Here is a 285,810-nt window from a genome sequence, read left to right on the forward strand (position 1 = left end):
CCAGGCAAGGGAGCCTTGGCAGGTCCACCCATGGGTTATCTCTGCTCCTGAGTGGGTGCGGCCTATTACAAGGGCATCGCTCTCCGGTCCTCTGCGCTGCTGCTGACCCAGGAAGAACCTTCCTTGGCTTACTGTTCTCCACGCTTCAGTGCCTGCCACGGAAGTTAACGGCTGGTTTCAGATAAAGTCAGTCCCTTGGGGCAAAACCATGGACCGCCTATCCTTAAAGCTGTCCCAGGGCAGAACCTAGGGACAGGCAGCTGGCTGGGGCTGAGATGGGCTTTTCTTTTTCTTTTTGTCTTTTTTAGACAGGGTTTCTTTGTGTAGCCCTGGAGTCCTGGAACTCACTCTTTAGCCCAGGCTGGCCTCGAACTCACAGATCCACTGCTTCTGCTTCCCGAGTGCTGGGATTAAAGGCGTGCACCACCACGACCCAGCTTTTCTTGCTTGCTTTACGAATGAGACGTTGGTGAGGCTGGGTGTGGCCACTGATCTTCTTGGATTTGTTTTGTTTTGAATGTATCTATACTTTATTGCTTGACTTACGATGTCTGTGGGGGTCAGAAGACAGCTTTGGGGAGCCAGTTCTCTCCTGCCACTGTTCGTCAATGGGGGTGTCAAGCTCAGATCCCCAGGCTTATAGGGCAAGCACTTTTATCCACTGAGCCCTATCTCTGGCCCTCCTGTTGTGGAATATTTGCTTAACTAAATAAAGATACGTTGCATTTGCATTAATTAAATACAATTAACCTAGGTTCTGGATGGCGTGATTAGCAACTAGCTGACAGGAAGAAGCAGAGAGGAGCATAAGTGGGTTTGTTAGCTGGGATAGTGTGGAAGGAGAGAGGCTTTCGGGAGGCCAGCTAAGAGAGAAAGCAAGTCGCTACTCTATCTCTCTGAACTCACAGGTTTTCACCCGAGACTTTGAATCTCGAGTTTTATTGGAACAGAAGAGACTTAGTTGAAGCCATTGTCTACGGGAACAGAATTCCCCTAGGCTAACTCCTTGGCAGCCAGGCTGTTAGTAGTTTAAACCCCAGCTACTCTGATGAAGGTAAAACAGTACCCTTTCCTCCCTTTCTCTTTTTGAGGCAGGGTCTCATACAACCCATGCTGGCTCTGAAATCCCCCTGTAGCTCATGATGATATTAAACTCCTTTTAAAAAATAGCATTTTATGTGTATGAGTGTTTTGCCTGCATATATGTATGTGCACACGTGTGCAGTACCTGTGGAGGTCAGAAGAGGGCATTGGAAGAGCGGCCATGTGGGTGCTGGGAAGGAACATCCCCATCCTCTGCAAGAGCAACAAGGGCTCCTAACTTCTAAGTCAACTCTCAAGCTCTGTGACCTTGAACTCTGTACCTCTAAAATGCTGGGGTTGCAGGCACAGGCATGTACACTGCGCCTCACCTTGATCTTGCTATTCCCAGTCAACTGACCTTGAAGTCTTCATCCTCCTGCCTCAGCCTCTGAAATTCTGGAATTAAAGATGAGTGCCACCTTGCTGTGCTTGGCCTTGAGTTTCTGACCTTCCTGCCTCCACCTCCTCTGTGCTGGGATTACAGGTGCGTGGCTCTCTGTCTGGTTTACTCCGCTCTGGGCAGTGAACTCGGGGCCTCGTGCATACCCGACCCGCCTTTAACAGAGAGCTACAACTTTATGTTTCTTTCTTTCTTTTTTTTTTTTTTTGGTTTTTCGAGACAGGCTGGAACTCACAGAGATCCGCCTGCCTCTGCCTCTGCCTCCCAAGTGCTGGGATTACAGTCGTGCGCCACCACCGCCGGGCTGAACCTTATGTTTCCCAGCAATATTTTTCCCACCTCTTGCCTGCTATTCTACTGTACAGTACATGTCTATGTTTAAAATATCATTTCCCAGTGGATAAGTGTCTATAATGCCCATTTTCCCACGGTTCAGACGTCACGCTTTCTCTCCACCAAGTCCCAAGGGAGCTAATTTGATCCTGTGGCTTTAAATACCATCTCAGTTCTTTATGACCCCAAAGTAGCAGGACATCATTATTCAGAAGGAAGCAGTAGCATGGGTCAGAGAGAGAGAGTCTTTTGGTCAAAAGTCACAGCCAGGAGACATGGCTTGCACCCCAGGACTAAGAACACAAGCTGCTCCATTCCAGTTCAGGCAGCGCACAGACACCTCTACCTCCAGCTCCATAGGGTCAGACGCCCTCTTCTGACCTCCCTGAGCAGCTGCACTCTGTGCACACAGCCGCACGTGCAGAAACACACTCCCCCCACCCTCCCCGCAGAGAGCCACATGAGTCCTCAGCAGCCACCGAGATGCGTTGGGTTTCCACTTGTCCTCCTTCTGTCCATTCGACTCCCTCAAGCTGCAGAATGTCCCAGCCAACTGTTCACTTGACCAGAGTTCCACCTGGAGCTCTCCTACATTGAAAAACCCAAACCTGACCTATCTCACCTGGTATAGGACCTTGTCTCAGGAGCCTCGGGGCCTGAGTTTGGTTCCTTGAACCTGTGTTAAGGTGAAAGGAGAGAGCTGACTCTCCAGAGTTGTCCTCTGGCCTTCAAAGGTGTGCGGTGGCAATGCACACCCCTGTCTCCTGCTCCCTCCCCCCCATACACACACACACACACACACACACACACACACACAGAGTCAGTGAGAACAGACTCCATCCAGCGTGCAAAAGCCCTGGGTTCCATCCCCATCATCGTATACACTGGGGCTGGCCATGCAGGCCTGTTATTCCAGCACTAGGGAGGGGGAGGCAAGAGTTGTGAGTAGGGAGTTCAAGGCCAGCCGGGGCTATCTGAGAACATCTTAATAAAAGAAAACCTAACTATTGCATGATATGATAATTAAGTTAATATAATACATTTTGGTGGATGCTCTAAGCCAGTGGCTCCCTAACACCGAAACCCTTTAACACAGTCCCTCATGTTGTGGTGACCTCCAACCATAAAATTATAATTGTTGCTACTTCATAACTGTAATTTTTAAAAGATTTATTTATATTTTTGTGCTCTGGGGTTTTGCCTGTATGCATGTCTATATGAGGGTATTGGATCCCCTGAACTTGGAATTACAGGCAGTTAAGAGCTGCCATGTGGGTTCTGGAAATAGAACCCATGTCCCCTGGAAGAGCAACCATCTCTCCAGCCCCCCAAACTCAGTTTTTAAGTGGGTACTGTGGATCTGAACTCGGCTCCTCCGGCTTGCCCAGCAGGCACTTTATCTACTGAGCCATCTCTCCATTCCTTATAACTGCAATTTTGCTACTCTTTTGATTCATAATGTAAGTATCAGAGATATGATCCCTGCGAAAGGGTCTCGCGACCCACAGGTTGAGAAAACACTGCTCTGACTAAATTGTAGACTTTTTTTCTATCCAGAATCATCATAGTGTTATTTTACTAGTGGCCACGAGAGGGCACCACGGTCCAGGAAATTGTTGCACTGTGGCTTCCCTCCTAAACTAGGCTCAAGCTCCTCACTCTGCACACCCGGGCAGAAGCTCCGAGGAGGGATGGGTGTTGGGTCTCAAGGTGAGTTTCCAGAATTTGAAGTACCGAACATTTAATTAATTAATTAATTTTTTATTTAAATGCATATATATCTGTGTACCATGTATGTGCCTGGTGCTCTTGGAGGTCAGAAGAGAGTGTTGGATCCCCTGGAACTGGAGATTTGGGTGTTTGACCTTCAAAACGTGGGTGCTGGGAAACAAACCCAGGTCCTCTGGAAGAGCAGTTAGGTAAGGCTGGAGGTAGATGCAGGAGGATTCCAAGTTTCATACCTGCTGGGGTTGCAAAGTGAATTCAAAGCCAGTCTGAGCAATGTGGTGAGACCCTGATTCAAAAACCAAATAAATACTCCTTCTCCCTTTTTTAAATAAGAGAGGTAAGGGGAGGGAGGAGAAGAGAGGGTAACTACATGTATGCCTGGTTTAAGGTTCTAATCCCAGAATTTGGGCAGCTCAGGCAGGAGGATTTCCAGTCCAGAGCTAGCCTAGGCTATGTAGCAACACCCTGTTTCAGAAAAAGAAAGATGGGCTGGGCCTGTAGCTTGTAGAAGGCTTGCCTAGCATTCCTGAAGCCAGGCAAAACTGGGTGATGGTGGGGCTGGAGAGATGGCTCAGAGGTTAAGAGCATTGCCTGCTCTTCCAAAGGTCCTGAGTTCAATTCCCAGCAACCACATGGATTCCCAGCAATCACAACCATCTGTAATGGGGTCTGGTGCCCTCTTCTGGCCTGCAGGCATACACACAGACAGAATACTGCATACATAATAAATAAATAAGTATTTTTAAAAAACCTGGGTGATGGTGATGTACACACTTGCAACCCCAATATTTTAGAGGTGAAAATAGGAATATCCGGAGTTCAAGGTCATCCTCAGCCCCAGAGGGAATTAGAGGCCATCGTGGACTGCCTAAGACCCTCTCTCTCAAAACAAACAAACAAACAAACAAACAACCAGGACTGGTTGAGGCAAAGGTACTTGCCATCAAGCCTGATGGCGAATACTGGCTCCAGGACCCACACCGTGGAAGAAGATAACAAGTGCCCACACACTCCTACTCCCCTGCCCCTGACAAATAACTAAACGTAATAAAAAGTTAAAATAGAACAACAACAAAAAATCCCACCTGGTTCCAGGCAGCAGCCGCCTAAAACTAAAAACCCAGATCCTAGCCCCTGCTACAAATGAGTCCACCCAAGTCCGATCCTGGAAAGTGCTTTTCCCATCTCAGCCCAGAGCCCCCAGACTCCAGGAAGCTGCCCCATAGCCCCTAGACTCCAGGAAGCCCTAGGTTGACTCCAGGCGCAGGCCCATGTTGTTGGTTTTTGGTGCTGAGGGGGATGGCGAGGGTGTAGAGGCTCAGTGCTGCCTTGACTGAGGCACAGAGGGAGGGGCAGCTTCAAGTTCCAAAGCTTTGTCGAGCTTAGTGCTGGGCCTTGAAGAAGAAATGGAATTCTCTCCGGAAAGGACTGGGCAGTGGGAATTGCATTGGGGGGGGGGTGATAGGGAAGTCATTTGGTGTCATCTGGACTGTACCAACTAGACAGGGGGATGGCTGAAGGGGGGCGTGCAGGGACCAGCCCTAAGCTCTGGCTTTGCTGCAACCCTGTAGCAACACAGGGCAGCATGAAAGGGAGTTAAAGGACCAGGTTAGCCCTCCCCTGCCTGAGACACTCTACATGGGTGTCGGGCTTTATTATGTACTAATTTCTTCTGATTTGAAACATTCCCTCCCAGGAAGAAGGCAGACTCCTTAAGACACAGGAAGTAAACAATTCACAGATCTCAGGAAGTTCCTGAAGTTACTAGGCTTCACAGGACCCTAGACTAAGGTTACAGATGTAGCTATGGTGGGTTGGCTGGGAGAGGAAACTAAGCCGTCTGGAAGTTGTGCAAAGAGCTCTAGGGCTGCAGCTTTTGTGAATCCTCGCCCGCCATGCTGGGGTGGACTTTTCAGGCATTCGGATACCTTTGAGTAGTCCTGCTCTTCCAGGTCACTCCCCACCCACATTCCTGCCTGTAGCCCCAGGAAACGCCCTGTTCATGGAGTTGGATGTTGACAGAATCATTACTTTGTTCTGTCGTTGGCTTCCCATGTGGGGCAAATAGATGTTTGTTCTTGCATCCCCCAGGAAAAGTTGAACACCAGGGCTCTGTCCACGGAAGCTTCTGGAGGGATCTCCTTTCACTCTCCTGTCTCCAGCACCCTCTCTTCAGACCTGATGTTTTGCAGAACCCCAAAGAAAGAAATGTTCAGCTCTGCTCACTGGGAGAAGGAGCCTCAGAGCTCCCTGGGAGCAAGCCTCCCGCCTCCGGGGCAGCATAGCATGCCATGCTCTGGAGTGCCAGTGACAACAAGGGAGGGATGGACAGCTACCTCCTACCCGGTGGGTCACGACACCACTCTGTAGAAAGAGCATGTGAATCGTGAATCTAAGCCAGGTTAGTGGCTACCCCTGGTGATCCCAGCACTTGGAGGTTAAGGCAGGAGGATCACCGTGCCAGGCTTTCTCTTTTAGGACACCAATCAGCTCTCAAATCATGACATGGAGACTTATTATTAGTTTTGAAAGCTCGGCCTGGCTTAGGCTCATTTTTGGCTAGCTCTTTTAACTTAAATTAACCCATTTCTCTCTCTTTTTTTTAAAAGATTTATTTATTTATTATGTATACAGTATTGTCAGTATTCTGTTTGCATGTGTGCCTGCAGGCCAGAAGAGGGCACCAGATCTCCTTACAGATGGTTGTGAGCCACCATGTGGTTGCTGGGAATTGAACTCAGGACCTCTGGAAGAGCAGGCAGTGCTCTTAACCACAGCCATTTCTCCAGCCCTAACCCATTTCTCTTTATCTGCCTTTTGCCTCAGGTCTTATTTCCTTTCCTACTTCTGTGTATATTACTTTCACAGCTTCTTGTGTCTGTCTGTGTGGCAGCTGCGTGGCTTCTGGCCCCAGGCGTCTCCCTCCTTCTCTCCTCCTTCTTCTCCTCCTCTTGTTCTTCTCATTCTTCTGGAGATTTCTTCTCCTATTTATTTTCTCTGCCTGGCAAACCTCTCCTAGCCTTTCTCCTGCCTGGTTATTGGCTGTTCAGCTTTTTATTACACCAATCAGGTGTCTTAGGCAGGCAAATGAAACAGATGCTACTCATCTTTACATAATTAAACACACAGTCTTACATTGTTAAACAAATGCAGCATAGACAAAGGTAAACACCTCTGCCTAGTTAAATTAATATTACACAACAGATATATACAGTGTGTTCAAGGTCAGTGTGGGCTACATGGGAGATCCTCTCCCCAAAAGAAAACAGTGGACCAGTGAGTAGACTCAGCAGGGTAAAGGGGCTTGCTGCCAAGCCCCACAACCACCTGAGTGTGATTTCAGGAATCCATCTGGTGGGAAGAGAGAGGAGGCTCTTGAACGTTGTCTTCTGGTCTCCACATCCATTCCATGGCACACATGCAAGTGTATTATAGCCACACAACAAATAAGCGTAAAAGAAAATTAAACAAAACAGAACACTCCAATACCGGCATGATTCCACTCCCAGGAAATCCTACAAGAGGCAAAGCTAGAGCTGGATGTGGTGTCCTTGATGAGTGGAGGCAGGGGGATCACTGATGTTAGTTGGTGACTTGAAGGGATGTGTACAAGTTCTAGATCAGCCTTCACTCTGTGACACACTTTCAAACAGGCAAATTTTGTGTCCAGCATGGTTTGGCCCTAGAATCTGACTGGGGCAGTGAAGGAATGCAGAAGGAAGACAGGAAGACAGACAGACAGACAGACACACACACACATGGAAAGCTGGCATGAGGTGGGCACCAAAACTGGAACAACCTGGAACCTCAAATGTGTACTATGTAGAGCCCAAGAGGAGGAGTGAGCTAGTATTGGTGGAAGTCTCAGCAGGAGAGTCACAGGCTGCTCTCATCCTGGAAAGAAGCTGTAGCTGCTAGTTTTACACAATCATCAGTGCTCAGACCAGAGGAAGGTGTTGGCAGTTCCCATGGGTCTGAGGAATCTGTCCTTGTCAGTAATACAAATTCACTCGGGATTTCATCCTCTCTTCACACATCCACTCAGGACTCCATCCTCTCCTCACACATCCACTCAGGACTCCATCCTCTCCTCATCCACTCAGGACTCCATCCTCTCCTCATCCACTCAGGACTCCATCCTCTCCTCATCCACTCAGGACTCCATCCTCTCCTCATCCACTCAGGACTCTATCCTCTCCTCACCCACTCAGGACTCCATCCTCTCCTCACACTTTTTCTCACAGTTTCTTTGGCTTCCACAGTAATAACCAAAATTTCAGAATATTTTTAAGATTCATAGTAAAACATCAGCCATCTATTTCGCCTTTCTCAACCAGCTGCTTCCCGCTCTGAGTCTGTTTTCCTGTCATTCTCTAGTTGTCTCCCCACTTCCTCCTGTCTCCTTGATTGACTTTTCCCTCTGGCTACATCTCCTCCTCACTTGAACGCTCTACCTTCCTTCTAGGCTGTCATCCCCCTCTGCCACTCAGTGTGCCAACTCCTACCCTGTCCTTCAGGTCTGTTTCTTACCTTGCTTTCTCTTTTCTTACCTGGCTAGCTTCCGCACAAAACTAGGCAGAGAAACCAACCTTCCTCCCTCCCTCCCTCTCTCCCTCCCTCCCTCTCTCCCTCCCTCCCTCTTTCTCATCTCTTACCACCCAGACCAGCACTGATCAAAAAGAAAAAAAAAAAAAAAAGCTCTTGATGGAACCCCAGCCAGGTTCCTCTCCTCATCTTGGCTTCTGGAGCTCACTGGGACACCTAGCTCTTTGGCCGCAGCCTGGGATGACCCATGCACTCTGAATGATCTCTCCCTGCCAGAGAGAGGTTAAGGCTGTGAAAGAATTGAGTTTGTTCCATCCCACAGGGATTGTAGCCACCAGCACTGATAAGCCTTTAGCAAACCAATAGGGTTTCATGGGAGCCAATGCCCCTCCTCCCTCAGTTTCCCTGCTGCTCCCACAGAGCCTCCTCCCAGCTCTTTCTCCACTGCTCACTTTTTTCTTTCCATTTCTTCTTTTAAAAGATTTTTTTTTTTTTTAAGATTTGGTGTAGTCCACAAAGTAACCTTAAACTTACTGTAGCGTTGAGGCTGGCCTTGAACTTCTCATCCTGCCTCTGTTCCCCAAGTTCTGGGATCTCAGGAGTTCCGTATTCCTCATCTTTAGACTGTCCAGAGCGAGCTGGGCATCGTGGCACACACTTGTGATCCCGCCACTCTGGAAGCGGAGGGAAGAAGAGTTTAGGTACCAAGGTAGCCTGGGCTGTGTAGTAAGACCAGGTACATTGTAGAAAGACTGGGTCTCAGAAAACTAGGGCTGGTGGAGCAGGTCAGTGGTGGACAATTATTTTGGTTAAGGCCCTGATTCACTCTCAGCTCTGCAAAAATCAATCAATGAGAAAGGTAAGGGGCTAGGAAGATGCTTAGACCACAAAGTGCTTGGTGCACAAGCCTGAGGACCTGAGTTCTTGCATGTAAACAGAGAAAGCTGTGGTGGCCAACACTCCAGGAAGGCAGAGGCAGGAGGATACCTGGGACTTCATGGTCAGCCTGACTAGCTGAATTGCCAGACTCCACGACAGTGAGAATCCTGATTCAAAAACTGAGAAAGGGTGAGATGGTGCTGTGGGTAAGGCGCTTACCGTCAAGGCTAGTGATCTGAGTGTGAACCCTGGACCCTCACTGTGCAAAGAGGGAAGCAGCTCCCATGAGTTCTCTGACCTCCACACCTGGGCTCCGACTTGCTAGCCTCTCCCAAGAATACATAAACAAATAATAAAAACAAAACCACAGCATTTGATTTCTAAGCATTGATTCAGACATTGATCTATGGCCCCCTACAGGTGTGCACACACACATGCACACACATTCCTAGACTGCTCTGTGCAGCTCCAAATTGAGTTCTGTTCTCGCTGGACTTTGCCCAGTGCAGTAGTTGCCACTGATTAAAATCTGTCCTGACCACACCAGTTTTGTTTATCTTTGTTACTCCCTCCCCCTCCCCAGACCTGTCTGTGCCCCTCTGTGGTGACTCCTACCAGCTTTGACTCTCAGATCCCCCTGTGACTCCCAAAGGAAAGGAAGCATGCCAGATGCAGGCTTTGCCCACTCAGAAAGTCTGAGGCAATGGAAGAGGAGTTGAGTCTGCAAGGGGTCAGCGGGGGTGAGACATATCTCTCCATTGCTGTCATCAGCTGCTGGGTTTGCCTTTTGATCAAATGACATCATTGTTTGCTGAAATGACACATGAACTAATGGCTATAGACAGGCAGACAAGTACTTGAGGGGTTCTTAGAACACCTGCCTAGAATCCCCAGTGAGGGGCTGGGGTGTGGCTCAATGGTAGAGCCCCTGCCTAGAATCCCCCAGTGAGGGGCTGGGGTGTGGCTCAGGGGTAGATCCCATGCCTAGAATCCCCAGTGAGGGGCTGGGGTGTGGCTCAATGGTAGAGCCCCTGCCTAGAATCCCCCAGTGAGAGGCTGGGGTGTGACCCAGTGGTAGAGCTCCTGCCTAGAATCCCCCAGTGAGGAGCTGGGGTGTGACCCAGTGGTAGAGCACCTGCCTAGAATCCCCAGTGAGGGGCTGGGATGTGGCTCAGTGGTAGAGCCCCTGCCTAGAATTCCCCAGTGAGGGGCTGGGGTGTGGTTCAGTGGTAGAGCTCCTGCCTAGAATCCCCAGTGAGGAGCTGGGGTGTGGCTCAATGGTAGAGCCCCTGCCTAGAATCCCCCAGTGAGGGGCTGGGGTGTGACCCAGTGGTAGAGCTCCTGCCTAGAATCCCCCAGTGAGGAGCTGGGGTGTGACCCAGTGGTAGAGCACCTGCCTAGAATCCCCAGTGAGGGGCTGGGATGTGGCTCAGTGGTAGAGCCCCTGCCTAGAATTCCCCAGTGAGGGGCTGGGGTGTGGTTCAGTGGTAGAGCATCTGCCTAGAATCCCCAGTGAGGGGCTGGGGTGTGGCTCAATGGTAGAGCCCCTGCCTAGAATCCCCAGTGAGGGGCTGGGGTGTGGCTCAATGGTAGAGCCCCTGCCTAGAATCCCCCAGTGAGGGGCTGGGGTGTGACCCAGTGGTATGCAGCATATTTGAAACCCTGCTTTCCATCTCCAGTACTGCTATAAATAAATAGATTAAATATTTTTAAAAATAATAGAAAAGAAGCCGGGCGGTGGCGGCACACACCTTTAATCCCAGCACTTGGGAGGCAGAGGCAGGCAGATCTCTGTGAGTTCGAGGCCAGCCTGGTCTACAAGAGCTAGTTCCAGGACAGGCTCCAAAGCTACAGAGATACCCTGTCCCCCCCTCAAAAAAATAATAATAGAAAAGGAGTCATATAAGGGGTCAATTTATTGGTTGAACCAAGAACAACCAATTTGTTATTTTGTCTTTTTTTGTTTGTTTGTTTTGTTTTCCCTGAAGCTGAGGGCAGAACCCAGGGCCTTGTGCTTGCTAGGCAAGCACTCTACCACTGAGCTAAATCCCCAATCCCGGAACAACCAATTTGTGAAAGCCTCAGCTGTAACATATATTGTTAGGCAAAGCCTGCTATTGGGCCGGGGCACAACTGTGTAGCACAGTCCTCACCGAGCATACAGGACACCTTGGGTTTCATGCACAAACCTTCCAACATTCCCTGTAAGGTGTAATCAGGAAGCCAGGCGTCATGAGGGTAGTGACACTGGAATCCCTTCCTTGGCCCTAAAGCCACCCGCACTGTCCACTAGACATCATTTCCTGCTAGCTGTTCTGGCTTAGGGAGGTGAAGCAGAGACGGATGGGTTTCCAGCACCTTGACTTTCTAACCTTGCTCTGGAGGCCCTGTGTGTCCTTCGCATAGTCTCAGAAAGCCAGACTCTGCCATCCAGGGACTTCACGATACCCTCTGACTGGCTGCTTTTCTTCCTCATGGTGACTTTAAGTCACAATCCACGGGTTCTAAATGGGTAGGGCAGCCAGGAAGAGGTGTGTGATGGCCATCAATAACCTGATCCAGGATGAAAGAAAGGATGGGGACCAGGCACGGTGTCATGCACTTGTAATTCTGGCACTCAGTAGTGGCAAGACTGAAGTGGCAAGACAATTTGAAGTCAGTCCAGGCTACATAGGGAGACCCTGACTCAAAATCAAAATATAAAGGCCACAGGGCAATTGCAAAGAGTTTGTTCATTGGCTCAGTTAGTAAACTTCAGTGTCTGTCTCTTACCTGGTTGTCTGTGTTTGTTTGGCAGTCTTGAGGGTGGAGCCCCCAGCCCCTCACTGGGGGATTCTAGGCAGAGTCTCTACCACTGAGACACACCCTAGACCCTCACTGGGGGATTCTAGGCAGGTGCTCTACCACTGAGCCACACCCCAGCCCCTCACTGGGGGATTCTAGGCAGGTATTGTTCTACTACTGAGCCACACCCCCAATTCCTCACTGGGGGATTCTAGGCAGGTACTCTACCACTGAGTCACACCCCAGCCCCTCACTGGGGATTCTAGGTAAGCTTTCTTTTCTTTTTTTTTTTAATATTTATTTATTTATTTATTTATTTTGTATACAATATTCTGTCTGTGTGTATGACCGTAGGCCAGACCCTGTCACAGATGGTTGTGAGCCACCATGTGGTTGCTGGGAACTGAACTCAGGACCTTTGGAAGAGCAGGCAATGCTCTTAACCTCTGAGCCATCTCTCCAGCCCCCTCTAGGTAAGTTTTCTATCACTCAGCTATACCCCAGACCCTCACTGGGGGATTCTAGGCAGGGGCTCTACCACTGAGCCACACCCCAGACCCTCACTGGGGGATTCTAGGCAGGGGCTCTACCACTGAGCCACACCCCAGTCCCTCACTGGGGGATTCTAGGCAGGGGCTCTACCACTGAGCCACACCCCAGTCCCTCACTGGGGGATTCTAGGCAGGGCCTCTACTACTGAGCCAGAATTCTTTTTCCAGAGCTCCAGGCTCCCTGTGTCAGTAAGTGCTTGTGTAGCACATGTAAGTCCTAGGTTCAATCTGCAACACTGCAAAAGTATGAAAAAGGAAAAGAAGGGCTGAGGGAGAGAAGAGACACCTGGGAGGGAGAGAGGAAGTAGAGTGATGCGGAACTCTGAGGATGTAGATTTGCTGGCCGAGAGTCCCTGTGATGTGTAGAGGGCATACCTGTGGTCCTCAGGTTTCTCTCCCTGCTGCTGACCACCCCACCAATCACTGCCTCCCCCTCCTCCCTCAAACATAACCCAACCCCCACTCTGGAGCAAGAGTCAGGCCCTCTGTTGCCATAACAACCACATCCCAGCAGTAAAAATAGTAACTTATTTTTTATTCAACTTCTTTAGCTGATGGAGGGGAAAATATCCATTTCTAGACTTGCATTGTATTCCAGGGGTTTCCTACTGGGCTCCACAGAGCCCACTGCCAAGGCCTGCCTGAAGGTGGCAGAAGCATGGGTGGACAGACAGCCCAGGGCCAGGAGGAGGACACAACCTTCGTGAGCTCGGATTCCAGCCTCCTAGAAGCTGTGGCTGCCAGTGACCACTTGGGATCCAGCCTGGACTCTGTGGGGAGAAAGGTGATCAGGGAGGGTGAGGCCATGCTTAGCAGAAACCTTGTGAGTTGCCGCTGAGGGCTGGGAGACAGACGGGTGTTAATGCAACCGACCGAGACATGGGCCAGTGGTCAGCACAGGGCTGTGCAATGTGGGGCTTGACTCTCCCTGTGTCTGTTGGGGTTTATCTCCGGGAGGTCTGTAGAAATTACTAGTTTCTGGGAGCTGTGTTTGGCCGTGAACTCAGGGTGCAGAGAATGAGATTCAAATGCATATAGCCTGTCCCCGTGAGCTGGGTTCCTTAGGAATGTCCCTGGATTCCAGGATCCCCATTCATACCATACTACTCTGGCCACATAATCCTGGCTCACTCCAATTGTGTGTGTGTGTGTGTGTGCGCGCGCGTGTGCGTGCATGCTTGTCTACGTGGAGGTCACAGGTCAATACTGCGTGTCCTTTAGTGCAATAGTTTTCAGCCTTCCTAATGCTGGAACCCCTCATGCTGTGTTGACCCCCAACCATACAATTATTCTCCTTACTACTTTATGCTTTGTATTTGCCACTTCATACTGTAATGTTGCCATTGTTATGAATTACAATGTTAAATCTGATATGCAGATGGTTTTAGGTGACCCCCGTGAAAGGGTTGTTAAACCCCCAAACGAGTCATGACCCACACGTTGAGAACCCCTGCTCTATTGCTTTACATCTTTTCTCATTTATTTTTTCTTTTTTTTTTAAAGATTTATTTATTTATTATGTATACAACATTCTGCCTTGATATATGCCCGCACACCAGAGGAGGGCGCCAGATCTCATTACAGATGGTTGTGAGCCACCATGTGGTTGCTGGGAATTGAACTCAGGACCTCTGGAAGAGCAGCCAGTGCTCTTAACCTCTGAGCCATCTCTCCAGCCCTTATTTTTTCTTTTTAAAATTTGTTTTATGCATACAAGCAGGTTGGCTGCATGTACGTATATGTACTGTGTGCACATCTGCTGTCTACAGAGACCAAAAGAGGGTTCCAGATCCTCTAGAACGGTAGTTAAGTGTGTTTGTAAACTACGATGTGGATGCTGAGAACCAACCTCAGCGCTCTGCAAGAACAGCGAGTACTCTCCACCGCCGAGGCATCTCCAGCCCCTGCACCTTATTCTCTGAGACGAGGTTACTCATCAGATCTGGAGCTCACCAACCGGGCTAGGCTGGCTGACCAGAATGCTCCAGGGATCCTATTGTCTCTGTAACCCCAGATTATATGTGGGTGCTGGGGATCCACACTCAGGTCCTCATGGTCACGTGGCAGGAACTTTACCCAGTGAGTTGTCCTTTCAGCCCCTCTTTCCGAGTTTTTGTCTCTCCTCCTCCTTCGTGGTTGTTGTCTTACTGTGCAGTTCTGGCTAAACTCTAATACAAGACCCTCTTGCTTCAGACTTCCCAATGCTGGAATTACAGGGTTTTTGTTGTTGTTGTTGTTGTTTTTGTTTTGTTTTTGAGACAGGGTTTCTCTCTCTCTCTGTTTAACAACGCCTAGCTGTCCTGGTACTAGCTCTTGTAGACAAGGCTAGTCTTGAACTTACAGAGATCCGCCTGCCTCTGCCTCTCAAGTGCTGGAATTAAAGGCCATAAATACATAGCCGAACGTGCCTTCCACTCATCTGTGCAAAGGCCTTCTAGCCATTCCTCTGCCATTCCTTTGCCTCATTTTTAAAATTTGTTTTTAAAGTTAACATAAAGAGGAATGAGTTTCATTGTGGCATTTTTGTTAATTCTCTCTTTCTCTCTTTACTAGAAACTGAATTCAGGGTTTCACACATGCTAGGTAGACCCTCTACAGATGAGCCATGCTTCCAGTCCCTCACTGGGGGATTCCAGGCAGGTGCTGTACCACTGAGTTACACCCCAGCCGCTCACTGGGGGATTCCAGGCAGGTGCTCTACCACTGAGTCACACCCCAGTCTCTCATTGAGGATTCTAGGCAAGTGCTCTACTGGAGTAATATGCCCTGCTTTCTTTTGATTTCTTCTTCTTTGAGATAAGATCTTACTAAATTGTCCAGGCTAGCCTTGAACTTGAGCATCTCCTGCCTTTGTATCCCAAGTGACTATGTTAGACATCCTCTTGAACTTCTAAGCTAACATCTGAGACTGGTCAACCTTATTTCCTAAGTGCCCCAGGGTCTCCCTTCCTTCTTTCTTTCATTCCTTCCCTCCCTCCTCCCTCTTCCCTCCCTTCCTCCCTCCCTCCTTCCCTCCCTCCCTCCCTCCCTCCCTCCCTCCTTTTTTCCTTCCTTCCTTTGTTTTTGTTTTTCGAGACAGGGTTTCTCTGTAGCATTGGCGCCTGTCCTAGAACTAGCTCTTGTAGGCCAGGTTGGCCTCGAACTCACAGAGATCTGCCTGCCTCTGCCTCCCGAGTGCTGGGATTAAAGGCGTGCGCCACCACCGTCCGGCTCCCAGGGTCTTTCTTTTGCCTCTTCTGTCAGCAATCTCATTCCTTCCCCTTACTGCCACGCCTGTCACAGCCTCCTCCCCACCATCTACCTGTAACCCTCTGGTCTTGCCCAGCTAGGGCCATGTGTGTGCCCACTTTGGGCCCAGCAGAGGGTTTGGAAAGCAGAGGCGAATCAACCAGGCACTCTCTTGTCAGTTGATGTCTTGTTCTAGCTCCACTGATGCAGAGGGTGTGGGTGGCATTTTCTCAGTAATCAATAGGACACCAAGCAAACATTGTTCTAAGAAGAAGGAGGCCTGGCAGTGCGGGTACATCCTGGCCACTTGGGAGGCTGAAGGTAGAAGGATTGCATGTTCAAAGTCAGCCTGGGCTACAGAGTGCCAATGCCAACTTGAGCAATTTAGCCAGACTGTCTCAAAACAAAAATAAACAAGGGATTGGGGATGTAGCTTAGCTCATCTCGCATGCGCTAAGCTCCCTGCTACACTTTCTAGCTCTGGGTAAAAGTAAATTGATGAAAAGGATCAGGAAACTGTGGACTCCCAAGATGGGAAAGCCGCGGGATGGAGGAAAGGACTTCTTATCAACGTGGGGACCATCTGCTCACATCGCATCTATGGTCAGCCAAGAAGCAGAGAGATGCCAGCCTTAGAGGTGCACACCTTTATTCCCAGCTCTTGAGAAGCAGAGGCAGGGGATCTTCGTGAGTTTGAGGCCAGCCTGGTCTACAAAGTGAGTTCTAGGACAACCAGGAATGTTACATAGAAAAATCCTGTCTTGAAAAAAAAAAAAAAAGATGGGAAAGCCATGGGAGGATGAGAGGCCTTCCCAAACTTGGGGTCCATCTGGTCATAGTCGGTCAGGAAACAAAGCAATGCTAGGCAGTGGAGGTACACACCTTTCATTCCAGCATTTGGGAGGCAGAGGCAGTTGGATCTCTGAGTTCAAGGCTAGCCTGGTCTACATAGAGAAAAAAACAAACCAAAAACAACAAAAAGAAGCTGAGAGACAAGGATGCTGGCAGTAAGCTCACACTCTCTATCCCCCAGACCTGGGAAAGGTGCAGCCCACACTTAGGGCGGTCCTTCCCACCTCAGCTTCAGCTTGACCAATGTAACTTCTCACAGCCAAGCTCAGAGGTTGTGTCTTTGGTGAATCTAGATGCAGCTGAGTTGAAAATCTGTAGGGATCATAAACATCAAATACCATCTTTTCCCCCAGCAGCTCCCTCGGGGGTGTTCAAAATTTCCACAGACTGGATTCCCGTGTCTTCCAAACAAGGTCCCATAAAGCAGAAAGCTGACTTTTGGGGCTGGGGAGCTGGCTCAACAGGCAAAGAGGATTGCCAGCCACCAAACCCTGAGTTTTGGCTCCAGTTGTACATGGTGTAAGGACAAACCAACTTCTGCAAGTTGTCCTCTGACCTCCACGCACATGATAAATACAGAAAGGTAGGAGACTGGAGAGATGGCTCAGCGGTTAAGAGTGCTTGCTTCTGGTGCAGAGGATTGGAGTTCGATTCCCAGGACCCACTTCATTTGGGTCACAGCCTCCAGTAACTCCAGCTCCAGGGGACCTGCACTTCGGACTTCAGGCATCTGCACTGCACGTTTCCCTACACGGGCGCACACACACACACACACACACACACACGATTAAAATTGAGTAAATGTTTTTCTTTTTTTATTTATTTATTTATTTTATTATGTATACAACACTCTGCCTCGATGTATGTCTGCATGCCAGAGGAGGGCGCCAGATCTCAGTACCGATGGTTGTGAGCCACCATGTGGTTGCTGGGAATTGAACTCAGGACCTCTGGAAGAGCAGCCAGTGCTCTTAACCTCTGAGCCATCTCACCAGCCCGAATAAATGTTTTAAAATATTAAAATGGAGTATAATAATAATAATAAAAAGAAAGCTGGAGTTTGAAGATGTGAGGATGGACTTGGGGTGAAGAACCTGGACATGCTGGAGTGTCCCCATCTTGGGGTGTGGCGGGGAAGGGAGGGAGACAGGACAGGAAGATGATTCCTAGAGACAGAGTCCTGGGTGGGAAGGAGGATTCAGGATTGGCAGGCTTCTCAGAGGTGCACAGGGGTAAGAGTCAGCAACAAGTAGACTGAGGGTGGGTGGGTGCTACCTGGTCCGGTCCCCAAGCGTCCCCTGTGGCGGGCCTAGCTGACAACCGCCGGCAGAGGCGGTTCAATCTAGTCCAAGCTGTCTTCTGCTGGCTGGAAAAGAGCTGGGGTGGAGGGGACACCGGGAGACGCTAACAGGAGAGAGGGGACCTCCCAGCCAAGCGATTGGCAGCGTGCTCCTGAGTCGTCCCCCACCCCACCCCGCTCCCCATATCCCGCCCCCGCCCCGCCCCCGCCACCATCTGCTCGGGATTTGCTATCCCGAGACTCCAGGCTAGGGGCTCCGGAGGCAGCCGATCCGGTCTGCTAAGGGCCCTGGTGCTGCCGGAGGATCCGACGCCCTTCCAACCTGCTGCGCCTCCTGTAGCGGCTGCCTGCGTTCCCGCGTTCCAGCCCCGGGTCGGGTGCTGATGGAACCGCGGTGATGTTCACTCTGGCCAGGCTGCTGGATTTCCAGAAAACCAAATACGCAAGGTGAGCAGCGGAGCTGGGGGCGGGGGTGGGATGGGGTAGACAAGGGTCAGGGCTCTGAGGCCCCTTTTTCCTGTCCCCACTGCTTGGGGAACTGAGCTTAATGCCCGGGGCTAGAACAACCTAGGAACCAGGCAGTATCGTCTTCATAATGGAGTGGAAATTGTTATCCCGCTTTTGCGCGCGGCGCCCCGGCTTCTCCGCGTTTCCTTTCTCCCTTAGGCGAGGCGCTTCATCGGTCCAGAGCAGTTTCCACATTTGCGACCCGGTGAACAACTAGAGTCCCCACCATTAGGGACCACGGGAGGTTAATAGGAGATGATCCTTAGAAAGCACTTTACGATGCCAGCAGGGCGGGGGAACTGCTCCATCCCTACGGGGCTCCGTGGGTAACATTTAAAAAGGGTTTTGCACGCACCTAGTGTCTACTCTCAAGGCAAGGCAGAGGAATAGATAGGTCCCCTTTGGAGGCGGAGAAACTGAGGGTCAGAATTCAGGAGGAGATGGTTATCCCAATCTCTGGGGTCCAAGTTGAGCCCTGGTTTCTTTTTCTGTTTTGTTTTGTTTTGTTTTGTTTGTGACAAGTCTTACTATGGTATCCCTGGCTGGCCTGGAGTCCTCTTTGTAGACCAGGCTGCCCTTTGACCTCACAGAGATCTGTCAGGCTCTGGAGTGCTGGTCATTCCTTATCGTTTTTTGTTTTGTTTTTCGAGACAGGGTTTCTCTGTGTTGCTTTGGAGCCAGTTCTAGAACTAACTCTTGTAGACCAGGCTGGCCTCGAACTCACAGAGATCCGATTGCTCCTGCCTCCTGAGTGCTGAGATTAAAGATGTGCGCCACCACTGCCTGACTCATTATCGTTTTTTTGAGACAGTCTTGCTACGTACACCAGACTGGCCTTGATCTAAATGTGTAGCCAGGCTTATCTTGAACTTAATTCTCCAGTCTCAGCATCCTGAATGCTGAAATTAGGGCTGGGAGTCCACACACCACAAAAGAGTATATATTAATGAATACTGTGTATACATGATTTCAGGATGTAGTCCATCTGAACACATTATTTGTGAGATATTTTGCACTCTTTGTAGAAATCTGAAGTCTTCAATAGCTAGTGTGCATTCTGATTTGATTTGACTGCCTTGAAAGATTGTTATTATATCTATTATTTTTTATTATGTGTGGGCTCTGTGTGCCACAGCACACTTGTGGAGGTCAGGCAGCATCGTGGAATTGGTTCTCTCCTTCCAACTTTATGTGAGTTCCAGGGATTGAACTCAGGTCTCTGTCTAGGCTTCTCCTGGAACTGCTGAGCCACCTTGTCATTCCCTTCATGCCCCCCACCCCCATAATCCAGGCTTCCCTGAAACTTACTATGCGTCCGGGGTGAGCCTGGCACAAGTGGCAATCCCTCTGCCTCAGCCTCCTGACAGTTGCTATTACAAGTGTGTGCCAGCATGCCTGGTGGCCTCTGTGGTGGCTGGAGAGGTGGGCCTTTGAGAAGGGATTAGGTCTTAAGAGATAGAATTGTTTCACTTGGGTGAGTGCTCTCTCTCAGAGACTGGAGGAGCTCTCCCCAGAGCGGGTTGTTATAGTCCCCCCGGGCTTGCCCCTTCTGCATTCACCTGCAGATTTACCACCCCTGAACTGAAGCTAGCAAATGGACTTGGATGTTCCAGTCTCCAGAGCCTCTACTCTCTGTATCCTAAGATGGCTTCTAGCTCACAGCTGAGGACGACCTCAGATGTCCCGCGGCGCCGAGTGCTGGGTGAGGTGTACACCTCCATACCCAGTTTACGCAATGCTGGAGACGAAGATCAGTGCCTTGTGCACAGTGGACAAGCACCCTGAGCTGTTCCCCTAGCCCAAGAACCTCTAATCCTTTCAGCTAGCCTGTCTCAGGTATTCTGTTATATACTGTTATATACTGAAAACAGACCCAGGGGCTGGGAAGAGAGCTCAGTTGATGAGGTGCTTGCCCCTCAAGACTGAGGGCCTGTGTCTGAACCCCAACACTCGAGCTAGAAAACCAGATGTGATGCCCTTGAAATCCCTGTGCCAGGGAGGTGGAGACAAGTGGCCCCCTGGAGCTTGCCAACCGTCCAGCATCTAATCAGGTAGGCTCTAGGTCCCAGAGAGAGACCCCTGACTCCAAAACAAGGTGGGAGGCTCTGGAGGAAGGACTGACCCTCTGGCCTCCACATGAACACGTGTGTGTATACTACCTTCCACGAATATACATCCATCCCTCCCCCCAAAAGGTCGGGAAGGCACAGTGGGTGTTTCTTAGTTCTACTAACGTTTTCTTCTTCTTTTTTAAATTTTGGATATCTGGAGATGCTAGAAAAAGAAGTTTGGGTTCTTTTTATCTTATTATAATCTTTAAATTACATTTGTGTGTGTGGGGGGGTGTGCCATGGCATTCACGTTGGGGGGTGTCTCAGAACAGTGTGAGGATGTTCTCTTCTTCCACCACGTGAGTTACAGAGATTAAACTGGGATTATCAGGCTTGGCAGCAGCGCCTTTACCCACTGGACCATCTTGGTGGCACCTGCTTTGGAGTCCCAGCTGTCTAATAGAGAAGACAGATGAAGCTTCATTTCTTTGGTGATTTTTCAGTTTTATGGTCTGTATGGAGATGATAAAACCTATCTTTCTTTTGATATACAATTTTTAATTTGTTACACAGCAGGATGTATCCTGAAACTTAGTTCTTGGGGTTTTTCGTTGTTTGTTTTGTTTTTGAGACAAGGTCTTTCTCTGTAGACCGGGCTGGCCTTGGGCTTTCGGAGATCTGCTTGCATCTGTCTCCCCAATGTTGGGATGAGGGTCTTGCACCACCGTGCTCTGAGGGCACACTTGTTCTCACTGTGACCAATAAGCCCTTCTCCCCAGACTGAGTCAGCTTTGGGTCCTCTCACACCGGGCACAGGGGCATCTTTGGAGATGTCTACAGAAGTCTGTATCATGTGGCCATGGTTAAGGCTCCTTCTGCAGCAATGTTGTCTCAGTTCAGTCAAGGCCACGGGAGGCTGCAGGTTTCTGTTTTGCCTGGTGGTCGTTAGATAACATGAACCAGCGATGGGCTGTGGCATCTTACTCACACTTTGAACTGGTTTGCCCTCTTTTTTAAGCTCCAAGCTTGCTGGGTTCCAGACTCACATGTGCATGCACGCATGTTTGTTAAGCAAAGGAAGGGCAATGCAGCTAGCCTTTGGGAATCCACCCGTAGCCAAGCTTGCACCGAAGCAGGGCCTTGAGCAATTAGCCCCCTTTCTTCTGAGTTTGATCCACAGGACTCACATGATGGGAGAAGAGAATTGACTCTCTGACCTCCCCACAGGCATAGTGCTACATGTACCCCTCAGCCCCCACCTCACACAGATAACTGTAATAAAAAAAACCCAACTAACTAACAAGTCAGCTTGACCTGCTCCTTTCCTTGTTTCCTTGTTTGTAGTAATTTCTTGCAGATTCAGGAGGCTGAGGGAGGAGAATTGTTAGTTTAAGGTAGCCTGGGATCAATTGTGAGTCCCTCTGTCAAAACGAAGCAGGAACAACATCAACAAAGAAAAACCAAACCAAAACACAAACAGCCCAGCTATTTCCAAGCCCATTTAATAGCTGTCTGAAAGCCCATATCATGGTCGCATGATGGTTCCTTTCATTCTCTTGCACATGTGGGTTTTGGAACATTCCACTCCTGAAATGGCACTTGGGACACATCTGTGCAACTGTGTTCTGGGGACGGTTCATCTGTGGCCTGTATTACCCATTGTCGGCTCTGGGCACGGGCAGGCAGGTCCTGTGGTTCCCAAGTTCCAGGTCATATAACAAGCTACCCAGTATGCAGTGACCGGGTCAAATGGCTCCACAGCGGAGTTCTTGCAAAGGACTTGGATTTCCTCCTGAGGTCACACAGAGACAAAGATAGGATTCCAGTTTGTCCCACAGAGGGGTCCATGGGAAGGCTTGGAGCTGGTGCTTAACTCCGTCCTCACTGAGTTTTTTTGCCTGTCAGTGGGACTACTAGATGAGGTTGGTAGCGTCTTTGTGGCCCTGCTCAGGACTCCTAAGATGTGGGCAGGGTGGGGGCATGCAGATTACTGAGTGGAGCACTTGCCTAGCACGCATGAAGCCTTGGGTTCCATCCGCAGCCCTGCATACACTGAATTTTATTGCTCATGCCTGCAATCCCAGCACTTGAGAGGTGGAGGCAGGTGAATCAGAAGTTCAATGCCATTGTTGGCTACTATATATTGAGTTTGAGGCCTGCGTGGATTACATCAGACTCTGTCTCAACCAACTAACCAACCAACCAACCAAACAAACCAACAAACTGAAAAGACTCATATTCCAGTCAGAATTGTGGTGTTGTGAAAAGCTGTAAGTTCTAGAAGTAGTTTCCGGCTGGAAGATGATAGGTGTGATATCTGTGGTGTTTGAGATGAAGACAGGTGTTACCAGGTATTGGTTGTTATACTTTTTTGTGTGTGTTTTTAGAGAACTGGTCACTGGATCTAGGGGCCTTGTACCTGCTGAGCAAGCATTCTATATATCGTCAGCCTCTTTTATTTTCATTTCATTTTGTGGTGCTGGGGACATACCATAGCATTGTTTATGGCCAGAGGTGCTCTACCCCACGGCCACATGCTTACCTTTCTGGTATGTGCATTCCTGGGGCTAGGGGAGGTGTGTCGGTGGACAGGTGCACGTGTGCACATCCCAAGTGTAAAGGTCAGGGGACAACCTCTGGTGTTGGTCCTCAGGTGAGACAGGGTCTGAGGTTTTGCCAGGCTAGTCCGGTCCTCAAACTTCCGGGGATCCAGTGATCTCTGCATCTCATCTCATTGTCCCCACTCCTGACTTTTCATGTGGGGTCTGGGGATCTGAACTCAGGTCCTCACACTTGTAAGGCAAGCACTTTACCCACTGAGCCCTCCCTCCAGCTCTTTGTGACTTGAGTCTAGAGGCAGGGTCTGCCTAAGTTGGCCAGGCTGACCCGGAACTCAGTCTGTGACCCAGGTAGGTCTTAAACATTCAGCGCTCCTGTCTCAGCCTCTAGAGCGGCTGGTGGGGTAGACTCGGGTCCCTGGGCTCTGCTAAAGTGGTGGTTGTTTATGCTGCTGTTGCTTGCATTTTTTTCTATTTTCAGAGCAGTTTGGACGTAGTTTGTAGAAAGTTACTCTGTCAAGGTCAGTGGGGCTGTCTGAGAAGTTCTTTCTTCTTGGCAGGCCTGTGGGGCTTCAGCTGGTTTCTGTGTGTGTGGAGAGTGGGAGACTGGAGGTAGAGGTCATTTGCTTGTTTTCCTGTGTTATGGCAGATGGCCCTGCACAGGGTTTCTTGGGATCCAGATGAGAGGCTCGCTATCCATCACTTGTCGACTCCCCCCCGCCCCTGCTCCCCGTCTGATCTTGCTAGTTGGCCTGCTGCTGGGCACATTGTCTTCCTCTTTGTGGATGTGGGTGTGTATACTTGCTTGTGTGTACGTGTGAACACATGCACACATGTGGAGGCCAGAGGGTTTTGGATCCTTGCCTTTCGCCTTGTTTGAGGCGTGTTTGCCACTGAGAACACTAGCTGCTCCCAGGCTTCTGCAGGGTCCGCTGTCTTGGCCTCCCATCTTGCTATAGGATTGCTGGTATTCCAGGTGTGTCTTGCTGCATCCAGCTTTAGGTGGACTCTAGGGTCTGAACCCAGGTCCGCATGCTTACAAGGCAGGCGCTTTGCCCACTGAGCAATCTCCCCAGCCCTGGTATATTTTTGAAATCCCCATTTGGTTTGCTTAAGCTGCTGCTTCGGTTTTCTGCTTCCCCCGCACATCACACCCACGCCAACCAAAGACAATGGCAGTGCCAACCACAGGAAGAATAGTCTCCATAGCAGAGCACGTGCCCCATGAGACACAGGGGCTCTGAAACAGGCTTGGAGCTGCCCTTGCTACCAGTGCTTGGGTGGGAACTAGCGAGGCCCTCAGAACATGCAACCTGCAGGTCACCTGCTTCATGAATTCACACTGCCTGGCATCTCCTGCCCTCTCTTGCCTTCATTCACTTCTTGGCATCTGTAGGTCACCCCTTCATTCACTCTTTTACTGGCCAGACATTGTAGGGTCCAGCAAGTATACAAATGGGGAACCGCATACTGTATTCCCTGTTATTTTATTTTTTGAGACAGCATCTTGCTCTGTAGCCCAGGCTGACCTGGATAGCTCCATCTGCTTGCTTCAGCCCCCTGGGTAGCTGGGATGACATCTCTCCACACCCATGCCCTGTTAATTAACTTTTGTTCTTGATGTCACTGCGCCAAAATTATTCTGCTATTTATATAAACAATTTTCTCTTATATTTGAATTGTTAACAGCCCTAACCCTGAAACTCTGCTGTCAGATAAAGTAACACGAACCACCTGTGACTACTTTATCTTAACTAGAAACCATTGACTTAACTAAAATGTGGAAGGCTGCATCTCAGCTACCTTGGCCACAGTTTCAGGGCACAAGATGTCTGTGGCGGGTGGATTCTCGTCTGCATAGAAGTCTGGAACGTTCCAGTCTCTGCAGACACTTCTCTTGGAGAGCAAGAGCATTAAAATGTACATGAAACTTGTGATTTGTACCTGGAAGTCTGAGGCAGGAGGATTGCCCATTGGAGGTCAGCTTGGGCTGCACAGTGAGACTGAAAAGGGGAAGGTATGGGCCTCATGCATATTAGTCACGGGCTCTACCAATGAGCTCTATTTCCAAGGCAGTATTGAAAGTATTTAAATAAAGATAGGTTTTTTTTTCTTTGATAATATGATTGGATCTTGGGAAATGGAACAACTCTCCACAGAGTTCTGTGTCTTTTTAGTTGCTGGTGTGAAGAATGGGGAGTGGTTCTTTGATAACCTGTATTAGATCAGAGGTGATCTATGAGGACTATGGTGTTCGCAGACTCTGTGTGCCCTCACAGAGGGAAGTGATGGGCTGAGAGAACAAGAAGAGGAGGGTCCCCTTGCCCTGGAGTCTTGGAACATGATACCTTCTCAGGCAGGAGCCTGGGGCACTTGTGGCACCCAGGGTATGAGTCTGTCACAGAAGTCAGTCTGCCTTCTTTTCAGTGTGTGTGTGCAGGTGCAAGCATGTGATGAGAGATCAATATTGTGTCCTCCATCATTCTCCAATTTCTTTTCAGTGTGTGTGTGTGTGTGTGTGTGTGCAGGTGCAAGCATGTGATGAGAGATCAATGTTGTGTCCTCCATCATTCTCCATCCTTTTTTTTTTTGACAAAGTTTCTCTGTCTAACAGCCCTAGCTGTCCTGTAATTTACTCTCGTAGACCAGGCTGACCTCAAACTCACAGAGATCTGCCTGACTCTGCCTCCCGAGTGCTGGGATTAAAGGTGTGTATCACCACCGCCTGCCTCCACTCGACTTTTTAGACAGGGTCTCTCACTATTTTTACTACACTGACTGACCCAGTGAACCCCAGGATCTGCCTGTTTCTTTCTCCTTGGCGTGTGGGAGTGCTTGTGTGTTGCGTGTAATGTGTGCGTGTATATTTGCATGTGCATGTTGGGGGTGGCATGAGTGTCATGGCACATGTGTGGTGGGAGGATGACTTCACATATTGACCCTCACCTTCCATGTTGTTTGGGGCAGGGTCTCTCGTTCTCTGCTGTGTACTTTAGACTGCCCTACCCTAGAGCTTCCGGGGATCTCCCATCTCCGCCTCTCATCTCACTGTAGGAGCGCTGGGATTATAGATGTATGTATCACTGCATCCAGCTTTGAGTCAGTCTTTACATGAGAGCTGGGGATCCGAATTCAACCCTCGTGCTTTCACAGCAAGCGCTTGCCCCACTGAGCCACCTCCCAGCCCTCCTTGATTCGTTTATAACAGCAACCCCCAAGCCTTAGCTTGGACCCCAAAGGTTAAAAACTGGGTCCCATAGACTGTGCCTATTTTGGTTGTTGATCTTAAGTAACTGGTCCCTAAATTACCCACACACTGGTACATGTGACTACAGATTTGGTACTCCCAGAAAAGGGGACCACTTGACTAATATTTAGTATGTTTATATTGTGTGTGTGTGTGTGTGTGTGTGTGTGTGTGTGCACATAAGTGCTGTGGCCTTCATGTGGAGATCAAAGGACAACTCTCAGGAATCCGTTCTTCCTCCTGCAGGATCCAGGGATCAAACTCAGGTCGTCAGGCTTGGCAGCTGGGATGGGTTCCTAAGTCAGGGAACACTGCCCCTGTGGAGTCAAGGAAGCCCCTTTCTGTCCTCTGTATCTCAGATCCATCCTCAGCCCAGACTGCCATGTTCTCAGACTGAGGGTCTGACCTCTGTAGCCCTGGGATCTGAGGACAGATTCCGCCAGGCACCATGGGGCAAGAGGACAAGTGGGAGGTCAGGGCCCATGGGGATTCTGCAGTCTGGATGTTAATAATTACCAGCGATTGCTCCTTCAATTGGACATCTGTAGCTAGTATTGGTGCAAGAGAGGGAGGGGGGAGAGGTTGTGTCATGTTGTGAGTCGTCTGACCCACAGGGGGCAGCACTAAGAAGACGTCCACGGGAGGCTGGAGAGATGGCTCAGTGATTAAGAGTGCACACTGCTCTTGCAGAGAACCTGAGCTCAGTTCCCAGCACCCATAAGGCAGCCCATAATTCCAGCTGCAGGGGATCTGATGCCCTCTTCTGGGTTCTGGGGACACCTGTACTCATGTCCATTCGTCCCCCCCCCAAAATATATATATTTATATATATTTATATTTATATATATAAATATATATATATATATAATTTTATAATGATGATGATGACATTCATGGGGCTAACAAGATGCCTCAGCAGGTAAAGGCTCTTACTGCCAAGCCTAATGACCCGGGTTCAATCTCTGGTATCCACGTGGTGGAAGTCGATAGCTAACTCCTGCAAGTTGTCCTCTGACTTTTACATACATGCCAATGCACACATGCAGCCCCTCCACAAATAAATAAGTAAATAGATGTGATAAAAAAATTTAAAGCCAGGAGGTGGTGGTACATGCCTTTGATCCCAACACTCCTGAAGCAGAAGCAGGAGGATCTCTGAGTTTGAGGCCAGCCTGGTCTGTCCACAGAGTGAGTTCTGGAACAATCAGGGCTAAACGAAGAGACCCTGCCTCAAAAGCCCAAAAACAAACAAACAAGCACATTCATGGGGTTGGGAAATGGTTCACTGGTACAGTGCTGGGTGTGTATGATAACCTGAGTTCAGATCCCCAGCCGTCATGTAAAAACCATCTGTAACTCCCATACTGGGGTCGGGGCAGAGACAGAGACAGGAGGTTTCTGGGAGCTTGCTGGGCAGCCAGTCTTGCTGAAACAGAGAGCTGCGGGTCCAGTGAGAGACCTTGCCTCAAAAAATAAGATGGAGATTGATGGAGGGAGACACGTGATGCCTCTAAGCGTCACAGCACACATGCGTGAGCACCCATAAATGAACATGGACACGTGCACACACCACACATTTGGACAGCTTACAGTCCACCATTGAAGAACCCAAAGCAGAGACAGCCACAGAGACAGTGCTTACTGGCTCACAGTCAGCTTCCCTACGCAGTCCATTCTTCCCTCGGCAAAGGGGCGGCTGCGCCCACACTGATCCTCTTCCATCAACTTGCATTAAGAAAATGCCTCAGAGACAAGGCCACCTTCCAATCTGACGGGAACAGTTCCTCATCCCCTCTTCCCAAGTGTCTCTAGCTTCTGTCAAGTGGACAAAAACTAAGCCGAAAAGTTGGTAAAGTGCTCACCACGATAGCTTGAGGGACTGAGTTTAGTCTCTAGTGCCCGCATACAAATCTGGACATGGCAGCGTGTGTTTATAACCCGAGTTGACAAGGTGGAGGCAGGCGGATCCCTGGAGTTCCCTGGCTAGCCACGCTAGCCTACTCAGGTGGACCCCAGTCAGTGGGAGGTCCTGGCTCAAAAATCAAAATGGACAGCTCCTGAGGAGCAAGACCGAGGATTCACATCTGGCATACACACATGTGTCTTCACACTCAAGTGCATCCACACACGGTAACTCACACACAGTAACACACACACACACACACACACACACACACACACCATTTACCGTTTTCTTTGTGAACAATTAGGTTTACCAATTATAAATCTAAATTTTAAAATATTTATTTATTTACTTGCTTATTTATTTAATTTTGAGACAAGAGTCTCATTATGTAGCTCTGACTGTTCTGGAACTTACCACGTAGACCAGGCTGTCCTCAAACTTAGGGAGATCCACTTGCCTCTGCTGCTGTGCTGAGAGCAAAGGTGCTCACCACCAAGCCCGGTTAAGATTTATTTTTAAAATTATGTATGTGTGTGCCCACATGAATGCAACATCTGCAGAAGCTGGAAGGCTGTTGGATCCCCTGGGGCTGGAGTTATAGGCAGCCATGAGTCGTTCAATCTGGGTGTTGGGAATAGAACTCGGGACCTCTGGAAGAGCACTAAGTACTCTTAACCACTGAGCCATCTCTCCAGCCCCCTTTTGTCATTGTTGAGATGGGGTCTTACACTGTAGCCCATGCTTGCCTAGAACTCAATATATGTCCCAGGCTCTCCTTCACTCACAGCCATCCTCCTGCCTCTGTCTCCTGAGAGCTGGCACTTCAGGCATGAGTCACCTCTGTACCTCATGTGTTCATGACATGAGCAACTGCTGAGTGTGCCCTGCACAGTTGTAATCTCAGCAATCTCAGAAGTGGAGGCGGGAAAGTAGTGTGTGTCAGACCAGTCTGGGCTTGGGCCAGCCAACCCAAACCAACACAGAACAAAACGATCACTTGTCCATGCCTGTGACGGTCAGGCTCTGTCCTGGCTCCAGGGCCAAGACAATTTCCTGCCCTCCCACAGTTCGCATGAGCGTTTATGTTTGGCTAACAGAGCCGAGAAGTGGCGTGGGGTGGGTGCAGGGAGGGGTGGGTGTGGTAGAGCATGAACTGTGATGTCTTCATGGGCTACAGGGAGAGGTGAGGAAAGGTAGAAGTGGTATACAGTAGGTGCCAACTAGTGGCAGACCAGTTTAGAGGGCCGCTGGACATGCTAGTGGAGCTGTCATTTCAGCACTAGTCATAGTGTGCCCTCACCTCCCTCCTTCCTGTCCTCTTTGTTTCCAAGATAGGGTCTCGTTATGTAACTCAAAATCACCTCGTAGCTCAAGCTGGCTTTCAACTCACCATGTAGCCCAGGCCGGCCTCAACTTCATGATCCTCCTGCTTCAGCTTCTGGAAGGCTGTGATGACCTACACCACCGTGCCTAGTCGTTCTCCTTTCTCCCTTTTCTCTGTGTGTGTGTATGTGTACACATATATGGAGGGCAGAGGTGTGTGGATGTGTGTGCATGGATATGTATATGTTTGCAGTGTGTGTGTGTATGTTTACATGTATGTGTGGGGTGTGTGTGTGTATGGGTGTATACATGTCTGTGGAGGCCAGAGGTGAACTTGTGATGTCATCCCTCACCTTTATTTTGTAACAGACTCTCTCACTGGCTCAGAACATGCCACACAGACCAGGCTGGCTGGCCAGCGAGCCCCAAGGGTTTGCCTGTTCTCACCTCTTTGACGCTGAGGACATAGGTGTACACCACCACCCTTGGCTTTTCTTTACATAGGTCCAGAGAACTGAACTCAGGGCCCTGTGTTTGAAAGGCAAGCACTTCGCCAATCCATCTCCCAGCCCTCTTTTTAAAAGCATTTTTAAGTTATGCATATGTTTGTGTGTGTTCATGTGTGGGTGCTGGTGCTTATGAAGGCCAGAGGTATCATAAGCCCTGGAGCTGGAGTTACAGATGGTTGTGGACCACCTGATATGGGTGCTGAGACCCAAACACAATCTTAACCATTGAGCAAGCCAACCCCATTTTATTCATTGATTGATTGACTGACTGATTTTTGGGAGAGGTTTCTCTGTATAGCCCTGGCTGTCCTGGAACTTGATTTGTAGACCAGGCTAGCCTCGAACTCACAGAGATCTGCCTGCCTCTGCCTCCCGAGTGCTGGGATTAAATGTGTGTCTCCACCACCCAGCCTTGTTTTTATCTTTTGAAGACGTGACTGTAAGCCAAGTTGTCTTGAACTCACTTTTAAGCCAGGGTGGTCTTGACTTTTTGTTTTCTGAAACAGGCCACTGGCCTCATGTGTTTGGACAGGATGTCATGGTGGTTGGAGCATGTGGAGGAGAGCTGGTCACAGGAAGCAGAGAGAGATAGGAAGTGGCCAGGAATAATATCCTCTGAAGGACCCACTCCCAGTGACCTACTTTTCCCCAGATATATCCCACCTCCAAAACTGTCCATCATCTCTCAGAATAGCAGGCCATCTGGAGACAACACATTCAACACATGAGCTTGTGGGGACAAATCATATTCAATTCATAATGGAGTTCGTATAATGCAATATTATCTTTAAATTGTCTCAGACTGTTGGGGCAGCTATTCCAAAATGTCAAAGACTGAACAACTAATGAACATCTGTTTCTAGAATTTCTTCCCTGGGGAAATAGGAGTAGTGCCCACCCCTCCTTGTAAGGTCCCAGTGACAAGCCAAAGTCTGAGTCCATGGGTTCTCTCTGGAGAAATCTATGAGTTTATTGGGCTTGCTTACAGTACATGGCTAAGGTTGCTTACAGGAATGTGGGGTACCCCAAAGCACCCACATCAGACAATCTTTGCCAGCACGGATGGTGGCTTTTCCTTGCCTGTACAGATAGAGTCCCTTCAGTTAACTTCCCAGCAGGTGTACCCCAGCAACTCTGGGACACAGAAGCCACTTGTAATTAGGAAAGAATGGCATCCGAATGATAACGAGGAGCAGCTGGAAGTTCAGGTGAGTGTTCGATGATCCGTGGATGAGGGGATGCCAATCATGGTGGACTGGTGCAGCGGGCACAGCTCATCTGATGAAGGTAGTGGCTGTTTGTTTGAGGACCAAGTTTTACCACAGAAATTGAGGTCATAGATGGTGTCGCACACTTGTAACATCAGCACTCGGGATGTGACCCGGAGTTTGTATCATGAGGTGGATCAGATGTTCAAGGCCATCCTTGGCTATGTAGATTCAAAACCAATTTGGGCTATGTTGGACCCTGTCTCAAACACCAAAGTGAAAATCAGCCACAATCTGAATCAATCGGAAATTGCCTCCAAGTGCCAGGAACTTTGGATTTGAAATCAGACTTCCAGCATGGTCTGTGTTTCCCAGATTTCCGATGTCCAAATAGTTCTTGTGCCCTCACATAGTGCCAAGGCTGGAGAGAACTGGTATCCTCTGAGGAGAGCATAAATTCCATTGATGAGGCTCGCACTCCTGACTTCATTGTCTCAGAACCCTTCCTCCTGATGCAATCTTATCCAGTTTGTACCGTATGAATTTGACAAGGGGGCGTGAGCATTCGGCTTATGATGCTGGGGCTCACCAGATTTTAGTTTGACTCAAAAGCCATCCTGCCAGCTGTCTCTTCCAGGAGGGTTGGTTGGACCCAGGGTCTTGTCTATGAGCAGGCATTGATAGCCCAGTGGCCTCTGTTTGCTCAGAACTCTTCCTCAATGCCCCTCTCTGCAGGATATTTGGGGAGCATTCAGTTGCTTTGTAAGAGGTCTCCTCATTTGGAATTTTGGAATAATGGGGTTGTTTCTCTGGATTCCAACAAGGCTGCTCTCTCTCTCTCTCTCTCTCTCTCTCTCTCTCTCTCTCTCTGTATTCATGTGTTCATGTGTGCCTGAGTGTGCACCAGCCTGAGGTCAGTGTTTTGTGTCTTCCTCAGTTGCTCTCTACCTTATTTTTGGGGCAGGGTCTCTCACTGAACTTGGAGCTCACTAATTGGGTTGGACTTACTGTCTCTAGGCCCCTTTCCCCCAACCGAGCTAGGGTTACAGATACACCCTGCCTCACTCAGTTTTTTCATGGATGTTAGGAGATTCAAACTCAGATATTCATGCTTGTGTGACAAGCACTTACCATCTGAGCCATCTTTCTAGTCCATCTTTTTCAGACAGGTTTTTTTTTTTTTTCTGAAGCTGAGGACCGAACCCAGCTCTACCACTGAGCTAAATCCCCACCCCGCCCCCCCAGGTTGGTTTTGAACTCTCAATGTAATTCAGGCTGATCTTGACTCTGTTTCTCCTGCCTTCATTTCTGGAGTGCTGGGATTATAGGTATGTGCTACTATATCCAGCTATCTATCTATCTATCTATCTATCTATCTATCTATCTATCTATCTATCATCTGCCTGCCTGGTCTTCTGATTTTCTGAAGTCTGGGTTTACCAGTTGAGGCTGGCCTTAACTTGGAGCTGCCAGCATGCCTGGGTTTATTCTTTGTTGTGTAGTACAGGCTGGTCTCAAACACTATTTAGCTGAGAATGGCTGCTGATACTTCTTGGTCTCCAGAGTGGTAAGATTACAGGCGGGCATCCTGACACCCAACTTCTTACTTTTAATGAATTCATATTTAATTAACTATGTGGCTGGTGACTCCATAGCAGCGCAGATGTACCACCCGGGGCTTAATGATATTCACAATTGACATTTTTGAGAAGAGAAGTGGAGTGCATGATGCATTTCATGCACAGCTCAACAGGAGACAAGACATCGATGCTTCCAACTACGTTACATTGATCGTTGGAGATAATGGTCAGCTCTTTTTGAGTATCCTGTTGCCTAGCAACCTCACATCTACTGGTCCCTCTGGCCATTAGTTATCAAGATCAGAATCAATTCTGTCAGTCATTAGGGTGCTGCAGTTTCCTGATTACCCCTTCCAGTATTTTCTCTTAATAAAGAGGACCCTGCCTGCTTCCCCAGCTGTTACTTCCCTTATTTTTCATTGAGTATTTCAAAGTGGTTGGATCCAAGAAAAAGCCAAGACTGTATTTCGAAGAAAGATCTCAGAGGGAAACAAATCGATTCGAATGCATTTGGAGCATGGATATCCTTAGATGTAGGGATGCTACAGCTCTGTGAACCCCTGGGAGGGAGGGAGGGAGGGAGGGAGGGAGGGTGGGAGGGAGAGAGAGAGAGAAAGAGAGAGAGAGAGAGAGAGAGAGAGAGAGAGAGAACACAGTTTGCTCCAGGATGTGTGAATCTCCCAGGGAATCTATTTGTGGCTACCTTACTTGAGAGCCAATGCTTGGATTCTGTGGAGGGAGAGGGGTGAAATTGGACTGAAAACAAGCTGTTCCATGTATCAGAAAAAAACTGTATTAGTGTGTGTGTGTGTGTGTGTGTAGGGGTGCAGCACATACATGTAGCGATCAGAGGATAACTGTCCAGAGTTGGCTCTTAACTTCCATTAAAGAAGTTAGGTTTGGAGGAAGTTCTGTTACCCACTGAGCCATCTCACTGGCCTCTGTATTTTTGTTATTTGACACAGGGTCTCACTACATAGTTTAGGCTAGCCTCAAACTAGTGATCTTCCTGCATCAGCCTCTCGAGTGCTGCGATCACAGGCATGTGTCATTGCATGTGTGTTAACTAATCTTCCTCCCCCCTTTCTCCCTTCCTCCCTCCCTCCTTCCCTCCTTCCCTCCTTCCCTCTCACCCTCCCTCCCTCCTTCCTTCCTTCTAGACAAGATCTCAGGTATCCCAACCAGTCTCAAACTAGCTATGCAACTGAGGATAACCTTGAACTCCTGATCCTCCTGCCTTTACCTCCATAGTGCTAGGGTTACAGGCATGCACCACCATGCCTGATTTTATGTAGTTGTGGTGGGCTCCAACCGTGACCCTCAAGCGTGTTTGGCAAGCACGACCCCCTTAGCCTTGTCACTGGCCTTTTGTGTACACATCTTGTAAACCTCTCATGTGCATCTCAGGCTGACACTATAGGTTGGAGCTGTGGTTTGCGAATCTGTGCTGTGGCGTGGTGTCAGAGTTTTCTTTTGCCAGACTGAACTCTGCAGGGAGCTGGACTTGCGGTCTTCAGAGCAGAGCACAAAGGCCAACTGGGATGGACCCCTCTTTGGAAAGGTGGGTGAGGCTGCTGGTGTGCACAGGCTAGGGAGCAGGACTAGCTCAGGACCTAAGCCTTCCCCTAAGCGAAACTCCCCTGGGTGTACCATTAAATCAGCAGAACTATGTTGGTGGTAGGGCACACTGCTTGCTGACTGCTAGTGTGTGTGTGTGGGGGGGAGTGAATGTACTGTTCTGTGTGTACCTCTGTGTTTCTGTCTATAGAATGGTAGCACCAGATTATCCTCCCAATGGAGGAACTGCCTGTGACATGTTCCAGAAGGAGCTCAGTAGTGGGATTCCCACGCCTAGTACTGGAGCTTGAACTCAGGGTCTTCCACAGGCTAGACAAGTACCCATTGCTGATTCATGCCTCTAGCCCCTCACTGGGGGATTCTAGGCAGGTGCTCTACCACTAAACCACACCCCAGCCCCTCACTGGGGGATTCTAGGCAGCTGCTCTACCACAGAGCCACAGCCCAGCCCCTCACAGGGGGACTCTAGGCAGGTGATGTACCACTGAGCCACACCCCAGCCCCTCACTAGAGGATTCTAGGCAGGTGCTTTACCACTGAGCCACACCCCAGCCCCTCACTGGGGGATTCTAGGCAGATGCTCTACCACTAAGCCACACCCAGCCCCTCACTGGGGGACTCTAGGCAGGTGATGTACCCTGAGCCACACCCCAGCCCCTCACTAGAGGATTCTAGGCAGGTGCTCTACCACTGAGCAGTGCCTCCTGCCCTTTTTACTTTTTATTTTTAGACAGGGTCTCATTATGTTCTCCAAGCTGATCTTGAACTCTCTCTGCAGCTCAGGCAGGCCTGGAACTTGCTATTCTTCTGCCTCAGCCTCCCAAGTAGTCGGGAGTGACAGGCCTGCAGCCCTAGGCATGGCTTGCCTGGCCATTTTGATGCCATGAGGAGTCTCAGGTGGCACAAGCCCAGGGTCTGTTTCCCAGAGACCGAGCCAGGGCACTGTGAGCCTTGTGGGAGGAGCCCTGAATATATATGAATGGACACAAAGAAACTGCCTGGGGCTCTAAAGGGCTCTAAAGAGAGGGAGCACTGCCTCCCAGGGCCCCACTTGTTCCTGGCTGTCCTTGGCCTCTGTGGGACTGACAGACAGAACTCCCTTTGTCCAGGAGTCTGGGCAAACCTCTTTAGTCTCTTGTCCAAGGGACTCAGGGTCGCCACTGGCAGGCACCAGCCCAGCGGGGGAGGGGCAATGATTGGAGCAACTTTCTCCTTCTCTCTGGGGACCTCTACACCCTAGTGACAGGCTAGAGAGAGAGAGCCTACGGAAGGAAGAAGGAAGCCGGAAGCCGAGGCAGGGTCTCCCAGTCCCCCTCAGCCTCCTCTATCAGTTCTGACCCATTCGGCTTGGTCAGGCTCCCATTTTTGTCTGCGGACGCCAATCTTCCACTGTTAAAATTAATGGGAACACACCGGGTAGTACGCAGGCCACTCCGCCTTGCCCACTGCTGACCGTATTTCTATGTCCAGCCCTGATTCCTTCCAGATGTGGCCTGGCAGGTCCCCGTGTAGAGTTCCCATCTTTTACTCCCCTGCTCTTGTGGATGGGCATCCAGGGGGTTTCTGACAGTGATTTTAGCCAGTGCTGAGCCCACCCAGCAGAAAAGAAAACAAACTGGGCATTTGTTTTTTAAAGTTATTTATATCCCCTTCGTGGTGTATGTGTGTGTGTGTGTGTGTAAAACACTGTTACTGGAAGTGAGACATTTTCTTTCAGAGCAATGGAGCTCATACCGATAACAAAATGGAGGTCAAAGGACAACTTTTGGGGTCCAGTTCTCCCCTTCTACTATGTGGGTCCTGGGGAATTGAATTCAGGTCATCAGGCTTGGCTTCAAGCTCCTTTATCTTTCTGACTGTTAGCCACCCCATCCCCTCCCAACATGCATATATTTTTTTTTCTATCTGGTCTTGAGCACTGATTTAAAACCTGTATTTTAGTAATTAAAATGTGTTTGGCTCATTAGATTTTTTCCTTTTTCTCTTTTTTTTTTTCTTGGTTTTTCGAGACAGGGTTTCTCTGAGTAACAGCTCTGGCTGTCCTGGAACTCACTATATAGACCAGGCTGGCCTCGAACTCACAGAGATTTTCCTGCCTCTTCTTTCCGAGTGCTGGGATTAGAACCATGCACCATCACTGCCCAGCTAGCTTCTATTTTTAAATCTCATTAAAGTGCCATGGGTGTGGCTCTGAGGTAGTTAGCGTGAGGTTCTACCCGAAGTACCACCATCAATCACTATCAATTAACCAATGAATCAATCAATCAATACGGCTGGGGTGTGGCTCAGTTGGTAGAGTGTTTGCCTAACATGTCAAAAGCCCTGGAATCCATGTCTAGCATTGCGTTAGCCCGGTGTGGGTAGCACGTGCCCAGCATCCCATCTTGGGCAGCAGATGCGAGGATTGCTGTGATTTCAAGGCCAGCCTGGGCTATCTCTAAAAGCTAGTGTATCTCTCGTCCTCTATGCATCTTGTCTTTTCCCAATGTAGCTGGCAGTGAGGTCTGGCTGGCTTTCCCTCATAGTTCCTGCTTTTCCAGGTCAGCAAAGTGGCCTTGCCACTTAAAGACTGTGTGACTACCAGGCATGGTGGAGTACATCTGTCATCCTAGCACTGGGGAGGTAGAAGCGGGAAGCCTGAGCATCCATGGCTAGCCTGGGCTATGTAGTGCTATCCTATTTAAAAGCAAAACATCTAGGTTGTGGTTCCACTTGTCCTTACCTTGATGAATCGACTTCTTGGACGTTACCTCCGCGGCTGGGACTAGGGAGTTTGTCATCTTGTCACGTGCTAGTTGTGCAAGCACGAGGTCCTGAGTTCCAGCACCTGAAACCAGGTTCAGAGTGTGTGTGCTCTAATTCCAGTGCTGGGGAGGCGGAGAATTCTGGGGCTCCCTAGTCAGCTAGCCTAGACTACTGGAAGAGTTTCACGGTAATGAGAGACTCTGGGGGCCTGGGAGATGGCCATAGGACAAAGGGGTTTATGTGGTAGCATGAGAATCTGAGGTCAGAGAGCCTCAATCCAGGTAGGGCTGGACACACTGGTGTGTATCTGTAATCTTGGTGTTTCTGTGACAATATGGGAGGCCCAGAGAATCCCTGGAAGCCTCCAGGCCAGCTACCATGGCTAACACCGTCTCAAACAATGAAGAGAACCTGCCTCAAGCAATGTGGAAGGCGAGAACCAGTGATGGAGGCTATCGATACATGCACACGCGTGCGCACGCGCGCACACACGCGCGCACACACACACACACACGAATGTAATGATTTTTTTTAAAGAAGCAGTTGAGGCATACTGTTTGCTCGGTCTTAAAGATACGATCTGCTTGGTGATGGAGAGATGGAGTCCTGGATAGTTTGGGAAGTCTCTGTGCATAGAAGAATTAAAAATTGTCCAGTCAGTAGGGGTCATTCCCATAGGTTTCTCAGATGTACTGTTTTGCAACAATCCTTGCCCTGCTCTAGTATATTGCTCTGACTTTGCCTACACCTTGACACTTCACCTTTAAATATGCCAACCTAGAGCCGGGCGGTGGTGGAGCACGCCTTTAACCTCAGCACTTGGGAGGCAGAGGCAGGTGGATCTCTGTGAGTTCAAGACCAGCCTGGTCTACAAGAGCTAGTTCCAGGACAGGCTCCAAAACCACAGAGAAACCCTGTCTCGAAAAAGCAAAAAAAAAAAAAAAAAAAAAAAAAATGCCAACCTACCTTCTCCCATATGCCCAAAACACTCTTCTCACTCCCCAAACCAAACTTTTGTTCAATCCTGGGACCTAATACCTGGTTACTCACCATGTTCCTCCTCCCTTCAAATAATTCTTAAGATCAAGCTGTCATTGCGGATCTGGCTACTGTGATACAAATGTGTATTTGTGTATTCCATTTTCTATGTGGCCTTTTGAGTTGGTTTCTTTCATTTAGCTTAGCTTTTTGGGGGAGAGCTGGAGATTAAACTCAGGACCTTGTGCATGCTAGGAAGTACTCAGTGGAGTGTGCCTGCTGTCTTAGCATAGTGTTTTTAGGTTCCCCTGAGCTATAGACTATGACAATCCATAGTTCCCTTTCTTTTTATTTTATTTATTGTATTTGTATGTGGGGGTACACACCTGCCATGGAACCCGTGTGGCAGTTAGAGGACCCCTTGTGGGAGTTGGTTCTCTGCATCTACCATGTGGGACCCAGGAATCAGCTCAAATCATCAATGTTTGTTTGCGCTTAGGCAGCAGCCTGCCTCTGCTGCGGAAGCTGCTAGTCATCCCTGCGGCAGCAGCCTGCCTCTGCTGCGGACGTCATCACCTGTTGCCAGGTGTCTTCCCACATGAGCTATGTAACATGTGCACCGTTGCCAGGCATAGCTCTCTCTCTCTTTCTTGCCTCTGTTCTTCCTCTTGACTTTTCCCTGTTTTCTCTGTTTTTCTGTCTGCCTACCTGCCTGCTTCCCTCGTGTCTCCATTCCAACACAGCTTTAACTCTTTCATTCGTCCCCTTCTCCTCCCCCAACAAACCTCTTTCACTAACTCTGTTGCTCGTGATATGTTTGCTTAGTGGCATAATTGGTCAGGGCCTTCCGAGAGGTACCCATCTTGGCTTTCTTTCTTTTTTTTTTCTTTCTTTTCTTTTTTTTTTTTTTTTTTTTGGTTTTTTGAGACAGGATTTCTCTGTAGCTTTGGAGCCTGTCCTGGAACTAGCTCTTGTAGACCAGGCTGGTCTCGAACTCACAGAGATCCGCCTGCCTCTGCCTCCCTAGTGCTGGGATTAAAGGCGTGCGCCACCATCGCCCGGCCTTTTTTCTTTCTCTTTACTTTTCTTTTTAATATTTATTTATTATGTATACAATATTCTGTCTGTGTGTGTGCCTGCAGGCCAGAAGAGGGCACCAGACCTCATTATAGATGGTTGTGAGACACCATGTGGTTGCTGGGAATTGAACTTAGGACCTTTGGAAGAGCAGGCGGTGCTCTTAACCACTGAGCCATCTCTCCAGCCCTTTTTTTGGTTTTTTTGAGACAGGGTTTCTCTGTGACTTTGGAGCTTGTCCTGGAACTAGCTCTGTAGACCAGGCTGGCCTCGAACTCACAAAGATCTGCCTGCCTCTGCCTCCTGAGTGCTGGGATTAAAGGCGTGCACCACCACTGCCTGTTTTTTTTTTTTTTTTAACACTTACAGGAGTGTCTTTACTCGCTGAGCCACCTCCCTGGCCCCTCTCATGTATAAACTAGCCTGTGTGCATGCAGTGGACTGTACTTCTGACCATGAGCTGGCAGAGAGTGACTGCAGGTGTCTTCCTCAGGGCCTCCATCTCACTTTTCTGATTGTCTCACATTGAACCAGGAGCTCACCGAGTCTGCTAGACTGGCTGGCCAGGAAGGGCCTTCAGCTTTCTGTACTCAGCTGCCAGTGTCTGGCCTTGGATTCTGGCTCAGTTTGGGAGTCTGCCAAGGGGCTGCAGCTACACGGCCATCGGGGCTTCAAGGCTGCCCACAGAATGGGAAGTCTGTTCTCCAGAGATGGGAGAGAAGGGCTCAGCCTCCGCCTGTACTTTATCACGGGCCTGCTAAGAGTGCTGGAAATTTCTAGCTATCTTTCTTGGTTTGTTAGTTTCAAACAAGGTCTTTGTCATGTAGCCCAGGTTGGCCTGGAACTCCTAAGTCTGCTGCCTCTGCCTGCCCAGTGCTGGGACTAGCGCACTCAGCTTCCTGCGGTCTTGGGGTTGCTGCTTTGATCGTCAGTTTGGTTCTGAAGCAGCTATTTCTGATATAGTTTGTCTGTTAACATCAGAACTCTGGGGCTGGGGTGGAGAGTGACTTGGGAGGTCAGGTGTCTGCTGCACAAACACAAGGACCTGCATTCAGATCCCCAACACTGCTGGGCATGGCAGTGTACGTTTGTAACCCCAGTCCTGGGGAGGCCAAGACTGGTGGATCCCTAGAGCTCACTGGTAACACCGAAGCCAAATCCGTGAGCTTCAGGTTCAGTGAGAGACCCTGAGAACTCAGAAGAGAAGGTGAAGAGATTGAGGAAAACACCTAGTATCAATCTCTGGCGTCTACAGGCACTCAGCACACATGTGTACTCTCTCTCTCTCTCTCTCTCTCTCTCTGTCTCTCTCTCTCACACACACACACACACACACACACACACACACACACACCACTGAAAAGGAAGGGGGCTGGGGAGTGTCTTGTGCAGGAGCACTTGCCTGGTGTTCTGACTTCTTTTCCTGTTGTTGTGACTAAGCATCCTGACAAGGACAGCAGGGAGGAAGGATTTATTCCAGCTCAAGTTCAGGACCCTCCTCATCATGGCAGGCAGGTCAAGGCAGCAGGGCTTGAGGCAGCTGGTCAGCTGTACCCATGATCAGGAGAATGGAGAGAGACAATGTTTGCTGCTGCTTACTTAGCCCCACCCCACTTTTGAGACAGGTTCTCACTGTATCTAACTGAGCTGAAATTCTCTGTGTAGTCTAGGCTGGCCCCCAACTCCCAGGGAAGTGCCTGTCTCTGCCTACAGGAGGGTTGGGAGTAAAGGCATAGCCTCTTTCTCCATTTATCCAGTCTAGGATCCCAGGGATTGGGTACCACCCACATTGGGCGGGTCTCCCCCTCCCCAGTTAATAAAGTCAAGATGATGCCCACAAGTATTGCTGGAGGCCCGACTCTCGGGTGATTCTAGATTCCATCAGTTCGTCAGCTACCACTAATCATGGCGCCTAGCATGCACAAAGCCTTGGGGTCCTGCTCCAGTACTGAAAAAATAAAAGGAATTACACAGAAATAAAAAGGAACGGGGCTGTGGAAATGACTCCGTTGGCAGATCCAGTGACAACTGTGGACTGGCATCCAGTTCTCAGCACCCACATTCAAACTGGGAGTGAGATCAACTTCTCCATACATGTGCGGGCACGCACACAAAGCGAATAAACAAAGCACCCCCTAACAAAGTCACCGCAGCATGCTGAGCCAATGGAACAACCTGGCAGTGAAAGGAGCTTGTCGAGCGTGGCTGCCTGAGTTTGAGTCCTGGCACGCGCAAGATGGAAGAGGAGAACCAACTCTGTTGTTTGCTGACCTTCACACAGGCATCTTGATTCCAAGTCTCTCTCTCTCTCTCTCTCTCTCTCTCTCTCTCTCTCTCTCTCTAAAAATAAGGAAAGAGTATATAACAACACAGGTGAATCTCAATGGCGTTATAATAAATGTTAAAACCTGGCTTAAAGGCTGTGCATGGGGTAAAAGAGAAAAAACAGTTGAGGAATGACCAAAATGATCTTTAACAAAGATGTTTTTTTCACTGTTGGGGATAGAAACCAGGGCTTGGTACATACTAGGCATGTAGTCTCCTGCTAAACCACACCTCCAGAACCTCACTCGGAGAGGGGGGATGAGGGTGGGGGGGGTGGGTTTCCAGGCAGGTGCTCTATTGCTGACCCCACTTGCACCCCCTCACTGGGGGTTCCAAACAGGCGCTCTATTGCTGACCCCACCCGCACTCCTCACTGGGGGTTCCAGGCAAGTGCAGTACCATGGAGCTGCATCCTCAGCCCTAAGGTTTCCTTCAACACAGTTCATTTTTCTTTGGCAGGCACAATGCCTCTCTGGCTCATTTGCATAGACTGCTTGCTATTCCAAGCACAGCTCCCTTCCACCTAAGAACGCGCTTTGTACTGACTCAGCCATTGCTTTTCTGAAACCGGGTATCACGTAGCTCAGGTTAGCCACAAATTCACTGTGTAGCTCAGGCTGCCCTTAACGTCCTGATCCTGACCTGGGGTTACAGGCATGTGTTGTTATATGCAGCTGCATTATTTTTGTGTGATGGTGACTCCACGATCAAAACAATCTTTTCAAACCCCCAAAACCATGTTACAAAATAGGGAGACATTTTTATGTATACAAATGAAAACCCAAAAAGTGAATTTGTTGCCCTTTAAAATGCCTGTCTAGGGTTTTTTGAAGAAAAACACTGGGACACAAGGAGTTAAGAGAAAAGTCCATGGGTCTGTGGGGTGGTGGGAATGGCTTCCTGGACTTTCGCCAAGCCATGCTCCCCCCACCTTCAAGCCTTTCTTTTTCCCCCTTCATCACCCTCCATTCAGTAGCTGCAGCCTGCAGGAGAGACAAGGGGAGTTTTGTAGAAGACAGAAATAAATAAATAATGGCCTGCCCTAGGTCGCCACGGCAACCGTGACATCACCCTGGACCCACATGGCCGGCACCATGGGTGGCTTGCCTGGAGTTAAAGGCAGAGGAGAGGATAGGGTGGCTCCTGGTGACAGGTGCAGGACCTCTTCCCCGCAGAGGGTGATAAGCTTGCCCACCTGTGGGTCTCTCTATCAGCTGTCTACCCACCTTCAGACCAGCTGGTGGCAGCATCAATTGTCACTGCTTCTTGGGGGTTTTGACAGAGCTAATGAATGCACCTTCTGCACCAGGGGCCGGCGTCCTCTGTCTGCAAGAATGGAGTAGCTGACACTCAGGACTTGGGCACACAGTTATTCTTGCACAGTTCTTGGAGCGCTGACTTCCAGGATTGAGGTGTGGGCAGGCTTGTTCTTTCTAGTTCTAAGATCTCCTCTTCTAGGTTCTGGGACCTTTTGGTGACTAGGAGACGTGTTATTCCCATCTCGGCCTCTGTGACAGGAGGCCATCGCTTCCCTGCAGCTGTCTTATATGACATCCTTTTCTATATTATTTTTGGCCCTCTGAAAAATTTTATTGGTGGTATTAGGGCTTGAACTTAGGATCTTGCATATGCTGAGCCATGCTCCTTCCCCTTATACCCCTCTCTGGGGGATGCTAGACAGGTGCTCTACCATTGAGTCACATCCCAGCCCCTCACTGAGGGATTCTAGGCAGGTGCTCTACCACTGAGCCACACCCCAGCCCCTCACTGGGGGATTCTAGGCAGGGGCTCTACCACTGAGCCACATCCCAGCCCCTCACTGGGGGATTCTAGGCAGGGGCTCTACCACTGAACCACACCCCAGGCTCTTACTGGGGATTCTAGGCAGGTGCTCTACCATTGAGCCACACTCCAGTCCCTCACTGGGGGATTTTAGGCAGGGGCTCTACCACTGAGTCACACCCCAGCCCCTCCCTGGGGGAGTCTAGATAGCAGCTCTACCACTGAACCACATTTCCAATCCTGTTTGTGCTTTTAGTTAGGACCCCACTAAGTTGCCCAGAGCTAACCTCAGCCTCACTTTATGTCACCAGCAGCTCTCAAACTTGTGACCCTCCTATCTCAGCTTCCTAAGTAGCTTGGATTATAATAGGCCTGCACCATCAGCATTGGATGCATGTCTGGTTTTCTTTTTTTCTTCTTAATTTAAATTAATTTTTTACGTGTATGAGTGTTTTGTCTGCATGTGTATGTCTCAGATCCCCTGGATCTGGAATTATAGACAGCTGTGAGCTGTCACATGGGTACTAGGAATTGAACTCGAGTCCTTTGGAAGAACAGCCAGTGCTCTTCACTGCTGAGCTAACTCTCCAGCCCCCGCCTGTCTGGCTTGCAATCTGCCCCTGCCACGGCACCCAGATCCTGGCATGGGAAACACTGGGAGTTGGTTGTTACGGCCCAGAAGCCCTGGGACTTTCAGCCTGGCATCTTAGTTTTCTCACCTGTCTGCTGAGCTCAGCGCTGCCCTGTCCATGTGACAGTGGGATTGCATGAGCAGGACTGTGTAGTTGGGGTGGATCCTATGGAAGAAGGGTGATCAGAGCAGCGGGTCACGGGAGCCGACATGGTGTCTGGAGTCATCGAGGTGTCGTCATAAATCAGACACAGGAGCATCAGAACCGGCAACCTCCCTCAGCCTTCATCCCTGACTTGCCACACCAGCATTCCAGAAGCTAGAATACAGAAGGCAGCCAATGAATGCTCTGTGGACTATAGTAGCAGAGACCAGGCTCACAGAAAGTCCCCCATTGAAAGCTCCAGCGTATTTACCAGCATGAATCCAGTATACAAAAATGCTCAATAAATGGTCCCTGACATGGAGACAGCGTAGAGAGGGCGCTCCACAAATCTCCATCTACTGTATTGGGAGAGTGCCGGCATACAGAAGATACAAAATCAATGTTCCAGGGACCTTACCTTGATCTAGCAGGTACTCGGGACACCTCAAAGACTCATGATGCTCAGAGGTCTTTGTTCTGAGCTCTCCATTTGGGGGAATGCATAGTTGTCATTGAGGTCGTGTGTGTGTGTGAACATGCATGGGGACCCCAAAGGAGGATCCTGGGTAGTTTTCTCTATCGGTCTCTACTTTGTTACCTCGAGACAGGGTGTATATAACGGTGTATGTAACGGCAGGGAGATGTCAGGATCTGTCTGTATGTCTCCCCCTCTGCCCCAGTGCTGGCGTTATAGGAGTTACAACCACACCCAGCCTTTTTACGTGAGTGCTTGGGATTCAAACTCAGCAAACACATTTCCGCGCCCTGAGCATTTCCTCAGCCTGTGTAACTGGGATCTTGGGGGGAGTGATCTTGATGTCTTTGGGTGGCATCTGCCTCCCCCTGGTGGACGATGCTGGGCAAAGCTCCAGGGGAAACTTGAGAACCGGTGTGCAGAGAACACTGCATAGCTTGCTGCTTCTGTTTTTCGGGCGGAGAGCCAGGCATGCACAGGTGTTTCTTCCTGGCCCCACTGACTCTCAGGCGTCAACCAGGCTAACTGAAGTGCCCCCGACTCTCACATCACGGTAGAGCCAGGCTCAGAAGCCAGCTGGGCTGGGACCAAGTTTTTTTGCCACCTGGTGATGTCACGTCTCTGCTCCAAACTGTGCTGTGTGAGACTAAGGGGAGGCAAAGACATTTTGAAGATTTCACACACCAACACACAAGAAATGTTTGTTATTTTAAAAGGTTTATTTATTTATGAGACTGGGTCTCAATATGTAGCCCTGGCTGACCTGGGACACCCTGTGTAGACCAGGCTGGCCCTGAAGTCACAGAGATTTACCTACTTCTTACTCTTAAGAGCTGGGATTAAAGGCATGCAGCACACAAATGTTTATTAGTGTGTGTGTGTGTGTGTGTGTGTGTGTGTGTGTGTAGTGTGTGTACCGCAGGTATCCAACGAGGCCAAAGAGGCTAAGAGGGCATCAGATCTCCTGGAACTGGAGTTCCAGGGGTTGTAGACTACATGATGTGGGGTTCTGGGATCTGAATTCGGGTCCTCTGTGAGAGCAGTATGAGCTCTTAACCCCTAACCCATCTATAGCTCCAGGAGTTCTTGTTCTTTTTTTTTTTAATATTTATTTATTTATTATGTATACAATATTCTGTCTGTGTGCATGTCTGCAGGCCAGAAGAGGGAACCAGACCTCTTTACATATGGTTGTGAGCCACCATGTGGTTGCCGGGAATTGAACTCAGGACCCTTGGAAGAGCAGGCAGTGCTCTTAACCACTGAGCCATCTCTCCAGCCCGAGTTCTTGTTCTTAAGGGAAATTTAAGTCTGAGAATATGGCTCAGTTGGTAGAGTGCTTCCACGGTTTGTGTGACGTTCTGCATTCCATCCCTAGTGCCGCAAGAGCCTGGCGCCGTGGTGCACATCTGTAATCCCATCACTCAGAATCCTCCTGCCTCTACCCCCCCCCCGCATGTGAGACTTATACACGTGCACCGATTGCATCAGTTTTTGAGGTGCTGGGGGTGGTACTAAGAGCTTTGCACATGCTAGGAAAGTACTCAACCAACTGAGTTGTATCCCCATCCCCAGTAAAGAAACATTACATTTAGGATCAGACATGAAAAAGTTGGCAGTAGAAGATGTTTATTACCTAGGGCTGAGGAGATGGCTCACTAGGTAAAGCACCTGCTGCACAAGCATGAGGACCTGAGATCAAATCCTGGAACTTATGTAAAATGCAGGTTCAGGCAATGACAGAACTTGCAGTGGGAAGTTGGCATATGGCTGAGATAGGCAGACTCTGAGGCTCACCGGCCAGCCAGCTCTAAAATGGTGAGCTCTGAGTCCAGTGAGTGACCCTGTCTGGAAAAAATGGGGAGGGGTACAATTGAGGCAGACACTCGATGTTGGTTACTGGCTTGTGTGTACCAATACAAAAGTAAGCACCACACAAACACATACATGTAATCAAAAACTGTGAATACTCAGAAAAGGAGACAGAAGGAAGGAGAGAGAAGGAGGAAAGTTGCATGGGTGAGAATCTGGAGTCTGGCTTCCTCATCCAGTCTTTCTGAAACTCTTTCTGCCTCTCATTGCAGGTTTATGAATGACCGAGTCCCAGCGCACAAGAGGTACCAGCCCACAGAGTATGAACATGCAGCCAACTGTGCCACCCACGCTGTGAGTTGACTTATGGGGTACTGACATGGGGACCCTTCAGGGTAGGGGTGAAGAAGGCACTCTTCTCAATCTATTGTGTATATTATCTGTGTATATACGTAGGTGAGTGCAGGTGCTCACAGAGGCCAGCAGAGGGCGTCAGATCCCCTAGGGCTGGAGTTCGGCAAGTGTGAGCTACTCAGTGTGGGTGCTGGGGCTGAACTTGGGTTCTCTAAAAGAGCTCGGAAAGCTGTACGTAATCGTTCAGCACTTTAGTCTCAGCGCTCTGGAGGCTGAGGCAGGAGGATCTCTGTGAGTTCAAGGCCAGCCTCTGCGTAGCAAGCTCCAGGACAGCCATGATGCAGGTGTGGAGAGCCTAGGACAATTTCAGGTGCCAGTTCCCACCTCCCACTTTGTTTGAAACAGTCTCTGTTGGACAGGTGTAGGCCAGGCTAGCTGACCTGTGGGTTTCTGGGAACTCTGTCATCTGACTGTAGAAATGCTGGGATTGTGTAGAAATGCCAGGAATACAGACGTGTGGTACCATGTGACCCAAACCACAGGAACCCGGGTTTAGAGCAGCGAGGTGTTGAGGAGGAGGACCAGGAATGAAAAGATAAAGAGGATAGAATACTGAGATCCTCTCTCTCTCTCTCTCTCTCTCTCTCTCTTCTCCCAAGGCAGAGTTTCTCTGTGTAACAAGTCTGGCTTAGATCAGGCTGTCCTCAAACTCAGAGATCCCCTGCCTCTGCCTCTCGAGGTCTGGGATTAAAGATGTGCGCCACCACCATATCTTACATAGTATTTGCAGAAGGAAATGGGACAGAGTCAATAGAGACCTATCACAGAATGGGGCAAAGTCAGCAGGGAGCTGATCAAGCAATATTGCACAAATGAGACACAAGGTATCTCAAGTAGTCCCAGACTGAGCACACAGTGGCCTTGGGATGATAAGAACAGCCCTTTCCGTGGGGGAAGAGTTAGATTCCCAGGATCTGAAATTGCAGCTCCCCCAAGACACAGCGCCCGGCCATTACTGACTCTGCCAAGTATGTTCATGGTTTTAGACCGGGAACTATGTCTCCGTATATCAGCGCCTCAGGGAAGTCTGGCTTTGGCCTGGCTCCCGACAACCGCATCTGGCTTTATTTCGGTTCTCAGGATCAGAACTCCAGTCCTCACACTTGATGGAAAGGGCCTTACCATTGAGTCCCTCACCCCGTCCATGATGCACAAGTTTTAATTTGTAATCTTAATTTTATTTCTATGGGTGTTTTGCCCGATGTATGTCTGTTCCCGGTGTGCATGCGTGGTGTCCACAGAGGCCAGACGATGAGCTCTGACCCCCTAGAGCTGGAGCTACAGACAGCTGTGAACCACTATGTGGGTGCTGGGAATTGAACCTGGGTCCTCTGAAAAAACAGCCAGTGCTCTTAAGTACTAAGTTGTCTCTTCAGCCTCCAATAGATACAGTTTTTATGTCTTATGAATCAGTTAACATTTTTGAAAAATTAAAATAGACCCCGTTTCACTTCTTTAGTGGTGCTGTTAGCCCATGGGCTTGGTGGGCACCATCTTGGTATTGGGTAGCATGATCTGGAGAAAAGGAGGGAGTCAGTGCAGAGATCTTGGGGCTTGGTACTCCCTTGGCATTGTTCAAAAGTCTGAGCCTGGCCAGCGAAGAGGGCTCAGTTAAATGCTTTCTACACAAGCACAGGGACCTGAGTTCAGTTCCCAAGGCCTACGTGGTGGAAGAGAACTGCCTATCTCTGATCTCCAATAGTGCACTCTTGCACGTACTCATACATGCGTGCGCGCGCGCACACACACACACACACACACACACACACACACACACACTAAAATGTTTCAAACAAACAAGCAGAGTAAACAGTGCCTCAGGAAGGATGCCCGAGGTTGACCTTTGACCTTTACACACATGTGCAGGGAAGTGTAACTCAGCGCTGCATTAAGTCACGTAAAAAGCCTGCTATGCCCCACATCACACACTTCCCCCCTCCCACGCACAAAAGGGCTGGGCCTTGGATGTGGGGAAATGGCTCAGCAGCTGAGAACATTCGCTGCTCTCGCGGAGGATCTGAGTCTGTTTCACAGCACCCATTTCATGGGTGCCTCTTAAAATCATCTGGAGGTCCAGCTCCTGGGGATTCAGTGCCCTCTTCTGGCATCTACTGACTCCTGCACTCATGTGAATAACCCCCACCTCCACCCCATACAAATACCCAAACTTAAAATTTAAATGCCTCTTTAGGAAATATATCTATTTTTTTAAAAAGCCTGGCCCTGTTCTGTCTTCTCTCCCTCTAGTTCTGGATCATTCCCAGCATCCTCGGCAGCTCCAACCTCTACTTCCTGTCGGATGATGACTGGGAGACCATATCTGCTTGGATCTATGGCCTCGGCCTCTGCGGCCTCTTTGTGGTATCCACCATTTTTCACACCGTCTCCTGGAAGAAGAGCCATCTCAGGTACCCCCGTCCATCCCTCGGAAGGGCACATGGACACACACTGTAAACACGCATAGGCAGAGGCAAGCGAGTATTCACATCAATGGGTGTCAGGAGGTACCCCCCACATGCCCCACAATGGCAGGCAGCCCGGACAGCTGTTGCTCTGGTCCCTCACAGCTGGAGAGACTGAGGCTGGAGGGGGGTGTCTACAGGGTGGGGTGGGAATCTCAACTCTGCCTTGAGTCTCTCCCACTGGGGAAGGTAAGGCTGTCCCCACGTGTAACACCTGATTCTGTGTTACTCTTGGTACAGTTCGTGCGCCACTGTACCGTAGGCAAGCCTGGCCAGGGCCTGGATATTGAAAGAACACACACACACACACACACACACACACACACACACACACACACACCTGGGTCATTCAAAAGGAGAATAGCCGAAAGTCGTTTATTCAACCTTGGGGAAATCCTTGCACACCTAGCTGCTGCACAAGGAATTTCCCCCCAGGCAGGTGGGAAATTACCACACCCAAGATGGAGTAAACAATGCCCTACAGCTAATCACCAGGCGGGGCAGAGGGAGCACAGAAACAAACAGAATGTTTTAGCTGGCTGACCAGAAACTGTCCTCAAGATGAACCCCAGGAGCAGGGGTACACCCATGGGCCCTACACCCACACAGTGAGGTGGGTGCTCCCATGCTTCCCTGCCACACAGGGGCTATGACCTGCCTCCTTCTCTATCTGCCCTAGGATGGTAGAACACTGCCTGCACATGATCGACAGGATGGTCATTTACTTCTTCATCGCGGCCTCCTACGCTCCTTGGTGAGTGCCAGCACCCACCCCCACCCCACCCTGCTGGCTTCCTTTTTCCTGCTTGAATTTCTGCCTGCATTCCGGTGGGTAATTGGTGACCACACAGACAGAGGAGTAGGTGGGAAAGAAAACGTACTCGTCCTTTTTCTTGTGCCAAGAAATACCCACTTATTGCCAGCTTCTCGTGTATCCTTCAAGGGTTGCTGTAGGCAAAAAAGAGCAAGTGTGTACATCTGTGTATGCAAATGCTTATGTATACATTAGCATGTATTAACATATATTTACAGATATAAATAGATGTCAATGACTGTATAGATCTATAGACACACTTGCACATATATGCAGATATGTATGTGGTTTTTGGTTGTTTTTTAATCATTATTTTTTTTTCATGATGGGGGAAAGAAAGAGAGGTAGAGAGAAATGGTCTCAGGTTACCTAGGCTAGCCTTGAACTCCCTATGTAGCTGAAGCTGGCCTTGGAGTCCTGATCCTTCTGCATCTGTTGGACTCGAGTGTCTAAACACTGAGGAGGAGTCGCCCCCAGAGACCATCTCACACACCACAGCCGATGCAAAAGCATGAGGATTTTATTAATTCTGTCATGACAGGGTCCCCCAGCATTCGGGAAGCTGAGAGACCTTGAATAGCGGGTACAATCTACTTTAAAGGGGTCACAGAAGCAAGGGGGGTTGTTCTTTGACTATTCTGATTGGCTTATTCGAAAGGGCTATTACCAATAATTGACTGGAGAGCTGTTGCCAGATCAGATGAGGTAAGAGGTCATTTTGACCCCGTTTCCCAGGGGACCGAACCAAAGCATACGTATATGGGTAATTGTTCAGGAACTGAGTATGTGCGAGTGTAGCTGCTAGGTCCTTGGTTCCCAGGGGAGGAGGAGAAGCACTATGGCACAGAGGCTGAGAGGATTCAGAATTGTCAAAAATGGCTTCAGGATTGTCTTAAAGTCTTACACATCCACTTTTACAATGCTGAGATCACAAGTGTGTAACACGGTGCCTGGCTTTTATGTGTGTATGTGTATAGCAAATTACTTATTGCTAGGTGTGGTGGCACACACCTTTAGTCCCAGTACTTGGGAGGCAGAGGCAGGTGGGTCTCTGTGAGTTTGAAGTCAGCAGGGTTACATAGTGAGACCCTGTTTTTTTTTTTTAAATACTCATTTTAAGATATGTTTATCTTTTTTTCCCCTGTGATGCTGGGAATCAAATCAGTTCTCTGTCACAGAGAAACCCTGCCTCTCTATGTTTCATACCTGTATTGTACATTATAAAGTGTTTATTTAGACAAGTGTGTGGCATGTACTTGCTATGCCAGACTTTCGGAGGCCGAGGCAGAGTTTGAGGTCAGCCCTGGCTGTATAGTGAGCCCCTGTCTCGAAAACAAAATAAAACCCAAAGCATCTATTTATAGTTTTGCCTTCGGCCTGTTTCCCTTTTGTGTGCACACACGAGCGCGTGTGTGGTGTGCATGTGTCTGTGAGTGTTTCATGTGTGGATTCAGGCATCATCCCTGCCTTCATTCTTCACCTTGCTAGGAGGCGGGATCAGGAGCTTGGATGACCACACTTCTTCCACACAGAAAACAGAGAGCTACTGTGATGTGGGTGGAGCTTAGACTTTCTTTCACATGTGCTAAGTAAACATCTGTCTCCCACACCTCTGCTGAGATGGCGTCTTGCTATGTAGTGTTGGCAGGTCAGGAACGTCTGTAAACAGACACTACAGTCTCCTTGAGCTGGGGCTTCAGGACTAAGGATCTGGTGCCCTCTTCTGGCCTCCACTGGCATCTGCACTCACGTGCACCCCTCCACACTACCCCATATTAATTTAAACAATTTTTAAGAGTTTTCTCCTCTAAGGAATTCATCCCAGAGAGGAGTTGAAGGATCTGCACCACCAGCGTCTTACTGGCTTTTCTATGCCTCTTGGGAAGGGGCTCAGGTCTCTCTGCATCTACGTGGAATTCATCTTGGGTGCAGAGACTTTGATCTTGTTGCCTTGCCCCTACTTCAGACTGTGATAAGGGAGAAAGCATTTATTCCAGCTGGTGACTCAGGAGTACAGCTCTGCATGGCAGGAATTGGGGAAAACTGGTGGAACTCATACTGGAAGGGTTCCCCAACATCGGTGACCATAATTAAGGTCACCACGCACAGCCATCCCCAGAGGCCCTTCTAGGTGATTCTGAGAACTCAAGTTGACAGTTAGCACTAATCACCTCACTCACTATTCTTTTTAAAAATGTACTTTTATTTCATGTGCATTGGTGTTTTGCTTGTGTGACACACCTCACATGTCTGTTAGTGTGTTGGATCCTGGGAACTGAAGTCACAGACAGCTGTGAGCCACCATGTAGGTGCTGGGAAATGAACTCAGATCCTCTGGAAGAGTAGACAGTGCTCATAACTCCGGCCCTGCTATTCTTATTGTGTTTATAAAGATTTATTAGTTTTTTATTTTAAATTTTATAAACTTTATTATGAAAACTTGCAAAAATAAACCCACATGCCAAAATTGGCCATATCCTAAGTCTGCACATCTTGATGACGGTTAGAGTAGCCATCTTGCAATGGAGGCTGTGGTGCTTCCCTTTGGAGTTTGCACTTTCATTATCAAATATATTCTGATGCACGTATCCGTCACCCAAAACAAAAAGCCCACGACCGGGTCAGAACCAGAAAAGCTATAGATTCTCTCCTCTTTTCTAACCCATCACCTGCACTCAGCGCCTTCTCACCCCCGCCCCCCCCCCCCCGTCTTCAGCCCTGTTCTCTTTTCAACACGCTATGCTAGACCCACGTGTCCATTCATTTACAGACATACACATATGATTGTACAGGTGTTTACTTATTTTAAATTATGTGTCTGTGTGAGATACTGTGTGCATGTGTACCACATACTCATGGTTACTTGTGGAGGCCAGAAGAAAGTGCCAGGTCCCTTGGAACTGGAGTTATAGGTAGCTAATGTGGGTGCTGGGAACTGAGCCTGGGTTCCCTGCAAGAGCAACAAATCTCAGTGTCTCTGTCCCCCCTCCCCCCAACCTCTGAAGATGGGTCTCACTATGTAGCTCTGGATGGCTTGGAACTCACAATGCAGACCAGGCTGGATCCCATTTGTGTCTGCCTCCCCAGTGTTGGGACTAAAAGCGCATGCCACACATGCCTGGTCCAGCAAATAGTCGTAACTCTCCAAACTCCAGCTTGCTGTTCTTGACTGACCTCACACCCTCCCCCCGCATGTAGCTTCTGGGGATTCCCCATGTTTGTTTCATCTATCCTCCTATTTTTAAAATGACCATGAATAGGGCCTTTAAGATGACTTAGCCAGGAGCAGGGGCAGGCACAAGTCTTTAATTTCAGCGCCCAGAAGGCAGAGGCTGGTGGATCTCTGAGTTTGACGCTAGCCGGGTCTACCGAGTGAGTTCCAGGACAGCCAGGACTACACAGAAAGACCTTGTCTCAAACAAGCAAGCAAGCAAGCAAGCAAACAAACAAACAAAAACTAAAACCCAAAATAGAGGACTTAGCAGATTGAAAGAAAAGGTGCCTGCACACAGCCCTGACTTCTGTAGACAAACCTGAGTTCTCGCCCGGGAAGCCACATAGTAGAAGAGAACCAACCCTCAACCCTCTGACCTCCACACATACACTATGGCAAATAGGCACACATGCGCCTGCGCACACACACGCATACACACACATACACAAAGTAAATGTTAAAAAATTAAAAACCTACAGATGTACTCAAAATATACAAAATCACAAGAGTTGGGCATGGTGGTATGTATTAGGGTTCTTTAGAGAAACAGAACCAGTAGAAGTTATGTATATTATAAAAGGGGTGTACTCGTGTGTGTGTGTGTGTGTGTGTGTGTGTGTGTGGTGTGAACATGTGTACATACACTCATGTGAAGGACAGAGGTCTTGTGAAGGTTAGCCACCTTTCTTGTTTGAACTCCACTTTACTTTTTGAGACTGAGCCACAGGGACCCTCCTGTCCCCACCTCCCTGTCTCTGGGGATTATGGGTCCTCATGCTTGAGTGACTAGCATTTTGCTGGCTCAGTCTTCGCAGCTGTGAGGTTTGCTTTGGTCTGGGTCTTTTGTCACGTGTTTAACTGAGACTGGCCTGGAACTGGCAACTCTCCTTCCTCAGTCTCCTGACTGCTGGGATGACAGGCATGTGCCACGGTTCCAATTTTGACAATTCAGTTTGCACAGCATTCTGTCCCTCCGAGTGAGAGTCCTTGTCCTACCTGGGCAGCCATTGGGGACTGGGCGGCTCTGGGATCAGCTTCCTGTGATAGGCTGGCCATGGAGTGCTTGGCCTTGGTGGCCCCATCACGCTCTGCCCTTGGCTTTTTTTCTCCCAGGCTGAACCTCCGGGAGCTGGGCCCCTGGGCTTCCCACATGCGCTGGCTGGTCTGGATTATGGCCTCTGTTGGTACTATCTATGTCTTCTTCTTCCATGAACGGTAAGTCAGGGCTAGGGGATCTCAGTTTGAGGAGGTGCCCCTTAATTTTTCAGTACCACCTGCTCAGCAGCCTCAAGCAGGTGAAGCCCCAAGATGACCCCCAAAATGTGAGGACATGGCCTTGCCTGCATCCTAACTTGAGGAGCATGCTTGTATACCAGGCCCCATCCCTCAGAGGGACAGATCTAAAGCTGTGTGTGTGTGTGTGTATGTGTGTGTGTGTGTGTGTGTGTGTGTGTGTGTGCATGTAGGGGCCAGAGTTTAATGCTGGCCACTGAACCCTAGATCCTCCTGTCTCTCTCCACATCCAGAAATGAGGTTACAGATATGTGTGATCATGCCTGGCTTTTATGTTGGTGTGGGGCTCTGAACTCAGGTCCTCATGCTTGTGCAGAAAGCCCTTTATCAATGAAGTCATCTCCCCAGGCCTTGAGTGCTCCCCCCGCCACCCGCTCTGCAAATATCATAGTAGGTGTTAGGAAGAGGGCTCTATTGGTGAAGTTCCTGTTGTTCAAGCATGAAGTTCGGAATTCGATCCCCAGAACACACTTCAGTAGCTGGGCACAGTGATGTGCCCATCATTCCACTGCTGAAGAGGCAGAGACAGGAGGATCCCTGGGACTTGCTGCTCAGCCAGTGCTAGGTCCTGCCTGACATATTTGTCCACGCTTTGGGGGGAGAGTGTGGATTGAGAAAGAGACAAGAGACAGCAGATAGAGTCCGAGGGCATCCAGTGGATACTGTGGTTGGCCTCATGATTATTTCTCATAGCCCTTATTTACCCTGATCCGTAAAGGAGGCAGAAGGCAAAAGACTTCTTCACCAAGATACAAAGAACAAACAAAGTAATTACCTTTTGTTTTTGTTTTTTTTCGAGACAGGGTTTCCCTGTGAACAGCTCTAGATATCCTGGAACTAGCTCTTGTGGTCCAGGCTGGTCTCAAACTCACAGAGATTCTCTGCCTCTAGAGTGCTGGGATTAAAGGTGTGCGCTGCCTTCACACAACCTTGAAGGAGCTAGAACAGGTCTGAGCTCTCTGACCTTTAGTCAAGGTGGAGCAGAACCACTTCTGTGGGCTCCCATAAGCCAGCTTACTCTACTTGGCAAGGTCCACGTCAGTGAGAGACCCTTTCTTAAGGTGGAATGACCCTTGAGGCTACTCTCTGACTTCCATGCATATGTGCTCATGCTTCACACATATCTGCCCACACATGAGCACACACATCAAAACATTTTCAGTCATGTGTGTCTGTGTGCATGTGTATGTATGCATGTGTGTAGTTGCCCAAGGAGGCCAGAAGAGGGCATCAGATCCCCTAGAGCTGGAGTTGTAGGTGGTTGTGAGCTGCCCATTGTGGGTGCTGGGATTTGAACTATATGTGCTCTTAACTGCTAAGCCATCCATCAGCACACTATCCTATCCAGATTTGTTCTTATGACCTCATAGGTTACTTGACCCTCTCAGTGAACTAGATCACCAGTCACCTGCCCTCCCTACACTGTATTATCAGATAATGGGGAAAGGCTTTAAGAGGTCATGTACCCTGAAACCTTTTCTTCTGCTATGACACTGGACTGACAGTCATTAAGTGGGGGAGGAGAGAGAAACCAGGGAGGCAAAAGAAAATAACGAAGTCCTTCACAGAGCCCACGGGGCTCTAGGAGATAAACAATACAGAATGGCATAGGGTTTGGTTCATCTAGCAATCAGCACAACTGAGAATGACTGTTTGGGTCCTGTGGGGGAAGATGCTGGGATTAATTAGTAATGTCTGCCGTAGGCCACATATTGACAGTACCTATGTGCTTGCTATATTTAAATTTGCAACCCATGTTCTACCTACAGTGTATACTGTAGAAGCTCAGGAATAGGCTCTGAGAAGAAAAGGGGCATGTCATATGATTTGTCCAAGGTCACATGACTTCCATTACCTGCTGATGTTGCTGGGCAGAATATGAGCCGTGGAGTTCCACACAGAGAAAATCTCCTCTTCTCACTGTGCTGGTCTTCAACATCAGAAAGCGGGGTGCCCTGTCCCTCCTTGGAAGCTTGTCCTGAGATCACATGATCTGTCTCCCCAGGTACAAGCTTGTGGAGCTGCTCTGCTATGTGGTGATGGGCTTTTTCCCCGCCCTGGTGATCCTCTCCATGGTAAGTCCCACTTGCCCAGCGGGAGGACTCCGATCACATGTGCGAGCTGGACCTGCCTCTCGAGACTGTCAATCAAGCCCCCACCTCTGGCAGCAGGGGAAACAGGCTGAGTAGGTCTGTGTGCTTGCCTGATGGGACAGAGAACATGGAGAGCTCCCTTGGGAGCTGCAGCATCCCTTCTGTCTAATTCCGAGGTTAGGTCTCCATATACCACGAAAGTGACTAGACAGCTCAGGCAAGTCACTGACCATGGTGCCCAGGACACGGTGCCTGCTAAGAAACACTGGATGTCTCGACTGCTGTGTGGTTAATATTCAGCAGCAATACTCTTGAGGACTGGGGAAAACGTTATTGTGTGTGTGTGTGTGTGTGTGTGTGTGTGTGTGTATGTGTGTGTGAGAGTGTGTATGTGTGTGTGTGAATGTGTATGTGTCTGTGTGTGAATGTGTATGTGTGTGTGTGTGTGTGATACCTTAGAGGTAATCACAATACCACTTAAAATGCTTTAGTTTAATTTTTTGTTGCTATGACCCAAAGCAACTTAGAGGGCCAGATGGAGAGATGGTTCAGTGGTTAAGAGCACTTGTTGCTCTTGCAGAGGACCTGAGTTTGATTCCTAGCACTTACATCAGGTGGTTTACAAGCACTTTTAACTCCAGGTGATCTGCTGCCCTCTTCTGGCCTCCATGGGCACTGCACACAAATGGTGCATATACTCCCCTCCCATATACATATATATAAAACTAAAAATGAAATGATTTTTAAATAGCAGTTTATAAAAGAAAGAGTTAATTTGGATCACAATTCCAGGTTACAGCCCATCATTGAGAAGAAGGCAAGGCAGGAACTTGAAGCAACTCGTGACATCCACAATCAAGAGCAGAGAGAAATTAATGCGTGGCTAGTGTTCAGTTTACTGCCTCTACTGTCATATGGTCTAGGACTCAAATCCAGAGAATGGCGCTGCCCATTCTTAGGCTGAGGCTTCACACATCAGTTAGGACAATCAAGACAACCTCCCACGGACATACCCACCAAACAATATGATCTAGACGTTTCCTTGCGACTCTCCTCTCAGGTAATTCTAGATTGTCGAGTTGGCAGTTAAAATTAAGCACCACACAGGAGTTTTAATCTCTAAGTGATGTTTTCATTTTTTGGGAGAGGGTCTCCGATAGCCCAGGCTAGTATCAAACTCATTTATGTAGAGTAGGGTTGCAGGCAGGTGCCACTTGCCCAATCTCCAAGAGACTTTGTTTTGTGGCTGTTCAAGTTGTAGAAAGACAAGGATAGTGGAACCCAACTGACCTAAAGATGAGTAGGTCCTGTGTGTCAGAACAGATGAAGGACATGAGTGTGGCTTACAACATCACCTTTGGCAGCTCACAAACACCTGTAATTCCAGCTCAGGGGATCTAGTGCCCTCTGCTGGCCTCCTTGGGTGCCCACGTACACGTGACACACACACAAATAAATAAACAACTATTTTAGTAAAAAATAATCTTAAAGCTGGGCGGTGGTGGCGCACGCCTTTAATCCTAGCACTCGGGAGGCAGAGGCAGGCGGATCTCTGTGAGTTCGAGACCAGCCTGGTCTACAGAACTAGTTCCAGGACAGGCTCCAAAGCCACAGAGAAACCCTTTCTCGAAAAAACAAAACAAAAAAAAAACAACAAAAAAATAATCTTAAAATAAAAAGCCTGACATGGTGCATGTACTTGTAATCCCAGCACTGGGAAGGATCTCTGAGCTTGTTGGTCAGCCGGTGTAGCCTTACTGATGAGCTCCCCGCTAGTCAGAGACCCTGTCTCATAAAACAAGGTGGATGGTCGGGCGCTGGTGGTACATGTCTTTACTTGAGAGGCAGAGGCAGGCGGATCTCAGAGTTTGAGACTAGCCTGGTCTACATAGTGAGTTCCAGGACAGCTAGGGCTACACAGAGAAGCCTGTCCCCCCAAAACCAAACCAAAACAAAACAAAGCAAACCAAAACCCAAGGTGAATGAATGGTGTCTTGAGGAGAAATGCCTGAGGCGGATTTCTGTCCTCAATATGCGTGCACACATCCCACACACACACACACACACACACAGAGAGAGAGAGAGAGAGAGAGAGAGAGACAGAGAGAGGGAGGGAGGGAGGGAGGGAGGGAGGGAGAGGGAGAGGGAGAGAGAGCACACCCCCCCCCCCACACACAGAATCCCCTTTCTCCTCTATTGATAAAACTCCTCCCCCTGAGGAGATGTACACAACGTCTACCCCTCCTTGGGTCCACCAGTGTCTGCTCTAGCTTACTGCAGGGCAGTGTGTGAAGGGTTATGGGCAGGAGCATGGATGACTTGGAAGCAGCCACACTGGAAGGTTTGCATCACCATGCTTGATGACTCCCTGTGGCTATGGAGATGGAGTCCCCTCCCATAGCCCCCACCCATATCTTCCAGTCCTTCTCAGGAACCCCAATTATGGATGAATTGGGAAGGATGGCTAGATACTCAGGTGAGGCTACCATGACCCTCCCTGCCCCCTCTTTCCAAGAGGGGGTATCAGCATCCAACAAGCCCAACTGTGATGATCTTGGCAAGCAGGCCCAGCTAAAACTCCTGGAGATGGCAGCAATTTGGCTTGGAGGACAGCTCTGGGCAACATCATCCAGGTCATGGCATCCCCTTCTGCTGTCTGTCTCTGTGGACTTGGCTACTTTGGGACAGTCACGTTTTGTGGTAGCTGTCCTTTCGTGCCTGGCTTATTTCACTTAGCATTGTGTCCTTGGAGCTCCTCCACATAGTGGCTTGTGTCACAATGGTCCTCTTGTCTTTAAGGCAATGTAACAAGTAATGTTCCATGGTATGGGTATACTACCCAACTCTGTGTGTGTGCGTGAGTGTGTTTATGTATGCATGCATGTGTGCGTACGTGCGTGTGTGTATACTAACCAACTCTGTGTGTGTGCTTGTATGCGTGAGTGTGTGAGTGAGTGTATGCATGTGAGTGTGTATATACTGTCTGTGTGTGTGCGTGCGTGTGTGCATGCATGTGCACATGTGTGTATACTGACTCTGTGCGTGTGTGGGCGTGTGCGCATGTGTGTGTGCGCATGCATGTGTGTGCATGTGTGCGTGTGTGCATGTGTGTGTGTGTGCAGCGATGGGGACTGAACCCAGGGCATTGCACATTCTAGGCCAGTACTTTACTACTCAGCCGCATTTCCAGCCCTCTTTCCCCCTTCCCCGGGGTCTCAGTATTTAGCTTTTATGTTCTCCTTGAACTTGCTATGCCGCCCTATAAAAGCAACCTTTTTGAGATTTTGGGTTTGCACTGTAGAGGCAGAATCTTGGATCTCTAACCCTGCTACGTTTGCCTTCTTCCAAGTGCTAGGCCTCTGAGGTTTGAGTTCGCTATCATCAGTTGCAGATTTTGCAAGTTAATATGGAAAATTTGATGCCACAATATTGAGACTTCCTAGGGGACTCGGGGCTTGTTCGCCACTTGTATATCTTTCCATGTGGGTAGCAGGGAATGATGAAGTCTCCCTCTGACTTGTGTCTAATCCTTTTCTTCCAACAGCCCAACACCGAGGGCATCTGGGAGCTGATGACAGGAGGGGTCTTCTACTGCTTGGGCATGGTCTTCTTCAAGAGTGACGGGAGGATTCCCTTTGCTCATGCCATCTGGCACCTCTTTGTGGCATTTGGTGCTGGTACTCACTACTATGCCATCTGGAGGTACCTCTACCTGCCCAGCACACTGCAGACCAAGGTGTCCAAATGAGGTGACCCAGATTCCATGGGTCATTTAGATTTTGGAATCAACGCATCATGGAAAGTGAACTGTGAACTCTAACCTAGAGCATAGTGCCAAGCTCTGCCTGCCTTTTCCTGGATGGAATTTTTTAAGGGTCTAAGGTCTCTTTCAGTGACAGCTGTACCACCTTTTGAGTCTCCAGCAAGGAAGAAAACATTTAGCCATCTCCATGGAGAAGAAATTAATTCAGTACTGTGTTTCTACTTTAGACAAATGATTTTTTAAATTATAACCAATATTAACATCTTCAGAAAAGGGCAAAATAGGGAATGACCCTCCAAGAGGTAATTTTTAAGGTCCTGAGCACATTCCTTTCTGCTGCAGGGGAAAGTCACCTAGCATTAGATGACAGATGGGGAATATCCCTGACCATTGCAGGCATCATCAATCAATTGCAGCATTTACATAGTGATAGAATTCAATATAGTGTCCCAAGCAGACATTACTAATTGATTCTGTGCTCATGATGGAACCTCTTGGCTGGCCTGGTGTGTTAAGAAACAAGATCACAGCAGAGTTATTAGAAGTCACTATATGGAGGAACATGTTTATCTCTGGACACCATTACCTTCTCCCTTCTCCCCCCCTCCCCCCCATCCACCTTCAAGGAAGTTCTTTGTGTGGGATGTTTGGAGGCAGTGCGGGGAAACCAAGGCATCCATTCCCAACAGCTGCTCACACTCTGCTCCACTATGGCTGGTCCTTGGTTCTGGAGGTGCTGAGGGCTGGGATGAGGATGCTGCTACTTGGCCATTTCTTCTCATCTCACAGAATCAAAAGAAACCATGAAGCTGAGCTCACCAGAGGGCTTTTCTTGGTGTCCAGAGACATCTCTCAGAGGCCCTCTGTTGGGCCCTCTGGCAGGGTCTTCGTCTTCCAGAATGAATGGAACGTTTGCATCCCCAACCTCTGAAGTGGCATGAAGAACATGGCTGCCAGGGGCCTCTCCTCAGCCACCTCTACTCCTGGGCTAGCCTTGACACAAGATGCCACCTGGACACTGGCGGAGTGCCGGAGCTGCTGGTCTAGCTCCTGACCTGAACTGACACCTCAGACTCTCTGGAAGAGGCTACTGGAAATCCAGGGTCCTGTTCAATGACTGCCAGCCAGATGGATGTGGGCGAGGGTGGGCCAAGACAGGGTGCCTTATACTTTGTTCTAGCACATTCCAAGGTATTTCAGGGCTTCGGCACCTGGAATCCCATATGTCAAAGCCAGTATTAAATCAAGTTTATGCATTCTTCAGAAAGATGGTTTTGAAGCCAGTGAGCTTTAGAATTGATTTTGTCTAACCTGGCCTGCCTGTGCATATGAGTGCTGTTTGCAAGTATGAAAGTGTGTGTGTGTGTGCATATATGAAAACGTGTGTGCATATGAAAGTGTGTGTGTACATGTATGAAAGTGTGTGTGTGTGTGTGTGTGTGTGTGTGTGAGAGAGAGAGAGAGAGAGAGAGACAGAGACAGAGACAGAGACAGAGACAGAGACAGAGAGAGAGAGAACAGACAAAACAGACAGGGCTTCAGCCCCTGGAAACCGGCTTAGATACCTCTGTTCCATGGACCGCTCCCATGTTTCCCCCAACTGGGGATCAAGGTTCAGAGAAGAGGACCACGATGGAGAGAGCTGACTGCAGCTTGGGACTGGGACCCTCACAACTGACCTTCCTCTGGGTCTGAGGCTGTAGGGGCAGGGCTTGGGCATCTGCACCTCTGTGTGGGAACTCCCTAGGTGTGACCCTGTTCAGACGAAGAAAATCGTCTGTCACTAGGAGGCTAATGGGGACCAAGGAGACTCCTAGGAACAGTGATGGATGCCTAGGACACTGACTTGGCACTTCAAAGTGACCACATGGCCCCTGCTGAGCTCTTGAGCTGAACAGCTGCTTCATCCACTGTGCCCTGGGGCTGAACATTTGATTTGAATTAGCTCCAGACAGCGACCCCACAAGCTGTCTCTCTCCCAACCAACTCCTACACATCCTTCAAAGCCAAAATACACATTGAGGAGCTTGTAGATCTTGTGTGACTCTGGGGATACCCTCTGCACCCCTCATACCCTGTGCTAATCTGGACCACAGCTCAGAGCCCTGTCTGTCACTCTGGTACTTAAGTTGCCCCTGGAGGGCAGGGCTGGCTTGCTAGGCTTGTCATGAGACCTGGCCTTCCCCATCGGTAAGGGTTTATGTCAGTTCCCTGCTCTCTGTGGCAGGTGTCCCCAGCTATTAAAAAAGTAAGTAAGACAGAACCTTCTACACGGCTGGAAAGATGGCTCAGCAGTTAAGAGCACTGGCTGCTCTTCAGAGGACTTGGGTTTGTTGCAAGGAGAGGCTGTTTGTTCGTCCCGGCCGCCTGGCTAGCTTAGCCCAGAAATAACCACACAGAAACTGCATTAATTAAATCACTGCTTGGCCCATTACCTCTAACTTCTTATTGGCTAACTCTTATATTAATTTAGCCCATTTCTATTAATCTGTATATTGCCACGTGGCAGTGGCTTACCGGGTAAAATTTCCAGCGTCTATCTCTGGTGGATCCATGGAGTCTCTCCAACTCTTTCCTTCTCCCTGCATTCTGTTCTGTCTTCCTCGCCTACCTAAGTTCTGCCCTATCAACAAGCCAGGCAGCTTCTTTATTCATTAACCAAGAAAAGCAATACACAGAGGGGACTCCCACACCATGGGTTTGATTCCCAGCACTCATGGGGAAGTTTACAACCATCTCTAATTCCTGTGCCAGGGGATCTGAGGCCCTCTTCTGGCCTCTGCAGGTACCAGACATTCATGTGATGCATAGACATACATGTAGGCGAAATACCCACACATCTAAAGATAAATAAATAAATAGGGCTGTGTGAAGAAAGGAATAGAATAATAGATATCTATTATAGCTATTATAATAGGGGGCTGGCGAGATGGCTCAGAAGGTAAAGGTGCTTGCTGCTAAGCCTGATGACCTGAGTTCAGTTCCTCGGGCCCATAGTAGGAGAGACTGGACTTCTGTAAGATGTCCTGTTTTACACACACACACACACACATACACACACACACACACACACACACACAATAATTTAAAATGCACCACCAGCCCATGTCCTAATTAATTATGCTAATGTTCGCCTAGAATATGAACTCTGATAAAGACAACGCCTGTGCTGGAGGTCCAGCCCAAGGAATAAATCACTGATGGTGACGTTTCAACTGTCGGTAACACTTGGGAGCATCCAGATCAAAGGGGCCTTGGTCACTCCTCCTTCCATTGCTCCAATTCAAGACACACTGCCCATCTCGCATCATTCAGGAAAGAGGGTCTCCCAGGATCCCACTCCACTCCAGCCCTGACTCCAGATGTCACCGGCTATCACTGGAGCAGCAGAGCAGGAAAAGATATTCCCATGGGTCAATGCCTCCAGTTCTGCCGGAAGATCACCCTGGGTGATGTGCCAAGAGTGTGGGGGCAGAGAGCATGTTGGAAATGAAGGTGGCAGCACTCTACTGTCGTCATGTCCCCAAAGAGCCATGGAGACAGCAACATGGCTCCCAGCTGTGCACAGCTGGGAGAGCTTCCTTGGAGGACTTGGTACAGGCCAGGGCTGGGGGAGTTGAATCAGTCTCAGGCCGGAGCTAGAATGGAAGTGTGAGCAGGGCTGGGGAATTCTTATGGGGAAACATAGGAAGGGAGCCCTGGGTGATGGAGAGAGGAAACAGTGCTGGGAACTGCAAGCAGCCCTGGGCCTCATTGTCTAGAGCTGCCTTGGCTGCGGCTCGGTTCTTGTGCAGCAGCACAGGGCGCTGAGTGAGCATAGGGGCTTGCAGGAAACCCTCAGCCCAGCCTTTGCGACCCACCCGCCGATTCTGTGCTGTTCTCTGTCCCCTATTCCTCTCCTCACCCCTTTCTTTCTTTCTTTCTTTCTTTCTTTCTTTCTTTCTTTCTTTCTTCTTCTTCCCTCCCTTCTTTCTTTCTCTCTCTCCCTCCATCCCTCCTTCCCTCCCTTCCTTTCTTCCTTCTCTCCCCCCCCCCCATTTTAGGGACAGGATTTCTCTATGCAATAGCCATCACTGTCCTGGGACTCACTATGTAGAGGAGGCTGACCTAGAACTCACAGAGATCCACCTTCTGGTATTAAAGGGATATACCACAACACCCAGCTTTCCCTTCTCTTCTTTTGAGACAGGGTCTCACATAGCTGAGGCTGGTCTCACAGAGCCAAGAGTAACCTTGAACTCCCAATCCTCTTGCCCCTACGTCCCGCGGCTGGGAGTATAAGGGTGCACTGTCATGCCAAGTTTATGCAGCGCTGGGGAGGCAACCCAGGGCTCCGTGTTTGTCAAGAGAGCACTCTTCCAGCTCAGATGTATCTTCATCGCCCAGCTCTCTTTCCATCTAAATCTGCAAATGAACAGTTCAGGCTTCTCCAGAGATCTGCCTGAGCCTAGCGATGGGGGAGCAGAGACGAGAGGGTACCCGGGGCTCACTGGCCAGCCAGTCTGGCTGAACTGGTGAGCTCCAGGTTCAGTGAGAGACTTGTCTTGAAAGAAAGAAAAAGGAAAAGAAAGAAAGAAAGAAAGAAAGAAAGAAAGGTCCTACAAGATAGATCAGCCTGTAAAGGCTCTTGATGCCAACGGTGACCTGAGTTTGATCCCTAAAACCCACAGGTTGGAAAGAAAGAATCCATCCCTTTGCCCAAGATATCTGAGAATTGTCTCCCTCCACCAGTATAAATAAAAATGTGATTGGAAAAGATATGTTGGGGACTGGCTGGAGAAGGTGCCTGACATTGACCTCTGCCTTGCCCTCACATGTGCGTGTTCAATCATACCTGCATACCTGTGTGCGTGCACACACATGAACACATACATACCCCAAAAAATGAATAAATAAAAATAATTTAAAAATAAGAACTGAAGATGTGGGTTTGGGCACAGGGAGGTATTTTATTCACCAGGCAGTTGGGGACAGATCAGGTGTGCCAATGCCATTGGCTGTGACAGCTCTCTCCTCACGAGTCCCTCCCCTTGTCCCAACAATTTTTTCTTTGTAGTTGGCTTCAAGATGGGCTTTAAATCAGTTTTGGCCACGGTGCACTGTGTGCGCTAGAGCGTGCGTATGTGTGTGTCTATGTGTGTGTGTGTGCCATGACACACACACGTGTAGGTAAGAGAACAACTTATGAGAATTTCTTCTCTCCTTCTACCTGTGGACCCTGGGATTTTGAACTCAGATCACCAGGCCCTCTTCAGCCCACCTCTGCTCTACTTTGCAGACTTGCCCTTTCTAACCACGTTCGCTTACCGTTGCTGTTACCAAACACCAGGCAAAGTCCAGTTAAAGGAGACGAGATTTGTTTGGGCTCATGGTCTCAGAGGCATCAGTCCCTGGTCACTTGGCCTCACAGTTTGTGATGAGGCAGAGCATTGTGTGGGGGTGGGAGGGTAAAGGAGAGTGTGAGGGCGAGAGATTGAGAGAGATGCCCATCTATCATCCTCCCATTTTCCAGGACTACTCTTCCAACAGGCAGCGCCTGCCACCTAACATCTCATTCAGCTGTGAACTGCCCCTAGGAGGACTTCACTGATGACATCAGCACCCTCCTGCTCTATCACCTTTCAAGCCCCCCAACTCTGAACTCTCCTGGTCAGGATCACACGAGCCTTTGGTGGGGGGCACTACATAGACAGATCGTGACACTAGAGTCACCTAAGAGACTTTGCACCTGGCTCAGGTCAACACACTACTTCCAAGGTTCATCTATGTTGTAGCATGTGTCAGTACTTCGTTGCTACATTAATAAAAATAAAATGATGATGACTATTTATTATTATGTGTCTGCGAACTCAGACTCCTAACGGCACGGTGTCTGTGAGGTCAGAGGACAAGTTGCGGAAGTCAGTTCTCACCTTCCACGGTGGGTTCTGGGATGGAATTTAGGTTACCGGGATGGTGTGTCAGGTGCTTTCACCCTTCCAGTCATCTTGCCAGATCTTTATTACTTTTTATGGCTGGGTATTCACCAATCGCATTGTTTCTGCCCATTTGTTAAGTGATAGACATCAGTAGTGTGAATATGTGGTAAATATAATAGGCCTTTTACTGCAGTAAACATCTGCACACAGCTTTTGGGGTTCACTTTATCTATCTCCTCTATCTCCTCTCTCTCTCTCTCTCTCTCTCTCTCTCTCTGTGTGTGTGTGTGTGTGTGTGTGTGTGTAGGCACATGGGGCACATGCATCCCGATGCCCAAGGGTCCAGAAGACGGTGTCGGATTCCCTGAAGCTGAAGTTACAAGAGATTGTGAGGCCCTAGATGTGGGTACTGGGAACCAAACTCAGCTCTTTCGCAAGTGTTGATAAGGGCTGAGACCCTGTATGCAAGGTTTTGTGTAGAACTGTGTTTCTGTTTCTCCCAAGAGGTCCCTAGATCATTATGGGAAGCTGTTATTCTTTGAAAAACTATGGATTTTCTTAGGCCTCTGAATGATTACCAGTTGACCTCACTAGATCTAGACCCACATAGGAGATAAGCCTTGGGATGTCTGTGAGGGCATTGCTAGAATAGGTTAATTGGAATGGAGGCAATGCTGTCCCAGGGGCTGGGTCCTGTACTGACTGCAGAGGAGGAAGGGAGCTGAGCACCCGTGTTCGCTGCTCTCTGCTTCCCGCATGGGGACACAGTGTGACCAGCTGCCTCACTCCTGCCGCCATGCCTTCCCTGACATGACAACTGCACCCTTGCCCCGTGAGCTTATATGAACACCGCTTTTCTCAAGTTGTTTCTTCCAGGTGTATTGTCACAGCAATCAGATGAGAAATCAGTACACCATGTCACCCTGTGTGTTCCCACCAGCAAAGGGTAAAGGTGCCAACTTCTCTGTATGCCCACCCCCTTCTACTCACATACATATGTATATATGTGTATTTATATGTGTGTGCATATATAATACACACTATATATATATTAGACAGGGTCTCACTGCATAACTCTGGATGGATGGGAACTCTCTGTGTCGACTGGGCTGTTTTAAATTCACAGGTCCACCTGCCTCTGCTGGATTAAAGGTATACACCACCTTTAATAACATTATACACATTAGCTCAGCTAAAAATACTTCTTATTTGGTCTTTGACTAATTGATACATGTGTGAGTGTATTTTGATGATATTCATCCCTATTTTCCTCTCTCTGGTCATTTAAGGTGCAGAGGGAATTTACCAGTGGCTATGCTCTCCTGCCCTTACAGCTTCTCAGAAAGGGGCGTGACCTCGTGAGCTACTCCCTCGTCCATGCTGCAACACGGATGGGCCAATCACATACCGCATTTTTATTTATTTTTTTGAGACAGGGTTTCACTCTGTGGCCCAGGTTGAGTCAGTCCCTTCTTCAGCCTCTCGCATGCAGGTTCATAGATTCATATCGTCGGACCTGATAGCAGATTCTTTACCCAAATGTCAGTGGTACAGCCTGACCTCCTACACATCTTCTTTTTTTTTTAAAATATTTATTTATTATGTATACAATAGTCTGTCTGTGTGTATGCCTGCAGGCCAGAAGAGGGCACCATACCTCATTACAGATGGTTGTGAGCCACCATGTGGTTGCCGGGAATTGAATTCAGGACCTTTGGAAGAGCAGGCAATGCTCTTAACCACTGAGCCATCTCTCCAGCCCCCCTCCTACACATCTTCAATCTTTCGGGAGAAAATCGGGTTCTGCATAAGAGAATTTCTGAGAATGAGGAGGCAGGCGGAGCAGATCCAAATCCAACCCCAACCTGTCTTAAGTCGAGCTTACCAGTCACAGATCACCTGCCAGCATGCAGGCAGTAACAGTATTGTAGGCCTCTGAATGTTTGTTACACACCTTATTACAGCATTAGCCGACAGTTACACCATTGGTGTCTTGTTGTAGTCTAATGAACTCTTCACACCAGCATGTGTACACGTGCAGGGTGTATGGTTGTGTGAGTTCACGTGCCCATGTGTGCACGCAAGGGACAGAGGAGAATGTTAGGTGTCTTGTTCTGCCACTCTTCATATTATTCCTTTGAGACAGGGTCTCTCGTGAGTCTGGAGCTAGGCTAGAAGTCAACACATCCTAGTGGTTCTTCTGTCTCTGGTCCCCACTTCGCTGGGGTTAAAGGTGCATGTGTGTCCACACTTGGCTTTTACATGGGTGATGGGGATTTGAACTCTGGCCCTCACACTTGTGCAGCCTTTGTCCGGCGAGCCACCACCTAGCCCCAAATGTTGCCTTGCTCATCTTTGCAACCCTGCATACCCTATGGGCTGCTGGCGACAGGCAGTGCAGGGTTATTAGCTGCACATGCCTGCTGATACCCGCTCTTCATCACTACTGCTCTTTCCAGGAGCTGGTTCTCTTTGTTTCTGTAAAGTCCATCATTTGGGGATACAGCCTAACCCGATGCCTACTTATCTCAGGGCTCAGTAAATCCTTTGCTTGACCGGTCCAGGGATCTGTCTCCATCTACTGGCCAAAGATGGCAGCTCAAAACTCAGTTTCCTGTGTGTGTGTATGTGTGTGTGTGTGTGTGTGTGTGTGCGCGCGTGCGTGCGCGCGCGCGCGAGCACCTGTGCATGTATATGTGTGCATGTGTATGTGTAATGTACATATTATTGGGTGAATGCATACACATGTGCAGGTGCACAAGCACTCATTTGTGAGTGGAGGTCAGAGGTCAACATCAGATGTCTTCCTCAGTCACTACCTTATTTTTTAAATCTATAAAATTAAATTCTTAAAATCTTTTTATTTATCTGTTTTTGTTTTATTATTTATCCAGAACACAAATCCACTTTTATTAATTTATATTTCATTAGGGTATATTTCATGGGAAGGGTACAGTGTCCCATGGATGGTGTGGCCACAACCTGCGCAGGAAGGTTGCTTCAGAATTTGCCATGAACCGTGCCACTATTTTCATGGGCCCGAGTGCCTTTGCCTGGATGGCTCTTGTCTTGTTTGTTTGATTTCAGAAGACACTGTATTGCTGTTTTGCTTTATACACAGGGCAACTCTCCTGCCTAAGTAGAATTCAGCTTCATCTTGGGCATAAACATCTTCAGTTTTAAGAAGAGCGGTGTCCTCTCTCTGGTTTCTGGAGAATTTGAACCACAGCCTTCCAGACAGGCTTCCGAAGGCTTCCACAGTTGCCAAGATGGCAGAACGAGGAAGGAGAGGCCCTAAAATTTTGACTTATTTTTTTGAGGCATGGTCTCAGTATGTGACTCAGGCTGACTCCCTTCTTCAGGGTCTTACTGTGTAGCCTAGAACCATCTATGTAGACAAGGCTGGCCTCTGCGTGCGCCACCACATCTGACCTGCCTTACTTTTTTATTGAGCAAATTCCCTTACTCAAACTGTGTCCCATCTCCCCAGTGCCCTAATTCCTCCAATGAGACTCCACCTCCCACTTTCTGCTACCTCCTGAGGATGCCATCATATTATGGCTCCATCAGGGGATGAATCCATTGCGTGAGGAGATGGTTCAGTAGGGGAAAGCACGGAACAAGCGTGAGGTACTGAATTGGAATGCTCTAGACCCATGTAAAAGCCGGACGCCCAGGACAAGTGTCTGTAATCCCAGCACTCCCATGGGAAGATGGGAGGTGAGTATGGCAGGGTTTCCAGGCCAGCTAGCCTGGAGTGCTCAGTGGAAAAAGCACAGAGTGATTCTGTTTCAAATTAGATGGATGGCAAGGACCAAAACCTGGAGTTGTCCTCCATAGGCACAATGTGGCATACATGTGCCCACATTCGCCATGTATGAATGTGCTAACATGCAAAACAAACAGAAAGAAATGATCAACTCATTAAGTCAGCACCCTCAGGATCTAGTCAATTACCCAATGCTCCGGATCTGACTATGGCTTGCACTGAGGACCAAGCCCTCCTTACGTAATCCCTCTTGGTAGGATCTACCCATAATGGAATGGTTGTTAAACCTCATCCAGAATTCCAGGCGGTGGTGGTGCATCCCTTTAATCCTAGCACTCAGGAGGCAGTCAGGGGGATCTCTAAGTTCAAGACCAGCCTGGTCTACAGAGCGAGCTCCAGGATGGCCAGACTGATTATCTGTCAGGGCTGGCAACCAACCAAGGTTACAGCGTTGGGAATGGGACTGTGGGTAGAGGAAAATCCAGTCTGGCAGTTCACAGATGTGTGTGCACTGGTGTTGGCTGTTGGTCAGTGCCTCTCTTTTCACACAGAATTGCTTGCAGGTCTTTCCAAAGTGCTGGTCATCTTACCTCAGAGTAAGATCGAAGAGATGGCACGGGCAGATGCTACATCTTTCCTTGTGTGAGTCTTACACTTCTAGTCATCCTGTTCAACAAGGGAGTCTATGCGGCGATGTGGGGACTGGGAAGTGTGGCTCCCTGGCAGCCATCCTGGAGGTTCGGTATCACATAAGCAACACTGGATTACAGAATTTAAGGATAAATTAAAATTATCTAGGTGAGCCGGGCGATGGTGGCGCACGCCTTTAATCCCAGCACTCGGGAGGCAGAGGTAGGCGGATCTCTGTGAGTTCGAGACCAGCCTGGTCTAGAGAGCTAGTTCCAGGACAGGCTCCAAAGCCACAGAGAAACCCTGTCTCGAAACCCCCCCCCCCCAAAAAAAAAAAACAAAAATTATCTAGGTGATCAAAGCGGGTTTCATGGGATGAAAATTCAGATGCTGATGTCCCCGTTCCCAGAACCCCAGAATGTTACTGGATGTGGGGCCTCAGAAGCAACTTAAAAGAGAAAGACATTCCTGGCTTACAATTTGAGAGACATCAGGGAGCTTTTGACCTCCTGGAGAAGAGGAAGCAAGCAGACAAAAAATGGTCAGGGATGAAAATCTTTCAAAAACCTGTCCCCATGACCAACTTCTTCCATCCGGACTCCACTCTTTAAAGTCTTTACAACCTTCAAAAACAACACTACCAGCAGGTGGTCAAGACTTTGAAATGTAAGCCTGGGGTAGGCATTTTACATCCAATCCACTATGAGCTACAAATTGCCAGACACTCAGACGGTATGTAAACAAACAATCGTAGCTGTGTCCCAATAAAACTTTATTTACAAAAATAGTCCGGATCTGGTTCCCATGTTGCAGTGTGTGTCACTCTGCCAGAGATGGGTTTAGAAAGTCTGGAGATGGGTTTCGTTGCAGCGTGGGAAGTGGCAGAAAGAGCATCCAGGCCTGAACCCAGGCTCTCCTCCCAGCTCTGGTAACTGCCTCTCTGCCATGGTTTGTAGGAAGTTATAGGGAAATATTCCAGAATGTTGTTTGGTTACAGCCTCTGAAGCTGGGGTGTGTGAGGAGATTGGTATGCATGATGCGGGGGACCTCCTGCAAAGGTCTGTGGGGGTACAGTCAAGCCCCCTGGTTTCTCTGAGTCTCTACATCTTTAGGGGGAAAGATGAAAAAGAGGAACTTCATAAGAGCTAGTGTAGGAATCTGGGCAGCTGGGCTGGGTAGAGCCCCTCAGCATACAGGGACAGGCAGAAGTGGTGGTTCATACATGTTTATCCCCTTCGCTTCTCTCAAACATGGGGTCACTACTCTACAGCAGCGGTTTTCAACCTGTGGGTCACGACCCCAAGGGGGTTGCGCGCCAGATAGCCTACATTATCCAATTTTTACATTATGATTCATAACAGTAGCAAAAGCACAGCAATGAAGTAATTTCACGGGTGGGGTCACCACAGCATGAGGAACTGTAGCATGAGGGTCACAGTATTAGAAGGTTGAGAACCACTGCTCTACAGCGGTGAACTATAAACTGTCCACAGAAAGATGGACTCCTAGGGTTAGGGTCTGCAGTTTGAGATCAGAAACATATCAGCGCTAAGTCAAAACAAACAAGTTGTTAGGAAGGCTTTTGGGTCAAAGTGCCCAAGCCGATTAGGTCCCCTTTTGTATGTTTTTTTTTTTTTCTTTTTTCTTTTGGTTTTTCCAGACAGGGTTTCTCTGTGGTTTTGGAGCCTGTCCTGGAACTAGCTCTGTAGACCAGGCTGGTCTCGAACTCACAGAGATCTGCCTGCCTCTGCCTCCCGAGTTTAAAGGCGTGCGCCACCACCGCCCGGCCCTTTTGCGTGGTTTTAAGCCAGTCTGCCATAATTTGACTTGCCCTTTAAAACTCTGGGTAAGGCCTGGGGGGGAGAGGGTGGTTTAGTTGGTAGAGCATTTGCATTGCATACATGAGGTCCTGGGTTTAATCCCCAGCACTACACAAAAGAGGCATGGTAGTGCAAGCCTGTAATCCCAACACAAGGAAGGCGGAGGCAATAGCATCAGGGGGCAAGGCCAGCCTTGACTACAAGAGTTTGAGGCCAGTCTGGAATATATGCGATCCTATCTAAAATATAAAATAAAATAAAATTCTACAAAGAATACATTAAAATTAAAGAAATGGTGTAAATATTGATAACATACAGTATATATACGTATACAATTATCAATCAATCAATAAAAATATGTTAAACGAAACAAAATTCTGGTCTCCCTGTTCCCGGTCCATTTCATGCATGTTTGTAAATATCAAGGTGATTGTCCACCCTTGTCCATCCCTCCACTCTTGTCCACCCTCCACACTTGTCCACTATCTGGAGTGGAGGCCGACCACCACCTAGCCTACTTGACCATAGAGCACATAGAGGAAGGGTTAGCATCGGCCACGCCCCTCTTGGCTGAGGCCCCGCCCCTCGATATACCACGTGCCCGTCGTAGGAGGTCACACACACCCCGAAAGCCACACCTCTTCAGGAATCGCCCCTGCCGTTGGCTGCCAGAAGGGGACGCTAGCGCACAACCTATATTTCCCCGGGTCCAGGCCAGCCCCAGTACGTGTGACCCCGCCCACTCAAGGCTTCGTCTCTGCCCATTGGGCGCTGAGGTGTCAGGTTTCCGTTCACCTCGCCGGGCTCCCCGCCCTCACAGGCTCCGCCCCGGAGGCCCCGCCCCCTCGGAAGCCTCGCCCTGTCCGTTGCGCGGCCGGCAGGAGGCGCCTCGAGCCGGGCGCCAGCTCGGCTAACGGCGGGCGTGGGAGCCGCGCGCGGGGGACGCGGCTGACGGGCTGAGCTGAGGTAAGTGCGGGGCGCGAGAAGGAAGATCGGGGGAGGCCGAGGATGGCTCAGGAGGTGCCTCTGGGCTACGACGGGGACCCGCGGAGGGCGCGGAGACCGCGGGCTAAGACACGGGTGGCGGGGCACGCGCTGGGGCGGGGCCGCGCTGTTCACGGTCCCCGCAGCGAGTCCCGGCGCGAAAGAGGCAGGCTTGCTCGGTTGCCATGGAAACCGGCGAGCGCACGGGGCCTGGAGTGGCCCGGGGGAGCTGCACCTGAAGGCCGGGTGGGCGCGGGTGGCGTGGCCCCGTGGGATTCTAGGGGGAGATCCGGCCAATGTCATTCTTGGTGGAAGGACCCTATCAGGCCTCAGTTTACCTGGCGGTGCCAAGGAGATGGAATCTAACCTGGGGCATCCCGAAAAAGCTCCGAGGGAATCCCACACTCTCCCACCAGGATGGTGGTGACACCCCACTCCTACACCCGTCCCGCAGGAGTGTCGCCTCCCCACCCGTGTACCCGCGAGAAGCATTGTTTCCCCAGCTATTTCTGTGCCATTTGCATCCAGCCCCCCGACAAGTACTGCGCCTGAGACAGATGCTGGGCAGGAGCTCTGAGGCCCTCAGAGGGATCTGGCTTCTGTCCCTGGGGAGCCCTGGGATGGGGGGCCTGAAAGGCTGCAGACCTGTCGGGCCAGCCTTTGTCGCCCATTGAGTGTTTGGTTAATCTGAATTACCAAAAAGAATTTGATTACCCGTGTCTCGGTGCTGCGGGCCACCTCTTGTGCATTCCAGAGAGGAGCCTGTCCCTAATTCCACTGGGAGAAGTCATTCAGTCCCCTTTTGCTAAGTGACTAGCACCGAATGGAACCTGATTGAATTATGCTCATATTTAAAGCCTCCCTCCAGCTGGAGCCATAAAGATAGGATTTGTGGAAGAGGGGAGGTGAATAATGCACCAAAGTTGACTGTTCATTTTTTTTTCCTCCTGTTGGAATGATAATGTGTTCCACATTGTCCTGTTGGAACAGACATGTCCCTCCACCCATGTCAGCCGCCACTGACCTCACTGCCTGCCTAGTCGTTGTGACTTAACCTTTTTTTCTTTTTCTTTTTTTAAAAGCAGAAATGGGACTCTTCTTGGAGAACTAGAAAAGGGAGAGTTTATGAGGCAGCTGCAGCAAGAGCCTTGCCTGTACTGACTCTCCGGGACCTGGGCTGTCCCCAAATGTTTGTGTGTCAGAGGCGAGAATTGGGCAGAAAAGGAAAAGACAGGTCATACTTGCAGAAAAACAGATCTGGTTACCCAGGGCGTGCTCTTCTCTGTAGGACTTTCCCTGGATTCCAAGTGGCCTTTTGAGAAACATTTTTGTCCTGTTTGGACAAACAGGCTGTACTCTTGACTCTGTGATTAGGAAGGGAAGTGGCCTGGGAGCAGGTGAACACCCCCAGGGCCCACTCTCTTTGGTGGCTGTGGTGAGGATGGCCATAAAAGCAAGCTTTCTGGAAAATCTCAGAACATCTAAAACTCAGCATTCACTGGGACTTTGAGGGGCTAGGAAGGGGAATGTTAGAGAGGAATGAGTCACCTCACCCAATTTCTGCTGCCTCCTGTTCTTCATGATTTTCCAATCCGTCTTAGACAGGAGGGAGGGGCACTTATGAAGGTCCAGTCTGCATCCCGTGCTCCTGAGGTTCGTGGAGGGGACCTAGTATTATGTACTTGTACTTTTCCTGTGTATTTCCTTTTTCTTTTTTTACGTATGTATTTTGAGATAGGGCTATGTGTAGCCTTGGCTGGCCTCAAACTCTTTGAATAGCCAAAGATGACCTTCAACTTCTTAATTTTTTTTTGCATTCATTTATTTATTATTTCTCTATGTGTACATGTTTTAAATTTATAAAGATTTTTAATATTTAAATTTAATATTCTGTGTGCGTGCACATGCTCAGTTGGTGCTCAGAGGAAAACTTTTGGGGGGATGGTCAGAGGACCACTTTTGTGAGTCCATTTTCTCCTTCTGGCATGTGAGATACGGGAATTGAACATCAGGCTTGACAGCAAGCTCCTTTGCCATCTTGAAGGCCCAATGACCTTGAACTTCTGATTGTTCTGTCTATACCTCCTGAATGCTGGGACCACAGGCATGTGCCTCCATGCCTAGCTTACGCAGTGCTGGGAATGGAACCTAATGCTTAATGCATGTGAGGAACATCTCTGCCTCTGTTACCCCCCTTTTGATAGCGTCTCTCAGCCCCAGTTGGTCTGGAACTCATGCTGTATCCCAGGCTGGCCTTGCCATGCAGTCCTTCTGCCATAGCCTCCTGAGTGCGGGAGTTATATATGTGAGCCATAGCAGCTTCCATTCTCCTCCTCACCCTTTCTCTCTTGGCATTGTCTCACGGCGCCCAGGCTGGCCTGGGTAGCTGAGGATGACCTTGAGCTCTTGACCCTCCTGCCTCCACCTTCAGACAACTGGGATTTTGGGTATGCACACCACCACACCTCATTAACATTTCTGTTCTGTTAAAGCAGTCCAGTTAGATGTACAGCCAGGGAACAAGATGCCAGTCCATTTCTGCATTGGATCTGGGCCTTTAAACACTGTGGTTTACTTTGTGACTCTTCTTCTGCTTAAGGACATTTTGACATTGTGGTCTCCAGAACCCATGACTTTTAGGGCCACAAGCCTCAATGGCTGGGGCTGCAGTGTTGCCCACCTGGGTTAGACTTTCGACAAGAAGGATACTTCAGCACAGGCGTCCCCTGCACTTCTTGGAAGTGGCAAGGGGGGACCAAGTGTTGTGGAGGCTGTGTCATTTGAGAATGTGTGCTGGTCTAGAGGCTTCCAAGGAAGGGGTGCGTATGCATGTAGAGGCCAGAGATCAGTCTTGGGAGGGATCACTCAAGAGCTGTTCACCTTGTGTTTCTCAGACACTCTCTCACTGGCTTGGGACTCCATAAACTGGCCAGCCAGGGAATCCCAGGGTTCCTCTTGCCTTCATTCCCTGAGACCTGGTGCACACGCCATGATGCTGGGCTTTTCACACCGGTTCTGTGGACTGAACTCTAATACCATGTTTGTGTGTGAAGACACTGTGATGCATGCTTTTCAGAAAAACGTGTGGTGGGGTGGGGCATGCATGCAAGTGTGTGGGGGATGTGTGTACCAGTACCTACACAAGCGGAGGCTAGAGCAGCCGAAGCCGGGAGCTGTCAGGAATGACCTGTCTCTTCCTTGGAAGCCTCTAGCCAGCACACATTCTCAGAAGACACGGCCTCCACAATGCTTAATTCTCCCTTGATGCTTCCATGAAACACAGGGGACTTCTCTGCTGGAGGAGGCTCAGTGCCTGGGATCTGTGTGTCACCCCGGGGCTGAGGTTATAGGCATGTGCAGACATAGCCAGCTTTTTATGTGGGTGCTAGGGATTCGAACTCAGGTCCTTATTCTTATAGAGCCAGCACTCTTAAGCACTGAGCCATCTCTCCAGCTCCTTGAGAATGCTTTTGTTGTGGTTTAAGTGACAGTCCCATGCAGAGGAGCATAATCAGTTCTAGACTTCTCGGGGTTGCCGAGGATACTTGTCTCAGGATCCCCGGGAAGAGACACAATACTTTGATCTCTCCATATCTTTCTTCACAGAGACCCAAAAGAACCTTTTGCATTTCAATTTTCTGGCCACTTTTCTCTGGACAGCAGCTATTTTTAGGCAAGTTCAAGTCTCCAGAGAGCTGGTACATCACTAAAGACTTTGTGGTGGGGAATGAGTTTTGGTGAAACTAGAGCCATCCTGCAGGACAGTTGCTAGTCCTTTGGGAGCTCAGGCTTGAGTGTTTGTTTTTTTTTTTTCCAGACAGGGTTTCTCTGTAGCTTTGGAGCCTGTCCTGGAACTCCCTTTGTAGATCAGGCTGGCCTCGAACTCACAGAGACCCTCCTGCCTCTGCCTCCCAAGTGCTGGGATTAAAGGCGTGTGCCACTACCGCCTGGCAGGCTTGAGTGTTAAAGCTCTCCAGAGGCTCTGGAAGAGCTCAGACCCCTCCCACAATGCCCGGGCACCTAGGTCAGCTGGCTGAGGAGGTTTTGTGGCTTGCTTTTCCGACTTCACTTGTGTTGCTGCTGGCGGTGGGAGGGGCCTCAGGAAAAGAGTAGGCAGAAATCTGATTCTCAGTGTCAGCTGGAGGTCTGGTCAGTTGCTTCGTTTGGCTCCCTGTGGGGTCTTTGCTTTGTAACAGGATCTTGCTGTGTTTGTAGCTCAGGTTGGCCTCCAAAGCAAGATTCTCCTGCCTCAGCCGCCTCCGAGTTGCTGGGATTGCAAGATTACAGGCATTCATGGCCACATCTGGCTTTCTGAGGTTTTGTTTGGCCTTGGGTTTTTGTTTGTTTGTTTCTGTTTTTGTTTTTGTTTGTTTGAGACTGGATCTTTTGTGTCCCACACTGGACTGCAGCTTTCTGTAGCAAGAATAATAAAAGCTCACCCAACATCTGTCTCTGGGTTTTTATTATTCGTGCTACAGTTTTCTCAGATTTCTATGTAGTTGAGGTTGACCTTAAACTCCTGGTCTTTGTGCCTTCATCTCCCACCTGATGTAATTGTAGATGTGGACCGCACATCTGCTTGATCCAAGTCTTTTAAAAACAAACAAACCTTTTTTTTGGGGGGGGGGTTATGGAGACAGGGTTTCTCTGTGGCTTTGGAGCCTGTCCTGGAACTAGCTTTTGTAGACCAGGCTGGTCTTGAACTCACAGAAATTCACCTGCCTCTGCTTCCCAGGTGCCGGAATTAAAGGCATGCACCACCACTGCCTGGCCAAACAAACTTGTTTTTAACCATTGAATCATCTCTCTAGTTCCAAGATTCTTTTTAAAATTATTTTACATTTATTGCATGTGTGCACACACCACGACACATATGTAGAGATTGGAAGACAGGTTTTTTTTTTCTTTTAGTTGGTTCTCCCCTTCTTGCTTGTGGTCTGCGTGTCAGTCTGAGGTCATTGGGTTTGACGGCAGTCCTGTTAGCCTCCTGAGAGTCTTTTGAAGAGTTCCGTGGGTGGTTCTGAAGCCTTAAGCCACCACTAAAATCCTTCTCCAGCCCATAAAAATGTGGGTGAGTGGAGGCTGGGGACTTCAGCAGAGCTGACAAGCTGGAGTCATAGTGGCAGGTCGCTGTGCTGCTTTCTCTGGGTCCTGAGTCATTAGCGGGTGTGTCCAATCTTTTGACATTGCAACGTGATATCATCTACAAAGCTGACACTTGAGCATGGCGCAAAATAGAACCACCAAAAAGCCTCATGTTTTAAATACATTTACAGTTTTGTGTTATGTGTCATTCATAGCTGTCATTGACCGCATACAGCCCCAGGGTTGCAGGTTGGGCACACTTGTTTAGAGGCTTCTAGAAAACACTCCTCCCTTGGCTCACCAGTTTGTCTCCCTTTGTTTGCGATGCAGGAGTGAGGGCTGCTCATCAAGAGATGAATGCATGCAGCTTTTCTCCCTCATCCTTACTGGTGGCAGAGCCTCCAGTCCTCGTTTCCTTCTCTAGGCTCTCCAGACCTAAGACTGTTTTGAGGGTGATGGGTAATTCCTTCTCTAACCCCCATAGGACATTAGGAGCTTTAGGATTAGGATTCTGCTACACACAGGCTCTTCCTGCTCCCTGGAAGCTCCTAGGGAGCCAGCCTCTTTCTGAAGAGAGCCTGGTGGCTGAACATGGTGGGTGGAATGCATGCATTCCTAGGATGCTTCCACTGGTTCTGTAGGCGATCTTTGTGTTGTTCCTTGTGGCCTAGTGGCCTCGTGGATGTGCCAAGCTTCAGTCCTAAGGAAGTATCTCTTTAGTTGGGACTAACCTCCTCTGCCAGGGATCCCTTCCAGTCAGGACCAGTTGTCTCTGCCAGGTCATGGGGAGCAGCTTTCTCTTGGGGTTTGTATTTCTAGAGTCCGGTTGCTTGTTACCCTTACCCTTGTATATGTGTGTGTGCGTGTGCGTGCGTGTGCGTGAGAGAGAGAGAGAGAGAGAGAGAGAGAGAGATATTCTTTGGAGACAGGATTTCTCTCTGAGCCTGGAGCTCAGTTGGCAGCTAGCAAGCCCCAGTAATACTCCTGTCTCTGTCCCACAAATTGCTGGGGTTATAGGTGCATGCATAGCCATGCCCAGCGTTTGACATGGGTACTGGAGATTTGAAGTCAGGTCTTCATGCTTGTACAGCAGGTGCCCTTACCCACTCGGCCATCTCCCCAGTCCCAAGGCTTGTGATGTGATGTGATATGTGTGTGTGTGTGTCTGTCTGTCTGTCTGTCTGTCTGTGTCTCTGTCTGTCTGTAGCTGTGGCCATTTCCCCAGCTCTGCTTGTGTTTGGGATGACCTTCATCTTTTGTATAGACTGGCATAGAAGAATTGAATTCACAGCCAAGATGAATATGGCTTGTTTCCTTCTGTTACTTGTTTGTTGTTGTTTTTCTGGCGTGACCTTGCTAGATGGTGAGCATATTCCCCAGAACAGAGAAGCAGCCCTACTGAGACTGTGCTGTCACTTGTCCACTTGCAGTAGCTGTTCCCTGTGCCCAACACTTCCCAGAAGTCACAGAGCCCTAGGCGGTTATAACTTACTGTGACTTCCTTGTTTCCCTTCATAGTGACTTTCCCTGAAGGCACTGCAGTCTAGTCTATCAGACCTGCTTTGCTCCTTGCTCCTCATAGGCTCTGACTTGTCAGCCCCACTGCTGGGTTTCCGGCTCCAGGTGGCGTGGATGCCAGGGTGGCCCAGGACCGTTGCCTCTGCTGGGATGGATTCGTGTCTCTTTTGTTCTTGATGCCTCTGATACCTGGCTCTAACCTGTATCACTTTGCCCTCCCAGGCTCTGGCCTTCCCCCACCCATTGGCTGAAAGCCTCAGTGGTTATTCATGAGGACGCACCCACCATGTTTTATGGGACTCAGTTCATCATGTCTCCTCCCACCAAGAGTAAGCTGAAGCGACAGAGCCAGCTACTGTCCACTATGCTGTCCCGGACACTCAGCTACAAGTATCGTGACCTGGACCCCACCTTCAGCAGCCTGGGCGCCAGTGATGATCCTGCGGAACTTTCCACTCAGCTCTCAGCCCCGGGGGTCTTGAAGGTGTTTGGAGACAGTGTCTGTACAGGCACCCACTACAAGAGTGTTCTGGCCACTGGCACCTCCAGTGCCCAGGAGCTGGTGAAAGAGGCCCTGGAGCGATATGCCCTGGACCCCGAGTGTGCTGGCCAGTATGTACTATGTGACGTTGTGGGCCAGGCTGGAGATTCTGGACAGAGGTGGCAGGCCCAGTGCTTCCGAGTGTTTGGAGACAATGAGAAGCCCCTTTTGATCCAGGAGTTATGGAAGCCCCGAGAAGGTTTGTCCCGGAGGTTTGAGCTGAGGAAGAGGTCAGATGTTGAAGAGCTGGCAGCCAAGGATGTGGATACCACCACGGCAGGTGAGGAAGCAGGGCGGTGAAGGATGGCTTGGAGGGGACAGACAGAGGGGACAGAAGAACACGGGGAAGGATGGCTTGGAGGGGACAGAGGGGACAGAAGAACACAGGGAAGGATGGCTTGGAGGGGACAGCCAGGGGACAGAAGAACACGGGGAAGGTGGGTTTGGTTTCGCGGTGGCCAGTGTGGCTGTGGTGAGTCACTGATGTCTTCACAAGTCTGAATAACCTTATTGGATGAGTGCATTGACTATGGGATACTTGGTGGCCCATTTTCAGTGGCTTCTGCTACCTTCTATAGTGTTGTAGGCCAAATCCAGCTCATTAGTCCCAGAGACCCATGTGTTCCTGGTTGTTGGCCTGCCACAAATATCCCTCTTCAATTCGTCAGGAATCTTTGAGTGGCTGCATAGAAAGACAGTGAAGGATGGTTCACAGACCCTCATGACATTGCCGAGCCCAGAGGACTCAGGTGCCAAGTGGCTGCATAAGGATATGTAGCAGGTGCCTTGGGTAACCTGGAAACGGTTGGTTGTCAAACTTCTTGTGGACTTGAGAAGTAGGGCAGCTTAGCCTGCTCTTGGCCTCAAGGATGTGGTTGGTGACTTGGAGCCCATTACTTTATTATTCAATTGGTGGAAAGAAATTAGTCATTTTGCCAGAATTTATTTTTATTTTTTTAATATTTATTTATTTATTTATTATGTATACAATGTTCTGTCTGTGTGTATGTCTGCAGGCCAGAAGAGGGCACCAGACCTCATTACAGATGGTTGTGAGCCACCATGTGGTTGCTGGGAATTGAACTCAGGACCTTTGGAAGAGCAGGCAATGCTCTTAACCACTGAGCCATCTCTCCAGCCCCAGAATTTATTTTTTCTCATATCCAAGGTTAGCTTTTAGTTGACCTTTTACAAAAAAAAAAATAGATTTATTTTATGTGTATGAATGTGTACCCTGTGAGTGCCTGGGAGTTATGGGTGGTCGTGAGCCACTGTGTAGGAGATGGGACTCAAACCCAGGGCCTCTACAAGAGCAACAAGTATTCTTAACTGCTGAGCCATCTCCCCCACACAAACGTTCTTTAAAGTTGTAGGTCTCATGATGACAGCTGCTGCTTTTTTTAAATTTTGATTTGTTTCTGTTTTAAATATGTGAGTGCCTGTTTGTGTCGGGGAAGTGAAAGTAGACATCAATGTGGAAGTCAGAGGTCAAACTGTGGGAGTTGGCTCTTCTACCTTGTGGGTCCCAGGACTTGAACTCAAGTGGTCAGGCTTGGTGGCAAGTGCTTTTACCCGCTAAGCCATCTCACTGGCCCTGAGTGTGTGTGTGTGTGTGTGGTATGTGGATGCACACGTTATGGTGCACTCAGGAAACAACTTTGTGGAGTTGGTCCCTCTTCCCACAGTGGGTTCTAGGACTCCAACTCTGGCTTGTTAGATTTATGCAGCAGGTGCCTTTACTAAGTGGGCCTTCTTGCTGGCCCCACACGTCATTTCAGAGACCTGCTATAACCAAGTATTGTGGAAATGTACACATGCACGCACACACACACATAGGACCTTGATATTAGTATGCGGAGCATCACTTTGTTTTGCGTTTGCTTGTGTAATGTGTTTGAGGTGCATGTATAGGTTTGTGTACCCGTGTGTGAACACAGAGGCCATAGGACGACTTCAGATATCCTGCCCTATATCATTCTCCTCTTATTTTTTTAAGACAGAGTCATGCACTGAGCCTGGAGCTAGGTTGGTGGCCAGAAAGCCCCAGTGGTCCTCCTCTGTGTGACACTCACAATGATGGGGTTACAGGCAGAAGGCCACAGCTAGCATTTTATGTGATGCAGAAGATTTGAACTCACATCCTCATGTTTGGACAGCAAGCATGCTTACTCACTGAGCCATCTCCTCAGCCCCTAGAGCAACATTTTGGACATTCTTTTGCTCAGAGCAGGCCTGATGAGACCATGAGACCTTCTGGCTGCTGCTGGTGCCCTGTGCCCAGGTCTGTGTGTCTGGGTGATGTGGATGCTGGCTGCTGTGGGTGTAGTGTGTGGAATTGTGTTCTGTCTACCTCCTTCAGCACTACACACACATGAGGCCAGGCCAGAGGAAGTTCTGCAGCTCACAGCCTTTCTCCCTTGGTGGCTATGAAAACCTTTCCAATAAAGAGTCCATTCTTCATTGGCCAGGCTGAGTGACCCACTTGTTGGACTGTAGGGGGTCATGTTACTGCCCAAGCAGGTCCAGCAAAAGAGATGACTCTCCTGGCTGCCATCCTTCTCTGGGTGTGACCAAGGTGCCCTGTGGCCAGGGCAAGGGCTATGAGGATTGTGCTGGGTTTGTTGTTACAGGCATACCCATGCCACTCCTCCTCCCACCTTTCTTTTCAGTAGTCCTGGGGATTGAACCTAGGACTTCATCCCATGTTAGCCAAGCACTCTAGCACTCAACTACAGCCTCCAGTCTTTGCCCATGCTTCTTACCTGGCATGACAGCACACCGTAGAGCCTCTGCTTAGAGCCAAGTAGTGGGCTTAGGCCTAGGGAGATGCACAAGGAAGAGCAGGCCCGACAGACACACAGGTAACATAGCAGCACAGGGACGTGATGACAGACAGAACTGTCCTGGAACTCACAGAGATCAGTCTGCCTCTGCCTCCTGAGTGCTAGGATTAAAGAAAGGCATTTGTCATGCAGCCAGGCTCAGCCCCATTCTTGTTCCCACAGTAGAAGCTGCTGTGGGCTTTTAGGAGCTTCTTTCAGGCTTAAGCATTAGAAGCTCCAGGATGGTAGATCCTGAAGCCAAGTGGTACTGGGAGCTGGAACTGAGGCTCCAGCTGGCAGTTCACCTGCTTCTTGTGAATCATTGGGGTGCTTGCAGTGCACCAGTGGAATGCCCTTTGTTGTGTTTGGGTTCTGTTTTCCATAAACATTGCTTTTTTTTGTGCTGTGACTTCCTGATTTTCCAGCTTATCAAAATACGGCTGTCTGTTTGAGAGGGAGGTGGAGGTGGAGCACTGGGCTGGAGGGCAGCTCTTGGTAGTTTCCCAGGGGCTGGAATTTAGGTCCTGTGCCATGAGGAGAGGGCTCTGTGTCCTGTCGGTGAGATAAAGATGACAATCACTTACATGCACTGTGGGGAGGGTGACGGCAGGGCCATGTGGTTTTTGTCAGCACCTTAGGAAGCGTGAGGGATAAGGCTTGCTTATGGTCATGGGAAGATCAAGTGTGAGGTCAGAGGGACAGGACTGTTTGGGGCTGTGTGTGTGTGTGTGTGTGTGTGTGTGTGTGTGTAAGTAAGTGTAGTATTGGAGATGGAACTAGGGGCTTGCACATGCTAGGCTGGTCTCTACCACTGAGCCACACCCCAGCCCCTCACTGGGGGATTCTAGGCAGGTGCTCTACCACTGAGCCACACCTCAGTCCCTCACTGGGAGATTCTAGGCAGGTGCTCTACCACTGAGCCACACCCCAGCCCCTCACTGGGGGATTCTAGGCAGGGGCTCTACCACCAGCTACACGCTGCTCCTTAATCTTTTTTTTAAAAAAGATTTTTTAAAAATATGTATGTGTGTATGAATGCATGTACACACAGAGGCCAGAAGAGAGGGTTGGATTCCCTGGAGCTGGGGTTACAGGTGGTTGTGAGCTGCCTGATACGGGTTCTAGAAACTGAACTTGGGCCCTCTGGAAGTACAGCAAATTCTCTTAACCGTGGAGCCTTCTCTCCAGCCCTCTATTTCCTTTTATATTTTATTTTGAGACCAGGTCTCATTACTTTTCCCTGGCCTTGCTCTCACTATGTAGTCTGTGCTGGCCTCAAACTTGTGATTCCCTACCTCAGCCTCCCGAGTAGCTGGGACAGCAGCTCTGTGTCATCAGCTTTGCGTTGTTTCCCCTTCTGTCCTTCAATCCTTATGGAGAGTGTGGTTAGCTCTGATTTTCCCACCCTCAACTTCCTGGACATCTTTGAGTGGGGGAAGGCCTTGCTGTGGCAGGTATCTTGGGTACATTTGTGTGTGGAGCAGCTTCCCTGGTCCCCAGGCTGTCACCCTGCATTGTAATAGTAATGTCTCCAGATATTGCCACACATCCAATGGTAGGCAGACCTGCCCTCTGTTGGGAGCCCAGATGAGACAGTAATGCGTGGAGTCAGCTCAGATAAGCAACTTTTGTCCACACCCAAGCCTCTTACCCTGGAGGCCAAGCAGGTATCTTGGAGGCTACCTTCAGCCATCAGGCCTGCTGTTTGTGACACAGGCTGATTTGGTTGTTGGAGGCCTTGGAAACTCAGTGTCTTGAGGATGGGGATGGTGTGGAACTACTGTTTGTCCTGGACCTCTTCCTGCTCAGCCTTAGATGTGTTTCCTTCTCGGGGCAGGATGCCTTTATTTTGCTTTGGCTGTCTTCTCCATAAAAAGGCAGGCACAGAGGGAACATTGAGATTTGAGGCCAGAGACACCGTGATAGCAGACACTGGACTAGTGACCAAAGAGCTGTCCATTAATGTCTGCTGTGGTACCTGGCGTTTATTGGCGTCAGTGAAATGTGTAGGAGTTTGGGGAGATGGCTCAGCCAGTAAAGCGCTTGCTTGCAAACACCAGGATACAGCTAGATCCCCAGCAGCTATGTAAAAAGTTGCACATAGTGGCATGTGCTGTAATTCCAGTGCTGGAAGATGGAGACAGGAGGACACTAGCGAGCCAGTCTAGGTGAAGCAGTTAGTTCCAGGTTCAGTAAGAAACTCTGCCCCCAAAAATAAACTAGAGTGCAACTGAAAACAGCAGATGTCAAACTCTTGACGTCCACATACTTGCACAGATACTTGAACACACACTCATGTACGCATGCACACACACATTGGAGGAGAGAGGCCCTGTGGAGCTCAGCTTTCATGTGTACCAAAGATTCTAGGTTGGGCATTTTCTGGTGGAGAATGGAGAGTTAAGACATAGTCTACTCAGTTCAGTGTGGCCAAGACACAAGACAGTCGCCTCTTGGAGGTGGTCAAGGTTGTCACAAATGCTTGGCTTGGAGTCTGTATTCTGTCATGAATTTTGTCACCTAAGGACAGGCAGGAGTTTGGGGACTTCCAGGAACATACCACAATGAAGCCACTGCTTCTTCTGTATGCCAGTTGTGTCCTGTGTATTCTGTCCTCAAGAATTACTTCCTGTGGTAATTTACTCTTGGAATATTTTTCTTCTGTTTTTTTTTAAATGTTTTAATTTTTATTTTTTTAATGGTATTTTGCCTGCAAGTATGTCTGTGTGAGGGTGTTGGATATTCTGGAACTGGAGTTACAGACAGTAGTGAGTCGCCATATAGATGCTGAGAATTGAACCTGGGCCTCTGGAAGAGCAGCCAGTGCTCTTAACCCCTGAGTCATCTCTCCAGCACCCTTCTTCTGTTCTTAATTAGATATTTTTTTGAGACAGGGTCTCATGTAATCCAGCTGTCTTTAAATTCCCTGTGTTGCAGAGGGTGATCTTGAACTCCTGATCTTACTGCCTGCACCTTCCTAGTGTGCAGATGAGAGGAGCACAACTCACAGCTTCAATCTGATTTTTGAATAATTTCTGACTTTGGGAGAAGGTGGGAAGTAACTCAGTTGCTGTTTATCTTTTCATCTGGGAATTGCTGCCTCTTTACCAAGTCTTACTTTTTTGCAGTGGATGCTTGGTGGTAGGCTCATTGCAGGAAAAATTTGTTTCATGTGGTTTGATGAAAACCAAAACAATCAGAGCTTTTCTTCAGCAGTCTGAAATTACCAAAGGCATCAACTTACAAAGGCACAGGGGACAGGGGAGGGACATCTCATCACACTCATGAGCCACTGCCGGAGATGTGTAGTCTTTGTACAGGAGTGAAAGGCGGCACTGATGTAACATGTTTAAAAGACATGAAATTTGAGAACAGTTGTGGAGGATGTTCGGGAGCTGGAGGGAATTACAGATGTTAAACAAATAATAGGCATAAGGACAATTTTCTTTGCTTTAAAATTTTTAAATTACATTTATATATTTGGGAGTGCACACTATGACACAAATTTGTAAATCAAAGGACAACTTGTAGGAGTTGGTACTCCACTTCCACCATGTAATTCTGGGGATCAAACTCAGGCTTGGCAGCAAGAACCTTTATTTACCTACTGAGCCATTTCCAAAGATAGAGTATTGGGGATGGACATTGCAGTGGGTCTGTATGTGTCACAGTGAGTCACATTTGTGTTCAAGGTGACAAAGCAGGGAGCTTTTAATGAGAAAGCATGCTTTCTAAAGTTGCATGAAGTTATCTGAAATGATCACCCTCCACTGCAACAGGCTGGTGGCCATCCAAGGGAAGATGTAGTTGTCAAGCAGATGTCCTTGAGATGTTTTTAATGGATGAGGTAAGAACAGCCTTTTTGAAGGCTGTTGTTCTGACAGAGTCTCCTGGATGGTTTTGTTATAACACACGCGTATGCGTGCGTGCATGTGTGTGTGTGATGTCCTCTCTCCTAACATCACAACTGTATTATTGTTAAGGTTTGACACAAGTGACTCCATTGTTTTTGGTTTTGTTCTTGTTCTTCAAGACAGGGTTTCTCTGTGAAGCTCTGGCTGTCCTGGAACTTACTGTGTAGTTCTGGCTGCCTCGAACTCAGAGATTCACCTGCCTCTGCCTCCCCAGTGCTGGAATTAAAGGCATGCACCACCACCCAGTGAACAAAGCAACTCTTAACATAGATTTTCCAGAACCCCCTGACTGTTTCAGTGACAGTATGTAGAATTTTGGGAGGGATGTTTTTAAAAGACCAGTAGTCAGCGGTTGTGTGGCCAGTGTAACAAAAAGACGCGTTTTGTGAACTCGCTGTCTCGTACACGCTGGATGGGAACTCTACCAGCCCAAGCTAGTCATGAGCTGGCTAAAAACATCTTGTAAAAAAATTTATTTTATGTGTTTGCTTGCGTGAAAAAAATTATTTTATCTGTTTTACATGCGTGCCAGGTGCCCTCAGAGTCCAGAAGAGGGCATCAGATGTCCTGTGACTGGAATTACAGACTCTTGTCAGCTGCTGTATGGGTGCTGGAAATTAACCTGGTCCTCTGGAAGAGCAGCCAGAGCTCTTAGTCACAAAGCCATCTCTCTGCTCCAGTGACTATTTTTAAAAATCTTTTTCTACTGCACAAAAATTCAGCCTTTTAAGTGTTTGTTTATTTTTGTGTGTGTACATGTGGTGTGTATATATGTTCATATATGGGTGCATCCATGCTCATGGGTGTGTATGCATGTGGATGCATGACTCTGGCTGGGTCTCTTCTTGATTCTCTCTTTTGGTGAGGCAAGGCCTTCCACTATGGTCACTGCTCACCAATTCCAGCTAGTCTTGTTAGCGAACTTGTTCCTGAGATCCCTTGTCTCAATCTCCTGAGTTCTGGGATCACAGAAGGTTGCTGTGCTTGCCTAGATTTTGTGCATGAGTTCCGAGGTCCAACTTTCCTTAATGTCCTGAGCCATCTTCCCAGCTGTCTTGAAGCTGTCCTAAGTATCCTAAGAACAATGCTGTGAATTTGGTAATAGAAGCAGAGACCCCCCCCCACTTCCCATTAACTGTTTGAAGCATTCCCAATAGTAATATCCTTTTAGTTATGTTACTCCATCAGTATCATGTTAACATCCATTAGTTTTCATGGACTGTTGGTTCAATGATTTTTTTTTTGTGATGTGCTCAAATCATGTTAGGTATGCATGGTACCCCAGGTCTGCCTCTAGCAACAGAAGAAACTAGACCATCAAATACTTTGGCTCCCTAGCCACTGTAGTAGAACACAAAGAGGTTGTGAAGTTGGAGATAGTTTGCAGCCTGCCACATATAATCTAAAAAGGAACTGTTAACTTCCTAAAGCAAAGTCAAGGCTCATGCAGCACTGACAGGATGGTTATTCTGGATATTGATCTGCAGGTGACTTGGATGAGAAGGCTGTTTCTCTCTTGTTCATTTACTAGCAAATACTGATAGCTCCCGTGTGTTAGGCACTTGAGGTAGCGATGCATATAGAGCAGTTGACAAGCAAACGGATCTGGTTCTTAGGTAGCTGAGAATCTGCAGCAGTAATGCTGAAGCTAAAAGCTCTCAGGGAGCTGGAGAGGTTACTCAAGTTAAGAGAGCTTGCTACACAGCCATGAGGATCTTAGTTTTGATCCCAGAATAACAAGCTGAACTTGATCTTGTGCATGTCTGTAAATCCAGTGTTGAAGGGGATAGAGATGCTCCAGAGGGTTGCTGGGGAATGCTGACTGCCAGCCCAGCAGAAAACTCTGAGTTTCAGGTTTGGAGAAAGACTATGACTCAAAAGAATTAGGCAATGCCTCCATTCCCACACAGGCACACCACACATGTACACAAGGGTACACAACCAACACACACACACACACACACACATCTATCAGGAACTATAACTACAAATTGTTTGCAGGCTAGGGGTGCAGCTCAGTGGTAAGACATCTGCCTAGAATGTGTATGGACCTTGGCTCAACCCCCAGGACAGAAAAACGTTAGAAAGCCTGTATGATTTAGTTATGGGTTTAAAAAATTCGCTCCGAGGAGGCAAACTTTAAGCCAGCTTTTGTCAAAGATGTTAACACACTCACTAGGTGAAGAGCAGTAGGCAGTTGGTGAGGCAAGAAGAGGATTCTGGGCAAAGGAACAGTGTTGTTCAAAGACCCAGGGACAAGAGGAAACAGGTAGCAAGGCTGGGCAGGTGGTGTCTGGAAACTGGCAGTCCCAGAGAGTTACTTTGGGCTTTTGATAAAATAGGAGGCCACCAAGGCAGGTATAAGACCATGCTGGCTCCTGGGGCCAGGATAATTTGAGAAGGTCAGTAATGAGTTGACTGGAGAAGTTTCACAAGAGCCAGTGGTGGCTTAGACTCCAGTTCCAAGGTGGAGAGAAGTGGATGGAGCCCAAGTATTTCCTGCAAGTAGAATCATGAGTATTGGTAAGGGAATTGGAGGCTAAAAATGAGAAAGAAGGAGGTGCCAAGAATGAAACCCTGGATTCAGGGTAGATGGAGGTGCCATTTTCGAAACAGACTACAGACAGAAACGCTTATGGGGGAAGAGTAACCATTCCTATTCATTTATGACACACATGTGGAGGTCAGAGGACAACATTAGGAATCAGTTCTCAATGCACTCTGGGTTTGGGGATCTCACTTAGGTCCTGGGCCTAGTGCAGCAAATGCTTTTAACCCCTGAGCCATTTTGCTGCCCCAAGTGTTCTCTTTAAAAGGCAAGTTTGAGAGATCCAAAAGGTGGCAGCAAAGCTGGAGTTATATGGTGTGGCCCTGATGCTTAGGAGAGAGAATCTGATTATAAAAAGATCATTTGTAAGAGGTATATTTGTTTATAGGTAGGCAGACCTGAAATTTACTGTGTAGTCCAGGCTGGTCTCAATCCCATGATCCTGTTTCGGCCTCTCTAATGCCCAGATTACATGAATAAGCCGCCATGACTGGCTGGTGGTATTAAAGCTGTCGAAATTGATAGAACATGCGGGTAGTGGGTGTTTATACAGTGAGGAGGGATGAGGGCTTATGCAGGTCCTGGAGGACCTCCACTATCCAGAGGTCAGGTAATGGAGGAGAAGCCAGCAAGGTAAACTGAGAAAGGTAGAAAGAAAATGTTCAGAGATGCATGGCAGTAGGAACCGGTATGGTGGTGTATTGGCATGGATGACCAAACATGAGGTTTCTGTGGGTCAGACACAGTGAAGATCATAGGGTTCTGTAGTAATAAGAGCGGCGCGGGGCTGTGTCCCCAACACCCCAGCCGCCTGCTCGGCTAGCTTATGCCCGAAATAACAACATACAAACTGTATTCATTTCAAACACTGCTTGGCCCATTCTCTTCTAGGCTAATTCTCACATATTAATTTAGCCCATTTCTAATCATCTGTGTGTAGTACCCCAAGGTGCGCTTACCGGGAAGATTCTAGCCTATGTCCATCCTGGGTCGGACCTTCATCGCGTGTGTCTGCCAGGGAGCAGGGCATGGCGTCTCTGCTGAGGCGTCTGCTCCCAAGAGCAGAGCAGTCAAGACTCTGACCTCACTTCCTCTTCCTCCCAGCGTCCTGTTCTGCCTACTCCTCCCACCTATCTTTCAACCAATAAAATGGGCCAAGGCAGTTCCTTTATTAGCCAATGACCTTCCTCCATCAGGGTTCGTTGAATTGGGCAGCATGAAAGTAACCAAAGATTAGATTAATTCTGGAAAATACATGAAGGAGCTAGAAGTGACTGGGCAGTGGTGGTATACACCTTTAATCCCAGCACTCAGGAGGCAGAGGCAGGCGGATTTCTGTGAGCCCAGCCTGGCCTACAGAGCAATTTCTAGGACAACCAGGGCTACACAGAGAAACCTTGTCTCAACCCCCACCCCAAAGAAGCAAGAAATGATGAATGAACATTAGAAATTATAGGTTAGTACCCCACTGCAAATAAAAGACATTTCTGAGGGTAAAGAAAAGAGGATCAGTCTTGGGAACTTTTGTGTGTCCATGTGTGTGTTATTAAATATGCACATATAGCCGGGCGGTGGTGGTGCACGCCTTTAATCCCAGCACTCGGGAGGCAGAGGTAGGCGGATCTCTGTGAGTTCGAGGCCAGCCTGGTCTACAAGAGCTAGTTCCAGGACAGGCTCCAAAACCACAGAGAAACCCTGTCTCGAAAAAACCAAAATATATATATGCACATATATGTGAGTGAGTGAGTGTGTGTAAGCTAGGGCACAACCTCAGCTGTTGTTCCTCAGGGACTGTTCACCTCATTGGTCTACAGCTTACCAAGCAGGCTCTGCTAGTCTTCCAGTGCAGGGATCTGCCCTGCAATGTGCCCACCTTTTCTATAGGTTCCATGGATTGAGCTCGTGCCCACATGCTTGCACAGAAACACTTTACTGACTGGCTTTTCCCCTAGATGAAGCACAACATCTTAAATGATTATGAAACTCTTAATTTCCTTGGGAGACATTTGTCAGTTTGGACAATTAAAAAACTTAAGCTTGGGGCTGGAGCAATGGCTCGTGGTTAACAGCACATGGTATTCTTCCAGAGGGTCAGAGTTTGAGTCCGGGCACCCGTGTTAGCTGCCTGTGACATAGCTGCTGAGGATTCTCAGGAGCATTGCTGTCGGATACTAATGCTTCCTCACCATAGCTGAAGAAGCAGTAGAAAGAAAACCTAAAAACACAGTATCACCTCCAAAAACAGAGATCAGTTTTTTTAAAAACAAAAAAAAAACAAGATAATTGGGCTGGTTAGCTTTAACTGTCAGCTTGGCATAACCTAGAATCAACTAGAGAGAAAGTCCCTTTCTGAAAAGTGTAGTTTTATCAGTTTCAATTATGTGAATGCATGTGTGTGCAGGTGCGCAGAGGGCAGAGGTCCTGAATCATTGTGGTTTTGAGCTGGAAACCAGCCTCAGACCCTGGGAGAGCAGCACAGCAGCCGCCCTCCTCCTCCTTGGGAAGAAATTCTGAATGAGGAACTTTCTTGACTGGGTTGCCTTGTGGGTGTGCTTGTAGGGGGCTGTCTTGACCATTCATTGACTCAGGAAGACCCAGCCCATTGTGGGTATGACCATCCCTAAGCAAGGGGCCTTGAACTGTATAATAGGAGGAAGATGGATGACAGCAGCAAGCATGGGCATACTCATTCTCATTGTTCTTGACTGTGAATGGAGTGTGGCTAGCGTTGAAAGGTTTTCTCTCCTTCCCTGTAACTGACTGTAACCTGGAACTGTAAACCAAATGAACCCCTTTACCTCTAAGTTGTTTTATTTGGGGGGGGGGGTCAGTAACAAGTGAAACTGGATCAGTAATGCTTCTAGTAACAAAAAGTAAGTATTTGTAAAATAATACTTCAGCTGGGGCTCCAGCTTAGCGGTAGAGTGCAAGGCCCCAGGTTTCATCCCCAGTACCTCAAGAATAAATGAAGGGCACTTCAGTGGTGCTTAAACTGCAGACTGCACACACCTGAAGTAAGAATGGACAAGTGGCAGAGCTGGCATCACCCAGGAACAAGCACAGATCCGGAGTTCCAGGAGAATGGGGAGGTTTATCGTGTTATCTAAATGATAAGGACCAAGAGAATGTCGGGAAGAACATATTCCAAGCATAGGCGTCTTCTAGAAGCCATGAAATGAAAAGGACTTATACTCTGATGCAGGAATTCCAGCGTGCCCTTATAGGATCAGCAGGTTTACCTTGCACACACAGCAGTTTCGGAACTGCCGGACAGTGAGGCCGGAGATTTGAGTGTGACAGAAGACGAAAGGGCCATAGTTGGGCTTGATAGGAATTTTCAGCAGGCGCCAAGAAATCGGCGCAACAGTGACACCAGGGCCTGGTGGGAGCGCCACTACTGTGGGTCTAGCTGGAGCATCCTTTGGAACCTGCATGAGGATACAGGATCATGCATTTTTTTTCTAAAACATGGTTTCTCACTACCGGGCGGGACTAGGCGTGCGTGGCTCTTCCCGAAGCCCCCAGCGCGAGAATTCCCTCCAATCTCGAGAGAGCAGCAGCGGCAGCGGCCGGTGCGCGTGCGTGCGCCGTCGGTTCTGGAACGCGACCGCTGAGGAGCCTGGCGCCATGTTGGCCCGGAGGGGTACCAGGGGAAGCGCTTGAGGCGGCGGGCTCGGAGCGGAGCGGGGGCCGACAGGGCCGGCCGGCAGGAGCCCGCCCCTCGCGCCTTCGGATCATGAGCCGAGCAGAGGCCATCGAGGTCGCGGTGGCGGGGCAGGTGCCCTGGCGGCGCGGGAGCTAGAGATGATGCCATTTACGGTGACCACCCAAGGAGCACAACAGCCAGCTCCCGCCCCAAAGCAGTACGGCATATCGTCCCCCATCAGCCTGGCCGCCCCCAAGGACACAGACCTCGAACTCACCCAGAAGCTGATCGAGACCCTCCAGCCCTTCGGGGTGTTTGAAGAGGAAGAGGAACTGCAGCGCAGGATTTTAATTTTGCAGAAATTAAATAATCTGGTGAAGGAATGGATCCGAGAAATCAGTGAAAGCAGGAATCTTCCACAAGCTGTAATTGAGAATGTTGGGGGGAAAATTTTTACGTTTGGTTCTTACCGACTAGGAGTACACACGAAAGGTGCCGATATCGATGCATTGTGCGTTGCACCAAGACATGTGGATCGAAATGACTTTTTTACCTCCTTCTATGACAAATTGAAACTACAGGAAGAAGTAAAAGACTTAAGAGCTGTTGAAGAGGCCTTTGTGCCGGTTATCAAACTGTGTTTTGATGGAATAGAGATTGATATTTTGTTCGCAAGATTAGCATTGCAGACTATTCCGGAAGATTTGGACCTACGAGATGATAGTCTGCTTAAAAATTTAGATATTAGGTGCATAAGAAGCCTTAATGGTTGCCGGGTAACTGATGAAATTTTACATCTAGTACCAAACATTGACAGCTTCAGGTTAACACTGAGAGCCATCAAATTATGGGCCAAATGCCACAATATCTATTCCAATATATTGGGTTTTCTTGGAGGTGTTTCCTGGGCTATGCTAGTAGCAAGAACTTGCCAGCTTTATCCAAATGCAATAGCATCCACTCTAGTACGTAAATTTTTCTTGGTGTTTTCTGAGTGGGAATGGCCAAATCCAGTGTTGTTAAAAGAACCAGAAGAACGAAATCTTAACTTGCCTGTGTGGGACCCAAGAGTGAATCCCAGTGACAGGTACCATCTCATGCCTATAATTACACCAGCATACCCACAACAGAACTCCACATACAATGTGTCTGTTTCAACTCGGATGGTCATGATTGAGGAGTTTAAGCAAGGGCTCGCCATCACACATGAAATTTTGCTGAATAAAGCAGAATGGTCCAAACTTTTTGAAGCTCCAAGCTTTTTTCAAAAATACAAGCATTATATTGTACTTCTGGCAAGTGCACCAACAGAAAAACAACATTTAGAGTGGGTGGGCTTGGTGGAATCAAAGATCCGAATCCTGGTAGGGAGTCTGGAAAAGAATGAATTCATTACTCTGGCACATGTGAATCCCCAGTCATTCCCAGCACCAAAAGAAAATGTTGACAAGGAAGAATTTCGTACCATGTGGGTGATTGGGTTAGTGTTGAAGAAGCCAGAAAATTCTGAAATTCTCAGTATTGATCTCACCTATGATATTCAGTCTTTCACAGATACAGTTTACAGACAAGCAATAAATAGCAAGATGTTTGAGATGGATATGAAAATTGCTGCAATGCATTTAAGAAGAAAGGAACTTCATCAGCTACTTCCAAATCATGTTCTTCAGAAAAAGGAAACACATTTAACAGAAAGTGTAAGATTGACAGCTGGGAGTGACAGCAGCCTTCTCTTGTCTGTGGACAGTGAAAACGGCATATCTGCACCTTCACCTACTGGCACTATAAAGACAGGCCCACTGACTGGAAACCCTCAGGGCAGGCACAGTCCTGTTCTGGCTGTTATGACAGCATCAGTGACCAACATACAGTTTCCTGAAGTTTCCTTGCAGCATGTGAGTCCCATTGAAAGCTCGGGAATTGCCCTGGGCGAAAGCATTCCTCCAATTCCCTCACCGTCTACCATTTCTCCACCACCTAAACCTACAATGACCAGAGTGGTTTCTTCAACACATCTGGTAAACCATCCGTCTAGACCTTCAGGAAATACAGCAACGAACATACCCAATCCTATACTGGGAATCTAGAAGACATTCTCATCCGATAAGAAGAAAGGAACAAGAAACCCAACAGAAGGGAAGAAACCAGATAGACAAGTACAGCTCAGACACTATTCAGACAGAAGCTTCTCTGTTGGCCTCTCAGGAACCACCTGGGAACAGATAAGCCCAATATCCCTGTTTTTCCTAGAGATCCTATTCCTTTTATTGAGAGTTCAATAAAACAGATCAAATGGATAGAAACTGCCTCAAAGGCCCTTACACAAATTCTTGCAAATTCATCTTGTTGCTTTCAGATGTTAAAGGAAAATGAGGGAACCAGTCTAGATGTGACTCAAAATAGATTCATACTCGGTTGGTAACTTTCTTTCCTGGCCTCATCTTGAATCGAATTCCAGATTAGCATTCAAAATCAGAAGTACTTTTACACATGCCTCAGATTGTCAACATGTCACTAGCAGTTCTAATTTCAAAGGACTGCTATTCAAAAAGAGAAAAATCCCTTCCAGCTGTATTCATTTCTATCCATGACTGACGTTAGTATTGGATTTATGTTTGGTCCAACATAAACTATCAGAACCCCTCATTTTAGTGATGCACTTTATGGTAATTTTTCCATTAGGAGTAGAACTAATTTTTGGCTTTCTATTTTGATGAATTTTCATGTTTTTTTCCTCCCTGAAAAGGTTTCTTTATTAATCTTAAAATTGCATGCTGTTTTTTGTAGTAATATATCTCAGTTCTCAGGAGGTGGCTGCACCTTTAAAATGGAATGTCAACTCCTTGGGCATTTATTTGACAACAAAACCATAATTACTAAGTATTTGGTTTCTGTGAGACATGATCAAGAAATGGTATATGAGTTTTATCTAGAATTTTTGGGAGAATGTGTAATCAGGGATGAGGTATTTCCTCAGTTCCACATTCTTTTGTCCTTAATCATTTGTCCTCAAACAAAAAACCTTTTGCCTTCATCCTCTTATTTTTGCAATAAGCATGTATGCATGTTATATCTTAAAAATCCAGAATATTAATAACCAAACCATGATGTGAATCCAAAAGTTCTGTGACCATATGGCACAAAACACCAGATTCTGAATCCATGGCTAATATCTCAGGAAAACTTGGGTCAGTGTTCTGTCTGAAACATACTGCTGATCGCTGTCTCTTGATCACCGGAGATGTGAGATTTTTCTGTATCACAGAACATCTACACTGGAAGAAAACTGGTTTCCAGTTTTAAATATGTAGGCAAAAAGACATTTTTACTCCAAGAACCTTAAGCTATGTTTTATTTCTTAATGCAGTACCAGAATTTATCAGATTGTGTGTGTACAGTCATACAGAATAATTTTCACAAAGCACTCGACACCTAGTCGGCTTTCTACTCTTTCCAAATATTAGGAATACACAAAGTTAAAAGGCTGATTCTCAATAAAGCAACAGAATCCCCATAAGTAGGAACCATGAGGACCAATGGCTATTGTTGAGTGATAGCTTAATCTTCTTAATCTAGACACAGCAAACAGATTCTCCAAGCAGCCGATTTGTTTCTTCCCATCCCTCTAAGACTTTGTTCTTTTCTGTTCTGCCCATTTTCTCCCATGTCAAACCAAAATTGTTTACCCTAGAATATTCTAGAATTGTCTTTCTAGAATAATTTTCAGTGTTGGAATATAGTCTTTTCCCTTTTAAGCTATGCAGTGATTGAGACCTTCTGATACCTCGACTACCGAATCTCTTTCACACCTTCGCCCTGTGCGAGTTCACCTTGCCCTCCCACCAGCATAATAAGGTCGGTGAAAAGCACAAGGCTTCACATTTCAGATAGCCATGCCATGGTGTCTGGTTGAGATTGCCAGGCACAAATTTGGTCTCCTCATTTTGTTTACACATTGGAAAATTTTGTTTGTTAAATGTTTTGTGTAACTATATCTCTCCTTTTTAAAACCAAGCTGGAAACTTGGGACTTTCAAAGTCTAGTTTTTATTACGTGAATACCAGACTATTTTTTCATGTGATGTGCGTAGTGTCTCCTGCCTGGAGTTTGCTGTTATGTGGTATCTGTACTCCTTGTATTTTCGAGCACTATTTTGAAAGCAGATAATGTATTTCTCCATTACAAACACAATAAAAATAAATGCCAAACAACCTGGAACTATAACACTGACCAAATGTTTAAGTCTGATGTAAGAATTCAGATGTTCTCCTTTATTTTTATTTTTGCTTTTTTATAGGTCTGGGGATGGAACCCAAGGCCGTGTATGCACAAGGCTAGTGCTCTACCATTGAGCTGTTTCCCCGGGCCCAGAACTTCTTCACTGGTCTGAAGAAGGTGGTGGGGCTGGTGACTTTTCCGACTTTATGGAGAGCTCAGGGTGTAGTTCCTGTGGAGGACACGCAAAGGGTTCAAATGTCAACTCCTGTCAGGAAAAACTTTGAAAGGGAAGACGGGAAGTGAGGCATGGTGATAATACCTGTAAGTACAGCCCTTGAGGTGATGAGGAAGATGATGACTGGAGCTTGGGAGTTGGGGACCCGTCTGTTTATTGAGACCTGAAGGAGTGTGATGGGGAGTGGGGGATAGATCGCATAAGTGAATGTTGTCATGGAGGAGGAGCCACAGCTGCATAAGTGAAGATTGTCAGTGTGGAGGAGAGGAGTATCTAGGAGAAGAGGAGTATCTAGGAGGAGGAGGAGCTGCAGCCAAATGGAGATGATCATCAGTATGGGGTGGGGGAACCGTTGCTGAGGTTGAAGAACTGTACTCAGAATGTGAGGACATGAAAATTCAAACATGAACTGCAAGTGAGAAGAAACTGGCATGGTGACAGGGACAGGAAGGGCCCCAAAATTATGTTGGAAGAGACCATGATAGGAAAGTGGGGTGCTTTATGACATGCTTTCCCCAGATTTCTTAGCCCCAAAGGAAAATAGCGAACAAAACTTAACAGATTTCAAAGAATGCCATTATTGCACAACATTTAAAATCAGTGTTTAATTAACACCAAGCCTATGGGCAGCCTAGTGTCATGGCTGCTGAACTTTTCCTCGGAAGGGCTGGTAGTGAATAGTTCCAGCTTTGGGAAGCCGTATGGTTTCTGTCACAACCACTTAACTGCCCTGCAGAGCGAAGAGACCGCTAACACAGCAGCAGATGGCTTGGGCTGGATTTATCACTCTCCCTATCCCCAGCAAGTTCGTCACGATAATCCGATGAATAAGATAGACCCCTCTTATTCAACAGCTGGCCAATGCACACCATCCTCAGGTAACTACTGGACATGTGTAAAACTCCGTGATAAGTCAGAAAGTAAGAGTCAACCTGCTTCTAAATATTAACATATGACTACGGTATTATAAGTTAGAAATCAGTAATTAGCCAGGGCTGGCAAGGTGGCTCAGAAGGTAAAGGCACTTGCTGTCAAAGCCTTATGATTCTTGTTCGGTCCCTGGAATCTACTGTGGAAGCAGAGATCAGACTCCCTCTGTATCTGTGTTCTAACTGGTTCAAGTGTACCCACATTCACACACACACATCTCTCTCTCTACCTACCCCAGACACACACACAAATAAGAAAAAAATTAAAGCAGGTGTGGTGATGTATGCCTCTGATCCCCACACTCAAGGTGGAGATAGGAGGATCCAGAGTTCGAGACCAGCTTGGGCTACAGACTGAGCTCTTCTCAATAAACAGCTACAATAGGCAGTAGCATGGGCATTTCACTGAAGGCCCACACATGAAGTTCTACTTTTTTTTACTCTCAGAGATCTCGGCATCACAATGTGGGTGCTGATATGCTTCATCTTGGTGATTGATCCACTTCCCCGAGGACTCTACACACCCTCTTGTTATCAGCAGTGAGCTATTAAAAAACAATACTTTCCTTTAAATGGCGTAGTGTCAGAAAAGTCCAAGACTCTTGTCTGATAGTAACCAAGAGACAAGTGCACTCTTGATAGGTGATAGCCAAGCTAGAAACAGTGCGCAGAACAGCCAGTGGGGAAGGACTAGGGAGTCCACCTTCTCAGAGTAAGAACCGAAATATATGACATCAAACAAGTCATGGCTTCATGCACTCCTGTGAAGATAAAGATGGATGGTCATGCTGAGGAAGAAAGCAAATCCTCCCAAAATATGTAAAGTGTGATGTGATTTATGTAAGGTTTAAATATGGTGTAAAGCAGAAGAACTCAGAGTTTCACCGTGTAACATGGCTGGTGCCTTGATTCTTTCCCAGAATCCCAACACTCAGGAAGCTGAAGCAAAAGATCCCAAAAGATTCCAAGCTCAAAGCCATCCTGGGCAGTTTTAGCAAGCTGCAGGGCACACCTTACCCAGACCCTGTCTCAAAACAGACCAAAGATCAAATTGTAGTCATTTCTTTCTGCTTGCTGGGATAAAATACCTTACAAAGCAATCCAAGGGAGAAAAGGGATATTTTGGCTTCCGGTTCAAAAGGAAGGCATGGAGGCAGGAGCAGGAGGCAGGTAAGCACACTTCATCGACAGAAAATAGAGACCTGTGAATGTAAACTGCTACTTGGCTCCCTTTCTCCATGTCTACAGTCCAAGATCTCAGCCAGGGAATGGTGCCGCCCACAGTGGGCAGGTCTTCCCACCTCGCTTAACACAAGATCAGGGGCCCATCTTCCAGGTGACACACAGTGACCATCAGAGGTATTAGTGCAATTAAAAATGTCAGTAAAACTTGAGCTGGTTGCCTTTTGTGAGGAGGGTGGGAGAGCAGCAGATCGCAGGGGCCGTGTTTATGGTGGGCAGTAGGTGCAACAGGGTTTTGTTGTGTTTTAATCTCAGGAGTTGCGAACACCCCCTTGTGTGGAATGTTTTGTGGTTAGAGATGCAGCTCTTGAAGGTGCTGCTTTGCAGGCCCTTTGCAGATGAGCTAAGAGGAGCGGCCGCTCTTGAAGGTGCTGCTTTGCAGGCCCTTTGCAGATGAGCTAAGAGGAGCGGCAGGCCAGGGAATCAATCACTGGAGTTGATACAGGTCTGGATCTCTTCACATACTAGGTGCTACATCCAGGACTGCTCGGGTGGATCCCCCAACCCCAGAGCCCTAGGCTGTTCCTGCTTCAGACCCACGTCCCTGGTTCACGCCCTTCCTCTTCAGGTTGCTAAGGGCAGGGTGATTTGGGGAAAAGCCAGAGATCTCCATGTATTAGTTAAGGAAGAGTTTATTTGGGCTCTCAAGTGCAGGGACAGTCCATTATGGCAGGGCGGTTATGACAATGAGAGAAGACCTAACTGTGGCAGCAGGAACAGGAGGCAGCTGCTCACCTTGTATTCAGTCAGGAAGCAGAGAGAGATGAATGTCGGCGCTCGGCTTGCTCTCTCCTTTTTACCCAGCCCTGGAGTAGAGTTGCCCTTATCTGAGGTAGGCCTTTCCCGCTCAGTTAAACATCTCGGGGATCTCCCTCACAGACTCAGAAGTATGTCTCTTAAGTGGCTCCGAATCCAGCTGCAGTGAAGCTTAACCATCACTCTCTCCACTCGGGTGTCCCCCTCCCCCCAAGCATATCCCAGCAAGAGCGTCCCTCATTCTTCATCAATTGGAACTTACACATGGCCAGCCTGTCTGCACTAGGCACAGGAAAATGGTGTCCCCAGGAGTGCAGGGGTTATAGTGTAAGGAATGAGTGCTGAAAGGCATGACACCTTCTCCATGTCACAACACACAAAAGTTTGAAGTCCAAGAGCACTTTTAAATACAGCTTTCCCAAGGGCCCAGCATCTTCAGGCCTGTAGGGCCACTGTATTAATCCCCCACATTCTCAGAGTATTTGGCTTTCTTTCTGTTTTTGAAAGGCTCGTCTAGGGCTTGCGGAGGGGCTCAGTGTGTAAAGTGCTTGCTGTGCAGACCCCTAGCACCCATGTAGAAGCTATGTGTTGGCGACATGTGTCTAGAATCCCCCTGAGGCTCACTGGCTAGCAGTCTAACTGGATTAGTGAGCTCCAGGTTTAGCGAGAACCCATGTTTCAGAACATAAAAAGAGCAGCTGTGGAGGATACTGATGATTGACCTCTGGCCTTCACTTGCACACGCAAGTATACACACACAGCCTCAAGTGTTTGCTTGTGGCAGTTATCACTCGGGTAATTTCTCTTTGAGTGAATCTAGCATTTATTATTCTGTGTGTGACGTGGCACATGGGAGGTCAGGACAGCTCTAGCCGGTTCTCTCCTTCCGCTCTGTGGGTTCAGGAGACTGAACTCAGGTCAGCAGGCTCAGCAGCAGGTCTCTTACCTGCTAACGCATCCCACCAGTCCATCGGGTGTATTTATAATGGAAGGACTCTCTTTTGCCATACAACTGACCACAATCATGAAATGACATCATCTTCTCAGGTCTCTCTCATATTCAAGGCTGGGGTCATTGGGTGACCACAATCCAACCCAGGACCCTAGTGATCCAGACCTGTGCTCCACGTGCAAGATGCACTCACCCTACCTCAAGGTCATCCAGTACCATCAGTTTAAGCCCTAAATCTCACCATCCCTAAATCTCACCATCTTTTTTTTTATTTTTTTTTATTTTTCGAGACAGGGTTTCTCCGTAGCTTTTGGTTCCTGTCCTGGAACTAGCTCTTGTAGACCAGGCTGGCCTCGAACTCACAGAGATCCGCCTGCCTCTGCCTCCCGAGTGCTGGGATTAAAGGCGTGCGCCACCACCGCCCGGCAAATCTCACCATCTTAATCAGTTTAATGAGATGTGGCTGAGGGCTCTGGGTAAAACCCATAAAGTGCAGTTCTTTGTTTTTATGAGACAGAGTCCCTGTAGCTCTGGATGCCCTGGAACTTACTCTGTAGTCCAGGCTGGCCTCCATCTCACAGAGATCCTTCTGTCTCTACCTCCTGGGTGCCGAGCGCCGACATTCATCTCTCTCTGCTTCCTGAGTGCGCCCACAAGTTCCGCCCTTGAAGTGAAATTCTTAGGGAGTGCAGCAAATTCTCCAGCCCCTTTGGCACAGTTTTTTTACCATTCTGTGGACCTTCGAAATTCAAACTGCTTGCTCAAAACCCCAGCCTGCAGTGGAAACAGACAGGCACAAGTAACTGTCAGCAAGGGCCAGGTGGGAGGTGGAACAGGTTACAGGTCCCACGTGATTGTCAAATTCAGCTAGACAGACTCCAGTCATGGTTCTTGTGTGAAGTTTCCAGGGCTGGGGATAACCTCTTGACCTTGCCCCCTGCATCCCTCATGACAGCCACCCGGTGGGCCCTCCATTCTATTCTGGGACACCCATCCGTTTTGGTGACAGATAGCGTGTTTGTCAACTAGGATCCTGTCAGGTTCTGTTTATTGCGTACCCTCTGACCTGTTCAGTCCTGGCCATCTCCACTGATAGAGTTTTCTCAAGAGCCATGGGATTTCCTGGGAATTCACTGCACTGCACAAACGCCACGCCCACACACATTTCTGAGCTCATTCCTTCTGTGTTTAGCCTCTACAAGCAAACAATGCTCTTAAGTTTCCTTGAGTTCCTCTGGTCTGAGAAAATCCGTGGGAACCCCTCCATCCCTTGAAAGAGTCTCCTGTGAGGTTGAGTACTCTGAAGCGCTTTATTTTTTAAGATTTATTTATTCTTATTTTATATCTATAGATGTTTTGCCTGTGTGTACATGCACTATGTGAATGCCTGGTGCCAACTGAGACCAGAGGGGGTATCAGATCCCCTAGAGCTGGAGGTACAGGCAGTTGGAGTCATCTGATGTTGGGTGCTGGACACTGAACTCAGGTCCTCTGCAAGAGCAGCCAGTGCTCTTAACTGCTGAGCCCTCTCCAGCCCTGACTGAGAACTGTGAAATGTTTGTTTACACATTTTTCTGTGTTGGATGAAGATGGAATGTGGGGCCTTGTGCCTGCTGTAGCACTGACATTCATCCCTAGCCATGCCTTTGGTCTTTTTATGTTTCTCCAGTTTCATTACAGGCATGTCCACACCCTCACTGGGCTTCTCTGTGCCATATTTGTTTGGGACAGTCTTTTTTCTGATTTTGTCTTCTTCTTCTTCTTCTTCTTCTTCTTCTTCTTCTTCCTCTTCCTCTTCCTCTTCCTCTTCCTCTTCCCCCTCCTCCTCTTCTTCCTCTTCCTCCTTCCCCCTTTTTTGTTGTTGTTTTTTGAGACAGGGTTTCTCTATGTAGCTTTGGAGCCTATTCTGGAACTAGCTCTGTAGACCAGGCTGGCCTCGAACTCACAGAGGTCCGCCTGCCTCTGCTTCCTAAGTGCTGGGATTGAAGGTATGTGCCACCACCACCTGGTAGTTTCCTCTTTCCTTTTCCCTCACTGCAAGCAGCAGGCGGAAACCTGGTAGCACCTTTCACACTGTGCCTAGAAAGTTCCTCAGCTGTGCACTTGGGTCACCACTAACAAATCCACTTTCCACCATGGGCTCCCTTCCCTCTCTCTTCTTCTGCCTCCTCCCCTCCCCTTCCTCCCCTCCTTTTTCCCCTTCTCATCCTTCTCTTTCCTTTTCTTAGTCCCTCTCCTTCCCTTTTTCCCTTCCTCTGCCTCTTCCCCTCCCCCGTTTCCCTCCCTTTCTCATTTCCTCCTTCTCTGTCTCCCTTTCTCTTACTTTTTCTTCCTTTGGCTGCTGGGGATTAAACCTAGAGCCTCACATACTCTCTCTGCCCCAAGCTGTGCTCCAACTCTCAGGACTCAGTTCAGTGAGCCCCCAGCCTGGACCTGTGAAGGACTTCCTTCCTGCAATTTCTGTCCCACCCCATCACCCCACACCCCCGGACTTTACTGGCAGCATTGTTGGTCTCCATTTCTGAGGTCTGCTTGCTTTTCCCATTCTCAGAGCTACCAGCAAGATCTTCACTGTCCCATCTCCACTGACTGCCTGTTGGGTAGGGCGGGCCTTTCCTTTCCCGCTCCTCAAGCTTCTAGCCTCCACCCGACTTCCAGCACCCTCCTGCATGCATGTACTTGTTACAGCTGCACGTGGTTTCTGCATACTAACATGTCTGTAATTATTCTTGATGGTGAAAACACCAGCTTGAGACTACATGTTCTTCCCTTGGTGGAGTCGGGGCACAGGCTCACCCCTGCCCCACCCAGGTCACACAGGGCCAGGTCAGTACAGGTGTTGGTGGGGGACTTAACTTTCCTGCTGTTTGGAGGCCTATGTCCATCTCTATTCATGGACTTTCTACATCCTCTCTCTCTCTCCATCCTTCCCCACACCTTCTTTATGGAGCTCCCCGACTTCTCCCCTGCGACCTGCTGAAGAAACCCCCGCAGATAAGAAGGAACACGTGTGACAAGGACCAGACTGTAGTCCACATTTTAAGATCCACAGATAAGTGGGCTTGATTTATTAGCAAAGTCTCCTCCTGTGCTCCATGACCCAGGAGTGACCTCAGCAGGGACATGGACCCTCTGAGGATGCTGCCAAGTGAGAATCCCGCCCCCCCCACACCTCCCATGCCACATGTGGCTCTTTGTTGTTGTTATTGTTCAGAACCAACTGGGGCAGCATAGTAAGTTCTAAACCAGTCTGTGTTACAGAGCGAGGGAGTGAGAATAGAAGGAAATCTACTAAAATCTAAACATGGATTCACACATGGGTTTTACTCTGTGTTAGTTTTTTTTAAAAATATTTATTTATTTACTATGTATACAACATTCTGCCTCAATGTATGCCCGCACCCCAGAGCAGGGCGCCAGATCTCAGTACAGATGGTTGTGAGCCACCATGTGGTTGCTGGGAATTGAACTCAGGACCTCTGGAAGAGCAGCCAGTACTCTTAACCTCTGAGCCATCTCTCCAGCCCCTACTCTGTGTTAGTTTTGAGCTTACCCAAACTGGTATATAATAGTCAAATAGGTTTGGAGTCCAAAGTCTGTGTGTGTATGTGTGTGTGTGTGTGTGTGTGTGTGTGTGTGTGTGAGAGAGAGAGAGAGAGAGAGAGAGAGAGAGAGGGAGAGAGAGAGAGAGAGAGAGAGAGACAGACAGAGACAGAGACAGAGACAGACACCTGGGATGAATGTCCCAGGGCTTGCAGTTGCTCTGCCACTGAACACAAGCCAGCCTTTAACTCAGTGGGTGCTCAACTATTGAGCCATGCCCACATCACCCTCCCTGGGAGATTCTAGGCAGGAGCTCCACCACTGAGCTCTTCTCAACACAGAGTCTCAGTGCCATCCTCCATGAAGTGCCGACTTTCTGTGTTCCCCAGATCACTTGAGCTTTCCCCTGGTCTGTAAGCACAGGTCTGGGAAAGAGCAATTGGAACCCCTGCTTGTCTTCCTCTGCCTCACATGACCGCTGTGTTGCAGATCTGTCAGGACCGACACCAGGTCAGCTGTTGCGTCACAGCTGCTGCCTAGCTCAAAGTGAACATGGGGTGCTTCCTAGTTTCAGAGGCAGGAGAGTGCACCTAGGAACCAAAGTAGATCCTGCCAGCGCGAACACTCACAGTGTCTCTCAGTATGTCGACAATTATGTCCTCTCAAAGCCTGTCACCTCCAGTCAGATGTGCAGAGTTAAAGGAGTGCTTTCTCACTGCTGCTTAAGACCAGGGAAACAGAATCCCGGCTCCCTGCCAACCTTCTCTTCCCAGTTTGCCCTCCCCTGCGGCTGTGACATTCGACTGTGAGCTAGGTGTGTGTGTGTTTGGGTGTGCATGCTTGGGTGTGCATGTGGAGGTCAGAGGACAGCCTCAAGTGTTGTTCCTCAGGTGCCCCTGCCTTTTTTGTTAGTTTGTTCTGAGACAAGGTCTCTTGCTAGCCTATACCTTACCAGCTGGCAGTGAGCCCAGAAGCTCTCTCTTTCTGTCTCCGCCTTCCCAGTGTTGGGATTGCAAGCACTCACTTCCTTGGCCAGCACTTCGTATTTGAGTTCTGGAAATTGAACTCAGCTCCTGTTCTTTCAGGGCAAGCCCCTTTGCCACCTGAGCTTTTTCCTCAGCCCCCAGTGCACCTTTTAAAACGACCAGTGTAGTCCTGCCCCCTCTTGAGTTTTAAAGCTTCAGACGTTCTCTCGTGATATGAGCCGTTTGCACCTCCCCATCCAGTTACTTCCCTGTGCTCAGTGTCTCACGCTTGAAATCAATTGCAGGGGTGGGGGATGTCTTTCAGTTGGTAGAGTGGTTTGCTCATCATGGAGGAAGTTAGATTCCCCAGCACCACATCAATTGTGTGTGGTGGCAAAAGCCTGTGAACCCAGCACTTGGAAGGGAGGGGCAGGAGGATCAGGGTTCAAGGCCAGCCCCTCACACAGTAAGGTCAAGGCCGTTATACTCTCAAAGAGGGGGCAGAGCTGAGGCAGGTCTTGAGTTTAGGTCAGCCTGGGCTGCATAGTGAGACCCTGCCTCAAAATAACAAGCATGTCAGGGTTTTTGTTTGTATTTAATTCTTTATACACTGAAGATTGGAATATGCCAAGTGTGGTGGTCTGAATGAAAACGGCCCCCATAGTTCATGTACTTAAATGTTTCATTCCCAGTTGGTGGGCTGTTGAAGAAGGATTAGGAAATGTAGCTGTTTTGAAGGAGGTGTTCCACTGGGGTGGGCTTTGAGTTTCAAAAGCCCATACCAGGCGTCTTGTTCTCTCTGCCTCCTGCCTGCACATCAGGATGTAGGCTCTCAGCTACTGCTCCAGCACTATGCACCCTCTGAAAGCGTAAACCAGCCCCTAGCTAAATGCTTCCTTGGTCATGGTATCTCTTCACACCATGAAGAGTAACAGTAACATAAAAGAGTAACTAAGGCACCAAGGTTGATGTTTTTCTATTGTCTGAACTTTAGTTTTCTTTGTAATTGATGATGATCATTTTGGCCTCTCTGCTTTTTCTTGGCACTTAACTCCAAGGAGAACCTAATTAATTAGTTAATTAATTAATTGAAACAGGGTCTTACTCTGTAGTCAAGGCTAGTCTCAAACTCATGACGTTCCTCTTGCTTCAGCCTTCCAAATGCTGGGATTACATGTATGAGTTGCACCAATCCTGGCAAATTGCTTGTCAGTAAGTCAGTGTTCTCTCTCTCTCTCTCTCTCTCTGTCTCTCTCTGTCTCTCTCTGTCTCTCTCTGTCTCTCTCTCTCTCTCTCTGTCTCTCTTCTTTCTGTCTCTCTTTCTCCAAATTGTTCAGATACATCATCTTCTTTGTTTTAGATTTAGTGTGTGTGTGTGTTGTACCATGTATTTGCAGGTGCTCAAGGAGGCCAGAGATGCCGGAAGAAACTAGAGTTTTACATGACTATAAGCCACCTGATGTGGAACTAGACTCAAGAACAAATGCTTTTAACCACTGGGCCATCTCTGCAACTCCTGACACTATTTGTGTGTGTGTGGTTTCTAGAACAGATTGGTCTTGAACTCACAAAGACCTTCCTGCCTCTGCCTCCAGAGTTCTAGCCCCTCTGTAGCTCCTACACTGAGTATTTCATCAGTTGCAGCTTCTTGCAGCCTGTGTTCCTTGTTTCTGTCAGGCTGGGTCTGCCTTAGCAAAATGATACCTACCTGCCGTGTTTTTTTTTTTTAAATATTTATTTATTTAGCATACAGTATTCTGTCTGCTTGTATACATGCAGGCCAGAAGAGGGCACCAGACCTCATTACAGATGGTTGTGAGCCACCATGTGGTTGCTGGGAGTTGAACTCAGGACCTTTGGAAGACCAGGCAATGCTCTTAACCACTGAGCCATCTCTCTAGCCCATACGTGCCATGTTTTAAAAGCTTTTATGATGTGATATCTCCCCAGCTCACAAGGTATCTTTTACACCCTTAAAGTTGCCTGTATTTAGTATCTAATTAAAAGGCATTTCAGCATCTTCATAGACTTCTGCAGTCATCACCACAATCAGTAGCTGTTGCTCGGCTGATGGCAGTAGAGTCCTTTTCTACCTGGAGAGAAACTGAATAGATGAGGAGAAGCTCTTTGAATGTTGGCAGTGCCAGGCCTTGGAGACCCCAAGGTCCGGCTCACAGCTGCAAGCCTTGAGAGCTAGGCCTGTTGCTCTAGCTCCAGAACAGGGGTTCTCAAGTTTCCTAATATTCCGACCCTTTAACGTAGTTCCTATGTTGTGGTGACCCCAAACCACAAAATTACTTTGTTGCAACTCATAACTCTAATTTTGCTACTGTTATGAGTAATTATGTAAATATTTTTCAGAGATAGAGGTTTGACAGGGATTGCAACCCACAGGTTGAGAATCACTGCTCAGAATAGAGAATCAGAAGCCCAGACACTCCTGAACTTCTAGCAGTATCAATGAGCAGCAGAGGACAACATAAGCTGGTTTCTGCTCCTGAATGGGCCTTGGGTGCTGGGACTTCAGTCCTCGACAAGGCTGATGGTACAACTTTAAAGCCTAGAGTGGCAGAGACCTTTGGGTCTTTGTCTTGTTGGCTTCCAGGAACTCTATGGTTATCAAGGCCTGCTATTTCTCACCTACCACCATGCCTGGCTTTTTTTTTTTTAACGTTGATTCTGGGGATGGAGCTCTGTGATCAAACCTATGTCTTCCTGCTTGCACAGCAGACCTGGAAATTAACTTCCTTCTGGACATTTTATATACATCGTATGACACTAAATGTGATTTTTTTACATCTGACTTTTTTCACTCAGCTAACATACACACACACACACACACACACACATGTATGTGTAGTTACATTTATTTACTTACTTATGTGTGTGTATATGCTACAGAGTGCATGTGGAGGTCAGAGGACAACCTGCAGGAATCTTTCTCTCCTTTCACTAGTCTGATCCTAGGGATCAAATTTTAGGTCATTGGGGTTGGCAGTAAAGATCCTTACCCACTGAGCCACCTCACTGGTATTTTTGAGGCTTATCCATGAGCAAAAGGCACCATATTTGATTTCTTTTCATTGCTAGTAGTAGTCTGTCATATGGATGTAGAGTTCTTTCTTTGCTATTTACTAGTTGGTAGCCATTTGATTGAAGAAGGATGCTTAAAAGAAATCCCACACTAGCTCAGAATTGACAATAATAGAGGGTTATTTATTTAGGGGTAGACTCACAAATCACAATCCTCTGCTGGAATGGAGAACAGCAACCAAATCCCACAGCCAGAAAAGAGGCCAGACGCGTGCTTTACATCAGCATAAATATATAAAAGGCCACGCCCAAATGGGCAGGTAACTTAAAGGCTACTGGCAGTAGGAATTCCTACAGCATTTGGATTATTCCACCTTTTCCTTTTCACATGTGAGCTTTTGTGGTGTGTGTGCATGTGTGTACGGGTGTGTTTGGACAGATGGTTCAGTGATTCAGAATGGCTGTCACTCATGCAGGAGACCTGGGTTCTATTTCCAGCACCCACAAGTGGCTCTCAACCATCTGTAACTCCAGTTTGAGGGGATCCAATAACTTCTTCTGACCTCCAGGCATGCAAGTGGTGCACAGACTTTCATGCAGACAAACACTCGTGCACACCAAATAACTAAATCTCTAATGAAAGAAAGGAAAGGGGTGAGGCTGGAGAGGTGCTCAGCCATAAAGAGCATTTTCTGCATTCTAGAATAAGAGCTTTGAGCCACTAAACCATCTTTCTAGCCCCTCAGTATACGTTTTCTGTACAGTTTTCACCTACTGTTAATCCAGTCCTCAAATGCTGTTGTGCTGGTTAGTTTGTCAGATTGGCACAACGTAGAGTCACCAGGAGGGAGAAAGTCTCAGTGAGGGATTAGGTTGGCTTGTAGGAGGTTGTCTTAATTGCCTTAATTGATGTGAAATCCAGCCCACTGTGGGTGGCACCATTCCCCAGGCAGTGAGTCCTGAGCTGTCTGTGTTAAGAGCAGAGGAAACACCTGGCGGTGATGGTGGCTGTGCACTCCTTTAATCCCAGCACTTGGGAGACAGAGGCAGATGATCTCTTGAGTTTGAGGACAGCCTGTGTTGCCAGATATTTGAGCAAATTGTGTAAAGATGTATTCCTGTTTTACTTTGCCTGCCTAAGGCACCTGATGGATTTAATAAAGAGCTGAATGACCAATAGGTGAGGTTAGGTAGGATTTCCAGGCAGAGAGAGGAACTAGGGATGGATCTAGGCACTCCAGGAAGATGCCAGCAAGATACAGAAGGAGTTGACATACAGAATTGAGGAGAGGTTAAATGTCACGTGGCAGAAGGTAGATTAATAGAAACAGGTTGATGTAAGGTGTAAAAGCTAGCTGGGGACAGCCTAAGCTAAAGGCCAAGCTGTCATAGTTAATAATAAGTCTCTGTGTCGTTATCTGTGGTCCCCAAAAGCCTAGCAGAGTGAGTGCCAGAATAGCCAGAACTATGCTGTCAGACCATGTTTCAAAAAAACAAATTTAAACTGCATTTATTACCTAGAGAAAGGCCAATCATGTATTAAGGAGGTTCTTATCACTATTCCTAAGTAATTCTTTAAAAAAAAAAAAAGAAAAAGAAAAGTGTTCCTGGTTTTGCTTTGAGACAGTCTCACTCCTGTGCTGACCCTGAGCTCACAAGTAGCTGAGGATGACCTTGAACTTCTGGCCCTACTTCTACCTCCTCAGGGCTGGGACTACAGATCACTACACCCAGTAAATGCTGTGCTGGGGATGGAACTTGTACTTTCTGCATGCTAGGCAAGTTCTCTACCAATGGAGCCACATCCCCTGTTCATTCTTTTTTTTCTTCTTTTTTTAAAGATGTGTCTGGCCTTGAACTCACTTGCCTTTGCTCCCCTCCCCAAGTTATGGGATTAAAAGTGTGTATCGCCACACTTGGTTTTCACTTTTTTTTTTAAGAGTCTTGCTGTATTGCCTACACTGGCCTTGAACTCGCAGTCTCTCCGCCTCAGCCTCTTTCAGTCGCAGCCCCGCTCGTGTCTGGAAAGGAGTTTAGTATGCATTTTAAATGATGTTTGCATCGAGAATTGCTTGCTCTACATGGGATAAAACCGGACTCACTGAACATAGCGGACAATGAGGACTGCTGAGAAGTCAAGAACAATGGCACTGGGTTTTGATCCTACTGCACATACTGGCTTTGTGGGAGCCTAGGCTGTTTGGATGCTCACCTTACTAGACCTGGAAGGAGGTGGGAGGTCCTTGGACTTCCCACAGGGCAGGGAACCCGGTCTGCTCTTGGGCTAATGAGAGAGGGGGAGTTGATTGGGGGAGGGGGAGGGATATGGGAGGCGGTGGTGGGGAAGAGACAGAAATCTTTAATAAATAAATAAATAATAATAAAAAAAGAGAGAATTGCTTGCTCTAGTGACAGAGCTCCACGATTTTGCTGACTTAGAAATGGGTTTCCCAGTGACAGGGAGACTCCTCACAGATGACTCAGACCCAGGGATCCATAGCAGCTGTGGCTTACTGAAGTGTGTCCCCAGCTGGCACAAGCCACCCTTTAAAATAGACTGTCCCCCTCACGTTAGAAAAACCCAGCGCCGGAATGCTGCACCGCGCATCCACCATTGTGGTAGCCTCATCTGAGTTCAGGGCGTTGGGCAGGGAATACTGACAGACTTCCTGGTTGTGCTCTTTCTAACCATGGAGCCAGGGAAGGATGGGCAAACAGGACCGGGGAGAGACCACAGAATGACATGATGAGGGAAGCAAGTGACGTTCAGGAAGAGCTGTGTTGTGCTTTCCAGGGCGCTGCTCTGACGACAGTGACCAGCTCTTGTTAGTGCTGACCCACTCCTGCTTCCCACATCTCTACTGAGAGAGACACATTAGCCAGCAGCTTTTGTGGAAGGGAAAGCGGCCAGGCAGCCATAGGATGGATGATCCAGAGAGGCCAGGAGTAGCGCTCCTAGGGTCTTTCCTTGGGGGTACCCTGGTGTCACATCGCCATCCCAGCTGTACTTGGCACCCTTCTGTTTCATCCGGAGTTCCGGTGTCAGAGGTACTGTTTCCTCCCACTCCCGGCTGCTTGCTCAGGTGTTTCCTCTGGGAGACCTGCAGAGCTATGTGGGTAGATGTCCCCTGGACACTTTTGCTCATGGACACACGACCTTATGGAACACTGGGTCCTGCTCATCTTGCTCCTGGATTTGGGAAGTCATAGATTAGCAAATGCCAGGTTGGGGGCAAGGAGGGTCTCTAAGCATGTCCTTGTGTGGGAAAAAAAAAACAAGGTTTCTGAGTACCCTGAAGGGGAACACACCGAGAGCTTGAGCATTTATCAGGTAGAACGGTGGAAGTGTCTTTGTGGAACAGCAGAGGTCTCTGAACTTGAGGGGGAAGGCCTCTTTGTGTGTGAGATAGAATCTCACTGTGGCCCTGTTTGACCTGGAACACTCTAAGTAGACCAGGCTAACCTTGAACCCTTAGGGATCTGCCTGCCTCTGCTTCCTGAGTGCTGGGATTAAAGACCTGTACTACCACACCCATCTGAAAAAATCTTTACATTTATTCGAAGTTATTTATTTACTTACCTACTTGTGTGTTGCTGTGTTTGCGCGCGCACGCGAGTGTGCATTCCCACTCAGGCGCCTGCATGACAACATGCAGAGGTGGAAGGACAGCTTGTGAGAGTGTGTTCTTCCTTCCCTCCTGTGGGTCCCGGGGAGCAAACTCAGACTGTTAGGCTTGGTGTGGCAATTGTGTTTACCCGCCAACCCATCCATCTCCCTGCCCAGGCTTATGCTGTGAACACTTGTTTCCAAAGGTGTCTCTTTTCAAGACTGGAAGCTTTAGGAGGCAGGGCTCTGTGGAGGAAGGCCAGTAGGGGCAGGCCTTTGGAGTTAGACCTGCTTCCGGCTCTGGCCTGTTCTTGCTGCTTTCTGCTCCTCAGCCTCGTGAACTGCTTCTGCCCCCTGTCCCCATCACCAAGGACGGAGCTGCTTACACATCGTGCTCCACCCATCATTGACTTCCCAGCCACAGTGTATTGCAGACCTCTGTCAGACGTGGCAGTGACTGATACCCCAGGTTTCCCTGAGATCTACTGAGTCAGGGCCTCTGATTGCCATGAACTCAGCCACACCAGAGCAGAGGTGTGGTCCTCAGGAGATGAGAGCCTTGGCTAGACATCACTGCGACAGAAGAGGGGAACAGGTGTCTGTATTCCTTCGTCTCCATCCTCTTTGACACATGGCAAGGCCTGGCATGGTTACCTGGGACGAGTAGTTTTCCATTCAGAATTGCCCTCCTGTGAAAGGCTTGAGCCTCTAGCCATTTGACTTACCTAGAGCGAGGATGTGGAAGATGGTGGCTTCCTCTGAGGCATTTCTCACTGTTTCCCTCACATTGGCAAAGTCCCCTGGTTGGCTGTAGGTGGCACCTGGAGTAACCTTGTTCTTGGCCAAGACTCCAGCTGTGAATGGCCCTAGGACATATGCCCATTTGGCTGCCAACTCCCAGAGCTCCTCCTAGGTCATGTGACACCAGTTCTGAGCCCCTCCCCAGCTTCAGGGTGTGTCCAGCCATGATGCCCAGCAATGCTGTCCATCGCTTCAGGATTGACTTGTGAGATATACTAGCCTACTGGCTGCTGCTGGCCTTCAGCCCAGAGGCCACATGGGGAGGTGACTGGTCAGGGGTGCACTTTGAGTTGATGAGTAAGTGCTGAAGCTCATGGGTCCACCCAGGGGTGCTGTGACCACAGCTGTTTCTAAGAATTCAGGAACTCACAGGTCCTCAGAACTGGTCTCCCTGGCCCTATGGTTTGGGCCCTTGCCTTCGTGCACTTGTCTGGAGGAGGGAAATATAAAGTCCCATACAAGTGAGGAACCTTTAGAACAGTAAGATTCCATGATGCCCATTTGAAGAAAGGCCTTTAAGAGTAAAGAAACTCAACCAGGCATGATGCTCAGACCTGTGATTCCAATCTTTAGGAGACTGAGGCAGGAAAATTATGAGTTCTGGTCTGACCTGATCTATGTAATAAGATCCTGTCTCAGAAAACCAAAAACTAAAAAGAAAAGCATAGGGAATTAGGTGAATTTACTGACTCCTTGGTATCTGCCACATTTGTTTAGAATTATTAAAGATGAAATAAGAAAGCCATGCAGAGAGGTATGGGTTTGTAATTCTGGTGCTAGGGAGGCAGTCAGAGAGATCATATAACTGTCCTCAAAGTAAGATAGGGGCTGAGGAGATGGTCCAGCATGAGGACCTAAATTCAATCCCCAGGATCCCTATTGGAAAAAAAAAAAAAGCCAGTTATGGAGGCATGTGCCTGTCATCCCAGTGCTGGGAAGGCAGAAATAGGAGGATCCCATCACTTGCTGGCCAGACTGCCTACCTTGTTTGACAAGTTACAAGCTCCTGAGAAGTTCTGTTTAAAAGCAAGCAGGCAAACAAACAAACAACCCCCCAAAACTAACAAGGTAGGACCAATGAGATGCTCAGTGGGTAAAGGTGCTTGTTACCATGCCTGATGACCTGAGTTGGATCTCTGGGGCCCACGTGAAGAAGGAGAAAACTTGCTTCACAAAGCCAGAGTCCTGATCTCCACGTTTGTGTGCGTGTACACATGCATACACACGTACACATCACACCACCAAAATACATAAACAAGTAAATAAATAAAAAGTGATATGGACACCCTGTTTCTTCGAAAAACAAACAAAACAAAACAAAGCATGCGTCTTATCACATTACACAAGGCTTCCTATTAAATCCAACATGCCCATTACAGCGTTCATTTCCATCCCACCCATGAGCTGTGAGTCCCCTGGGGCCTTTCCTGTAATGAATGATGACCTGTGTGCACTTCTTCACAAACCAGGAACCATATCTGGTTCACAGGACTTGTAAACTGCAAGCCCGTGGTATTGAGCAACACGCCGTCTCTCCTGCCAGATGCTCTTTCCACCATACCCTGGAGCGTCATCTGCAGTGTCTGCACACTGAGTCCGAGCTCCCTTTGGGAGGGCTGGTGCAGAGTGCGTGTCCTTGTCCCATAGCAGACGACAGAGGAGGAGGGAGGCATGAGATTGCTGCTGAAGCTGTGAGCTGCTGGCTTTGCTGGTCTCCATGGCGTACGCTGCTGCAATGGCTGCTGCACGGCCTTACCTGTCCAGGCTCCTGCATGCTTCCTGGTGAACTTGGGCACACATCCATCCACTGCCACCCAGAACGAAAGCCTCACCTGTCATTCCTAGTCCCAGGCTGGAAGCTCATTGAGCCTAGGCGGAACCAAGGAAGGCGACCTGGGAAGTAGGGGGCAGGGAGCGGGGAGGTTGCTGCATTGGCACTGATATTGACAGACAGGTTAGACAGGTGGGGGCTAGGAGGGGCACATCTGAGAGGGTAATGCTCTTTTCTCAAAATGACAGGATTTCTGTTAGCTGTTTGTGTCTCTTGTGGGACAGCCTGACATGGAACCTCAGGGCTTTCTGGGAGCCCTGGGAAATAAAGGGGAGAGGCTACCTTCAGCTCAGCTGCTTTCTGCAACTCCAGAACTTCTAGAATGTCCCCAGGAAATTGGATCCTCTGCCACCACCCAGCCCTGGATTTTGGGGAACGCTTTGTGGGGAGCATCATTTTGGACCTTATTTTCTTCTTTTCGATCTGGTTCCATGGTTCTTCAGTGAGGACAAATTGAGTATCTGGCATTCTTTACAGATTGGGGGCAGGGTGAGGCAAGGCAAGACAGGGCAGGGGTGGGGCTTCAGCCCCACCTGCTGGGCACCTGTCTCTTGCTGGGCTGGCCAGCTGGGCTCTGCAGCGGGTAGAGCAGCCTCATAGCCTGGCGCTGCGGCTGGCCAGCCTCCATCCTGCAGCCCTGGCCCCCTGCGGGCTGCAGACGCGCAGGCAGCCTTCTGGAAGGAAGGGCAGAGCTCAGAGCTCAACCACCAGCTCCCGGTAAGGTGTGCATCGCAGCCATTCCCGGCCCCCTTCTGGCTTTTGTCTGGTTTTGTTTGTGATGGCTGGAAGAAAGGATGCTACCGATAGGGACAAAGCTGCAAACAGGGGACTCAGCAGAGGGCTCGGGAAAGAAAGCGCCAGGATCAGCTGGGAACAGAGAACTGGGTCCCCAGGGTTCCATCCATCCTGCTGGGAGCTTTCCCAGCAGTGGTACTTTAGAGAACATTTCCTGTATTTGAAAGCATGAGGTTTTTAAAGTGTTTCGTGGAGTGTAATGCTATTTCCCAGCAGTGTGTGCATGTGAATGTCTGTATGTGTGCAGAGCTGGGAGCACACACACCTGTGATTAGGTTTTTGTACCTTCATCTTGCACATGGGAGTGTGAAGTTCAGGATTTTTGTGCATGTGTGTTTGTGGCTACATGAATATGTGTATTTTATGGTGCTTGTGTGTTCCATTTGTTTATGCATGTGTGTTTGTGTGTGCATATATATTTGTGTACATTTTACATGCACTTATTTGTGTATGTGCATTTATACATTTATGTGCATATGTATATTTGGATGCATGTGTATTTGCATTCTCTTGTGCCTAAATGAGTGTTCATATGTATGCACCAACTCTGGCCTGTCAGGTCATGTGGCCTCCGGAAGGTGGCAGCCATGCTGTGGACAGAAGCAGGTGACTGGCAGCTTGACCAGTTCTACCTGGTAAAGTGACCGACTGGTTCCATCACTTCTAACCAGAATACCCTATCCCCAAAGAGTTTACCCTGACCCACATATGAGCTTGGAAGGACAGGGCAGGGGTGTCAGGGACAAGGCTCTGTGGTGGTGACATGCTGATCTGGGATGAGCAATGCTGTGTTGGGGGATTTGTTTTGTAGGTTTGGTGATGGGGGCCATAGTACAGGCTAAGGTATGTCATGGTCGCCTCTGAGCCACAAAGTGTGGAAAACTGGCCTACCTGCTCTGAGACTGCCTGTTGGGGCAGGCCTTCCTGGGACTTCTGCATCATCAAGGCAATGCCTAAACTTTCAAAGGACATGGGCATTGGCCAGAGACCTTAGACCCATCTCCAGACCTTTTGTGACAGAGCAGTGACAGGTGTCTACGTGACTCAGTGAGATTCATAGTCTGGACAATCTGAGAATGAGTCGTGCTGAGATTTCTGACTACTTTGCTTCCACTCTTTCTGTTCCAGGGATAAACGCCCAGGCCCGGAGGCTACAGCGTATCCGCGCCAAGGGAACGCCAGCCCTCACCTCTGAGACTACCCAACACTCCCCACCGACCCAACTGCGCCGTACAGTCAGCGAGACCAGCCTAAGTCCAGGACCCACACTAGCTGACGCGACCCAGGATCCGGAGGAGCCCACCCCTGATAGCATGCGGTACTCACTGTACCAATGCCCGCACCTGCTGCTGTTACAGGGCTACAGTCAGCAGCATGTGAGCCACTCCTAGTTCCCAGTAGGTCAGGCCTCACCCTGCCTCCAGCAGAGGCAGCTGTGGGAGAGATGGGAGGTGGGGTGCAAGGCCATTTGCTGCCTGTGTCCTCTGTCCAGGCCCCAGCAGGGAACAGCCACACAAGGGTGCTCACTGAACTCATCCCTCCTTGGGTCTCTGTGCTAGACCACTTTCCGACTTCTGTCTCAGGCCTTTGGGACAGGGATATGTGGTGTGATGTGTATGTGTGCATGCGCGCGTGTGTGTGTGTGAGAGAGGGGGGGGAGGGAGGGAGGGAAGGAGGGAGGGAGGGAGAGAGAGAGAGAGAGAGAGAGAGAGAGAGAGAGAAGGGCGGGCCTGTCCTTGGCCAGGTGACAGTGGGAACTGATTGTGACTTGGTAACTGTGCTGTCCTAGCTGCTTGTTCTCATCCCCCTCCCCTCCTTTTTTGAGACAATGTCTTTCTATGTAGCCCAGGCTGGTATGAAACTCACTGTCACCCAAGCAGGCCTTGAATGTGATCCTTCTGCTTCAGCTTCCTTTCCAAATGCAGAGGCGATTGGCCTGTGCCAGCAGACCCAGTTCCCAGAGCCATTTCTTACTTCTTTATCTGATTCCCAAGAAGCCGGCTTTGGTGACATCCTGTCGTCACTTACGTTTTCTTTAGTTCTCTGTACTTTTCACAGCATTCTGGGTTCCTGGGCTCAGTCTCAAGAGATGCCCCATGCTGAGCTGAGAACCGAGGCACAGGGTCTACTACTACACTGCTTTCTTTTGGGGTGACTTGGGGAGTTTGGCAGCCCTCAGCTTGTGGCTGTCAGCCCTTGTCTCTTGATGGGTCTCTTTTGTGTAGAGAAGCCATGTCCTCTGGGATAGGCTGGGATGGCCAGGGAAGGGTTGCCAAGGTGACAGGTTACTGGTGACTTGGGGTGGGTGGCAGCCTATGAGTCCTGGGAACAGAACCTAGGAAGATGTGGCTGGCGGAACAGGGACACTGCTGTGCTGATGCTGCCACAACTAACGTCATTCCTGTCCTAAGTCATCTGTCTGCTCTTTAGGATAGCCTGGTGTATGTGCTCAGCCGGGAGCGGCACACAGTGGGCCAGCGCACACCCTCCAGCAAACCCAGCATCAGCCTGTCTGCCCCAGACATCCTGCCCCTGCACTGCACAATTCGCCGCCACCAGTCCACAGAAGGTGGACAGGCAGGGGCCAGGCTGGTGCTGGAGCCCATCGCAGGGGCGTCGGTTTCAGTCAACTTCTCCGAAGTGGGAAGGAATCCTGTGGTGCTACAACACGGCGACCTGCTCTCCCTGGGTCTCTACTACCTGCTGCTGTTCAAGGACCCTGGGCAGGCGCAGCCGCTGCCTGCCTGTGCCATTGCCCGTCTTGGGGCCGCACCACAGAGCTGTAGGATGTGTGGTGCGGTACTCAGATCCCGTGGGGTCCCTTCCTTGCCTCCTGCTGTGGTCCGGCGGCGGTCACTGCTCCTGGAGTTTGAGCCCGACATGGAGGACACACTGCTGCAGAGGATCATGACGCTGACTGAGCCTGGTGGTGATGACTACAAGCTGACACCTGCCTTCCTCCTCTGCCTCTGCATCCAGCACTCTGCCACTCGCTTCCAGCCCGGTACCTTCAGGCATCTCCTGCTCAAGATCTCCAAGATGATCCGAGACACCGTCTGGGTGCGTGGGGGTGATAGCTTGTGTCTTGACTGGTGCTACTAGATGGCTGGGCTCCGCCTGCCAGAGTCGAAGGCCTGCCACTACTCTGATGTCGCCACAGTGATGTCAGACTGGGAGAGCGCTGGCCTGTCCATCTGTACCTCCATACTGGGCAGGCCACCAGGCTGGGCATTGTAGGCCTCAGGGTAGAATTTTGCCTTCAGAGTGAGTCTGAGTCAGAGCCCTGCCAGACTACTATCCACAGGCTCAGTGCCCCGTGTTTTCCACCAGGTCAGTTTGGTGTGAGGAGCAGGACAGTCAGCTGTTGGCACATTCCCTCCAGGTCAACCTGGGCCAGTAGACTGGGGGCGGGACAGGAGGGCCGTGCAGAATTCCTCACTGTGGAGCCAGTCCTGTATATTTCACGGGGGTACTTAGCAGTATCCATGGCCTCTCCCACTACAAGCGGTTCCCTCCCTGCTCCCCCCCCCCCCCCCCCCCCGACTCTTCATAAAAGCCCAGCAGTGCCACCTGTTGGGCGGGTCAAGTAAAAGCACTGGAACAGGCTGCTTGGTGCCATCCAAGGTATCAGCAGCTTTGCAGCTCCTGCCCTGAAGGTGACCTGACTCCCAGGCACCAAACGTGTCTCTGTTGCTCAGGGTTGTTAGAGGCTTTCACGAATCTTGACTTTGTTCCTCCAGGAGCATCTCTGTAGTCTCAGGACTCAGGGCTAGAGAGGTGTGGATCCAGGGGTCAGTCTAGTTAAAACAGCCTCAGCCTCAGTGAGAGTTCTGTCTCTAGGTAAATAAGTAAATAAAGTAGAGTGTGACGGAGGAACACACACACACACACATACACACACACACACACACGAGAATACACTGTAATATAACAGGAAGCATAACTAGACAGTTCATTTTGTTTTTAGAGTGTCCCATCGCTCCTAGTATTTAAATGTCTGGTTGGGTGAAATGGAGACTGTTCTGTTTCTGTCACAAGAGGTATGTGGGTCACATGCAGGAAGAGGGAGCAGAATTGGTGGGAAAGGTTTATAGAGTGGAAAAAGCTTAGCTAAGAGGGAATAGCAGAGTCCCGGTGTCTCCGGCCGCCTGCTGAGTTTTTCAAGGAGATAGAGTAATGTGTATTGAGGAGTGGCTTCTCTTTCCCTGTGTGTGTGTGTGGTGTGTATGGGTATGGGTGCCTGTTCCATGGTGCAGGTCTGAAGGTCAGAGAGGGTCAGAGGACAACCCATGAAATTAGTTCTCCCTTTCTATCTTTTCAATAGAATTTGTTGAGGAGAATTAAAAGTTTATGAAACCACTAGGTAGGGGTTAATATTTGTTATGAGACGAATTTCTCTCATTAAAGAATGGAAATATAGGGATTTTATGTAATACAGTTTTTTAGAAATAGGGGCCCTAGGGTTGGAGAGATGGCTCAGCACTTAAGAGCACTTGCTGCTCCTGTAGAGGACCCACATCAGACAGTTCACAACTGCCTGGAAATTCAGTTTCTGGAGATCTGATGGCCTCTCACTGCCTCCAAGGGCACTGCACACATGTGCTGCACATATATGCAGATAATCAGATGCACACACACAGAGAGACTTAAAAATAATTAAGGATTAAAAAGAAATAGGTTCATGCATAGTGGCGCATACCTTTAATTCAAGCATTTGGGAGGCAGAGGCAGGCAGATCTCTGTGAGTTCAAGGCCATCCTGGTCTACATATTGAGTTCTAGGGCAGCTAGGGATACATAGAGAGACCTGGTCTCAAAAAGAAAGAAAGAAAAGAAACAAGAAATAGGGGTCCATAATCTAGAAAACAAGAACTACCTTAAATTTTTTAAAAAGTTACTGTTGTTAGCTTATGTGCTTGTTTGAGACAGTCTCCCAGCCCAGACTGGCCTTGAACTCTTCCTTCTTCTGCCCCATCTCCCAGGTGGAGTGCTCAGTTTGCAGGTGTGTGTTTCTCTGCCCGCTCCTGTCTCTGGTAATATCTTCAGTGCTGGGAGAGCTGAAGTCATCACCTGCCCAAGCCTGCATCACTGCCAGATTTCAGGGTTCTGTAGGGAAACCCCCACTACCAGGTCTGGCTGCCATAGCTCAGAAAAGTGGTTCCGGTAGTCCTTTTAACATTAAATAAACTCGGAAGGATGTTCCAGTGTGTAGTGGCTCTCTGATCCCGGAAGGCAGCCCTTAACCACATGGTTGCTGTAGTCAAGAGTACCACCTCACAGCAGGGCTTGTGCAGCCCACCTGCAGCTCTAAGATCCCTGCAGCAACCCTCCCCTTCTTCACCTTTGTGTGGGTTCTGGAGAGAGAACTCAGGGACTCTGTGGCAAGCGCGTGTCCCACTGAGCCATCCCGCAGGCTCGGAATGATGTGTATCTGAGTTTTTCCCTGTGCTATCCTGTTTTTCTCACATTTCATTTTGTCTTTCTTTTTTTCCTTTATAGGAGAAAACCAAAGAGCTAGCGGAAAAGCAGGCGCAACTGTAAGTGTGACCTAGTTATCGTCCTCTCTCTTGCAGCATCGAGTTCCCTGCAGGCTCCTTGGGCTGAACTCCAGACTTCAGCCACTCAGCCACTGCCCTCCCATTCATTTCCCCTAACCACCCTGGGAAGCTGTGAGGAAAATTTCCTAGGTAGGCCTGGTGGTGCAGGCACGTGACAACTGTGCTGTTTAGGAGCTGAGGCAGGAGGATTGCAAGCTCAAGGCTTGCCTGGGCTACATGGTGAGTACTAGCCCAGCTTGGACAGCTAAGACCCTGTCTCAAATAATAAAGTAAAAACAGGGCAGAGGACATAGTTTAGTGGTAGAGCTCCTGCCTAGGATCTCCTATTGAGGGTTGGGAGTGTAGCTCAGCAGTAGAACTCCTGTCTGGGCTCTCCTGTTGAGGGCTCGGGGTGTAGCTAAGTGGTAGAGCTCCTGCCTAGAATCCCACGGTGAGTTGAAGAAGTGACTTAGCATAGATAACCTGCCTAGCACCAGGGAGAACCAGGGTTCAATCATCAGTACTAAAACAACAGCAAACACTCCACCATAGGTGTACCTGGTGCTCAGTGGTAGAACAGTTGCCTAGCAACACACACACAAGCACATTAAATTACCCAGATCATTTTTAACAAGAGGGGAGTCTTCCCACAACTGATTCCCTAAAGCACCCTAGCCCAGCGTCCATGGAAAGCACATCTGGACACTTGCAGCACTGGTGGACCTGGTGGATCATTCTGGATAATCTGTCACCAGCATGCTGCCCTGCTGGAATTGAAGCCTTCATGAGATGCCCTCTCTGGGCGAATTGTCAGGGTAGCAGTGGCATGTCTGCACAGTGTATACAACGAGGGAGTCTGGGAACTTCAGCCTTGGCTCTTCCAGCATGCTAGTACTGAAAAATAATGCCCAGGGCTGGGGAGATGTCTTAGTGGGTAGAGTGCTTGCTTGGCATGCAGGAAACCATGGGTTCCATCTTCAGCACCCCCAGAAACCAGGAGTGGGGGTGTCCACTTGTAATCATGGCACTCAGAAGTAAAGGCAGGCAGAATCAGAAGTTCAAGGTCACCGTTGGTGCATAGTGAATTTAAGGTCAGCCTGAAATACATGAGGCCCTGTTTTTAAAAGAAAAAGGCCCCAGACGGTATCTGTGACATGTATAAGTGTTTGCACACATGACTGTAGCCTATGAAGCCATGCTCTCATGCTAACGCTCAGGCTGAGCTGAAAAGATGGTCTCAGAACTCAGGGCACTTAGGGAGGGGACTGGAATTGGGAGGCCAAGGGCTCCCCCTGCTGGTATCATGTTCCTATTTCAGAATCAGAGGCATGCCATTGTTAATGGGTGTTTCAGGGTTGTCCAATGACCTCTTTGTACAGTAGGATCAAAGGATGTACAGAGGGAGGATAGATGACCGGGGTCCTGCCATTCTCAATGACCACCAGATGGAGATGAGCCAGATAAGGCCACTGACTGGGAGTGGGAGTCAGGACCCCTGCTGCAGCTGCATGGGGAGACCAAGTGCTGCTTCCTGGCCTATCAGGGCTCTATGCAAACTAGCTGGAGGCAGCACTGATTCCAAAGGATGATTGACAGCGTGGTAGGGCTCAGAAGAGTTGTAGAGGTATTGGTCCTGTTCAGTTGGGGTGAAGGGCTTTGTCTCGGGACAGCCAGGCTTGAGGAAATTGAGGCAGTGTGGATATGATGGCAAACTGCTAAACATTCCTGCTGCACCTGGAAGTGCAGGTCAGACTAGAACCTTCCATCCCAGGACCTATCTGCCTGGGTGGCCTAGGGCCTTGGCTTGACTGGGCTGAAAGAAGTGTAGCATGGGGTGGACCCTGCTTCCCCACTGATAGGAAAAGCCAAGGCCTTCCCTTTAGCTTTACTGTTTCTGCTGTATTTCCAGAAATTCAGTCCCTCAGGCATGCTCATGGCTTTCTTTTCAAATTCCTTTTTTTCTTTTGAAAATACTGAATCACTACAAGAACACAGAGCGGTGTGAACACGGAAGTCAGTCCCATGAACTCACATCTGGGCTTAGCCTGGCCACAGGCTGCCAGATCTCCATCTCTCTCCTGTGTCTGAGAATTAGCGTTCCTCTGCTCTGTGGACGTGGGGTCTGCGTCCCAGCTCTCCTCACCTGGAACTGCCCTCTTCCGGACCATGTCCTTCACATCACTGTGACAGAATAGCAGACAGAGCAGCTTAGGGGAGGGAAAGTGCCTTTTGGCTCGTGGTTTCCACTGAGGGCTAGCCCTGCACCCCCACGCTGTGGTGAAGCAGCCTCCTAGCAGTAGGGAGGGGAGGAACAGCGGCTCACCTTGGGGCAGCCAGGAAGCAGGGGAGAGAAGAGCCTGTGCCAGCAGGCTTCCTCCTCCCCTCCCACTTTGTTCTGTAATGGTCCCCAGTGTGTGGAGTAGTGACACCCACATTCAGGGAGGGCCTCTACCCCATCTCATTGATCCCAGCCCTTGGATTTCTGAGTTAGGAGCTCACTGTTCAGCCCAATCTAATTTAGAACTCATCGTCTAGCCCAGAACTCAAGAGTATCCTAGCTCTGCCTCCTAAGTGCTGGGATCATAGGTGTGTGTCACTGCGCCTGACTCTACCCAACCTGCTTATCTGTGTTAAAGGACTCTTGTTGTTTCCGTGTACTGTGCCAAGCGTCCTTTTAAAAATACACTTTCCTTTGTAATTGGGTTTTAGAAACTCCCCTTGTGGTTTCAGAGTTCCTCAAAAACATTACCATCTTAGGTAGGAAGATGAACCAGCTGGTCAAGTACTTGCCTGAAGCATGAGAACTCGAGGTCAGTGTTTGATGCACAGCACTCGCTGAAAAAAAACAAACAACAACAAAAAAAGCCAAACATGGGAGCATGCTTGTAGTCCCAGCACTGGACATGGAGAAGCAGGCCAGTCAGCCATCCTCCTCAGTGAGCCTTGGATCAACAAGAGATCCCTTCCCTAAAACAAAATGGGCAATGCTCCCAAGGAACATTCCCGCAGATGGATCTCTGAAACACACACCCACACACACCATACTCATAGCCCACACATAACACATATACATACACACCACACTGTAGACACACTACACTCCCCCATGCCATACTCATATCCCATACATAACATACACATACACACCACACCACAAACACACTACACCCCCCCATGCCATACTCGCATCGCATACATAACACACACACACACACACACACTACAGGCACACTACACACCCCCATACCATACTCATATCCCATACATAACACACACATATACACCACAGACACACTACACACACACACACCATACTCATAGCACACATACACGCTGCACCGCAAACACACTACACACCGCCATGCCATACTTATATACCATACATAACACACACATACATACCACAGGCACACTACACACCCCCACACCATACTCATTCCACACAACACACACACATCATACCACAAACACTAAATACTCCCATACCAAACTCATATCACATGCACGTGCACACACGCACAGAAGAGCAGATGGACACATTTCTGACCCCAAGTCCAAGAGGTGGGTCACCACACAGCTGCGGACAGTCACCCCAGGATGACATCAGCCAGGGAGGGAAACAGTCCCTGCTGAGGGAGGGGAATCAGAAATAATGATTAGAGGGAAAAACACAAACACTGGTAAAAGAAAGAACAAGGCTAAGTCAAGATAAACACAGATCAGAAATGCAAATCACAGCACAAGTGCCTTGGGAAATAGTAGGGCCGGGACTGGAGCAAAACAAGTCAGAAAGTGAGAGGCAGGGAGGCCAAGGCAGAGAAAGAAATGTTAGTATTTGTCAGTGGGGAAGCTGGGGGAGTGTGGGGTGTGGGAGTTGTGGAGGGATGGGGTATGTGGGAGGTGTAGGGTGTACGTGGTGTGTGGTGTGGGGATGTGTGGGAAGTGTAGGGAGCATGTGTGAGTGTGTGTATGTTTGTGATGTACATGTGTGTTGGGGGCAGGGTGCATGCACCTGCAGAGGCCAAAGGAGGCCATGTCCTTCTCTAGCACTCTGCCTTATTCCCTTGAGATAGTGTCTTTCGCTGAGCCTGGAACTCACTAATGTGTCTAGGCTGCTGGCCAGCAAGAGCTCCCAGGATCCTCCGTGCTTAGAGAGGCTGCCTTGGAGTGTGTTGTTGCTGCCTGGGCTCTCTAGCAGTGAGACATATGCGGGTCTACTTGGCAGTGTGGGGCTGCCCACCCCTTTGAGTCCCTGGGGGAAATTGAGGAAGGCAGAGAATTTTGAAAACCAAATGGAGTTGGGGTCCGGAGAGTTCAATGAATGCTCTTCTGACTGTGTGCAGCTCTTGTACATGCCGGTGTCTAAGTCGGGCGGCTGGGGAACCAGCAGGCCCTCCATACTCGTATCCCATACATAACACACACACACCACAGACACACTACACACCCCCATGCCATACTCATATTCCACACAACACACACACATCATACCACAAACACACTAAATACTCCCACACCATACTCATATCACACACACGCACATGCACACACGTAGTTGGGCAGGCTACGCTGGGAGGCCGCGGCTGCTTAGTAGCTAACACAGGAGAGATGGTCACCAGCCGCTTCTCCCCCCACCCAGGCGCAGGATAGAGAGGTCACCGTTGTTTGTGGACTAAAGTGAAATTAATGGCTGGGTAGAGCCTGGGACAGCAGGGGAGAGTTTGACAGCCCTGGGACAGCAGGACAAAGGCCAGACCCTCCCCTGTGACTCCCTCACATCACCCCATTTAGGCCCCAGATGTTTCCATGGGCGTGGCCCTTTCCTCAGCGCTCCAGGCATGTGGAAACATCAAATGCCAGGCGCTTGACTCCACAGTCATCAGCTTTGATCTTCTCCAGGCACAGGCTGGGTTAGGGAGCTCCGTGTCTGCTCCTAGGCCTACATATCTGGATGCCCTACGAGAGGTAAAAAAGCAGCCCCTCAGAACTCCCCCAGTGAGGGACACCGAGGTCACCAGGGAGAGATTCTTGGACTTTTCCTCATATGAAACCAGCCTAAGGCAGATCTTGGGGTGATCCTTCTGAGGGAGTGTGCATGACTGTAGAGGCACATACCAAGTGGGGTGTTCAGCAAATATGGGCAGATCTTGGGGTGATCCTTCTGAGGGAGTGTGCATGGCTGCAGATACCTAGGTGGGATGGTCAGCAGATAAGGCTGTAGAGGCTTACGGGAGAATCTACCATCCTAAGCCTTAGGGACCCAGGGCGGTGCATTTGAGGAGGAGAGGAATTGTGCAAGGCATGGTAGTGCCAGCATTTGGAAAGCTGAGGCAGGAAGTTCACTGGTTCAAGGCCAGCCTAGACTACATGGCAAAATTCTGTCTAAATAAATAAATAAAAGCAATGCATGCATGTTGACATTTTAGTGAATTGTGAAGGCCCTAAGGGTAGCCCCAAAGTCACAGGGGTCCCAAGAGTCTGGTTAGGACAATAAAAAGTAGATACAAGTCACACTGAAGGATTGATACCCACACACCTCTTAGGACTGGTGTGTGACACTGAGCGGGGAGATGGTTTGAGGTGCCCCAGTTGTGAGAGCCAGTAAAGGTCTAGTCTAGAAGGACATCAAGGGAAACAGGTGCCAGTCATTGGCACTGCCCTCTGAAATGGGGACGCTTAGCTGGAAGGCGGCAAGCCTGAGATGAGTGGACCCTTGTTTCTGGCTAGCTATAGGAGGGGTTTGAGCTGCTCCTGTAACTCGCCAGGGTGACAGATACCTGGTAGCCCCTTGACCAGTGCCTGGTTCTGTTTTCATTAACCAGAGTAACAGTGCCCCCATGTGGATAGCACACTAAACTGCAGAAGGGAGTGTGGGAGCTAGAAATGTCCTTCTCCCCTTACAGACCTTGGAAGGTGACCTCCAGTGACTATCCACACTGGAATTTCCTAACGGTTACCTCCAGGTCTGAGGAACATGCTTTGCTTTTCACCTGATTTCTTTTCTCATGGTGCTATGGATTAAACCCAGGGCCTTGCACATGCTAGACCATGTTCTACCAGGGAGCTATTCTCCTCAGGCCCTCACTGATGGTTGGCAAGTGTTTACTGCTGAGCCATACCCCCACTGGAGGATTCCAGGCAGATGCTCTACCACTGAGCCACACCCCAGCCCCTCACTGGGGAATTGTAGGCAGGGGCTCTACCACTGAACCACACCCCAGCCCCTCACTGGGGGATTCTAGGCAGGGGCTCTACCACTGAACCACACCCCAGCCCCTCACTGGGGGATCCTAGGCAGGGGCTCTGCCACTGAACCACACCCCAGCCCCTCACTGGGGGATCCTAGGCAGGGGCTCTACCACTGAACCACACCCCAGCCCCTCACTGGGGGATCCTAGGCAGGGGCTCTACCACTGAACCACACCCCAGCCCCTCACTGGGGGATCCTAGGCAGGGGCTCTACCACTGAACCACACCCTACTCCCCTCACTGGGGGATTCTAGGCAGGGGCTCTACCACTGAGCTCCATCTTCACCACTGATTGCTGCCTCTTGAGTCATCAGCTTCCCACATTCTTGACGCCAGTCTCTTATTAGGTAGTATCTAACTAATCTCAGTTCAGTCAGCCTTGTCCTCTGAGAATTCCCTTATTAAGTAATCAGTTTAAACTATTTCTTTGTCTAATAGCACACTTATACTCAGGTTTCTTACCCCAAAAGCCATGGATAGTGAGCCCCCACACATACCCATATGTGTGTGTCTATGTGTATGTGTGCCGTAGTGTTCACAGCTACTCCTCATCTGCTTCCAGAAGAAGAGCTGTGAAGACAGCCTTCAGTAGGCTCCTGACTTTGGGGAAGTTGACAGAAGTACTTGCTTCTGCTAGTATCCCATGAGAATGACTGTCCCCATGCAGACAGAACCACAGACTCAGCTCCTCATCTGCACCTAGAGTAATCCATTAGTCTTTCTGTCTTGGTAGCCAGGAACCCATCTCCTGGGCCAGCTTCCCCATGGCCGACCTGGTTCCCGACCTTCAGCACATCCTGTTTTGGATGTCAAACTCCATCGAACTCCTGTACTTCATCCAGCAGAAATGCCCGCTGTACATGCAGAACATGGAGGAGGAGCTGGATGTCACAGGTATGGCACCTGCGGTGCGCCATGAGAGCGGGCACAGCGGTAACTTTATGCATATGTGCCTGTACAGTGTGGAGCTTTCACGGTCCCTAGGCCAGTCATTTAGGGATCACAGATGAGGCCAGCATCAGTGATTTAGACTGATCTGATGTTCTAGGGCCTGCTGTATGACACTTTGCTAGTCTGTGTTGTCTGTATGTTCTGTTCTGTTTGTGGGAGGCTGAATGTGTGCACAGACCACTTGGAGGGGACACATGAACATACAGTTAACCAAATGGGGGGTTTAATCCAGAAAGGAAGAATGCTGCCAATCTTAGCTTAAAATGGTAGGGCGCATCAATTTCAGAGATGGAAAATATGGGCAGCATGCCTTAAATTAGCATTTCCAAATACTCAAATTCCCAAATACTTGAGGAGAGGCCGTTCTGCTAGAGGGGATTGGGGGTGGGGTGGGGTGTGGTGTGGTGAGGGTTCTATAAAGATAATGCTGTGCGCTGTGCTGGGGAAGTGGCTCGGTTGGTAAAGTGCTGGTTGTACAAACATAAGGACCTGAGTGCTGTCTCTAGCTTGCAAGTAAAAAGCCAGGGGTGATGGTGTGGACTTGTTGTCCCCATGCTCATAATCCTGGAGGGTAGGAGGCTCCCCGGGACTCACTGACTAGCCGGCCTGGCCAAAACAGTGAGCCCCAGACACCAGGGGGAGACCCTGTCTGAGAAACCAAGGTGGATACCCTCAAGGAATGACACTGGACGTTGTTTTCTGGTCTGCAGATGTGTGTATATGTGAGTATGCGTGCACATGAACACAGATGCATGTGCATGGATGGATACAAACACACAAAATTGCTCAGAAAAAAGGAGGGTAGCTCAGTTAGTAAAGTTCTTACCATGGAAATAGGAGGATCTGAATCACATACTCCCACCCCTGACACACACACACACACACACACACACACACACACACACTGGCACATGCTTGTAATTCCAATGCTGGGGCGGGGGTGGAGACAGAGAGAGGATCTCTGGGGCTCATTCCAAGTTCTAGGCCAAAAGAGAGATCCTGTCTCAGAAAACAGGATGGATAGTTCCTGAGGAAAGGCACCTGAGGATGACCTCTGGCCTCCATATGTACTGGCACATTACACCTACACATGAATCCCCCCCCCACACACACACGCACACCAGACAGATAAATAAAAGGTGGTGGTGTGAGGCCAGGCCTTGATGCCCTAGGCAATTTCACTGAGGACTCTATGCCTGGGGGGTTCTGACAGAGCCAGGAGCTCATGATGACTGTGGTGGTTCCCATGTCCTGACCATGCACCTGGGGACTTGGGGACAGAGCTTTGCTCTGCCGTGTCATCAAAGCCACTCTCTCTCTCCTGTGTCAGTGTGGACCTTGGACTGTGTAGGTCTAGCCCCCTGGCACTGTGGGTCCAAGCTGTAGTGGAGGTAGTGCTCACTGCGTCTGTGGAGTGTCCCCATACCTCCTTTGTGCTTGCCTATAGCAGGTGAGGCCGGGTTTCCTCATTGCCTGAGGGACATCTGCTCTGGGGCCCCTATGGCTTTATGCCCTTGGTTCTCCTCCTCTCAGTGTCTGCCTGGGATGTCTCAGATCCACACCTGGAGTGTACTGTGTACTGTTGCCTGTTTGCCTCTCCTGTCAGCCCGCTCTTTGCCCTTGCACCTTGCAGTGAGGTGGATCTGGATCTTCGTGTGGATAACCCAGCAGCCCTCCAGGCCTGGGATGGAGTGTGCAGCAATTTGGGTTCTTTCCCTTTTTTTGTGGTGTATTGTTGTTGTTTTGGTTTGGTGTTTTGAGACAGAGTCTCACTGTAACCCTGCTGCCCTGGAACTTGTTGTGTAGATCAGCTGACCTCAAATTCACAGAGGTCTGTTGGCCTCTGCCTTCTGGGTGCTGAAAGGTTTCCATTTTCCTGAGAGATTCTTCTTACTCCACAGCCATGTGACAGCTTCCCAAGGGGCTGCGGTGCAAGCCTTCTGACCTATGTCATTAAACAGTTGATCCTCAGGGCTGGGTTGGGCTTGCTGCAGTGGAATATAGCCAGCTCTGGTGGAGAACACAGCATGGAGACTTGGGTCTCTTAACCCAGACACTCAGGAGACTGAGGCAGGACAGTTGTAGGCTCAAGGCTAATCTGGACTACAGAGTGAGTTCATGGCCATGCTGGGTACCTTGTCTTAAAAGAAAGGAGCCCAGTGATAGAAGCCTGCATGACCTAGAAAGAAGAGAAGGAAAGAAGTGGAGAGGATGGAAGGAAGGACAGACTTCTGTGCTCTGTCTCAGGGACATGGGAGCATGTGAACACACGTGTGTGGTCTTCTCTGACTGCCCGGTGTTACTGGCTAAGCCAGGTTTGGGATCGCTGTACCTCGAAAGCCAGATTGGGAGTGTTGGTGTGCCATGCAGAGCCCTCAGTGGGGAGCTAGACAGCTGGGGGAGTCCTGGCTGCTACTGACTGGGTGGGTCCACATGTGCAGACTGTTCTGGTGACCCCCCCTTGTGACCCCTTTCCCTGCAGGCTCCAAGGAATCACTGTTCTCCTGCACACTGACGGCCAGCGAGGAGGCCATGGCGGCCCTGGAGGAGGTGGTGCTCTATGCTTTCCAGCAGTGTGTGTATTACCTCTCCAAGGTGTGTGCTGCCACCTGGCTTTCCCAGGGCCTTGGGGTAGGAGGGAAGGGACTGCCAGCTTCAGCAGGGAGGAAGCAACCACTGGTTCGACTCTGGTTCCCCATACCAGGAGTGCCACCATGGTACAGCCTTGTGATCATCGGGCATGGAGCCTTTTACAGCACTGCTAAGTGACTGCCATGTCCAGCCTGTTTGCACCCGCAGCTCCCGTCCTTGCTTCTATTAGTCCCAGAGGCGGCTCCTGCTGGGCCTCATTCTAACCGATTACCTAAGACTGGAACAGAAGCTTGTTAGGTTGGGGACTCCTGGGTCAGTCCCAGCATCCCTGTAAGTGGCTCTGGGGTTCTCTCTCTCTCTTGGCAGTGCCTGTATGTCTGCCTCCCGGCCCTCTTGGAATGCCCCCCATTTCAGACAGAGCGCAGGGGGAGCTGGCGCTCAGGCCCTGCTCTGCCTGAGGAGCTCCGGCGCGTTGTGTCCGTGTTCCAGGCCACCTCGGACCTCCTGCAGCAGCAGCAGATGCACCCTGAGGTGGCCTCCCAGATGCTAGCTTACCTCTTCTTCTTCTCTGGCACGCTGCTCCTCAATCAGGTGCTGGACAAGGGTGAGTGGTGCTTGGGGCCGGGGCCTAGGATCCTTTGGGAAAGCTAATTGTGCTCCAGGGGTGCTGTGGCTGGACGCTAGAGCTGTGCTGGTGGACGCTAGAGCTGTGCTTGTGGACGCTAGAGCTGTGCTTGTGGACGCTAGAGCTGTGCTGGTGGATGCTAGAGCTGTGCTGGTGGACGCTAGAGCTGTGCTGGTGGGAAGATGGCTCAAGACCCAGGGCGAACAAGAGCTCGGAGCACCCCTTGTATGCTGCTCCAGTACCGCCACCAGCATGCAGAGGGGCCAGACTAAGACAGCGTTACAGGATCACACTGACACTGGCCCTTGGCCCTTGACCCTGCTTTACTGAGATGCTGTTTCTCCATCACCAGCTGGAACTCTGGGTATCTAACACAGCGGAGCCACATAGACAGGATGATGTAGGATAGGAGAGGTAGGGGTGGTGGCTGTCACAGCACCTCTTGCCTTGTGCCCTGCCTCCTCCATCTGCTTCTGCCTCTGCCCTGGAGAGGGCATGGCTAGTTGGCATTGCCTTGGAAACTGAGATAGGTGTCGAGGTGGCCTGGAAAGAGAGAATGTGCTTTGGGGACCCTGGTGTGTCAGTTTCATCCTTTCTTCTCTCTCCAGGGCCCTCTCTGAGTTGCTTCCATTGGCCCAGGGGTGTCCAGGCCTGTGCTCGCCTGCAGCAGTTCCTGGAGTGGGCCAGAAGTGTTGGCCTTGGAGTGCCCGCTGAGCGTTTCTTTCGGAAGCTCTCCTGCACCCTGCATTTGCTGGCCACTCCCAGTGCTCAGCTGGTACAGGTAGGAGGGCACTAAGGGGCAAGTGCAAAGAAGGGCATGTGACCCTAGGGTCACTGGCTTACAAATCAACTTAAGGTGGACTGGACTCTACACCTGGAAAACCTCACATATTCCCTAGGAAATCCACAGAGTTGCTTAGTTTCTCAACTGTCCCCATCCACACCAGGCTAGGTAATCTTATAGGTGCCTATAGGCTGTCCCTGGACCCTGTATTGTTCACTCTGTGTAGCAGGGGGCACTCTGAAAGTGTGACCGAGATGAAGGACCTGAAGAGAAGGCCATGGTCTATGTGCCCCACTGGTCCCCGTCTAATCAGACAGGTTCATAGCGTGGGGTCAGACATTTGGGTAGGAAGAGAGTGAGGGCTCAGCTCACAGTGGCTGCTGTCAAGAGCCTGCCAGTTGATAGCTTCTAGAAGATGGGACAGCCCATCCAGCCCAGAAACACAGCCTCATTCCCGTACCCATGAGGAACTGAACTCACCACAGATGTGAGAAAGGTCTTCCCCTAGAGCAGTGGCTCTCAACGTTCCTAATGCTGTGACCCTTTAATATAGTTCTCATGGTGTGGCGACCCCAGACATAAAATTATTTTTATTGCTGTTTTATAACTGTAGTGTTTGCTACTGTTATGAATCATAGTGTAAAATATTTTGGAGATAGAGGTTTGCCAAAGGGGTCGTGACCTACAGGTTGAGAACCTCTGCCCTAGAGCCACCCCAGTCAGCCCTGTAGGGCTGCACCCTTGCGTCACTCTATCCTCAAGTTCACGGTCTACCACCACAGCGATAGGAAACCAGGTCTCTCACCCTGCTCCTCCACATGAGGCACATTCTTCCTCAGAGCCTTTGTTCTGATGGTTGATGGAAACTTTGCAGTGGTCTCTTCTCGTGTGTGGATGCTGACCTGGTCCTGAGATGGTGAACAGATGGGGTGGAGCAGTCCAGCATTAAATCTGCCCTCTGTGGTCCAGGGCCATGTGTTCAAAGCTCACTGGGTACCATGGCTACAGTGTCAGCCCCACACAAAGCCCTGGGCATGCTTGGGACAGCCAGCTGGTCAAAAAGAATAGTCCCACCAGGTGTGGTGGCTCATGCCTCTGATCCCAGCACTCTAGAAGCAGAAGCAGGAGGATTGTTGAAAGTTTGAGGCTAGTCTGTACTACACAGTGAGTTCCAGGCCAGCCTGAACTACATGTGGAGAGCTTATCTTTTTTTAAAAAGTTAGAAAAGAAAAGCTATTCTTTCTGCAGACTCACACCTGCGTCTCCGCCCCACTGACACGGATGACAGTGGCGCTCTTTCCCGTTGAGACTCCGGCGTCACCCTCGACTGCACTGCAGCTGACTGAGTGGTCAGCACTGTGCCCCAGGCCCTTGTGTGGAACACAAAGTGAGGTCACGCAGCCAGCATACATGGAGTTGTGATTCCAGACATGGCCCCTTGTGTTCTTTATCCACTCCGCAAGCATTTAAAATGTCCTCTGCTAGGAACTGTGCTTTTTTTTTATTTTTATTTATTTATTAAGGATTTCTGCCTCGTCCCCACAACCGCTTCCCATTTCCCTCCCCCTCCCCCGATCAAGTCCCCCTCCCTCATCTGCTCGAAGAGCAATCAGGGGAACTGTGCTTTTTAAGTTATATTTCTTTGCTTATTTGTGTGTATGCACGCACACTTGCACATAGTGAGTGGGCGGAGTTCAGGGCACAGCTTCCTAGCTGTCTGTTCTCTGCTTCTACCGCGGAGTCCTCGGGATGAACTCAGGCCCGCAAACGCGAGCAAGAGCCTTTTTTACCTGCTGAGACATTTACCAGGCCCAGGGGAAATGCGCTCTACATGAAGTTCACAATGTTAGGTATGAAAACTGGTTTAATTTTTTCACTACAAAGTGAAAAATTTACCATAGAAAACTCAGGTGTCTAGACATGTCTGGCAGCTAGAACATGTGAATTTAGTTTGCTTCCTCCCAGATATCACTGTCTTAGTTAGGGTTACTGTTGCTGTGATAAACACCATGACCAAAACAACCTGGGGAGGACAGGGTTTATCTGGCTCACACTTCAGCATTGCTGTTCATCACTGGAGGAAGTCAGGACAGGAACTCAAACGGGGCAGGATCCCGGAAGCAGGAGCTGATGCAGGGCCGTGGAGTGGTCTGCTTACTGGCTCGCTTCCCTTGACTTGCTCAGCCTGCGTCATAAAAAGCCCACGGTCACCAGCCTGAGGACAGCACCACCTACCATGGGCTGGACCCTCCCGCATCAATCACTAGTTAAGAAAATGCTTTATGGTTGGATCTAACAGAGGCATTTTCTCAACTGAGGTTCTCTCCTTTCAGATATTCTAGCTCGTGTCAACTTGACATAAACTAGCCAGTAAAACCACCGACTTAGTCAGGGTCTCCACTACTGTGAAGAGCCATGGCCAAGGCAACTCTTACAGAGGAAGACATTTGATCGGGACTGGTTTACAGCTGCAGAGGTTTATAGTTCATTATCATGGCAGCATGCCAGCAGACATGGTGCTGGAGAAGGAACTAAGAGTTCTGCATCCAGATTGGCAGGTAGCAGGAAGAGAATGCTTTACTGGGCCTGACTTGAACATCTGAGACTTTAAAGCCTTCCCCCAGATACTCAGTTCCTCCAACAACAGCTTACCTACTCCAATAAGGCTAATAGTGCTATTCCCTATGAGCCTATGGGGGCATTTTCTTTCAAACCATCGCAATCACTAAGTTTTTTTATTTTCTTTAGCAGTACTGGAGATGGAACCCAGAACCCTGTGCATGCTGGGCAAGTGTTAACCACTGAATCATGCCCTTAGCACCTCAATGGGGGATCTTAGGCAGATGCTCTACTACTGAGCCACACCCCAGCCCCTCACTGGGGGTCTAGGCAGGTGCTCTACCACTGAGCGACACTCCAGCCCCTCACTGGGGGATTCTAGGCTGGTGCTCTACCACTGAGCTACACCCCAGCCCCTCACTGGGGGATTCTAGGCAGGTGCTCTACCACTGAGTCACACCCCAGCCCCTCACTGGGGGGTTCTAGGCAGGGACTCTACCACTGAACTGTGCCTCCAGCCCACAAAGAGATTTTGGTAAGTACAGCCCTTAGATGAAGTGGCCTGGGGTGAACCTACCCTTTTTCAGAGAGCAGCTTGCATAACCTGATGAAATTCAAAGTCATTTAGTTGAAGGTCTAGAAAACCATTGAAGGGACCTGGAGGGACAGGGGAATAGATCTGTAGTATGGAACCATAAAGAGTTGAATGGGAGGTCTGCCCGCTGGACTCACACAGGTGGGAACACACACAACTAAAAATCCTCCTACTCATAAAGGAAAACAATGGTCTGGGCTGTAGTTCAGTGGTAAAATGCTTGCGTGATTCATGCAGGACCTGGGCCTTTGTTCGAGGTCCTTGATCATCAGCTGCTTTGTGTGGACAAAGTCTGTCATGGTCATTCTGCATGTGAGAATCTGCAGAGCTGGGAGCAAGCCTTGGGAACAAGCACCCCAGCTGACCCTTGTCCTCTGTTGAGCTGGAACAGAGTTCATGCTTTGGGCTCCTGGGACTCAGCTCATAAGGAGCCCTCAGTGGTGGTTCGAGAGGCCTCTGGGTGGTCACTGTTTATTGTGTTGGCTCCAGACTGTTCACGGGGCTGGTCACAAGGGTATTTCTTTGAGAAAAGCTGAACTGTGCATTTCAGATTTGTTCAACGTGTGTGTGTGTGTGTGTGTGTGTGTGTGTGTGTGTGTGTGCACGTGCACGCGTGTGTGTGCGTGCGTGTGTAGGTCACAGGACAGCCAACCTTGAATGTCATTCCTCAGGTGCATTTTTCACCTTTTGTTTGAGACAGGGTGTCTCCTTGGCCTAGCACTTTGCCAGGACAACTTGCAGGAGTTGGTTCTCCCCCTCTACTGTATGGATCTTGGAACTTCCACTCAGGGCTTGAGGTGACAGGCATCTTTACTGGCTGAGCCGTTAGCTGGTTTAGAACCCTGTCTGAATAAACAAAACCAAGCAAGAATGCTTATAAGTTAAAACTACAGGAGCAGAGCGAAAAGGCCCAGTGGCAGGGTAGGAAGTTAAGAGCGAAGGAAATCTTCCCGAAGTGGCTGCCCAAATACCAGAGAGCAGAACCCAGAGGGAGGAGCAGGGAAGATGTGATTCATGGCTGGTTCCTCCCTGACAACCTGGGGACAAACCACCGGAGTGGGAGGAAGACCTCAAAAAGAAACAGCCCTTCCCCCTGTGAGTCTTGGATTTGAGGGGTGTGTGGAGGGTCTCCCAGCAAGAGTGTGGCCCTGGAGTCAGTTCTTGTCCCTCCGCCAACAGCCCTGCCGCTCTGGCTGTCCCTGGGGCATAGACTTTGGATGGCCACAACCCAGGCCTGTGACTGTTGGCAGGAAAATCAAGCCATGGTGAGAGAGGAAGAAAAGACAGGAAAACTAAAGCCAAAGCAGCAGACTGAGGCAGAGAGAATGGTGGTGGTGGGGGTCTCAGGCTGACTCTACCCCGACCCTGAGGGACCACCCAGAACTTTGGCACCATGAACCACCCCACTCTCCCCCAGAGCAGAATAATACAAGATGATAGGACTCTGAGAAGGGAAACTTTTTATTTTTATTTATTTATTTTTTTGAGACAGGGTTTCTCTGTGTAGCCCTGGCTGTCCTGGAACCCATTATGTAGACCAGCTTGCCTTGAACTCAGAGGTCCTCCTGCCTCTGCCTCCTGAGTGCCACCACCACCCCTCCTGGGCTGAGAGACTTCTGGAGAGCCACCTGGAAGTCTGAAGTCCGCCTCTATCTTCTGCAGCCCAAGACGCCTGGCCTGGAATTCAGGGCCAGCTGTGCTGCCTGTGAAAGAGGAGGAACTTTCAGATCAAGGTTGTGGTCCACAGGACCTTTGTCATGAGGCCATAGAGGACTTGTGCCACTGTAGAAAAAAAGGGATGAGCACCAGGCTGGAGAAGGAGAAAGGAGGGTGACGAGGGAGCCAGGGGACTGCCAGGTGTCTGGCCTGGCTTTGTTAGAGGACCACCAGGGCTTACACATTTCTGGTTTGGTTTCGTTATTGTTAGCCTCGACGGGCTTCAGACTTCTTACGTAGCCCAGGCTGGGCTTGAACTCCTGACACTCCATTGCCACCTCCTGAGGGTGCTGGAATTCCAAGTGGGCACCACTATACCTGGCTGTCCCTTTGTTCCTACCCTGAGCGCTGTCAGCTCTCCCAGCACCTCGATGACGCTGTTTGTCCTTTACACGGTCTACATGCTTCTTTCCCGCTCCCTCACTCCTTTCTATCCATTCTCCTGGGTTTCTTGAGCCAGGGTCTTACTTTGTAGCGAGGCCAGCCTCTCCACTGTGGATGAGGTGGTCAGTGTGGTGTCTTCTGCTCCATCCTCTCACTGACCTCCCTGCTGTCTGCATTGTCCCCCAACCCCTACCCCTCGCCTCTGGAATGAAAAGACCAGGGGGAGGGGCTAGAACCCTGCCAGAGGAGGAACTCCTGTGGGCAAGGGACTGCCTCATGCACCCGGAGGTCTTTGACCAGAGCTTCTTGTCCCCAGATGAGCTGGGCCACCCTGCGGGCCACATTCCCTGCCCTGAGCCCTGCTCAGCTGCACCGGCTACTGACTCAGTACCAGCTGGCCTCTGCCATGGGCCCTATGAGCGCCTGGGAGCCGGGAGCCCAAGACAGCCCCGAAGCCTTCCAGTCAGGTGAGCCTTCCCGCGGCCAACCCTTGGGCTGTGGTGGTGGTGGGGACAACTCCCAAGCTCAGGAAGCACAGAGCAGCTCACTGAGGTGGGGACACAAGGGCCCCTACAACATGGCACCTCCCCCCAGGGTCCTACTGTGCCCTCATCTCAGAGTCAATGTCCCTTTGCTCTTAGGACTTAGGACTGGGGCCCAGCTGGTCAGGAAATGAACAGCAGGGTGGGGTTTCAAAACCTTCTGCAGACATTCCTCAGCTCTGAGTACACGTGCTGTTCATGCATGTATGCAGCAGAGGTATATACACGTATGTGTGTGCACATTTCCCTTTGTAAGTTACACACGTCTTCCTAAATAAGCATGCATTTACAGTGTGCCAACACAAAGAAAAGTGCAGGCTGGCCAACGTTAGGCTTCCCACCGTCTTCCTATCACCTGCCACACTGGCTGGCCTGGGCCCAGAGGATGCCTTCCAATTTACTAACTGGTATTAGAACACTCCCCCAACACCATGCACCAGACTCTGTGCTGGGAGCTCAGAGCTGGCATCACAGAAAGGTTCCTGCCTCCATCCCCATCCAGGGCCTGCATACACTAACATGCCAGTGTCCATATGTATGTGTCCTAGGGATGCATGGGCGCATGGGGGTGGTCTGCTCAGGCTAGAGCCTAGTCAGGATCCAGAGAGACGAGCCTGTGCCAGGCTCATCCTGCTGAGGTCTTGCTGTCTTACGGCCTCAGTGGGTGGGTGAGGATCTAGGAGGGAGGGAGGGAGGGAGGGAAAAGGGAGGGAAGGAAGGGAGGAAGGCCAGGTCCCAGCATCTGCACTCGTTCCATTGCAGAGGACGTCTTGGAGTCCTATGAAAATCCGCCACCCATCGTTCTGCCAAGCCAGGGCTTCCAGGTGGACCTGGAGGCCGACTGCCTGGAGGACAGCACCTACCAGCACCTGCTCTACATCCGCCACTTCCTGTGGGGACTGCGGGGCCAAGGCAGCCCTGACGGTGGGCCTGCCCAGCCCGAGGGCATCGAGGTAGAGTGGGGCAGAGATGTTGGTGAGGAGGGACTGGGTCACTCAGAGCACCCTGAGACTTGCAGCTGTCAGCAGAAGCAGGTACAGTTTTCTAGAGTGGGCTGGGGGATGCAGCAGGCGTGACCGCGAGATCTTAGGGCTCCATTTGAGGAGAAGGTTTGCAAACGTCCTCACCCACTCTTCATGCCTGGCATGGTCTGGCCGAACCTGTATCCTCTGGGGTGGCTTGTCTGTGCCTCTTCTGGGGTTCTCTGGGTTCTGCCCCCTTCTCTTGAGTTCACCTTTTGCCTACCTCTCTTCCCAGGGCCTGTACCACACCATTCCTGAGGGGCATCCAGAAGGCCCTGGCTGCCCCCTGGCAAACAGGGACTCAGGCAGAGGCGCTGTCGAAACTGCCCCTGCCCATTCTCTTCCTGTCACTGGAGCTCCCTGGGCACAGGGCCCCCCTGGAAGACAGACTACCCGAGGGGACCGCAGGGGCTCCCAGGCTGGCTCTCTGCACACTGACTCCTCCTGCCTGCTCACTCCTCCCAGCACACCGCTGGGCCTGGAGCCTGGAGGCCCCACCTGGCCAGAGACCAGTGGCCACCGTGGAAAAGCACTCCTCGAGGGGCAGAGGAATGGGCCAGGTGGCCCTCCTGGTGTGGTTCTAGAAGGTGAGGCCTGGCCTGCTCGGGACTGGGTAGCAAACCCTGCTTGGGGCTCCTTGGGCTGTCCTGTAAGTGCTGATCAACAAACTCCTTAGTGCCTGATGAGAGACAGTCTGGGCATGTGTGCGTGCGTGCACTTAGGATTGAGCACATACCAATGCGCATGTGTGCACAGTGGGGCCCTCCTGGCCCCGGGAGGACTCTTACCATTGTGTCCTGATTCTCCGCCAAGTCTGAAGACTCTCACAGTGGGCACTCAATGGAGCAGGACAAGGCCAGCTGCCTGCTCAGGTTCTGGGGCTGGGGTTCAGAACTGTTAGGTCAGGCCCTATCCTGAGATCCCCACTCAGACACAAGCTCTGTTGACAGAGAGGGACAGGGCCTCAGGGTGGGCCAGTTAGTCTGGGTTCTGAAGCAGGGTCTGGATGCAGTGGGGGCCTCGGAGGATAGACTTGCAGTTGCATCCTGGTGAAGAGATGGGAGTGGGTAAGACAGTGAAGAGGCGGTAGGAGGCCGGGTTGCCATGTGCTTTGGGTCCATGACCTCGGGAACACGTCCTGTTGAGTGGGCCTGTCCCTTCCCTGGGCTTGCTGTCATGTTTGTCCAGCTGGTGTCTTCCGTGGGCTCCAGCAGCACTTGCTGTGCTCTGGCATGTGGGACATCTCTGCCCTCCTAGAGGTCCCCTGTGTCCTGACTTTGGGAGTGAGTGCTGGCCTCCAAGCCCACTGACTCCTTATCCCCCCTCCCCCGCCCACCCAGGAGACACTGTTGAGGCTGCTGCTGAAGCTCCTGCTGAGGCCTCCAGCCCCAGCTCCAGCGCAGAGGACTTCTGCTATGTGTTCATGGTGGAGCTCGAGCGAGGCCCCTCGGGGCTGGGGATGGGCCTGATTGATGGGATGGTGAGGAGCCCTGACCCTCAGCCCTCTCCTCCTGTTCTTGTACCATAGTCAGGGCCAGTGAGAAATGCCTGTTCTGTTTCATGGGCCTGCCTTTGGGAGCACTGGTGAGGCCCAGTGCTTCCCTGTGGGGCACACAGGGATCATGATTTGTGACCTGGCTGTCTCCAGGCATGTTCACAGGGAGGGGTGTGTGGTACAGGGTCTTTGCTGGGGAGCACCAGAGGCATCCTGAGACCCCTGCTTCTTCCCAGCACACACCTCTGGGGACCCCGGGACTCTACATACAGACCCTGCTTCCCGGGAGCCCTGCAGCATCTGACGGGCGGTTGTCACTGGGAGACCGAATCCTGGAAGTGAACGGCAGCAGCCTGATGGGTGTGAGCTACATGAGGTACGTGCCATACCTGGCCTGCAACACAGAACTCACAGATCGTTGTATGGGGGTGCACCTGCAAGCCAGTCCTGCATTCTGAAGCGGGGAGAGGCAGAGGCCGTGGCTGCTGCTGGCTCTTCTGCACCATCTCCACCTCTCGATTTCAGAGCGGTAGATCTGATTCGACATGGAGGCAAGAAGATGCAATTTCTGGTGGCCAAGTCTGATGTGGAAACAGCCAAGAAAATCCGCTTTCGCAAGCCTCCTTCCTGATAGACCAAAGAACCTTTGCCCCCGCACCTGCTTCCCGTATCCTCACCAGGTGCCATCGACACTCACCCACTGCCCACCCCTAAGCCCCACACTCCCCAGTCCAGCCAGTCCTGGGTTTTAAAGTTGACTGAGTTCCTATGTTGTGGCCTCACGTTGAGGACATGTGTTGATAGTGTTGTACCTCTTAGTGTATATTTATTTATATGACAGATGACACTAAGTTGTGACATTTCCTACAGAGCTTTTATGCTTAAAGACTTTAATGGAGAATTGAGATTCAATAAACTATGTTTCGTATTCTTACAGTGGGGATGCAGGATCTGCACTGTGGTACAGGACACATGGGCCACACTGAGGGAAGTCAGTGGTTTTTGTGACCAACCCTTCCAGCCAACATAGGAGAAGCCTTGAGTGGGCCTAATAGAGATTGTGGTGGATATAGTTCCCCACTGCTTCTGGTTCTGGGGGTTTGACCCAGGGCTCTTGGTGTGTTAGGTAGGCACTCACTGGGGGATTCTAGGCAGGTGCTCGACCACTGAACCACACCCCAGCCCCTCACTGGTGGATTCTAGGCAGGTGCTCTACCACTGAGCCACACCCCAGCCCCCCCCCTCACTGGGGGATTCTAGGCAGGGGCTCTACCACTGAGCCACACCCCAGCCCCTCACTGGGGGATTCTAGGCAGGTGCTCTACCACTGAGCCACACCCCAGCCCCTCACTGGGGGATTCTAGCTACCCCTGAGCTACAACCCTCAGCCCCTCTTTTTATATTTTGTTTTGCAACACTCTCACTGAGTTGCCCAGGTTGGCCTTGCTCCATAGCCTAAGCACTGTGAGCTGTCTACCATCCTGCCTCAGCCTCCTCAACAACTGAAATTACAGGCCTGCTCTCCTGAACTAGGCTATGAATGGGGTTGACTGACCACCCTCTAACCCAGGATTGCAGCTCCTTTCAGCCAGAACACAAGAAACACAAGCCAGTGTGGTATGGTCTTTTGGTCCTTCTTTGAGATTCTGCCTGGGCTGGTGTAGAACTTACTGTGGAGGAGGTAGTACAGAGCGGCTCCCACACCACTGCAGTCTTGCTTACTGTGGAGGAGGTAGTACAGAGCGGCTCCCACACCACTGCGGTCTTGCTTACTGTGGAGGAGGTAGTACAGAGCGGCTCCCACACCACTGCGGTCTTGCTTCAGCCACCAAGCAGGGTCCCCATGCCTGTCCCCATCATTTTAGATCACACTGCTTAGTATCTCTCCAAAGAAAGGGATCTGGAGGCCCGGAGAAGGATAGATGATTGAACCAACCTATTCTTGGGCCCAAGCCAGGCTTGAGCCTGCTCTCCTTGCTCAGATGGCCTCCACTGGTCCCCACTTGTCACTGATCACCAAGGCAGGATGTTGAACTCTGAGCTGGGGCCCAGGACTTTCCTCCCCAGCCCACGTCCCTTTACACTGTTGGGAAGCCAGCCAGGGTCTGGGCATGCTGTGTTCGCAGCTGGCACCTGCCCACACTGGGTGTCAACAAACTTGGCCTTACTGGACACCTTCAGCGGGGTCAGTAGCTCTACCCATGTCTTCAGTGTGCAAAAAGCTAGTGGAAGAACTTGGTCAGGTCCTCATCTTTTAAGAATTTGGGAAGTGTGTGTGTGCGTGCGCTGCGTGCGTGCACATGCACAGCACCTGTGTTGAGGTAAGGGGACAACCTGAGGAACAGCCCTCACTGCCCCCTTGTTTCAGACTGGGTCTCTCTTTGCTTCTGTATGCACCAGGCTGGTTGACCCGAGTGCCTCCAGGATTCTCTCTCTTCCTCCCATCTAGCTGTAGGAGCACGAGGAGTAGACACGAGCTACTGTAGCCGGCTTTGTGTAGGTTCTGGGGATTCAAACTGGGGCCCGCATGCTTGTGTTGCAGCTCTCTCCAGCCCGAGGCCCGAGCCAGCTGCAAACATCCCTCACCGGAAAGGGACCTTTGTGGAGGGTAGCCCATGTAGCAGGATCCTCTGTTGGCCCTGTTACTTGCTCCAATGCTTCTCCATGCTGCCTCTCCTGATTGCCACGAAGAGCTGCAGTGCATCTGCTGCAGGGCCTTTCTACTGCTGCTATCGCTACATGTTTCCACCCTGCTTGGGCAGGCAGCCATAACTCGATGATGCCCAAGATGCTGGATAAAGATTTCAAAAAAATTTTACGTTTTTATTGATTTATTTTATGTGCATGGAATGAAGTACACATGTATGCATGGTGTGCATGTGGCGGTCAGAGGACAACTATGGGAGTCAGTTCTCACCACCACGTAGGTCCCAGGACTTCAGCTCAGGTCAGCAGGCTCAGCACAGGAGCCTTTACCTGCTGAGTCGTCATCTTTCTGGCCCCCAAATCTTTTTATTCAAGATTTTTAAAAAATTATGTATGTGTGTGCTTGCGTGTGTTTCTGTGTACCATGCACATTTAGGAGCCCTTTGAGACTAGAAGAAGGTGCCAGATTCATAAATGGAGTTCCATGCAGTTGTGAGTTGCCATATGGGTGCTGGGAACCAAACCCACGTCCTCTGCAAGAGCAATAAGCACTTGAACCATTGAGGATGAATAACACGAAGGACACAACAGGTCTGACACATTAACTAACAGAGACTGGAAGCATGCATAGGGCCTGCACAGATCCAGACCAGACAGGGCTATCTCCAATTAACAACCATTCACAAAAGAAAAATTAGCTTCTCCAAGAAAGCTTCATTGGGTATACAACCCACACTTCAGATGGCTAACACAAACTCACAGGTACTTTAAGATTTTTTGTCTCATACTGCTTTCTTTGGGCTCCTCCCCTTACTGGTGTGTGGGTGTGTGCACACATATGCATATTTCTCTTGGCCTTTTTATATGTCTTTTATCCTTTTTTTTTCCTAAGACAGGGTCCTCTGAGTAGTCCTGGAACTCTCTGTAGACCAGGCTAGCCTAGAACTCAGATCCACCTGCCTCTGCCTCCCGAGTGCTGGGATTAAAGGTGTGCACCACCACTACCTGGCTCTGTTTGGTTTCTTAAGGGAGAAAGATGTGGACTTAGAAAGATAGGGAGGTGGGGGGGATCTGGGAGGAGATAAGGGGGGGGGGGACCGATCAGAATAAATTGAGTGAAATATTTTTACCAAAGGTGGTTTGATGAGATGGCTTAGCAGGTAAGAGTACTTGCTGCAAGCCCGACAACATGAGAACAATCCCTAGGCCAGAACTGACTCAAAAGCCATCCTCTGACCGCCCCACGTGCTCTGCGACATGCAGGCACACGTGCACAATCACATCACACACACGACTTACGTGTGCATGTGTCTAGTCAGGTGTTCATGTGAAATAAGGATCACAACAGTGCTAAAAGCAGGTGTGACTGCGGAAGCTTCACAGGCCCCATGAGAGCCTGGGAGCTGGGCGCCCAGGCAGCCCTGCCCTCTAGCCATGATAAGGTGGGAAAAGCCACTGAGCACGTGTGACCCTCACCCCAAGTGGCTTGCCTCTGAGAGTAGCCAGGGCAGCCCCTGTCATCTGAGTGGGCACTTAGCTTTGGCTGGTGCCCACCAGGAAAAAGGCAACGTATTTTCAGACCTCTGCCCTTGTTCACGCTGGCAAAGCTTTATCAACTCTACATGCAGTGGAGTCAGCTGAATTTCACTCATGACTATGAAGGATGCCAGTGTTCAGAGCTGGAGAGATGGTTTGGTGGTTAAGAGCACTGGCTGCTCTTCCACAGGACATGTTCCATTTCCAGCACCCACACGGTGCCTTACGGCTCTGTAACACCAGTTCCAGGGGGTCTGGTGCTCTTTGACCTCTGCATGCAATGCGTGCACATGGTGCACTGACATCCATGCAGGCAAAGCACCTTGCTCCTGACTTAAGGGCATGGCAAATACCACTGCTTCCTCTGCTCCTGCTCTAGGGGTGGCTGCCCTCACAGGCAACAGGTGGCACCAAACAGACACTGTGGGTCACTCTCTGGGTATATGGGCCCAGCCCCAGCTCAGGGAGGAGCGTTGGTCAGGGCACAGCAGGTCTAGTGACAAGCAGAGGTTTCCCTGAACATGAACCTGGATATAAGGTCCACACAGGCTGCAGTATCCCTGTGGCCTGGATAGGAGCACCCCATGTTGTCACAGACCTCAGCTGCTGTCTTAAGCCTTTTTTTTTTCTTTTCTTTTTTTGTTTTTGTTTTTTCGAGGCAGGGTTCCTATGTGGTTTTGGAGCCTGTCAGACAGGGTTTCTCCGTAGCTTTTTTGGTTCCTGTCCTGGAACTAGCTCTTGTAGAACAGGCTGGCCTCAAACTCACAGAGATCCGCCTGCCTCTGCCTCCCGAGTGCTGGGATTAAAGGCTTGCGCCACCAAAGCCTTACTTTTCTTAGAGAGCTCTGACCCCACACAGGGAGAACATAATGCAAAGCCCAGATGCAGAAAGCGAAGGGTGGGGCTGTGGGTAGGGTCAAAGGCTTGCCCAGTGATAGACTAAAAGCAACGGCGCCTCCTAGTGGCCATGTACTGACAGTACCTGAGCAGTTCCAGCTATGATCTCTTAGAGCAGCCCAACCAAGGGCTCGAGGAAACTGCAAAAAGACTCAGGCAGAACCCTGCAGCCCTGAGCACCAGCATGAAACCTGGGCACTTCTGCACAGGACTGTGGGAGCATGTAGGAGCCCTCCTTACCTCCCCACATCCTTCAACTACGAAGCAGCATAAACAGGCAACACCGACTGCAGGTGTACCCTGGAGACACGACATCCTCATGAGTACCTGAATTTATTTGGCTTTTAAAATGTCTCGTGTGTGCAAGAAGACATAACAAACACATCTTCTGGGAGTTGGTTCTTGTTCTCCCGCTGCTCTGCGTACCCCAGGCTAGCAGGCCTGTGAGCTTTGGACTGATGCAGTTTCTGCGGGTGTGCACACACCAGGCACCTGGCTCTCCACCTGGAATCCAGGGGTCAAACGTGGGTATCAGGCTTCTATGACAAAGGCTTTAATGTGCTGAGTCATCTCCCAGGCCCAATTTCTTCTGTAGTCCAGGCAGCCCTCTGAATTACTGCATACCCAGGGGTGAGCTTGAACTTCTGACCCCGCTGCCTCCACCTCCCAGGTGCTGGGACTGCAGGTGTGCCCTACAATGCTTGGGTCATGCTGGACTTTGTGCACGGAGGACACACTCCACTTGCTGAGCTACAGCCTCATCTCCTGGTATTGTCACTTCTGTCACATCCAAGACACCAGAGCTAAACATGAGGACCAGGGATTTCCTGCACGAGAACCGGCCACTTCCCTCCACACAGGACAGGGTGGGAAGGGCCCAGGCTCCAGGCCATGCTCAGGCTCTGGTTATCTCCCAGTCTGAGGACGGCAGAGAGATCTTGGCTGTACACAGCACTTAAAGGTTTATTTGGGGAAAGGCAAGATGGTTCAGTAGGCAAAGTGCTTGTCACCGAGCCTCACAACCAGCCAGGACCCACACAAAGGAGAGGCTGAGTCACCAAAGCTGTCTCCTGATATCCACATGTGTGTTGTGGTATGTGCATAGCACCTACACATAAGCACTAAAATTCTTCGTGTGTGTGTGTGTGTGGTGTGAGTGCTTTGGTTTCTGTGTAGCCCTAGCTGGCCTCAGCTCCAGAGTGCTGGGATAGAAGGCGTGCACCACCCCTGCCCAGCATAAGCACCTTATTATTGGTCCTGGACTGCTCCCGCCCCAACTCTAGGAACAAGTTAACAGCAGTGAGTAGCCAGGCCGCTTCTGCTCAGCCTAGGGAAAAACGCTCAGCCATCTATCACATGTTCAACGCTGAGTGTGACCAGCCACCGGGACAAGGCTGGATGGCGCATCCCCAGGAACTAGTGACCCCATCTTCAGGGCCATGTCCACCTTCCTCCCCACTCTCCTCCAGTTGCCCCAGCTTGCAGCTCAACTCAAGTATCAGGCTGGCCGCCCAGGCTCTTAAACTGTAGTCAATGTTCAAGTGGTGACTGTCCCTTCTTCAACCTGGCAAGAGGCCAGCCTCCTTCTCCACCAGCCGGCTGACGGTGTGCAGGGCTAGAGGCAGGGCTGTGTTGGTGTCTCGGTGGTAGCGAGGCTGGCACACGCCTGCAGTGGGTGTGAACACAAATTGGGCCACACTGGGCATCTTCAGTAGAGTCAGTAGCTCTGTGGCCCGGGTACGGATGGCTTCTGCATTCTCCTCACTGTGCACGGAGCTGGTGGCTGGGTTCTGGGCCAGGGTCCGAATTTTTGACAGGAACAATGACACCCTGGGGAAGAGAGGGGCTCAGCTATTTAACTGCCAAGGACAGCCCCCTAACACACCCAGATGGCTGTCCTCATGGGCTCCTACTCTGCACTCCCCAGCTGGATACCTTGGGATCAGGTCTTGGCTCCGGGAGGCCAGCTTGGTCAGCGTGGTCATGAGTACAGTGACCACCTGTGGGGGACAGCAGGGCAGGTCAGCTGAGGGGCGGGACTGGGTGACTTCAAACAGCAGGGCCTCCAGTGCTTCAAAGAACTTGTTGATCTGCTCCACTGTGCATCTCTTGTCGCAGGTCACCGACAGGTACTCACCAATAGCCCATACCTAAGCCCAGAACAGAGGCTTAGCACACAACAGGGCTTCCTGTCCAATGGTGGGAGGGTGGGCATGTGCTTACCACACAGGTGAACATGCTGGCTCGGCTGCAGATGCTGCTCACGCTCCCCACAAATTCCAGAAGCTCTCGTGACAGCTCCACCACCAATGATGGCTTCAGCTTGCATAGCACCAGAAGCTGGGAGCTCAGCACCCTGCCAGGAGAGCAAAAACCCTGTGAGGCTGTGTGATCAGGGCAGATCTGAGCCCGGCCAATCTGATGGGAAAGAGCCAGAAGCACCTGGTGGAAGTCAGGGAGATAAGAACTGTCACCTGTTGAGTCACTCTACTGGGGACATGACTGTCTCAAATCCAGGCTACTGGAGAGAGTGAGGTAGAAGGGATGCTGTGAGATTTAGGACAGCCTGCACTGGAGTGAGTCCTGTCATAAAACTGAGGAGGAGAGCTCCTGCCTAGAATCCCCAGTGAGGGGCTGGGGTGTGGCTCAGTGGTAGAGCCCCTGCCTAGAATCCCCAGTGAGGGGCTGGAGTGTGGCTCAGTGGTAGAGCACTTATCTAGGGTTAAGGTGGCCTTAGGTTTAATTCCCAGGATGGGTGCACATCTACATGAGAATGAACGACCTAAAGCAGTGTCTCTCAACCCGAGGGTCATGACCTTTTGAGCTGGCAATTAGAAATCCTGCATATCAGATATTTACATTAGGATTCATAAGAATAGCAAAATTACAGTTATGTAGTAGCAATGAAAATAATTTTATGGTTGGGAGGTCACCACAATATGAGGAAATGTCACAGCATTAGGAAGGTTGAGAACCACTGCCCTAAAGGAAAGGGACCTTGGTGGACAGGAATCTCTGCCATAGAGACGTAAGCCCACCATTCAAAGGACACAGAGTCTCAGAGGAGGACAGACACCAAAATGTACTGAATGGGAGGCGAGCTGCACCTGGGGGAGGAACTGGCGGGACAGGAAAGTGCTCAGACTCCTAGCTGTGCACAGGACAGGGCGCAGAGGTGTGTGTACCGCAGCACTGGTGACCCTGCCTACCTGTGCACACTGGCCTCATACTGAGGGACCTGGTAGAGGGAGTCACTTCTGTCTAGGAGCAGCAGTGCCAGCTGGTTGATCAGGGCCCCATCAGCAAACTGGGATCAAGAACAAGAGACAGGTTCAGTCCTGGGCAGTTGCGCTATTATCTTCTACCCTCAGGGAGGAGCGAGGCCACAAAGGGAAGCATGACTTAGGGGTGAATCTCCTCATTCACTGCCTGCCTTCCCCAGCACCTGAGAACCAGAGGGAGGACCCAGAAACCCCAGCCTCCCGGCTCTGCTACTGCACTACATCTTTCCCTCAGGACCTGCTCTGCTGCAGGGCGCGGTGGTGACACCTTAAGGCCCAGCACTTGGGAGACAGAGGCAGGAGGATCTGAGAGTCTGAGGCCGCTCTAGTTCACATGGTGAGCTCCAGGCCAGCAGTTTATACAGAGAGGCAGTGTCTCAAATATGCAAACAGAAACAAAAACAAAAAAAAGAAAAATCTAAGCCTTTTCCCAAAACAAAAAAATCTAAGCCTGTTCCCCGGCTAAGATTCTATTTTGTCTGAGTGACCTCAAATGGCCCCACTCTGTTCCTAGCCACCCTCAAGGGGTTCTGAAGGCTTCCACTCGTCCAGCCTGGGAACATGCAGTCAGGAGGAAAGCCCTGGGCTATGGGAGCTCAGGGGACTGGGCACAGGCTGTTTTGGCTCTAGCTTGCGCTGCCAGCCTGCCCCATCCTGAGGGCTGAAGGGTGAGTAGCCCTTTCCTGTCTCTCTTACCGAGACCATGGAGGGTGCTGCAAGACAAACCGCCTGTGGGGTCAAGGTCAGTGCACCACCTCTGGCCTGGGTCCTCCTGACTATATGAGGTCTATAGGGGAAGGGACCTGGGCAGTGGGCTCACCTGGGTCACAGCTGAGAAGAAGGCCTGAAGGAGGATGGGCACCGCCTCCGAACACTGGGTTACCCGGCCACAGCTGGCCATGGGCTTCAGCAGCTGGTGAAGCGGTGTCAATCTGGGGACAGACACAATGGTGCTACTGAGGGCCTGCCCACTTTCCTTCCTGAGTGACCCCACAGTAGTCAGAAGCAGGGACGCTATGCCCAGCCACTGGTAGTCACTGCTCACGTGTTCCACAGGGCTCAATCAGACCAGGACATGCCAAGGGCCCCAGGACAGCAGAGCCAGGGACACAGCAGCAAGGGCCTGCAGGCCATTCCTGGTCCTCTCAGTCCCCAGAATATGCTAGGCCTTAGTTTCCCCTTTGTAAAGTGGACTGTCCACAGCACCAGCTGAGGGCTGGGTCAATGGGTGGAGCCCAGGCTGAGTAAGAACACAGCGTTTTCTCTGGCAGAGTCCTACATCATGTTCGGTGATTGGCCCAGGTTTCCCACCTCTCTGTGGAGCCGCTGGCCTTGGTACGAAGCAGGTATCGGAAGAGTCCCTGGAACTGTGGGTCCCGGAAGGCCTCCAGGCAGTTGGGAATCCTGAGGGAGACGTCCCAAAGCGGCCTTTCCGATGGGGTCTGTGAGGACCTGAGAGGACAGAGGCTCAGCTGGGACACTACTCTCAGCATGAGTCAACCACGGTCCTATCTGGCCCGATGCCAGGGGCACTGCTGGAGCATCGCAGGCTCTCAGGGCTGGGAAGCACTCTGGGCCGGAGAACATGGGAGACTCCCTTGCTGAGCATGAGTGCACTGAGGAGCTGAGGGCTCAGGGGCCGCGTGGGGTGGGTGGCAAAGCGAGCAGAGATACACTGTCTGTGGTCTGGAGCCTTGCAGGGGCCCTGGTGCAGGGGGATGGGAGCAGAGCAAGGAGGGCAGAGCTGGTGCCTGGCTGCACGGAGGGGACAGGGCTGACCGGGGCAGAGTGGGCCCACCTGAGCTGTAGGTCCAGAGCAGCTGTCAGGCAGGGCAGGTCAAGCAGTGCGTGCAACATCTCCACGGCGGTGCCAGCATCCACCAGAGCCGGGAGGAGGACCACAAACTCGGCTGTGAGGGGAGGGCTGTTCCAAGCCAGGAACTGTGGGAGGAAGAGACACAGTGGCTCAGACAGGGCAGGATCACGCTAGCTGGCCATGGCCTTGTCCAATGGCCTCCTACTGCCCACTCACATAAAGACACTCCGTTCAGACAGGGGCAGCTGGACTCAGCCCTCCCTGTCCTCCCCCCCCCGCCCACTGCGTATCTTTGGCTATGTTTTGAGGGTTTCACTTACTGCTGTGAAAGTGAGCATGTGCACAGGTACACACGAGTGGAAGACAAAGGACATCGCGCAGGAGCGGGGTCTCTCATTTTATCACATGGGTCCCAGGGAGGGAACCCCGTATGTCAGCAGCAAGTGTCTTTACCAGCTGGAGCCGTTTCTGGCCATACTTGCTATTCTATTTTGTCTTTTGCAGCCAATTTTGTGGCAGCAATGACAGCAGCCATTTCTGAATTACTCCTGTTTTCTTTAGAAAAAGGACCGAGTTTTGGGGCAGGGAGACGGCTCAGTCAGGAAAGTGCTTGTTGCACAAACACGAGGGCCTGCACAATGCGGGGGATAGCAGTGTGCACCCAAAATCCTTGGGGAGGCAGTCAGCACAGTTCCTGGGTCGGCTGGGCATTTAGCCTGCTCACACCCAACCTCAAACAACCAGGTGGAGGGTAAGGACGTAAGGATCACAACACCGGGTTTGTGTTTTGATCTCCACACACGTGTATCTAGACTCATATACATGGAATACAGGAACATTCAAGCGCGCACGCGGTACACACACACACACACACACACGCAGGACTGGGTCTATAAATGGTTCTAACAGGTAGACTGAGAAGTACAAGTTAAAGACACACGATGGGCTGGGGAGCTGGCGCAGTCAGGAAAGCACACACAGAAACCTTGGTTTTATCCCCCAGAACCTGAATAAAATTTCCGGGCATGGTGGCGTATGCCCTGCACTGGGGAAGTAAACACAGGGTAGCCTACTTGGAGAGGCCCCATTGTTTGAGGAACACCACCTAAGGTTGACCTCTGACCTCTACAAGCACATACATATCCCCCGCTCCCACAGATCCATCCCAGGCTCACACTGATGAACTGAATGCACATGCACCCGCTACAGTACTGTCGTGGATCAAGCAGGCATGGCTGCACACACCTGCAATTCGGCATGTAGGAAGCTCGGCTTCCGGGAGCAGAGGGATCTCAAAACTGAAGCTGGCCAGCTCCAAGCCAGCCATCCATCTCTCGTCTATGCACGACTTTAGATATTGTTTTAGATGTATGTGTGGACTGCCTGCATATATGTAGGCACTGTGTGCATGAAGTGCCTGAAGACACAGCAAGGACACTGGGTCCCGCGGAATTTGTTACATACAGATGGTTGTGAGGCACCATGTGCTGGGAACCGAAACTGGGTCCTCCGCAAGAGCAGCCAGTGCTGCTAACCACTAAGCCATCTCTCCAGGCCCTAAGTTTTTCTTTGTGCTGTTTTTGAGACAAGGTGTCACGATGAGGCCCTGGTCGTCCTGGAACTTGCTTATGAAGACCAGGCTGGTCTTGAACTCTTAGGGATCCTCATGCCTCTGACTCCTGAGGGCTAGGATAGGGGCCGACACATCCGGCTTTGTGTGCTTTTTGAGACATGGTGTCACACAGCCCAGGCTGTAACTGAAGCAGGCCTTGAACTCTTACTTCTGATCCCCTTGCCTCAGCCTCCCTTGTGCTGGGATTACATGTATGAAGTACCATGTCTGTATCTCATGTGGCTGTCTGAGATGATGCTGTCTGTATGTTATGATATATGGAGACCCCTAGTCCTAACACCTCACCCTGTGTCCCAAACGGAGATCAACTGAAAAGGGGAGAAGGCCTGGACCCACCCCCAAAAAAGTCTACACTTGCCTTGAACAGACTAGGGAAGCTCAACCTGAGGAGGCTGAGGAAGTGGGGGTCGAACTGGGCCAGGTTGTGCGTGCAGAAGTGTGTGACCTCGAAGGCCAGGATTGGGCTGTAGAAGCGCTCGGAAGGGAGCCTGCTGAGCAGGTGCTGGTAGATGGCTTCCGCATCCACGGTGGCCGCCTCCCCTGAAAGACACCCGAGGCCGCCAGGGCATCAGGCTCTGCCGCAGAGTCTGCCATGACTTGAGGTGAGTTCTGCTTTAGCCAGAGCTCAGTGTGGCAGAGCCACAGGGCTGCACGTGTCTCCAGAACACCAAGAGCCTGCTGTAGATGGCGCTGCCTCCCTGAGACCACAGAGCACAGCCCATGAGGACACTGTCAGGAAGGCAGCAGGCCTCGACTCCTGACTTTGTGGGCCCACGGTAGAGCAGAGTCCTGCTTGGCCCAGAACTGTAATCTCAGCCACTCAGGAGGCTGAAGCAGAAGAATCCCAAGCTTAAGACCAGCCTGGGCAACTCTGTGAGACCCTATTCCAAAATAAAGAGAGGCTAGGTGTGGTGCACACCCTTTTAAATCCAGCACTTGAGAGACAGAGGCAAGTGAACCTCCATGAGCTCCAGGTCAGCTGGAGCTACACAGAAGGGCCTGTTTTAAAACAAGAAAGTAAAATCACATCAACCAAGTAAAAACAAAATTAAGCAATTAAAATAAAAAGAGGACTGGGGATTAAACTCGGTGGTAGAGCCCCTGCCTAGAGTCCCCCAGTGAGGGGCTGGGGTGTGACTCAGTGACAGAGCACCTTGTCTAGCATGTGAAGGACCTGGGCTCCATGCTCAGATTGCCAATAAACAAACAAAACTGTAAATGTGACAGCCTCTGAGGCCCGGAAGAAACTTCCCATGCACCCAGACTCACCATGGTTCAGGAAGAACTGGGCAAGGGGCACCAGTGCCCGCTCACTGCCAGGGTCTTCACCTAGCCTCCTATGCAGAGCCTTCAGGCAGGAGAGGGTGCGGTAAAGGAAGGAGGGGTCCTGCCGGCACAGCACATCCAGCACCAACACAGCTTCCACCAGGCACTGCAGGGACACCGAGTTGTGTCAAAGGGTCAGGCAGCACTTGCCCCAGCACCCTGCAGGCTACTCACAGCTTTCTGTAGGTCGGAGTCCCCCTTCCTTAAGGCTCCTGGAACAAAGAAAGTTGACTTGTCTCTAAACAGCCCCATAACAAGGCAGCCTGTGTCCTACAAGTTTGAGATCAGGATAATGAGCAGGCATGTGACAAGACAGGGGGCAGGGACTGGTGCCTATAAGGTGTGGACAAGATGGGTGGACCTTGGATGCCAGAAGCGAGGTGCTAGGCACACAGGTAGGGCCTGTCCTCAGACACAAGGAGGCTCCGAATCCCACAGTGATCTGAGGCCCATGGCTCTTCAAGATTTTATTTTCAATTTCATTTCATGTGAATAGGTGTTTTTTCTACATGTTATATATGTGCACCATATGCTTGCTTGGTATCTGAGGAGGCCAGAAGAGGGCATCAGATCCTCTGTAACTGTAGTTACTGTGGGAAACCATGTGGATACTTGGAACCAAAACCAGGTCCTCTGCAAGAGCAGCCAAGTGCTCTTAACTGCTGAGTCACCTCTCGGCCTTTGTTCCAGGGTTAGTTCTTTTTTTTTTTTTTTTTTTACATTTTCATCTAGTCTTTATTTGCATATTTCAAACACTGATGTCCACATTATTAATGCAATTATACATCTTTTTTCAAATAACATTTCATCACAAATGCCTGTATACTAATTACATAAGCTTCGAGACCATCATTTTGAAGTTTCATTAAGTAGTTATAGCTTACAGACACTCAGCTAGGTTGGCTGCCTTGACCCCACCCTGCAGGGAAATGTGTTGGTAGCCTGGGGACTCACTCCGGTTACTCTGCTCCAATAGGCGCTGGCAGTACTCAAAGGCCACCTCTCTCAGCCTCTCCCGAGGGGGCAGCAGTCGGCTGGCAGTGGAGGCAGCAGAGAGCACAGACAGGGTGGAGCCCTCCAGCTCTGACCTGTCATCTGTAGGAGAAAATAATCCCTGGTACCCTTGTGTGGACAGGCAGGCTGGGCAGACTACACGCTCCAGCAGCTTCCCAGAGTGCTCAAGGTCGCCCAAGTCATCAAGTATGAAGCTGTTGTCACCAGGGCTAGATGCACAAATTTATCTGGGTTACTGGTTGGTTTTCTGCTTGTTTTTACTGTATGCAAACAGGGTCTTGCTATGTAGCTGAAGCTGGTCTCAAACTTATAATCCCCCTGCCTCAGAGTCCCAGGTGCTGGCATGATAGATATGGACCCCTACACTTGGTTTAATTTTGTGTTTTTGAGACAAAGTCTCAAGACAGCCTGGGTTGTAGCTCAGGCTGGCTTCAAACTATGTAGCTGAGGGTGGCCTTGAATTCCCCAATCTTTCTGCCTCTACCTCCCAAGAGCTGGGCTCGTGGGCACACACCACCATGAGCAGCTCAATCTGACTACAAACCAAGTCTGCAGCTGGGACACAATCAGATAGGCCTGTGAATAGCTGCCGTGGATGATCCGTCTGGCTCTCTGGGACACCTCATGGAGACATCAGTATGCTTACAAAGGCACTGGGCTGTGTTCTCGGCTCCTCCTGGGGTCAATGGTCCTCTGCTGCTGGCCTCCAAACTCAGCACACTCCTTGCTTGGCCCACAGACACCTGTGGTTTTCGTCTTGCCCACACCTTACCCTCACCCAACCACAGCGTGTCTGCACTCTCTACCCCTCAGTGCTCTCTGTTCTACCCTGGGCACACCTGCATCTGGACTGCCTGGATCCTCAGGGCCACTGTGGAGCAGCCATTTCCGAAGCATGGAGAAGGCCTGCATGTTCAGCCACTGGTCCTCTGTGAAGTGCTGGCCCGTGGAGAGGACCGTGAAGAAGTCAGAAGCCACTGCTCCATCCACCTCTGTGATGGGACCTGGCTGTGGGAGGAAGGACAGGGCTGGGGACAAGCCTGGTGGACTCATAAAGTACACAGGAGCACAGAAGTCATGTACAGGAGGCTGTGAGCTCCACCATGGCCAGGGACCTGCATTTCCTGCCCTGTCGGGCTACAGCCTTGTAGAAAGCACCCATACTCCTAGATCCAGGCATGCCTGCCCCAAGACCTAAACACATGGGACAGCTCCAGCTCAGATGTGTCTGGCGTCCTCTGTAGGCACTGAGCAGGAGCCACGCAGGCTGAGTAGCTGTCAGGTTCAAAGTGTGTTCCCCCATCCTGGACTTTCCCCACTCCACGGTAGAGAGCAATGAGAAACCTTACTGGAACCAAGGGGAAGGATAAGCAGCGTCTATAGGAACCTGCCTGGTGAGACTGACTCGCTGTGTGTGGTGTCAGTGCATGGGAGAGAGGAAATGAGCACTATCAGAGACAGTAGCATTGCTTTGTTTTTTTGACAGCATCTCATGTACACCAGTGTGTTCTCAAACTTGCTACGTAGCTGAGGATGACACAAATCCTTATTCTTGTTCCCGCCTCCTTGGTCTGGGGCTGCAGGTGTTCACCACATGCGTTTACGTGGTTCTGGGGCTGCAGGTGTGCACCACACGCGTTTACGTGGTTCTGGGGCTGCAGGTGTTCACCACACATGTTTACGTGGTTCTGGGGCTGCAGGTGTGCACCACATGCAATTATGTGGTTCTGGGACTGCAGGTGTGCACCACACGCGTTTATGTGGTTCTGGGACTGCAGGTGTGCACCACACGTTTTTGTGGTTCTGGGGCTGCAGGTGTGCACCACACGTGTTTTCGTGGTTCCAGGGCTTGAACCTAAGGCTAAACACATGCTAGGCAAATGCCCTACCACCTGGGCCTCATCCTCTCATCCCCAGCCTGTGACAGAGCTTTTGTGATTTCAGCTCCCTGGGACCCCAAAGCAGCCGGGACTTACCTGCCGGGTCCTGGGTGTAGAGAAGAAGCCGCCTGAGTATGGAAGGCCTTGCTGGATGCTGGCGTAGCGCAGCCAGTCCACTAGCCTTCTGCTGAGCAGGTTGGTCTGGTCTGTGGGGATGGGAGGAGGTGTAGTGAGGGAAAGTTAGGTCTCCAGATTCCCAGGTGATGCCAAATCTGCTCTAGAGAAAATGGGGCTCAACAGAACCCCATACCATGGGTATACCCTGGGAAGCTATGCATGATTCTCCAACAGCTCTAACCTCCTTCCACCACACCCTAGACTACAGTTACTGTGGGAAAGGAGCCACGAAGGCCTTTAGGGAAGAACTGTCTAGTACCTTCCACGAGGGTGCCTGGGGCCAGGCCAATGATCTTGGTCAGGACGGGGAGGAGGTGCCTAACGCTGGGCCCCTCGGGCTGCCGGTTCTCAAGGATCTTGAAGATGCGCTGGCTCAGACAGCTGATCTCTCCTTTTCTGTCTCCCTTCAAAGTAGGACAGGAAGCTGAGGACACGAGTGTCTCAGCAGCATAAGGACCTGGGTTCGATCCCTGGGAAGCATACTGCAGCCGCTCTTTAAGCTCAGAACATCACACTGGCAGGCCCGGCCCTGGAGCCCGACTGAGCTATCAACAGAGACCCGGAGTGTGTGCATGGGGGGCTATGCACATGAAACAGTCATTAGACCATCCAAGGGGATGGACTCCGGACAGAGTTGGTCTCCGCAGCACTGGACACACTGAGGGACAAACCAGTTTGCTGTATTCCTGTGATCCCAGAACCACAAGAAACAGATGCCACCCCTCCCCCCTGTCCCCAATGGTGGCAATTGTGTTACCTGGGCTAAGAGTACAGAGGCCACAAGACTGAACTGCCGGGTGTTTTGGGTGTGATCACAGGACAAGGCCAGGTCATCAAAAGGTGACATCTCTCTCAAGATAGCGGCACAGAGGACCTGAAGCTGCTCAGGATTTGTGGGCGAACAGAGGGTGTTCTGCAACAGGTCCATACACACCTTCTCCAGCCTGGAGGGTGAGACCCCGGCAGACGACATGTCAGGCCTGAGGCACGTACGCTGACACCCCAGGGAAGATGGCTGGAACCTGTCTGCTGGATGTGTAGGGTTTTCCCAGCAGTGCTGTCCACTCACCGTCGGGGATACTTGGTGGCTGAGACAATGAGGAAGAGCCTCTGTAGGGCATCCACGGCGGCTGGCCCTGGAGGTTCCTGCAGCAGCTTAGTGACCCGGGTGCAGAATCGCTGCAGCTCCTCATCCTGTATCTCCCTAAGGAAGGAAGGGGACCACGGTGCTGCCCTGAACCACAGGCACGTTCCCCACTGGGGGACTCTCCCTAACCAGCACAGAGAAAGCAAGCAGCAGCCATCCAGGCTCACAGTGCCTGGGAGGGGTGGAGTGCAGACAGGTTCCTCCCCTGGAATTGAGATGTAGCACCCCCAGTTTCCTAGTGACACCCTTTACCAAAGGCCATGCAGCCAACCTTGTTCTGCTGTTCCAATGACAAAAAAACAAACAAACAAAAAACCCACACTATTGTTAAGTTTTTCTTTTCCCCTCTGTTTTGAGACAGGGCCTTACTTTGTAGCTCAGGCTAGCCTGGAGTCTGCAGCAATCCTCCTGCCTCTGCTTCCAAGTGCTGACAATTCAAGAGTGAGCCAACATACTCAGTAAAAGGTTTTATGAGTCTTTCAAAAGTCAGGAATCTTTAGTCCAAGTTGCCTCTTCCTCCCCCACAGAGAGCCTTGCTATACAGCCACGGTTGAACTTACTACATAGCCCAGACTCAACCTCTTCATCCTCCTTCCTCGTCCTTCCAAGACCTACAGGTGTGCACAACCACGCCTTGCTTTCCCCAGCCCCTCCTTTATTGGCAGTGATGGAGTTTGAAGCCAGGGCCCTACACTTAATAAGGAAGCAGCCACTCTACCTCTGAGCACCATTGCCAGCACTCCCAAGTTGCCCTTCAAACATGGTTCAGTGAACTTCCCACTTTTGAGAGGGGATGTAAAAGCTTCTACATTGAAGCTCAAAGATTACAGCAGAGTGTAAGGTGAGCCTGATATGTCACTGGCTTCAATTGAACATGCTGAGACCAAGCTAAACATCAGAGCAGAACTCAGTTTCCCAGCTTCTATTCCAAGCTTAACAGCAAGGAAAAGAGGGCTGGGACCGCAACCCGGCAGAAGGGCGCTTGCTTAGATACATGCAGCCCTGGATTCCATCCCCAACACCACAAAATAAAGGCCCACGACGAGAGAGCTGCCTGGTGCGGTGGCACACACCTTTAATCCCAGCACTTGGAAGGCACAGTCAAGTGGATCTCTGTTGCATTTGAGGTCAGTTTGGTCTACAAAGCAAGTTCCTGGGCCACAGAGTGAGGCTCTGTCTCAACTATTCCCCCCCGCTCCCCCCCACCAACAAAAACCTGCATGAGGGGCCTATGGGTGCTGAGGGCCCCCAACATCCTAAACCATGGCTGACAGCCCTACTGTGGTCTCCAGATGGGGTTAACAGTTTGCATGCTGCCCAGTTTTGGACCTGCCTGTCTAGGGCTTGAATTTGGTTCCTGGGAAACAAAAAGAAAACAGCCTCCTCTCGGCAGTCACTGCACGTCTTTGCCGGCTGTAGGATGACCTCCAGTAACCTTCCCATCACCCTAGCCTTCTTGGGTTTTCCAGGATCCACTCAGTCACGCTAGGTTCCTACAGAAGAGGCTGGGTGAGGAAGGGGAGCCACGAACTGGCCTAACGACAGAGGACGAAATGACCGGAAGAGAGATACCCTGCTTCAGCACAGCTTTAAAACACTGACCCAATTCTCCCACAGCTCCCCACTGCTCCTGGGGACCCCTCCCAGGACAAAAAAGAATTTCAACGAGTCGCTTTCCATCACCTGTCCCAGGACCCGGAGCAGAATCTGAGTGGGAAACGTTATTTTTGTGCTGGCATGAGGCGGTCACAAGCTGGCCAACACTTAAGTCCCCATGTAACAAACACTCTGCTTAAAACGGAGACTATCCTGCCTACTGAGGAGGACGGTGGGCCTGTGGGCGGATCGTGTGGCTCGGTCACCGCTTAGTCCTAATGGATCTTAGAGAATTATCTTGGAGTTTTTTTGGTTTTGCTTTTTTTAAAAATTTGTTACATCTATTTATTTATGTGCAGCTGGGGGTGCTCGAGTGGAGATCAGAAGACAACTTGAAGGAACTGATTTTCTCCTTCTCCACGTGGATTCCCGGGGTCTAGCTGAGGCCGTCAGGCTTGGCTGCAAGGGAGTTTACCCACTGAGTCCTCTGAGTTCTGTCCTGCTCGCAGGCTCCAGACTTTAAAACGCTCGTTCAAGCTCTTGTTCTCTGGGATTCCAGAGACCTTCTCCATCCTAATCCTTTCCCACAAGTGGCCCAGCTCAGAGTCCAGATTTGTCCCTTTGCTTTTTAAGTTTACCAAATGCATCAGGTATGGGTTTCTGATACTCATTTCCTCCTCTTTGACCGAGTGCCATCAAGTCTTGGACCGGCTAGTTGGGAAGGATGGCGCAACCTAGGCGCTCAATGCAGGACCAGCGTAGCCTGGCACCAGACACGATGGAGGACTTCTTAGCTGGGTCGTGCACCTCACACTCACGCAGGCCGTCCCGGGCGCCACAGGGGACCCGAGGCGCGCAGCGAAACCACTGCCTCCCCGCTCCTCCCTGGCTTCGTCTCACGCCCCGTGTCCCCGGCCCCAGATCCGCAGACCTGGCCTGGTGCAGCAGACTCTCCGCGCCCGCCGAGAACATCCTGCTCGCAGCTCGGAGGCCAACCGCGACCAAAGCGTTGTCGAGGACTTCCGGGTAGCATCACATGATGGGTCATGTGACCAAACTGCGTGCGTGCGTGCGTGCCTGCCTCTGCTTCTCTCACCCCTCCCTCGCCCTGGCCGCGTCACGTGGGAGAACCTGAAGCGCGAGCGGCCGACTTCCGGTGCCACATCACGTGGGAGGACCCTGCTAGCGGAAGACTTCTGTTATGCGTCAGGTGGGCGGGGCGGAGACCACGAGCCAATGAGTTGCAGCGCAGAAACCGGTTCCGGGCCAGCTCCGGGGCATCTGTCCACGTCACCGTCAGCCACGGAACCCTACAACCGTGGTTCTTGGAGCCCGGAGCTCTTGGCCCCGGAAGAGCTCCTTTTCATCCCGGAACTGCTAGTGGTAGATTTAGGACCTGGAGAGAAGACTAGGAACGTAGTGTCTGCCTAGAATCCCCCAGTGAGGGGCTCGGGCGTGACTTGGTGCTAGAGTACTTTTGGGCCTGTGTGAGGCCCTGGGCTCCATCCTCTCAGCAAGACAATCCTGGGTGCCAGGGGTTCGTCATTTTCCCTTTCTCTACACATGCATGCACACCAATTAAACGTTACCATGAATAATATTTGACCTGCTTCTTAAAATCTGTAGCAGTTTATTTGAAAATTTCATTAGTGGAAAGTAGTTAAAGTAAAAAATAATACACATACATATACCATATATATGGGCTAGAGAAATGGCTCAGTCAGCATATTGCTTGCCATGTAAACATGAGGACTACGCTTGAGTTCCCAACATCACATAAAAATATCTAGGTACTTAACATACACAAGCATACACATGCATGCATGCACTTTAAGTCACTCATGTGGCAGACACATTTTTTATGACCTCTGTCAGAGGCACTCTTCTACAAAAACACCCAATGTCTTGCTAGCCTGGGGTTCTGGGGTCAGGAGGCTGTGGCATCTCGCACTCATTTGTGTTGGGGGGTAGGTGCCTGTTTCATGTGCAGACAAAGGAAGCTGATGGTAGACGGAGGAGCTGTCATGGTGAGAACCTGGACCCATGTCTGTCTGGCTCTTGCCAGTGCCTAGTGCCTATGACCTAGAATAAGCAGGCGGCTCTGTCCTTGCGAGGACAGTGAGAACCTGAGCTCCATCCCTAGGTGGCTGTGGGAAAGTAAGCACACACTTGTGATCCCAGCACTGGGGGAGTGGAGGCAGGAGGAGCTCTTTTTGCTGGCTGGCCAGCTAGCTTCCTTGGCAAGTCCCAGGCCAGTGAGAGACCCTGTCTCAAAAGACAAGGTGGGGCAGGGAAGATGACTCAGTGCGTGAAAGTGACTGCCACACAAATGAGCGAGAGATGCCACAGCCCACATAAAAGCTACAGAATAACTTTAATGCTATGTAAATAGTGTAAGCACTTGTGATCCCAGCACACCTATAGCAGATAGGAGGAGGAGGCAGGAGAAGCTCCTGGAACTAGAGGGCCTGCTAGCCTGGCTTATGCAATAGCAAAGAAATTGTTTCAAACAAGGTGGAAAGGTGAGGGCGGGCACCTGAAGGTTGTTCTCTAACTTGCCCACGTCTCCTGTGGCCAGTGCATGCCTGTGCCTCCACATATGAACACACACATCACGTGAGGAACAAGAGCTGAGGTTGTCTTCTGTCTCCATACAAATGCACACACAGGTGCACACACATACACACACACACACAGGAAGTCACACCCAGGAACATGTACACATAAGAGAGAAATGGAGTTTCTCACCTGACTGAGGGTCAGATGTCTGCTAGGACCATGGAGGCAGCCACGATTCAGGTTTGAATGAGAATGGCTCCCATTAGCTCACATACTTGAATGCTTTGCCCAGGGATGGTAGAACGGTGTGGGAAGGATTAGGAGGTGTGGCCTTGCTGGAGGAGGTGTGTCACTGGGGTCAGGCTTGCGGTTTCAAGAGCCCACAGCATTTCCCAGTTAGCTCTCTTTGTCTTGTCGCTGTTTCAAGGCGTGAGCTCTCATCTGCTGCGCTCCCTGCGTGGTCAGGCTCTCATCCCCTGAACTGGGAGCCGCAAAGTAAATGCCTTTTTGTTTTTCCTAAGTTTCCTTTGTCATGGTGTCTCCTCACAGCAAAAGACCGAGTAACAAGACACACAGAGCACCTGCAGACACATCCTGGCCCAGCTGTGGGCGTGTGTCATGAGACGGGGAGACACGGGCTAGCTCCTCCTTTGCCATCTGTGAACCATCTCCATATCCTTGGAGCTCAGATGACAGACACCTGCAGGGCTCTACCTGGACTGGACACCCAGGAACCCCCAGAGGAAGCAGAGTCCCCGGCCATTTCCCTTTCACCTCTGAAGCAGCTGGGGGTCAAGTCTGTCACTCCAGGAGCAGGGGTGTGTATCCAGGCCATCTGTTGGGCTGTCTGCCCTCCACAGTCACTCAGTCAGGGACCACTCACCTCTGAGTACATATCTTTAATATATAATTTTTATTTCTGGTTATAGAAACAAATGCTAAGAGGAGAATACAGAGCTTCCCCACCCACATAAAACAATCGAATAGATAAAAGAACAGTCCAAATGGATGAAAAAGGAAGTAGAAATTTTCCACTGTATAGCTTTAAAACATTAATGTCTAATAATAGTTAGAAATCACATTCAGGTGTCAAACTTTTTTTTTTTTTTAAAAAGGATGGTTCTGTTATAAAAAATACTGTATCCCATTTGAAATGAACGCCCAGGTGGTGCTGCAGGTCTTTCTGATCCCAACCATTACCTCTGCCTCCTGAGTGAGACCTTCACCCACTGAGGTGGGGCACGTCCCATCTCTGGAACCAGGACTCCCAGCGCATAGGATACCACTGCTTTTAAAGCACTACGTGTTAAACATATCATGGAAACACTTTAGACAGCCACTATAAAACAAACAAAACAAAACCACACATGTGCGCACGCATACACACACACACACACACACACACACACACACTCCCTGAACACCCTCCCCCCAATTACTTTTACAGAATTATCATTCAGTTAAGAAAAAGAACGACCTCACTATTGGCTTTAGCCCCTCCCTCACACGTGCACAGCTGCTGTCCCCCTCCCCAGGACACAGCAGAATTCAAGGGGAGACATGGAAGACAGTTTGGGTCTCTCCTTCCTGCCCCCACCACCTTTGCCCAGCCCAGGAATCAAGCTAAGGTATCAGGGATCCCAGATGCCTCCAGGAAGGATGTTATGAAAAGAAGATGGGAGAGAGGGGCCAAAATGAAAATGTTAGATTTTTTTTTTAAATTCCCAACTTTACCAATTGAAAATAAAAGTTCTAGACCAGCCAATTCAGACTCAAGAAGCCAGGGTGTCATTTGGATACATACAGGACAGAGAACATGAATACTTAGTGGATCATGGGGCTCACTCTAGCAGGGTCAGCACAGCCCTAGGGACAGTGCTGAGGTTCCTGCCGGCGGCAAGTGCTCCAAATGCAGGGGCATGGACCAAGCCTGGCCATTGGCCACCTCCAGCCTCTCCTAGGCTTCTGTGACCCAGGTTCCTCCACGCCGCCCCTTCACCTTGTGAGTAGTCAAAGGAGCAAGGATTCAGAGGTAAAGCAGCAAGCTCTTTCAATCCTTCAACTCTCATGAGGTGGGGGTTGGGACAAGTGAAAGTTGGTGGAGGGGGCTGGGGGTCCTAGGAAGCCTGTGTTTGGTGGTTGAGCCCAAGAACAGAAACACACACACCACTTTCCGTGGTGAGCCAAGCCCTCCTGGAGAGAGAGATGTCCATGCTCTCTTTACCATGGCCTGCACTAGCTGTGAGGGTTAAGACGGAGGTGAGACAGCCTTCAGCTTCCAGTCCTGCCGGCTCACCTCCGCCTAGCTCCTGCCATGCTGCCCTCTGGGTGGACACTTCTCTCCAAGAAGTTCAGAGGACCCTCTGTCCTGCCTCATGCCTGGGTGGTGCCCCTGGACAAGGCATGTGGTTGGCTTCACCTGTGGGACAGCCCTGCCAGGGTGTAGTTCTAGACGGTTCCCTGCAGCAGCAGAGCTAAAGCCTGCCAGAAGGAAGCTCAGAGCAGCAGAAAAGAGGAGCGGAGAGACAGATGGGAGCAGCAGCCAGGACCACTCCCAAGTAGAGAGGGCAGTGGTGGCGCACGCCTTTAATCCCAGGACTTGGGAGGCAGAGGCAGGCGGATCTCTGTGAGTTCGAGGCCAACCTGGTCTACAAGAGCTAGTTCTAGAACAGGCCCCAAAGCCACAGAGAAACCCTGTCTCAAAGAAAACACACACATAAAAAAGTAGAAAACTATTTTCCCTAAAGTCAGTGAAATGTGAAATGGGTCTGTGTCTTATTTGGATGGAAATGCCTGAGGTTGGGTCACAGAACTCCACTTGCCAAGCAGCTGTGACTTCGGGGGTAGCGATGGAGAGGGCAGGGAGAGGGAAGTAGTAATCCGAGGATGACAGTCCCTTGGACAGTCCCAAATTGTTCAAACCACAGGCCGTGGGAAGAGGGTGTTAGTGCTAGTCTGTGGGCATCTAGACCATACCTGCTGTGTCACCAATGCAGCAGCCTTTGGTAGAGAAAAAACAAAAAACAAGGAGCATTAGGCCATGGTGGCACTTCAGGAAGCTGAGACGAGGACTACAAGGTCAAGGCCAGCCTGGGCAGCTTCATGAGACCCTGTCTCAAGTTTAAAAAATCAAAAGGGCCATGAGCTGGCTCAGTGGTAGAACAGCCCTTGCCTAGCATGTGCAAGGCCCTGAGCTTACTCTCCAGCACCGAAACAAAATAAAAACCCAGAACTTAACAAGCAGGCGATGCAAGAGCCAGCCTGAATTCAAGGCCTGGAGCAAGGGACTCACAAGATGAAAGGGGACATTCAGTCGGGAGCAGGACTGAAGTGGCAGGTGGAAATTAGGAGGCCTTGGCCTTGTCTGTTCCCAGTTCTCACCTGCCTTCTCCAAGTCAAAGTGCGTGTTGGAGGCCCTGCTCTGGAAGGAAGCTGGGGTCAGCAGCGGCCATCTTTGGAACAACTTGACTTATCCTTTGTAATATTGCTTCTAAGCAGAGGTATTCTGAGAGACTGGAGGTGAGGTGCTAGTGACGACTGCCCTGTCACCCCTGTCACCCTGAGCCAGAACAAGAGGCTACCCTGTCATCACTGTGGTGACTTTACCACTAGTGATCGGGACGTGATGTTCCCACACAGGGATCTTTCCCCAGAACAGAGACTCACTCACTTTCTGACTTACTCTAGAGTGAGCACTGAGCTATTCAGATGGACAGGAAAAGGCTTGGTCAGCAAAGTGGGGGGCACACCCCAGAGTGGGCAACATCACATGGTGCAACATGGAATCAGAGGGTTTTGAGGAAAAGCGGGAAATTCCATCCCACTACCACTTCTCCATGGGAAAGGTTTCTTCCTTGCATTTAACTAAGTCTTTGACTACGGCCCAAAGGGGAAGACACTGACCCCATCACCTGGCTGTGACCATTTCCAGCTATCCCAGATTATTGTGAAAGAGCTTTCCCCTTTAAGGGGAAAGATGGGTGACAACTATTATTTCAGATCTTGGCAAGCCTGGTATGGGACAGGAGGCGGAGGCGGGAGATCTCTAGATTATAAGGATGTAGAAAGCAGGGGAAGGGTTCATGGGCTTCCTCATGGAGAGTGAGTCTGAGTCGGATACCCCGCCTTGCACAAAGGCAAGGCTCCAGGAGCTGTTGACAGACATGTTTATCATGCCCTGGATGCCAAGCTGAGGTAGGGGAGGAGACAGAAAAGGCAAAAAGGAAGAAGGGATAGATAGGAATAGAAGGGGAAAGATAAGGGGCGGGAGGAAGGGAAAGAGAAAGAGGAGGAAGGAGGAGAGACCGGCAGGGGAGAGGAACAGAGAGAGCTCTCAGGCAGGCAAGCTCTCAGGCTGGGTCTCTTCGCTTCCAGTCACCATGGTGACATCCTATGCTTGCAGCATTTTGTGAGTCTGGCGAGTCCCAGATATGAGGCAGACGACAGAGTGGACATGCGGACAGCTAGGCACCGGATCTGCCAGGGAACACTCACCAAAACAAGGCAAGCTCAGATAAAGCTGTGCCAGAGACAGGAGCCGCTGTGGCCCTGAGGAACAGGTCACCAGGCATCACATCTGCGCCTCAACTGTTCTCCAACCCCAGGGCTTGCTGGGGTCCTCCAGGGTTGCCAGCCATGGTCTAGACAGTGGATGGTCATGGCCCCTAACCCAGGCTCTGGCTTCCACATATAGCTTCCCAGAGCTCACGGGAGCAAGTTCCAGCTGACTGTGGATTCCTGTTCTGAGCACTGGCTATTCTGGGTTAATGGCTGTGGGCAAAAGCTGGCACAAGCCGGGTGCTACCTGGTAGATAACCAAATCCACTTCTAGAGCAATGACACTAGGCTAGCCTCCTCCTTTCTAGCTCAGGCTGCCCAAGCAGGGGCACAGGACCCTCTGCCTTAAGGTCATGTAGGACATCGGGACAGTGTGTGCTCCACTCTCTCCCTCCATGTCCTTCCACACCCGTGTTAGCGTGGTGAGAGGATCCGCTACAGAGGATGGAGACCATGATGTCTCAGCAGCCAGGAGAGCAAACTGGTCAGGACCATTCTGAGACCTGATGACAGATGTGACGGATGGTGACCCCACAGTTCCATGCAGGGACTGCGCACAGTGCCTACCATGACAATCCACAAATAATCTGCCTTGCAGGGTGACCATGCGCATACAGTCTTGGAGTAAACGGTAACAGAGGGGAAGATCGGCAGGTGGCACTAACGTCCCTTGTGGTCTCAGTTCATTCCCGCTTCCCTAGCCACATGCTCACACCAGGCACACAGAGAACAAGTTCATGCCAGGCACAGGGAGATGTAGGATAGAGTCATTTGATACTCCAAGGGGCAGCTCCACCTGGAAAACCCACCCCCAGCCACTAATACCCCAGCCCCACCTCTCAGAAACCTCCCAGGCGACAGACAGGCCTACAAAACAGAGCTCTCTTCCAGCTTGACGTTTAGTACTGCAGAAATGACTGGGGAGCTTGGGAGATAGCTCAAGAGGGCTAGACAGGCGCTCTGCACTGGTCCTTGGCGTGTGTGGGGACTGGTGGCTTCAATAGTGGCAGCCATAGGGTGGAGCCCGAATTCATCCAACCCGATCACCTGCTCTCCGTAGCCTCCAGGTCACTGACTGGCAACTCTTCCAGCAAAGGCAGCTTGTACGGCTGTGGCCCCTCCTTTCTTGGGGTTGCCTGCTCTTTGCTCACGGGGCTCTCTCTTCTCTTCTGACTGGGCCCGGGCAGAGGAAGAGGCCAGGGTAACCCGACTTTTCTGGGGTTCTCTGTCCAAGTTGTCACTGTCGCTTATGGCCCACCATCCAGGAGGACCAGCACTGAGCTCCTGGCTGCCTTGAAGTCCTGCCATGCAGCTGCTGCTACTGCTTCCGCAGAACCATCTCTCATCCCCAGACTGTGTGGAACAGTCAATGTCTCCTACTCCTATGACTTGCTGTGTTCAAAGTGCTGCTGGTAGCTTGTGTAGGCATGCAAAGAGACCTTCTCTGGGGATCCGAGTCCTCGGCTGACCCCATACTTTGGTTCTTGCCACACTGTAATCAAACTTGGCACCAACTGCTGTCCAGAGAGGTAGTTTCCTTCCCAGTGGATAACAGCCAGGGACACCTGGCTTCAGGTAGAAGAGAGGGTTTCTATTTGCAAACTGGACACGTCTTGGGGTGCTCAGGAAACTGGAATGTGTGAGGGGAAGGCAGTGTGAGCAGACCGTTGCACAGCACCTCCAGCTGCCAGAAACAGGATGCATCCCGCTGTCTTCCACTGGTACAGACCAGTATCCTCCCCGCTGAGCAAGGGGCTGACTGATGTCCCCTGAAGCTACCCAGGTTTCCCTGGATATCCGTTGTAGCTTGCAGCTCTGGGCTAAGCCAGTACTGTGGGAATGGATGCCATGGGCACTGGCCCTGGGCTGATTTTCCAACATCAATGTGGGAGCCGCTGATCCTTCTTGGAGTTATCGGGGAGAGCGGCATGTTCACCAAGGGCTGGTGTGGGTGAGTGCCTGCAGCTACTCAACTGCTACCAAAGGGAACCCCAAAGACACGTGAACCCTTCTGTGTGTCTCAGGTTTGAGATGAGCCCAAATTCCATGTTTAACTATAAGAATTATTTTAGGGTCCAAAACCAAAGCAGACCTCTTGATCCCAATTAATGCCGCAGCCTATGTCACTTTTGGGGCGAGGACTGCATCCCAGTGTGTGGCTGGGACGTTCTCACCACTGTTCTCTGGTCTCTGGTCTATTCTTGCTCAGTTACAAACAGGAAATCTGTGGGTCCCAAGGAGAGCAGCCTGGGTTGCACTGTACTTCTGTCCAGTCCTGGGGCTCATTCTTCTTGAGGGTGCTGGCTGGGATCAGTTCCTGAGGAGCTGGGCTAGACCTTCTCCCACAAGAACTGGGGAGTGGCGATGGCATGAGGGAGGGGTAAATAAACACACAGAACCCCCAGATTCATACAATCAAGTTGTCTGAACGTGTTTATGTGTTTTGTTTCAAACCATGGGAGGACAGGAGATAAAGAGGAAACTGTCCAGGTGTGGCGGCCACCCTCATGGCACACGCGCTGCAGGCAGCTGTGAGCTTCTCTACTCCGTCCTTGAGTGCAGCAGCTGGCCACCTGGGCACCTGTGGCCTGAGTCCCACTCCACCTTCCTGCAGGTGACTTCACTCGCCGGTACCTGGGCCCTGGGGGCCAGTGGCTGCCATTGCTGTGGGCTGTGTGGTGGCTGTCCCACTGGGCTCCTCTACCCGGGACCTCTTGATCTCGGGCTCCCCGCTGGAAGAGGCAGACGTGGTAGTGGAGGCTGCTGGGGTTGATGTGGCATTAGTGGCCACCGAGACGGCTGCTGATGGCTCCTCAGACCCTACCTCACATACCCGGGTGATGACCACTGGCGTGGATGAACTCGCCTGGGCTGCCAGGAGCTGCAGGGGACTGGTGAGGGCTGGTAGCAGGAAGAAGAGGTTACTTAAGGGTTACCACTAACTGGTTACAGTCACAGTGCTGTCTCTGTCATTCCTCACACAGGTATCTTTTCCGTACCCATGGCAAGTCTGAACCAGACACCCCACACCCAAGTCAGGGCCCTTCTCACTTGCTGCTTCTGTCACCCTGAGGACATCCCTCCCTCCCTCTCTTCCCCTCTATGATGCCTAATTTTGATTATCACCTCAGTGGAATTCAGAAGTGCCACAGAGTCAAATCTCTGGGCATGTCTGTGAGGGAGTTTCTGGGTTGTGACTCCATCCTATCTGGGCTCTCAGACTAAATAAAGTAGAAAGCGAGTCAAGGAACGGCTTCCTCTCCCTTGGCTGCCTGACTGTGCCATGCCTTCCCAGCCAGGATGGGCTGAACCTTCAAAGGGAGCCAAAGGAAACCCTGCCGTCCTGAAGGTGTTTCTCAATAGCACAAAAACCTAAACACCAGACTCTGGCACACAGAGGCCCAGCCCGTGGGAGCTGCCCGACCTTCTCCTCTGACATCCCCTGTCACCCTAGGTGATGTCTGGTTTCCTTGCTATGTGCTCTTGGAAGGGAAAAGCAAGTGCCCGCCTGAGCTGCACTGCCCGTGGCAGGTCCCTGGCGCCTAGGGTTCGGGCTGAGGGTAGGCTGGGGCCTCACCGTAAGCGTTGCCAGCTAAGCTATTCGTGGGCACAGTATGCTTTCCGTTCTGAGTGACAGCCCGCACTGGAAGATGGTGCTGCCCGATAGTCACTGGTGTAGCTGGCTGCAGGATGGTGACCGTGTGTCCAGGGACTCCTGGGGCCATCTGGCTGGCGACTGTCTGGATAACTCGGCTGGCTGCAGGGATTGTGGCAAATGCTATGGTGGGTTTCTCTTCCAAACCTGTGGGGCAGGCAGCCAGTGAGAACCACACATGGTCCCAGCCACCGAGTTCCATCAAGGCCTCAGCATGAAGTTGGCTGAGGGGCTGGGGAATGGGGTGCCACTGGGAGAAAGGGCTTCCCAAGCCTCTCCTTGGAGATATGTTTAAATTACCAGGGCTTTAAAACATGCTGGGTGTGGAGGTAGGAGGAGCAAGAATTCAAATTATCCTTGGTTAACATAGAGGTCAGTATTGGGCTTCACAAGACTGTCTCAAACACCAAACACAAAATAAAAATAAATAAAACTGTGTGTGTGTGTGTGTGTGTGTGACACACACCTTCAACTGTAACCAATACAAATTTAATCTGTGAGACAAAATGTAGTATTTGGATTGAAACAGATTGCTTTTAGGGCTGTGACCTCCTCTTTCACCAGAATGTCATCTCTAAGACTCTAATTGTTATTACTTTGTTGTTGCTAGTGAGGCCATGGGCATACTGGGTCTCTGCCAACGAGCTACATCCCCAGTCCCACTGCCACCAACCCTCCCTCCCTTCCTTCCTTCCTTCCTTCCTTCCTTCCTTCCTTCCTTCCTTTCTTTAAGACAAAGTCTAGTTAGGTTACCCAGGCTGGCCTAGGGCTTGCTATGCCACACAAGCAGGCCTCCATCTCCCCAGTAGCTGGGAAGACAGGTCTCTGACACCAGGTTGAGCCTGTTTCCATAACGACGACCATAAAATACAAAGTTAACATTGAATCTAAGTCCCCAGTGCGAATAACGACTAAGAAATAATGCTTTCTAGAAAGTTCTGGGGCTGCCTTTCACAGACCGGGTATACTGTCAACATATACCCCATAAGCCTCCTAGGACCATATTTCTTTTTGAAGCAGGCAGGGGTGCATGCCTGTAATCTCAGCACTGCTGGGCAAGGTGACAGTAAGTCCGAGGCCAGCCCAGCAAGGATACAGACTACAACACTGGCAAAATAACCAATAAATAGGGGCTGAGATGGCCCAGTAGTTAAGCGTACCCACAAAGTGGCTCACAACCATCAACTCCAGTTTGAGGGTATCTGACGCCCTCTTCTGGCCTCCTCAGGCACTGCACACATTGGTATAGACACTGAAGACAAACACCCATCCACACAAGATAATACTGAAAGCAGAGCTTTTAAACAGACAAACAAACACAAATAAATAAGGGCTGTAACCTGAATGTCACCTTGAATGGAAACAAAAGTCAAGCAAAAAGCATTATGCCAACCAAGGAAGAAGTGTGCAGAGACAATCCACACTGCCTTAGAAAGACCCGCTTCCCTTTACTCACTGCCCCGCTTAGTGGGCTCTCAGCCTGCAGCCAGGCTCACACTGCCCAACAGTGTGCGGCCACATTACCTCTCGTCTCATTGCCCAGGTCCAACACGGCTGTGCCTGCTGTGTCGTGGGAGCCTCCGGCTGAGCCCTGGCTAGCGAGGATGTACCCGTTGGCTGAGTTGGCAGAGGTGGTTACCACCCTCACCATGGTGACGGTGGGGGCCTGCTGCACCACATGGATGGCGTGGCCTGAGGGCTGTTGTGAGGTCACTATGGAAGCTGGCATGTAGGCGACAGGCTTAGCCACTAAGTTGGAAGGTCGGGGAGGGACAGCCATAATCACCGGCTGGGCACTGACAGGGGAACCTGTGGGATGACACAGGGGACAGTGATTTGCGTGGGTGCTGTCCAGTCTGTCATATCCAGGAAGAGGATGAACCTATGTCTTACCTGGGGCACTCTGGGAATAGCGATACTCTGGAACAGAGGCTAACTTTGACCCTAAGTCAGGATCATGTGGAATGGGGGAGCCCTCCCGAGACAGGCACTCTGGGGTCTGCAGGCCACTGGAACGAGGGGACATCAGTCCAGGGTGGGTGGGCGAAGCTGGAGCACTCCTGGAATGAAGAGAAGGGTACACCAAGGTGGTGCGTCAGCATAAAAGCAAAGTAAACAAAAACGAATACCCCCCACTCCCACACCACATCCCATGTCCAGCACTACACCTAACTCAGCGATTCCTGGCATACAGCCTACCCCAACACCCCACCCCACCCCACCCTACCCAACCCTACCCCACCCCACCCCACAATTCCTCACACATCCTCGCCCTACTTTCTGGAATCCACCCAACCTCACGTCTCTGCCCCACATCCAGGGGCTTCTCTCTTATGCCCCTAAGGTTTTCCCAGATCTAATGTTCCCTGTTGACAAAGACCTAGCATTGCCATTTCCATTCAATGGGGAACTGGGTGGGTAGGTGCTCCATTAAACAGGGCTGAAGGGTGGAGAATGGACTCCCTCCTAGCAACTGTACGTCCTGTAGCACACACTGCCTAAAAGGTCCTGCCACCCTCCAGGAGCAGCTCAGCCTATGTCAAAAGAAAAAGCTTGTATCCAGGTATGACAATGCAGGCCTGTCATCCTTGCTACTTGGAAGGCAGAGGCAGGAGAATCTTAAGCTCAAGGCCTGCCCTGACAACTTAGCAAGATCCTGACTCAAAATGAAAAGTGAAACAAACAGGTGTGGGTCAGTGGTACAGCCCCTGCCTAGACTCCCCCAGTGATGGGCTAGGGTGTGGCTCAGTGGTAAAGTCCCGCTAGCAGGATTAGGACCTTGGTTGAATTCCCAGTACTACAAAAAGCCCAAACTGTTATTGGATGAGCACAGGACTGTGGTATCTTGATGGGGAAGCTCAGCCAATCACATCTGACTAGGGTGTGGCTGCCTGGAGCCCAGGTAGATTGGGGGGGGGGGGATATCCGTTTGGACTTCAGACCTTCTACTCCAGTAGTGTGAGTTTCCCCGTTTTTCAATTATTAAATTATATCTGTTGTTTTGAGCTGGTCTGGTTATTTTCGTGTACCGATCAAATATGCCATCACTAACACTTGGCACCCAAGAGCCCTTTGAGGCTCTGGCCAGTTGGGGCTGCGCCGCGTTCATTTTGGGCATAGATACCCGCATCTTTGCGCACCCCCGCTCCACACACTTCGAGAGACCAGTGCTGATACAGGCAGTCCTATCCCCGAGAAACCCTTCCTGGCTCACTGTGACACTGAGACAGAAGTGCTAGGCTCTGCTTTCCTACAGAGGCAGGGACTCCTGCCACTTGCTGGTCACCTGACCTATGCTGAGAGTGACCACAGGCAGACTCCACAGCTATCCATACAAGTACAGGTCCCTATGAACCCCACATGGCCAGAGAGCTGTCCAAATGGCATTTACCCGTCAGGCAAATGCAAGGCCCAATGGAGCTGTTGGTGGTGGTGAGTCCATCCATCCGTCCTATCTGCCAGCAGACAAGCTGTACTCCAGCATAGCTCCATTCATGGCAGACAGAGGGATCTCAAGGTCCCCAAATCAGTAGGACTCCCAACCTTTGAACTGCTTATGGTGGCTCAACCTCCTGCACACACTGCACGTAGGCAGTAACCGCCTCACTAACTGTTCCAACCAGCACATAGGTCTGAGAACTGGGCATACAGAGTGCATGCCTAAAGCCCAGCAGGGCTATCATGAGTTCAAGGCCAATCTGCCCACAAAGTGAGAAACCTTGTCTTGAAACTGAAAATCAGAAAGATAGAAGCTTAATAGTCTAAGAACCCAGAAAACAGACCAAGTTCTCAAGTGCTAGGTCCCTCCCACTGCTGTGACGCAGGAAATCTAGCTTACCGTGAGGACAGAGGTCCGAAGGGGGTGCGGAAGCAGGAGACGCCTCTCTGTCTCCGCTTTCGGAATGCTTGTTCCACGAGTTTGGCTTCAGAGGCAGGGTCTATTCGCCAAAAGGAGCCCTTCCCAGGCTCCTCCTGGGATCGAGGGACTTTGATAAAGTAACGGTTAAGAGAGAGGTTGTGTCGGATAGAGTTCTGTAGGAGACAGAGAGAGACACCTGTGGGTCACAGCCATCAGAGGACAGACAGCCCTTACAACAGACGCAGCAGGAACTGATGACAGGCATGTGGCTGCAGGTGACCACCCCACCTGGGGAACACAGGTGGGGCACAAGGCAGCTCCTTCTATGCAACCCGCACAGGAAAATGCACCTGTTCTTTCAGAAGAAACACACAAATGTGCAGGATCTCGTTGGGCATGGAGAACAGATGAGGCTCACCGGCTCAAAGCACATCCGGATCTCTGGGTATGCCAGCTTACACCTGTCTTCTCAGTAGTGCTGAGGCAGGAGGATCGTGAGTTCAAGGTCAGCCTGGGCTACATGTGAGCTCTTGACTCAGAGAAGCTCCTCGTGGGGCGGGGATTGTGGCTCAGTTGGTACAGTTTGCCCCCGGCAGGAAGCCCTGGACTCTGTCCTCACAGTACCGTGTAAACCAATGTGGTGGAGGCAGAAGGAGCAGAAGTTCAAGGTCATTGCTGACTATAAAGAAAGTTCAGAGCCAGCCTGGGCTACCTGAGACCTTGCCTCAAAAGAAAAGAAGCAACAGCAAAAACAAAAGATTCTTCTGGATAAGCTAGTTAATGGAAAATGCTAATCACAGACAAGAGACTAACGTGGCGTAATCTGTGCCCATTGCATTAATGAAGAGATCTCACAGCCTCCCAGAAAGATAAAATGCACCAGACTCGTGCATGTGGACGGCTGCACTAGTGATGGGGGCGGTGGACTGCTAAAGTCACACGGTGTTAAAACGCTCAGCAAGTACAGACGCCATCAGTACACAGGTGTGGGACTGGCTCAAGGCTGATCCCAGCACTCGGGAGGCTGAGGCAGGATGACTGCCATGTTTTCAAGCCTAGCCTGGACTACAACATGAGACACTGTCTCAAAACAATTAAAAAAAAAGTTGTAACCAGTCTTGAAGGAAAAGTAGCAAAACCAGATCATTTTAGGGCTGGGACGTGGCTCAGTGGTGTGTATGCTTAGCACGCATGAAGCCCTGGGTTTCATTCCTAGCACTGAACAAATGTGGCATGGTGGTACAGGACCACAATTCCCAAACTTCAGGAACAGGAGGTCATCCGTGGCTGCATAGGAAGTTTGAGGCAACCTGGGCTACACGAGACCTTTTCACAGAAACAAAAGAGCAGCAGCTCTTAATGGCTCTGACACAGCACAGAGGCACCATGGTACTGAGTGTCACATGGGAAAGCACCAGGCGTCTCTTCGTTGTTTGCTCATGTGAAGCACTGAGTTTGTATCTGAGTCTCCACACACAGCCCAGGCCCCCGGGGCCTCACCTGCCAGCCTTTGTCGGCAGTCCTGTAATAGGGGTAATGTTTGGTGATGTGGGCGTAGATGCCACTTAGTGTTAGCTGCCTGTCCTGTGCCGAGGAGATGGCTTGCACGATCAGCTGCGCATAGGAGTACGGAGGCTTCGACTCATCCTGGAGGGAGGGTTCACAAGGAGACAGGGTTACAGAGGGAAATGGGATAGAATCTCTCCCAGCCAGGCCACCCACTCCTGATGCAGATGATGCTGTCTGCATTGAGTCACACCCGGGAGCCCGCCTTATCCATCAGCGTGCTCACATTAAACTCGGAACATGGTGGGCTGCACCCATTCCCAGCAATTGGAAGGCTGAGGCAGGAGGATTGCCTCAATTCTGAGGTTAGCCTGAATTATGGCTGAGATCTTGTCTCAAAACCCTAAACAATGACAACAAGAATTCAGAAGAGTGCCCTTTGGCCAAGTGTGATGCATACCTGTGGTCCTAAGACTTCTGAGTTTTAGGCCAGCCTCAGCTACATGAGTCTTTCAAAAAACAGAAAGCAAAAAGCAAAACAAAGAGGGCCTAGGGAACTGGCTGAGTGCACAAAGTGCTCCCCATGCAACCATGAAGATCCAAGTTCGGATGCCCAGCACCTATGCAAATGCCAGACACGGTGTCAACGTGTGATCCCAGTGACTCCCTGACTGCCCAGCATAAAGGGCGAGCACCATACTCAGTGAAAACAATGTGGAGAAGGGCCGAGAAAGACACACGTGGGCCAGCACAGCTTCACGCCTATGTGTGTGCAGATAGACTCGGGAGAAACGGAACAGAAAAGAAATGCCAAGCCCCACCTCAGAGGAGGAAAAACAGGTTTTGAATCAAAACTCTGAAGCTCTCATTCCCTAGCACACTGTCTGCTACCCAACGGACAGGAACAACGACACATGCTTACAACAGCAAAAAAATGTGGCTGGGCCTGGGAGCAGACCTGTCATTGCACCTACTCAGAATGCTGAAGCAGGAAGGTCACGGGTTCAAAACCAGCCTAGGTTACTTAGTGAGACTCTGTCCCAAAATAAAAAGTAAAAAGAGGGTAGCAAATTGCCCCTGAGTTCAATTCCCAGTACTGTCAAAAGAGGGTGGGTAGAAAAGAAAGAAAAAGGTGTCGCTGTCTTAAGGACTATTCTTAAACTCTGACACTGTCTCAGCAGCACTGGCTGCAACAAGTAGGAACTGGGTGGGTGACAGGACTCCAGCTCACCACAAATGGTCACGCGCACTATTTGGGAAAGAGCACGGGTAGATCCTTCAACACAGCCATGTGCTGCATCCTGGAGTACCCCGTCTGAGCCACCCTCAGGACCCCTACTGCAAGGTCTTGGTCACCATGACAACAAGTCTGAGGCTCAGACCTTCGGGCTGTCCCCACCAGACGTGTCTGCTTGCTGCTCAGAGGCGGCCTTTGCTGCAAACTCCGCGGCCAGCTGAAGGTCTGATGTCACGTTCTGGACGAAGCGGTAACCTGATGACCCAGCTCCTCGAGGACTGGCTGGACAGGAGTTGGGGACGCTGAAGAGAAGAAAAAACACACCGTTTAAGACCCTGGGAAGGAAGACTCTGGGTGGGACACTCTTTCTGGACCACCATGGGTGATGGAGGGAGAGTGCTACTTCTGCCTTCTGGTAATATCGCTGGGTGGGACCAGCTTCAGAAAAATCAAGAAATACAACCAAGAATTCAAGAAATGACAAACACGCATCACTCTCTCCTCCAAGGTCAAGACCAAAGCTGCAGGAAGTCAAGTCCCTAGGCCATGAGTTCCTAAGCAAGAAAGCTGAAGCTCTGATGGCTTCAGCAAAAGCAAGCTGCTCCTCCACTCCAGGCTGTAAAGACGTGGCTAGTGTGGCCGTGACCACAAGATGGCGCCCTAAGAACAGGTGTGGATGGTGAGTAACTCCACACAAGGACACTTAGCCGCTGGAGGAGGAGGCAGGGGCCTGCTGGCAGGCACGGGAGGGGCACACAGAGTTCTCAGCCCCAAGTCATCAGTCTCACTGTGACCTGCCACTGACGAAGCCAGCACTACTGTGGCTCTGCAAGACAGGACCTGGCCCACCCCGCCTGGACCCCAGGACAGAGGTTGGCTGGCTGATAGTGAGCTAATGAATTAAGACAAGCTCTAGAAGGCCACCAAGATGGCTCGGCATGTGCAGATGCTGCCAAAGCAGACCACCTGAGTTCAACCCAGGGCCCACATGGTGGGAGAATCTAACTGACTCCCACAGGTTGCCCTCTGACGTCCACATGTCACTCTCTCTCTCTCTCTCTCTCTCTCTCTCTCTCACACACACACACGCACACGCACACGCACACGCACACGAATGAATAAAGTATTGGAGAGACGGACCGACAGTTAAGAGCACACACTGCACTTGCAGAGGACTGCAGTTTGAATCCTACACCCTTGACACATGGTTCACAGCCCCTCTTCCTCCAGGGGATCTGACACCCACTTCCGGCTTAAGTGGACACCTGCACTCACATGCACGAGTCCCACCCCACAAGATCTTTAAAATAAATCCTTTAAAAAGAAATAATAATAAGACAAACTTTGATTCTCTAGCCAAAGTCCTGGTAGTAAACATTTTTCTTTTTTTTTCTTTTTTTATTTATTTATTATGTATACAATTTTCTGTCTGTGTGTATGCCTGAAGGCAAGAAGAGGGCGCCAGACCTCTTTACAGATGGTTGTGAGCCACCATGTGGTTGCTGGGAATCGAACTCGGGTCCTTTGGAAGAGCAGGCAATGCTCTTAACCACTGAGCCATCTCTCCAGCCCGAAGATTTATTTATTACGCATACAATGTGCCTCCTGCATGTACACCTCCATGCCAGAAGAGGGCACCAGATCTCATTACAGATGGTTGTCAGCCATCATGTGGTTGCTGGGAATTGAACTCAGGACCTCTGGAAGAGCAGCCAGTGCTCTTAACCTCTGAGCCATCTCTCCAGCCCCAACGTTTTTCATTTTAAAACAGAGAGCAGCGAGAGGGCTCAGTGGGTAAAGGCTCCTGCCTCCTGAGCCGGGTGGTCTTAGTTTGATCCCTAGAATTCACACGGTTGAAGAGAACTCACTCCCACAAGCTGGCCTCACTCCACATCTGTACCATGGGATGCAAATGCTCAACACACACACACACACACACACACACACACCCCCGAATAACTACAATGAAATGTAAAAGTTAAAAAATAAAACCTTTCGAACAAGGAAAAGTAATCAAACACTGAGTCAGTCCTGCACGCTGCCCCTGCCGTCACCACAGAAAACCTGTGGCTTCAGGAGGACAAATGGCAGGACGCCACTCTCTTCCACTGCCTGCTGCTCCTCTGGCTGTGGGAAACACCCAGAAAGGACACTGCTCTCCAGCATGCCTGTCCCCTCTCCCATCTTTCCACTTCCTCCACAGGGATGTCTCCTGCTTCCCAAGCTCACCTGGGATACACCTGGGCTACTGCCTCCACCTGCACAGACAGTGTCTTCTCAGGCCTGGGAAGTGACCCATCTCCCTCTTTCTGGGAGCTACTCAGGACTAAGCAAGGGGCCAGCAAAAGCTTGCCCAGATATAGGAGGAGGAGGAATTCCTTCTGGGGTCTCAGTCCCTCTGTAGGAAAAAGGGGCGCACGCCATACATAATCCTGAGACCTTTAGTTCAGGGAGTCTCTTCTCCTTTTGACTACCTCTAATTTTGGTAACTTCTGTGCTTGCATTCTTCTGGTAGGCACGCTGCCTCCTCCCTTCCCCATGTCCTTAGGGCCCAGCTGAGGCCTTGGTGCATAAAGTTCAGTCAGCAAACAAGTCAGTGAGACCCCAAAAGCAAGCGAAAAGAAACTTTCCCTAAGCTTCCTTTAAGAAAAGGGTTGGCGGGGGCTGGAGAGAGGGCTCAGTGGTTAAGAGCATTGCCTGCTCTTCCAAAGGTCCTGAGTTCAATTCCCAGCAACCACATGGTGGCTCACAACTATCTGTAATGAGGTCTGGTGCCCTCTTCTGTCATGCAGGCATACACGCAGAAAGAATATTGTATACATAATAAATTAATAAATAAATATTAATAAAAGAAAGAAAAGGGTTGGGGGGGACCCTCATAATGTAGTTCAGGTTGGTCTCAAACCATCCTCCTGCCTCATTTTTCTGAGTGCTAGATATATAGGCATGGGCCAATACATCTGGCTTGGATTTAATTCTCTCTTTTTTCCCTTGAGATGGGGTCTCATTATGGCCCAGAAATTCCTATGAGGCCAAGTGTGAGGATTCCCAAGCATGCACACCATTCTAGCCTGGATTTCATACAAACTAAGCTAAAATACAAACCCAAGTACAGGGTGGGGAAGCTGAGAGACGAGTTTACTTCAACATCCATACACTCAAAAGTCAGCTTTCACTATGTATAGCTTAGTGTGGCTTTCATCCCAGTTCCCCGGAGGCAGAGGCAGGCAGATTTCTGTGAGTTCAAGGCCAGCCTGGACTAGAGTGAGTTCAAGGCTAGCAGAGCTACCTAGTGAGACCCCATCTCAAAAACAAAAACAAAAACAAACAAAAAAAAAACACCAAATAAATAAATAAAGTTTTAAAGACCAGGTTTCATACCAGACTTGGAGCAAAGGCATGGTCACAGGGAATGTGGCTTGGGTGAGAGCTGTCACCAGGGACTCATCAAGTAGTAGATGCTGCTGCAGTGAATTTGGTACCCTGCCCCAAGCCCAGGCCCATTAATACCTTCAGAGTTTACCAGAATGACAGAGACATCAGCTCTCTCTGGCGACCATGGAGCTGGGAAGTCACCACAACACAGCACATCTCCTAATGACAGGCCGCGGACACCAGCTTAGGTGGAGGTCACCACAACACAGCACATCTCCTAGTGATAGGCCGCGGACACCAGCTTAGGTGGAGGTCACCACAACACAGCACATCTCCTAGTGACAGGCCGTGGACACCAGCTTAGGTGGAGGTCACCACGGCACAGCACATCTCCTAGTGACAGGCCGCGGACACCAGTTTAGGTGGAGGTCACCATAACACAGCACATCTCCTAGTGACAGACCGCGGACACAAGCTTAGGTGGAGGTCACCACGGCACAGCACATCTCCTAGTGACAGGCCGTGGACACCAGCTTAGGTGGAGGTCACCACAACACAGCACATCTCCTAGTGACAGGCCGCGGACACCAGCTTAGGTGGAAGTGAGTGAGGAGAGCTCATCTCAGGACACTGAAAACCTTGTGTGAGATCGTGGAGGTTGAGGAGCGTCTATCCTGTGTAGCATCTCCCTACAGTTCCGAGGGCACAGGGTTATGGTGAGCATGAAGAGCAATGCCATGCTGCCTGTTCCTAAGGAAATGCACACCTTTGCTCCCAAGTGCAAAACCTGGAGTCAAGATTTTCATGGCCCACAGGATGGCTTAGGTGAACACAAGGTTTGTCAAAGCCATCTTAGAAACATGAATCAAGGGCCAGACTTGATGATGGCAGACATGTCATCCCAGCTACTGGGGGGCTGAGGCAGCTCAGCTCAGTGTTGGTCTGGGGTACAGAATGAGGTCAAGTTCAGCCTGGGAAACTTAGTGAGACCCAGTACCAAAATAAAAAATCAAAACATGGTTAGAATATAGCTCAGTGAGGGGCTGGGGTGTGATTCAGTGGTAGAGCACCTGCCTAGAATCTCCCAGTGAGGGGCTGGGGTGTGGCTCAGTGGTAGAGCCCCTGCCTAGAATCTCCCAGTGAGGGACTGGGTGTGGCTCAGTGGTAGAGCCCTTACCTAGAATCCCCCCAGTGAGGGGCTGGGGTGTAGCTCAGTGGTAGAGTGCTTGTCTAGCTAATGTGAGATTTTGGATTACAGGTTCATTACACACCCCTCCCCAGGGAAGCAACCTCTGCTTCTTTAGCCTGGCTCATGCCAGTGACCTGTGTGGCCACAGTTGGGTGTGCAGCGAATGCTTCAGTCTTGCAGCCTGTGACGTCAGTTTCCCAGCAGCACCTCCAGGGCACACGTGCTTCTGATCAGTCATCTATTCCCAACCTCAGAGCAGCCTGTTTCTCAATACACAACACTGAACCATCCTTGCAAGCCGGCTGCAAGGAGAGAGCTGCACCCGAGACAGGGCCACCCAGCTGCTGGCACTCACATCTCAGAGCTGTAAAATGACCATTGGGAGTCAGGTGAATCCCAGACCCTGAGCAGGGCTTCCTAGAACACAAAGAACACAAAGTGTGAGGGTTCTCAACTTTCCTAGAGCTGTGACCCTTTAGTACAGTTCCTTGTGCTGTGGCGACCCCAACCTTAACGCTATTTCGTTGTCACACCATAACTAATTTTGCTACTGTTATGAATCATAATGTACATATCTGATATGCAGGATATCTGACAGACTCCTGTGGTATGGTTGTTTGATCTCTACAGGCTGAGAACCACTGGCACAGAGGGACTTGGGAAAGTCACCTAGGAAAGAGAAATGTACACCAGTTTTCTGCCAGTGTTTGGGCGGCCAAAGCAAGAGGGAAGAGAGCTGCAGACCACCTGCCTATTCCAGCAAGACTCTGCCTCTAAAACCAACACAAACAAACAAAACCAAAACAAACCTGCCCCTAAAATCTGTCCTCACAGAAACAAAGTAAAGCCATGAATGAATCTGCAAGGCTATCCTGCTCCTGTGATGAGACAACTCGGGGGAATTCCAAGACAGCAGGATAAACACATACTTAATGTTTAGATGGTGCTTTCTGTTCCTAGACAGGGCCAACCCCCCTCCCTTTGGGGACCCTGGGACTTATTCCAAGACAGACTGACTGGCTCTACCTTGGAGGAGCAGACCCATCACTTGGTGGATGATGTCTGAATTTGGGGACTGTCTCTACCTAATAAGTTGTCGGTCAGTGAGAGCCCTGTTTCAAACAAACCACAAACAGAAAATCAAGGACCGTCCCAGAGGAGTGACCCCAAGTCATTCTATCTCCACAAAGGAGGTACACAGTGGTCTGGGGTGTGTACACACTTTGGAGCCGGTGAGAAAGCTGAAAGGCCCTGAGCGTCAATCAGCTCCTGGGGACTGGCCTGGCCCTGGCCTCTTCCAGCAGCAACCTTGATAATCTCATGCTGGCCCTGTGACAACCTGGGCCACACCCTGGAGCTGGGCTCAGAAGTTGCTTCTCTTGACTACCCAGACACGCCAAGAAACTACACTGCCTGGTGCAGGTGCCCGGGGCTCCCAGCAGGTGTGGGCAGCCTGCAGAGGCTGTTGCTTTTCCTTATTCTCTTTCTCTTTCTTTTCTTCCTTGCTTATCTGGGGGGTGAGGGAGAATGTTAATTTTCTCCGCATTATTCCAATTTTAGCAAATGTGCTTCGCTTGTTTCTCTAGCTGGCCTTAAACTTGCTATGCAGTTGGAGGAGACCTTGAATTTCTAATCTCCCCTGCCTGTTACTGTGAGCAGACTTCAAGCTGAGAGAGAAACCTGTGCATCCCAGCCTGGCCGGGCTCCAGATAAGCTGTCTCTTAAGCACACTGCTGCCCCTGCAGACACCTCAAGCCAACACCTGGCAGTGCCGGAGACAGGGACCCTCTGACCACTTTCTTCCAGTGCCAGTTCCATGGCCACGGTGGAGACTCTAGAACTGCTATTTAGGGGATGGCACTGTCAAAATAAAAGTGGGGAGATTTCACAGTCTGTAAGAGCTGCCAGGGCCAGGGCTGTGAAGGTGGCATGGTTGCTAAAGTACTGGCCACATAAGTATGAGGATCTGAACTTGACATCCAGAACCCATGTTAAAAAGCTGACCATGGTGGCTGGCACTTGTAATCCCAGCTCTGGGGAGGCAGAGACAGGAGGAGCCCTGGGACCCACTGGCCAGTCTCATAGTGAATTTCTAGGCCAATGAGAAAACCTGTGGGCACCAGAGGAATGGTATCTGAGGTTGAACTCTGACCTCCACACACGTGTACAAGAACATGCACCCTACCCCCGCCCCATGAGTCTGGGCACAGGCTTATCATCCCAGCTATCCAGGAAGCTCAGTTGAAGCCTATTAGACTACACAGTGAGCTCAAAACCAGTCTACATATACAAATTTAAAACATATAAAACAAAGGGCTATATTTGAGGATAAAGTGCGGGCCTAACATGTGCTAAGTCCTGAGTTCAATTTCCAGTACCTCAAAATTAAAAAAAAAGGGACCAAGTCACCATGCTGGCCAGATTGTCCTTTAAAAAATGTCTCTCCCGGACCTTTCTTTGGAATGAAATGAAGACTATTCCTTAATAAAACAAAGAAGTAAGGCAGGAAAGAGAAGCCATTTAGTCAGGAAAGATTCCCGTTCCTTCCAAGAAGTCCCTGGATGATAAGGCTTAGGGTTAGAAGGGCCTAGAGCTAGGTCCTGGCTGGAGGAGGTAGCAGCCTGCCAAGAAGGGTGCAGGACACAGAGCACATTAAACCAAACAGAAAAGAGGAATTACAAACTCTAAGAAGGGGAAAAAAGTAGCAGGAAGGAAGTGGCTGGGCCCCATAATTATGATGCAGCTGCACTATGAAGATGCTGACACGTGAGGGTCCAAGGATGACGTAATGTTACTAGGCAGAGGATGACGTAATGTTACTAGGCAGAGGGAGGAAAAGCAAAATCCTGCATGGCCCTGTAGGAAGTCCAAATATGAACTCTAAAACCAAAGAAGAGACTGTCACCCACACCTGTGACTCAGGAGGATGCCGACAAAGGAAGAGGGGTCTGGGGGAGTCCCTCCACCATGGGAGTGACATAATACCCTCAGTCTACGGCTAAGTCTGAACAAAACAAAAGGACAGGGAAGGGACATTTCCAGAGGCAAACATTTGTGTTTGTGTTCTGTGCAGGTGAGATGGCTCAGTGGGTAAAGGGGCTTGCAAGCAAGCCTGACAACCCAAGTTCAATTCCTAGAACCCACATGGTAGAAGGAGAGACCGACCTCCGGAAAGCAGTGGGTCCTGCCCTCCACATGTGCACCATGGTGTGCTCATGGACGTGCACACGTGCACACACAAATACATTCATGTTTAAGAAAGAATATCTTCTCCTAAGATAAATGCCACGCTACTTAAGTCCCGGGAGCTACTTGAAAAGGTTAACTTTGCTTCTAAAATTGTACAGAACCCAAGGTGGAAAAGACCCACACATTAGGTACTCCTTGAAAAAAAAAATCATGTATACAGGATATGTGTGTGCGTGTGTGCACATGCATGCATACGTGGAAGTCAAAGGATGACCTCATAGTGGTCCTTGTTACATACATTATAAACAGGCTAGCTGGCCCCTATGGTATCCATCTCTACATGGATTCTAGAGATCCACACTCAGGCCCTCACCACTGACCCATCTGCACAGCTCAGTATCAGCTCCCTTTAGGCAGACCTAACACAGGAGGGGAGCAACCACCCCACAGTTTTGCAGGGTCTGTGCTTTGCAAAGGCTTCCCACCACTGGGAGATCTAGCAAGGGAGGGCTGCCCAGTGCACACACTGTAGACACAAGTGGCCACACAAAAGCACACAGCAGGCTTTCCAGACACAGCACAGGTGACACCACCCAGGAATGCCGAGATGCACCCTCTGTGATCCCAGAGAACTGGGGTGATCCCCACCAAGCTCTGGCTGAGACTCAATGTTGCAGCACCCCAGATGGTCCCAGAGGAGATGCAAGCAGCAGAGAGAAGTCAAAGGAACACGGAAAGCCCCAAATCTTCTAGTGAGGAGGAACCAATTTCCCCCAACTTTTCAGATGGGAAAGGAAACAAGGTGAGGTTTATAGGTACAGACAGGAACAGGAAGCAGCAGACCTCAGTGTCTATGAATATCCAGACCCAAACACTCAAAGCCGTCTTGAAGCTCTCCTGAAATCATTGGAAAGGTTAAACAAGCTGTAGGAGGAACCAAAGTCTGCCAAGAAGACTAGCATTCAGGAGGCTCCTTTTCTGGGGCTTGTGTGCAGAGCCCTCCATGAGTTCCTGCAGCCGCAGACAGCACAGAACCCCATACCCACTGCGCCCTACATTCATACCTCCATGATAAACCACCCTCTCATCAAGTAACAGCGGAGCTTGCATCTAGTCTTTGGTGCATCTGAATCCTTAGCCTAGTGAAACAAGATTATTTGATTTCTTTCCCCCCCTAGTACTGATGGACTTGTGCAGGCCAGGTGGTCTACCCCAGAACTCTATCCCCAGCCCCAAGCACAGATCTGATAGTCCAGCCACCCACTGGATACACAGGGTGGAGTCACACCTGAAGGCGGAGCTACTTGGAACAGCACTCAATTGAAAACTTGTAAGTTGTTCATTTTCTGCAACTTTCCACTTGATATTTTTGGACTGTGAGTAACTGAAACCACAAGCAAGTGAAACCAAGGCTGGGGGCGGGGCAGGGCGGGGTACTAGACTTCTAATCCAAACTGGATGCCCTCTAAACGCAGAAGATCTCCAAGAGCTAAAGAGACCCAAGTTAGCCGACAATCAAATGGAACTGTGCTAAAGATCCCTGCAGTCGAGGCGTACACTTCCGTCTTCCACCTCGCCGCTGCTAACCTTTGCTGTTTGTTTATGTGTAAGGGGAGGGCTGGCGCTGCCCGGCATGAGAGAACTTTCGGGATTCAGCTGTGTGGATTCTGGCAACGCCGCTCTCCAGGCTTGGCAGCAAGTACCTTTACACACAGAGCCATCTCGCCAGCCTTTCCATCTTTATTTGCGAGACAGGGTCTCTCACGGAACCCAGAGTGCCCAGATTTAGCTAGACTGACTGGCCAGTGGGCCCCACAGCACTGAGGTTACAGATGTGACGCTGGCTCGGTTTCTACTTGGGCACAAACACAAACAAACACTTTACTCGTGGAGCGATCTCCCCTGCCCTATTTGTTTGTTTGAGACGCGATCTCATTACATGGTGCAGGCTGGCCTCAAGTTTGCAATCTTCCTGCCCCGGCCTCTGGAGTGAAGGGACTACTGGCAAGTGGATCCACAGGTATTTTCATGGCTGCTGTAACAGTTTGCTTACTTGTGCGCCACCCCACAAGGCATCTGGTTCGGCTTCAGCAGCCTCAGCAAACGACTACCTCCTTGATTTCCTAAGATCACTTGCTTTTCACAGATAGGTCAAAACACTGTCGAAGCCGCAGTGTCTTTCAAAGAGCTCATTCATTTGCTGGGCGGAGTCCTGCAGACAGGGGAAGGGGCCCCACCCCCACAACCCCTCCCCCTCCCCCGCCAAAAACACCCGCTGTACACACCACTCAAAACCACAGCGGAACAACCCGCCCTGGGAAACACGGAGCCGCCCAGGCCGGCCAGCAAAGCGGAGCCAAACTCGAGTGGGGGTGGAGTAGAGGCAAGGGGACTTTTGGGGCAGGTACCAAACCTTGGGATCCGCTCCAGGGAGGGAGGAGCCCCAGATGGGAGGTCCCCAGGTCTCAGTGCCCGTACTGGCCAATAAGGACCCGCTAGCAAAACTCACCAAATTAGGAAAGCTGAGTGAGCAGGGCGGGACCCACGGCTGCTGGCTGGGAAGTCAGGCCCTTTCCCCAGCCCGCCCCGCCCTGGATCCTGTGGCCTGGGAGAGGAAGGGCAGGGCGTGTTTGTAAACATGAAGGCTCCACCTCTACACAGAAACTCAAACTGAAGAAGTCTTGGCAGGCCGGAACCTCAGGCCTCCTTTACAAAAGCTCAATGGGATTCCACAGTGGGAAGATAAACGGAGTCAACAGAGATCTTTCTTCGGGACATTTAAAGGCCCAGGGAGTCCGGGGCGGATCCCAAATCACCTTCTCAACAGGTGACCAAGAATCTAGTCCCCTCTCCAAGGGGACCCTGCTGAGAACGCTGAGGAGACAAGAGCCTACTCCCTCCCAGCAGTATCAAGAATGAATAAAGACCGGACTTGAGGGGCCACCAAAGCACCGGACTGCCCCACCTGACCAACCTTCCCCCAACGTTGTAACCAGCTGGCTGCTGCTTGGTGTTTGAGCTGAAGATGACACAGCTTCCTCCTGCCTCCACTTCCCGAAAGCTGGGATTGGCATGCACCACTGTGCCTGCCTACCTTCCTTCCTTCCTTTAGCTCAGGCTGGCCTCGAACACAAGCTTTCTCTGCATCACACTTTCAAAGTTGCCCCACCTGTTCCGCACGTAGGCATTTTGTGACTTTTAGTAGATTTGTTGTCTAACTAACAGGTTAAAGCTTTCTTAACTATCTGTGCACCATGAGCACTGAGGACAAGTGAGCAGGAAGCACGGGGCAGAGGGACTCTGGAGGAAACATGGTCTCTCACAGGGACCAAATAGTTTACTGATGTGGGAGTGTCATATATCAATCTGTTGATTTCATTGGTTAAGCAATAAAGAAACTGCTAGGCCCATTTGATAGGCCCACCCTTAGGGAGGTGGAGTAAACATCACAGAAGGCTGGGAGAAAGAAGCTGAGTCAGTGAGTCGCCATGATTCTCACACTCCAGACAGCCGCAAGTTAAGATCATTCCTGGTAAGCCAGCTCATGGGCTACAGCAGATTATTAGAAATGGGCTAGTCCAGGTGCGAGAGCTAGCCTAGAAGAGGCTAGATAGAAATGGGCCAAGCGGTGTTTAAAAGAATACAGTTTCCGTGTAATTATTTCGAGTAAAGCTAGCTGTGGGGGCGGCCGGGTGCCGGGGACGCAGCCCGCCGCTCCTATTTCAACAGAGTGGCGCCCAATGTGGGGCTAAATCCACTTAAAAAACCTGAGAAGGCTTAAAAATAAGGAAGAGAGAGTTTAACACAGATTTTTGCTGTTTGTTGATGGCGTGCTGTAGAGAGATTTCCTAATTCGGCAACAACAGCAAAAAAAAAAGCTGCGTCATTTTAAAGCGCAGCTTCTTGGGGCTGTGCTGCCAATGCAAACTCTGGCTTTAAAGCATTTCAATGGATTTTTTGGGACTGGATGTTTCTGTTCCCGCTTGGGATCGGAAGGAGAGTGCTCTAAGACCATGCTAATGGCTCTCAGCGCTCCCCGCCTGCACCTGGTCAGACGGCAGAATCAGGCGAAAGAGCATGGCGGATTCCTGCCGACATAGAGAGAGATGTTTTCAGACTGCGCACTGCTCTGCGTGTCAGATTTGGCTGTAACTTGGATGAAAAGAATTTCTGTGCTGCACGCTCAGTCTCAAAAGTAAACTGCTGAATGTGGCTCCAATGTGGACTTGCTGTGTGCCTGGAACTGTGCTCAGCTCAGGGGTACCAATGGATCTGAGGCAGGAGGGGCTGCTCCATGCTGAACTGTGCTGACCTCAGGCAGGAACTGCCATAATTACCATAATAATAGCACAGTTAAGGTTTAGACTTGGCACTAAACAGGCAGTACCGTATTACCCCTACATGGTGCAACTTAAGTTTTTAAGAAATGCTTAACATTTTAAAAAATGCTCCTGGATAGTAAAAAAAATGTTACAGATTCACAATAAAACAGATTCAAACATAAAAGACCACACTGTTGGATGAATGTACGTAGGCTTAAAAAAAATATATATATAGAAAATAAAGTTAATGGTTTAAAAAAAAGATAAAGTCTTTAAAGAGACAAAATACAGATAGTTATAGATTAAAAGAAATAAAACTAAGCCATGTAAAAATAAAAAATTCACAGAGAGTCTGGATTCTTTATATTATTGTGTTTTCTTTAAAATTTTTGACTGTAAAGGAGCTAAGTACAGAGAGACATTTCATTACATGGGTTGCCAAGCTAAACCAAAATGGATATAAGGGTATTACGATTTCAAAATTTTGGTCTAAGGATATGATGCGTTGGAGCAGGTCTTCTTTTGTTTTCACAGAGGACTAGACCCTGTGGATTTCTTCAATTCCAATTTGGTATGATAGACCACGACCTCCTGAAAAGTTCCTGTGAACACCCTCAAAAAATTACTTCACTCAACTGCCAACTGAGATAAACCTGGCACACAGGTTACACCCTAAATGATCTGAATAACAGTGCCCCCATTCAGCAGAAAGAAGTTTGGAGAGAAAAAGCTGCGTCCATGTTCCCAAAATATTGTTTATAAATGTTCTTTTACATTTAAAGGGGGAAATGATATAGGTATGAATAATTTACATTGGTATGGATTTTAAGGTCAATTTTGTTGTATATATATGTATTTCTTGATCTTAATTGGGGTATTGTGATTGTATAGTTCATTTAAAAATGTACTGTATAATTAGGAAATATAGGTTGCTAATGGATAATTATTGATAATAGTAAAGCTTGTAGTCATGTTAGATTTTCTAGATATATAGAGATATATTTCAGTTAGATAGGCATTCTTCATATCTCTCAAAGGCTGCAGAATATTTAAAATATTTTAATAACTTAGGACTTTTCATGACAATGAGACATGTCTGCTCCTGGCGGCACCAATCTACTTCAAGAGGAAGATGGGCATCGAAGAGGATCCTTATGGAGTTGGTTAGCCATTTGGGCAAGAAACTGCTCTTGCCTGGACTGTTGCATAAACTGGACAAAGAGAACCCGCAGAGAGAGGACTGCTGAACTTGCCTAAAGGTGAGATGGTCTTTTGGGGTTCCTGACTCATGAAAGAGTCTGCGAGACATTCTGCAGGACACAGCAGAAAATGACTGAACTGTCTTTGGAATTTCCTGCTTGATGAAAATGTCTACTGGATACTTTGGGCCTGAAGGCTGAAGATGGATGCCCCAACGGTACAAAAGAACTTTGGGTGACTGTCCAGGCAGCGAGATGTCTCTGTCATTTCTAGAGTTTTCTTATTTCTTGTTAACTTAGGTAGTATTATATCCTTCTGGAGTCTTTGATGGAGTTGAAAAATGAATAGATAGTTATAGTTTTCCTTAGTTATGATAAAAGATAAAATAGATATAAATATTGTAACTGTAATTCTTGCTTGATAACTGTTTTGCTATATGTAATTTTGCTATGTTAAAGTTAAAGCCTTCCTTTTTTTGTTTAAACAGAAAAAGGGGAAGTGATGTGGGAGTGTCATATATCAATCTGTTGATTTCATTGGTTAAGCAATAAAGAAACTGCTAGGCCCATTTGATAGGCCCACCCTTAGGTAGGTGGAGTAAACATCACAGAAGGCTGGGAGAAAGAAGCTGAGTCAGTGAGTCGCCATGATTCTCACACTCCAGACAGCCGCAAGTTAAGATCATTCCTGGTAAGCCAGCTCATGGGCTACAGCAGATTATTAGAAATGGGCTAGTCCAGGTGTGAGAGCTAGCCTAGAAGAGGCTAAATAGAAATGGGCCAAGTGGTGTTTAAAAGAATACAGTTTCCATGTAATTATTTCGTGTAAAGCTAGCCGTGGGGGCGGCCGGGTGCCGGGGACGCAGCCCGCCACTCCTATTTCAACAATTTACCAACCAAACATTCACTCCTGCAATCCCAGCACTTGGGAGGCTGAGGCAGAGGACTACTGCAAATTTTAGGTCAGTCTTGATTACATATTGAGTTCTGGACCAGCCTAACTACAGTGTGAGACCCTGTCTCAAAAAACAAATCCGGGGTTCAGATAGCTGCTCAGAGAGTAAAGGGGCTTGCCATTAAGCCTTACCACCTGAGTTTGACTGAGCTCCAGGATCCACATGATGGGAGAGAAATAACTCCCAAAAGCTGTCCTCTGACCTTCACATGCTCTCCCCAATAAACGAATACATAAATAAGTCAATATAATTAAAAACAAACAAATGAAATCAAAACCAATCTCTCTCTCTCTCTCTCTCTCTCTCTCTCTCTCTCTCTCACACGCACACACACACACACACACACACACACACACACACACACAAACCCCTGCTGCCCCGACTAGCTGTGAGCTCTAAGGAGGACTTGTGTTGGGTCCCACACATGGAGTCTGGGTGTGAGGACAGCGCTATTCGGTGACAAGGCTGAAGGACAAGTGGCAGGTGCTGAGCACAAAGCTGTTCCCTCTCACCACCACCTTCCTGAGAACTGAGCCCTTTCTGCAGGCTTCACAGGGACGGGAGGCACGTGGCCTGGGAAGCTGCTATGGTGAGCCCTACCAAAGATACAACCCATCACCCACATGGCCAGCACCACACTGGCCAGGGGTTCTACGCCTGAGTTCTGCGAGTTCCCAAGCTGCACCTCTCGCTGGTGTCAAAAAAGAGGACGCCTACTCCAGACAAGGGACCCGTGTACATACACTTCATGGAGGAAACAGGTAAGTTCACAAAGGCAAACCAAGGGTTAAACCCCCCCCCACACACACACATACACAGTGTGTGTGTGCTCATGCTTACAGTAACACTCTTAACCATGTTGGGTTTCCACCAGTAAGAAGAACATCCTCAGATGTAGGCCCCTGACTATGAGCCTCAAGAACCAAGAATCAAAAATCTCTTATGTATAAACTTAAAAAGGGGGTAAACTCCAGCCAGGTGTGACATTGCACACCTATGATCTTAGCTGGTGACCGAGGTAGGAGGATCAAAAGTTCCCGGCCAGCCTGAGCACCAGGAAGCTTCCACGTCTATTAACCAGGTGGCTCAGTGGCAGCTGCCTAAAATTCCTTTACCCAGAGTGTTGGTTTGAGTAAGAATGACTCCCAGCTCCTGGAAGTTCAAGAATTTGAATGCTTGGTTCCAGCTGCTGGAATGTTTAGGGAAGATTAGGAGGTATGTCACCGGGGGGCGGGCCTCTAGGTTTCAAAGTCCATATTAGGTCCAGTCTCTCTCTGTGTCTGTCTCTCTCCATCCACCTCTGCTACTGCCCCAGTATCTGCCTGCCTGCCTGCCTGCCTGCCGCCATGCCTCCCACCATGACAGCCAAGGATTCACCCTCTGAGACTGTAAGCAAGCCCCCAATTAAATGCTTTCTTTTATAGTTGCCTTGGTCTTGGTGTCTCTTCACAGCAAGAGAAAAGTAAGTCACCTAAGTGTGCTAAATCTGGCTTTGATTCCTAGTACTGGAATGGGGGTAGGGTTAAATAAAGAGACAGCATTAAGTGTAACTCTGGTGAAAAAGGAGGTATAACTTTGGAGACCTAATGAGGTTGCCAATAGCAGTGACCCACGGCCATGGCTCAGAGACAGCACAGCCCTGGTTCTGCTGGAGAATAGTTCTCAGAGGTCCCCCAAGGAATGTGTCACACCTATGCCACAGTCTCAAGAGTCCTGGGCACTATCTGCCATCTCCACAGGGCTGGCCTGTGCCATGAGTTGAGGTGGAAGCCACAGGGCTCAGGGAACCACGGCCCCAGCACCTGATGGGGGCACAGCACTTTTAGAAGCATAAGGAACATGAGAGGCAGTGAGAGGGAAATCTGCTTCACTGAAAACCTCCTGCCAGAATCTGATCTCCCTTCTCTATTCTGAGATAGGGTCTTACGTAAACCAGGCCGGCCTTGACTCACTATTAGTAGACATACTCCTGTATCCAGAATCCTAAGTACACACCACAACACCCAGTTTAGCACGTACTGGGGTCTGAACCCTGAGCCTACACACTCTTCCCACAGAGCTACATCCTAGTCTGTTTGCTCTTGAGACAAAGTCTCTCTCATGAAGTGGCCAGGATGTCCCTGAACGTCCATGTAGCGACAGCTGGCTGTGCGCTGGAGATCCTCCTGCTTCAGTCTTTGGAGCACTGGGCCACACACCCATTTGCCAGCTTGCTTTAGGAGGCCCCAACTCACAAATCTACAACCTGGACAGGTGGAGACTTGAGGGTGGCTCTCCCTGCAGGGCCTTCCAGAGTCTACTCCATCTCGAAGTCCCTGATGCATTCAGAATCTGAGCACGAGAGGTTGCTCACCTGATGGTGCCGGTCGGGGAAGGGATGGGGCTGACGAGGCTCCGGAGGTCCGGCTCCGGAATGTGGATCTTCAGTGGAGAGATCTGAGGGTAGAGTGGCCGCAGCGGGGATGCTGGGGCCTCCTCCTTATGGTACAGGGACGTGAACTGGATCTTGATGGCCGTGCTGGGGAACCGGAAGGTGCATCTGCAAAGGGAGGACAGTGGCTGGTGAAGCACAAGGTCACGGAGCACAAGAGCTGAGGTCCCCCCACCCACACGGCAGGAGCAGCAAGCCTTAAGCTCCACACCCCGGGACCCAAATTTGGGCTTACTCTGCATCAACTGTACTCACTATGAACAAAGGATATAAATACCCCAACAGGTGCCATGAGGACAAACCATGGAGCCTCCATGTACCAGGGCAGTAATGGTGACAATGAATGTGGTTCCTGACCCACGGGGGCAAATAGCTAAATGGAGCCTGTGCACAGAGCTCATCCACTCATTCATTCATCCACACATGTATTTACTCCTCCAGGAAATCAGTAAACAGTTAAAAGACCCTGTTCCAGCTGAAAACAGACTCCACTCACTAATTCATTAGAAGACAGGGTCTCACTATGTGGTCCAGCCTGACCTGGAACTTGAGATCCTCCTGTCCCTGTCTCCTGAGTGCTGGGATGACAGGCATGCACCACCATGCCCAGCTTATGCGGGGATTCAAAAGAGAGACTCCTTCAAGGTATAATCAAATGCCACCACACAAAGGCAGAGGGGTGCCCCAGAGACATCGGCTGGGGGAGGGGGAGGGAAGGAGGGGAGGGAGAGAGAGAGAGAGAGAGAGAGAGAGAGAGAGAGAGAGAGAGAGAGGGCGCGCGCAAGCTCTATTTGGCTTCTCACTTTACAAGCCCAGAGCCAGGCATGTCTGAGTGACAGACAGACAAACTATTCTGACGCTGGAACAGCCAGGGAGGCCCTAGCACATGCTCAGACAGGTGAGCGAGGCCCCCCATGGCTAGGACATGGGCATTATTTGCTGAGCACATCTAGTATCCAGCTTTGAGTGTGCGTGTGGAGGCAGAGGCTCACACTAAGTGTCCTTCTCAGCCGCTCTCCACCTGCATTTTCAAGGGCCTCTCTCTGAACCTGGAACGCTCCATTTCAGCTAGACAGCTCAGGATCTGCCTGTCTCTGTGCTTGCATTGGTATGAAATAAATAGATACAACTTGGGGTATGGGGGGGAAGAAAACATAATTTGAGGCCAACACAAGCCACACAGTTCAGGAGATCCTGAACAATAAAACCTGTTCTCAAAAACACCCCAATATGATTTCTACTCTGTTTAGCATCTCACAACCCAGGAACAGCTGTCATCAGAAATTTGGTTTGTGTAAATTCATGTGGGGCACTTGTGGACACGTGTACTGGGTGGGCAGACATCACCTCGGATGCCATTCCTCAGGCACTGCCCACCTTGTTTAGGGGACCTCAGGCTGGTTTATTTGCCTAAGCTGGTTGCCAGGGAGCCTGAGGAATCTCTCCAACTGTAGCTCCCTAGCACTGGGATTATAGACTATGCCACCATACCATTATTATTATTATTATTATTATTATTATTATTATTTTTTTTTTTTTTTTATGTGAGTCCTAAGGATCAAACTCAGGTCTTCCTGCTTCTGTGGTGAGCATCTTACCCACCAAGCTGTATATCCCAGGTTCTCCATCAGCATTTGGACTTTGGAAAGTTCATCAGTCATTTTTCTAAGAAGTCTCCTCAGGTCTGAGCAGCGTCAGTTCTGCATGCCTATAAGCTTTTGCAAATCATCTAGTGCATGTCTGATGATGTCAGAGTGTCCAAACTAGGCACCTAGGGATGGAGCCTAGCTGGGGGCTACTGGTGTGTAACCTGGACTGGCTAAGAGTAACTTGAACTTGCTGGGCAGTGGTGGTGCACACCTTTAATCCCAGCACTCGGGAGGCAGAGACAGGCGGATCTCTGAGTTTGAGGCCAGCCTGGTCTACAGAGCAGGACAGCCAAGGTCACACAGAGAAACCCTATCTTGAAAAGCCATTTAAACAAAAGAAAGAAAAGAAAACAAAAGAAAATGCCTGCACTGAACAAACATGGTACATATGTGCATGCATCTGACATACCTGGTCAACCCATGTTACACAGGAAGGTTGTCATGGCAACAAATTCCTCTCTCTGGTTCATTTGTCATGCGTTTCTTCCTCCCTCTCTACCCAGGGAACAGGAAGATAATGGTACATCTCGATCTGCTGGGAGGGTCCAAGGAGCCCAAAATCAAAACAGGAGTCCAACCTTAGCATCATCATGGCGACCAGAGTCTGTGGCTGTGGCCCATGCCTGTGGTCATAGCACGGTTTGGGTGTGACCTGTGGATCCTTGGCTGAGCTCAGGCTGAAGAACTTCAGCTAATTCTGGAGAGCCTGAAGGGCTCCCAAGGCCTTCCTTCCCTCCACTCAGACCCCAACCATTGGGTACAGCCGAAAGACAAATACTCAGAGTGGGGTTTGCTATGTGGATGGGGACCACCCGAGAACACAGGCAGCAGCCCTTACAGCCTCCTTGTCCTTCCTCCCTCGGCACCAACAGAAGGGATTGAACAAGAGTCATCTCCAAAGGAGCTGCCAGTTGAAACCACTATCCCTTTAAAAAATAGCGTATGTATGTATATGAGAGAAAGAGAGAGACACAGAGCTATAGATAGAGATAGAGACAGAAAGCCAGGGAGAGAGACAGACCATGGATGCCAGAAGAGGCTCGGATCCGCTAGAGCTAGAGTTATAGGAGACTGTGCGTTGCCTGATGTGGGTGTGGGAATTGAACTGGGGTCCTCTTAAAGAGCAGTATGTGTTCTTTCACCCCTGAGCCCCAACAGCCAAGAATCTAAGAGCTGGAGACACAATCGAGTGGTAGAGCCCCTTGCCTCGAGTCCCCCACTGAACAACTAGTGTAGGGCTTCAGAGGGAACAGCTGTGTACCCTGCAGGCCCCACATTCTATCTCGAGCACTAACAGAGCCCAAGGTGAATGTGTGTGTGTTGACGGAGACTTTCGTAAAGCAGCCTTCCTTCCCTCCCTTCCATTCATGGTGCAGAGGATCATGTGTCTCCATGTTAGAAACATCTGATTTGATCTGCAGCATCAAGGGAGGAAGGGAAGGGAGAAAAGGCCTGTTTACTAAAAACATACCCAGCCCTAACTAAGGTCCTTAGGGGCACCACACCCCACTGTGAAGACAACCCAAAGAAACACGTTCAGTGACAAGCATCTTCAGGTTGCTTTCTGGAACAGCTCTCAACTCAACTCGTCCAAAATCCAACCCAAGGCAGCCACCCTGTCACCAGGAACTGGCGAGAGCAAAGTGTTGGCCAGCCCCCCCCCCCCCCCCCCCCGGCTTGGCGGAGCTGCCTTCCCAGGGCACTCAGTGTCTTCTGTCACACCCTCCCTATAACACCCCACTTAGATTCAGGGCTCCCGGCTAGTCTTAGTTTCTTCTTCTGATGTTTATCTGTAACTCATGCTGACCTTTGAACTTCTCCTCATCCTCCTGCTTCAGGCTCCCAAGTGCTAGGATTACAGGCATGTGCCACCATACTCAGCTTATCTCCCCCGCCACACACACACTTTTTTGTTCTTTTGAGACAAGGTCTTCTATGAAGAACCAGCCTGGACCTCTTGGCAATCCCCCTGCTGCAGTCCTCCAAGTAGCTGTGATTTACAGACGTGAGTAAACATACCTGGCTCCTAGTTGGAATCTGGGGAGCCGTTTGCAATTTAAGTATCTTCAAGAAGGTGTCACACGTTGTCCTGACCTGCCATTCACAATGCCTGTCCTAGCCTGCTGAGGTCAAGGGGCCTACCAGATAGGATCCTCCCTGTCCATCATGGCGTCTACCATGGAGACAGGCTCTCAAGTCAGCACCCACTCAGGGGGGATTTTCCTGTTTTTTGGTTTTTTTTTTTTTAAGAAGGGGGTCTCTCTTGTAGCCAAAAAAAAAAAAAAAAAAAAAAAAAAAAAAAAAAAAAAGCCCATGCCCATGATGAAGGAAAACTGACAGTAAACTGTCCTCCAAATGTAAAGGCGACAGAAAGCTGCCTGGGGCTGGCTGGGTTGGGAGGTGGCATGGTCGCTGAGGATGTGAACAAGAACTCTATTTTAGCACTAGTCACTCAGTGGGGAGATTTAAATGACTAGCTATGTGGCAGGTCAATTTTTTTTTAAAAAAAGATTTACTTGTTCATGCATTGTATGTACATGAGTGCTCTGTCTTCATGCATACAAGAAAAAATCTGACCCTACTGGTGATGGCTATGAGCCACCATGTGGGTGCTGGGAATTGAACTCAGAGGTCCTCTGGAAGAGCAGGCAAGTGCTCTTAACCACTGAGCCATCTCTCCACCATCTGTGGCAGGTAAATCATACCAAAGTTCTTGCCTGCGGGTTCAGAGGCTGAACACGGAGTCCTGCCCTGTCTGGAAGCAAGGGGCTGGGCTGATGGTGTGGTGAGAACACTGTATCTAGCATCAGATCTCAGTACACAGTTGGCTTGATCATTACAGCCTTGGTTAGAGTTGGCGAGGTGGCTCAGAAGGAAAGGCGCTTTTGTACAGCAAGCACAAGAACCCGAGTTTGCTGTCTCTAATTCCAGTGTTCCCCAGGGGAACAGTGGTAAGAGAGAGCCTGCTGGCCAGCTGGTACACATGAATGACCAGACACAGTGGGAAGAGAGGACTAACACCTGAGGTTGTCCTCTGATCTCCATGCATGTGGCGTGGTACACGTATGCCTGCACTCACAGGAACACACACACACACGTGAACACGTGCACACCACGCATGTGGCATGGTACATATGTGCCTGCACTCACAGAACACATACATGTGAACACACACCACGCATATGGCATGGTATGCATATGCCTGCACTCACAGGAACACACACATACATGTGAACACACACACCACACGTGTGGCATGGTACACGTGTCGGCACTCATAGGAACACACACATGTGAACACGCACTAGGGCACCATGCACTTCTCTGCAGCCCTGGCAGAACCTGAGCTTTACTGGGTCTCCTTGCTGCAGTTCAGAGCGTGGTGACCCTGTCTTTGAAGGAGGAATCAGGTAACCCGGGAGCTGCCAAGCTGTGGGAAAGTAAGGATGGAATACCGAGCTCTTACTGACTTGAGACAGTTAACTTCCTCTTGGTCACAGAGACAAGGAAGTACACTAAAAAGCTTCTGGCAAAGTTTAAAAAATTAACACATCTCTCGGCTACACAGTCACTCCCCATTTCTGTTCCTCCATCCCAGGAGAACAAGGACTTCACTTTCTGGGAGGGACAGTGAGCTGGGGGAGGTGGGGCTTGCAGGGGACACCACACAAGCACTGGGGAGGATGTTCCACTCTGAAAACAGACTCCTGGCCTGAGATGCTTGCCATGACTTCCCACATGTGAGGGGTGTCTCAGACACAGGGGAGTGATGTTGGCTGCCCACCCATGGGAGCAGGGGCTCAGGCACCCCACTCTGTGGTGTGAACACCCCAGGGAGGGCAGACTGTGCAGCAGGAGGGAGCAGTGCATTCCTGTCAGTGTCCCAGAACTCAGGAAGCCAAGGCAGGAGGATCAGGGTTACACAGGGAGTTTTGGGCTAACTTGGACCACAGAGAGAATTCAAGGCTAGGCTGGGCTTCAGAATAAGACTCTGCCTCAAAAAACAAAACAAAATTTTATTTTATTTTATGCTTTTTAAAAATCTTATGTGTATGGTATTTTACCTGCACATATGTCTGGTGCCTCTGGAGGCTAGAGGAGGGCATCAGATCCCCTGGAACCGGAATTATAGCTGGTTGTGGGCTACCACATTGATGCTGCGTCTCTGGACGAGCAGCCAAGACTGTTCGTTCACTAAGCAGTCTGTCCTTCTGTCCTACCTCTACATTTTCCCCGCTGTGGTTTTTAAGACAAGGCTTCTCTGCCTCTCAAGTGCTGGGATCAAACATGTGCACCACCATGCCTGGCCTTAAATTTATTTTTAATAAGGAAAAATGTGGTAACTGACACATGAATTTTCTAAAGCAATCACTTGAAAAGGCCTTACAGCATAAACTTGTCCAGTAACAATGGATCAGTGAGGGACAGACGAGGCCTCTGAAACAAAACCAAGATCCACCTTGTTTGGGGAATTTTCAGAACACCAGATTTTCCTTCAAATACAAACTGGACCGGGACTAGTGGCACACAACTGTAATCCCAACACTTGGAAGGTGGAGGCAGGGGGATCAAAAGTCCAAAAGCAGCCTCAGCTACATGAGATCCTGTCTCAAAAAACAAAAACAAAAAACAAACAAAGGGGCTGGAGAAATGGCTCAGAGGTTAGGAGCACTGAGGTGGCTCACAACCATCTGTAGTGAGATCTGATGCCTGCTTCTGGTTTAAAGGCATGCATGTAGATAGAGCGCTGGTATACATAAAATAAACAAATCTTAAACAAACAAACAAAACAAAAGCCAGAAAAGGGGCCACTGAAATGGCTCAGTAGGTAAAGGCCCTTGCTGCCAAGGCTGGTCACCTGAGTTTGATGCCTGGAACACACGTAGTGAAAGGAGAGAACCCATTCCCGAGGCTATTCTCTGACCCTTTTGTGCCCTCTGTGACACAGGCACAGACACGCACACTTAAAAATATTATTAAAAAAATCAATACAGTGCAAAGTGGCCCAAAGAACTCTGTATGTTTAGAGGCATCCCTATGGGAGGGAAGGGCTAAAAAAACCACTTTCTAGAGTGATGTCACCACGCCATGAAAGGACGCCGGACACCTTCCAAAGCAGCTCGGTTAACCACAGCGAGCTTCCTACAAAGTACTTGCAATACAGAAGACTAACACAGAAGTGTTCAGGTCTCGACCCACCAGGGATACGAGGACTATTTGCCACAGGCTGATGAAATCAAATGAGAGGATCAATGACCAGGCCACAGCTGACAGCCAGATCTGATGTCAGGCAAACCTTGTCTGAAAAAGAGCTGGAGCCCTTGGCCCCCTCACCACACTGCACAAATGGGGTGTGTGGTGCATGCTGGGAATCCCAGCACTGAGGTTAAAGCAGGAGAATCGGTTCAATACATTGAGAAACCTGAGGCCCCTCCCAGGTCACTGGACCTTTGTGGAGCTACAGATATGAGCCTAAGTCTCACGAAATGACAGTCAGGGAGGAACATGGCAACAGCTTGCAACGTGGGCTTCCCAGCAGCCTCCACTGCTGCAGTCTGTCCCCTAAAGGCCATTTCCTGTAAGGAACAAATGACTCTGTAAGGGGGAAAGCGTGGTAATAAGAGCTCTCAGAGGCTATGTGGGGCCACGTGTCTTTGACCCAGTGAAGTACTGGCCTGGCTCAGTTCTGTGTGGGAACAGCTTAAGGGAGGGAGAGAGGGCCAGAAACTCTGCAGGGGGCTGGGCACAGAGACCATGACGACACAGGAAGTTCCCCCATTCCCTTTATTTCTTGCTCTGCACAGCTTCGGTGCGCTCCCCAGGGTGTCAGAGGCTAGAGGCCTCACCTTCTGTCTATGCCAAGGATAACCACAGTTGGGCCAGGAAGTGGCTTATTTGAGACAGGACCTCATAAACCTGGGTTAGCTTTCAACTCTAAGTAGCTGGGGATGCCATGGACACTGCCTCCACTGTCCTGAGTGCTGGATCTCAAGTGTACACTCCACATACAGCTCATGAACACTGGGGTGGAGCCCAGGGCTGCGGGCATTCTAAGCAGCATTCTACAAACTGAGTCAAGTCCCCAGCCTATGGTGAACAGCAGTGCTCACCTATCAAGCTCCAAAAGCAGAGAATTCTCACAATCTCTACCATATTTCATGTAAAAGACCTTCTTTCAGCTGACGCTGGGGAGGTAGGTTAGCACGCTGTGCTTGTTATGCAAGCTTGAGGACCCAAGTTCAGATCCTCCCGAACTCACACTGAAAAGCCAGGCACTGCAGCGCACTCTGGAATCCCAGCACTGGATAGGCAGAGATGAGAGGCCAAACGGGCCAGCCCAGGTCCCAGTAAGAGACCCGGTCTCAAACACTCAGGGCAGAAAGTATAATATGAAGGAGGATACCTGGTGTCCGCCTATAGTCTCTACCCATGTACACACTAATGCACAGCCTTCCCATTGTGCAGACAAACATGCATATAAAAGGCACTGTAGGTACCTATCATGGTGCTGAGTCACAATGTGAAAGGGAAGGTGCAAGAAGAAGACTAAACCAGGGGGGCCTATGCATCCAGGCGGATGACAAAATTGCCTCGGATCAGCAGAAGCAAGAGCTCCCAGCCACTGGTCTCCATTGGTTGCAGCTGGCTCTGCAAGGGTGAGACAGTAACAGAACCAGATACCCCCCAAAAGCAGGCAAAAAGAGCACCTGAGGGTAACGGTGTTTGCTAAGCAAACCTGACAACCTGAGTTCAGGTCCTAAAACCCACCACATACAGGTGGAAGGAAAGAACTGGGCTCTAATCTGTGCTGTGGCATGCGTGCGCGCGTACACACACACACACACACACACACACACACACACCCATGGAAGGAACGAACTGGGCTCTAATGCCCACATCTGTGCTGTGGCATGTGAACCCAAGCATGCACACGCACACACACATGTACAGGTGGAAGGGAAGACCTGGGCTCTGATCTCCACACTTGTACTGTGGCATACACACCCAGGCATGCGCATGCACACACACACACACACACACACACACACACACACACACGGGGGGGGGAGGGGCACAGATTAACCCAGCATTTCCAAAGTACACACACTGGCAGGTCACTGTGGCTAGGCTTAGTGCTGGTGTGAGGTGTCTTGTGCTGCCTTCCTGGGGAATTTGTGGTCACACCAGTAGCTTCTGGGGAATCTGCATATTTAGCCTGCCCTTTCCCCCAAAAGAGAATCTCTTCCAGAAAGCATGTTTTCGGGAACATTTACAAAACTGCCAGAGTTGGTGGCACCCAGAAGGTGAAAGCCTGGTGTGGTGGTCTATGTCTAACAGCAATCCCGGCACTCAGAAAGTCGAGGCAGGAGGAATGTCATGAGTTTGAGGCCAGCTCAGGCTTGAGACTGTAGTTCAAAACAACTGTGAAGATTCAAAGCTTGGGCTGAGTGTGCCGCTCAGTTGGAAGAGTGCATTAGCACGTAGGCAGCCCTGGGCTCTGAACCCAGCACGGTAGAGCCCCAGCTAAGGGACAGTCACAGCCCCAACAACATGGAGAAGGGGAGCTGACTGCATCTGACAGCCGAGAGAGTGGGGCTGCATCAAGAGCATTTGTTGCTTTCTCAAGACCTGGATTTGATTACGAGCACTAGCATTGTTGCTCACAACTCTGTATCCCCAGTGCAGTGGGGATCTGCCCTATTCTGACTTCCAAGGGTACCAGGCACCCATGTAATACACACATACAGGAGGGGGCTGGAGAGATGGCTCAGGGGTTAAGAGCACTGACTGCACTTCCAGAGGACCTGGGTTCAAGCCCCAGCACCTCACCTATATGGTAGCTCACAACTGTCTGTAATTCCAATTCCAAGGGACCCAACACCCATGGTTTAAAAAAAAAGAAAAAAACAAAACAAAAAAACAAACATACAGGCAAAACACTCATACGCAAATCATATAATTAAAGACATCTTCCAATGTAAGTAGCCTTGGCTGTCCTGGAACTCACTGGAGCAGGCTGGCCTCAAACTCCCAGAGATTCGCCTTCCTCTGACTCCCTAGTGCTGAAATCAAAGGCACATGCAACCACACTTGGCTTCATACACGTAATACTAAAAACTGAAGCAACCCCTGACACACACAAACCCAGGTTAACCTAGAATAAATATGTGTATGTTTAATAGACTCACTTAGTTGATAAATCAGGAACATTTGGCAGACAGGAAGAACCCAGCCCCCCAGGTACATTGTGGGCATGCAAACCTGAGACTCAAACTGAGGACACAGGAGGGCACAAAGAACCACATATGGCTCCAGGGCCCTCCACCAAGGCACAGCCGCGTCCCCTGCTCCTCCCGTGAGGATGATGAGCTGCTCTGGTGGAGACTAACCTTTGCCTTGGCGCTCAGCTCCCCACGAAGTCAAGTCATCTTATTTTAGAACAATTAGCAACATCAAGGATCTTCTGCCCAAATCTTGAATTTCATGTAATAATAATAGTTAAAAACTGGCATTTAGCTGTTGGGCCTTCCGGTGCAAACCTGTCAATCCAAGTACTTGGGATGCTGAAAAGGGGGTGGTTAATTTAAGAGCTGCCTGGGCTGATAGCCTTTGAGTTTAAGGGCAGTCTGTATAACTAGTGAAATGCTATCTTGAAACAAAAGCTAGAGGGCAAGGGTGTGTGAGTGAGTGTGTGTAAAAATAGAGATTCTGTGAAAGAAAGCTTGTTTAGCATGTGTGAAGCCTCAAGTTCAATCTCTAGTACTAATACTAGTAAAACTAGTATTTGCTATTATTTGCCTGTAATATCTGCTGCGAACACACACATACAACAGACATGTGTGCACTGAGCACTGTAAACTTGTTAACACCCTAAACATTCTAACTCTCTGGATCCCTTGGCTGCATTTTCTAAGTAAACATGCATTTCAGAACATTGCAGGAAAAGCCACCACTCTTGTAAAGCCAGGCCACCAAAGAAGGGACCAGGAGGAAGCATCACTGGAGCCTCAGATGGAGGGGCTAGGGCAGAGACAAACTACTCTCCATTCTGGCAACTTCCAAAGGCCCAGGACCAATCTGTCCAACTTGGCTCAGGAAACCCTTTTGGGAGCTGAATGCAGAGCCAGGAAGAGCCTCCCGGAAAGGGCCAGGCATCTCCACACAGCCAGCCCAGAGGGCGGCCGGTGGCAGAGCCTGTCAGTCTGGAATGAGAGCAGCGTTTCCTGGAACAATAATGTTCCAGGCGAGCCACGTGATGGCTTCACCTCTTAGCTCAGCATCACAGGCCAGACACAACTTTTTGCTGGAGACTCCTTCTCTTCCCGTGTCCCATCTAAAGATCAAGAAGCCTTTGCTATTTAAAAAACAGCAGCTCCATTGGTCCAAACAAGGCAGAGCCCAACTCAATATACCCAGGGAGCTTTCTCTCTGTAGCCCTGGGCTAGCCAGGCTTGTCTTCCTAATAAGGAAAGGACAGCCAGGCCCAATAAACTGCCCAGAGCCCAGACTTGGCCCAGCCCAGCCCAGCCCAGGAGCTGGAACCCAGGTGGGTGGGACAGGGCTGGCTGTTGTAGGCAGCTCTCAGTCTCTACCTACAGCCCCACCCAGTCCTATCAGGCATCGGAAGGGGAAGATGGCTAAGTCCACCAGTATGGAAGAAGTTGTGGTCAAGAAGCAAAGAAAGCAAGTGTTCCTGGGATACAGCATCGCCCTGTTGGCAGAGGTCCACAGACAATAAGGAAATGAGTTTCATTTCGTGGAAACAAATCTCATCCCTTCACTGCACCCCAGCAGAGATGCAGTGGTTCTTGGGGAGCTGAGGCAGCCACAGTCCATGTGTGTATGTGTATAAGTATATATCTGTGGTGTGTGCAAATGTGCGTCCAAGAGGAGATGAGAAGGGGATGATGGGTGATATGCTCCATCACTCACCATCTTACGCCCTGGAGACAGGGTCTCTCACTGAACCACTTCCCACATGGCTGGGGTACCTGCAGCCAAGCCCAGCTTTTCTACACAGGGTGAATGCAGGGGATTTGAACTTAGGTCCTCAGGCTTGCACCACAAGCACTCCTTGTCACTGAGTCACCTCCAGTCTCTCAGATCCTGCTCATTCCCGCTTCAGTGGAAAGGGAAGACTGAGTGGGGGCTTTGGGTGCTCCTTTGGCTTGTGGGGAAGCAGCAACCAGCTTCCATCCCATTCCAACTTTCAACAGAGGGAAACTGAGTCACAAAGAGCAAATGTTCACATAAATGTTGTAATAAGAGGAGCGGCGGGGGTGCCGGGGGGCCGTCTGCTCGGCTTATGCTCCGAAATAACAATACACAAACTGTATTCATTTAAACACTGCTTGGCCCTTTAGCTCTAGCCCTTACAGGCTAATTCTCACATCCCGATCAACCCATCTCTAATAATCTGTGAGCACCAGTCTTACCGGGAAAGGTTCAGCATGTCTAACCTGGCGGCTTGCTTCATCGTGTGCGCGTGCGGGAGAGCGGAGCATGGCATCTCTCTGAGGCATCTGCTCCCGAGAGGAGAGCTGTGGAGTCTGAGCTCACTTCCTCTTCCTCCCAGCATTCTGTTCTGTTTACTCCTCCCACCTATCTCTAACCAATGAGAGCCAAGCAGTTTCTTTTTATTTAACCAATGACCTTCCTCACATAAAAGCTGTCCATATGCCTGTGACCACAGCACTTGGGAGGTGGAAGGAGGAGGACAGATGTTCAAAGTCATCCTTTGGCAACATAGCAAGTTCAAGGCCAGCTTGGGCTACATGACACCCTATCTGAAAAACAAAAGTATAAACTCGCAAGTCCTGTGTATACGACTACCCGCCAGGACAACTGCAGTTCTGCCCTCTCCAGTTCTCCTCTGTGTTTTCCCACATCTGCTGGTGTCACACCCTTCTGACCATGTCCTGAGCAGGTCCCCTGATCCATCTCTCTTGGTACTTGCCCGTTCCTGAGGATGACATCACCTGCCCTGGACAGTGTATCCTTGTGCCTCCATCTTGCTCCCTGGACTTGGTCCTCTATTAGCCCAAGGGCCTGTTCCTGCTCCTCCTGCCCCTCCCCAGGTCCAGGGACACACACTCACCAGTGGTCTCTTCCACTGTCATCTAGGAGCCCTTATGGACACAAGACTGGAACTACTCACATACTTAATATCTAAGAGAGATGGCTCAGCAGGTAAAGGCGCTTGCTCGGCAAGCCTAGTGAATGGAGCTGGCTCTTCAGAGCCCCACAAAGGTGGAAGGAGAGAACCAACTCCACACAACTGTCCTCTGACCTCCAACCCAGGGCACCCCACTGCAATAACAAATATGCAAATTAAACTTTTGAGAATCGATGTTTTGTAATTTTATACATTTTATTTTAAAAACCTTACAAATAAATAAAAACATCACACACCAAAATTAACCAGACCCAAAGTCTATGCAACTTAACCAACTTCTGTGCGGTTAGAAAGAGTTCAGAAAGAGCACTGTGGCACTTCACGTTATTTTACACTTCCAGTTTCAAGTGTGTTTCATGCACTTACGCACCACCCAAACCAAACAATGCGTGTCAGAGTCAGAGAAAGAGCGGCACATTCTCCTTCATAAGTCATTCCACTGCCATCCGGTCCTTCCTCATTGTTTATGCTCAGCCTCTCCTGTTCTCTTTTCTTCGTGTTACATGGCACCCACACGTACATTAGTTCACATATATGAACATGTTGATGAGATAAGGGAGAACACAGGAGCATGCAGCACTTTTCTTTCTGAAATCTGTGACCTCACTGAATAGTATACATTAAGTCCATCCATTGCCCTGCAAACATTTTAAACTCTTCCTTCCCTTCCTCTCTTCCCCCTTCTTTTCTTTCTTCCTTTTTTTTTTGATGTGTTTTGAGACAGGGTTTCCTCTGTGTAGCCCTGGCTGTCTTGGAAATTGCTCTGTAGACCAGGATAGCCTCAGACTCAGAGATCCACCTGCCTCTGCTTCCTGAGTGCTGGGATAAAAGGCATACGCCATCACCACCTAGCTTAACTCCATTTTTCTTTAGAGCAGAATTGTATTCCAGTGTGTGTGTGTGTGTGTGTGTGTACCAAATTTCATTATCTATTCATCTTTTGATGAACAAGTAGGCTGATTCCAGTTCTTTGCTACAGTGAACAGAGCAGCATTAAACATGGGGTCACAAATATCTCTAAAATAGAGTATACAATTCTCTGGGAATGTGCCCAGGAGTTAAAATAGCTGAGCACTAATTTTTAAAGAAGTCTCCAAATTAATTTCCACAGTGGTTGTACTAATTTCACCACCACCAACAGTGGATGAATATTTAAGAAAAGTTCAGGGGCTGGAGAGATGGTTTAGTGGTTAAGAGCACTGGTTGCTCTTCAAGCCCTGGGTTCAATTCCTAGCACCCATATGACAGCTCACAACTGTCTGTAACTCTAGTTCCAGGGGATCTGACTCCTTCACACCAATAAACATAAAATAAAGTTAAACAAATTTTAAAAAAAAGTTCATGTGTCACTTAAGGGTTAATGACAGGTGAAAGTTCGAGACTAGGACTAACGCCATATAATCCAACCATAGTATGCATCAGTACACAGGCCAGCGTGGCTGGGAGCCCAGGCCTGGCAGATTCTAGTGAGGCCGTCTAGCATGGGGACTCGCTATGGCAGCAGTGACATTCAAGACTCCCGCAACAACAACTCATACATAGCAGACACAGACACACCTTACAGCAATGGCAGCAGCACCAGCATGCACAGAGGGGAGAAATTACAACCAGCGATATAACCGCTGCTGCAGATATGTGGGGCTGTTCACCTCTCCTAGCCCAACACAGTCCAGTCTGATCCTATCCACTGAGCCTGGGGCACGTGCCTATCATCCCAGTGACTGAGACGGGCCTGCCTCAGCCACAGGGCAGCTTCAAGGCCCTGTCTCAAAATGGAAAGTGAAGAGAACATGAGGGGTATAGCTCACAACAGCAGAATAGCTTGCCTAGCCTGTAGGGGGCCCTGGGTTCAATTCTTAGGACTATAAACAAGTCCCTCCCAGAACACCAGCAGGTTGGGAAAGGTGTGGCCATTTATGAAGCTTTAGAATATTCAGTGTTGTCTGGTGGTGGTTGAGCACACCTTTAGTCCCAGTACTCAGGCAGGGCAAGTTAGATCTCTGTAAACTCAAGGCCAGCCTGGTTATAGAACTAGTTATTCTATATAGAACAACTAGGGCTACACAAAGAAATTCTGCCTTGGGGAAAAAAAAAAACACAAAAAGGTATATTCAGTGTCTGTATGGCTTTGGGGAAGGAACAACACAGAAAGAAACAGGAGTCAGGAAGCAAGGGTCCTGCAATGGCAGGAATCCCAGGGGATGGCACAGGTGGAACTGTGCCCTTGGATCAGGAGCACAGCATGGGAGCAGCGACCAGCAGTGCAGCAGTGATGTCCCACGTGAGCATGTGGCAGGATGAAGCAGGTGACCAAGGGCAGCTGCTGGAGCACAACATCTAAGTCTTGGGCATTAACCTGCATCCTCCTGAGAGGAAGCGAAAGCTCAGACAACAAGAGGGGGCGCTACTGGTGGGAAAGAGGTCAGGACCTCAAGGTAGCCACTGTGAACTCTGCAAAAAGTTATTATTGAAGATAGAAATCTAAGAGATGGCTGTTCTTAGAGGACCCAGGTTAACTTCCAGCACTGCCATGGCAGCTCACAACTGTTTGTAACCCAAGTTCCAGGAGATCTCAAGGGTACCAGGTGTAGAGATACATGTAGGCACAATACTCACATACACAGAATTTTAAAAACAAAACAAAGCAAAATATTTTTTAATATCTCAGTGAACAAACAGAAGCTAAAAGAACCTGAAGGGAAATCTTATAATCAAAAATTATAACTTGAAACCTCAAGAATGAGCAGCCCAGAGAGCTGGGAGTGTGGCTCAGTGATAAGAGTGCTTGTCTATCAAGGAAAAGGCCTTGGGTTCCTGCAACACCAAAAAAAGGAACAAAAATGGCTAGTGAGATGCCTGAGCACAAAGGGGCACTTCAGTCAGGCCTCATGGCCTAAATTCAATCCCTAAATCACAGACTGGAAGGAGAGAGCCATGCCCTCAAGCTGTCCTGACTCCACGTATGCACTGTGGTGTGCACATGCCCGACAAACACATAAACCTAAGGAAGTAAAAGGAAGTCATGAGTTTGAAGCTAGTTCAACAACAGAATAAAGAAACTGAAAGTGCTATAGCCATGGGCCACAAGGACATAACTTCACGGATTGACCTTAGCAGAACAGAAAATTGAGAGCAGTGTGTGTGTGTGAAAAGTAGTCCAGGAAATAGTGTGAACGCTATGCGGGATGGACCAGGTGACAACTAGTGCTAGTGTGAACGCCATGCGGGATGGACCAGGTGACGACGACTAGTGCTAGTGTGAACGCCATGCGGGATGGACCAGGTGACGACGACTAGTGACAACAACAGAGAAGACTGAGCACAGCTGAAGATCATGAGTGGATAAACCCAAATGACCCGGCAGGACTGTCTTTGAGGTAACCCAAACACTCCCCAGGACCTGCGGCTTAGGAGGTGCTCTGAGGCTGACATCAGAGAACTGAATGCTCAGCTCAGTGTCCATTCAGCACGGAGCCTGTGGAGTGCTGTCACCCACAGGGTGGGTCTCAGTTAACCCACTGCAGGAGCTCCCTTGGAGACAAGACAGGTCTGTTTCCACTGTGATTCTACTGCTTTTGGTTTTTCCTTTTCAGACAGGGTTTCAGGCAGCCTAAAAAAACTCTCTTTCTGCCAAGGATGACCTTGAAATCCCCATCCTTCTACTTCCACCTCCCAGGCACTTCGAAGACAGACACACATCCACGACACAGGGTTTACACGTGTGGACTCTGTGCATGCCAGACCGCCTTCTACCAAGTAAGCCCTCCAGGGGCTCTAAAATCCACTAAATTGACCCTAAGATTAACCATCACCCACCCCAAGGCCATCTCCACACCTACTCACACCTCCTGCAGGTGTGAAGCTGGTCACAACTGGCTCTCCAGGGGAAGACAGGGGAGCAGTGATCTGATTCTCTGAGGAAGGCCAGCCAGCTGAAGCGAGAACACCTGCCTTGTACCCGCGACTTTAAAACCACAGGAATGGCTGGTGTCGTCAGAAAGTGTTCCAGTCGCTGTGCTGCCTATAAGGTCTACCTTGTGCAAACAACATGGCCAGCAAGGGCTCCAGGGTGTGGCCCCCTCTCCAAACAAAATGGGGCCCTCAAGATGGCTTTCAGGGTAGAAGCACTTGCTAGACAAGCCTGATGACCCAAGTTCCATCCTGGAACTCAATGGGCAAGGAGAGAACTGACTCTCCAGAGTTGTTCTCTGATCCCCCCACAATAAATAATAATAATAACAACTTAAAAACCTCTCAAACCCAAAGCACACTGCTAGGAGATGATTCTGTCAGTCACGCGAGCATGAGGACCTAAGACCAAAAGAACTCCTGTAAAAGTCAAAACAAAAACCTGGAGGAAGTTGGCTCATGCCTGTTATTCTAACACCAGGAGAGTCAGACTGGAAAGTCCCTGGACAAAAAAGGGGGGGCGGGGCAGAGGACTGGTGCCTCAACAGTTAGAGGTGCTCGGTGCTCTCGAGAGGACCCGAGGACCCTAGCACCCAGGTCGAGACGCTCATAACCACCTATAATTAAGCTACGCGGGCGCTCACAGCCTCTTCTGGCCTCCACGGGCACTAGGCACAAACACAGTGCATAGACATACATGCTGGCAAGACAACCACACACATAAAACACATTTAAAAGGGGGTGGGGCAAGTTTCAAAAGGAAGGACAATGGCCATGACACTCTGCCTCTCTAGGTAGCTGACTGACCCTGGCTGTGTCCCTAAAACCTGTGTGTGTGTGTGTGTGTGTGTGTGTATCTGGGGTGGGATGGGAGGTTGGACTAGCCTGGGCTGGCTTCAAACTCACAATATCCTGCCTCAGTTTCCTTGGTTAAATACTAAGGGGACAGGCATGTGTCACAGTGCCTGGCCCTGAATTCCAGTTCTTTTCTGTCTTAGTACCGAGGGCCAGCGCACTCACACTACACATGAGGGACATTTCTCATGGGGGGGAGGGTGACACAAGCTTGGAATCCCAGAATTGGGAGGCCGAGACAGGAAGGTGGCAGTGAACCTGAGGCCAGCCTGGGCTACACAGTGAATTCCAGGGCAGCCTGGGCTAGAGAATGAAACATTGTCTACAACACAGAAAAGGTGGCTGGAGAGCCAGGAGATGGCTCCGCAGGTAAAGGCACTTGCTGCCAGACCTGACGGCCTGAGCTTGACTCCCGGGTCCCACAGGGTGGAAGGACAAAAGCCATGTTTTGTTCTCCAAAGGACTTGCTGCGCTGGGTAACAGGAGTACATGAGTTTGGATTCATGCAGACATATAGCACTGCACTGTGGGCGGCAGAGACAGGAGGATACCTGGACTTCCTGACCACCAGCCTAGTGAGGGACCCTGCCCCAAGGAATATGACTGAAGACATATATATGATGTAAATATGATAGAGCAGGCACCCAAGGTCCTTCTGTGGCCTCTCTGAATGCACAGACATGCATACTCACACATGTATACTCACTCAAACATACTCACATATACATGTCCACACACACTACAGAGATGTAATTAAGATGAAATACAAACCAGAAAGAAACTGTTTTCATTACTTTGAATTACATAATGTACTGTGTAATGGATACTTTCCTCTGTCCCTGGGGTGGGATGGCTGAGGGATATGGGGACACAAGCATTAGGACCTGAGTTCAGGTCCTCTTGGCAACTAAGTCAAAAGCCAGGCACAGCAGGATGCGCCTGTAATCCCAGGGCTGGAGGCAGAGACAGGAGGATCCTTGGGACTCAATGGCCAGCTCGCTAGTCAAGCCTACCCAGCAAGTTCCAGGTTTAGTGAGAGACTCTGTGGCAGAAAAAAAAAAAAAAGATGGAGGCGGCGACTAGTGCTAGTGTGAACGCCATGTGGGACGGACCAGGTGACTATGACTAGTGCTAGTGTGAACGCCATGCGGGATGGACCAGGTGACAACTAGTGCTAGTGTGAACGCCATGCGGGATGGACCAGGTGACAACTAGTGCTAGTGTGAACGCCATGCGGGATGGACCAGGTGACTATGACTAGTGCTAGTGTGAACGCCATGCAGGACGGACCAGGTGACTATGACTAGTGCTAGTGTGAACGCCATGCGGGATGGGATCAGGTGACAACTAGTGCTAGTGTGAACGCCATGCGGGATGGACCTGGTGACAACTAGTGCTAGTGTGAACGCCATGCGGGATGGACCAGGTGACTATGACTAGTGCTAGTGTGAACGCCATGCAGGACGGACCAGGTGACTATGACTAGTGCTAGTGTGAACGCCATGCGGGATGGGATCAGGTGACAACTAGTGCTAGTGTGAACGCCATGCGGGATGGACCAGGTGACTATGACTAGTGCTAGTGTGAACGCCATGCAGGACGGACCAGGTGACTATGACTAGTGCTAGTGTGAACGCCATGCGGGATGGGATCAGGTGACAACTAGTGCTAGTGTGAACGCCATGCGGGATGGACCTGGTGACAACTAGTGCTAGTGTGAACGCCATGCGGGATGGACCTGGTGACAACTAGTGCTAGTGTGAACGCCATGCGGGATGGGACCAGGGTTTGGCATGCTACGCAAGCACTCCACAAACTCGTGTCTGTCCCAAAATGCTGTGTTTTATTTTCTGAGGCAGGGTCTCACTCTGTAGACAGGCTAGCATTGTACTTGCAGCCACCCTGACTCAGCCTTCTGAGCAATGGGATGAAAGAAAGGCATGTGCCTGCATGCCTGTCTCTAAGTAACATTTCTCATCCACTTGAAATAAATAGAACAGACAGGAAGGAGCCACATGCCACACTCCAAACCTGCAGCAGCCTTGCCCATGCAGCTGTCGGTAATGCTACCGCAGCTGTTTATCCTGGGTTTAATCATCAATGGACACGAAGGTGCTTGGAACTATAAACAGTGCCAAGTCTCCAGCCTGACAGCTCAGCAAAGTGAAAGGGTAGCAGGCCTGGAGGCTGGAAAGGCAGATGGACGACACAAGTCAATCAAACAGAGACCAGAACATTCTTAAGCCCACAGCAATAAACACAGGGTCTCTGAAAGCAGTCTTACTGTCATTCCAAGTTGGGCTGGTAATTCTCTCTACTCAACTATTCAAGAGCCCGAAGCAGGAGGATACAAGTTCAAAGCCCAGAGTGTGGATGTAGATCAGCTGGTGCAGTGCCGGCCTGGCATGCTCCAAGCCCCAGGCTCCATCCCCTGCACTGTACAAATCAGGAATGGGAGCTCACACTGGTAATGCCAGCATTTGGGAGATGGAGGCAGGACAAACAGTTCAAGGTTGTCCTTGACTACACTGAGTTTTTTGAGGTCAGATCCCAAAACAGGACGGAGGTGAGGGGCTGGTGAGATGACTCCGTGGGGGAAAGATGCTATCAAGCCTGACAACCTGAGTTCAGTGCCCTAGTCCACACGGAAGGAGAGAACTGAATCCTGAAAATTTCTCTGACGTGTGCACAGGTGCCATGGCACACTTTCACAACCCCTCCCAACACAGAATGCATGTATGAGTGATAAAACCAGCCAGACAACCAGCCAACCAACCAGGAGCTACATGGAGTAAGAAAATATCATGAGCAGCAATCCTACAAATATACCAGTGACAGAGAGAAAGGAAACCTAAGCTGTAGACCTGCTGTGACCTCAAGTATGAACACTGGGGCTCCTCCAGGGTCCAATGTCTGTTAAAGGTGGCTTCAATGTGCGCACAGTGACCTAGAACCTGTGCCTCCCACACTGCTGAAAAGTGGCTCTGCCCTCAGCTTGTCTATTTCCTTTGTACAGGAGCAATGCAGGTGCAGCTGCCACACCAAGAAGAGCACACAGCAGGGCCCTGGCAGTACCTGAAACCCAAGGAGCTGCAGCGAGACGGTTTGGTGAGTAAAGGTTCCTGGAGTCAAAGCTGATGACTTTAGTTCTTCTACCCCCAGGACCCACATGGTGGAGGAGAGAACGGACTCTCACGAGTTGTCTTCCATGTCTTGATATGAACATGGTCAGTGTGTGCACAAAAATACATACAATAAGCAAATGGAATTTAAAAAATTAAATACCCATCCGTAACCCAAGAACCCACTGGAAGAGACCCTGAAGCCTGATACGGGGTCTTTACAGGCAGGCAGACAGGCAAGCCTGCAGATTCTAGGCTCACAGAGCAGAAGCAGCTGCCTCTTCCTCAGAGGGATCAAGTTTAGTTAGGGTGGCAAAGCTATGGCCCCAAGTCAGCAGTCAAGCGCAGTCCTTGACACATTTCAGAACTATAACCTCTTAACTCCTCCTACTAGGAAACAAAGACTTCTAAACACTGGCTGCTTTCTCTTTTTTGTATTACGAGACAGTTTACTATGGAACTACAGGCTGGCCTCAGAGTTACTATGTAGCTCAGGCTGGTCTCACTTCTTTCTGATACTCGTCAGCCTCCCAGCGCAGGGATTACAGACCTGCCTCAAAGTAACCAAATTTGAGAGTCAGGGTGAGTTTAACCTAGCCTACCCCTGAGGGAGGGCCTTTCTTCCGCCCACACCAGCAGCCATTGATAAGATCTGATCAAAGGCAAAGGAAGCCTCCAGTTCTCCAGAGGGAGGAGACAGCAGCTGGCAGCCAGAAATGTTTACAAAGCAGTGGGGGACTCCAGCTTAGAGACCTCTACACCAGCCTAGATAAAAACCCAAACAAAACAAAGGAGCCTCTATCAGTTAGCACCTAGGAATTTGAAAGAGCCTTTATTTGGTTTAAACTTCTGCTCTCCTACCGCACGCCAGGGGATCACAGGCAGTTCCACAGGGGACTTAGCTTGATTAGCCCTCTGCTAGTCTTCCTGAACCCAAATTTCAAAGAGCCCCAAGTCTGAGAATCAATACCAAGCCACGGTTCTGCAACCTTAGCAAGACAGGATGCCACCCGGACCCACAAGGCTATGGACGAAATGGCTCAACGGGTAGAAGCTTGCAAGCTGAAGACTTGCGTTAGATTCCCACAACCCACATGACTCCTTAAAATTGTCCTCTGATCTCCACATCCTAACCATGGTACCTATCCCCTCCTCATACAAGAAATAGAATTTAAAATAAATAAATAAACGAAATCAATACAAAATTTCTTATTTCGAAAGATGAGAAGGGTCAGGAAAGACAAACTGGCAAGGAATAAACAGATGCACAGCTGGTATGATGCCCTATGCTTGTAATCCCAGCATTTGGGAAACTGAGGCAGGAGGATTGCAGTGAGTTTGAAGCTAGCCTGGACTAAATGAGACCCTGTATGGGTGTGGGGGGATCTATTTTCAACAGCTGTCAAGCCATCTTCCTCTCCTGCAGACACCTAGGTTTCTAAATAGATTTTAATGCTATGAAGGAACAATTACCCATTTGGGGAAACTGGGCCATAAAGCAGATTAATAACGCTGACTAATCGCTTGGGGAGAAGCTGGCTGAGCTCCTCAGGATGCACTAAACTGGTTTAACCGTTATGTAAATCACATCCTTGGTCCTGTGATTTATCCCTGATGGCCCATTAGTCAGCATGGTTTGCTCTGCAATAAAAACAGCTCCAGAAGCCTGCAGGCCTGTAATACCAGCTACTTAGAGGGGCTGAGGCTGAAGATAAGTTCAATAAGGCTATAATAATAATAAGACCTGGGAGTACAGGTTATTGGTAGAACCTTTGCTTAGAATCCCCCAGGGAGGGGCTGGGGTATAGCTCAGGAGTACAGCACCTGCCTAGAATCCCCCAGTGAAGGGCTCTGAATTCTACCTACAATACTAGTGGGGAAAACCCTAGCTAGATCCTGGTATCAGTGCCCACCTCCGCTTCCCCACATGTTCAGCATACCTAAGGACCCTCCTGTACAATGTGGGTACCTGGATATCACAGCCCAGAAGTCATGATTTTTCTAAAGTTTTTCACGTCCTCTAACTTGCTCTGTTTTTCTGGTATCACATCTATTAGAGACCCATCTCCACATGGCATCTCCATGGACTGAGGCAGAAAGCCCGTGGGCTTGTGTTTTAAATATCAAGTGGCAAGGGCAACAGAGTTTAGTTTGCTGACCTCTGAGGCAGCTGAGCTATGATCTCAATAGCTTTTCCCCATGAGTCCTGAAGCACAGAGGACAGACACCAGAGGCCCGGGCACAGCGTTGGGGAGCAGGAGGACAGGGGGCCACGTGTTATGGTAGCACTTTTTATAATCCCAGCCTGGGGGTGGGGGTTGAGGTAGGAGGATCATGAGATGTTCAAGGCCAGCCTGAGCTATACAAGGAGACCCCATTGAAACAAAAAACAGTGTAGAGAGATGTAGCTCCGTGGTAGAGTGTGTTTAGCACTAGGTTCAGTCACCACCAACACACACACACACACACACACACACACACACACACTACAATGTTATGACTCAGTGGGCAAGCCAGATAACCTGAGTTTGAACCCTGGGACTCACATGGTGGAAGGAGAGAACAGATACCAGTAAATTGTCCTCTGACGCTCCCACACTCACCCCCCAACACAAAAGTAAGCAAATAAATGTAAAACAATAACAAAAACAAAAACACACAATGGAACCGGACCCAGCCACACTCAGAATGGCCCCGAGTTTTGTGGGGGTCAAGGATGCTTGAATGGACATTCCCAGGAACAGATATAACCCCCTAGCCTAGCACTCCAGTAACTTCTGTCCACATGGTGGGTAGGTAACCCGCTAGCACCACCGTACAGCCAACTCAGACCTACTCTGTTCTCTGCCGAGGGCACCATTAGCTGAACCAGTTAGGGTTTGTAGTTGGTGAGAAGGGATCACAAAAACAGGTGTGCGTGCGTGTGTGTGTGTGGTGACAGTGTGATTTGAACTCAAAGCTGCATGCATACAGGTAAGCACTCTATCCCTGAGGAACACCACAACCCCTCACTGAAGGGTTCCAGGTAGGTTCTTTACCACCAAGCCCCACCCTAGCTCCTCACTGGGGGACTCTACACAAATCCTTTACTGCTGAATCACACTCAGGCCATCACTAGCAGAAGCTAGACAAGCACTCTATTGCTGGCTTCTGGCCAGGAACAGTCTGGCTCACACTTCCCAAAGACACCCATCACACATTTTACCAACATTTAAAATCAAAGGAAGGGGCTGGGGAGAAGTCTTGGTTAGTAATGTGCTGGTCATGCAAGCATGGGATCTGAGTTCAATCCCAAGAACCCATGCAGAAGCTGGGCATCACACCCCTGGAATGTCAGTGCTAGGGAGGTAGACAAGAGTCCCTGTGGCTCAGTGACCAGCCACTCTAGCTAAACAGGTGAGTTCCAGGTTCAGTGAGAGACCCTGACTCAAAAAGTAAAACAGAAAGGCACTAAGGAAGATACACGATGACAACCTCTGGCCTCCCAGGTATAGTGTGCGGCACGTGTACACACACACACACACACACACACACACACACGATATAGCACATCTATTGTGAGATGGGAGGCTGAGACAGGATAACTCGGCCAAAGCTCATATGCCTGGCAGACAAGGATACATGCAGCATGCTCGCCAGCTGGCGCAGTGCCCTTCCTTCTCGGCGAAGCCCCTGGCACACTCCAAGGGCAGCAGTTCCAGCCTTGCAGCTCCCCTAGCCCTTGCACATACTCCTGCTTGACTGAGCTCCCTGAGTTTTAGAGGACAATGGCTACTTGCTGTCTCTGTAAGGTAGAGGATAGTTACTCTTAGTCTTTCAGTCTCTCTTTGTCCTTTCTTTTGAGACAGGGTCTCACCTATGAACCCCAGACCAGCCTGGAACTTGACATCCTCCAGCCTCAGTTTCCCAAGTGCTGGGATTTATAGGCCTGTACCATTGCACCCAGCTTCAAGGCACATTCTTTGACTTTGTTAGTGAGCACACAGGGTGGGAACAGCTGTGCTCCCAGGACTCTGGCCACAGGACCCCACAACACCCCAAGTGTGAACAGTCTCAGAAACCCTAGACTTTCATCTTTACATCCTACAGGCCCCACAAATGTGCCAGACAGAGGAGAATGGGCAGGAGAAGAGGAAGACACAGGCCTGCCTCTCCCAGGGCTAGATGGCCAGGCCCCTGCCTCCTGAACCAGCCTCCCAGTCTCTGGAATAGGGGCACCAATTCACAGCAAGGGTGAATTCTGTAATTCTGCTAAGGAAGTAGTGTACCAGGGGTTGAGTAGTTGGACCTGGGCTAGTCTATGAAGTCAGCACTGAGTTTTCTAAATGTGTGCCCACCCAACCTTTCTGCAGCGTGTGTGAGCTATCAAAGCCTGGGAGATATTTTCCCCACATGCTCACTGCTCTGTGCCTGTCCCTGACTTTTTTTTTCCCTTCTTGGTTAAACCCTAGGTCATGAAACCGCACAGAACTCTTATCAATTAACTGGCTTGTTTAGAAAGGGTGTCCCTGTGTGGCCCAGGCATCTCCCTGACCACTTCACAATCCTCCATGATCGTGCCTGACTATTCTCACTTTTAAGCAGGTACAGTACTCTCCTTATGGTACTTCTTTGTTTTATGAGATTGGGTCTCAGGGAGTCCAGAATGTCCTTGAATGCCATATTATGTAGCCCAGGATAATCTTGAATTTTTGATCCTCCTGCCTCCACCACCAGAGTGCTGGGATTAGAGGTGTGTACCCCCACATCCAGTGTATGTAGTGCTGAGGATGGAACCAGGGCTCTGTGCATGCTAGGCAAGCACTCTATCAACTGAGCTGTGTCCCTGACCTTGGCACCATATACTGATGTGCCAAGGGGTTTGTGGCTGGTGATTAAAATCTCAGTTGAACTGCCATTTCCTCAAAGATGCCTACCCCACCCGCCCTGAAATCCCCATGAAGAGCAGACAGGGCCTGCATTTCCTGTCCCAGAAGCACGTGCTGGGGTGGACTCAGCTGCCCATGTGTGCATCCTTGGCAGGCAGGGGAGGGTGAAGGAACACAGTTCCCACAGAGAGCTGTCTCGGAGTCACCACACTAGGAAGGTGGGGACAGAGTCCTGGAGTCTGACCTGGAAGAAGGCAGACAGTGTCCACCCCAGAGGACACAGGATGCACAAGGATGGCAGGCGTGAGCTCATCAGGTGAGGACCTCTGCTGTGTGACTTGAGTAGAATCCCTTGGAACTCATGTAAAGGTGGAAGGAAAAATGCACTTCAAGATTATCTTCTGCTCTTCATACACACACCCACAGACAGACAGACAGACTCACAAAACAAAAACAAAGGGCTTGATAATGTGCACACGCGTAAAGCAGCTTGATCTCTCAGTGGTAATCAGAAGCCAACCATGCATGTGTTTAAGATGCCTTCAAACACACAGGAGTCAAGTCCGCTTCCCTCTGACCCACGTTCCCTTCACAAAGCGCCCATCGGAAGGAACCCTCTGGACCGGCCTGGCTGGCTGGACGCTACTGTGGCTGCCTTCAGTCTCATCTCCATTCCACCCAGGCCCCAAAGTCCTGGAACCTTTGAAAAGCTCTTTAAAGGAATTCGGGGTAAGCCTGCCATTGATCGATCAAGTTTTCAAATCCCCTGCCCTCCAGTCCCCACCTCCAGATAAGCTGCTCCAGAACCAGCAGGAAGTAGAAAGGCCTTAGGCCTAGGCTTCCCCCTAGGAGCTTGGAGAAGGTCAGCTTTCTACCAAGCAGTCCAAGAATTCGATCTGACCCAGGACAGACACCCTGACAGCTGTCTCCCATGGTAGCACACTGAGTAGGCTGACATCCAGACCAGACCTCAGCATGCACACCCAGGTCACAGTTCCTGGTGCACTAGTGCATGGTGGTGAGAGTGATGTGAGCAGGGGAGTGTTGCACTTTCTACAAACCAGACGCCCACGAGAGTATTTCCGACATCCCCTTCACAGGAGTGTGCCCATTCCACGGATGGGGCTAACAGAGGTTCTGAGGTAAGGATACTTGCCCAAGGGCACCCCAGTTCACCCAACGAAGCCAAATCTTCATCCATCCTTCCTTCTCTTTTATGACAAGGTCTCCCACAGGCCAGGTTGGCCTTCAACTAAGTAGTTGAAGATGGCCTGATCCTCTGGTCTCCACTGCCTGAGTGCTGGTTCTACAGCAGCAGACTCTCTGCCTGGAGAATGAAGTGCTGGGGACTGACCCCCGAGTCTAACACATACTAGACAGGCACTCTACCAATTGAGCTACAGATGGTTTAATTTTTCAGTTTTTATTTTATTTTTGAGACAAGGTCTTCATACCTGCCTAGGCTCTGCCTCTGTCTCTGGAATGTTGTAACTGTGGGCATGTACCACCACCACACCTGGCTTTAGCCTGAACCATTTTTGTTTTTTCGAGACAGGGTCTTGGTGCACGTGGCTCTGGCTGGTCTGGTAGACAGTGGGCCTCCAACTCCTGATCCCTTGCTCTCCCAAATGCTCAGCTGGGTTTGCAAGCACCAAGGGAAGCCAGGTGTGGTTATGAATGCTTGTAACCTCAGAACTTGGGAGATGGAGTCAGGAGGATCAGGACATCAAGGATAGCCTGGGCTACAACATCAGGTTTGAAGGCAGCCTAGGCTACAAGACCATGTCTGGAAGGAAAGTGAATTAACCTCAAAACACTTCCCAGATGGCCTCCACATTCAGCTCTCCCTGCCGACCAGGTTTTGCAAAGTGCTGACTGGCTGTGTGCCAAGCATACCAGCCTATACTCAGGTTACCACAGTGGACAACACCGGGTCCTTTAACAGTGTCCAAGCTTAAGTGTGCATCAGATGCATGGAACTGCAGGCATCACCAGGCTTGGTGGGTGCCACAGGACCTAACCAAGGGCATCCAGGAGAAAGTGGCTACTTCTTACCAAAACTGGGTCTTGCTCTATAATAGCCCAGGCTGGCCTTGGACCCCTGGGCTCAAGAAATCCTCCTGCCTTTTCTTTGTAAGTAGCTGGGACATCAGATATGTTACATTGTGATTGAACAGGAAGCAAGCTTTTGGTTTGTTGGTTTTTTTTCCCTTTCCTTCTTCTTCTTTTTTTTTTCTAAGGCATGGTTTCATGTAGCCCAAGCTGGCTTTAACTTGCTCTGTAGCTAAGGGTAACCTTAAATTCCTTAAATTCTGCTTTCACATTCCAAGTGCATTTGCCACCAAGCCCATTTTAATACATCATTTTTAAACAATTAATTAATTGGGTATGTGTGTATTGGGGGGTTTTGGTTGTGCAGGTCCTTCTGATGTGGAGGTCCAAGAACAACCTTGGGTCCAGAGGGTGCAGTAAGTGCCTTTATCCGCTGAGCCTTCTCCCCAGCGCAGGAAGCAGATTGTAAACCATGAAATCTGCATTCGCTGTGGAATGCCTCCATGCAGTTCTTTTCCAACTGCCTACAAGAAAGGAGTCCCTTCTCCCAGGCTGTTTACCCAAACGGGTTTTGGAGGTCCAACCCACTCAACCAGAACAACCAAAAGAAACAGTGGAAGAAAGAGACAAAATATCATTGTTTGCAGATAAAGACTAGGAAACACATTGGGGGGGGGGGTTGTAAAACTGTTACTAGAAGCAGGTAAATGTGACTACAAATACAACATAAAACAGATACAAAATATCCTGCACTCGGCTAAGAGCCAAACATCACTTATTAACTACAAAAGAAGACACAGAACTACATGATAGAGAGTGAGCACTCCAGCAGCTCGGAATGCGCTCCCATGTTACCAGTCACATCCGGAGGAGGTGTGCGCACTCCTTCCTTCACAGCCAAAGAGGCTTGTACTGATTCAAATCATCATCTTTATCAACCAGAAAAAAATTGAAACTGAGGGCAATCCTATAAAATACATGGCCTGTTTTCTTTTTTGAAAAAATGTCATGCAAGGAAGAGTGGGAAAAAAATGTATAGCTCAATAAAAAAATTTTTTTTAAATGTCATGGCCAATAAAGATTAAAAGGCTGAAGATCTGTTGTGGGTTACAGGGACTGAAGTATGTGACAATAAACATAACACTCAGGCAAAGGTGGTGCAGGCCTAATATACCAGGAGCACAAGAGGGACATTCAGCAGTATGTTTCCTGGCTAGGGTTCTGGAGGTCCTAGGGCTCAATCCTTAGTACTACAAATGAATGAATTTCTCTCTCTCTCTCTCTCTCTCTCTCACACACACACACACACACACTGAGAGAGAGAGACAGACAGACTAATTCCAATGCCAGGGTCAGCTGAACACAATTGGTCTATGGGGCTCCAATCCTCCCTGAGATCTACACATTTACTGGCTGCCTGTGGAGGACACATCTCCTTCAGTGGTGCAGCCACTAGAAGGGGCCCAAGCTCTTGTAAACAATCCCTCATCCACGCTCAAACAGAAAACCCTAAGGAAACTCACTGGGTCACCACAAGGGAAAAAAAGGCACAAAAGCAGAAGGCAGACCAGCTGTGAAGAGGAAGGGTGATCCAGAGAAATGGAAGAGGAAAAGAGAGGGAAATGGAGGGTTAATAAGACCAAAATTCGTTATATGCATATATGAAGATGTCATAACAACATCCATTAAAATGTCCAGTTGATAAAACAGTCGAAAAGATTGCTATACAGTTACTGGGTCAGTTTCCTATCAACATCAACTTCTTGAAGTTCTATAAAAAATCACAGAAAATGTATGTTGCAATATTAAGGGCAGAAAAGAGGCACTGGCCGCAGAGTGCCTCACTCTGCACACACAGGAAATGCTTGAGGACTCAAGGCAGAAGCCCCGCATGGAGAAATCCTGGCAGATGACTCCAGGGAGGGATCGCTACTCACCCTACAACTGTCTGCGTAAGCTCCAGTGTTTCCAAGCTCAGAACTTTGAAAATAAACTGGTATTATAACATACCAAAGAAACACACAAACATCCAAATACCTACCTTCCCTATACGTGAACATAAATCATCTATAAACGCTGAAAACAATGTGTCAGCAAGTTGGCTCAGAGAAAGGGTCCTGGGGCCTGCCATCAAACCTGGGACCCTCAAGACGGAAGGAGACAACTGGTTCCCGAAAGCTGACCTCCACAGACTTGTTTGCTGACACACACTAAACTAAACGTAATCATAAGAAAAGTATATTTTTAATAAAACAACAACAACAAAAAGAAAACAAGAGGGGAAAAAGATTCATTTGTATCCCCAAACCAAATACATGAAATACCTGGGTTTAAGTGTGACAAGAACGTTGGGAGCTCTGCATAAAGAAAGCTGGTACTTCAGGCTTTTGAGTCCCAGTTTAATTAACGTCCTGCCCTGAAGGGAATGAATGGTGATGGGGTGGAGTCAGGAGCAGCTGGGGGTGGAGCCAGAAGCAGAGCCTAAAGGGCTGTGTCTCCAAGGCCACAGGGCCCTCAGCTAAGCAACCTCAGCCAGTTCAGAAACCCACAGGCAGTGTGCACTGATAATATTGTCTCTCTGTTTTAAATAGGGTCTCACTTTGTAGCTCAGGCTAGCCTCAAATTCACATCCTCCTCCTTCGGCTTTCCGAGTATGGGGGTTACAGGCAGGTGCTATCCTGCAGGTGCTACCCTGCCTGCCTTTAAAACTTTACTCACAAACATAGGCAGCTGGCAAGGCTTTGGTCCCAGGCTGCAGCTGGCCACCCTCTTCTCAGATAGATGGGCCAGTTGCTCAGTCAGTGAGCTGCTGTTTCCTTCTGTCTGGGCATGCTGCCCTTTCCTGGAGAGGCCAGGAACAGAGCCCTGCTCACAGTCATGAGTGGAAGTGAGATTGGTTGCTCTCTTCCCTCTCTCAGCCACTAGCCATGCAGATTTCGCTGAACTGCACAGGGCAAGCTGGGGCTGGTGCAACCACCAGATGCAGCAAGCTCTGACCTCAAGAGACTCTTAAGCAACAGCCAATACTCATCCCACCACCTACTCACCTGCCGTGGCAGGGCAAGGGCACTGTGAGAGCTTGTCAGGCACCTGGGCACGGTGGTACACACCTATAACCCAGCACTTGGAAGACTGATAAAGGAGAATCCTAAATTCAAGGTCAGCCTGATTTACAACAAAAAAACCTATCTAAAAAGGAAACACACACAACAGTAGCAACAACTGCTTGTTAGGTAAATGCACCTGGCACTGCAGGGTGAAAGAGACAGGCAGACACACAATAGCCACCTACCTGTCAGTCCTACCATCTGCAAGGACAGGGATGAGATGCTGAGGAGGTGGACTCCAATGGAGTTAAGATGCCCAGGATGAACAGTGACACCACCGTGAAAAACAACTCCTGGCTCGAGAGACGGCTTAGTAGGAAAGGGACTGCCATGCAAGTGTGAGGATCTGGGTTCGAATCCCCAGAACCCACATAAGACCAGGCATGGACAGGAGGCATCTCTAATTCCAGAGCTCCTGTAGGGAGGTGGGAGATCTACACAGAAGAATCCTCCGCTGTGACAGGGATAAACTGGTACATTGCAGTGCTCAGCAGCCAGGAGACCTGTGGCCCTGAAGCTGCACCAAGGACTCTGGGGGCCAGCCTGTACCTATGGCTGCTCAAGTGTAAATGAAAAGCTGAACAGAAAAAATAAAAAGCAAGCAAACAAAAACACCAGTGTCAGTGCTCAATGCAGCTGGAGAAGGTTCTAGATTCTCCAGGGCATCCCTTGCCAGTCAATCTAGGGTAAGGGAATGGGAAATGTGCCCACGCTGTGATTTATAGACAAAAAATGCCCAGGAAAGGGAGCTGAGCATTGAGCAGTGTTCTATGTGCTGGGACTAAACCAAGGAGCCAGCATTTCTTGGCTGATGTGGCTGAAACCAGAGGCAGCTGGATATTCCTGGGTATTCCTGGGGGAAGGATGTTTTCCTCCAGCTTCATTCCCAGAGCAGGGCCCGACCTGGGAGGCAGACTGGATCTGCACTTCCCAAGGACAGAACAAGGAGCCCCTCATCTCCACAGGGTCCCCTTTTCTGCAACCTAGGGCCAAGGTGGCTGGCAGATGGCGACCAGCCTGACTCCTTCTACACCAGTCCCAAGTGCTGCCGAGTTCACAAGTCACTCTCAATCCGTGCCTTACAGTCAGGCCTCTTGGTAACACAGGAGGCTCCTCACGTGTCACACGCATTGCCAATCACAAGGCAGAGCAGCACTTGTGAGAGGGCTTTCTGGTTCCAGCACCCTGTATTGCCTGTGCGTCTGGTTTATCTGCTGCCCACCACAATCACCATGCAGGAACATACAGCCTCCTACACAGTTGTACAATTTCAACTATACACAAGGAAGTTAGATATTTTCTTAAAAAATAATTTCAGTGCTAAAGACTAAATCCAGCATCTTCTATGTGGTAGGCACATACACTACCACTGGGCCACACCCCCCGCCACTCACTGTGGGATTCTAGGTAGGTGCTCCACTACTGAGCCACACCCTCAGCCAGGTCAGGCAACATGAGACCCTGTCTCAGAAAGAAGAACAACAAAACTCTGCTGCATCAAAGAGCTTGTTCCTATTAAGATCTACATTAAAAAAAAAAATCGTTGGGACTGAAGAGATGGCTCAGTAGTTAAGAGCACTGCTCTTTCAGAGGACCCAGGTTTAGCCCAGCACCCACATGGCAGCTCACACCTGTCTGCAACCAAATTTACACAAGGAACTTAAGGCTAAAATGGCCTTTCTTTATTCAGTAAGGTGTAGAGAAACTGCATGACTCACTCCAAGATTTCTCCCACCACCAAGGTATGGTGTCATAAACCCACGAGTGCCAGTGAAGGAGTGAGCCCCAGCATGAGACACAGTGAGGGTTTGAACTTAGAGCGAGCACTGAACACCAGGTCATGGATGCGGCTCAGGTTCTGCACTGCAATGAACCCTAAAGAAGCCACTCACTCTCACAATTCCTGGTGAGAGATAAAAGCCAGGCAGGCACACGTATCTGGCAAGTCACTCAAATGCTCCTCTGGTTTCCGGCTACGGTGCTGTGTGGTCAAATCATCCCCATGTCCTCCAGCCAAAATAACATAACGCAGCAGACGGAGAGCAGAAGCAGCTCGGAGTTCAGCCGGCGTGTTCCGTCAGCCGCTCAAGAGGCTTACAATAAACTAAATAACTGGCTGCTGAGATGGCTCTGTAGGTAAAACGCTCACTCAGAGGCCTCTTGACCAGAGTTCTACTGCCAGGACCCGGGGGAGGAGAGAAGCAATGCCTGAAAACTGTCCTCTGCCCTACATATGTGTACAAACACATGCACTCACACAGACACACACACACACACACACACACACTAGTAATAAATAAAATAAATTTTAAAAAAACCCAAAAGATTCAAAAGTGACAATACAACCATACAATGCACCTTGTTCTAAATGGGACGCTTCATTGAGACAGGCTCTTCTATGAAGCCCAGACTGGCCCACAACTCAAAACCTCCTCCAACTACTCAAATGATGAGGCAACTGCCGTGTTCCACCACATCTGGCCAAATACAGGGTTTTTTCTTCTCCTTCTTCTTCTTCATAGAAAACGTCCTTTTGGTTTTTGCTTGTCTGTTTTGTTCTTTGAGACAAGGTCTCGGTATAGCTTGTTTCAGCCTCAAACTTGCTATGTAGCCAGGGATGTCCTAGATGTCCTAGAACTTCTATTCCTCCCAACTCCACCTCTCCAGTGCTGGGACTCAGGCTCCGGCCACTCCCTGCTCCCTTGCGCACGTGTGCTTTCTCTCTTTCTCTCTCTCATTAACCAGCAACATTTTACCAGGAAAGCTAGAAACTTGGGAGAAATGACACTTTGAAAACCAATTACAGAATCTCTAAACCAGTTATAACAGGGCCCATTTCCAGAAAGTTAAAGCATTTTTTTCTATAATCCTCTCATTTTAATATGAAATGCCTTAAATGTAGGGTAATTATGGAAATGAGGCAAGGATGCAATTTGAGTTGTCATTAATTTAGCAAGTTTATCCCCCGACATTCACAAGATGCAAAAACAGCAAACAGCAAATCACTCGGTCTCCAAACCCGGCTCCTTTGCTTTCATTTCCACTTTTTAAAGCAGAGCTGGGTCTTCTTCCAAAGCATCAAGAAAGAACTCCCATGACATCTCTACATGGTCTGTGTCAGCTCGAAACAGCTTCCGTAAGCTCGGTACAAACTCAGTGAGGATGCACTACGTGACCAACATCTTTCCCACGGACCGCTCTTCAAAATTATATATTATATAATGACTATATATGTTAGATGGATGGATGGATGGATGAGACAGACAGACAGACATGAAACACTGGCTGTGGTGGTGCACATCTGTGATCCCAGCAGTCAGTCATCCTTAACTACAGAGGACACTGAAGGCCAGCCTGGGTTCCATAAGACTCCATCCTCAACAAAAGAGAATCTGTAAAAGTCTCATTCCTTAAGTAACAAACCCTAAGCCCTCAGTGCAAACCGAACAGATTACATTTTTAATGCAGAATTGTTGTGCCAGTACCTAATTCACTACATCCCCACATACTTTCTTGTTTTAGTCTTCTGTAGCTTTAGCTGGCCTTGAACTTACTATGTAGCCAATGCTGGCTGTGAACTTCTTTCTGATCCTCCTGCTTCCATCCACTAGATGCTGGAATTACAGGTGTGCAGCCCTGGAACAGAACACTGGGTTGTGCACACACCAGACAAGAACACACTCACTGAGTTGCAGCCCCAGGCCCCTGTGGACCTTTTGGAAACAACTCTGTAACCAGGCCACAGTACAGTGGGCTGACAACCCTGACAAGCAACAGCAGGTGGTTCCCAACAGACAGAAGCAAGCCTTCCTGTAGAAGGGCTGGTCTATCAGTCTTGACCTTGTAAGTGCTCAGGCAATAGTTCTTCCTCCCCACCTTCCAGAATGCTGCACTCCAGCCCTCCTCCCCAGAACCCAACAATCATCCCACCCCACCCAACACCTGTTCTCAGGCCTTTCATTTGGATCTTCCCCACTCCAAGGTCCCACATCTGCTGCCCTTCCAGCTATAAGAGTCTGAACCTCTAATCTCCTTCCTTCTGTGCTGTGCCAGGGTCCCTTCACGCAGACACTGGATAAGTAAAACCCCAGTCCCAAACTCTCCAGCTGTGACCCTTGGACAGGCTGACCTGATACCCTCTCCCATACTAATGGGCAAGAGAAGCTGAGCACCAACACCCATTCCTGCCTAACCTGCCCAATCCAGCTGCTCCCTGGGGGGTGAGGGGGCACCAGGGTGGAGGACTCCAGAAGAAGAGGAATGCTGGGACCAGCCCTGGAGAAGTTCAGCAACGAAAGAAGTCAGAGGAACTGTCCATCTTCACTAAGTCAGGCATCTTCAAATGGATTTCAGCATATCGTTTAGCTGCTAGCTAGCTGCTCAATGACTTAAAACTAATTGGCTACTGCCAACTGACCAGCTGTAAACAGCAAAGAACTGTCATGTTTCTTTTCGCTAGGTCTGAAGCAATTCCTTGGGTAGCAAGGTGGTCATTACAATTGGTTATAGTTTTATCAGGATGCAAATCTGATGACTGTGATCTATAACATACACCATCAGTCCTGCGCCCTGAGGCACAGCCCCTCAGTCCCTCTGACTACCAGATGCTGACATCCAAATAAACCATGAAGAGTTCTAGTGACGACTCAGGGAGCTCGGGCAGCGACTGGTAAAAGCTGCTAACACAGTGCCACAGTCTGTCACCCCAGCACTTGAGAAGGCAGGAGGCCAGCCTGAGTCACATGGTGAGTTCATGGCTGCCCAACATAAAGGGGTGTGGGGGTGTGGGCGAAGAGCTCAGCCAGTAGAACCAAACAAGCATGACGAGCTGAGGCTGATCCCCGGAACCCAAGTATAAAAGCCAGGCTTCATGGTACATGCTCATGATTGCAGCAGTAGGGAGGCAGAGAAGGGACAGTCCCCAGGGCTCCATGGCCAGCTGACCTAGCCTACCTGGTAAGAACCAGGTTCAGTGAGAGACCCTGCCTCTAAACACAAGGTGGATAGCTCCTGATAAACAATGCAGGAGGCTGTCCTCTGACACACACACACAACACAAAATCTAATCAAGAAGACAGTTTGTCTCCTGACTGCTGCACCAAAAACCAGCTAAGTGGCAGTTTTGACAAAAAAGAAAAGATAAAGATCAAACTGGAATTTGATCCAATCTCTGGGTTTGATCCAACACCCATTTGTGTACAAAAAAGAGAAGGTCTGCTCCTATCTCTCAAATTCAATTTGAAGAGGAGCCGTGGGACCTGCGAGGTACAAATGACCCTGGTCCTTCCAGGCCCCCTCAGCAAGAGTGACACACGTCCTTCCGGGCTGGGGAGGTGGTGAACGGGAAAGTGCACTGAGGAGCACGAGGGCTTGAGCGCGCCATCAAAGACACTGGCAAAAATCAGGGTGGGCACCGGGTGGTGGTGGCGCACACCTTTAATCCCAGCACTTGGGAGGCAGAGATAGGTGGATAAACTCTCTGAGTTTGAGACCAGTCTGGTTTACAGAGGGAATTCCAGGAGAGGCTCCAAAACTACAGAGAAACCCTGTCTCACAGAAGAAAAAAAAAATCAGGTGGACTTGTGATCTCAGAGCTAGGGAGGTAGCAGAGAGGAGGATCCCTGGGATCCGACAGCAGCCAGCTAGCCTAATTGACGAGCTCCGGGTTCTGTGAGAGATCCTATCTTAAAACAAACAATAAAGAAAGAAAGGAAGGAAGGAAGGAAGGAAGGAAGGAAGGAAGCTCCTGAGAAATGACACCCAAAGCTGGTCTCTGAGTGCTGTACTACTCAGCACATGTGTGCATGTGCCCCATACATAGTTACGCAGGCACACATGCACAAATAGATAGAAGACAGACAGACAGCCCCATGCCTGGACCTTATTTGGACTTTGCTTCTAGCAAATCCTGGGGGAGAAATCAGAACATTGAGAAGCAGTGGGGTTCTGAGTGAGTACTGCCCACAGGACAGCTTACTATTTCTTTTGTAGGTGAGATGAGCCGCCATGGTGATCTTTCTCTCCTTTTAAAGGATCCTTATCTTTCTCAGGGCAACGCGACACCTACAATTTGCTTCTAGATTAAGCATAACTGGGGAGGAAGATACGGAGTAGCGGAGTAGCTGTAAGATACACTGTGGATGCTGGTGCTGGGCACATGGAAGTTCAGTACTCAGTGTTTTTATTTTTTCTTCAGCAGTGGGAATCAAACTTGATCCCTTGCCGAGTGGAACCAGGGGACTTGAAGCAAGCACTCTGCTGTGGCACTGGAGCACGAAGAGCTAAGAAGGGGTAAATGCATCTTTCAAGTTCAACAACCAATTCCAAGGCAAACAGAAAAAAGAAACATATAGACACCATCACCAACACAGACACACATACACTTGAGAGCAAAAGTACGGAAGCCCACTCAAGAAGTGGGTGAATCAAACTCGAGACACAAATACGACCTGGTGATATAGGCCTGTTATCCCAGCTATTCTGCAGACAGAGTTCAAGGGAACCGTGGACTACTTAGTAAGAACTTGTCTCAAAATAAAAAATGAAAAGAGGGCTGGAGGGTGTGATTCAGTGGTAGAGCAATTGCTAGAATCACCAGTGAGGGGCTGGGGTGTGGCTCAGTGGTAGAGCACCTGCCTAGAATCACCAGTGAGGGGCTGGGGTGTGGCTCAGTGGTAGAGCACCTGCCTAGAATCCCCCAGTGAGGGGCTGGGGCATGGCTCAGTGGTAGAGCCCCTGCCTAGAATCATCAGTGAGGGGCTGGGGTGTGGCTCAGTGGTAGAGCACCTGCCTAGAATCATCAGTGAGGGGGTGGGGTGTGGCTCAGTGGTAGAGTACCTACTTAGCAAGTACAAAGCCCTAGGTTTGCTCCCCAGTACACCTCTGCCTATAGCCGGCAGCTGTGGGTGGTTCTCCACCCAAGGATCAAACACCAGCTATGTGAGGAAACACTTTCCCGACAACAGTAACTGAAAGTACTGAAGGTTTGAAGATAAACTTCTAGCAACCATTGGGGCTGGATTCTGGTTTCTCTCCCGTGTGGGAGATGCCTAGGAGAATGTGTGGTGTGTGCAAATGTCACCCATATGGCTGTCACTGTCATCTATCCTGAGGGTGGAGTAGAAGGCAGCTAAGGATGGCGCTGCTTTGGGAATCAGTGTGGGCGTCCACAAGGGACAAAACTGCCAAGCCTGGAGCTACTGGGGCTTGCTGAAGGCAGGCAATGGTTAAGTCAACAAAATTCTAATGCAAAACAGGCTAACAAAACAAGAGATAGGCACAGAAAAAAATTGCCATTATTTCCAGATCATTAATGAACTTTTCATTTCAAGATAAAAATTGGGGGGGGGGGTAAATAAAAAAGCAAGCTTTGGTGTTGGAGAGTGGTCTCTCTGGTGGTGAAGTGCCAGCATGAGGACTTCAGATCCCCAGCACCCAAGCAAAGGATGGGTACACAGGCGCGCACGCGCGCGCACACACACACACACACACATTCATACACACAGTATACCTACAACTGCCTTGCTCTGAACTCACTGGAGTATCTGGATTATTTTCAATGTCAACATGCTGAAACAGCACTCTAACCCCAAACTTGACAACATCCTGTCCTATCCATGAGACCATTTCTTTTGGAGCTCCCTAGGTCAAAAACCACGGGAGACCCCCAGAACTGCTCAGCTGGCCTGCTGGCATGCTTTTCTGAAGTGGGACAGATATGTCATCCATTGCGGTTTTCCTTCCGCACACTGGTTATGACTCTGCGGGCCTGTACTGTGCTAGAAACACTCCCCAAGTCAGACACACGCAGCTGGCCTGGGGAGACGGCACCACTGGGGTTTGCCACACAGGCATAAGACCCAAGTTCAATTCTGAGAAGTCACATAAAGAAGCTAGACATGCTGGTGAGGGATCACAATCCCAGTGCTCAGGAGGCAGAAAGAGATAGCCCTGGGACTTGCTAGCTAGCCAACCTTGACATCCAGATTCGGTGAAACACCCTGCCCCACAAAATAACGGAAAGGCTAAACGAAGAAGACGTTCAAAGTTGACTTCTAGTCTCCACACATGAACATACAGTCAGGAGAATGGGTTGTGTGCACACGCACACATGCATACACGTGCACACTCTGCAAGGGCTGCAGGGCTCAATGGTAAATCCTTTCCCTGCCAGCTAAGCCACCGTGCTCAGACACGTACCCACCGCACATGCCAGCTCCTGAGAGACAGATTTCCAGGCACTGCACCCAACATCATTTCAAAAACAGCAGCCTTGGCCCTGATCAGTAGATGAGCAGGACCCTGTGGTTTGAAACTTTGCCCACCATGGGGAGACAATCCCACGCGAAAGAAAGTCTTCTATTCCAAAGGCAGGGAGTGGGGCTGGGGAGAAGTGGGAGAGTGAGTATGCTTGCTGCACAAGCAGGAGGGCGTGAGTCTGGATCCCCAACAACCATATAAAAAGCCAGGTGTGGTTTCCTGCGAAGCTGCAACCCCAGTGCTGTGGGGGTGGAGACAGGAGGATGACTGGGGCTTGCTGGCTGCCAACCTAGCTCCAGGTTCCATCTGAGACTCTTCCTCGGGGGAATAAGGTAGAGAGTGACAGAGCAGGACGCCCAGTGGCCTCTCCCTTTGACTTGTGTGTGTGCAGCCCCATCCCTAACAATACAGTAAGCTAGACTCTGGCAGGGGTGGTTGGGATAAGAACCCTAAGAAGACAATGGGTTGAGGTGTTTCCAGAACCTGAGTTACAGGAAGAAGCCCGAGGAAGATGGAGAGAAAGATCATCTGTCAAGTTCTCAGGCCCAGGAATGCAGTTAATGACCCATTGAGTGAACGATTGTTCCTCCCGGCAATCTGGCTTTATTTTCTTTCAGTGGTGGGGATGGAACCCAGGGTCTCGCGTGAGCTAGGGAAGCAAGCAGTCTACCACCCAGCAACAGTCCAGCCCTTGTACATTCAACAGGGACACAGCTTTCCGGTTTGGAAAAAGAAGGTGACATTCCTTCTCACACCTTAGTAAGATGAGTCACTGTTAGTGTTCAGAGTTATTCAGTCAGAATACATAACATATCTGGACCCTGGGAAGGTGGACATACAACGGCAAGTACTCCAGACCTAGGAACGACCCCGGCAAAAACTCCACACTCAGGGAGCTCATAAACGTAAGTAACGAGACAGACACTCACACCTGGCCGTGAACCTGGTCAAAGGAACACCAGCGAGAGTTAGAAGCAATTACTGAATAGAAAAAGAAAGTGCTGGGAAAGAAGCAATTAACATGGTTTTCCCCTAGTACATAAGATCTTAAGGTCCTGGACCTCGAGGGTGGCAGGGGACTAGGAATAATGGGAGTTTGGAAGAAGGTAAGGTAGGCATGGTGTCGAATGTCACAGGAGCAGTGAGCCTGGGACCTGGGACGAGCAAGGGATCTGTACTTCCCACCATGTTCTGGGGGTAAATAGAGGCACAGCACTTCCTGCCCAGATTCTAGATGTAAAGCCACTGCCTCCAGACTTGCTCTTAAGGCATGGACTGTCTCCCAACGAAGGCAGCTCCCTGGACCATACACCTCCCGGGGAACACGCTCCCTGGCAGGGGTAGGGCAGCTCATCAGTCCTTCCAGGTCCAGGCCAAGGAAGTGAACACTAAAGGACAAGGAGTGTACCTAGATTACTCAGACCACGAGGGTCAGAAGCGGCCCTGGTGGCTCTGCCTAAATGGAAGGACCTGGAGGTTTAGGCAGGGTGAGATTATAGGGGTCAGGGGTGGCCCTAGGGCTCCCAGGTTAAGTAGAGTCAGGGGTAACTGTTCCTGGCTGGTAAGGGTCAAGAGTGACCCCAGGTATTGGGGGCAGGTGGGATCAGGGGCAACCTGGGTTCAGAAAGTAAGGGACCAGCATGGGAGGGGTGGAGGCCAGATGGAGTAGAGGTGTGTGTGTGTGTGTGTGTGTGTGTGTGTGTGTGAGGGGGGGGAAGGGAGGGGGGCTTAGCATGAACCCAAGTGTTTAGGCCTGTCCAGGGTTGGAGTGACAGGGGGTTTCAGGATGAGTGGGGTCTGAGTTTGGTCCTACCAGTCAGTCAGGGCCCACCCAGGGATAAGGGCCCAGTGAGCTAACAGGGGGTCAGGCTTAGTTGGGTCGTGATTAACATCACAGGGTCAGAGCCAGGTGAATGTCGGGATCACCGGGATCTTAGGGTTCAGGCTTAGCTGGGTGGAGAAACGTGGTAGCCAGGTGGTCGGACCAGGTAGGACCAAGATCAATCAGTGTAAGCAGGGGTTCAGAGCTAGGAGGGGTCAAGAATGGGAGCTATCTAGGTAATCAGAGCCGGGTGGAGTCGAGATTGGAGAGGCCAGTACCTGGCAGGGTCGAGATGGGGGAGGGAGTGACCAGGGGCTAGGACCCAACAAAAAAACGAGATGGGATGGGGAGAAGGAGAGACCCAGTGGCCAGGCCAGGAGGAGGCGAGTTGAGGGGGTTGACCAGGGGTTCAGGACGGATAGGGTCGAGATCAGGGGGTGACAAGGGACCAAGCCGAGTGGGGTCGAGATCAGCGGGTGGCTAGGAGGTCCAGGCCAGATCCGGAGAGGGGTGACCCGGGGGGTGGCGCCGCACTCACTGTTGGGGCAGCTGAAGGGCTGGCGCTCCCCGCCTCTGGAAGGCCCCGTCCACGAAGACACCGTTCTTGCCGAGGCAACGCAGATAGAAGTGAGGTTCCTGGAAGCTGAGCTGCAGGTGGCGCCGGGAGATGAAGCTCGACAGGCCCATGCTCAGGTCCACCGATCCCTGCGACGAGTTGCGGCCGATGGTGACGCTGGGCTGTCGCATCAGAAACTCGAACTCCCGGCCCTCCAGGCGCGCTAGGGCCGGCCCTGGGCTCTGGCGCACTGAGGCGGCGGCGGCGGCCACCAAGGCAGGCGCGGCGGTGGTGGCAGTGGCGGCGGTGGAGGGCACCGGGCCGGGGCTGGGGCCGGGACAGGGCACCGCGGGCACTGCGGGCGCCGCGGGCGGCCCGGGCGGAGGCTGCGCCGGCGGCGGCGGGGATGCGGTGGCCGGGAAGGCGGCGGCCGCGGCCGCGGCGCACAGCACAGGGCTGCAGGGAGCGGAGCGCAGCGCCAGAAGGGCGCGGGCGCCGCTGTCCTCGCCGACTTCGGCCATGTTCGCGCAGCACCGAGCGGCTCCGGCGGCGGCCGAGGCGGCGCGGGGCGGGGCGGGGCGGGGCGGCGCACGCAGAAACCCGGACTGGATCACAGCGCGGATCGGAGCTAGGGTGCCGCAGGACCCCTGACGCTGCGCGCGCAGCTTCCACCTCGGGGAGGGCGGGTACAGAGAGGCCGAGAGTCAAAGAGCCCCCTCCTCCCGCTCCGAAGTGCGCGTGGTGGTGTTTGACTCACCACGTTTTTAGGGGTGTCCTACTGAGATTGCAGGTCAAACTTGCCCTTGGATGCTTGTGACGGTCTCAGCTAATCGCCGATCGCTACTGCATGGCTGTTCTTTGTAGTTTCGCTTTTTTCTTTTATAATGTTGCAAATTACATTTTATTCATTCATGTATTTACTTGTGGGTCACCATACCTGTGTGTGTGTGTGTGTGTGTGTGTGTGTGTGTGTGTGTGTGTGTGTGTGTGTAGGTTAGGGGGGACACCTTTCAGGTCTATTCTCTCTTACCCTGTGGGTTCTGAGGATGGAATTTAGGTCGAGCTTGGTGACAAGAACTTTTACCTACTGAGATATCTTGTTGGTCCTTGTTTTTGTTGTTTGAGACGCTATCTCATACCCAGGCTGGCCTGGTTTGGCTACCTAGACCAGGCTGGCCGCAAATTCATGATTTTCCTGCTCAAGCATTACAGGTGTGTGCCACCAAGCCTAGCCCTTTTAATTAAGTAATTAATCAACTAATATTTCATACAGGGTCTCTTGCTATGTAGCTCAGACTGGCTTCCAACTGGTGACCCTTCTGGCTTAGGCTCCCAGAGTCTTGCTGGAGTCACAGGTGTACACTGCCACGCCTGATTTCCCGTGTTCCTTTAAGGTGAACAGCTCTGCTGCTTCCTAGAGACTATGGACACCCTGGAGATGGACGGTGGTAAATGGTGAATTTGGCAGCATCTGCATCCCTTGAGAACTTAAAGGTTCTGCACTGGGATGCTAGTTCAGTCAATGCTTCCTTCAGGAACACACACACACACACACACCCGCGCACATACACGCACGCACGCACGCGCAGGTTTTCTCACACTTAATGACTATGAAGGAACTGACACAGTTGCTTGGTAAAGTGCCCGATTCATTCACACTCCAGGACTGGAGTTCATTCCCTAGTACCAACTTCAAAACCCATTGAGAGCTTCTGTAATTCCAGCTCTTTAGGGTGGAGCCAGACAGATCGCTAAAGTTCATTGGACAGCCTGCCTACCAATCAATGAGCTCCACGTTCATGGGAGCCACTGTCTCAAAACAAAAACAAAAACAAAACTGAGAAAACAACAACAAAAAAAGATAGAGACAGGCTATGGTGGTGCACCACTTTGATCCCAGCACTTGAGAAGCAGAGGCAGGCTGATCTCTGTGAGTGCCAGGCCAGCCTGGTCTACAGAGCGAGATCCAGGACAGTCAGTACTGTTACACAGAGAAACCCTGTCTTGAAAACCCAAAACACACACACACACACACACACACACACACACACACAGAGAGAGAGAGAGAGAGAGAGAGGTACACACTTATGCATTCAAGTGCACACACACGCACACAAGAATTTTTTAAAATAATGATCATGAGAATAGAGATGTAGGTCCTGCCCTCAGTGAACTTCAGGACTAATGAAGAGACTGATATGAATTAAGGATCCATAGAAATCAATGTCATGCTCACAGTCATACAGGGTGTATGCTGACAGCGTGAGCAGCAGAGTGTTGGGGCCAGGGCCAGAAGGAAGCGGGAGGGGGCGGGTCAAGGGCAGGTGGAAGGGAGATTAGGAGAAACGTTCCTGCCTACTGAGCTCCCATTCTTAACCCAAACAGGGGAGCTGATCCTGTTATAAAGCTTCTCAACCTTCCTAATACTCAGACTTCATAACTGTAACCTTGCTACTGTTATGAATTGTAATGTAAATATCTGATATCGGGGGAAGGGGTGGGAGGATGGGGGTTGTCACGACCCACAGATTGAGAACCACTCTCAGGAGGGTTACAATGAGAGAGAAGAGTATTTGAGAGGCAGGGGACAGAAGTTTCTTGGTTTTGGTTTAGGTTTTGCTTTGTTTTAGCTTGGTCTATTGGGTTTGTTTGTTTGTTTGTTTGTTTGGCCTTGGGCTCTGTAGCTGAAGTTGAATTCCTGGTCCTTCTGTCTCCACCTTCAAAGCTAGACAGGCATGCATTAGCACACCCTTCTAGGGTTCCCATTTTCACGTTTTTCAGTACGAGCTTAAATCCAGGGCCTCGTGCAGCAAGTGCTTTGGCACTGAGCTATGCCCCACCCCTTTAACATAATATTTTATTTATTATGTGTGTGCACGTCAGAGAGAAACTCTCCTTCCACCACGTGGGACCTGGGGAATAACACTTGGGTCCTCAGCCTTGCTGGCAAGCCCCCTTACCTGCCAAGCCATCTTGTCAGCCTCCCACCGTGAACTTCTTGTATTTTCCATTTCCAATCATGTTCCACCTAGTTCTCCAGACTGGCTTTATTCTCACGCTGTGACCCAGGTAGATCTTGAACCTGAGATGCTCCTGCCTCAGCCTTTACAGTAGCTAGGCAGGATTACATGCCCAAGTCACTAGACCTGGGAAACTGTGGCAAAGGAACCTGATTGAGGGGAGGACAGTGAGAGCAGGCTGAGGAGCCTCTTCCCCAAGTGAGGATTCTTGAACCAGTGTTCAGAGGATGCGCTGACACTGGCTGGGGCTGGAGGCGAAGTGTGGGAGGAGAGCTTACAGCCAAAGAGTGCGCGTGCTAACCCCTGGAAGTCTGTACTCAGGAGGGATGGACAGAAGGTCACCGTGGCCGTGAAAGAGCAACCAATTCATCTGAACAAGATGAATGAAGGGCTGTGTAGGACCCCAAGAACCATGAGAAGCACACCCATGTGCTTGTAAAAGAGTCACCCTGGATGCCATGGAGTTGGACTAAAACAGTGGTCAAAGTGGCTGTGGGTTGCTGGTTAAGAAACTGCCAGCCTAAGTAAGGCAGGTTTAAGGAGAAAGATGGGGGAAAGCCAACAGTCCCAGAAATATTGAACACACACACACACACACACATACTTTTTTTCAATAATTTACTGTTTTTAATTGAGCTATACATATTTTCCCACTCCCCTTCCTTCCTCCCCGCTCCCCATCTACCCCTCTCCCATGCCCCCCATACTCCCAATTTTCTCAGATCTTATCTTTTTCTCCTTCCTATGTAGACCAATGTATGTCTTTCTTAGGGTCGTCTTGGTTATCTAGGCTCTCGAGTTGTGCACTGTAGGCTGGTTATTCTTTACTTTATGTCTAAAAGCCACCACTTATGAGTGAGTGCATATGATATTTGTCTTTCTAGGTACAGGTTACCTCATTCAGTGTGGCTTTTTCTAGGTCTGTCCATTTGCCTGCAAATTTCAAGATGTCATTGTTATTTTTTTTTTTTTACCACTGAGTAGTACTCCATTGTGTAAATGTACCACATTGTCCTTATCTATTCTTCAGTTGAGGGGCATTTAGGCTGTTTCCAGGTTCTGGCTCTTGTGAATAATGCGGGTATGAACAAAGTTGAGCACATGTCCTTGTGGTATGATTGAGCATCCTTTGAGTATATGCCCAAGAGTGGTAGTGATGGGCCTTAAGGTAGATTGATTCCTAATTTTCTGAGAAATCTTCATACTGATTTTCAAAGTGGCTGTACAAGTTTTCACTCCACATCCTCTCCAGCATAAGTTGTCATCAGTGTTTTTGATCTTGGCCATTCTGACAGGTATAAGATGGAATCTCAGAGTTGTTTTGAATTGCATTTCTCTGATAGCTAAGGATGTTGAGCATTTCCTTAAGTGTCTTTCAACCTTTTTAGATTCCTCTGTTGAGAGTTCTCTGTTTAGGTCTGTACTCCATTTTTTAAAAACTGGATTATTTGTTCTTTTGATGTCTAGTTTCTTGAGTAGAAACTACTTTTTCTTTACAGAAGCTTCTCAGTTTCAGGAGGTCCCATTTATTAATTGTTTTTCTCAGTGTCTATGCTACTGGGGTTATATTTAGGAAGTGGTCTTGTGCCAATGTGTTCAAGTGTACTTCCCACTTTCTCTTCTATGAGGTTCAGTGTGTTGTTTTTTTTTTTAAAGATTTATTTATTTATTATGTATACAGTGTTCTGGCTGTATGTATACCTACATGCCAGAAGAGGGCACCAGATCTCATTACAGATGGGTGTGAACCACAATTTGGGTACTGGGAATTGAACTCAGGACCTCTGGAAGAGGTCTTAACCAGTGCTCTTAACTGCTGAGCCATCTCTCCAGCCCTAGCGTGGTTGTTTTTATGTTGAGGTCTTTGATTTGTTTGGACTTGAGTTTTGTGCATGGCAATAGACATGGATCTATTTGCATTCTTCTACATGTTGACATCCAGTTATGCCAGCATCATTTGTTGAAGATGCTTTCTTTTTTCCATTTTATAATTTTAGCTTCTTCGTCAGAAATCAGGTGTTCATAGGCACACACACAGTTTTTAAAGTTCAGCATAAGACTGGTTGGTGGCACACACTTGTAATCCCATTGATCAGTAACCAGAGACAGGGGAATCTCCTAAGAGTACTCGGTCAACTCAAGTTCCATAGTGAGAGTCTGCCACGAACAACCACAGAGGGCTGGGGCGATGGCTCAGTCACTAAACTGCTTGCTGTGAAAGCATGGAGGCCAGAGTTTAATTCCTAGAAGCCAGGAGAGAGAGAGAGAAAAGCCCGAATGGTGCCACATGCTTGTCATCCCATCACAGGGATGGTGGAGATAGGGGGATGCCTGGGGCTTGTTACCAGTCTGGCCTTACGGAGACCCTGTCTTATAGGAGACGGATGTCATTTTGGAGGGTGACACCTGAGCTCTTCCTGACTCGGTGTACATGAGCACACACAAACACCCATGTGTACATAGTGCAACTGCACTCACAGACAACTTTTACCATCAGACACCGAATCCCATTTCTGGGCATATCCCCAAGAACTGAACTCAAGGTGTGAGGGAGGTATTTACATACAGGAAAGCTGTGTTCATGACAGCTCTACTCACAATAGCTAGAATGTGAAATGAAGTCAAGAATTCAAGCCAGCTGGTGGTGGTGCACACCTTTAATCTCAGCATCCAGGAGGCAGAGGCAGGCAAATCTCTGGGAGTGGTCAGCCTGGTCTACAGAGTGAGCTTCAGAACCAGTGGAACTACACAGAGAAACCCTATCTTGAAAAAACAAAAGAATACACACACACACACACACACACACACACACACACACACACAGAGTACATACATCTAAGGGAATATTAGCCTGAAAGGGAAGGAAAATGTGATACCAGCTGCAACATGGATGAATCTTGATGATACAACATCAAGGGAAATAAGCCAGACCTGAAAGAACACAGGGTCTAATGTAGCCTACGCTGGCCTGGAACTCACTATATAGCTGAGGATGACCCTAAAAACTTCTGGTCCCCCTGCCTCTACCTCTGAGTGCTAAGATTGCAGGCATGTGTCACCACACCCAGTTTGGGCAGTGCTGGGGATCGAACCCAGGGCTTCATGCATGCTAGGCAAGCACTCTACCAACTGAGCCACATCCCCCCCACCCAGCTCCTACAGTTCCACTTATATGAGGCCCAAAGACCGGTCACGTTCACAGAGGCTAAAAGTAGAATGGTGGGAGGCAAGGGTGTGGAACGGGGGATAGTGTTTCAGTGGGGACAGAACTTCAGTGTAGGCTGGAGAGTTGAGATGGACAGTGTTGGTGACAGCACAGTGTTCCTTTGCTATCCGACTTTCCTTAAGACAGTCTTACATTGGTAGCCCAGGCTAATCTATTTGGAATTCTTCTTGTAGCTCAGGCTGGCCTTAAATTCAGGGTAATCCTTTTGACTCAGCCTCCCCAGTGCTGGAATTACTTGCCACTGTGCCTGATGGTTGTACCACAGTGTGAATTTAAAAATTTTAGTGTGTGTGTGTGTGTGTGTGATGTAGGTACACCCGTGTATGCAGGCATGCACCCCACCCCACCCCACCCCCACCCAACCTATTCATGGGACACTAGGAGTCCTGCTCTATTAACGTCTGCTTTTGTTCCTTGAGACACTGGACATGGAACTGTATTGGTGACTAGCAAGCCCCAGCCATCTCCTGCCCAGCCCCCATAGTTCTGGGGTGGCAAGTGTGTGTCCAGACATACCTAGATTTGGTGCAGGGGATTTGAACTCAGGTCCTCATGTTTGTACAGCAAATGCTCTTACCCACCAAGCCATCTCCTTAGTCCGAATGTGAATATTTTAACGCCACTGAACCACACACTTAGAAGAGGCTAATTTGATGTATGCCTGTATATTTTACACCAATAGAGCTGCAGGCAAGGCTAAAGAGGATGGGAGGAGTGTGTTGGGTCCTTTAAGGATCTGGGAACTGGATGTAGTGGTGTAAGCCAGCCATCCTAGCGTTCAGGAGACAGAGGCGAAAGGATAGCCAAAAATTCAAGGTCAGTGTGGTCTGGCACACAAGACAAATCACAGGAGCTGAGTCTGAACACAGAAGGGGCTGAAGCAGGAAAAAATAAAAGATAATTTCTCCCTCCCTCCCTCCGTCTCTCTCTCGCTCTCTTTCTTCCTTTCTCTTCTTCTGTCTCCTCTGCGGGGAAGGAAGAAACGGTATAGCAATGATATCAAGAGCGTGCAGAGCCAGCTCACCCTGACCTTGGCAAGTCTAGACATCTATTTAAGTGTCTGTGATTCCTTTTTCCTTAAACAGTGATTCACTGGCTATATTGACAGCTACCATAGAGAGGGCAAGAAAAGAGCCCATTTTTAAAAAGGGCCCTTGAACAATGAAAATGTGGGAAGCTGAATTCTTCTCTGGATCTCTTTGGGTCTAGAGGACCTGCTTAAGCTGTCAGACAAAGCGTGTACTCTATAAAGAAAAGAGAAAAAGCCTGCTGCCAACAAAAGAGCCCCCACAATACCCAGCACCTTACCTTCAGAGCTCACAGCAGGAGCTGGAAAAAGTGGACCTAACTCCAGCCACAGAGCCAGCCACAAGAAATCTGTAGTGAATTGGCAGATATTATTAGTTAGTTTACTTACACTTCTTTGAGATAGGATATCGTGTAGCCCAGGCTGGCTTCAAACCCAGTATGTAGCCAAGAAGGACCCTGAACTCTTGATTCCCCAGCCCCCCCACCCCACCTCACATCCACCTCCTCAGTGCTTGGATTGCAAGCACGCAAGCGCCACACCCAGTTCATGAGGTGCAAGGACTGGAATCCAGGATTTTGTGGGTGCTAAACAAGGACTCTACCAACTGTCCCATGCTCCCCCAGCCCAGGGAGTTGTTTGAGACTGGGTCAGAGGTAGTAAAAACAGCTAGAGAAATCATCCAAAAAAAAAAATACAAAAAAAAGGGCAAAGAATATGAGCAGGCTTGTCTTTGAGGAAGATATTTGGGTAGCCAGCAGGCCCATGAGGGAGCAGGTAAAAGCACTTGCTGTGCAAGGTTGGCCACCTGGGTGTGACCCCTAGGGGCCACATTAAAAAAACCTGGTGTGGAAGTGTGTGCCTTTAACCCAGGCATTCCTAGTGAGATGGGAGGCAGAGACAGGAAAGCTGGCTAGCAGCTCTCAGACTAGCCAGGAAGCAGAAGAAACAATAGAAAAATTTCCTTCCCAGGCTGGAAGGTGAGAACAGACTCCTGAAAAATTGTCCTCTGAGCTCCACATGTGTGCTATGGCATGTGCACCTGCATGCACACAGGAAACACACACACATTTTCAAAAGAAATAAGTACAATAACAAAATTCAATCATCTGAAAAGGTTCTAGGGCTGGTTCAGTGATTAAGGGCACTGGCTGTTTCTCCAAAAGACCTGGATTCAATTTCCAGCACCCACAAGGGGTCTTACAACCATGTGTAACTCCAGTCCCGGAGGATCTGACGCCATCTTCTGGCCTCCACAGACATTGCACGCACATGGTGCACAGATATACATAAGAGACAAACGGCTCACATACATAAAATTTAAAAATAAGTAAAATCTATACAAAACTATTAAAGGTCATTAGGAGGTTAATTAAAACCACAATGGCTATTACTCCCCATCTCTCCACACTGCTTTCCAAGCCCACAAAACCGACATCACTCATAGATGACGAGAATGTGGAGTAACTGGAACTCTCCCACGTTGCTGATGCCATGCACAGGGGCAGTACTGCTTTGAAAACAGCTTGGCAGGTTTTATTTTATTTTATTTTTTTTAAGATTTATATTTATTTTATGTGCACTGGTGTCTCGCCTGCCTGTGTTTCTGTGTGAGGGTGCCAGACCCCCCGGAACTGGAGTTACACGGACAGTTGTGAGCTTCTTGGCAGTTTCTTATAACTACAGCCGAAGAGTGAGGAGATAATGAACAAGAATGCTTTCTGTGCAATCCCGAAGACCTGAGTTTAAATCCCAAGTACTCAGCAAAAAAATTGGGGTGTGGCCCTGCTTACACCCATAACCCCGGTGCTGCCAGGGCAGAGGTAGTAGGAAGGTGTGAGGGGACTGATGGCTCCAGTGCAGCCCCAGGTTCAGTGAGAGACCCTGTCTCGGGGGAAAGGCGGAGAGGGACAGAGCAGGATGCCCAGCATCCGTCTCTGGCCTCTTTGTGTTTACAGGCACACATTCTTTCACACATATGGCCATATACCACACACACACACACACGCACGCACGCACGCACGCACACACACACACACACGCACATGCACACACACACACACACGCACGCACACACACACACACGCAGGCACACACACACACGCACACACACGCAGGCACGCACGCACGCACGCACGCGTGCGCGCTCATACACAAAAACAGCATTCAAACAAAATGTGTACTGAAGCCAGGTCTGGTGAGGGAGGCCTGGAGTCGTGTAGGAGGCTGAAGCAGGATAGCAAACTCAAAGACACCCTGAATAACTTAGCCAAAATCTGTCTTACAAAATTAAAAGAGGTAGCCCAATGGTAGTGGCCTCTCAGCCCTTGGGAGGCAGAGGCAGGAAGATCTCCTAGTTCAAGGCCAGCCTGGTCTACAGTGTGAGTTTCAGACAGCCAGAGTGACACAGGAAAACCTTGTCTCAAGCAAACAAGCGAAAAAAGGTAAAAAATGTAGGTTGGTGGTAGAGCACATGCCTAGAATCCCCTAGCTAGGGGCTGAGGGCGTGGCTTCAACGGTGAATTACTTGCTCTGTCTGGGTTCTGTCACAGTATGAAAAGAAAAGAAAAAGGAAGAAAACTAAAGTTAACACAACAAGCTGAAGGCAAATTGCAATTACTATTAATTTATAATTACAATTACTATTAATTCATAATCACCCCAAACAGGATGAACCCAACCGCATCTGAACAGGGGAATGAATTACCAAAGTATAACACCATATTATGCAATGGAATATTCTTTGGCAAATATGGGCTCACAGAACTACATGGATGAGTTCCGCAGGCACCCCGTGTGGTTCTGTAACCTCCTGGTAGAAGCAAAACAATAGGGCCATAAAGGAGTGATGGGGAGCAGCTGGAGGCCTGGGGACAAGCTGACCACAAAGTGACTTAGGAGCTGGCAGGTGGGGTAGAGAGACATCATGATGGCAATTATATGCCTTTGGATAGTCATTAAGAAGAGAACTGGGTTTAATCCCAGCACTCGGGAGGCAGAGGCAGGCGGATCTCTGTGAGTTCGAGACCAGCCTGGTCTACAGAGCTAGTTCCAGGACAGGCTCCAAAACCACAGAGAAACCCTGTCTCAAAAAAAAAAAAAAAAGAACTGGGTTGGAGATGTAGCTTTGTGGTAGAGCATTTGCCAGGCACGCACAAGGTCCCGAGTTCAAGTCCCAGCACTACCTCTCCTCCTCCCTCCCCCACAGAGCTTTGCACAACAAGGAATTTTCCCGGGGCTGAGGATGTGACTCAGTGGGTAGAGAGATCATGCCAGACATGTGAAATCCTGAGTTCCTCCCCCAGAATAACATAAACCAGGTGTGGTGGTGAGCCGGGGAAGTGGAGGCAGGAGGATCAGGAGCTGAAGGACAGTTTTAGCCACATGAAATCCTGTCTGGAAGAAAGAAGAGAGAGGGGTTGGGAGAAAATAAGAAAGAGGAACAGCAAACAAAGAAAAAAACCTCTCTCTCTCACACACACAATTTTACTTACATCTCACCTTCACTTAACATATTTTTTTTTTAAGGATCTGGAGTATTTGTATTGACAAGGCTTAGCTATGCTATCAAGTTCAGATTTCGCTAGCCATAAAGCACAGCTTAAAATGCCATTGTAATTAAAACAGAATACAATTTACAATTCCATTTTTCCACGGCCTGAGCCCCACTTCAAAGGCCCATTAGACACCTGGGACTAGTGGCCTCGTGGTCAGGACACAAGAGGCGTCCGTCATTGCAGAGAGTCCCCTAGGACTGTGGGACCCTCCCTCCTTCCATGTGTCCCTTTTTCCTCCTTTATTCTCTATACTCCTCTTTTATTCCTTTTCTTTATTTTTTTTAATATTTATTTATTTATTTATTTATTTATTTATTTATTTATTTTTGGTTTTTCGAGACAGGGTTTCTCTGTGGCTTTGGAGCCTGTCCTGGAACTCACTCTGTAGACCAGGCTGGTCTCGAACTCACAGAGATCGGCCTGCCTCCGCCTCCCGAGTGCTGGGATTAAAGGCGTGCGCCACCATCGCCCGGCCTCTTTATTTTATTTTTGAGGTAAAATCTTGTATAGCCCAAGCTAGGCTCCGCCTTGCTATGTAGCCAAGGATAGCCCTGAAGCTCTGATCCTCTTGCCTCCTAAGTGCTGAGCTGGCAAGCATGCCCGCCATACAACTTACATGGTACTGGGGATCAAATCAGTAGTTTGTGTGTGATGGCAAGCATGCTACACACTGAATCACAGCCATCTCCCCCGCCCCTTCTTTTGAGACAGGGTTTTACTGTGTAGCCCTGGCTGGTCTGGAGCTCACTATGTAGATCAGGCTGGCTCTGAGCTCACAGAGATCTGCTTGCCTCTACTTCTGCCTTCTGAGTGCTGGGTTTAAAGGTGTGTGCCACCACAACTGCTTCTCTTCCTTACTTTTTGTCTGCATCTCCAGTAGGTTGGCCCGGAGCTCAGGGCCCTCCCGTCTCTGGATTGCAAAGCTGTTTTCTTCAGAATGAGGCATTTCCTTGTGAAGGGCAGTGGGGAGACTCACAAAACTCACAGGAGTGGTCCCGGACTCCCCAGCACCACCCTTCCTTGACAGAGGTTACATAAGCAATGAGTATTCCCTGGGAAAGAGGACACACTTCTGTGGTGTAGCTACCTGCAGCTGGCATTGGGAGCCCAGGGGTGGGCTGGGGTGGGCCTTCTGTGATGCAGCTGCCTGAGCCACCCAGACACTATTGAGGACCCATGTTTCTATGACAACCCCCTCACCCAGGTTCCCATGAAGGACCCATCTCTCATCCACACTTCTGCGAGGAACCCCAATGAACTCATTGTCTCACTAAAGTAGACTTACTGGTGAAAGGGTTTCTTTGATCTGTTGTCAGTACCCTGTCTGGTGTGATTAGCGATCTGTTCAAGACTTCCTGGGGAAAGACACTCAGTGTGATGCGAACCCTCCTGAGTGCTGGGATTACAGATACGGCTTCTGAGGATCTGAACTCTGGTCCTCACATTTGTGAGGCAGACTTTTATCCACAGAACCGTCTTCCCAGCCTCAATTGTTGCCTCTTTGAAGGTAGCCCTGCATGGCCTGGAGTTCACCATCCTCCTGCCTCGGCCTCTAAGTGCTAGAATTACATGCATGTGCCACCATACCCAGCTTTATTGATTTTCCATGTGTGCATGGGATGTGGGATTCCCCTCTGTATTCTATGAATGTGTTTTATTACCATTGGTTATTAAAGAAGTTGTTTTGGTCAATGGCTTAGTAAAGTCAGGTGGGAAATCTGAGCAGAGATATAGAGAGAAAGTAGGCAGAGTCAGAGAGATGCCATATAGCTGTTGAAGATGACAGATGCCAGGTCTTTACCAGTAAGCCACAGCTTACTTATATGTGCTGATATATAGATCAATAGAAATGGGTTAATTTAAGATGTAAGAGTTAGTTAACAAGAAGCCTGAGCTAATATGCCAAGTAGTGTTGTAATTAATATAGTTTCTGTGTGATTATTCTGATCTGAACAGCCAGAAAATGAGTGAGCAATCTCTGTCTACGTGTGTGTGTATGTATGTGTATGTGTGTGTTGCTAGGGATGGGACTCAGAGCCCTGTGCATGCTGGACAAAACACCCTGCCAATGAGCTGCACCCTCTGCTTGAATCCTCCATGTTTATCTGCCACTCAATACGCTCACCCTAGAAGGCATGGGGAGCTGAGGCCAATGCTTCAGCCTTCTTGTTGACCCCCTCCTTTTCCCGTCTGCTAGATGTCATGTCCTGCTGTTATTATGCCCTTTTCAGAACCTTCTGGTATGTACGGTATTACTTCCTGACTGTTCAGGGAGACCCTGGGATGTCACATCACGCAAAAACCAGAAGGTTATCATTTCTGTAAAGGACTGACTAGTGAGTTAACTGCAAAAAGCAGAGGCCAAAGTATGTGTATGTGTGTCCCTGTGTGTGCATGTGCCCCCCCTTTGTGTGTGCCCCTGTGTGTGTGCATGTGCCCCCCTTGTGTGCCCCTGTGTGCGTGTATGTGCCCCCTTGTGTGTGCCCCTGTGTGTGCATATGTGCCCTGTGTGTGTGCATGTGTGCCCTGTGTGTGTGCATGTGTGCCCTGTGTGTGTGCATGTGTCCCCTGTGTGTGCACATGTGTGCCCTGTGTGTGTGCATGTGTGCCCTGTGTGTGTGCATGTGTGCCCTGTGTGTGTGCATGTGTCCCCTGTGTGTGTGCATGTGTGCCCCCAAGTGTGCGTGTGTGCACATGTGTGCCCTGTGTATGTGCACATATCCCCCTGAGTGTGTGTGCATGTGTCCCCTGTGTGTGTGCATGTGTGCCCTGTGTGTGTGCATGTGTGCCCTGTGTGTGTGCATGTGTCCCGTGTGTGTGCATGTGTTCCCCCAAGTGTGTGTGTGTGCATGTATCCCCCTGAGTGTGTGTGCATGTGTCCCCTGTGTATGTGCATGTGCGACCCTGTGTGTATGTACATGTGTCCCCCCCGAGTGTGTGTGCATGTGTGCCCCGAGTGTATGGGCAACCTCCCTGTGTGTTTGAGACACAGAATAACCCCACACAAAAACACACCTTACCCAAGCAAACAACCTGGAAATCCTTCTACTCGGCTTGCTTCCACATTGTGGCTCACTCGTTTTCCTTAAAGTTACCCTGAATGCAGAAGGCAAGTGAATTCCTGAACACTGACTTAAGAGAAGCAATGTCTGACTCTAGCAGCTCGGGGTGTGTGTTCAAACTGAGGCATGAGGGGAAAACACCCTTGCCCGAATACTTTGGGACTCAGAGGATGAGAGAACGGTGTGTCAATGTTTTTGTGTGACAGTTATCATCAAAATTATTTTTTCCTTCTTCTGCTTTTTTGGTTTCAAAATCTCAATCTTCCTGCCTCAACCCCTCCATACCATGCAAGGCTTCAGAATCTTCCTCTCCTTTTCCCTCTCCCAGCCTCTGTGTGTGTGTGTGTGTGTGTGTGTGTGTGTGTGTGTGTGTGTGTGCGCGCGCGCACGCTTATGCATGTGTCCTTGGCACTGGATATCCTGGAGCTGTAGTTACAGGTTGTTGTGAGCCATCTGATATGGGTGTTAGGACTTGAACTTGCGTCCCCTGCCAAGAGCAGTTCCTGTTCTTAACCACTGAGGCAAGGCATTTCTCCAGCCCAGCCCTCTTTTCTTTTTGAGTTTGGGTCTTGATCTGTAGCCTAGGCTAGCCTGAAACTCTCAACACACCTGCCTATGCTTGTTGTGGTGGGGGAGTAGGTACGGGTCACCACACCAAGCTTGCCAGGCATGGTAATAACACACGCCTTTAATGCCAGCACTCAGGAGGCAGAGGCAGGTGGATCTCTGTAAGTTTGACGTCAACTTGATCTACATAGTTAGCTCAGACCAGTCAAGGCTACACAGTGGGTCTAAGAAAAAACAAATGAACAATAATACTTTCTTCCTTCCCTTCCCATCCTCCTCTTCCCTTTCCTTCCCTTTCTTCATGTCTCATGGAGCCATGACTGTCCTTAAGTCCACTCTTCCTGCCTCCACCTCCCAAGTGCTAGGATTATAAGCATGAGCCACCCCATTCAGCTACTCCACAATTTTTTGTTGTTGTTTTGTTTTCAGGGCAGGATTTTTCTGTGTTACAGCTCTGGCCCTGGAACTCGCTCTGTAGACCAGGCTGGCCCTTAATTCACAGAGATCTTCCTTCCTCTGCCTCCCTAGTGCTGGGATTAAAGGCATGTGCCACCACCACCACCCGGCTAGCTCCAAAATTCTTAAGCAGTAAACATTTCTCATTTCACTGTCCCTGGGGTCAGGGATTCAGGAATGACCTCGTTAGGTGGGTCTGGAAATGAGTTGAATTAACATGTTGGCCAGGGCACTTCATTTCTGAAGTTTGCCTGAACCTGGAGGCTCTGTCTGCAGGCTGTGTTATTTTTTGCAGGGGGCATGTGATCTCTCCACATGCCCTATTGAGCTTCACTGTGGCAGCCAGCTGCTGACTCCAGAGTGAGAGATGCAAGCAAGAGTGAAGGGGGAGACTGCAGAAAATGGCTCAGTGGGTAAAGTGTTTGCCACACAAGTGTGAGGACCTGGGCTGGAGAGGTGGCTCAGATGTTAGGAGCACTGACTGCTCTTCTGGAGGTCCTGAGTTCAGTTCCCAGCAACCACATGATGGCTTACAACCATCCGTAATGAGGTCTGGTGCCCTCTTCTGGCCTGCAGGCATACATGGAGGCTGAACACTGTGTACATAATAAATAAATATATCTTTAAAAAAAAAGTGTGAGGACCTGAGTTCAAATGCCGGATCTGGTAGGGTGCATCTGTAACCCCAGTGCTGATACAGCAAGATAGGGGGTGAGACAGGAGCCTCCCAAGATGTCTGACCAGTGGACAACAGAGAGACTTCGTCTCAGACAAGGTGAAAGGGGCCGGGTGGTGGTGGCGCATGCCTTTAATACCAGCACTCGGGAGGCAGAGGCAAGCAGATCATTGTGAGTTTGAGACCAGCCTGGTCTACAAGAGCGAGTTCCAGGACAGGCTCCAAAGCTACAGAGAAACCTTGTCTCAAAAAACTAAAACCAAAAACAAACTCCCCAAAACAAACAAAAACAAACAAACAAAAAACCAAGGTGACAGGTGAGGGCCAGCACCCTAGGTTGTCCCCTAACCCCCACAACTATGCCTTGCCACATGTGTGCCCACCCTTTTATAGAAACATATACCTATATACATATAATACACACTCACACATATGTCCATATATACATACATGCATACATGTGTGTGTGCATGTGGAGAGAGAGACAGAGAAAGAAAGGGGTACAGGTCTTTTATGACATAGCCTCAGAAGTCAGATTCTGTACTGAGCATAGTGGTTTGCGCTTGTCATCTTAAAATGCACTTGAGATGCTGAAGCCAGAAGGTCGCCCACGAGATACATAGTAAGTTTCAAGTTAGCTTGGGCTAAAGAGCGAGACCCTGTCTCGGGGAAGGGAGGGACATGTGGAAATTGGACTCTGCCATGCTTCATGGTACCATAGTGGTTCTGGAGGCTAGCCCAGCTCATTACGGGAGGACATGGATATCAGGAGGGAAGTCAATCCATGCAGGGTCCATGTTCCAAGCATTTGCTCAGCACCCAGACTCATGCTACTGGTGGCAACAGTGGAAGCAACCCGAGTAAGCCCGTACTCAGCTTAGATGGAGAAGTGAGGAACACTGTGTTGCATGGGTTGGTGCAAGTCCCATAAGCGCCAGTGGTGCAGTGGCTCCCAGGGCTGGAAGTTTGGGGAGCAAGGACTAGAAGTCCATCCGCAGTTCCAGGAGATCTGAAGCCTTTATGGGCCTTTGTGGATGCCAGTATGTATGTGGGTGTATAAACTCATACCACATGCACACACACACACACAAACCCCAAAAATAACCAAACAAAAAATTAAACTAAGAAAAAAGTAAAGAAATAACAAAATGAAAATGTCAGTGGCATCCCACTGTGATTGCTGCCCTAAGATCTATTTATTTCTATGTGCATTGATGTTTTGCCTGCATGTATGTCTGTGTGAGGGGGTCGGATTCTCTGGAACTGGAGTTACAGACAGGTGTGAACTGCCATGTGGGTGCTGAGACTTGAACCCAGGTCCTCTAGAAGAGCAGGCAGTGCTCTTAACTGCTGAACCGAGCCATCTCTTGAGACCCTATATTCTTGTTTGCTTGTTTTTGTCTGGGACAGGGTTTCTCTGTGTAGCTGTGGATCCTGTCCTGGAACTCGCTCTGTAGACCAGGCTGGCCTCGAACTCACAGAGATCCGCTTGCAGAGGGCATGGGCCACCACCATGCAGTAGAATCCTACTGTTTTAAGTGAGAAAGTTCTGCTGTTTGTTTTTAAATATACATTTATTCATTTGTTTATTTTTGTGTGAGCATCCATGTGCCATGGCATCACATGTAGAGAGCAGAAGACAGCTCCTTCCGCCATGTGGATCCCAAGACTCAAACTCAGACCATCAAGCTTGGCGACAATGTCCTTTACCCATCTCATCATCTCATCCTGTCGACCTATTTCTTTTAAACTGCCCCCCCCCCTGCCCCCTTTAAGCATCTATGGATGTTTTACCTGCATGTGTGTCTATACTATGTGTGTGCAGTGCCTGCTGAGGCCAGAAGAGGGCACTGGACCCCCTGGAACTGTAGTTACAGATGGTTGTGAGCCACCCTGTGTGTGCTGGGAATTGAACTCAGGGCTTCCGGAAGAGCAGCCAGTGTTCTTAACCACTGAGCCATCTCTGAAGTCCAACCTTTCTCTGAAATGAACAGTCCTGGTATAAGTCAATGAGAGTTCACTGCGTTGATCCATGTGTCTGTCTTGCTCGCTCTTGGTTTGTGTTTTATCACAGTGGGGCCTAAGAGGTGACTACTGCTTCCTCCCTGGTATATGTTCCCACCACTTTTGGGAGAATCAGATTGATCTGTGACCATTTTATTCTGTGTTTTGATTTTTTCTTTCTATTCTATTCTACTATACTCTTTTCTTTTTCTTTTTTTAAAGATTTTTATTTATTATGTATATAGGTTTCTTCCTTCATGTATCCTGCAGTACAGAAGAGGACACCAGATCTTATTACAGATGGTTGTGAGCCACCATGTGATTGCTGGGAATTGAACTCAGGACCTCAGGAAGAGCAGCCAGTGCTCTATTCCTCTGAGCCCTCTCTCCAGCCACCTTCTTCTTTTTTTTTTTGGCAGGGTTTTGTGTAGCCCGGGGCCCGGCTTTGAGTTTGAGGATGATCTTCCTGTCCCCACCTCCCCGAGTGCTGGGCTTGCAAGCCTCTGCCTCAGTCGGCATGCCTGATGGGTAGGTGCTGAGGACTGAACTCAGGGCTGCATGCAGGCTAAGCAAGTGCTCTACCAACCACGCCGCACCCCCAGCCTCCCAGGGGTTCTGAGTTCCTACCGGCTCAGGGAGTCCTAGACAGGGAAGGGAACAGGGAACTGCGGGCGGCTGAAGGGCACTTTGGTTTCGAGCCATGGAAATCAAAAGCAGCCAACCTAAACAAAAAGGGAATTCATTGGCCTGTTACTGGATAGTCACAGAATAGAAGAGCCAACATCCACGCTCTGGAAGAGGCAGGAGCCAGGGTTGCTTGTGAGATTTGGAGCAGCAATTCCCAGAGCTGGCGGCGGCCGAGGCCCTTCTGGGATTAATCAGTTCCGAGGTTTCCGTCCCTTGCATCAGTCTCTAGGGGAAAGAGGCCGCTTGTCTCAGTGGAGGTTCCGGGCCCAGACCCCTACAAAGGTGGAAAGTGGACGGGCGCCTTGGCACGCAGCTCCTCCGGGCTACACGCAGAGGGCTGGCCCGACCTCAAAGCAAAGTCTGGTTGCTGTTAGCTGAAGGAGGAGGGGGCTACTGAGCAGGCAAAAGTAAAGGCTGCCACAGCCTTGTTCTGACTCGATTCCCTTGGTGACCTGTGGGGAGCTCCGTCAGTGTGTCTTTTGTCTTCGTTTCTAAGACTTTCAACTTCATCTCTTAAAGCCTTTAGTGGTGGGAACATTTAAAAGACACAAAAGAGCTGGGTGAGGCGGCTCAAGCCTGTAATGTTAACACTGAAGATGGGAAGGCAGGGGTATCCAGAATTAGAGGTTTTCTTTAGCTACACAGCCAATCCGAGGCCAGCCTGTGCTCCATGAGACCTTGTCTGGAACAAATAACAAACCAAAGGAGTAGGGACTAGGACGGCTCTGTCGGATAAGAGCTTGCCATGCACCCCTAAGGACCAGAGTTCAGATTCCCGACATTCACAGGAAAGCCAGGTATGTGTGGTGTGTGTCTGTACCCAGCACTCAGAGGAAGGGGCTGGCGTATTCCTGGAGTTCACTGGCCAGCATCCTTGTCAGACGGGGGCTCAGAGAACAACTGTGTATCAACAAACAAACAGCGAGGGGGAGTGAGGAGGCGAGGAAGATACTCCATACTAATCTGTGGTCTTCACACCTGTCAGAAACACACAAGTATGCCAGAGGGCCACCAAGATGGCTCAGTGGGTACAGGCATTTGCTGTGCAAGCCTCATGACCTGAATTCCTTCCCCACAACCCACATAACGGAGAAAGACAGGTGTCCTCTGCAAGAGCAGTACATGTTCTTAGAGGCCCAGCCATCTCCCCAGTCCCCGCCCCATTTCATTTGAAACAATGTCTCTCTCTCTGGCTGAACCTGGAGCTCACTAATCATCTAGACCAGCCGGCCAGAGAGTCCCTGGGAAGCACCTGCCTCCATCCCCACCCCAACACTGGGTTACAGATGTGTGCCATCTTGCCTGGCTTTGACATGGGCGCTGGGGATCAAACTCAGGTCCTCACGTTTGTGGGGCAGCACTTTGCCCACTGAGCCATTTCCCCAGTCCCTATTGGCTGCTTTCTAAGAACACGTTTTGGGACTCCTTCATGTTGCACGTGTTAGCAATTAATCCACCATTACCTGAGACTACTGGGCTAATAGTCCACACATTTAAAAATTGGTCCTCTTCACAGTTTCTGACATATAGAATGCACTTTAACCTCACCTCTCATTGACCGCCCCCACCCCCAGTAAACACTTCCATCTCCCCAGATCTCTCTTCTTCTGTTTCTACTTGCTGATTTTCATCTTGGCTCATTGCATTTAAGTAGGATCGCTGACATAAGCAGGGGCTGGGGGGGGGGGGGGTGCGGGTAGTCGCTTCAGCAAGGACAACTTATCATGGCTACTCCACAGACGAATATGGCCACCACCACCAGCACCCCAACCCAGCCCCAGCCACCACTAACTGCCAATAGCCCCTGAGGGAAGAATGAACCTCGTGAGCCCTTCTCCTGCCTTGCTCAGATCTTGTGCAAGAAACCACAGCTGGTTTTGAGTTTGCGAGCGCAGCAGGCACGTCCAGAAGATGGTGCTTCCACAGCTTCCCTCTGCTGCTGCAAGGGATGCTCCAGGTTATCCGGCCCATGAGCTTCCCGTGATTCTCCTGTCTCTGCCCCTCGGCTCGACTCAGGAGTGCTGGGGTTGCACACTGCCTCACTGGGCTTGTTAGCTAGGTTCCAAGCATCAGGCGTAGACCTGCTGGCTTACACGAGTGCTCTTAGCCCTTGAACCATCTCCCTGACTTCCCACAGATTTCTAAACCATCCACCCACCGCTGATAGACAGACACATGGATTGCTTTCCAACACTGGCTTTGTGAGTCACGCTGTGGAGCCTTCCACATGTGTTTTTGTTTCTCTCTAGCAGACTCCTCGGGGGTGGGATGGCTAGGTTACATGCAAAGTATATGCTTAGCATTAAAGAAATAACTGGACTGTTCTCCCCGCTGGCGGCAAGCTGTGACATTCCCAGCTACGGAGGACCAACATTCTCTTAATCCCTTTGAGTCTATTTATCTTCCATTTTCCATTCCCCCTGTTTCAATTTACTTAAGAAACTGGGTCATTTGTTCATTAAGAGGTTCCCACAGTCTGACTTTGATGTTATGTCACAGTGTCTGAGTTCAGCTAAGCTACACACACACACACACACACACACACACACACACACACACGTGCGCACAGAAGGTTTCTGGTAACTTACTCAGACCTAGGCACACAACAAAATAAAGGTAGATTTAGTAGAAGGAAATTGGATAACTTGTAAATAATGACCGGAAACATTAGAATTAATCTATGGATACAATCAGCACAAAGCATAACCCCCAATGTCTCCGGACAAATCTAGCTGTTACAGTTCTGAGCCCAAACAAAGAAGGGAGAACCTCCATGACCATATGCATTGTCTGTAATATAAAAACAAGACGAACTCTGTCTATTAGTGCGAGCCTGGAATTCTCACTGCTGGGGAGACAGATGCGGGAAGATCAGGGGTTCAAAGTCATCCTCTGCTACATGCTGACTTCCAGACCAGCCTGGACTACACAGCCAGGTCTACATAGCCTGGACTACATAGCCAGGTCTTTCCCCAGCAGAAACAAACCCAAGCAGCACTGGATGAGCTGGAGCCACACCTTTTGTGCCCAGTTTGTGTCCCACAGGTTATTAATACTTGGGTTTCCATTTCAACTTTTTTTCCTTTTTGAGACAAGGGTGTGTGTGTGTGTGTGTGTGTGTGTGTGTGTGTGTGTGTGTGTAGCCTTGGCTATCCTGGAGCTATCTCTGTAGACCAGGCTGGCCTCAAACTCAGAGATCCACCTGCTTCTACCTCCTGAGAGTTGGTATTAAAGGTGTGCGCCACCACTGCCTGGCTGTCAACATCTTTCTTTTCTTATATCCACCATGTCTTTTATTTCTGTGCTGAGGAAGGGCACTGAGTTTGACTCCCCTGGACTCTTATGCTGCAGACGTGGAGACAACCAAAAGTTGTCCTCTGACCTTCAAGTGTGAAATACGTCATAAAGCCTCCGTAAACAAACAAAATGGAATAAAATAAAGACAATCTAAAAAGAGCAAACATTTGTCTCATCCCAGGTGTGCTGCACACCTGGACTCCCAGCACTTGGAAGGCCACAGCAGGAGGACCCAAGGTCAAGGCCAGTTTGAGATACAGAGTAAGTTCTGGACCAGCCTGGGCTACAAAGTAAATTTGAGGCCAGCCCTGGCTTCATAAGGAAACCTTGTTTCTTTCTTTTTATTTAAGATTTATTTTCTTGCCAGGTAGAGGTGGCACACACCTGTAATTCCTGCACTAGGGAAGTAGAGGCAGGGGGATCTCTGTGAGTTTGAGGCCAGCCTGGTCTACAGAGCAAGTTCCAGGACAGTCAGAGCTGCTACATAGAGGAATCCAGTCTCAAAAAAAAAAAAAAAAGGAAAAACAAAGGTTTTCTGTTTGTGTGGATGCATGTGTCTATGCACATGAGTGCAGTGCCCATAGAGGCCAGAAGAGGGCGATGGCTCTACTAAAGTTTTAGAGCTTTGTGAGCTGCCCTCTTAGGTAAATTGTAAGAGCAGTAAAGATAATTGAGTTACCTTTTCAGCCTGAACCTGTTTAAAAAAACAAAACAAAACAAAAAAACAAAAAAACCTTCAAACAGTAGAGGTTCTTGCTCACTTAAAATATACTGCTGATTCAAAGTCCACATTTCCCACGAGAAGCTGAATGACTGTGATATTCTACATATACATAATAACCTGTAAGAGCTGCAGAGTTCATTAGACTAAGAGGCCCAGGAGGGCAGATCCATTCTGGCTCTCTATAGTGTTGGGGAATATTGTTTTCAGGTGTGTGACTTTTGTTTACGCTGCATTTTTTTAACTCTGTGAAGCTGTGTTATTGTGCCGGTCTAAAACACCTGATGGTCCTAATAAAGAGACTAACAGTCAATAGCAAGGCAGGAGCAGGAATAGGTGGGGCTGGCAGGCAGAGAGTATAAATAGAAGGAAAACTCTGGGAGAAGAGAAGGAGGAGCAAGAGAGCAAGGAGAAGAGGATATCAGGGACTGGCCACCCACGGGGCAGAAGGAAAGAAAGGTAGGCAGAAATAGAGAAAGATAAGAACCCAGAGGAAAAAGGTAGACGGGTTAACATAAGTTAAGAAAAGTTGGCAAGAAATAAGCCAAGCTAAGGCCAGGCATTTATAAGTAATAATAAGCCTCTGTATGTATGATATATTTGGGAGCTGGGTGGCGGGCCTCTCAAAAAGCCAAAAATAAATAAATAGATAGATAGATAGATAGATAAATAAAGCATCACACAGCACTCTAGTTCCAGAGCCCCTGAACTGTGACCTTGGCCTTACAGTGGACACTCAGAAAGCTCTGTTGGACGGGTGCTTGAAGAAGAATTTCAGTATTTACGTGAAATGTAGGACTTCCTCTTCCTTTCTTCCTTCCTTCCCTCCATCCTTCTCTCCTTCCTTTCCCTTTTTGTACACTTATTTATAGTTGTGTGTGTGTGCGCGTGCACGTGTGTCTCAGTGCAAATGTAGAGGTAGGTCAGAGCACAGCTTGCTGGAGACATTTCTCTCCTTCCACCATGTTATCAGGGATTGACCGTGGGTCATCAGGCTTGGCAATATTGCCTTCACTCCCCATCTCATCAGCCTTGCCTGCCCTGTTTTGAGAGGCTCTTTTGTGTGTATTTGTGAGTGTGGAGTATGCACGTACGTGTGTGTGTGCGTAAGCGCACACACCTGTTCCTGAACATGAAGATGAGAACATCACTGTTTTCTTCTATTGTTCTCCACCTTAACCTTTTGAGGCACGTCTCTCCTGGAACCTGGAGCTTATGCTCTGCATCAGGGCTGGGAATCGAGAAAGCCCAGTGCTACTCAAAGGTAGATGGTGTCTCTGTCCTACCTTTGGTGCTGGGTTACAGGCCTGGCTTCTTACATGAGTGCCGGGATCCAGGCTCTCGTAATCATGTTAGTGCAACAAGCCCTATTTGAGCTCTTAAGCACCCTTAATGGCTGAGCCGTCTATCTAGTCCCTCTGCGAGGCTCCTTTAAGAAAGCAGGTCCTGGGGCTGGAAGGATGGCTCAGTGCTTAAGAGCTCTTATTGCTTTTTCAGAAGACCCAAGTGTGGTTACTAGCAACCACATGGGGTGAATCCCAGCTGCCTTAAGTTCCAGCTCCGGGGGATCCAATGCCCTCTTCTGGCCTCCATGGGTACTGCACTCATATAAATATATACATACCCTATGCAGTTTTTCAACTTTTAAGTGGATGTTTTACCTGCATTTAAGTGTATGCCCTACGTGTGTGAGGTGTCTGCAGAGGGCAGAAGAGGGCACCAGACACCCTGAGATGGAGTTACTGATAGCTGTGACCCACTATGTGGGTGTTAGGAATCTGACTCGCATCCTCCGTGAGAACAACCAGTCCTCGTAACCACGGAGCCATCTCTCCAGTTTCCTAAAATAAATATTAAAAAAAAAAAACAACCCAGAACATAAGTCCCTGTCTGTGACCTTTTCCCTGGGGCTGGAAATCACTGTCCCTGGGAACCTTTCCTTATCTGAATGATTCAGTTAAAACTTGGTCTTTCAGGACTGCATCCTAGGCTCCCCCAACACAACAGAACAAAGGGGCTCAGGCTATTTCCAGAAGCGCGCGCGCGCGCGCACACACACACACACACACACACACACACACACACACACACAGAGAGAGAGAGAGAGAGAGAGAGAGAGAGAGAGAGAGAGAGAATCATTTATATGTGAACAAGTCCTGCAAAAACTAGCTGTTTTCAGTACTGGAGATGGAACCCACAGCGCAAACATTTACCACTGAGCTGCACCCCAGCCCCTCACTGGGGGATTCTAGGCAGCTGCTCTACCAGTGAACTACATCCTCAACCCTTTTGTTATTTTTTACTTTGATAGAAGGTCTCACTAAATTATCTAGCCTGATCTTGAAATTGATCTGTGGCCTAGACAGGTCTTAAACTTGTGACCGATCTTCCTGCCTCAGCATCCTGCATTTCTGGGATCACAAGTCTCTGGTCATGGCATTTTTGGCTTGATGCTTTGTGATACACACAGAATCACTGAGGTCTTTCTAGGTAAGTGTGGGCTGCTCGTGTGCTTGTATGGGTACAAGTCAGAGACTGGGAACAGACACCTGGGGTTTCAGGGGCTTCCCTTCCTACGTGGCCATTTATTTTTATTTTTTTTAAAAAAGGCACACTTCTTTTTTTTATATTTATTCATTATGTATACAATATTCTGTCGGTGTGTATGTCTGCAGGCCAGAAGAGGGCACCAGACCCCATTACAGATAGTTGTGAGCCACCATGTGGTTGCTGGGAATTGAACTCAGTACCTTTGGAAGAGCAGGCAATGCTGTTAACCTCTGAGGCATCTCTCTAGTCCTTACGTGGCCATTTATAAGTGACTTGGTCCTCCTGCGTCTCCCAGATTCTCAGTTTCATGTAAGGATGCCATGTGACCAGGAAGCGGAAGTACTCCCAGTGTCTGTAAGATCACAATATACACATTGTTTATTTAAAACAGAAACAACTGTTCAACTATGAACAACTCTCCAGGAATGATAGCATGTGCCTGAGATCCCAGCACTTGGGAGGCTGAGGCAGGAGGATTGCGAGCTCAAGACCATTACTGAGTAATAGTGAAACTGAGGTCGGCCTGAGTTATCCAGAAAGATCCTCTATCCAAACAACAACAACAACAACAACAACAACAACAACAGTGGCCAAATGTAGTTATCCAATATCAGTTTTAATGACTTAACATAAAATTACAACCAAAACTTAATTTTAGAAAAATGGGAGGGTCGGCCACATGGCTGAGTGGTTAAAGAAGCTTGTCGCCAAACCTGACATCTTGAGTTTGATTCCTGGGACTCACAGGGGAGAAGGAGAGAACCAATTCCTCAGACTTTTGCCTGTGTCCTACCATCACCATATAAAATAAATAAACAAAATACAATAAAAATGTAAAATAAATTAAACCTAAAAAAAGAACAGTACCTAAGGAGAGGAGCTCGATGACAAACCTTCAGAACCGGGAACAGGAATGAAGGCTCTACAGGCAGTGGGAAGATGGTGTCAGAGGCGAGTAGATTCCACACGGAGGGCAGCAACATCTTTTTCCTTACCATTTCCTTTTGTAGTTTTGAGAGAGGCTCCTACCATGTAGCCTAGGCTGGCCTTGAACCTGAAGCCTCAGTTCCCTCCTCTACCTGGGGATGTTGGGATTATGGATGTAAACACCACACATTTAGCCCTGTTTTGGAGTGAGCAGAAAGCCCACAGAGTTGCCCACTTCTGGGAAGAAGCATGTCTCCCCGGGAAGGAAGCGGAATCTACGACAGCCCAGCCTCCAGCTTGGCTCCTGGCCATTTAGAATGAGCCGAGCTGTGCTAAACACACAGAGTGCTGGGATAATTGGAAACAGATGAGGTGCGGCCTCTTGCTTTGACTGTTCTTGCAAAAAAAAAAAAAAGTAGCCTGTAACAATCATGTGGTGTGGGGAAGCCGCGCTAGGCAGGCGGGGTTTGCCAAGAGTGTCTTGTACCTACGGGTCATATTTTCCCCTGCTCTGTAGCCTAGTAATGCTTCAGGGAGGGGAGGACAAGCTGGCTAAAAGTCTTATAAGGTTTAATTTTAAAAATTAACTCTAGATGACATCATTAGCATCCCTTTTTTGAGGGGGATTGAGGGTATGAACATAAGTGTGTACACGGGTATGAGCGGAATCTTCATATAGGAAGAGGGAAGCTCAACTGAGAAAATGCCTCCACTAGACTGGCCTGTAGACAAGCCTGTGGGTGGGTCTCTCTCTCTCTCTCTCTCTCTCTCTCTCTCTCTCTCTCTCCCTCTCTCTCTCCCTCTCTCTCTCCCTCTCTCCCTCCCTCTCCCCCCCTGTCTCTCCTTTTTGAGTCCAGGTCACCCTATCCAGCTTGGGCTTTCATGGAACTCTCTTATAGACCAGGCTGACCACACACTCAGAGACCTGCTGTGCCTCCTAAGTGCTGGGATTAAAAGCATGCAGTCGCACCTTGCTAGCATTTTCTTGACTAATGACTGATAAGGGAGGTGGTTCTGCCATGAGGTATAAACCATTAAGCAGTGTTCCGCTATGGTCTCTGCCTCAGTTCCTGCCTCGAGTTCTTGCTCTGAGTTCTCTCCATAATGGATCATAAGCTGTAAATCAACTAAACCTTTCCCTCCCCAAATGATGGTTGGTCATTGAGTTTTATCACAGCAATAGAAAACCAGCTCAGACAGCTGACAACCAGCAAGGGCCAGTGATCCTCCTGCTCCACCCTCCATAGCACAGGAGTTAAGGCACATGTGGCTTTTCTATGTGGGTGCTTGGGATTCAAATGCCCACCCTTTTTCTTCTCAGCACTCTTAGCCACTAAGCCACCTCCCAATCTCCCCTGACCTCTTTTTTAAACGTATGTCAATGCTATGAAACTAAAACAGCTGTCGATGTGAAGGGGCAGTAGAGGGGCTTGAACTCCGAGTTCCGAGCATGCGCAGCAACCATTACCAACTACTCCCTTAGCTGTAGTTGGCAAAGCCAGACAGAGTTATACAGATTCACTGGCTCGAAAGCTCCCTACCCAGTCTCCCCCCTACCCCAATAACATTATGTAGCTGTTTCCTCTGAATCAAAACCTTCTCTTGTAGAGAGAAGGGGCAGAGGCGAGAAGGCTCGGAAAACTCAGAGGAAACTTGTATGACTCAGGAAGCTCAAGAAACTTAGCATCACTCATGCAACTCCTCCCCGAGTCTAGAGAAGTGGTAAAGATCGTGAGGGAGAGAAGTCTCTGCAGTAGGGCTGCCTGCGAGCTGCACAGGGAGCTCCGGACGTTCAGCCTTTGAGCCGCCCATGCTGGGAGTGGATTTTTTTAGATATATAGCCGCCTTTCCTCTGAATCTCTCATACTCCCCGAGGAACCCTGTGAACTCATCAGTTCCCCAATGAGACTTTGGTGAAACGGTTTCTTTGGTCTGTCATTGTGCCCCCCCCCATGTCACTGTCACACAAGACAAATCAGTAGTGCCATTTATAGTCCTGAACATCAGAAAATAGACCCACAGGCACACAGATCATTTACCTGTGAAGTTTATCTGCTGCTCCTCCCAGACACGAATCATTGGGGAATTAGGGGAAGCTTGTCCTAAGGAAGGCCAGTGTCTGAGAAACCCTGCCCTCTGGTCAGAATTCAGATGATGGCTGAGTGACCTTAGGTATGTTGTGGAGTGGCTAGTGGTGACTGGACCGGCAAGGGCAGAACTCACCCTGCCTGTCTCCCTAGTTAGCAGAACTCTGATTTCGCCCGTAGTTGTAAAGGGCTCAGAAGACCACTACAAGGGCTGAAGAGATGGCTCACCAGGTAAGAGCACTTCCTGCTCTTACAGACGACCTGTCCTATGAACCAACCCACATTCCCAGTTCCACAAAGGGAAATTTCTGGCCGTATGTTGAGCATAGCAATTGGATGAAGCAGTGTTCTCTAGGTATAGATAGTAGGAGGGGGCATAGTAAAGAAGGTGGGGAAAACTGGAATTAAGGAACCTGGATTTCCTAGAGGGGAGGGATGATTGTGGGGGTCACACAGGCAGGGATTGTGTACCCAAAGTACAGAAAAATGGCAGGCAAGATTTAGCTGCCATAAAGGAACTGATGAAGCAAGGGTAAGTTTTGTAAGGATGACAAATTTTGAGGGACAGGAAATAGGTAGAGAGTCAAAGGGACGAAACAGGAAACAGAAAGGCTTTCCTTCCTATCCAGTCTTCCTACCGTTAGTGCCACCCACTGGAAGGACCAAAGAGTTAATTGGATGAACAAGGAGTAAGACTATAGACTCAGCTCCAGGAGTGCAGCTGCCGCTACAGAACTGCTAGTTTGGAGCTGGGAGAGACTATAACTTACTAACTGGCGTGATTCCCAGTCTCGTGCCAACGTTTGTGGTTCCTAGTGTTCTTACCATGCAACTCAAATGATGTTTAATTTTGGCTTTTACGCTTTGCTTGCGCATGCGGTGGCAAGAGTTGATTTTTCCTTCCATCATGTAGGTCCCAGGGATCAAACTCAGGTGGTCAGGCTTGGCTGCAAGCTGCCCACTGTTCGAAATTGCATGCCTAGAAGTAGGCCCACGGTGCCATAAATATGTGGGGTTCATTTTTTAGACAAACTAATCCTCAAGGTCACTGTGCTGTCCCGCACCTGCCTGTAGTCCATCAAAGTTCCCCTTGTTGTCTGTGAATCACCCCCTACCCCTACCCCGGGAGGGTTCTACATACATCACGTTCTGGTTCTCACAGATACACAAGTCCATTGTTCTTGAATAGTTTTGCATTTGGATGTCTGTTTTATAAAATGTTTATTTCAGAATTTGGCCCATTTTTTCCACTGGGTCTTCTAGGTTTGTTTGCTTATTTGTTTTTCTGTTACTATGGTTGTCACCTGGCAGAGCTGAGGATGGAACCTGGGGTGCTGGGCTTGCCAGGCAAGTAACCTGCTGCTTTCTTAGTGGCAGGATTTGAAGGACCGGAAGACAGCTCCTTGTTAGTAATGATGTGCTGTTAAAATGGACCTTCTGCCATCTTCTTCCATGAGTTTGATTTTCGGTTTTTTGTTGCTGTACTTTCATGAAAGTTTTTACAAAATCATTTCTTTTATTGTGTGTATGACTCTACACATGTTCATGTATATATGCACATGTGTGCATGTGTGTGTATGTGCATATACGTGCATATGGAGGCTGGAGTCACTCTAGATATTTTTCCTCAGGAACTGTCCACCTTGTTTTTTTAAAAAAATATTTATTTTTATTTTATGCACACTGTGGTTTTGCCTGGATGTATGTCTGTGTTGGGTGTTAGATCTTGGAGTTACAGACTGTTGTGAGCTGCCATTGGGGTGCTGGGGATTGAACCTGGTCCTCTAGAAGAGTAGCCAATATTCTTAACTACTGAACCATCTCTTCAGCCCCCACTGTTTTTGAGGCAGACTCTCTCACTGGACCGTGCACTTGCTTAGGCTAGGAAGGCTGGCCAGAGAGCCCCAGAGATCCAGCTGTTTCCATCTGCCCGGTGCTAAGATAGCAAGTGTTGGCCACCAGGTCCCACCTTTTGTTGTTTTTAAGAGTGGTGCTTGGGATCCAGGTCCTCAAGCTTGTGTAGCGAGTGCTGAGCACCATACAGAGGGACGAGCAATGTACAGAATGTATAGAATGCTAGGAGCAGTAGCTGTGCGGCCACAGTGGAGGGTGGATTTCTTCAGATGGCTGTGCAGGCAGAAGGGAAGGAGACACAAAGTCTCGAGCTGCTATTCTTTCTGGTACACTGATTACATGTGGTGTTTGGGGAAGTGGGCAGTCACACCCACATCTTGTGCAGTCCTTCAGAAGGCCTGAGAGTTTTGACTGAAGTCACATGATGCCAGCTTTCTCTGAGGCCTTACTGAAGTGTATCAGTGAGGAAAAGGCCTTATTAAAGATGGTTGTTACCAAGCAACAGCTGGGATGTCAAGGACGGGATAAGAAGAGCTTAAATGGGGAGGGACGATGTTTGAGAGCCATTCTGGCTTCTGTGTAATTTCACCTTAAAACACTGTGTCTCTCAGTGAGAAGCAGCATGAGTTCACTGGAGGGAAGCAGGAGCACAGACACAATGAGAAATGAATCTCCAGCCTCCATGGTGGCAGCATGGGGACTTTTGGATGGGTGTGGCAGGGTGTTCACTTGCTGTTTGACCCGGCACATGCTAGGATAGCCCGTTCACACACCTGGGTTGCTTAATTTGTGTGCCAACTCCTCGGCCCTGTGATCTAGTAAAACCCCATTTCTGAGTGTTTTTCTAAAACTGATTAATGTTTTAGATTACCTTTTATGTGCTCTTTGAGTATTGTATACATGTGCCAGGGATGATGGTTGATGCCTTTAATTCTAGTCCTTGGGAGGCAGAGGCAGTAGATCTCTGTGAGTTCAAGGCCAGCTTGGGCTACATAGTGAGTGTCCTGCCAGACAGAGACACATAGTGAGACCCTGTTTCAAAAAATATCATGTGACCGGGTGGTGGTGGCACACGCCTTTAATCCCAGCACTCTGGAGGCAGAGGCAGGCGGATCTCTGGGAGTTCGAAGCCAGCCTGGTCTACAAGAGCGAGTTCCAGGACAGGCACCAAATCTACAGAGAAACCCTGTCTCGGAAAACCAAAAAAAAAAAAAAAAAAAAAAATCGTGTGGTGTGGGAAGTCCTTCTGTATATGTGTTACTTTTATTGGTTAATGAATAAAGAATCTGCCTTGGCCTGTGATAGGTAGAGTATAACTAGGTGGAGAAGACTAAACTGAATGCTGGGAGAAAGAAGGCAGAGTTGGGAAGATGCCATGGAGCCACAGAGGGGAAGGACACGAATCACCAGCTGGAACCTTGCTGGTAAGCCTTGAGCCTCGTGGTAAAATATAAAATAATGGAAACGGTACATTTGATTCTATACACTGCTAAGCTAAAACAACATACACATTTTAAAGGTATCATGACTTCAGAATTTGGGACTAAGGATATGCTGCTTTGGAAAAGAGATTCTTCTTTTGTTTCCACAGAGAATGAAAACCTCTGGATTGCTTCCAGACTAATGTGGTTTGATGGACAAATACCCCCCAAATGGTTGCCGTGAACACCCCTAAAACTACTTTGCCCAACAAAAAGCAGGAAGCAGTTTGGAGAGAACTACACCCACATCCTCAAATATTGTTTATAAATGTTTGTTTCCATTTAAAGGGGGATATGCTATAGAGATTTGTATTGGTATGGATCTTGGTTTATTGATAAAAATTTAAGATCAATTTTGTTATATATATATATATTTCTGCTCTTGATTAAGATATTGTGTTTGTCCAAATCATTTAAAAATGTAATGTATAGTTAAAAAATACAGGTTAATAGATAATCATCTGATGTGGGAGTGATTTCTTATTAATAAAGAAACGGCCTAGACCCATTTGATAGGCCAACCCTTAGGTAGGCGAAGTAAACAGAACAGAATGCTGGGAGAAAGAAGCTGAGTCAAGGGGTCGCCATGATTCTCCCACTCCAGGCAGACGCAGGTTAAGATCATTCCTGGTAAGCCAGCTCGTGGGCTGCACAGATTGATAGAAATGGGTTAGATCCAGGTGCGAGAGTTAGCCGAGAAAAGGCTAGATATAATGGGCCAAATGGTGTTTAAAAGAATACAGTTTCCGTGTAATTATTTCGGGGAAAGCTAGCCATGCAGGCGGCCGGGTGCCGGGGACACAGATCAGCTGCTCCTATTTCAACACTCATCTATAATAGTCAAGCTTCTAGTCATGTTAGTTAGGTTTTCTAGATATATAGAGATATATTTCAGTTAGTAAGGTATTATTCAAATGTTTCAGAGACCTTCAGAAGATGGCATTTAAATGTTTAAAAAATTCAGTACTTTTCATGACAATGAGACACATCTTCTCCTGGCAGCACCAATCTACTTCAAGAGGATGATGGATATCAAAGACGCTCCTTATAGAGTTTGTTAGCCATTTGGGCAAGAAACTGCTCTTGCCTGGACTGCTTGATGGTATGCTGAGTGAACTGAACATGCAGGACCCACAGAGAGATGACTGCTAAACTTGTCTAAGGGTGAGACCATCCTTCAGGTTTCCTGCTTCATAAAAGAGTCTGCCAGACATTCTGCAGGACACAGAAGAAAGAAACTGATGGACTTTGTTATTACAGGGCACAACAGATCTTCAAATTTCCTGCTTCATGAAAAAGTCTGCCGGATACTATGGGCCTGTGGGCTAAAGATTGGATGCCCGCAATGATACAGAAAATCTGGGTGACTGTCCAGGTAGCAAAATGTCTTTATCAATTCCAGAGTTTTAAAAGTTGCTTACAATACACTTGCTGTTTACTTAAGTAATATTATATCCTTCTGGAGTCTTTGAGGGAGTTAAAAAATAGTTATAATTATAGTTTTCCTTAGTTATGATAAAAAAGTAAATCTAAATATTGTAACTATAATTCTTGTTTGATAACTGTTTTGTTATATGTAATTTTACTATGTTAAAGTTAAAACTTTAAAAGTTAAAAACTTCCTATTATTTAAACAAAAAATGGTGTGGGAAGTCCTTCTGTATATGTGTTGCTTTTATTGGTTAATGAATAAAGAATCTGCCTTGGCCTGTGATAGAGCAGAGTAGAGCTAGGCAGGGAAACTAAACTGGGAGAAAGAAGGCAGAGTTGGGGAGACGCCATGGAGCCACCAGAGGGGAAAGACATAAGCCAGCAGCTGGAACCTTGCCAGTAAGCCACGAGCCTCTTGGAAAATATAAAATAATGGTAATGGGTTAATTCTAGATGTAAGAGCTAGTTAGCAATATGTTTAAGTGATTGGCCAAGCAGGGATTTAAATAATATAGTTTCTGTGTGATTATTTTGGGAATCTGGGTAGCTGGGAAATGAACAAGCGACCTCCACCTGGAATCATGTATCTATTGAATATATCCTCTCCATTCTGGCTCCCCTACTACTCCCCACCTGTCTACAACAAACCCCTTCCCACCTTCTTTCCCATTCTCCATATCCTTTCCCTATTTTTTTTTTATAATATATTCTTGTGGTTTGAATGTGAATGGCCCTGATAGGCTCATAGACTTGAATGTTTAGTCATCAGGGACTACTTGAGAAGGATTAGAAGGTGTGGCCTTGTTGGAGGAGGTGTGGTATTACTGGAGGAAGTCTGTCACTGGGGGAGGGCTTTGAGGACCCAAAAGCCTAAGTCACGCCCAGTGGCTCTCTCTTCCTGCTGCCTGTGGATCAAGATATAGAACTCTTAGCTACTTCTCCAGCACCATGCTCCCTGCCATAGTGATAATAAAATAAACCTCTGAACTGTAAGCGAGCCCTGATTAAATGCTTTCTTTTACACGAGTGCTGTTGTCATGGTGTCTCTTCACAGCAACAGAACAGTGACGAAGACACCTACTGGCTCTAATTATTGCTGACCGATCTGGCTGGCTTGTGAAGGAGACCATAGCTGAAGTGAGTTCATGAGCACAGTAGGCATGTCATGTCCAGAGAAACAGCACCTCACACTCTCCTCCTCATCCTCTGCCTCCCACATCCTTTATCCCTCCTCCCCTGTGATGCTCCCTAAGCCCTCAGGAGGTTGATGTGGACGTCCCATTTAGGGCTGAGGATGCAACAGTTGCTGACTCTCAGTGCTCGGACCAGTTCTGAGCCTCTGCATCATTGCAGAAGGGCTTTCCTGGCGAGGGCTGAGCACAGCATTCATCTCGGAGTGTATTAGCTACTCTTCCATTGCGATAAAACACCATCACTGAGGCAGCATACGGAAGGAAGGGCTTATTTGTCTTACAGTTCCAGAGGTCCAAGAGGACGTCACGGTGGGGGACAGTGGCAGCAGGCTCCCAAGAAAGCCATGGCTCAGCCAGCCTGTGGGAGGCTGAGCAAATGCCACCTCATGGCTCATGAGACTATCATGAAATGAATTTCCCAGGTATTGGAGACTTTGGAGCAATCCCACTTGTATATGAGAGACATACTCAGAGAGAAGGGATTCGGCCCAGCAATCGGCATGAGCTGATACATGTTCAGGATAAGAGCCTAGCTCTCCTCTCTTCTTCCAGTCTCAACTACTTGGCAAGACGAAAGGAGTGGGCCCAGCTTGGCTCCATTGCTGAAAGGGAAATGATGCGGTGGAGAGGGGCTCGGCAGTTAAGAGCACTTGGTTCTCTCGCAGAGGACCTGAGTCCTGACGCTCACACTGGGCGGCTTCCAGCCCACCTTCCAGATGTAGGGAGTCAACACCATCTTCCGGACTGTGCAGATACTGTGCTCACATGCACGCACACACAGATGCATAAATTTGCTTTAAGAATAAAACAAATCAGAGGTGAAGAGCAGAGGATACTGATGTTGGCCTTCGGTCTTCACATGCACACAGAGGTCACCTCCTCACTTCCCCATAACGCTCCAGAAGCCAAACATGATATCGGTTGATGACTGAGTAATATAATATTAGTTATTAGTTAACACTGACCATGCAGGGAGTCGAAGACAAACTGCGACTTAAGGTCACATCAGAAGTAAGGAATGGAATTTTTGTTTCCACTTATTTTATCTTTCTCTAATTTTTTTTCTCCAATTCTTTGGGAAGTGGGAATTTTTTTTCTCTTTTTTTTTTTTTTTTTGCCTTTGCTCGCATTGTGGACCTTAAAAAAAAAAATCATTCAAACAGGTCTTTTTGATTTCTAAAAGGACAAGGGAGGGGTTGTATGCAGGCGAGGGCCCTCACTCATCCACATGGCTTTCCTGGAGTTCCCAGGGCTGCTGGTCACGTCCCCCCCCCCCCCCCTCCCTTCCTTCCAGCCAGACTTCTCTTGTTTGTTTGTGTGAGTCTGGGAGGCCCAGGCATCTACCCTGTTGGCAAGAGAGAGTACTTGTGGGGCTGAAATCTTTCTGCTTGGATCTCTGCAAAGTTCTTCCTGCTTAGAAAAGAGGTTTTGTGTGTCTGCCCCCTCCCCATTTTTTGGCCTCTGAGGCACCAGGGAGTGATTAATAGAAGGGCTACCTCGAGATTTCAATAGGGCCCAGCACGAGCTCCCGGGGCCAGCAGGGCCTTTGTTCCGCAGAAATCTGTGATAAAGCCCTGATGGCTGCCTGCTCTGTCGGTGCCAGGTCAGTCTCACGACCTGAGCAGCTTGCGAAGGTCGGGGCTGGAGCCCGGGCACCAAGATCCTTGATTTCTTTTGTGAGACCCTGCAGTGGGAAGATCATGCACGAGGGCGGAGCTGGTCGCTGAGCGAGTCTTAAGTGAGGGCGACAGGAGGTTTCTTCCCTGGGTGTCTGGTCACGGAAGTGTGCCAGAAAAGACTAAGGCCTGTGAATCTGTGAATGGGACGCAAGACACCGGGCTCCACCGCTGCTAACCTTAGACAGGGTATGAGGTCCACGGCAGAAGCTGCCAGTGTAATGATACGGCCCGAGAGGGACCTTGGCGCGTTGGAGCTCATGGGAAGCAATGAGATTGAATGGCATTAGACAGGAAGGGGACATTCATCAGCAGGTGGGATGGGTCCCTTGGGGGCCATCAGAAGGTTATTATGGCCCCATGAAAGCAAGGATCAAATGGAACATGTTAAAATTATCATTTTTATAGTGCCGAAGATTGAACCCAGGGCTTCCAGCAAGCCCCGCAGGTGCTCTACCACTGAGCCACAGCCCAGCCCCTCACTGGGGGATTCTAGGCAGGTGCTCTACCACTGAGCCACACCCCAGCCCCTCACTGGGGGATTCCGGGCAGGTGCTCTACCACTGAGCCACACCCCAGCCCCTCACTGGGGGGATTCTAGACAGATGCTCTACCACTGAGCCACACCCCAGCCCCTCGCTGGGGAATTCTTTTTTTTTTTTTTATTTATTTATTTATTTATTTTTTTTATTTTTTAAATAATTTTTTTTATTAAGAAAAGAAGAAAAGCTCGCTGGGGAATTCTAGGCAGGGGCTCTACCACTGAGCCACACCCCAGCCCCTCACTGGGGGATTCTAGGCAGGGGCTCTACCACTGAGCCACACCCCAGCCCCTCACTGGGGGATTCTAGGCAGGGGCTCTACCACTGAGCCACACCCCAGCCCCTTCACTGGGGGAGTCTAGGTAGGGGCTCTACTGCTGAGTAACGGCCCTATCTTCTTTTTATTTTTCTTTTGAGAAAAGGTCTCACTAAGCTACCTGGGCAGGCCTTGAACTCCCTCTGTCACCTAGAATTTGCTGTCCTCTTGCACCAGCCTCCAGGGTAGCTGAGATGTTAAACCTGCACCACCAGGCCCAGCTCCTTTCTTTGACTTGGTTCTATGTTGGCCTGTAGAACCTCAGAGAATCCTGTCTGTGGCCAGGGTGGGTCTCCTCCCTCACCTGCTGTCCCGTGTCCTCTGGGAACACCCTCATGGAAGTGTGTTTTACTCATCTCCTGGACATCTCAGCATCCGCCCCCTCTTTGTATGCATGTGTCCATGCGTGGGGGTGCACACAAGCCAGCAAGTGTGTGTGCGTGTGCCCTAGTTAAGGTTACTGTAGTGGGGATAAAGCACCATGACAAAGCAAGCTGGGGAGGAAAGGGTTTACTTGACTCACATTTCCACAGCACTGTTTATCACTGAAGGAAGTCAGGACAAGAACAGGGCAGGAGCCTGGAGGCAGGGGCTGATGTAGAAGATGTGGAAGCTAGTTACTGACTGTAGTTGGATTTTCTTTGGGTAGCCATTCTGCTCCCAAATGAAGACACAGAGACTTATTGCTATGAATGCTTGGCCTAAGCTTAGCTTGTCCCACTAGCTCTTTTAACTTAATTTAACCTGTTTCTCTTCATCTACAGTTTGCCTCGGGGCTTTTCACCTTTCATTCTGTATGCCATACTTTCCTGCTTCCTCTACGTCTGTCTGACTGGCCCCTGGTGTCTTCCTGGTGCCTCTTTTTCTTTCTTCCCTGAGCCTAAATTCCTCTTCCTACTTATTCTCCCTGCCTGGAAGTCCTGCCTATACCTCCTCCTTGGCTACTGGCCATTCAGTTCTTTATTAGACTAATATGGTGCCTTAGGCAGGCAAGGTAAAACAGCAACACATCTTTACATGGTTAAACAAATATTCCACAATATAAACAAATGCATCACATCTTTACACAGCTAAACAAATATTCTGCAACAACTGGCTTGCTCCTCGTGGCTTGCTCAGCTTGCTTTCTTATAGAACCCAGAACTACCAACCCAGGGGTAGCATCACCAACAATGGCTGGGCCTCTTCCCCATCACTCATTAAAAAATGCCCTACAGGCTTGCTTATAGCCTGAGGCATTTTCTTAATTAAGGGCCCCCTCCACTCTGATGATTCTAGATATGCCAAGTTGACATAAAACTAGCTAGCATCATGTGTAAAGAGACGAAAGGACAACCCCAAGTCTCAAGTGTCCTTCCTAAGGTGTTGTCCACCTAGTGTTCATTTTGGGACAGTGTCTCTAATTGTCCTGGAAATTACCCAGTATGTTAGGTTGAACAGCCAGGAAGCCCTAAGGGACCTGCCTGTTCCTGTGTGCCTAGCTCTGGGGATTATAAGCATGATTCACAACACCAGGAGGCTTTTTAAAGATGGTTCTGGGGACTGAACTGAGGTCCTCAAGCTTGTAGGTAAGCGTTTTATCAACTGACCTATCACCTCAGCCCGAACTTTGTATGCTGATCAGTACGGGAGTTTTGAGCTGCTCTGTCACCCCCTCCTTAGAAAACTGGGTGGTTCCCCTACACCTGGGGAGTAGTCACCATGCTGATGCCGAATTTAGTGTTAGTGCCCCATCAGGACAGTTCAGAACTCATGGACTCAGGTGGCCCTCCTGCTCCAGCCTCCAGAGTAGCTGGTGTGTGCCCCGGCTCAGATTTTGCATGCAGAAGTCCCAACTCCCAGTTTCCTGCATGAGAGCACTTAGAAACGGTCTCTACGGAAGTGATCCAGGGAAGGTGGTGGCATTAGAGTGACTGGCTCCAGTGGGGCCAAATCTCGACTCTAGACTTCCGGTCTCAACAGGGAAGAGGAAAATGTCTGTGGTGTCTGTCTCCTGGTCTGTGGTATTGGTCACAGTGTGCCTGTGGACCACAGTGCCCACTGAAAGCGGTTCTGAGGAGTGACTACTTGAAAAGCAACTGGGGCCAGCGCAGGGGAGATCTCATGGGCTTCAGCCATGGCAAAATGCCAGCCATGGTGCCTCTTCCACCAAGGACCCAATGTGGAATCATGTGATTGCTGGTGGATGGCTCCACAGAGGGTCTTTATAGTGTTACAAATATGACAGACTTTTTCTGGAGAGATACAGCATACACCTCCACACACCCACATACACGCGTCTACTCACCCCACATTCCAGAAAGAGAACCCACAACAGACCAAAGTAAGAACCATACCAAAGTTCAACCTGGTGAACCAATGACCAATGAGTATTTTATCGGGGTCACTGACAGCAGCATGGGTGAGGGGTCGCTTACAGGAGCAGGGATGACTCAAAAGCACACACCTACTCGAAGATGATTGGCAGGCAGCTCCACTGAGAAATCTTGCAGTTTGGCTGATCAGTCCCCTCCCCCGCAGGCTGTTTCCTGCTACTATAGAGCTGGGGAAGGGCCTGCCACAGTCTTCCACCTCTGGAGTGCCAGGAGCCTCTCCCTCCCTCCTGGAGGGAGCAGCTGTAGAACATGACACACCAATGGTGAAGCAAGTGAGACAGAGGAGACAGCTAGATGGAGTTAGACAGGAAGGGAAGCTGGGCATGGCAGCTCAAACCTGCAATTCCAGTACCCAGGAGAGAGAGGCAGGAGGATTTTGAGTTCGAGGTCAGCCTGGACTACATAGCAAAATTCTGTGGTTCAGGATCCTCCAAGGCCTGAAGATAGCCAGTCAAGGGTGAGTCTCATGATTACTTAGAACTAGAGGTGTGGGAGGGTGGGGTGGGCCTCCCACCACCCACCCATTCCACAGGTGCCATTCAATAAAGGTCAAGCCGCCAGGCCCTTCTCTGGTTACAAGGACGTCACATGGCCACACTTCAGGATAGGTCGTACAAAGTTGCAACTGGGTGTCTGTATATTTTATTTTGAGCCATGGTCTCATATAACCCAGCTTGGCCTCTCTTGCCAGGTAGCTGAAGATAATCTTGTACTTCTGATCCTCCATGCCTCAGCCTCCCCAGTGCTGAGATTAGAGGTGTGTACCCACCAGGCCTTTTCGCTTCATTTCGGCGGGGTTCCCCCTATACAGTCCAATCCAGTTTGGAATTTAAGATCCTCCTAGCTCAGCCTCCCAACTGCTGGGATTAGGGGTGTGTTACCAAGCCTGGGATACTTGTTCACCGACTCTGTAAACGTCAAATCTTTTTATAACAGGGTACAAAGGGCCGGTGAGAAGGCTCAGTTGATAAAGGTGCCGACTGATCTGAGTTGAGTCTCCAGGACTCACACGGTAGGAGGAAACAAGAGTCCAGCAAGCTGTCTTCTGACCTCCACAATAACTAATAAATGGTTCAAGTATTAGGAATGTGCAAAACTTTAAAAAGGCAAGCAACCGAAGAACCAATGAGCTGTTTAACCATCACGGAGTGTTTCGACAGCAGCCGAGTCTTCAGTAGGATCTCATAAACACAATCGCGAAGATTAAGTGCTATAATAAAGCGCCTGTAATATTTTAATAACTTCCTCTTCGAACCGTTCATTTATTGAGTGTGTACTGGGCCTTCAGGAACCTGCAGGCAGTTGGCCGCACAGGCGGCGCCCTGCAGGGATTGCCGCAGACGACCGCTCCTCCATCCATTCATCTTTCTCCGAGGCGCCGCCCACCCCGCAGCAGTCGCCGCCCACGTGATCGCGGACCACCGGTCCCTTTCCCCGCGTGGGTCAGGAAACGGCAGGCATGCACAGCCCGGACACCGGAAGGCACGGGGAGAGGCGCTCTGCGCGTGCGCGTAGGGCAGCAGGCGCCACCAGGGGGCACTGCGGACGCCGTGGGGGGGAGGGGCGCGCCGCCGCGCGGGACCACGTGCGCACCACGTGGCGCCCGGCAGTCCGGGGGCCGTGGCAGGGTCGCCCCGTCGGCCACCCCACAGCCCGCGTGGGTGGCGGAAGCCGTTCTCCCCGTCTGCTCCCCCGTGCCCACTGACCTCTGACCTCCGACCTCACTGCCTTAAGGTTACCCCTCGCAGCCGGTCGCGCGGTGTGTTTATAAACAGACCTCCCGGTGGCAGCGAAACCCCGGATCGCTGGATTCCACCCCAGGGGAACGGAGCCTCCGCACATGCGCACCCGCGGGTTCACCCACGCCTGCGCACTGAAGCCCAGTGCGGGTGACTGTATCCGCCCAGTGCATCCTTGCGTAGTGCCGGGTGTCTTTTCCGGGAAGTGGGGCCCGGAAGGTTAAATACTGACCTCGCAGGAGTCAGAATCCTGCCTGTGTCCCTTGATCATAGTGTCCCCAGTGGACACAGTCAGCCTGGCAGCCGAAGACACCGAAGAATACGATCAGTACAACACAAGGAGCACGCGCATATTACATGTTTTATTTCAAAAGTGGGAGGAAATTAACATTACATGATGAACCTTGAGGACGTTGTGCAAAAAATGACACACAGCTTCGGGGGGGGGGGATGCTGAGGCAGGAAGACGAGTTCGAGACCAGCCATAGACTGCATGAGTCTACTTAGAGTCCCTGGAATAGTAACAGTCCTAGGAAACAGGTGGTTTAGGGGGATTAGGAAGGGGAAAACGAAAGTGTTTAATACCGGCAGAGTACCTTCTCGGGAAGTTACGAAAGTTCTGGGTGTGGGCGGTGGAGAACAGTGTGAAAGTATTTCGTGTCATAAGACTGTTCTTAGAAACCAACCATTAAAATGTAGAGTGCTTACTTAGTGTTGCACCCCAAGGACACATATACCAGGTGTGGTGGTGCATGCCTGTAATCCCAGTAATCCCAGCAGTTCGGGGAGGGAGGCAGGAGGATCATAAATTCAGGGCTAGTTTGGAGTATAGCAAAAGAGCCGTTCTGCAGTTCCTTACGTGAATTTCATAGGTCAGGTCGGGTGTCTGTGCCTTCGCACTGGGAAAAGGACAGGGCACCCTTTCTGTGAGCGAAGATGCTGCCACTGGGCTCTCACCATTGTCACTGAGGATCCTGCCAGCTCTAAACAATATCCAGTGTCAGCCCCTGTTAGATGAGTCCATACCTCCCCGACACTAGCCTGGGGCAGCAGCCCCTGTCTCCACCATCTCTGTGGTGCAGTCATTTTATAAACGTTCCTATAAGGAGGTAGGCGACCCACACGGGTAACAGTCTACTCTGGTAGAGGCCATTGTTAATGAAGACAAAGGAAAAGGTCAAGTGGGGACTGCCGGAAGAAATGGTGATTTTAATTAAAATTTTATTCATTTTTTTAGATTAAGAAAATCAATTTATTCTCTCATATATTACATTCTGACCACAGTTACTCCTCTCTCCTCACCTCCTAGTCCTTCTCCCCCCTCTCCCCTCCTTATCCACTTCTCCATTTCCCTTCAGAAGAGAGCAAACTTCCCAGGGATAGCAACCAAACATGGCATATCAAGTCACAATAAAATTAGGCGTCTCCCCTTAAGACTGAATGAAGCAACCCAGTAGGAGGAAAAGGGCCCCCAAATCAGGCAAAGGCATCAGAAACAGACCCCCTCCCTCTGTTAGGAGTCCCACAAAGACAGCAAGCTACACAATTATAATATAGATATTCATCCATTTTGTATGTGTGTATCTTCCCAAGAAGGTGTTCTGTCTCCATTAAACATTAACATTCATTTCCTTTCTCTAGTTCTTGGTACCTACATACTGTTCTACTTCCAATGAGTGTGTGTGTCTGTATGTGTATGAGCACATATGAAGGTCAGAGGACAACTTGAAAAAGCCAGTTCTCGCCTATCATAGGGCGTCCCAGGGACTGAACCCAGGTTGCCATTGTCCCTACCTGCGGAACATCTCACTGGCCTATGATCTGACCTTGATCTTGAGATGGTGAAGAATTTGCTGAGCTCGTTCCTCTGAGCTGATGCCTGTGTTATGTGTCACAAGGAGACAGCCGAGGGAGGGCTGGAGTTTTTCCTTGGGGTTTCCATGGAGAGAGAGAAAACAACCAATATACAAAACCCTAGGGCTGGGAACACCTGTGAGTTTGAGGAACAGTCAAAAAGGTTAAGTGAAGGGACACATGAAGAAGAGGGTGGTGGTGGGATGCGGGGCCAGCAAGAGGTCCTACTATATCTGTGTGACAGATCACCTCGATGTAACAGGTTAAAGCGACAGTCGCTCTGTTGGAATCACAGGTTCACGGTTGGGGAGTTTCTTAAGCATCTTATAGAATGGTTATCAGAAGTGGGTGTTATCCAAGATGGTGCCTTCCCGTGGTTGGCTGGTGCTGCTGGGTGTCAATGGGGAACTAGAAGGGATGTCAGGAAGGTCTCCCTGTGACTTTTCCAGTGTGGCAATCTTAGTGGTTAGACTGCTTTCTCCCCGCTTCACTGTGTGTGTTCTGTGTGTGGAGGCTAGAAGTTGAAGCCAGATGTCTTCCTCTTTTTCTTTCCACCTTAGTTTTTGAGCTAGATTCTCTCTGATCAGGAGAGAACTACCCTCACCGTCTGGGAAGACTGACTGGTCTGGGACCCCCCCCCCCCCCGCCTGTACACCGCTCCCCCTCTGTTTCAGCCTCTCTAGTGTCCAGCTGTACTTTACATGATGCTGGGAATTGAACTCAGGGCCTCATGCTTGAGCCATAAGTGCTTTACCAAATGAGCTATCTCCCCAGTCCCTTTCTCTGCCTCAGTTTTGAGATGGGATCTCAGTGACTTGCACAGCCTGGGCCTTGGACTTGCTCTGTAGGATAGGCAATTCTTGAACTTTCAATTTTCTTGTCTCTGTTCCCTCCAATAGCAGGGATGATAGGCCTGGCTTTATTTATCTTATTCGTGGTTATATTTGCAGCCTCCAGTGAAGGCCCTGGCCTCCAGCCATCACTCCGTAAGCGCTTGAGGCACCGGTGAGTAGATGGATTAAATGAGGAATCCACTCCACAGGCTGGATGAGACAACTCAGTAGGAGGAAAAAAATCTCAGAAGTAGGCAAAAGAGTCAGCGACCACATCCGCTTCCATTGTTAGGAGTCCCATAAGAACACCAGGCCACTCAGTCATCATGTATATACAAAGACCTGGGTCAGACTCCTACAGGCTCCTTGATCTCTGCAAGCCCCCACGAGTCCCAGTTAGTTGATTCTGTGTTCTCTTGGTGTCCCTGACCCCTCTGGTTCCTCTTACCCTTCCTCCCCTTCCTCTGCAGGACTCCCTGAGCTCTGCCTAATGTTTGGCTGTGGGACTGTGCCATCTGTCCCCATCAATTGCTGGATGAAGTCTCTCTGGTCTCTTTGATGAGGATTCTGCTATACTCCAGTCCCAGAACACTCTGCAGGCAGGACAAGCTGTAGGTCAAAGGTTTTTGTGGCTGGGTTGGTGTCCCAATCCGTCTACTTGAGGGCTTGCCTGGTTATAGAAGATGGCCAGTTCAGACTCCATGTCCCCATTACTAGGAGTTTTTGCTAGGGTACCTACTCTTTCGATTCCATGAGTTTCCCTTGAACGAGGTTCCCACCTCGTCCCTGAAATGCCCCCGAGTTTCAGTCATTTCTCTCAGTATTTATTCCCCACCAGACTTGACCCCTCCTCTTCCCAGCCCCACCCACCCCAGTCTACTCTCGAAATCTCTTCTATTTCTCCTTCCCAGGGAGATCCTTGCCTCGTCCTTAAGTCCTTTTTGTTACTTAGCTTCTCTGGGTCTGTGGCCTGTAGCATGATCACCTTTTGCTTCACAGCTAGTATCCACTTATAAGTGAGTACCTACCATGTTTGTCTTTTTAGGTCTGGGTTATCTCAGGATGATATTTTCAAGTTCCATCCATTTGTCTGCAAATTTCACGATGTCATTGTTTTTAACAGCTGAGTAGTACTCCATTGTATAAATGTGCCCCATTTTCCTTATCCATTCTTTGGTTGAGGGACATCTAGGTTGTTTCCAGTTTCTGGCTATTATGAATAAGGCTGCCATGAATATAGTTGAGCAAGTGTCCTTGTGATAGGATGGAGCGTCCTTTGGGTATATACCCAGGAGTGGTATAGCTGGGTCTTGAGGTACATTAATCCCCAACTTTCTGAGAAACCTCCATATTGATGTCCAAGTTTTCATTCCCACCAACAGTGGAGGAGTGTTCCCTTGCTCCACATCCTCTCCAGTAAGATCTGTCACTTGTGAGGGATTTTTAAAATCTGATTATTTGAAACAAGAAGACACATCCTAAGTCTGGTCCAGGCCACTGATGGCAGTTCACATAAAAATACTTGGGAGAAGAAAACCTTGCTTTCTGCCCCACTGTGTGTGACAAGATAAAGTCAAAGTTTAAGTGAGCATCTAGAAGGATCTTGGGTGTTTTAACACCACTCAGGACTACATCGTGTGGACTTGTAGCCTGTCTTACAAAACAGGTGGGAAGGACTGTGGGGATGGTTCCATCGGTCCACAGTTTGCCTCGCAAGTGTGAGGGCTTGAATTCAGATCCCCAGAACTCACACTGAAGGGCCAGGCCCAGGGTTGTGTCCCTGCAATCCCAAGGGTGTGAGATGAGAAGTAGTGACAGGTGGATTCCCCAAAGCTAGTGGGCCATCTAGCCTGCCTTGGCAAAATTCCAGGTCAGTGAGAGACACCGTCTCAAACAGAAAGGTGGGAATTGCTTGAGTGCCAACAAACAAAGTTGCCCTGTGACCTCTTTACTGACGCACACATGCATGCGCACACACAAACACGAGCATGCACACAGAAGTTCTCTGATCTGACATGGTGTGAGCTGTACAGAAAACTACAAGGAGCGAAAAGATGGGTGGGTTCATAGTGGATTGAGTGGGTGGGGAGGGAGCTGGAGAGATGACTCAGCAGGTAAGAGCACTTCCTGGTCTTTCAGAGGACCCAGGTTCAGTTCCCAGCACCCACATGGTGGTTCTCAACCATCTGTAATTCAAAGTCCAAGGGATCTGATGTCATAAATCCTGGCCTGTTGTGGAATAGAATATTTGTTTAACTATGTAAAGATGTGTTGCATTTGTTTAACTATGTAAAGGTGTGTTGCTGTTTTACCTTGCCTGCCTAAGGCACCCACATGATCTAATAAAGAACTGAATGACCAATAGCTAGGCAGAGGAGGGACAGGCAGGGCTGGTGGGCAGAGAGAAAAGGGGAGCCACGTAGGAGCCAGTCAGCCAGGGGCCAGTCTGCCAGTCACAAAAGAAGCAGGAAAGTAGGACATACAGAATGAAAGGTAAAAAGCCCCGAGGCAAAACACAGATGAGGAGAAACAGGTTGAAGTTGTAAGAGCTGGTGGGACAAGTGTAAGATGGGGCTGAGCATTCGTAACTAATGAAACGTCTCTGTGTCGTGATTTGCGGACTGGTGGTCCAAGAAAGCCTGCTGCACTAGCCTCCAGGCACCAGATACATGCTTAATAAAGTCAGTAGAAGGGCTGGAGATGTCTCAGCTGTGCAGCTGCATGCATCCTGCTCTTGCAGATGACCTGAGTTTGGTTCCCAGCACCTGCATTGGGCTGTTAACCTCCTGTAACTCCAGCTCCAGAGAGATCCAGCTCCATCTTCTGGTTTCTGCGGGCACTGCACCCACACGCACATACTCTCCACATATATGCATAAATAAAATATTTAAAACGGTGAAAATGGAGACAGGGCCTTCTCTTCCATCAGGTAGTCCAACTTGCTTTTTGAGATGAAGGTTTCTCATTGGTCTTTAATTTAATCCTGGTCAGCCACCCTCAGGATCTGCCTGTGTCTGGCTCAGTGCTGCTATGGTAACAGGTGTGACTTTAAGTAGGTTCTGTGGGTCTGAACTCAGGTCCTGAAGTTTGCATAGCAAACATTTTACCTGCTAAGCCATCTTTCAAGCAAATCTTTCTGAATTATCTTTTTCCCTCTTAGATATGTAAAGTCCCCCCCCCCCGAATTCTCAAAATAAAATTGAGAATTTTGGTTGGTTAAGAAGAAGCTTGGCTCACCGTTTTGTTTGTTTGTATTTTTATTTGGTTTTTGAAATAGAATCTTACAGCTGGGTGCAGTGGCATGCACCTTTAATCCCAGCACTCAGGAGGTCAAGGCAGGCAGATCTCTGAGTTTGAGGTCAGCCTGGTCTACAGAGCAAGTGTCAGGACCACCAGGACTACACAGAGGAACCCTGTCTCATTCCTCCCCACACCCACAAAAGAGAAAGGAATAGGAGCTTACTATGTAGACTTGGCTGTCTTGGAACTCTCTATGTAGACCAGGCTAGCTTCAAACTCACAGAGATCTGATTGCCTCTGTCTCCCAAGAGCTGGGATTAAAGGCATGTTCCACCAACTCCTGCCTCTGACCCATGTAGTAACTGGCCAAAAGAGTAGCTCAGACATCTAGGACTGTCCATAGAACTTCCTGATTCTTGTTGTTTTAAATTTTTATTTGATTGTGTGTTAGGTATATGTCCACATCTGTGTGCTCCTGTGTGTGCATTTGTGTGTGTGTGTGTTTGTATGTAGACTAAATAAAAGCCAATGTCAGGGTCTTCCTCAGCCACTGTCCACTTTATTTTTTAAGATAGAGTCTGTCAGCTGGGCGGTGGTGGCGCACACCTTTAATCCCAGCACTCGGGAGGCAGAGGCAGGTGGATCTCTGTGAGTTCGAGGCCAGCCTTGTCTACAAGAACTAGTTCCAGGACAGGAACCAAAAAAGCTACGGAGAAACCCTGTCTTGAAAAAAAAAAAGATAGAGTCTATCTCTGAAGCTGGAGCTCACTGATTCAGCTAGATTCACTTGTGGGTCCTTCTGACTGCTTTCCCAGTGCTGGGATTACAGCCATGTAACCAGACACCTCTCTCCCGCCCTGCTGGTCCCAAATACCCAGTGGCCTCTTCCCAAATAATTGACTTGGAGGCTTAATATTGCTTATTAATGTTAGCTGGTAGCTCAGGCTTGTTACTAACTAACTCTTATACTTACATTAACCCATAATTCTTACCTAAATTTAGCTCCGTGGTTTGTACCTTTTCTCTGTAGGGCATTCTCATCTTCTCCATGTTTGCTTGTGACTCTCTGACTCTACCCTTCCTCGGTCTAGAATTCTCCTAGCCTGGCTCTAGGGCTCAAGCTCTCCCTGTGGGCCAATCAGCTTTTTATTAGCAAATGAGAGTAATACACACTCATAGTGTAGAAAAGGATTGTTTTACAGCACAGCAATGCACACTGCATGCAGTTTTTTTTGCAGTGGGGAGGGTAATGGAGATCCGAACTCAGGTCTTTGTGTGTGCATGGCCCACACTTCACTGACTGAGCCATTTCCCTGACTCCATACCTTTTGTTGTTGTCCTAAAAGTCAGGAGTTGCTGTGTAGCTGACCTTGAACTCTCAGTCTTGCTTCAGCCTCCCGAATGCTGGGATCACAGGTGTGCTCTACCAGAGCAGGCTTGGGTGCATAAGTATGAGAATCATCTTGGTGTCATATGTTTGGGCTGTAAGTTGCAGCTGAGAAGCTAGAGCCTAGGAGACATGACAAAGACAGTGACGTCAGCTGATAGAATCTGTGACTCAGAGAGCAGACTACCCGGGAAGAAATGTAGGAACGGGTTTTCTCTGTTTACAGACATATCTGATAAAACCGTGAAGTGCACACAGCTGCCTTCATAAGCATGGACACTCCTGGAAAGATGCCAAGAAAGCTATGACCGCCAGCATTCCTGCAGAGGGATGGGAATGGGGACGTGTTGCCAGGCTCTGATGCGTGCCTTTTGAATTGTGTTCTCTCTGTGTGTATATTTCCCACTCCAAAGGATAGAAGACAAGAACTGTAAATAGGCTTACCTCATTGAGCCTTCTCATTTTATCATTTTATTTTACTTTAGCCAGGGTCTTGTGTAGTTAAGCATGATCTCAAACTCACTGTGTGGCTGAGGATGACCTTGAACTTCTGATCCTTTCCACCTCTCAGATCACACTCTGCCAAGTTGGAGACTGCATTTTGAGCAAACTCCCTGATGTTGCTGGTGCTGCCTGAATGACACATTTTGCATCTGGAGTGGTGAACTGAACATCTCCTAGGTGATGCTGGTGTCAGCACTGTTGCTGATGCTGGTCCTGATGCTGATGCTCATCCTGATGCTGGTGCTGGTCCTGATGCTGGTGTTGGTCCTGATGCTGGTGCTGGTCCTAATGCTGGTGCTGGTCCTGATGCTGGTGTTGGTCCTGATGCTGGTGCTGGCCCCGATGCTGGTGCTGGTCCTGATGCTGGTGCTGGTTCTGATGTCCTGACCCTGATAGTGATGGTGATGCAGATGCTGCTGCTGTTGATGCTGAGTTTCTTGGTCCTTGGACTAATGTCGTAGTTTGATTTATGTTGCTGTGATAAATGCCATGACCAAAAGAAACTTAGGGAGGAAAGGGTTTATATCATTCTTAAAGATTATATTTTATCAGTGAGAAAAACCAGGGCAGGAAATAAAGCAGGGAAGAATTCCATTAGGGAAGAAACTTGGAGCAGAAATCTTAGAGGAACTTCCTCATTGAATTGAGTTCACATTAAGCTACCTTTTTATACAGCCTGGACACACCTGCTTGGGGATGGCACTGCCCACTCTTCCCTCTGACTTAGCCTGGTGTCTCTCCAGCTACTAGCACATGAAACTAGTCATGAGTGGGCACCTGGGTTTCTGACCTCTGTCCCTGGTGGCTTTGGGAACTGGTGTTTCCCTTCTTGTTGTTACTGCAAGTGAAGAGAGAATAGCTATAAGCTAATGGTTGTCTGTCTATAAGCTAATGTGTCTGTCTATAAGCTAATGGTTGTCTGTAAGTTAATGGTTGTCTGTCTATAAGCTAATGGTTGTCTGTAAGCTAATGGTTGTCTATAAGCTAGTGGTTGTCTGTCTGTAAGCTAATGGTTGTCTGTCTATAAGCTAATGGTTGTCTGTCTGTAAGCTAATGGTTGTCTGTAAGCTAATGGTTGTCTGTCTGTAAGCTAATGGTTGTCTGTCTGTAAGCTAATAGTTGTCTGTCTGTAAGCTAATGGTTGTCTGTCTGTAAGCTAATCGTTGTCTGTAAGCTAATCGTTGTCTGTAAGCTAATGGTTGTCTCTATTCAGATCCAAAGCCTGGTCAGGCTTACAGTGCCCTCCCTCTCTGTACGCTGAGTCTGCGGCTGCTCTACTTACTCTGAAGAGGCCCTCCTATCTGGAGGGAGCAGAGCAGGTCCCCTCAGCACCTCTCCTGAGTCCCACCCTAGCCAGCTGCAGTCCCCTAGGCAGCTGGCCTGCATCCTTTAAGCTTCCGCCCTGACCATCTGCTCCCAGGGTAGACAGGAAGGAGGATCCGGAGGAAGGCCCGTCCTGAGGGATTCTCTGAGCACAGCTTGGAGGGATGTGGCGGGGATACTGGTGTGGGCTGGAGAGGGAGAACACTCGTTTAATCATTTGATCACTAGGGATCAACGCGTATCGATCACCTCCTGCTGTGTGACAGGCAGCCTGCTAAGTGCTGGGGACACAGAATCAGTGCAGAAAACAAATGGTGACTAAGCATTGCCCAGATATGTGAGGTCACCATTTAGAACTACCTACAAGGGCCAGGACCAGATCTAAGAAAGGCTTCTATTTCTCTTTCTTCAAAGACAAGGTCTTTCTCTGTAGTCCAGGCTTGCCACAAATTTACACAACTGTTCTTTCTCAGTCCCTTTAACGATGGGATTTCAGGCAGGGGTCATCACCTTGC

At 49.5% G+C, this 285,810-nt stretch overlaps 5 protein-coding genes and 1 non-coding gene across 11 annotated transcripts; 3 read left to right on the top strand and 3 right to left on the bottom strand.

Annotated features, from left to right (window-relative positions):
• The first annotated feature begins 17,899 nt into the window (after positions 1-17,899).
• On the top strand, positions 17,900-61,440 carry LOC121446150 (monocyte to macrophage differentiation factor 2). Of its 2 annotated transcripts, XM_041648568.1 has the most exons (7): positions 17,902-18,130; positions 46,393-46,474; positions 48,782-48,942; positions 49,676-49,750; positions 54,138-54,239; positions 56,323-56,392; positions 59,955-61,440. In XM_041648568.1, the coding sequence occupies exons 1-7, from the start codon at positions 18,081-18,083 to the stop codon at positions 60,156-60,158; spliced, it is 744 nt and encodes a 247-aa protein (XP_041504502.1). In that variant the 5' UTR covers positions 17,902-18,080; the 3' UTR covers positions 60,159-61,440. The 2 variants fall into 2 exon arrangements, with proteins under 2 accessions (XP_041504503.1, XP_041504502.1); XM_041648569.1 differs by lacking the exon at positions 54,138-54,239 and having other exon boundaries at positions 17,900-18,130.
• Positions 61,441-73,204: 11,764 nt separating this feature from the next.
• LOC121444369 (ras-associating and dilute domain-containing protein) lies at positions 73,205-144,085 on the top strand. Of its 3 annotated transcripts, XM_041646193.1 has the most exons (16): positions 73,205-73,276; positions 80,120-80,718; positions 117,404-117,651; positions 118,706-119,335; positions 121,774-121,811; positions 128,794-128,954; positions 131,494-131,606; positions 131,970-132,207; positions 132,837-133,009; positions 138,583-138,733; positions 139,571-139,761; positions 140,066-140,417; positions 141,171-141,310; positions 141,562-141,701; positions 141,851-142,005; positions 143,868-144,085. In XM_041646193.1, exons 2-15 carry the CDS (start codon positions 80,184-80,186, stop codon positions 141,954-141,956), a joined length of 3,216 nt encoding a protein of 1,071 aa, XP_041502127.1. In that variant the 5' UTR covers positions 73,205-73,276; positions 80,120-80,183; the 3' UTR covers positions 141,957-142,005; positions 143,868-144,085. The 3 variants fall into 3 exon arrangements, with proteins under 3 accessions (XP_041502127.1, XP_041502118.1, XP_041502134.1); XM_041646184.1 differs by lacking the exon at positions 143,868-144,085 and having other exon boundaries at positions 141,851-142,219; XM_041646200.1 differs by lacking the exon at positions 143,868-144,085 and having other exon boundaries at positions 132,093-132,207; positions 141,851-142,219.
• On the top strand, positions 93,527-95,455 carry LOC121444392 (poly(A) polymerase beta-like). The gene has a single exon (XM_041646210.1). It carries the CDS (start codon positions 93,527-93,529, stop codon positions 95,453-95,455), a length of 1,929 nt encoding a protein of 642 aa, XP_041502144.1.
• Positions 144,086-146,726: 2,641 nt separating the features above from the next.
• Positions 146,727-161,343, bottom strand: LOC121446505 (AP-5 complex subunit zeta-1). Of its 2 annotated transcripts, none has more exons than XM_041649173.1 (17): positions 161,206-161,343; positions 158,601-158,735; positions 158,289-158,475; positions 157,791-157,935; positions 157,451-157,560; positions 156,314-156,482; positions 155,415-155,555; positions 154,635-154,672; positions 154,404-154,566; positions 153,493-153,674; positions 151,484-151,626; positions 150,997-151,137; positions 150,506-150,617; positions 149,614-149,711; positions 148,628-148,760; positions 148,340-148,554; positions 146,727-148,234 (listed from the first exon to the last, which is right to left on the bottom strand). In XM_041649173.1, the coding sequence occupies exons 1-17, from the start codon at positions 161,244-161,246 to the stop codon at positions 147,964-147,966; spliced, it is 2,424 nt and encodes an 807-aa protein (XP_041505107.1). In that variant the 5' UTR covers positions 161,247-161,343; the 3' UTR covers positions 146,727-147,963. The 2 variants fall into 2 exon arrangements, with proteins under 2 accessions (XP_041505107.1, XP_041505108.1); XM_041649174.1 differs by lacking the exon at positions 161,206-161,343 and adding an exon at positions 160,362-161,178.
• A 2,384-nt stretch (positions 161,344-163,727) lies between these two features.
• On the bottom strand, positions 163,728-236,240 carry LOC121445943 (forkhead box protein K1). 2 transcript variants are annotated; one of them, XM_041648117.1, is made up of 9 exons: positions 235,666-236,240; positions 194,231-194,416; positions 177,793-177,949; positions 176,405-176,551; positions 174,884-175,077; positions 172,939-173,105; positions 172,570-172,854; positions 170,968-171,147; positions 163,728-170,291 (listed from the first exon to the last, which is right to left on the bottom strand). In XM_041648117.1, the coding sequence occupies exons 1-9, from the start codon at positions 236,202-236,204 to the stop codon at positions 170,011-170,013; spliced, it is 2,136 nt and encodes a 711-aa protein (XP_041504051.1). In that variant the 5' UTR covers positions 236,205-236,240; the 3' UTR covers positions 163,728-170,010. The 2 variants fall into 2 exon arrangements, with proteins under 2 accessions (XP_041504051.1, XP_041504050.1); XM_041648116.1 differs by having other exon boundaries at positions 170,968-171,192.
• Positions 236,241-241,773: 5,533 nt separating this feature from the next.
• Trnaa-agc lies at positions 241,774-241,847 on the bottom strand. Its single transcript has one exon. It is a non-coding gene; the product is annotated as a tRNA-Ala (tRNA).
• Positions 241,848-285,810: the final 43,963 nt, after the last annotated feature.

Source organism: Microtus oregoni, unplaced genomic scaffold (assembly GCF_018167655.1).
Source record: "Microtus oregoni isolate MIOR12 unplaced genomic scaffold, Mior012 000003F_ref0000135, whole genome shotgun sequence".
Taxonomy (NCBI): domain Eukaryota; kingdom Metazoa; phylum Chordata; class Mammalia; order Rodentia; family Cricetidae; genus Microtus; species Microtus oregoni.

Excerpts from the sequence above, each read along its gene's own strand:
- LOC121446150 (XM_041648568.1), top strand. The coding sequence starts at position 18,081 with ATGTTCACTCTGGCCAGGCTGCTGGATTTCCAGAAAACCAAATACGCA. Across the intron at positions 18,131-46,392 it reads CAGAAAACCAAATACGCAAG|GTTTATGAATGACCGAGTCC; the intron begins GTGAGCAGCGGA and ends CTCTCATTGCAG. Across the intron at positions 46,475-48,781 it reads CCAACTGTGCCACCCACGCT|TTCTGGATCATTCCCAGCAT; the intron begins GTGAGTTGACTT and ends CTCTCCCTCTAG.
- LOC121444369 (XM_041646193.1), top strand. The coding sequence starts at position 80,184 with ATGTTTTATGGGACTCAGTTCATCATGTCTCCTCCCACCAAGAGTAAG. Across the intron at positions 119,336-121,773 it reads TGATCCGAGACACCGTCTGG|GAGAAAACCAAAGAGCTAGC; the intron begins GTGCGTGGGGGT and ends TTTCCTTTATAG. Across the intron at positions 139,762-140,065 it reads CCCAGCCCGAGGGCATCGAG|GGCCTGTACCACACCATTCC; the intron begins GTAGAGTGGGGC and ends CTCTCTTCCCAG.
- LOC121444392 (XM_041646210.1), top strand. The coding sequence starts at position 93,527 with ATGATGCCATTTACGGTGACCACCCAAGGAGCACAACAGCCAGCTCCC.
- LOC121446505 (XM_041649173.1), bottom strand. The coding sequence starts at position 161,246 with ATGTTCTCGGCGGGCGCGGAGAGTCTGCTGCACCAGGCCAG. Across the intron at positions 157,936-158,288 it reads CCTCTGTACTCTTAGCCCAG|GGAGACAGAAAAGGAGAGAT; the intron begins GTAACACAATTG and ends CCTACTTTGAAG. Across the intron at positions 154,673-155,414 it reads ATTGGAGCAGAGTAACCGGA|GAGCCTTAAGGAAGGGGGAC; the intron begins GTGAGTCCCCAG and ends TCTTTGTTCCAG.
- LOC121445943 (XM_041648116.1), bottom strand. The coding sequence starts at position 236,204 with ATGGCCGAAGTCGGCGAGGACAGCGGCGCCCGCGCCCTTCTGGCGCTG. Across the intron at positions 171,193-172,569 it reads CCTGGGCAATGAGACGAGAG|GTTTGGAAGAGAAACCCACC; the intron begins GTAATGTGGCCG and ends CCTGCCCCACAG. Across the intron at positions 170,292-170,967 it reads CTTAGCTGGCAACGCTTACG|CCCTCACCAGTCCCCTGCAG; the intron begins GTGAGGCCCCAG and ends TCCTGCTACCAG.